Raw genomic sequence first — 245,206 nt, 5'->3', positions numbered from 1 at the left:
ACCCCATCAAAAGATCAAAGGAGAATTGACTTCCCTTCTTCTCTGGGTTATCTCCATGTGCTGCAGAATGCAACCAGACCTAGGCCACGTCATTTAAAGCATAATACCTGACTCTGTTAATTTACAAGCCAATCTGTTTCCCCCATACATTCTTCCTCCCTAACAACCATCTAGCCCCTAACCAGAATTACCTACACTCCTCATTCCCCCCAAGGTAAAAATATCTAAACTTCATTGGGATATTGGGTAATCATTCTGTGATTCTCCCCACATGCATGGTAAATAAACCTTTCTCTTATTAATCTGCCTCAATTGTGAGTCGATCTTTCAGCAGACTTTCAGGGGGAAGGGCAAGTTTCCCCGCGCCCCTACACTTCAATCTCTACACCAGGGTTTCTCAATCTCAGCACTATTGACATTTGGACCAGATAAATTTTTATTGTGGGGACAAAATCACCCTGGCTAAGAACCACCATTCTCTACCCAATGTCCAATATTCCATAAAATATTATGAGGCACAAAAAAATTGAGGGAAAACATGTTTTTGAGGAATAAAGTAATCCACAGTTAATAGGACCAGACTCTAGATGTTGGAACTATCAGAGAAATACTTTAAAAATAACTATGAGCATTATGTTAAAGGAGCTTATAAAAATGTGGGCAACATATATGACAGGACAGGGAATTTCAGGAGAGAGATGTAAACTCTAGGAAAGAATCAAATGGAAATACTGGAAACAAACAGCAACGGAAAAAGAAAACCCTGCAGTATCAAAGATGAAGAATTCCTTTAATGCCTCCTAAGTAGACTTCACACAACTGAGCATGATGACAATAGGTCAATAGAAATTGCCCAGGGTGAAACAAAAAGAGAAAATAAAAGAATGAAACAACAGAAAAGAGCATCTAAGAGCTGTGGCACAATAGCAAACATTTACTGACAGTCCCACAAGGAGAAAACACAGAATGGAGCAGGAAAAAATGTTTGAAGACAGTAATGGTGGAGAATTTGCCAAAACAAGTGAAAGTTACAAAACCACAGATCCAAGAAGTTCAGAGAAACTGTGAAAAGATAGACAGTGGTAAATTAGCGCATGCAAAGATAATCAACAGGACTGGTCATGAGGGAAATGCGAGTTACATCCACGGTGAGACACCACTACACACCTGTTAGGATGGCTAAAATTTTGAAACCTGCCAATACCAACCAAGTGTTGGTGAGGATGCGGAGCAACTAGAACTCTCATACATTGCCCCAAACTGGAAACAACTGATTGTCCATCAATCAGCAGATGAATAAACACATTCTGGTACAGTCAGCCCTCTCTGTACCAGTGGGTTCTGCATCCACAGATTCAACTGAGCACAGATAGAAAATATTGTTTTAAAAAATTGTGCATGTATTGCACATGTACAGACTTTTTTCTTGTTATTATTCCCTAACAACACAGTACAACAACTATTTACATTGTGTCTGCATCGTATGCGGTATTATGAGTAACCCAGAGATGATCTGAAGCACACAGGAGGATGTGCACAGGTCATATGCAAACACTACTGTTAGGTTTGTTCCAGGTGCGAACTCGAAAAGTATGTATAGGACGGAATGTGGTTCATAGAAAACTACGGTTTGTGAAACAGTAGCCGCAGGAGTCTGGAAAGTCCCCAGACAGTGTAAATCTGACAGACAGCTGCAGCCAGCATCCCTATCCCCCCCCATAGGGACCCCCTCCCTTATCTCTACAGGATGAGACTGACGCAGGGGTCCCAGAAATTGGTTGTTAAAAAAAAATTTTATTGCAGTGGCTGTTCTGGCCCAGGTACTCACTCCCCACTGAGAAACCTTCTAGAAAACCCAAGGCTTTCCCCTCCATCAGGGTGGACGCTCCTTGGCCTCCACCCATCTGCACCCAGATGCCCAAAATAAACAGCATTTTGCTACACATGAGGCCTCGTGCGTCTCTCTAAGCTCCGGACCTAACAACTACACCATTTTGTATCAGGCACTTGAGCATCCGTGGACTGTAGTGTCCAAGGGACGTCCTGGAACCAGTCCCCCTAGGATACCGGGAGATGACTGTGTTTATACAGTAGAGGACGGCTCAGCAATAAAAAGAAACCTGATGGAGACAATAACACCAGTGAATCTCAGAAGGATTTCCTATGTGGAAGAAGCCAGTCACAAAAGTCTGCATGCTGTGGCATTTCATCTATATGACATTCTGGAAGTTCCTTGTGGGAGAGGCAGCAGTCAACTAAATCTCGCATGTCAAGGTAAGGACGATACTGAGATTCAGAGTGCTGTGGGAGAGAGGTTCGCTTTCTTGAGGAGCTAAAGGGAGGTTTTTAGAGAAGGACCTGTTCTCCCAATGACTAATAAGTATTGTCCCTCTTGTGGAGTATTTGTATTCTAAGAGGCATCAAACTTCATTAAAGGGATTTATGGCTAACGTTTTATCCCCTGAGGTAGGGAAGATATGAGGCTTTATTTTATTTATTTATTTTGAGACGGAGTCTTGTTCTGTCCCCTGGGCTAGAGTGAGTGCCATGGCGTCAGCCTAGCTCACAGCAACCTCAAACTCCTGGGCTCAGGAGATCCTCCCGCCTCAGCCTCCCAGAGTGCTAGGATTACTGGCGTGAGCCACCGCGCCCGACAGGCCTGAGCCACCGCGCCCCGCCAGCACTTCTTAAGTAGTTTATTGAGTTCATTCACAGTTCAACAGGAGCTTGCTGAAAGCCAAATGCCACTAAGGGAAAACTGCACATGCCTAGACAGTCACAAGATGAATCACAATGTGAGAGTCAGTACAGATCCTGTCCCTTGCCCCTGAAGAACAGCACCAGTGGACTTTGGTTCGTGCTGACAGAAAACAAGTGAACACCATCTCTTAGAAATGTTATTTCTGTATAGGTCACATACGTTTGAAAATGAACTCATCAAATTGTGAGTAGCTTCATCTGATTTCCAACAACCCCTGTATGCTCAGGCAGTGCACACTTGGAAATTCACATTCAATTTTAAAAGGTAAAAAGTAAAATATTTAAATTATTTAATGATGGATTAAAAAAAAAACCAGAAACTGAAGCTGGATACCATTATCTCCTTTAACCGAACAAATGGTTTGGAACATCTTCATGACTGTAGCAGAAACAACTGGAAAGTGAAATGAAAACTTTTGTTTACACAAAAAACTGTACTTGAATGTATACAACAGATTTATTTGTAATTGTCAAAAACTGGAAACAACAGGAGTTTGATGAAAACTACTTGCAGTAAAAAGGAACAAAATACTGACCCATGAAACCACATGGATGAATCTCACATGAGATATGTGAAGTGAAAGAAGACAAGACAATCTCAGTGTATGATTCCATTCATAAAACTTTCTAGAAAAGCCACAACTATGGAAACTGAAAATATACCAGTGGTTTCTAGGGACTGGGGGTGTAAGGAGGGGTTGGCTGCAAAGCATCGGGGGAATTTGGGAAGGCGATGGACAGTTCTATATCTTGATTGTGGTGATGGTTACACGACTGTATGCGTTTGTCAAAACTTGAAGAAATATACACTAAAAAGAGTGAATTTTACTGTATCTAAACTATACCTTAAAAACTGAAAAAAGAAATAGGAAACAAAGCAAATCCTCAGCAATGTGGGACTTAAAACATGTGGAATATCATTCAGCCCTTAAACATTACAGTTCACCCTCTAACAACACAGATTTGAACTGTGTGGGCCAATTATACACATGTTTTTTCAATAAAAGTTACACCAAGTGGCCTGGCTCTCCTTCCTACCTCCTCCTCCACCTCTTCCGCCTCTGCCACCCCTGAAACAGCAAGACCAATGCCCCCTTCCTCCTCCTCCTCAGGCTGCTCAAGGTGAAGACAATGAGGATGAGACCTTTATGCCAATCCACTTCCACTTAATGAACAGTCAATATATTTTCTCAGCCAGGCACTTGGCTCATGTCTGTAATCCCAACACTTTGGGAGGCCCAGGTGGGAGGATCAATTGTTTGAGGCTAGGAGTTCAAGACTGGCCTGGGCAACAGAGTGAGATCCTGTCTCTACAACAACAACAACAACAACAACAAACAGATGTGCTGACACACACTTGTAGTCCCAGCTACTGGGGAGGCTGAGGCTGGAAGATCACTTGAGCCCAGGAGTTCAAGATTACAGTGAGCTATGATCATACCACTGCACTCCAGCCTGGGTGACTTTTGATTTTCTTAATAACATTTTCTTTTCTCTAGCTTACTTTATTGTAAGAATACAGTACGTAAGACAGATAACATACAAAATATGTGTTAATCAACTGTTTATGCTATTGGTAAGCTTCCAGTCAACAGTGGGCTATTAGTGGTTCAGTTTTAAAAGGAGTCAAAAGTTATCTGTGGATTTTCTTTTCTTTTTGTTTTTTTTTTTGAGACTCTGTTGCCCAGGCTAGGGTGCTGTGGCGTCAGCCTAGCTAACAGCAACCTCAAACTCCTGGGCTCAAGCGATCCTCCTGCCTCAGCCTCCCAGAGTGCTGGATTACAGACATGAGCCATCATTCCTGGCCATCTGTGGATCTTCGACTGTGGGAGGTCAACGCTCCTCACCCCCATGTTGTTCAAGGGTCAACTGTATGTTTTTACTTGAAGTGTGTTTAGAGACATGAGAAAATGCTTGCAATGAAATGTTAAGAGAATGAAGCAGGATACAAAACTACATTTACAGCATGATCCCAATGTTGTACGACAGATACACATTGATGATGATGACAACAAAAAACCATGTGTACATATGTTAGAGAAAAGACTAGAACTATACCTGAATGTTGGTGATGTTACCTCTGGATGCCAGGATCACAGGTGACTTTGGAGGTTTTCTGAATATTTTACTCAATTTCCAAATTTTCATCTGTGCCTTTGTTCCTTTTACAATTAAGAAAAAATAATTAAATTGTTGTTTGACAGTGTGGTAAAGGGGCAGGAGTAGCGTGTGCGCAGTCGAAGCACAGTCGGTTCTGCCTCGGTGACCTGAACACTGAGGGGCTCAGGGTGGTCGAGGTCCTCATGTTCTGGGCAGGGCTGTGCTCAGGGCTTCTGCAGCCTTCGGCCAGGCCCACCACACTGTGTCCTCCTCACATCTGCATTTGGGCCCACGGGCGGTTGCTTTTAGGTATCCTTCTCTTAAACAGAGTGACGTTCTTTAGCTAGTCCATTTGTTTGTTAGTTCCTCCCTTCCTTCCGTTCCTAGCGCTTCCCACAGAGGATTTGGAGAGGCCAAAAACAGTATAATCTGGACTTCATAGGATGGTTCTAGATTTGTGTCATTTTTTCTTTTCAGTTTAGCTCTACAAACACTGGGGCTGGAGAGACTGAGCCCAGTGCCTGCCAGACAAGCTCCCTGTTTGGTCGGGGAAACGGACAGACCAGCAGTGACAAGGGGGCAGGATGTGCGTGAGGGCAGGGGCTCCGGAGGAGAGAAGGGGGCTCTCAAGTCCAGCAGTTCCGTAGATGGGGTAACCCCAGTCCTGTAGGTACCATTAAGTGAGCGCCACTGGGTGCGGGCTCAGGGCTCAGTGCGGCCCGGCTCCGAGGCGGTGCACTCATAGTCCAACAGCACAGCCTAGTGGGCAGGTGCTCACGGTGGAAGGGGCAGACAAGCTCCCTTGGGCCTCTTTTTGTTTTTTTAAATTTTATTTAAAGATGGAGTCTCTCTCTGTCACCTACTCTGGAGTGCAGTAGCTCACTGTAGCCTCGAACTCCTGGGCTCAAGCGATCCTCCCGCCTGAGCCTCCCAAATGCTGGAATTACAGGCGTGCGCTCAGCCACTGTGCCCAGCAGGACCCAGAACGCCCAGCTCTGCCCTCATGACCTGATCGGATCCCAAAGCGCCACCTCCTACATACCATCACTGTGGGGGGTGGGACTTCAACATGAACTTGGGGGGGACACAAACATTCAGACCACAGCACTGGCTTGGTGGTTCCTCTGACCCTGCACCTGTCGGTGGCCATGCTGGACTGGGAACGAGTCTCGTACCTCAACCGCAGGCCAGGCCAGATTCAGCTCAGCCTGGGGCTGTCCTCCTGGGCACGGTAGAGCCCCCTCCATCCTGACCCTGCTTCTTCTCGCTGGGGGGCACCTGGAGCTGCCTCCGTCCCGGCCCCAGGGCTCTTCTGCTGCTCCCAACAGAGACCACAGGGGTCGGACACACAGCTGCCCCACCGCGCCTCAGAGGAGGTTTAGGGCAGGGTAGGCGGGGAAGGGAGCCAAGGGGGTGGCCACCACCCTGGGCAGAGCACGGCCTGTGAAAGGGGTGGGGGAGGGAAGGTAGCTTACAGGGCACCTCCACCAGGGCACCCACCTGGCAGGGGCGTGGCTTCTGGACACCCCTCAAAGTCATCCTCGGTTACCATCCCCACTTTGCAGCAATGGAGGTCAGGCACTTGCTTGGGCCTCGGGTCTCACGGGGGCTGAGGTCCTCTTCCATTCGTCTGTGGTCCAGCCTGACCTCCTGCCCAGGTAGGGACTCCAGGATCTCAGGACATGAGGGAAACAGCTCAAGGACCAAGCAGTGTTCTGCCCCTTTGGGTCCTGGGGCCTGAGTTGGGAGGCATTTGTTTGGCCTAATATCCTGAGACCTTTCCAGAACCCACTGTGCACATTCTCAGTGGACAACCCTGCCCCCTCCTCTCTAGCTCTCCCCACTTGGTGTCAGAATGACTCGGGTCCCTCTCTGAGCCTAAAGGGGTTCCCCAAGGGCAAACACTGGCTCTTCTTCATGTCTGTCCTGGCAGCACAGTCTCACGGCAGGTGCTCTGTAAATGCCTGGTGAATGAATGACCGCCCAGTGGACAAACAAGGAAAGAGCAGGCCGATGCCCTGACGGGAGGGCTGCTTAGGGCTCAGGCCTTGCTGGGCTCCCCCACTCACTTGCTCTGCCTGTGGGCAAGTCATTCCTCCCCCTCACTTGGCCTCAGTTTCCCCATGAACTAGGAGGAGCTTGGTCAGGTGGTCCACAGGGGCCCTTCTCAACCCCACCCATGGCTATCCCGAGGGCTTGTGGACAGGTCCCCCCTGGCCGCCCCCCAGTGAGGCCAGGCAAGGCGGGGAGAGGACTTGCATGTTTTGGGGGATCAGGTCACAGAGGCCAGCTCTGTCTTCCGTCTGCAGGGACATCCGAAGACCCAGTTTTAGCTCAGGCTGTGGCAGAGCCAGACCCGTGTCTGGGTCAGTCGGCTGAACTTGCTCACCCTCCTGGCAATACCGGGGGGCCAGGGGGCTGGAGAGGGTTGATGAAATACCTACCTCCCAGCCCCCATGGAGCTCCTGCCCAGGAGAGGGCACTGGGGAGTCCCTCAGGGGCCTTGGGGATGGTTGGTGGCGTTGGTTGTGGCAGTGGCTGTGGAAGGAACAAGGGGCCAAGCGGTCTTGGTGGCCCAGCATGGAGGGCACAGGAGGGGCAGCCAAGGATGGCGGAGGGTCCCAGCCCCCAGCCTGCAGTGTCAGTCACAACAATGATGCCTCCTGAGTGCCTGTACCCCTCCAACCCAGAAGGCAGGCATTGCTCTTGCCTAGGGGAACTGAGCCCAGGGGAGCAAGGTGAAGTCCCCAAGCTGGCCCCTGAGGGCAGTCAGGAGGTCCCTGTGAGCGAGGGCCCCGCAGAGTAGAGGTTGCTTCACCCAGCCCAGCAGGCCTGGCCCAGCACGTGGCCACAGTCTCACTGTGGCTGGAGCTGCCTGCGGGGCCTGGACAGCAGCTCAGGCCCAGGGGCCCCGGAACCTGCTTCTGTCCCCTCCCTTCTGCCCCACCTGCGTGCCCCTCTCAGCAGCCTGGGCTGGCATGGGCCGGGGCTGGGCTCCAACTCCTCCTCAGAAGCTGGGAGAACAGGGGACCTGCCTCCGTCAGACAAGGAGTCTGGGCGGCAAAGATTCACCCCTGCCCTTGCTGAGCTGGGGCAAAGCTAGGCTGCAGGGGCAGCTGCCTGCCTCACCCCTGCTGGCTCCTGAGGGCCCCACGTCCAGACAGGGCGCTTTCCTGGGCAGCCTGACCAGGGCTCGGTGAGGGTGGCTGCGGCACGTCTCATCTCTCCCCCTCTGCTAACTGGCCAGGGCAGCAAGCCAGGCCTCCTTCCTCGGTTCACCCCAGGGGGGATGGAGTGTTCCTCAGGGACTCTGCTCAGCGCCTGGGACTAGCTGGGACTCTTTGGGTATGGCTGGCCCCTGGAGCCTGTTTCCTCCTCTGGAAAATGGAAATGGGAGACTTGCCCACCCCCCATGGGACTGTTTAGAGATGTGTCCTTTGCAGATACATGAGTAAAAGGTGGAGCCCCAGGCCCAGTGTACAGCAAGTGCTCAGGAACAAAATGTGCTCAGGGAGAGCTCCAGGTGACACTGGCTTCATCCTGTTGTCTGGGCCTGGGGGGAGGGAAGCGCCAGCCCCTGCCCACACTGGGAAGCCCAGGGTCTACAGCAGCAGGTCCCCAGAGAGGGGAGCCCCAAGGGGCTCAGGTGCTTCAAATCCCCAATCTCTGGTTTGGCAGGGGCAGTGGGACATGGCCTCTCGGGCAGGGGTCCTGTGGCCTGGACCTTGCCCGGCTCCAAAGCTGGTAAACCCCGAGGAGGACGCGGCCACCAGGTGATGTGAATATGAGGGCAGATGCACAGCAAAGGGACTTTCACATGCACAAGATCAACTGTTTATTGCTTTTTTCCTAAAATACTATACATTTAAAGGAACTAAACTTAAAAGACTTGACAATTTTTGGTAAATCTGTAGCATAGGAACGAGGATTTCTGCTGGTAAGTTTTTATGACAGACACAGACACACATCCACTTTCCAAGCGAGACGTCGCGCTCACTGGAAAGGGCGGAAATGCATAGCTCGTGAAGGCGGGAGTGGCACTGCGTCTGAGTTACAGAAAATACAATCTTCCCCAACCCCACCCGCCTGCCATGTGACCACAGTGTAGCTCTGGCCACAGCACCCCTGGCTCTCCGGCGACTAAGGACATTCAGAGAGGCCTGTGCTGTGGGTGAGATCCAGCTTTTGTTTGTCCACAAGGAACACAGATGACTGTGACGTGTGCGATGGCTGCAAAGACACGGGCGGTTTACAGTGTTCTGCTACGGAACTAGGGATGAAGCCGGCGAGGCCAGGTCTCCACATTGAGGGGGGCCCAGCACCCACATCTGCGCCTGGGAGTGGGTCCAGCCAGCCGGCCAGGCCTGTGCCTGGATGCCGCGGACTTCACGCACTTTACAAATGAAACCCACTGTCAAAAGCTGTCAAATCTCATTAAAACAGTAGACAAGCCTTTTAGATTCTCTGGACACAAATAATATACACAGATATGCACATAGACAGATGTGTTTGCTTGAAAAGTTAGTCTTCTTACTTCCAAATCACTGATAAGACTGTTAATTTGTAAAAGAGTAAAGTTGTAAGCAAGATTAGAGTGACAATTTTTAAATATGGCAACTTCGGGAGTATACCCACGGCTGCATCTGACACTTGCCTTCAGACACCCGGATACACGGAGGGCGAGCACGGCAGGAGCCCATGACGTGCGCCCACCTTTCCGCGACACTCTCCCACCTCAAAGATCGCTTGTCGCGAGCATCAGCTGTCGCAGCTTACCCCACACAGTGGCGCGGCTGGTTAACAGCGCGGCACAGAGACGGAGACAGCAGTTCCTCGAGACTGGTGTACATCCCTCTGTGCCGTAATTTAAGTATGAATGAATGGAAGAACAGGTATAAAAAAAGTATAGCTGTACACAGCCTTTAAATTAAAAACCTCAAAATCTTTACTCAGAGAATGGCACGTAAGTTTGTTCATTTAAGTTGCAAGTGACGGGACTTGCCAGAGAAAGTGATCAGTGAACTAGAATCAGCGCGACCCACTGACTGGAGGAGAGGAGACAAGGTCAAGAGCATACAGATCCATGATAAGCCAGCGAGCACGGCGGGCAGCGGCAGGGCCGGCTCCTTCTCTGCTGTTCCGCGTCTTCCTGCGCTCAGATCCTCCAGCTGCACTTGGAAAGGTGCGGAGTCCCCGGTGGAGTGACCAGCTCGTCCGCCTGCCAGGGACACCATGAAGCCAAGAACAACGGAACCTTCATCTTCTGCAGGAACACGAGTGGACGCCCACGTGGCCGGCTGGAGGCACCAGAGCTCCTGGGCCCGCCACCTCCGTCCCTCTGCCGGCCTGCCCTACAGCCCGTCACTGGATCGTCTCCACATAATTCGCTGGGTACAGGCCAACCTGCCCATTGTCCAAGCGTCCCTTGCACCAGCCTTGCTCATCCTCATCCTCCATCTTGGTCAGCTCGTCCCCTGCGCACAAAGAGGGAAAGGGTGAGAGGGTAGGTGACATCGACCATAGGTTGGAGAGCTGCCCTCGCATGATTCGGGGCCATAGAGGGTCTCTGCCCTGGGTGGAGGGACAGGCATTCTCTTGAGGGCAGGGGAATGGCCTGGTTAGTTCTCTGCTACACTGCATTTCCCCCCTCTTTTAGAGACGAGGTTTTGCTCTGTTGCCCACAGTGGAGTACAGTGGTGCGATCATAGGTCACTATAGCCTTGAACTCCTGGTCTCAAGTGATCCTCCCACCTCCGCCTCTTCAGTAGCTGGGACGACAGGTACATGCCCCAATGCCCAACTAATTTTTCTTAATTACTTTTTTTTTTTTATAATGGGTTCTCGCTATGTTGCCCAGGCTGATCTTGAACTCCTGGGCTGAAGTGATCCTCCTGCCTCAAGTCATTGGGATTACTGTTGGGGGCCACTGTGCCTGGTGGAAACTATAGTTTAAGATGCCTTTCTCTGGCCTGGCGTGGTGGCTCACGTCTGTAATCCTAGCACTCTGGGAGGCCGAGGCTGCTGGATCGTTTGAGCTCAGGAGTTCGAAACCAGCCTGAGCAAGAGTGAGACCCTGTCTCTACTAAAAAATAGAAAGAAATTAGCTGGACAACTAAAAATATATAGAAAAAATTAGCTGGGCATGGTGGCACATGCCTGTAGTCCCAGCTACTCGGGAGGCTGAGGCAGGAGGATCGCTTGAGCCCAGGAGTTTGAGGTTGCTATGAGCTAGGCTGATGCCACGGCACTCTAGCCCGGGCAATAGAGTGAGACTCTGTCTCAAAAATAAATAAATAAATAAATGGGGAAAAAAAAAAAAAAAAAGATGCCTCTTTGGTCACGAGGTGGCAAGCAGCCAGAGCACCACCAAAGCTGGAACACAGGCCGCGCTGGCTGGGAGCTAATTTTCCATCGTAAAGAAGTGAAGTAACACAGAAAACGGACAAAACAGACAGGAAACCTCTTGAGTTATGCAAATGTGAACTGGTGGTTAGAAATGTTTCTTTCAATCAGTTTGCTTTTGACAATTCGCTTGGAGCTGGAGGAAACATTTTAAACCTATAAAATTACTGTAAAACATAATAGATTGAATAAGATTGAAAAAGAATTAGAAATTAAAAACAAACCAACAAAGTCAGGGGTAATAACCCCAACCAAAGATATCAGAAAACTGGCCAAAGATGGCTTAAAGGCACTAACAAAATTTCTAAAACTGGCCGGAGGAACCTGATGACCACCCCTAGAGCCAAGTATCTGGGGACAGCTGGCAGGCACCACTGGGCACCAAGGGGAAGTGGCTAAAGGCTGGGTTAGGAGCCTGGCCTTTGGGCACAAGCCCCCACCGCCACCCGAGCAGGGGGATGAGGCAGTCGTCCTCAACGCGTAGCCCAGGGGCAGGGGCACGCCTCAGCCTGTGAGTTCTGGCCCAGCACCCCTCTTCTTGGAGGGGTGGGTGCTGGCTCTGGGGCGGCATCAAGGAGGGGGCAAGGTAGGGGGGAAACTTGGGTTGCTGTGGCCTGCTCTGGGCCTGGGCCCCGCCGGCCTCCTTAGACAGGCTCCAGTGCTTTCACACGGAAGGCTGCAGCCCATTTTGGTAAACCGTAGCCAGTTTTTTTTTTTTTTTAAAAAGGCATTGGATAGAAAATCTCCACCGGCAGAGCACACAGGAAGGACCCAGACCCAGACTGTTGTATAAAACCATGGTTTCTGCTATGGTGACACAGGTGAGTGTGGGCAAGTGTGTACACACGTGGCTGCAGGAAGAACGTTTGAAAGGTGCTGCCTGAGACAAGGCCCCGCCTGGCCCAGGGGCACGCTGAGTGCCAGGGGCTCCTCTGGCAGCTGGGACCCCTGCGGAAAGGTTTCCCTTGGGGACCTGCAGGGCTGGCTGCTCCCAGAGTGCGTGTGGGCAGCCCCCTGGTCTTGGCCAAGAGCTTGTTCTGTGTGAGCGGCCTGTGCCCTGTTCCCAGCCTCAGCGCACACGGCATCTGGGCAAAGGCACAAGCTGCCTCACTGTTTCCTGAGCTCTGACATCGAGCACGTGCTGCTTTTGAAATTGGAGAGTGGCAGGGCTGGCTGTGAGGACTCACCCGGGAAAACAGCAGGAACTTTACCAGGCTTAGAAAAAATTGCAAACCTCCCGGAGCAGGTTGGATGCCCTCATCCCCAGGTGCTGGCAGGAGCCCACCTACCAGCCTTGAAGCTTAGCTCGTCATGCTCCTGGCCCTCGTAGTCATAAAGGGCCCGGACTCGCACTTCCATCCCTGAAGTGGTGTCCTCGTCGAACGGGTTTGAATCCCCGTTGGCATCCGTGGAGGAGAATGGGTTGTTGGACTCATCGTCTGACCAGTCGGTGGGGTAGCTCTGGGTCTTCTCGTAGCTGCTCACACTGCAAGAAAGGGGTTGACACAAGGCCCTCAGCAGGGGCTGGCGGAGGGCATGAGGCCTCACGCAGAGCCTCTGCCCCCGTCAGAGGAGGGCACAGGAGCTGTGAGGCGCAAGGCTGAGGGCTCCTTCCGAAAACACACAGCTCTCTCCAGCATGGGTGGAGCCAGGCCCTGGCAAGAATTCATGCCATCCAAATTCAACCTGAGCCACCAATAGGCAGAGGCAGGCGGCTGGTGGTGGCCCACACCAGTGCCCCAGAGGCAGACATGGGGGCCCCACTGCTGCAGGTCCCCAGCAGGACGCCTGTCTGTCTTCCTGTGGTGGCGGTGCCCGGGCCTTGAAGGGTTAATGGAGGACAGAGAAAAAGCAACCGAAGATTGTTAGCTGTGCCCACCCCGAGAAATGGAGACGCCAGAGGCTGTCCACCAGCAGGCGTGGGCCAGGTGCGCAGTGCCCAGGTGCCCGCCTCCTGCAGGGCCGCATGCACTGCTGAATGCTGATGGGCAAGACCTGGGCCAGACCCCTGGACAGAGAGAGGGAGACAGAGCGAGTGAGGCGGGAACCAGGGGGAAGTATTAGTTCACCAACTTTTTGGTCTTAATGTCTTCCTTCTCACTGACGGTGCTGCCCGTGTCATCCTCGTCCTCGAAGGGGTTGTAGCTCGACTGTGACTGCGCGGACTGCGCAGGGTTGCTCAGGACACTAAGGTTGCTATGGGGAGAGAGAGAGCTTTCAGGGGACCCCAGCACAGCGGGGGCCCGCGGAGGGTTCTGGTAACTCCCAGTTGCACGATCTCAAGGGGCAGATCAGCTCCTCATCTGACTGGAGGAGGACTATGTTGTTTCAACAGAAAGGTTATTTAGTAAAGCATGTGGCAATACTTAGGCTGTGAAACTCGCTTAAAGTGTCTAGGAGAGAACAGGATTCCATCTCCCTTCTTGTGTCTGGAGGCAGTCAATTCAGAGTAGGGGCGCTGGGCTGGGGGGCAGCCGCCACAGTGGGAGCAAAAGTGGGATCCAGGTGCAGGGCTTCTCCCAGCCCTCATTCCCACGCTATGGGCAGGGGTCTCCTGAGCTGCTGACGTGCAGCCGGGTGGTCCTGGGAGCCCCTCCTCTTGACTACTGTGGGGTTCAGCGGCCAGTCCCCTGTCCTACTGGGGCTGGAGCTTCCAAAGTCAGGGCTAAAGCCTGCTGCACAGAACTTTCCAGTAGAAAAAAGGATTCCTTTTGTGCTCCAGAGAGAGAAAATCCATTCATGCAATGGTATCAACTGCCTACTGTGTGCCAGGCCCAGAGTGAAGGCCACAGAGACCTGAGCCAAGCCCTGCCCGAGGGCTGGGAGCCAGGGAGATGGGCTGAAGGGACTGCAGGGCACTCCGTGCTACACAGGAGGCCATGGTGAGACGGACCCGGCATCCCACCCCGTGCCCGGCCCAATGGCCTGGGCCTCCCTGGGCAGCACCACCCCATGCCTCCGCGTCCACGGCTTCAGGGAGCAGCACCCAGACATTGGAAGGGTGGCTCAGTCTGAGCATCCCCCAGCCCAGAGCTGAGAAGGGAGGCATGGAAGTGCCTCAAATGCCACCAGAGTGACTCAGTGGCCAGCAACTGCCTCATCAGTTTCAGTCCGGTGAGGGACACTGGATCCAGGCCTGCTGGAGCCCGACATTCACGCCATGTGTCTGGGACCAGCAGGCCATCCTCCCTCCCAGCACCTTTTTCCAGCAGGCGTCTGTGCGAGGGGTCGGTGGTGGGCAGCTGAGCTGGTGCAGCAGCCTCGGCCAGCCTGAGCCCCCAGGGTCTCCCCTGAAGTGGTCTCACCTCCCCACCCTGCCAGGCACACAGGTGCTAGCCTGGTCTCTGGAACAGGCGCTTATTGCTAAGACAGCATGCACAGCAGCTAGATGACAAATGGCCACCGTCTGCTGGGGCTACAGGAAGGCCACGGGAACCTGGGCTGAGCCTTCCTAGGAAGCCCCAGCCACAGGTGACTATTACTGGATGTGGCACGGAAGCCTCTGGCAGGCCCTACAGGCAAGGCCCTCTCTAGCACACTCTCCAGAGGGCTTTAATGACCATGGGACCGTCCCTTATACCCACAACTCATTTTCAGCCAGCAACGAAGCCAGAAATAACCAAAACTCTCAGCAAAGAGGTGATTTAAAAGGGGACACCTGGCAGTCCTCTCCTGCCCCTCCTTCGACTGGCGCCCGCACACAACATGGAAAACAAGCACAAAGCTTGCCAGCACTGGAACTGCCTGAAGGGAACCAGTGACGGTGGGCTCCCACCTGCCGCGTCCATGCAGGGCAGCGCCACAACTGGGGACACGAATGACCAGCCCTGACATAAGGTCCCGCATTGCACGGGCCTGATACACACTCATGGCAAAGGCTGCCGCTTTGGATCTTTCAGCAGCTCCGGCACCGGAGGGAAGATGATCCTTCCCCAACATGCCCGTGGGCCACTGCCCACGGAGCCCAGGGAGCTTCTGGAAAGGAGCCCATGGTGGTCTCTGCACACTGGGGAATCGGCCAGCTGTCCACGCTGGGGCTGTCCTAGGACCACGCAGATAACTCGGGGGACCCTCCCACGGGATGGAATGAGGCTGCGCTCACTCACCTGCTGGGCTTGTTCTGTAGAGACTGGTCGCCTGTCTGGTTGACGCCCATCAGGGTGACACCATCAGCAGTCTTCTTCTTCTCTCTCCGGCTGAGAGTTCGATTCAGGTCTGCAGACCACTCCTAGGCAACAGGCATTGAGGGAGCGAAAGCAGGAGGTTCATTTGTTGGAAGCCACATCCATCTGCAATGTCCACCCAGCACTGTCCCTTGTCTTCCAGCAGACCTCAGGCTCCCCATGCCTGTGGACCCAAATGACCTGAACGCTCTCCTTGCTGTTCAAACTGGGGACTCCTCAGGGGGCCTGGCTGTCAGCACTGTTACAGCTGCCCAATCCTCGCCTGTGCACCCCCTCCTGGGAGGAACAGACTTTCCAGGACACAGGGTGGGTGACAGCAGACCAGGGCCAACACATAGCATCCTCCATCCAGCCCGGGGCCTCCCAATCCTGCCCCCCGCCCATCACGGCTCTCAGCCCCAGCCCGCTCAGACTTGAAGCTCCCCGCACCATGTCCATTGAGCCTCTGAAAGGAGACAGGAGCCCGCCTCTGAGGAGCTTGTCCTCAAGTGCTGATGTCCTAAACTGTCTCTGGGTTATGGGGTCAAGACAGTGGGCTGAGGGGCCCTGAGCAAGCCTGCCACATGGAAAACCAAACCCTGGATGGCAAATAAAACCAAGAGCCAGGAGGCCACTGCTAACAAAAGGGACAGGCGAGCAGACTCTGACCACACAAGTCTCCAAGGAGCGGAGCCCTCCTTGGTGAGTTTACCCCGGAACTTCTGTTTAATCTGAGCAGCATGCTGGGGGCCGACAAGGCCAAGTCAAATGTTTATCTCCCTGAAGCTTTATTAGGTTGGTGCAAAAGTAATCGCTGTTTTAGCATTGTTGAAATTTGCCGTTTGATATTAGAATACATTCTTAAATACATGTGCTTATGTTATACTTCATTTTAACATGCATTTCTTGCTTTGTTTTTTTGCTAATGACTTATTACTTGCTGTTTATTTTATATTTATTTTAGACTACGGAAATGATGTTAGACAAAAAGCAAAATCAAGCGATTTTCTTATTTGAATCCAAAATGGGTTGTAAAGTAGTGGAGACAACTTGCAACATCAACAATGCACTTGGCCCAGGAACTGCTAACAAATGCACAGTGCAGTGGTGGTTCAAGAAGTTTTGCCAAGGAGACAAGAGCCTTGAAGATGAGGAACACAATGGCCGGCCATTGGAAGTTGACAATGACCAACTGAGAGCAACTCGGAGTTGATACACAAGAAGGTGCCGAAGAACTCAATGTCGACCATTCTGTGGTCGTTTGGCTTTTGAAGCAAATTGGAAAGGTGAAAAAGCTTGATGAGTGGTTGCCTCATGAGCTGACCAAAAATCAAAACAATCATCATTTTGAAGTGTTGTCTTCTCTTCTTGTACACAACAATGAAGCATTCCTCAATCAGATTGTGACATGTGACGAAAAGTGGATTTTATATGTCAACTGGTGATGACCAGCTCAGTGATTGGACCGAGAAGCAGCTCCAAAGTACTTCACAAAACCAAACTTGCACCAAAAAAGGTCATGGTCACTGTTGGGTGGTCTGCTGTCAGTCTGATCCACTACAGCTTTCTGAATCCTGTAGAAACCATGACATCTGAGAAGTACGCTCAGTAAATTGGTGAGAGGCACAGAAAACTGCAACGCCTGCAGCTGGCATTGTTCAACAGAAAGGGCCCGATTCTCCACGACAACGCCTGACCGCACACTGCATAACCAACACTTCAAAAGTTGAACAAATTGTGCTATGAAGTTTTGCCTCATCCCCCGTATTCATCTGACCTCTCTCCAACCCACTACCACTTCTTCAAGCACCTCGACAACTTTTTTTTTTAATTTTAAAATGTTAAAACTTTTGTCGTCATGGCAGGGTATTGGGAAAAGTTTTCAATTAGCAATAATCACGCCTTAGATAAACCTCATTGGCTACGATACTGCCAGTGCACAAAGCTCCACAACTTTTTACAGGGAAAACGCTTACACAACCAGCAGGATGCAGAAAATGCTTTCCAAGAATTCGAGGAATCCCAAAGCACGGATTTTTACGCTACAGGAATAAACAAACTTATTTCTCATTGCCAAAAATGTGTTGATTGTAATGGTTCCTATTTTGATTAACAAAGATGTGGTGGAGCCTAGTTATAATGATTTAAAATTCATGATCCGAAATCGCAATTATTTTGCACCAACTTAATACTACTTTCCTAGCAGTGAACAGGTTTTTATCAACTGTGCCGAAAACAGAGGTGGGGGGAAAGACCAAAGGAGGCTACGTCTTTATTCCCCAGAAAAGCATGTGTGTGCATGCATGTCTGTGTGTGTCTGTGTGTGCATGCACACATGCATTTAATGAATTCTCCTTCCCTCCCGTGTCCACCCTTCAACAAACAACTTGAATTAAAACTTGTGTGGTTGAGCCCACAGCTTTGCTCACATGCAGTTACAGAACTTCAAGGTTATAAGCCATCTTAGAAACATCAAGTCTAACCTGTCGGTTTGTCAGATTAGGAAACTGAGGCCCAGAAAGGAAAAGTGACTTGCCCACGGAGAATGGGTGGCAGACCTGGGCCCGACTCCAAATCTGGGTCATCTTTTTGTCTGTTAATTATTTTCCTGACTGAACTCAATTGGAAGCTCAGAGTTCACCATAGTGACTTTTGAATATAAATCTATCCTGACTGGGTGGCTTCCAAGGGTGGATGGGTCAACATCAAGCAGACTTTGAACGGAAGCGCCAGCTTTTAACAATTCTGACAACGAGGCTGCGCAGCTGAACGGCTGCCAGCCAGGCTGGGAGCCACACACACAGACCCGGGGGCTGGACACACACTACAGGGGGCTTGGCACTCAGTGAGTCAGCCAGAACACAGACACTTACTTCATCCTTGTGGCATGGAAAATAAAAACAAATAATTTCATTAGAGAAAGTCAGGCACGTCCTACAATAGCTGCAAAAGTGTGCTGCTTCCCAGCCAGGGACCCACAGAGAGAAGGGCCTCGTGGGCTCTGGCTGGGACACCCACCCCAGTGGGACAGCCTGTCAAATATTCCTCCCCACCATTCTTCCTCTTGGTATCGGCAGCACCTGTAGGGAGCCAGGTGATTCACAGGGGCTTTCCTGTGCCACACTAGGAACAGTAAACCCCTGCTGTGGGCCGAAATCCCAGCTGTGCACAAAACATATAAGCACGCTTCTATGCCAATGTGCCAGGCTTTGTGCCATCCATCCAGGGCCCCTGCCACTCAGGAAGGACCCTGTGGATGGGGCACAACCTGCTCTGCAGCCTCCAGCTGGGGGCAATCCTGAGGATGGTGCAGGAGTGCCCAGCTGCAGGAGCCCACACTGTCATTTGGAGAAATCTTCCTGTGAAGGCCCAGAAAACACAAGCCCAAGTGTGAGGACTGACAAAAACGCAGCTAAGGAGCCAAAGAGGCTTCTGTGTGGTGGGCCGGGGCCAGGGTGAGGGCCTGACAAGAGTAACCACTCAGCGAGCCGGGCCCTGGGCCAGTAACCCTGCATGCACCAGGTCACTGCCTTCCCCAGCAACCCGAGGAGGTAGGTGCTGTTGTCATGTCCACTTTGTGCACAAGAAAGCTGAGTCACAAAAAAGGGCGAATGGTTGCTTCGCTGCCTGGGTTGGCAGACACCATGTGCTTCAGCCTCTGTCACGAGGGAACAGGCATGGCAAGACTTTCGGCTTCTGCCTTCTATGCTACCATTGGAGGGCCAGGTGGGGCCTCGTGACCCAACCCTAGAGCTGGACTAGTCCTGAGATCCCCAAGCCCTCAGACTTTGTAAAGATATTAGAAGGAGCAAGATTAATTGAATTTAATGGCTGGAGTATGGAAAAGTCCATTGTTTGAAGGGTAAGGAGGGCTGCCCACTGGGACTGTTTCCCCACTGTGAGGCCTGGGGACACTGTGGCTGCCCCCTTCCTGGCCATCCCGCAGGGTAGGGTAGGGCAGGGCAGGGACCCGAGGTCCTATGTGTCCTGTGGCTCCTGCCACTCACTAGGAGGGAAGGGAATGCTAGTGGTTAACAAGTGACAGTCAAATTTTCTTAACTGGAAAGAATATAATTGTACCATCACCAGAGATTCAGAAGGCCTCAGTAATGCCTGGAGACTCCTGGAACTCTAAACATCAACTCGGTCTGTACCATAGCTATGCATAAAGGCTGCCTAATAAACAGGGAAAACTCCAGCATAGAATCCAGAGCGAGAAAGACTTTATTTTATTTATTTATCTTTTTTAGACAGAGTCTCACTCTCTTGCCTGGGCTAGAGTGCCGTGGTGTCAGCCTAGTTCACAGAAACCTCAAACTCCTGGGCTCAAGCGATCCTCCTGCCTCAGCCTCCCGGGTAGCTGGGACTACAAGCATGCGCCATCATGCATGGCTAATTTTTTCTATATATTTTTAGTTGTCCAGCTAATATCTTTTCTATTTTTAATAGAGACGGGGTCTCGCTCTTGCTTGGGCTGGTCTCGAACTCCTGAGCTCAAATGATCCACTGGTCTTGGCCTCCCAGAGTGCTAGGATTACAGGCGTGAGCCACCATGTCTGGCTCTGTTTTTTTTTTTTTTTTTTTTTTTAAGACAGAGTCTCGCTTTGTCACCCTGTCTAGAGTGCAGTGTTGTCATCTTAGCTCATAACAACCTCAAACTTCTAGGCTCAAGTGATCCTTCTGCCTCAGCCTCCCACATAGCTGGGACTACAGGCGTGCACCACCATACACAGCTAAGTTTTCTATTTTTTTTTTTTTTAGAGAGAGACAGGGTCTCACTCTTGCTCAGCTGGTCTCCAACTCCTGAGCTCAGGTGATCCTCCTGCCTCAGCCTCCCAGAGTGCTAGGTTTAAAGGTGTGAGCCACTGTGCCCAGCTAAGAAAGACATTGTATAATTCAACTCTGTGGACCCAGGTCCCCTCCCAGGCCAATGGGGTCACGGGGACAGCCTCCTCTTACCTCAAACTGTGGCCAGTTCATGGCCATGCCGGGCCCATGATTGGCTCTGAACCACCTCAGGTCCTCCACCGCGTCGGCTGCCCTGATGCTCTGCTCCAGGTCGTGGTAAATGGTTTTGTAGCTAAACCAGGGAGAGAAGCATAGCTCTTTTGGAAGGCAGGCACCAGACACAGCAGTCTCTGTGGTCTCTGCAGCCCACACTAGAGTCGATTTTACAGACACAGATTAGGGACACTCCTGCCCTGGCTTAGATAGAAGGTCACCTGGCTCCCACATGTCCAGATGGGGACAGACAACCACCACAGCTTCAGCTTTTGACAAATGAGCTTTAAATCAAACCAGGTGGCAACAAATGAGCTTTGCTCTGCATCAGACAAAGCAAAAGGCATTGGCATGTGGACCACGTGGACACCACTCTGTGTGGTCCCACAGAATCAGGTCCAGAGTTGAGGAAGAGAAAACTAGAGTAGGCCAGGAAGTATCCTCATCCCTCATCTATGTCAGCAAAGCTGGAAGGGTTACATCCAGACGTGCAAATGCAGTACGCAAAGATCACCTGGTGCTGCAGGACACCCCCCACCAAGACAGGTGGGGGACGCCTTCTGCTCGGCAGCTCTGATCTCGCCTTCCCAGGGGGCTGCCCCAGAGGGCAGGGGTATGTCCCACTGCTGGACCTGACAGCCTCACGTATAATCTGCGTGGCTGCCACGTCACGCACCGTCGCTGGCCTCAGAGCCCTCCTCTGTTGAGCAGGCACAATGCCCTCTGTTAAGGGCTGGGCTGCATTGTCCACAAAAGATAAGCTGGAGTTCTAACTCCAGTGCCACAGAATGTGACCTTACTTGAAAATGGGGTCTTTGTAGGGATAATTGGCCCTAATCCAATATGACTGGTGTCCTTATACAAAAGGGAAATTTGGACCCAGAGACAGACACAGAGGGAAGATGGTCATATGCACAATGCAAGTTATTTGACACACAGAAGAGCTGGACGCAAGCCTGGCCCTGCCTTTTGCCAGCTGTACGGCCCAGGGCAAGTCATTTAACCTCACCCAGCCTCAGTTTCCTCATCAATAAGATGGGGACAGTGCCACCTACTTTATAAGACTGTCATGAAAATTAATTGAATGGTAGCAGAGTAGCTGTGCTTTTGACTATTCTTACACAGGAGACAAAGGGAATGTAATTTCTCATTAACAACAAGCCTTGACCTGAGGTTCATTTCTAAGCAGCCCTGCTAGATGGATGACAGGAGTCTATGTCCCCTCAGTTAGCTTGGACCTGCACCCTAATGAAAGTGTCATGGGACCAAAGACGAGGAAAGCACAGAAGTAGTATCACAGCTTCTGTTTCATAATTCAGAACTGAGTCTTGGAGGGTCTGTGCTGCCCGGGGCCTAGAACCACTGAGAAGTCAGGACTGAGCTGACAGCAAGTTGCTCTGGATGGAAAGGATCTCAAAAAGGGCCTCAAAGATGGACTGTCCTGGGGTCAGGGCACAGCTAGCCTGGAAATGCTAGACTCACACCCGGGTGGATTTCAGATACACCAGCTGCGGCTGGTCCTAGCTGCAGCTCCAGAACGGGTGGCCTGCCTTCCTGCCCAGACCCACGAGCGGAGCTGGCAGAGCATGCTGGCCCTATCTGCCCAGGCCAGCGACCGGCTGGTCCAGCCAGGCCCCACAGGCAGCGGGGCACTGCACAGGTCGGCCATGACTACAGCTGCAGACGGGCCCTCACTGGGCATCAAGATGACAGAAAAGCAGGAGAACCGACCCACTGAGAGAAGACTTTCTGATTCATGCTGCCATCCCAAGCCTCGAGAGCAGCAACTTTGCACTGACTTCATCGAGATGTGTTTTTCAGCTCAAAGGAAACTTACCTGGCCACATTGGACAGGTCTAGGTGCTTCTGAACCTCCAGCAGAACCTCCCGGAAGAAGCGCAGGCGCTTCTCCTCGAACTGCTGGCACTGTTCAAACACCTGCTCCATGTTCTCCATGTACTGGGGCGTGCCCTGGTCAAGCTCCTTCAGGGACTTCTCATACTTCTCTTTGGTCTAAATGAAAATCCATGCACAAGATGAAGGTTCATTTCCATTCGGCCCTCGGCTCACCCCACCCTCCCCTGGAGCTTCTCAGGACTCTCCAGATTCCAAACCCAAGGAGCAGGAGCTCTGGAGTCTGAGAGACTTCAAGTTCAAGCCCCAGTCCCTCCAATTCTGCAAGGTAAATCACACTCCTGGCATCTGCCCTCTCCACTGGATTAAGGTGTAAACAGGTAGACCAGGCAAAGAAGCAGTCCCCCTGGGGCTCCGTGTGCATGGTCCCGAGCATGTCACACACCCTTGGCCTCTGTCCCTGTAAGAAAGGGCTGTGCTGGGTCACCCTTGAGCGTCGGACCTGGCCCACAGCAGCAGTGGCTCGGTGAGTCACCTTGAAGACAAGCTCAGGGCTGGGCCGAATGCTGGCGCTCACTCTTGTTTTCTTGGAGTCTCACTGTCCTTATCAGATAATGGGGACACTTTCTCCTTCCTAGTGTTCTGATATTTAAGTGCCAGGAGCATTCAAGAAAGTCCTGCTCCCTTGTCCTCCAGCCCACTCCTCCCCCGCATGCAGCTGTTCCTTCCCAGACTATCCCAAGAAGGGTTTTACAAGAAAGGAGATGTTAGGAGCAGGTATGGCCCATCCCAAGAGTATCTAGAGACAGCTAGAAAATGCGTGAAATCCTGACACTTGGCTAACGTGAGCAGGAGCATCTGGCAGGGACGGGCCTCAAGGTCAATGACCTCATGCTCGCAGACTTCCCTCCCCTCTCCCTCAGTGTGCAGTGAGTTTCCGTTAGTTGGTGGGACCACGGTGGCCTCCTGAGGTGAAGTGAGGGACAGCAGGATGGGGATGACCCACTTATTGCAAGTCTCTCCCCTCTTGAGACCCTGAGCAATGAGGGAGGTAATCACGGGTTCCACCAGGAAACTGTGCTATGCTGTCCCTGATAACACAGGTGGGGCCACCACAGGCCTCTGGAGCACCTTCTCTGCCCCTACCTGGGGCCCTGGTCTCCTCTGCCCACCCTGCTTACCCCCTAGGTGCCCTTCTCTGACTCATGTCCTGGAAAACTCCTCTTCATGCTCCCCTCTGGAGCCTCAAGGGGGCAGGTCCCACCCTGCTCTCCCTGGGGCCCCCAGCCTGGCCCCATGCCCTTCTCCTGCCATCTGTGGTTCCTGTTCTGCTTCAAGCCTCCTGAGGTGGTTGGACTTTGGTCCTCTGCGACCACAGGAAAAGGCCATCCCTGCCAGGGTTGGGGTGTCCCCAGCAGGAACAGAGCTCTACAGCCGCTGTGGCTGTCCACCACCGCCCTCCCAGCGCCCAGTGCCCAATGCCCAGAAGCCCCGCGTGGGAGCCCTAGCTCAGACACCTGGGACACGCAGCTGGGGGCTCAACACCCAGCATCTGGGGGTGCCACTGGAGTGACACAGAGCAACCACCTCTTGGGAGCCCTTAGGGAACCCAGTGGCAACAGGGTGCCCCTCTCTAGGCTCCCCTACACCTGGCCTGTGCCGGCCGTGCTGAGCCCCAGCCCAGGCGGGTACGGAGCAGGGTCCTCACCGCTCAGTAAATCCCCACGCAGAGCACACAGGAGGTTCCCAGCGAACATTCACAGGGTGGAATGAGAGGCAGCCTTCACCCTCCAGTGGACTGTAATATTTTAGCACTGAAGCAAGAAGTTCGTCTCTGATGGATAGTGCAAGATGCAGTCACTACCCGGCCACTACAAAAGTACGTGTGCAACCAGTCAGCGCTGGTCTTTAGAAACTGTTTCAAGAAGGTGGTAGGAAGGGTCTGTCCTCCTCTGAGGAATCAAGGCCCACAAGGACCACTCATGCTCTGAGGTCACTGGCCAGGCACAGAGGCTGGGAGGGCCCAGGAGGGAGCCCACAACAAAGTGCCCCAGTCACCTTGACACACTGTTATGTCTGGCCTTGGGCCCTGTGCTTGTTCTGCAAGAGCACAAGGTGTTATCACCCCGGGTGGCTGTAAAACATGAGAGACATCTCTCACCCTCCCTCCACCCCCAGCGTGGAGATGCTGCCTGGGCACCTGATTCCCTGGGATCCTGGCGAAGGCCTTAGAGTTCCCCGGGCCTTATGCTTCTCGGCCCAGGTGTCTGCCGCTCAGCAGGTCAGTCCAGGGTCCTCACTGGGGCCCACAGTGGAGGCGCCTGGGCTGCTCCAAAACCCCAGATTCCTGGCCCCAGCAATGGGGGATGCTCCCCAAGGGATTCCAGCACTTGCTCTGAGTGATGAATTCTCATGGAGATGACCTGCCCCCTTGCTACGCTGACGACATAGCAGTAGGGCGCAGTGAAGAAAGGCTGCGGGGGGAGGGGGCCTTTGGGTTCACAAGTCTCTGCACTCACATGACTGGGTGGCATGTGATTTAACCTCTTTGACCTTGGTTTCTCCCCTCCCAGAACAGGGATGCCCCACCTCGTCTGAGGCCCGGCAAGCGTGGTGGATAATAACCATCTGCTCTGGACGCCTGCTTCCCCCCGCCCTCCAGTCCTGTTTCTGGGGTGCAGCCCTCTCTCACTTCATTCCATCTCTCTCTGCAAGCGTAAGCCGGGAATCTCTGCACAGGGAAGCAAGCAGGCCCTTGGCAATGATACCTTCCAGCCCTTGCCCCCTTATGACAGAGTGAGGGAAGGGAGGGGGGGTCCAGGGCCAAGCCCCTCACCTCCTGGGAACTTGTAAATTACACGAAGGTGCCATGTACTTTTTAAATCCAGTGACTCTAGGGCCGTCCAGGCAGAATTACCTCCAACATCTCTGGAGCACTTCACAGTTTACAAAGTGTTTAGACAAAGTCATATCAGTTGATCTTCTCACTAACTCACAAAGGCAGAGAATTTCCTTTTACAACAGAAATGAAAGGGCACCCAGGATGCCACATTGCCTGTTCACTGTTTCTTCTTGGTCAAAAGCCACCATCCCGCCACCCTTGGCTCCGCGGCCTCTGCCTCGCTCTTTGGGGTCTGTCACTGACGAGGCTGCAGGGCACCTCTGTCCCTTCCTGGCCTGGCTTCCCAGATAAGCTCTCCCACCCCCAATCCCCTTCACCAGGTCTCTGCCCCCAGCCAGGCCTCCCTGCACAACCAGCGTAACCCTTCTGAACCACCTGGCCTCTACCCCTGTCCTCCCCTCCCCAGGCTCCAGGCCCTCCTCGGTGGCCCTTGTCAGCAGCATTAAGCTTCTCCCTCAGCCTGGCCATCCAGGCCACTGGCGACTTGCGTCCTCACAACCCTCCACACCAGCTTATGCATCAGTCCCTGCGTTGAGCATGCCCCTCCGTGCCTGCATTTCTGGCACAAGCTGCTCCCCCAGCAATCCCAGCCATCTTGTGTCCCTGAGCACAAGCAACTGTCCATTCCCCCTACGTACCCAGCACCTGGGTCTGCCCCTTGTCCAAGGAGGTGCAATAGCTACGGTAAGGTAAGGTGCAGGGTGCTCACCTGTGTGACCCCGTTGAAGGCAGGGATATGTTTTATGGATATCTATCCCTCTACCCATCCACCCTCCCATGTGAGCAGTTACAAAGGTGTGCTGTGTGCCAGACACGTGAACAAGTAACACACTGACACTCCACATGTAAAAACAAGCACACAATTTACCTTAAGGACATCTTGCTTGCATTTTTCTATTTTGTCTTGCAGTTTCTTGAGCTGTTCAGGGTTGAGGGACGGGTCTGCTTTGCTGTTGGCTTCTCGTGAGATGGCCAACTTCTCCTCTTTGCACGCTGCGTGGTGGGCTTTCTTTGCTGCCTCCACCTGCAGGGAGAGTGAGTTCCTGAGTTCCACGTGGCTCCACATAGTCAGTCCTCACTAGAGGTTACAGGGCCCCTGGGAATGCTTGTGCTGTCAGGATGAGAGGGAAACGCGGCACAGAGTTGTCCGTACACTAGAACAGCAACTGCCCACAACAACAATTCACTCCACAAAATTTATGAGTGTCTGCTTTGTGTCATGTGCGGTTCTAGGCACCAGGGACACAGCATGGGACAAAAGAATCTGGGCCTTCCTGAAGCTTCCACTCAGGAGCTGGGGGAGGAAAGGTGCAGTACAGATAGATTAAATGCTGGAGTGATTAGAAAGTGCTAACTGCAGACAATAATGCGGGGAGCACCAGGGGTAGGTGACAGGATTTCATGTGGAAGGGCTGAAGACAGCCACCTGAGGTGACAGGCAGCGCATGAGGAGGAGGTGTGGATGTCCCAGGGAGAGGACGCCAGGCAGCTGGAACAGCAAAATACAAAGTGCCCAAGGAGAAACCTAACACCAGTGAGGGGCTCTGCCGGGAGTCAGGTGACAGCCACATGCCTGGGGTTTTAATGGCAGTTTCACACACACTCACACACAGGTGTGTGCGTATTGATTTAACAGACCCTTCCGTATGTGAGTTAAAGAACAGATTTCATTCTAGAGGAAGAGCAGTTTGTAGCAATGGCTTCGTGGGAGGGGAGATAGTTTCATTACAAACAGGGCCAGGGACAAGAACGGAGAGAGAGGAGATGTGACAAAAGCAAAGACGGAGAAAAGGAGGGCCTGTTAGAGCCCAAACATGGAGGTGTGTTCTGGATGATTCTGAGGGGAGGAAGGCAGTGCAGCTCCTGAGAAAAGCCAGGTGCAGGGTGTGGCACGGGTATTGTCTACCCCATCCCAGTCAGGAACAGGGCCAGGCTGCAGGCAGGGCGGGGCACGCGGCCCAGGGCCGGGCTGGCTGGGTGACGGCCTCCAGCCGGCTAAGGCTCCACAAGACGCGATGGCTTCCGTTGCTACTTGTAGAAAAAGGGCTATCAGTATCATTTGCAAGTCTGGAGAAGAACCCATGCAAGAGGGAGAAAATATTTAAATTAATTCTTTCTACTAGTCCAAAGGGACTTCTAAGTCTCTCCAGTAGACACTTCCCCAGGGTTGGGGAAAGTATTGTTACTTAAGAGCTACCACCAATGTATGATTCTGGTCCTCAGTTACCAAGTCTGCTAAATGGGTCGGTAAGGATTAAATTTAAAGAATGTACCTAAGGCACTCAGTGTTGTAAGCCTGGGTAAATGTCAGCCACCATGGGCTTCTGGCCTAAGGAGTGGCTTTTCCTCTGCCAGCTGTGGCCTCCTGTGCCTAAAGCAGATGGCAGGAATTCCTGGGCATCAGGAGGGAGCACTGCTGGCGAGTGGGCAGCTCGGAGAGGCCAGGCAGGGAAGCAGCCTGCAGGACGGATGTACCTCTTTCAGCTTCTTGGCCCAGGGCTTCTGTGCCTTCCGAAAGCCATCCTCGGCTTCCTTGGTCTCCTTAAAGCCCCCCATCATCTGCTTGTGAAAGGCTTCCTTCTGCCAGTTCTTGATCTTCTCAAAGTCTTCATTCATCAGCGAGGCCTTCACCTCGAGGTGCAGCTCGCTCACCCTCTCTGCCTCGGACATCATGGCTGTCCAGGCCTTCTCCACCGTCCCGTACTGTGGCCCTGGGCACAAAGAGAAGCTGTGGGTTACCTGGCGCTGGCCTGTGGTGGGGATTTCCTATCCCCCCTCAGCTGTTCACGGGGCATTTCGGCCTCGGCCTGGCGGGGAGGTTCCCTCTGGTTGTTTCAGATCTCGCTCTCAGTGGCTCAGTGCCTTTCTCCATTCCTGAAGCTGAATTCACCCTGCCACTCTTTTGCTAGGAAAATAGGGGGACTATGTGCATTTCCTTTTTTGAAAGCCACTGAGCTCTTTAAAAATTCAAATTTTGTATCTTAGAAGTCTTACTTTGCATGTGAATTGCATTTAACTCACTCCAGGGCTTGGTGAAGCGTATGTAACTCACATGTCTCTTCACCTTGGGAGCCGTGAGAACCATTTTTTAAGTTGTGTATAAGTCACGCACAGAAAATAATAAAAAATAACACATTTTTCATTAAATTCGAATAGGATCATTTTGTTTTCAAAGTTTTTATTCTACTTTCATAATAAAACACTATGGCCCCAAGGAAAAAATTTTTTTTTCTAGTGTGGCAGTCAATGTATTAAAGGAGCCAGAGAAGGGGGAGACCCTCTGAAATGAGCTGACCCCTCTCCCAGGTGCTCGGCACCCCACATCCTGCCTCCCAGGGTGGCCCTTCGCCAGCCCGTGCTGCCTCCCCCTGCGGGAGCACTTCTGCTCACTCCCAGGAGGAGCTTGGCTTAAGCTCTAGAATGCCTGTGGGACTTGGGGATGGTCTCCTCAGCAGAATGGAAGCCCTGTCTGGGGGGAGAAAGGGGAGGGGACACAGGAACCTGCTCTGGCCCAGATGGAGACTCTCGATGGGAGTGGGGGAAGCTGAGTCACCTCACCCCCTACCCCCTGCTCTCAGTCCATAAGCAAGGAAGGTGTTAATCTGGCTGCCATTTCGGTGTAGGGGGTAGAGTGGAGTGACCTGAGGCTCAGGAAGGAGAGGGAGCTATGTCAGGGCTGAGGGTAAAAAATGAGAAGACCCGGCCAGTCCTCAGGGCACGCACAGGGGGCAAGGCCTGTGTGGGCCCAGTGAGGACAGGGAGGTGTGAGGAGGGGTCGTGGGAAGCCTCTGGGCACATACCTCTAGGGCCTGGGGGTGGCAGAAGTGTGGCCACATAAGTTTAGCCCCTCTGAACCCCCGAGCCCGTGTGTCTACAAAAGGAGCATGCTCCCTGTGCTGCCTCGCTGCGGCCAGATCCACCAGTGAGGGTGGCAAGGGTGCTTCGTAAACCTCCAGTTCCGAATAGAGATGGGATGGCACCGCCAGCTGGATCCCGAGAGAGGGCGCTTGGGCGGGTGGAAATGAACAGTAGCAGCCACCATCGGCTGAGGGAGCTGGCCTATCCCTGGCTCCTCTTCCGCCACACGTGCCTGCTCCACAACCTGGGCTCCCACCCTGTGCCAAGAACTGTGCTCTGCCCTCGACACAGCCCGAGTCCGCACTGAGGGGAAGGACAGGCAGCCGGTCTAGACACGGCTGGCCCCTTGCCCAGGGGCCTGGCTTCCCCTGGTTGGCTCATCTGAGGACAGCAGTCACGGCAGAAGATCCTGCCCCAAATCACACCCTGGGAAACTCCTACTAATCTGCTCTGTCCCAGGAGACCCCATAATCGGTCCTTTACTGCTGCAAGGCAGGTTCTAACCACAGTCCCTATCCACACAACGGTGTCCTGTAACTAAGCTGCAGAATCTTCTGAGCTTTTTGGTAGGGAGGAGAGGGGCAAAACCTCCACCATACAACACCTGTCATTATTCCCTTTAAAATTCAAAATGAGAAAGCCTGCTGCTTGTCACCATCTGGTCTTGCTATATGGCGGTGTTTAAAAATAAACAGCTGTCAGTGTTAGAAAGCAAGGTGCTGAGCAGCAAGGCCTTTTACTGGATAGAACTTCCTCAAGTTCTGCGTTAAACTGGCAAGCATAAGTGCGTCCTAAGGACAACCAGGGCTGGAATAGGAGACTCAGGTGCTGTTTGCAGAGTAGTCTTGTGTCTCCAAGAAGAGGAGATGAAAGTTATGGGGCTTGTGCCTACTGGCGATGGGCACCCTGATGCTCCTCCATAAAAACCACAGTGCCCCCCTCCCCAACCGCAAGAAACGTTCCTGCCTGCTCTGAGAGGGACTGGCACAGACAGGTCGCCATTTGCTCAAACCCCCTGGCTAGCGAGCAGTGCCTTGTACCCGGCCTCCCTACCCTTCTCCACGAGCTGCCTCCAGCGTCGGGCCCACTCGGTGAGCTGCTGTGCGTAAGCCTTCTCAATGCGTGCCCGCTCGTGCAGGCAGTTCATGAGGTCACTGCACAGGCGGTGGCCATCGTCAATCCGCTTCACAGTCCGCTTATAGTTCCCAACCTAGGAGACAGAAGCAGCTGTGAGGCAGGGGTCTTAGAGCAGCTGCCCACCTGCCGCCCCTCTCCTGGGACTGGGGCAGCCTGCCCCTTGCTGCTGCACAAATGGCCCCAGTGCCAACCAGGCCCCAGTGCTCACCTGGGGTCATGTTTACTATGGCCCTGCCCTCACAGTTTGAAAGGCACTCATGTTGTTATACAACAAGCCTCCCATTTTTACTACTAATGGGAACATACAAATCCATGAACAGGGTGCATCTTAATATTCTCTGGGCTGGGTACTGACTGGGGGCGGGGAGGCAGGCAAACCAGCTCGGGAAGGGTTATGATGGGGGGATGGTGCAGGGTTGAGGACAACTAGAAAGGCATTTCATGCAGACCAAGGGGCCAGGGATGGCTTCCCGGAGTAGGTGACATCTGACTAAAGCCTTCTGATTTAACGACATCCATCATATGCTGGGCCATTATTACTTCCCAATTATAGCAAGAAACACTATTTCTCACTGAGCACCTACTATGTGCCGGGTACCATGCTACGTGTCTTATAACTCTAAATAATGCTACCCCCTGCCAAATAGGAATAACTATCTCCATTTTACAGATGAGAAAACTGAGGCTTAGAGAAGTTATATAGTTTGCCAAGATCTTGCAGCCAACAGTGGCTGGCTGGGCTGGAGCGAAGGCAATTTTTCAAATGGTTCCAGGTAGGACAGTCTTCTTGACTTTTCTTTTCTTTTTTTGTCACCGGGCTAGAGTGCAGTGGCATCATCCTAGTTCACTGCCACCTCAAACTCCTGGGCTCAAGTGATCATCTTGCCTCAGCCTCCTGAGTAGCTGGGACTGCAGTTTCATGCTACCACACCGAGCTAATTTTTCTACTTTTGATAGAGATGGGGTCTCGCTCTTGCTCAGGCTGGTCTCAAACTCCTGACCTCAAGAGATCCTCCCACCTCGGCCTCCCAGAGTGCTAGGATTATAGGCGTGAGCCACCATGCCCAGTCTCCCAGGTAAGACTGTCTTGATGGCAAAGCTGTTATGTGCTTTGTCAAGGGCCAAGGTGAGTTTTTTAATATTATTTTTCTTAATTTTCATGAATTTGCACAGGGGCCATGCTAATCTTCTCTGTATTGTTCCAATTTTAGTATATGTGGTGCCAAAGCGAGCACCCAAAGTGAGTTTTGACTATAGTTGTCTGTCGGTATCCACGAGGGACTGGTTCCAGGATCCCCCTCAGATACTAAAATCTGTGCATACTCAAGTGCTGCGCTGGGCCCCGTGGAACCTGCACATACAAAAAGTTGGCCCTCCATATCAGCGGGTTCACATCCTGTGAGCGCCATATTTTGGATCCGCATCTGGTTGTAGATGTGGAACCTGTAGATACTGAGGGCTGATTGTATTGAAAAAAAAACCCACAGGTAAGTGGACTCATGCAGCCCAAACCTGCATTGTTCAAAGGTCAACTTACTTTTTTCCCCCACATATATAAGGAGAAATTAGGTCATCTAAATTATAAGTAATAGAATAATTGAGAAAATGTTAATGGTTAATTTGGGGTGAAAATTAAAATGTTCGACATGTTTCAGTCTTTGAGCTGATTTGAAAGGATACAAGGTAGCTGATACTTGGGCACCCAGAGGAAATATGACAGAAGAACAATCTATTATATTTTCATCCTAGAAAATATAATAGAGGACCCACTGTCCTCAAAAATCTAGTCGACCTCTTGTTGGTTTTACCTTTTCTAAAAGTCTCTGCCTGGCTGATCATTTCGGCATTTTATCTGTTTAAAGCCAAGATGGAAGTTCCTGAGAACAGGAGGGGCCAAGTGCCTGCTTGTGCAGAAAAGGGTATAGATGTGTCTCTGCAGTCACCAATGGTGCAGCCTGTTTAACTCAGATTTATGAACAATTTGAACTACCTGAGCTTCTGTCCTGAGCTGAGTGAGCCAGGTGAGGAAGAGGGCGGCGAGAGGGTCTGCCAGGAGGAGGTGGGGCAGAGGGGAGTAAGACCTTGCAAAGGGATAAGACACACAGCCCCTGCACAGATGGGGAAGGGGAGAGGGGGCTGCAGCACTTGGAGGAAAGGCAGTCCCTAAGGTGAGCTGAGAGCTCGGACAGGCCGAGATGACCTCATTCCTATGGGAACCAGAATCCTAGTGAAAAGCAGAGGCTTGGAGGGTGGTTGGCCTGGGCAGCTTTCTCCAGAGGCATGGTGAGATTTCCACAGGCTTGCCTGGAGTGTGCGAACAGCTCTCTGATCGTTCCTTCCACAGACCCCTCCCCATCCTGGTGTGGCCTGGCAGTTCCTCAAAACACAGAGCTGAACCCGAGCTTCAACCCATGCTTCAGCAGCCCCTTTTAGGAAGGCAGAAGCGAGCATTTTCAAAACCCGTTGGAAGTGACAGCACATGCTCACTTCCCTTAAAATGGGCCCTTGCTGTCATTTTGAAATTTACAGCAGGATGAAAAAAATACCCAACAAAACGCAACTCAGTATCGCTGAGCTAGTGGCAAGAGGAGCTAAGATAATGACAGCCTAATTTAGCCTTGCCAGCTGACATGTAAGCAGGATGCAGAGCTGGTCTCCACCTCCCCATTGCCAGCAGTACTCACGTCGGTAATTGCCATCAAAACATGTGTTTCGGCTCTCCAGAAACCTGCCTACCTCTTTGATTTTCAAAACTCTTGGGAAAAGATTTAGGGAAAAAGAGAGGATCTATTTCTTGAGTCATGTGTTAGTACAACTCATCAGCACACAGTAGCCGTTGTTCTTATTTGAATGACAACTCTTGAAATCTGAAAAGCAGCGATGAATACAGGAAGAATGTTTCGGTAAGCACACGGTTTAGATTTCCATGCAAGCTCTCAGTTGGTCTTGGAGGCCAAAGAGGAGCCTGCGCTGGCCATGTGACCACTGCTGGGGACAGGGGACAGGCAGGCTGAGCATAGGAGCAATGAGAAAAGTGAGTGGGCCGGACAGCAGGCACTGAGATACTCCAGCAATATCAGCCCTGCTGTCCCCTGGTAAATGAAACTGCTACATGGGGACTAGTGACAGGCCATCACTTTGAGTTTCCATCTCCATAAACCACTGGTGTCAGAGCAATGTGGCCTTCCCATTCCTTTGAGCAAGGCGCTGTAGTCTTCCTAGCAACAGAGCTACTGATGGCTGTCTTTCTAAATTGGGACAGAATCTACGCACAGGCAAAGTCACCCTTACAAAGTTACACTCAGATGACTCTGGATGAACGTATACCATTGTTTAGCCACTTCCATATCAAGCCACAGAACATTTCCATCTCCCCACGAAGTTTTCTCGGTTCCCCTGCAGTCCAGCCCTCCCCACGGCCACAGGGACCACTGCCATGATCTGTGCCCCTTTTCCAGGATGCCCAGGATGTAGCCTGGATTTTGTAACTGGCTTCTGTCACTTACACCGATCCATGTTGCTACCTATGTCAGCAGCTCATTCTTTTTTATTGCTAGGTGGTATTCTATTGTGTGGATTCACCAGCATTTGTTTATCCATTCGTCCTACTGAAGGACATTTGTGTTGTTTTCAGTTTGGGGTTATTATAAATAAAGACGCTATAAACACTCATCTACAGTCTGTGTGTGGACATGTTTTCATGTCTCTTCTAGGAGTGGAATTGCTATATGGCACATGTATGTTTAACAAAACTGCCAAACTATTACCCAGAATGGCTGTACAATTTTGCATTCCCATCAGCAATGTACAAGAGTTCCAACTGTTCTACATTCTCACCAGCACTTAGTAGTGTTAGTTTTTTAAAATCTTAGCCATTCTATTTAGTGTGTAGCAATATCTCATGGTAATTTTAATTTATATTTCCCTAATGTCTAATGATACTGATGAGAATCTTTTCTTGTGCCCATTTGCCATCTGCATGTCTTCTTTAGTAAAATTTGTTTTCTTTTTATACATTTTTTAAAAACTGAGGTATAATGACTGATTTTTAAAATGCAAGAAAATTAATTTTCAAATATTTAACTAATTGATCATACACTAAAACCAGGACATATCTAGTTAACTATTTCTGCTGTATCCATTTTGTAATTAAAAAGCTCTCTTTAGTTTCTCAAAACACTAGCTTATTTTGAGATGGCCAAATGGCAGATAACTTTACGTAGAAGTTGAAAATAAACAAGCTTTCTTCCAAACCTCTCGATTGATTCACTCACAAAACACCCATTTTTGAAGTAGGTCTAAAGCTACCATATTCCTAATTTCCTCTGAATTCAGGCTTACCCCACTCACATACTAGGATACTAAGGACAAGTGCTCAACATACATGCGCCTGGTGCAGCTGCAGGGAAGGATACCCCACTTCTCCCCTAAGCGACTGCCCAGTGGAGGGACTTGGGGCTTTGGCATAGGGCACTGGGACTGGGCACTAGGAGGAAGGGGGTGGGGGGAGTATCCTGGAGGCAACATCCAATGGGAATTTCCAAGGACAAGTGGGAGGCTCACAGATTAAAGGTGAGGTGAGGGAAAGAACTGCAGGCAGAGGGAATAGCATTGGCAAAAGGAAGAAGGTGTGCCAGCATGGCCACCTTGGGGCACTGTGAGAAGTCCCCTAGGAATGGAACTCAGAATTCGGGGTGCTAGAGATGGGGGTCAGGTGGGGAGAAACCATGAGGGCTGGACCTTGGTCCTGAAGGGTGCCATACTCGGGGACTGATGGGGTTCAGGAGGTTGGGGGGTAGTTCCTGGAGGGATGGCATGAAAGGGGCCTCCTGAGACAGGGACAGCAGCAGCAGAGACTGGAGTCCTCTGTCCTCCCAGGGGCAGATGGGGCAACAGAGGTAACGGGATCCCTGGCTTCCAGGCACCTCCCAGGCAGGCAGGCGGCCCTCCTGCATATGGCACCCTCACCCTCTCCAGGCTGTGCCTACCAGGCTCTCGGAAGAGCAGAACCACCTCCTTTCTAGCGTCCTCCTGAGGAAACTCTCCTCCTCCCCTGGGGCCACACTCCTCCCAATCAAGCTCTGCCGCCAGGGAATCCATTCCTCCCCCTCCAGCTCCCCTAGCTGCCCCCCTTCCTTCTGGCCACACACCTCTGCCTGCCAAGCTTCTAATCACTCCTCAGGCCTTCCTCAGCCCAGGCCCGGAGAACCCAGCATCAGACAAGCCTTGGTTTTAAAGTCAGCTAGGACGAGTCTGGGGCTGCAGCTCCAGCCATCCCTGTGCAGAAACACCTGCAGAATCAGAAGAGACAGCGGTAGGGCTGGGGTTTACAATGTAGGGCTGCTAGGAAGGACTGTTCAGACAGGTCACACCAGTTCCTTGCTCACCCTGTAGGCATCTAAGTGTAAATAGTCTGGAAGTGCCTTTCACAAGGACACAGGAGAATGTCAGCTTCTCTGACTTGACAGCCTACTTTTCTGGCCAACTCCTTTCTGTGGAACACAGAGGCCAAAGGCAACGGGAAAGCTGGGGGTTTGGAATCAGGCCAGTGAGATCGCTGGGATCCCTGGGTGGGTGAGAGGTAACGTGGACACAGACTTGCAGCCTCCACCCATCGGCTCCCAGTGCCAGAGCTGGGCCCCGGTGCAGGCTCAGTGACCACTACCTATTGTTAACAGAGGGCTAGCAGGTCAGGGGGCCTACAGGGGCCACACACGGGTCCCTTTATGTAGTCTTTCCATTTCATTCGTATTACCCGCCTCTTTGGTTGGTGACCATCAAGACCATCTCACAGATAAATTACCCAATTATAGCCAAAATCCCAGGGTGAAACCAGTGGCCCAAGTAAGAATGGAACCAGACAAGACCACTCCAACCATCATGTTCTCTCACCCCATGCTGCCTTGGCCCTGAGGCACCAAGGGAGCTCTAGCCCTTCCTGCCACGGCAGATCTCAGGACCACACGGGATCCCAACAGACTCTGGACACCCCCAGGAACCCAGCGAGGTTCTGGCTGTCTCGATGCCCAACAGAGCAAGGGAGCGGCATGGCTCATGGAGAGGCTGATCTGTGCCCCAGACTACCATACCCTCTCCTAGCCAGCCCCTCCTTCTATAGCCAGGCCATGGGGCACCACTGCCTCTGCCCCCAGCCAGCCTCACTTCCCACGTGCCAGGCCCGGGTGGACACAGGACCACATCGTTTTCTAATCCACTGCTCTTTCTCCACTGCTTTCCGTGGGGTCTACTGCACACAGGCACTCAACAAAAATGTGAGGGGTGGGCCAGGCCTGGTGGCTCATGCCTGTAATTGAAGAACTCTGGGAGGCTGAGGCAGGAGGAATGCTTGAGGCCAGGAGTTTGAGACCAGCCTGGGCAACATATGAAACCTTGTCTCTACAAAAAAATTAAAAAATTAACTGGGTGTGGCACATACCTACAGTCCTAGCTACTTAGGAGGCTGAGGGGGTGAGTCCTAGCTACTCTGCAGGCTTCAGCCCAGCAGCTTGAGGTCACAATGAGCTATGATCCCACCACTGCACTCCAGCCTGTGTACAGAGTGAGACCCTGTCATACATTCCTAAATAAACAAACTAAAAATGTGAGGGTAAAAACCACAAAGTGACTAGAAGAAAATGTAGAGGAATACTTTGTGACTTAGAGTAGGGATCTTTAAACAAAATTTCAAAAGTAAAAGCTATAAGGATATACATACAAATTTTATTACATCAAAAATTAGGATTTCTGTTTAGAAACTGACATCATGGACACTTAACAGACAGACTGCAAATAAGCCCTGTCTTAAATTGACAGTGACTGAAATGTGTAATACCCCAGAAAATCCTACACAACATGAAACAGACAGGGCCTGGCTAGAGGATGGGCAAAGGACATGAACAAGCACTTTCAGAGCAGAGCAGAGCACAGGATGCTAACAGCCTTGCAGAGAGACTCTCCCCGTCACAGGTACTTAGAGGGATGTGTCCGAGAACAAGGCAGCTCTTTCCCCTACAGATGGGCGACCACTGGACAGCAGGAGAGGCCAAATGTGGGTGGAGGTAGGCAGACACCCTTTCCTGTCCGTACTGTGGAGCAGCAGACTGGGCAGGCCTCTGCGAACAACCAGGCAGTAATTAAGTCATTAAACGTGCACGTGCCGCACGACAACCCAGCCATTTCACTCCAGACTTAGGTCCCCACAGAAGTGCTCCCTCGGGTCCCAGGGCAGAGCAACACAGAGGTAGGAATGATGTGCAGACAAGGTGGGCACACTGCACCCTGAACAGAAACACAATGACTGTCATCTACATGTATTTAAAATGTGTGCACATGAAGTAGGGATACAAAGGTCACAAGAACAGATGCTAATGAAAGCTGTTAACAAGCGCCTAGGTATCAACTGCAGGTAGAGAAAAGGAGAAACGGATGGGTACTGATGAGTGAGTCCCCACCCTGCCTGCTGTGACCCAGGCTCTCTGTCAGGGCACAGCTCCTTTTTCCGTCGGAGCCTTACCTGACACCACCTGGCCCTGCTGGAGCACCACGCTGCAGCGCCCATGTCTCCCGCATCGCCTGCACCCGCAGACAGGAGAGACCGAGTCCCCATGGATGGCTGCTCCGGGCTGGTCCAGCTGGGGGTCACGTGGGCCCTTGCAAACACTGAACCCATGCCTCTCAGCTTGTGTCAAAATCAGCTTGAGCGCATCAGCCTTACTTCCCCCGGGGGGACCGTAAGCCTCTTGGCAACAAGCGCCACACACTGAGTGCTTTTCATCATCAGCAGCATCATAATAGAGCATGTCTGTGCTTTGCCAGGCAGCGTACTGACAGCTATACATGTGTCACCTCACTTAACCCTATGACAATCCAGACCAGTGGGTACTATTAGTGTCCCTGTTTTACAGAAAAGGAAACTGAGGTTTGAAGAGGTACGGTCGCTCATGATCATGCAGCCAGCAACAGACAGGACCTCCCTCGGGCTGAGATGAGAGCAGGTGCAGAGCTGAGGCTTAGCGGGCCGACGGCAGGTGGTGTGCGCTCTCATCCAGCCACTGGGCTGCAGCACAGCCACGACAGGGCTCACGGCTGCAGTGCACAGGCCACTCCGGTCTCCGTCCTATGCCAATGAGGCTCATCCCAGCAGCCCCAAACTTGTAAACTACAAGGACCACTTGCCAAACACAACCTTGATCTTACCCTCAGAATGATCATGCCCTTTAACCTGTGGCCCCCGAGGGCCCAAGCACCACAATTGCTTCCTCTGCAGCCTGGAAAGGTCCAAGGGTGAGACAGCTGTGCCAAGCTGACCAATAGAAGGGAAAGCTCCTAGTGGTGTCCCTCCATGCAAGCCCGTGAAATCAAAGTCAAACATTTTATTCAAATCTGATAAAGTATGCCAAGAAGCTCCGGCACATTCTCTATCATCTTGGAAGGCAGAGATGAGAGACAACTCTTTGGGGATTGCTTAATTACAGTCCTGCAGATGGCAACAGGATGGACTAAGTATAAGCTTTGATATCTTGTTCAAATCCATCGTCGGAGCTTCGGGCCCTCTCTAACGAGGCCTTCCTCCGCCTGCTTTCACCAGGGGAGCAGCACAGATCCGGCTCTGCCCCAGAATGTGTGACCTTAGATAAGCGCTTCTCTGAGCATTTCTGTCCCTTCAGCTGTAAGGCAGAGTCAGAACTAATCTTGTGAGGGCCAAGTGCACTGGGACACGGTGGGTTTACAGTCCAGGGTGGGTTTCTTCCCAACTAGCTGTGCTGTCGGCCTGCCACGGCCACCACTTAACAAGACCTGACCTTTCGCCGGCCATTTCTTCATCCTGAGAGAAGGGGGAAGTGACCTCCAAAGACTTTCACAATTCCAGGATTTCTAATTGAAGAAACACAATTGAAGAAGATGCTGGAGCTTCTTGGCGTACTTTGTCAGCTTTGCACAAAACATTTGACTTTGACCCCACGGACTTGCCTGGAGAGACACCACCAGGAGCTTTTCTTTCTGTTGGCCAGCTTGGTATGGCCGGCTTACCCTTGGACCCTCTCCACCAGGGTACACAGGAAACCAGTTTCCAATCTGTCAATGCCACCGGCTGGCGGGCTACCCACTGAAGCGTTCATAACTTTCAATTTTTGAGGGTCTGGCAACACACTGTTGCTGTTCACAAATATTTAATGAGTACCTACTGTGTGCCAGGGACTATGGGAAGCGCCAGGGATATAATGGTGAACAAACTGTCACGGGCCCTTCCCTCATGGAACTTATGGCTAGAAAAATAACAACTGCAGACAGTGACAAATTCTGAGAATACTCTGGGCAGTCAGGGCTGCCTAGAGAAGTGATGTCTCAGGCAAGAGCATAAGGGAACTCTGATGCAAGGCCACTTTCTAAAGGCTTGTGGCAGGTGTCGCGAGGCCCACACGGAGCAGTATGCTCTGCCACCTCCTCTGTCAAGCTCCCACCATGGCTCATTTCTCCCTTGGTACCTTGTGTGGACATCAGCTGTCACACGCCAAAATGTGTTAACAGTGGGTTTTGAGGGCAATGATCATGACTTTATTTGTCTCCACCCTTCATGTCAGGCACAGAGAGAGCACCCCATAATACCTTCTTGGAGCCCAAAAGGTGTTGGGAGCTGGGATTTCCATTCCACGTGGAGAGGAGGGGACTGAGAAGTTGCTCAGAGGCACAAGCAACGAAGTAACTTATGATCCTTTATTTATCAAATTCTGATTTCAGTGAGTCACATGAGCTTTCCCCACAATAGCTAGAGAGTCAACTGCCAGTGCATCCTCAGCTAGTAACTCCACGAGGGCAATGAGCCGCTCCCAGCGCTTCTGTTACGTTACTGAAAGAGCAGTACGAGCACAAAACAACAGCCTATAAAGCTTCCAGCGAAATCCAGGCCTGAGTTAGCTTATCCCTAAGCCTATCCATGTCCCAGGCAGGCTGGGAGGGTTCCAGGACTGTCCCCTCTCCCCAGGATGTGACCTGCAGCATCACTACCTCTCATCCACATTCCCTTGGGGGCGGGGGGTGTTGCCCATGGGGAGAGCCTCAGGCAATTTTCTTCCAATCTATCCCAACCCCTACACCGAATCTTCTTTGTCAAAGGGGTGACTATCGATCTTAGGTTGGGAAATCTGTGAGGTCTTCTTGAAAAGACCAAAGAGTAAGGGGTGTCTCTGGGAAGCCACCAAGTCTGTGCCTTGCTTTCTGATGCCACACTGGGCTCCGGCAGGTGCCTGGTTTCTACATGCAGTGTGCTCAGGGGCTGTAGTGGAGTGCATGGTGGCCTCCGAAAGTGACATAGGACTCCCGGAAGCTGTGAACGTGATCTTCATTGGAAAGAGTCTATGCAGACATTAAGCAAAGGATCTCCAGATGAGATCATCCTGGATTATTCGGGTGGGCCCTGAATCCAGTGACACATTGCTGATGAGAGAAAGACAGAGGGAAATGTGACACACAGGAAAGCACAAAGGCCACGGGAAGGCAGAGGCAAAGATTGACATGAGGAAGCGTTAGCCACGCAATCCTCCCGAGTTGTTCCTTAGGCACTAACTCCAATGACAAGTGTTTTTATGCGAGAGACAGAGATCTGAGACAGACAATCAGAGAAGACCATGCAAGGAGAGGGAGGGGGAAGAGGCGGAGGAGGAGGAGGGCACCACAGAGTTGACATAAACTGAAGGACAATCTCAGGGGCAGCATCACAAGCTGAGCAGAGCCTGCCTGAGCGTTCTTTGGGCAAAAGGAGATGGTCTTGTCTACTGACATTATTGTAGCTGAGAACTTAACAGGGAGCACAGGAGCTTAGGTCAATGACTGAATTTGTTAAAGCTACTTGAGTTAATATATGCTCACTATATATAATGGCAATGTTCACCTCAATGTTTTTTTAACAAGCAGCTGAAGACTTCTGTAATAGCACTATATTTAGCTATCAAAATTTCCTAGCAGTTCCTGCCACCAAGTGGGTAATTAAAACAACGCTGCCAAAGGCACTGCAGGAACAGACTGTAGACTATGTGCTGATTACCTCCAGCTCCCACAGCAGAGGGCCAGTGTCCCCAGCCAGACCTGTCCTGATGCCCTATACCATTTACATGTGTTCATTCCTTTAACCCTCACAGTACTGCGATGTGGGTACATTAGCCCCATTTTACAGATTGGGAAATTGAGGCAAAGAAAAATTAGTAACTTTCCCAAAGCCATATACAGATAGTAAGTGACAAGACCAGGAGTGAAACCCAGGCCCCCTGGCTCCAGATCAATGTCTTCCCCGTCGCCGTTGTCTCTCTCAGTCTATCTCTCACTTCAGAGCACCCTCATCCTCTCTGCACCCACCGAGCTCAAGGCAGGGACTGATTAAAACCAGCCAGCAACATCACTCAGTCACAAAACAGAAAGGCTCCCCACGACTCTAAAGGTTTCTATCTGTAGTTCTGGTGCAGTGTTAAGAATGAGGACAGCATTTCTCAAGGCTGGCAGCTCGAAAGCGCACAGGATGTGCACTGCCCCCACCTGCTCCACAGGTGCTTCAGGCCACAGCCTCTCTGGGGGCCAGCAAGTGGGACCTGCCTGCCTATGAACCTGTACCTGAAGGTGGGGGCAGATGGGCAGCCCCGAATTCCACCCTTGTCCCAGGGACCCCTCCAAACTACGTCTTGTAACTGCTGGTGCTGATATAGCTTCATCTAGTTTCACCACCAACCCTCCTGCTGCACCATGAGATGCACCTGGCAGCGCCCCCGCTGCAGAGTGGCTGGAAACACATCTAACTGTCAAGGTTACTGTCACTCTTGCTGCCTTAAGTGAAATGTTTCCCGGGCAGATGTGCCTCTCTAGCTACTGAAATTTGAGATGGACACCTCCCAGGAAAGCTGCCACCAGCCGAGGGGCAGCAGTGGAGACTGGCTGCATGCTCTGTGCTTTTACTTCTACTGCACAAACCCGCTCCTTGAGGGCAGGGACTCTGTCTGTCACATTCCCTGCTGTACCCACACAGGGCCTAGCACACAGCAGGTGCTCAATAAATACATACTTTTAATGAAACAAAGTATTTAACTAAAAGTCAGTGATGACCTTTTTGCCCAATACAAAGGAAAGGAAAGTGTCAATAGAATTTTGAGCTCCTTGCCCATCCTTTTTTTTAAAACTTGGGCACTTGTGATCATTTGTCTGTCTTAGACGGTAATATCAGATGGCATTTGATTTTAGCCAAAAGTATACACCTAGTTCCTTTAGGTTTATAAAGCTACTTCCTTCTAGTCCCCGGCAAACACCAGGGCATCTCTCTTGTCTCTTCCACCGCCGGAGCCCCCTGTGTCAGGAGAGCACCCACGAGGGTGCTGACGTCCACGTCCTCATCTCACCCTGCCAAGCTCCCTTGGAAACCAATGGTGCCCCCCACACAGGTGAAGAACACGAGGCTCAGACCAGTTGAGCACATCCCAAGCTCACAGGGCTGGTAACGACACAGCTGGGATCAGAGCCCAGAAGTTTCTAACTGCAAAGCCTCTTTCCAAAAATCCCACAACTGCCAGGAAAGCTCAAGGGGTTTTTGCCATGGGGACCAAATCTGATAAAAAATTGACTTTCCTTTAACTAGCAGGCAGGAAAAGTGAGTGAGTGAGGCTCAGGAAGAAGGACTTCCAAAAAACCCATAAAATAACCTAATCAGGAAAGGAGTTCCTCACGGGCAGGCAGATGCCCTGACAAGCTCGAAGGCAGTTTGTTCGGCCCTCTGGCCACTTGCCTGGGCTGCCCGGCAAGATCTCGCTTCACAGCCATCTGTGTTACTACACAAAACTCTAAAGTGCCTTGCAGGCTAAGCCCAGTAATTACCGTATGTCATTCCCAGTCACACGGCTAAACAGAAGAAGGAAGATCTGCGAATGGACAGTCGCCAAGACCTTTCATAAACAGCCCCAACCTCTTTCAGTACCAAGCTCTTCGTTTTCTAGCAAGGTAGGTTCACTGCCTTCACTGGCGGCCACGGCAAACCTGAACTGGCTGAAAACAAGCATCCACATCTCTCCTGCTGCCAACTAGATCTGACTGCAAATGCCTGGCTGGTTTTGGAGAATGTTCATCTCATCCTCCAGCTCCCCCAAAATAACCGCACGGCCTGCCGGGCACCATGGGCTGGTTGCTGCAGTCAGCAAGAAGAAAGCGTGAGCATCACCTCCCAGAAGCTATCGCTGGACACTTCTACTCCAACGGAATCATCATACGTGACAGACATTTCTTCAAAGGGTGAGGGAGCAGCAGGGGATGCTTAGATTCAGGGATTCAACTTCGGATGCTCAAAATCCGCAGGTAAACCTATGAAAGAAAAACACACATCATGTGGTTTTTATTATAAATCCCCGAGGTAAAGAAGCAAGTCATCTCTATTTCATGACTTCCCATTTCCATCGAGCCTTTGATGCAGTCTAAAATGTTTCCTTTAGGTGGGGGAAAGTCAATAAACTCTAACTGCCTCTGGGCATTGCACACATGTGTATGTACCCATGTGTATGTGTATATGTCTCACATTAACAAAGTAAACCTCCACACCTTACTGAAAAGTTCAAAGAACTTTCTGAAGAACAGTTTGTGTTCTTAGATCAACAGATTGATAATCTTACTAAATGATCTTCCTCATCCTCTGGAGCAAGGGGCAGAGACCATGTGAGGACAGCACACAAAAGCAGGCAAAGCCCAGTGTCTTTGGGCTCGCCCGGCCCAAGCATCCCTACCCATCGGCAGGGCTAGGGCCTGGGATAAAATGTGAGCGGAAGTAACCCCACCTTCGACACCCAACCCCACTCTCCGGAGTTCCCACTCCCCCACCACCACCTTGACTGACTCATCTCAGCCATTGAAGCCCCAAATTCAGACCAGTTTACTCTGATGCTGCCCATGTGTGGCTCAGCTGGAGAGAATAAAAGCAAACAAGGTAAATCAATCATTTCTGAGTGACAGATGTGTCATTCCAAGCAAGAGTAAAGGGGCAATTATTTCTCCTGCTAGAGGCAAGAAGCTGAAGGACCCCCGCTATGTTCATAAGCATAAATTGCCTTGCTAGAATGACCCATCCACAGCCCAGATGAAACCCTCTGACTTCTTGGTGAAAAGGTAACTCCACCTTTCTCTACCTCACCCTGTGTTCAGATCATACAGCCAGAGGCCTCAGAGTTCCCCAACTACCACAGTCAGGAGTCCAAAGCCTCAACTTAGCAAAAGGAAAGGGGAGAACAGAGCAGCCAATGCTTTTTGAGCACCTACAAGGGGCAGACTTTGTTCTAGGTACTGCTCCACGTGCTATCACACTAGTCCTCACGGTTCTCTGTGAGATAGGCTAGAATCACAGGAAGGAACACAGGCTCCAGAGTCGGACTGCCTAGGCTTGGATCCCAGATCCATTACTTACTAGCTGGGCAACAGTGGTCAAGTTACCTACCCTCTCTGTGCCTCAATTGCCTTATCTTTAAAAGAGAGACAATAGGCCGGGTGCCGTAGCTCACGCCTGTAATCCTAGCACTCTGGGAGGCCGAGGCGGGTAGATTGCTCGAGGTCAGGAGTTCGAGACCAGCCTGAGCAAGAGCGAGACCCTGTCTCTACTAAAAAAAAAAAAATAGAAAGAAATTATCTGGCCAACTAAAATATATATAGAAAATATTAGCCAGGCATGGTGGCGCATGTCTGTAGTCCCAGCTGCTCGGGAGGCTGAGGCAGTAGGATTCCTTAAAACCCAGGAGTTTGAGGTTGCTGTGAGCTAGGCTGACGCCACAGCACTCACTCTAGCCAGGGCAACAAAGTGACACTCTGTCTCAAAAAAAAAAAAAAAAAGAAGACAATAATGGAACTTACATCTAGAATTGCTGTGATAGTACATACAAGGGCTACATACAAGGGTTTAGAACAATGTGTGGTCCACACTTAGTGCTGTGGACATAGTAAATATTAAATAATAATGTATTTATTATTGTTGCCATTACTATTATATAGTAATTATCATTACTTTTATCTCTCTCTTACAGTAGAGGAAACTGATGCTCCAGGAGGTAATGTATTAGCCCCTGGCCATCCAATAGTGGATTACGGTAGGGACTAGCATTTGACACCAACTCTGCCTGTTTACTAAGGTAATATTCTCTCCATTACACCAAGATGTTTTCCAAAAATTATCTCGAATTTAAATAAATCAGATGTCTCATAACCTAAAATCTAATTGCTAATTAAAAGGGTTTAATCTGGTGGATCGCAGAGCTTCCCAAGGTAAACACACCCCTGTGCAGCAATAGATGCAGGAACAGAAGAGATTACGGTACTTCAAAGCCAAGCATTCCAGAGACATTCCCGATATGAAGAGACAGTTGCGTGGTTGTGACACACGTGCAGGCTCTTACGGAGAGAACCCAGTGAGGACCAGCACACTGGCTCGGACTCTGCTCCATGGTCACCCGACTCGCGAGGATATCACAGAGGCTGGACAGGTCATCTGTCCTGGGCCCAGGTGCCACCTCTCACAGCATGTCCTATCCTGTGGAATCCTAAGCCACTAGCCAGGGCCCCCCAGCCCCTGTCTGCAGCAGCAGAAAACATTCTACCCAGAGCAGCTGGTCTCTGCTCCAGGCTTCTCAAGGGAGTATCAGGGCTTTTGGCTCATGTGAGTCCCACTCACGCTGCCAGAGGGGCTGCCTGGCCAGCCCTGGGACCAGCTGCAGGGAGGAACAGCCCCTCTCTGGACTGAGACGCAGCTTGACACCTGAGCTGGTCAGACAGAGGCACCTAGGTTCTGCCTGGATGAAGCCATGGTTTAGACACTAATGGAAGATTAGTTCTGCAAAAGATTAATTAAGAGCCCACTAAGTGCCAGGAGCCAAGGACAGGCTCAGCACAATGCTCAACTTTCAGGAGCAAGAGCCAGAGTCATTGTGTAGATAACCAAAAGTATCTTTACTCTAGAGCTGCCAGGGCCTCAGAAAGGACACATGCTCTTAGGTAACCTGTGGGATCAAGGAACACCGAGTGAGGGGGACGTGCCCAAGTTACATGGTGGCAGAGCTGGGGTAAGGACCCACACTTGCTCACTTTCCCTCTGTCCAGGGCTGAGATTTCACCATAGCATTGTGCTCAGCGACTGTGACATCCCCAAATCATCACCGTGTGATGCCTTCAGGTTCAACAAGGGCCGACCACACCCCACCGGCATCCTATGTGGCCACAGCTCAGTGTGTAATGACGATATCAGCTCAACTATCTGAGGGCACTAGCCTTCATTTTCATGCTCAACCAGCTCCCTGCCACAAATTTTTCACCTCCCAACTTAGACATTCTCCAAGATTATGTATGAATTTCTTTATTAATTTAAGTAAAACAAATGTAGGAAGACAAATCTCTGTAAAATTGTACAAGGCATTTAAGACCCAATATAAATGACTTTTGGGAGTTCCGTACTACCACCTCATTTCTGAGTTGTAATATTTCAGAATTAACTACATTTCTTTCTGAACCCTCTAAGTACATCTTACACAGGGTCTCACTGAACGGTGCAGTCACAAACTGGCAAAGACATCCAATGCCCTACAGGGGACACAGAGGCAAGGTATAATAAACCCGAATAGACAGAGACGGTGAGGGGAAGCACTGAAGGTCTCCTGCCCAGAGTCAGTGAGGTAACGCAGTGAAAGTGCCCACTGGGAAAGCCTAGGATGGTGGGAAATCATGGGCTTTGAAACCGGAAAGCTCAGGTTTGAATCCCAGCTCTCCCGCTGACTAGCCGGGTGACTGTGGGAAAGCCACGCCATTTCTCTGAGCGCCAGTTCCTGAGCTGTGCTTCACCAACTGTCAGTGAAGGTCACACAAGATGGCAGGAAGGCCCCAGGACCCCAGGTCGCAGCCTGCGGCAGGGCCTCTCTCGATGGAGCACTGCCCTCGGCCCGCACCCTCAGCTCCAAGTGTCCTCGCTACTTTTTTCAGCTCCACACGACAGTCACAAGGAACACGGGCAGAACGGAGGACCTGGGGGGCAAGGACCTGCACCGCAGAGAAACTCAACTGCTGTTACAGCGCCGGTTGACCTGGGAACTCATCTCTGGTGTTCACAGAGCCACACAACCTCTGGGGCCTGCACTCTCAACTAGCAACTCCTGAGCCCCCTTCTTTCCTGCCCCTGCCCCCGGATGTCTGCCAAAGGGGCCTGTCCTACTGCCCTGCCTCTCCCAGAGCGCCCTGCACCTACCCAGAGTATTCGTCTCTCCTGGCTCCCCATCCCCCGCCCTGACAGCCCCTTCTCCCCACCACCTGCACATCCCGTAGTCTGTCCTTGCGGCTTTTCCTGCACCTCCCAGCAATAATCTCAGGCACTGCCATGATCTCCGGTATCCCCAGTGTAGGTCGCAGCAGCAGCTCTCTCAAGAGTCAGCCCTGCCATCAGAAGAGGAGATCTTCCTCACAGACTGCAGGAGGATTAGCAATGATGAATGAAAGTCACTTGGCATTCATCGGACACCCTTGAAGTGGCAGCCACTGCTCTGAAAATCACCACCCAGCAAGCCACCCAAAGGTGGTGAGAAATGTCGGTGACTGGGGTTGGATTTGACTTTTATTTTCCCATTATTTTTGCTACTGGGATAAGCACTCTTTCTGAGGCTGCCACCCTCCCTGCGACCTTGCCGCCAGCCCTCCCTTCCTCAGCGATGAGGAGGCCAGCCGGACCTCACTCACCAAACACTGCGCTCCATGCCACACATGTGTGCGCTTCCTTTAATCCCAATGACAACCTACGGGGTAGTGGTTATTGTCATGCACCTTGTTAAAGTGGGGAAGCTGAGGCACAGAAAGGGTAAGGGGCTTGCCCAAGGGGAGGAGTTAGGAGCTGAATAAAGGCAGGTTGACAGCAGCCATGCTCTTAACCACTGACCATAACCACCTCAGTGCTGAGCTAAAATCTAGAACATATGTGGAAAACTACACGTGCTGCTGTGTGCTGTGCCCTTATGAACGATGCTAAAGTCCTGTTTTCATGGATGGTCTGTTGATCTTGGCCTTTTAGGTGGGTGTGAGTAGTTAACTCACTGTGGTTTTAATCTGCATTTCCCTTAGTGATGCCTGGTGTAAGTTATACCTGCTGCTCTGTGCATTTGTTTTGTTTTGAGAGAGAGAGAGACAGAGAGAGACAGAGAGAGAGAGAGAGAGAGAGAGAGAGACTTACTATGTTGCTCAGCAGGCTGGCCTTGAACTCCTGGGATCCAGCAAACCTCTCAAGCAACTGGGACTACAAGTGCACACTATCCCCTGGCTGTGCCCTATCTTTATTCTTTCATGGGGTCATTTGTTGCATAGATATTCTTAATTTTAATATAGTATAATTCATCAAAATTTTCTATTATAGTTAGTGCTTTTATGCCCTGTTTAAGAAGTCTTTCCTCTTGCTGAGGTCATGAAGATATTCATTCACCTTTATTACCTTTTAAATATGTGGGTTTCTTTTCTTTTTCTTTTTTTTTTTTTTTTTGGTTTTTACTTTTCACACCCAGAAATGAGTTTGCATGTGATGTGACATGCAAGTCAGGTTTCATCTCTTCATGTGGATGTCCAGTTGGTCCAGCACCATTTGCTGAAAAAGGCTTCCTTTCCCACACTGTTCTGCAGAGCCACCTCTGTCCGCAGACGTGTGGATCATTATCTAGGCTCTCTATTCTAGCCTCTGTGCTGTGCCAGCACCACCAGGTCTTAGTCACTGCAACTTTATAAGAATTCTTGGTACCTGGCAGAGGAATCCTCCACTTTGTTCTTCCAGGGTGGCTTGCCTATCCTTGGCCTTTTGCATCTCCAGACACATCTTAAAATCTGTCTGTTCACTTCCACCAACCAGCCCACTCTGCTGGGATTTTGATCACTCTGAGAGAACTGACATCTTTACAACACTGAGTCTCCTAATCCATGGTATATATACTCCGTTTATTCAGGCCTTCTTTAATTTCTCTCAATAGTGATTTACAGTCTTTTGTATAGAGTTCTTACATTTTGTTAGTGTATTAGTCAGATTTAATTTTTTTTTTTTTGTTTTTTAAGAGAGAGGGTCTCTCTGTTGCCCTGGCAGGAGTGCAGCAGCTATTCATAGGCATGATCAGTGGTCACTAAAGCCTCAAACTCTTAGCCTCAAGCGATCCTCCTGCCTCAGCCTACTGCATAGCTGGGACTATAGGTGCATGCCACTGTGCCCAGCAGTATTTAATATTTTTGATGTTATAAATGATATCTTTAAAATCTTTTCATTTTAGCTGCTTATTGCTAATATATATAGCAACTGATTTTTGTATACTCACCATGTATCCAGCAACTTCACACTTACTATTTCTAATAGTTTATCTATAAATCTTTGGATTTTCTATGCATACATTCACATCATATTCAAATAATGACAGTTTTATTTCTTCCTTTCCAATTTGTATGGCTTTTCTTTTTCTTGCCTTACTGCACTGGAGAGGACTGACAATAAAATGTAGAAACCCTTCCTGATCTCAAAGACAAAGCTTTCAACATCTCACCATTAAGGTTAGCTATAGGATTTTTATTTCAGATAAGAAAGTTTCCTTCTACTATAATTCTACTAAAAGCTTTTATCACAAATGAATGTTAGCGTAAGATTGGCTTTATTTCTTCTTAAATATTTGGCAAAATTTGTCAGTGAAGTCATCTGGGCCTGGGGTTTCTTTAAGAAGGTTTAATTATAGATTCCAGTTCTTTAACAGGTAAAGGACTATTCACGTATTTTCTATTTCTTTGTGTGTTGATTTTGGAAAGTTACATTTTTCTAGGGAGTCCAGTTCATTTTCCTAAAATGTATTGGCATAAAACTATTCATATTATTCTCTTAGATTCATTTTAAAGACTGAAGGGTCTATAATAATGCTCATTCCTAACACTGGTTTATTGTGCCTTTTCCTGACCAGTCTCATCAGAGGTTTAAGAATTTTTATTCTCTTTCAAAGAAGCAACTTTTAGCATTCATTCGTTCATTTTCACTGTCTGCTGAGTATCTGTTTCTGTTTCCTTGATTTCTTCTCTTTATTATTTCTACTTTCCTTAGCTTCATTAATTTTTGGACTTTCTTCGCTTTTAAAGCCATAAATTTCCCTCTAAGCACAACTGGAGCTATATTCCACAATCTAATTTGTTTTTCATTATAGTCCCACGAGGTAGGTATTTTTATTTCCTTTTCACAGATGAGAAACTAAAGATCAAATTACTTGCTCAAGGTCTCACAGCTAATAAATGGTGAGACTAAGAGTTAAAACCAGGTTCTGTCTGGTTCTGAAATTCAAGTTCTTCCTATTATAGTATTAATACATTCTATATAAGCAGCAGTTTATAGGTATTACAAATAAAATACTATGAAAAGGCCGGGCGCGGTGGCTCACGCCTGTAATCCCAGCACTCTGGGAGGCCGAGGCAGGTGGATTGCTCGAGGTCAGGAGCTCGAGACCAGCCTCAGCAAGAGTGAGACCCCGTCTCTACTAAAAAAAATAGAAAGAAATTATCTGGCCAACTAAAATATATACATAGAAAAAATTAGCCGGGCATAGTGGCACATGCCTGTAGTCCCAGCTACTGGGGAGGCTGAGGCAGTTAGGATCGCTTAAGGCCAGGAGTTTGAGGTTGCTGTGAGCTAGGCTGATGCCATGGCACTCACTGCAGCCCGGGCAACACAGCGAGACTCTGTCTCAAAAAAAAAAAAAAAAAAAAAAAAAACTATGAAAATATCAAGAAAACAGGAGTCTTTTCCTTCACCGGGCATAGAGAAAGCTGGGAGGGCTTGCAGGCAGATGGGATCTGTTCAAGTGCACAGAATAGGGGCTTCCTATCCGTAAGGGTGGGCAAGATGGGCCAAGGGTAGCCACGGAAATCTCACCCATCCCTGGAAATCCATGACTGGCAATTTCACACAAGAGAGAATCAGCTGTTAACCTTCAGGGCTTAAACAAGAAGTATTCTGCACAATGAAAAGTTAGATTCGCTCTTCTACACCAGGATTCAACTGGCACCACCAACTCAATAAGACACGATGATCAACCACTATTCCTGGGCCCCTGTGACCTCATGAGTCACATCGACCACACCCAGGCTCAGAGAAGGTCAGGAGGGGAGCGCAAGGAAAGAGCCCGGGAGCATCACGGGCTTAGTGATACAATGGGCTATGTCAACCTGAAACTGGGAAGAAGAGAAGACCTGCCATCTAGCTGCTCTTGGTGAATATCATTCATTCATTCAATAAGTATCTAAGTTTCAATAACTAAGCTGGTGCTGGGAATACAAACAAATGATTTCTTTTAAATAAAACTCAAAAACAACTAAACTGGACTAGAATAATGAGAAAATCAGGAAAGGCCCAAATATTAAATTTTGTCAAATGCAAACAGAACAAATACTTTGCCCTTTTAACACTGTTACTATACACATGTTGCAAGGAGGGGGGGAAAAAAAACCACTGTAAATAATAAAGATTTGTTTTAAGATACCAATCAATTTGGGCACTTTTTTTTTTAAAAAAAAAAATTTATATCTTAACAGGATCCTGGCAAAAAGAAAATGTAACTTAGAAAAACAAAAGTAACCCATGTTCCCCATAGAGAACTCAGAGACAAAAGCTTGCCGAGAAAGGAAGGGAGGGAAGAAGGTTATCCACGGATCCAGGTATCGCTTCACTCCCTCTTTCAAGTGGGCGAGTAGAGGGTGGACAGATACATGTGACCATGGTGCCTAGACCTGCAGACAAATAACTCTAAGGTAAGAGCAGAGGGCACAGGACATGGCCTATGCTCTACGAGAAAATGAGCTTCCATAACAAAAGACCCCTAATGTACAGATGAACACTGGCCCCTACTCTAGTATGTGGATCCTCAGTTGAGCCCTCCTGACCCGGTGGGAACCAGCTGTAGACCAGGACCAATGCAGGCAGGCCACACCCCAGAAGAGTCATGCTCAACCCCACAGGGAGACCAAGGCCACCAAGGAAAGAACTAGAAGAGCTACCTCATGGCACCATATAGGTTAGGTGTGTTCAATAACTGTCTGATAACTGAACTATGCCCACAAAGAAGGCTCTCTTGCCTGGAGTCTGCCATGTTTGTGTCAAATAAAACAAACCTGCTTCATCCAGATGTGGTTCTGTCATGCCACCTGGGAGTCCAGGGTAAGAATTTTCCAAGAGTGGAACAAACCAACAAAGCAGTTAGCATGCACTAAGCACCTCTTAGCACCACCAGGTGGTCAAAGTGAGCTTTAGACATTTATTTTTGTACCTCAAAAACTCTATAAAAGATGTATTACTGCCCCCATTTTACAGGAAGGCAACCGACGTACAAATGATTCCAATCCCCATTCCCAGGGCCCACAGCTCCTAAGTGCTAGGCTGGGACTCAGCCCAGACCATCTGACTCCATGCTGCCCAACCCCACAGGACACTGCACATCCAGCCACAGTCACTCCACGGATCTGGGAGCCCTGGATGGCTGCACCCTCAGGAAAACAGCTAGAGCCCCAGGGCTTTCTTATTAACGTTGATCTCCAAAATGTTCCCAAAGGCCCTGGGCCTCTCAGGGAATACTACTCAGAATTGTTTTTCACACACAAATGTCCTTAACCATAAAAATGAATCTGGTTGCAGCACCCTCTGGGCTGAAGAAACATGTAAGCTCGGGAAACTGAGAAGGCTTCTGAGGCTGAATCTTCCTTCAGAAGGAGATCAGGTGGGGCGTGTTTCCTGTTCTGCTTCATTCATTCTTCCAGGGTCCTGAGCCAGCCCTAACGGCGACCACGCCCACGTACACCCAGTGGAACAAAATGTTCTCTAATGCCAAACGGCACTGGATGCTTTTGAAATCTGTTTATCTATGCCACAAAATAGGAAACATGCATTTAATAATAAATTGGGTGTTTCTCATCTGGAAGAGAAAGTTCCTGGGAAGACAGTGTGATATTGAGTGGAAAATGAGCCTCAGCTCCACCTCTGTGATTCAGTCATCTGTCCCCTCCGAGAGCCACTGTCCTTGTTTGTGAGGCAGGATGTCACAGGCCCTCATCATCATCTCTTGGGGTATTAAGAGGCTCAGGGGTGATAACAGATGTGAAAGAACTTTGGGAAAGTGCAAAGTGGCAGACAAATGAGTCATCATTGCTCTTTCCAAGGACAAGGCCTGGATCTGCCACTTCTTTGGTACGTTTCAGACTGTCTAGCACCCAGTAGTTGGAGGATTCTCTCTTCCTAAAGAAACTGAGCTCCAGTTCTCGAAGACAACTGAATGTGTGCTGTGAACTCTGAACAAGTGCTGCATGTAAGGGAGAGTGTTCCTGTCAGACACTCCTCCTGCACACGCTTTTGGCCCAAATTCTATCTCGTGGGCTATACTGTGTGTCACACAAGCTGAAGCAGTAACATGCCGTCTGAATTCCAAACAACTGATTCTGAAGCCAACCTTTAGGATGGGGTAGAGTATGCTGAGCTATTCTGGATTCCTTTCCATCACAACGGCAAAAACAAAGACAATAAAACATATTTCCCATATAGCTCCTCCAAATTTGTTTCTTTCCCAAAACATGACACTACAGCATGACCATTTTAGTGTCATCGTTGGAAAGAAACAAATTCAAGAGAGGCATATAGCTCCCTCTCCTTCCTCCTGAGGGCGCGCTGAGTCAACGGGGTGGAACCTGTACCAGTGCAGGGAAACAAGGCCACGGCAGAGCAGCAGGTCGGAGGACACGATGGTTGAGAAACGCAAAGTTGGGAGAGAGGCAGAATGATGGTCAATCATCACAGTCATTTTCAAAACTGCATTTGGAACCACCAAGCACAGAAGTCCTTCAGGAAAGCCCATTTGGACCATGCCCGGCCTGTTGCAGAGCACAGCCACCCCTCTCTTTAGGGGAGAGGCCAGCAGGGAACCCAGCTCAGCTTCCTGTGCCATCAGCCCTGTTCTTCTTTCATAAACATGAACTGATAACCAAGGATCTTCAATCATTAAATTAATAATCACAAAATGAAAACCAAAGCCATGAAAGAGCAGGAGCAAGATCGACAGGAACTCTGGAGAAAAGAGATACTTGAGGGAATGAGCGAAATTCTAATAAGCTGATAAGAATTTTCCAAGAGAGTCAAGGGTTATTGTACCCATAAAACATGAACAGGCTGCTAAGAAAAAGGAGCAATCAGGAAACCAGAAAAAGAGAGTCAATTTTGAGGAAATTTATTACCTAAATAAACATTTTAATAATGATCTTCTCCATAGAATGTGCAAGTTTAAAGATGAAGCTAGTGACATGGATGACAAAACCACGAGAATTTCCTATCACATAAAACAGGAGGACAAAGATAAAAGCAAGAGACCAGTTAAGGGATGGGGAAGAGCAAGCCGGAGGTCCTGCGGGCTGGGCGGGGTGGAGGCCAGCCCTGTTCTGTCAGCACCACTGTGGGTCTCCTTTCCGCTTAGCTCCAGGGCTCTCACAGTGCTGCTTGTCGTAGGTGTAGGTGCTCAATAAAGGCCTGAGAGCACGAGTGACTGACTGAACGAGCAGGGACTTCCAGCCTATGCCTCCTCTCCTTCCAACTCCTCTGGGAGGAGTGCAGAACTGTTGTGGCCACTCAGTGAACTGCCAGTCACTGGTGGGTCAGTGGGTAGTCTCTGGGGCCGGCTCCCCTGGGAGACCTTAAAATTCTAGTGACATGAGGGGCAAGGACAGCAGGCTCTTGCCTGGGACCTTGTTGGTCCATCAAAGGTGCATAAGCAACAATCTGCAACTTGAGAGCCAGGAAGTCCTAATGTAAAGATATTCAAATCATCACCCCTTTTCCTCTTTACCCCTTTAAAAACACACTTGTGATTCCCCAGGCTGGCACCCAGTCGGCCCTTGACAGATGTTTGCTGAATACACACTTTGTTCTCAGAGGCACTCCTCAGGAATCTGGGAATCCAGGAATGACTGGGGGACTGTAAACAGCTCCAGATCTTGGATTCCAGTGACTTGTGCCTCTGACGTACACAGGCACCAGGAGTCACAGCCATTTCTTAACTGGTGTGCACAGTCTCAAAGGTTAACAGAGGTTGCCAAGGTGCCCTTTGCCCAAGCTGGGAGCTGGCATAACCTCCTTCCTCTCCTGTGGGCCTGATAACAGGTATCAGGTAAACAAAAGATATGCATTACATAAGTACATCTAAGCTCCCCCTTAATGCCCTTAATTTGTTCCAAAAATAAACAACAGAACAGGTCATTTTTTTAGGCCAAAAGGCTACTGCTATAAAGCAAGGACATTCCGAGTAAAATGACCATGTTGTTCATCTCCCCTGAAAGTCAGCCTCGGGAGAAAGCCCTCCTCTTCGCTCCTCTAACTGCAGAAGGCAGCACAGAAGAAGGTGTCCTCGCCGCTCCAACCCCTCACCCCAGCCACACGGCTGGCCTGGTTCTGGCCGCTCACCTGACTCGCAGTGAGCAGAGACTGCACTTAAGGCTTCCCCTTCAAATCCAGGGAAGGAGATTCTTCAGTAATGAAAATGACTACAATCTAATCTTTCTTCTAAGCCCTTGCCTTGGCCCAGGGTGAGAGGAGGATCATTAAGTAAAGGACATATTTACCCACTCATTCTACGAACACGTATGATGCGCCAGGCACTCTCCTAAGTACCTACTTCTTTCAAACACAAGGACTGGTACTTCTGAGTATCTACCACATGCCAGGCATCTCCTAAGCCTGGGGATGGAGCAGTGAACAAGACAGACATGGTCCCTGCCCTCCTGGGCTTGATGTCCTGTGAGGGCAGCCTGACACGCAGCAAAATACAAACAGCTGCAGAGTGTGAAAAGCACTAGGAAACAGGGCACTCTGAAACACCCAGAGGAGGGGCTTGTTGAGAAAAGAGTGTGGCTTCTCCAAGGGCCCCAGGAAGATGGAGAGCAGGCATGAGGAGAACAGGTGAGGGCACTTCAGGGACAGTCAGGGGGAGGGAGTGCTGAGTCCCAACACCCAGCAGGGAAGGAGCCCAGGTGCTTGCAGGGCTGAGAGGAGGGCAGGGGGACTTCAGAGAAGAATGATCTGGAGCCATCAATAAGCTTCACGGTAACTCAGACTTTTGTATATGTGCTACTGGTTTTAAAAGTTAAAGCATATTAATTCCATAACTGGCCATAGAACTGCTGCTGTATGTGTCGTGGCGTGCCTTCTCAATGCATGATATCCGTAACAAGAGAAAACACCTATCCTTGGACCCAATTATTTCTTCTAAAAACTTATCCTACAGATAAACCCACCCAAGAGAACCAAGTGTAAGTGTTCAATGTGGCATTATTTTTAATAGCAACAAACAAAACCCAAAATAAACAACACTGAAAACTACCTCGATGTTGATTAAGAATCAAAAACTGCCAGGACGCCTGTGGAGCGCCACCCCAGGGAGGCAGAACTGCACCGCGCACCGAGGGACACGGTCCGATCCCACTGGTATTAAAAAACAATTAGGTGGCCATAAAAGCTTGCCACTGCACACAGAGTCCCAGTGGGGCCACAGGCACGTGTGAGACTCTGCTGTGGGGGGGACCAGGAGGGTGGGAGGGTGTCTTTCACATCTCACCTCATAACTTCCTAAACTATTAGAAAATTTTGAATATCAGCATGTAATGGTTTTAGAATATAAAATTAGTTAATAAAAAAATCCAGCGAATACCCCACTTTGTTTCCTAAGTGGCCCAGTGCTAGGGCCCGCGCTAGGACGCACAGAGCACTGGGGTCCGCACCACAGCTTTGAGGGGGGTCCACCCACGCCTGCTGAAATGGCCTTGCTTCCGCAAAACCATGGAGATGATCAGACCCACCTCTTCTTTCCACCATCTCTGCCACCATCACCTCTCCTCTGTGTGGTCACAGTCACCTGTCCCCTGCTGGGGCTCCCCGCCTCCCCTCATCCCACTTCACTCTATTCTGGAGCAACCCTCTCAAATGCATGTCAGACCATGGCTGCTCTCAAGCCCCTTATACAGAGTAAAGGCCCAGGTCCTCCCAGCCTGCACTCTGCCCACCTCCCACCAAGCTGCCTTGTGTCCCTAGACCCCACCCCTGCCGCCACAGCCCTCCCTGCACTCCTCCCCCTGCACCAAGCTGCAGCCACACTGGCCCTCTGCTAGTCCTGCCACTGCTTGCTCGCCCCCTCCGTGGAATGTCCCCCTCCCACCCTGTAGGCTGTGAGGTCCCCTAACCCGGTGAGGTCCCCTCTGACCCTTGCCCCAGCCCTGCCAGAGCCTCCCTACTTTATTGTTCTCTTCCAAGTATTCATTGCCTTCTAAGTGCTACATCATTTACTCAATTGTTTTGGTTTTCATCCATCTGCCCTGCTAGAATGTAAACCCCAGGAGGGCAGGGACTTTTGTCAGTTTTGTTCACTGCCATAGTCCCTGCATCCAGTGTCCAACACATAGCAGTCACTCCATAAAAACTTGCTGGACAAATTCAGGATAAGAAAAGAAGAATTGAAGAGTGTGAGTAATTCTGATTGATGTAGACCAAAGAGCCACAAATGGAAAATAACTGGAGCATTTATGTGAAGATGCTCTAGTGGTTAGAATTCTTTTGTAAACACTACTGCATACATTAAACTAGACCACAAATAGGTTTAGCAACCATGGTGTGGGCCACATGGCTCAACCCCTGGCTGTCTACCACCAGCCTCTCGGGAGGCCCTCCTGCCACCTGACAACCCGGCTGGGGCCCACAGGCTCCTGTATCCTCTCTGCTGCCAGCCTTGGCTCCACTCGGGCTGTTCCTGTGTGTCCAATCAGTCCCCTGGAAGAAAGGACGGGGTCTCCTGCTTCTCTCTAGCCCTCAAGCCACCCTCTACAAGCTGCGGGTGCTCAGGGAGTAAGGCCTGCGTTAATACACTGCCGCCTTGCACCATTAGCAGAGCAGGAAGACTTTTTTAAAAGCTCAACTATCTGGCAAAACTTATTTTGTTTCCAATGATTTCATCTGGAAAAGTGAACATTCCTCAAAGGAAGAGATAGAGATCAGCAAATACAGTGACTTATATATCTCTGGAACATCATGTAGTATGTTTAATTCAATGACGGAAAACAGCTTGCACATTGCAAGATTCTGTGTTTTAAAGGCTGTCCGTCAACGGGAAGCACACAGAGGCCTGAAGCTCAGCAGACCGACTGCCCTGGAAGCAGCCACAGGTCGGGGCAGCACGGGCCGGACACGCTCAAAGGTGCTTCCAGAGATAAAGAAATAGCCGAGACAGACCTTGTGGTTGCTGTGGAAACCATCACCTAAAAACACAAGCTGGCTAACAGTATTTCAAGCCCCTTCGTGGCCCAGAACTATCCGCTGCAAACTGAAGAAAAGGTGGTGAGAGAAAGGGGAATTTTAGGAACTGCATGAGGACACAGAACAATTTCACTGAAAATAAACATGGCTCAGCTTCTCAAATATTAAGAAAAAAGAAAAAGAGTGGGGGAAATACATCTTACTGTGTTTCAGTCAACAAGGCAGAGCAGCCTTCTTCTTCCCACAAAAAAAGAAAATCACCCTGGAACCAGGCACTATGACGCGTGCCTGTAGTCCCAGCTACTTGGGAGGCTGAGGTAGGAGGATCGCTTGAGCCCAGGAGTTTGAGGCCAGCCTGGGCAACATAGTGAGCCTTGTCTCTCAACAACAACAACAACAAAATTCTTGGAGAAGGTTAAGGAAAAGCAAATTTTTCTAAACAGATTAACCGAGTGAGGCTCTTCCGCACTGTCACACCTGGTTAGGCACATCAGCAGTTCCAAAGGCCCCGATTCCTGTTCAGGAGTCGCACGGCGCACCTCCAGCACTGCTCTGTCAACCCACCCCATACTGCTAGGCCCAGAACACTTTTAAGTCCAAATGTCTATTCTTTGGCTAGCATGCAGCTGTCAAGGCCACTGAGGCTCCTCGTGGCCGGCTCTGTCCCACCAGCCTCTGCTCTCGTCACTTTCTTCTCCCATCCACCTGTGGGCCGACTTCACCGTCCTCACAGCCAATAAGCCATCCTGTGGTCTGCTTTTCTCACCTGCGTAAGAAGCATTTCTCCCTGTTGTCTGGGTATTTTCAATGGCTGTAAAACGACACGCTGTGGTCCCACACTCCACTGTGACAGGCCCTCATAGCCAGATGCTGGGGATTTCAGGTCATCCCCCATGAGAGCCAGGCTGCGGAAATCATGGCATGGCAGCTTCCCTTCTGTCCCCTGCTTCCCCAAGGCTCTCTGGCTCATGCACTCCAAAGAGAGCTGGCAAACCTCTCGATACAGTTTAAAGAGCAAGATTTCAATCTGACGCCCTCAACCTACATTTCGGAGGCGGAACACAAACCCCTAAGAAAGGACAGGAACACATTCTGAGAGGCGTAGGAGGAAAATGACCCACAGACACAGCCTGGCAAGAAAATGTTACTGCCTTTGGGAGTCCTTAAAAGTAATTCACTGTCTGCTTCACATGATGAATCTGAGAATATTTTAGGCAGGGAAATATCATTTGCAATATTACAAATTAGAAATGGACAGAAAAATGAAAATTAAAGGAGGAGCTCACATGAAAACAAGACTCCAGCTGTTGAGGCAGGTGAGCCTCACCATAGCTTCTCAATTCACACTTGGGAAGTGCAGAAATCGGGTTGGTTTTGTTTTGTTTCTAAGAACTCCAAGTAAATAAATATCATCTGTAAAATTTAAAATATGAAACTCCTTTAAAATATAAGTTGCCAGAGTGTTTCACCTACAGACATCCTGGTAGACCAATGCCCTTTAAACTCAGTGGGATGGTGTTAAGTCTGAACACAATGATGTACACCCATGAGGCAAGATTGGTGGCAGCGGCCCTTGTGCTTAATCAGTCTGGTGAAGCAAATCCCTGGGTATACCCTGCCTAGAATGCCAATTTTTAAAGAAAAATACATAGACATACATATATCCCCCACCCCAAAAAAAAACAAGCAGGTAAAACCAATAAAGCTACACTGAACACAATTTAATATGCGGTGATTCAGAAGTCATTTCTTACTCTTACAAAGGGCTCTCAAGGCCAAAATTTAGAAGCCTCATCCCAAATTTGCCATTAAACAGCTATAGGGACTTAGGCACGTCCCTAATCTTTTCAGCATCCCACTACTTTCATTTGAAGAGAATGAGGTTGAGCAAACTCTAAGATTTCTCTGAATTTAAAATGTTTTGAAAGAGCCTCCTACTAGCAAGAGATTATGAGAGAACATGTGTGGGTTAAAGCCAAGTAATTACAAGAGTGCTTATGTGCAGTGACCTTCATGGCTGCAGAGTGCCTTCCTACTTCATCAGACCTGGGCCTTACAGCCGCGCTATGTGGGCGCTCTCACCAGGACCCCAGCGGCCAACCTTGAGCTCATCCTCAGGGGCCTTACTGTGGAACAAGCCACAGTCAACATAAAATCCGTGATTCCCAAGCACGTCCACATCATAGAAATTACTTGCAATGTTGGTAACACAAGGTCTCAGCCATGCTACACGTCCTGTGAATACAAAGTCTAAAGTGTAAAGGGAAGGTTGATAGCAATTAACGTGTGCATCTTTCAAAACCAGTAAAAACCAAAACACAGCCTCCTATATTGTTCAGGTGCCCTGAGCCCAGTGGCTTCTGACAATCAAGCACAGTAACAATACCAGGGCTCAGTGGACTGGGAAGTATTTAGTGGGAGCAACTGCCTGCAAAGGGCTAAATCCTGCCTCCAAAGTATGGGCAGAAGAAAGAGTATCTCTGAACCCCAAATGACCCCACTTGGTTTTCCCTCAAGGTTAGTTTGTCCACCTTTTAGAATGGATGTCATACTGACCACACAGCCAGGGACATCTTGCCAATCATGTGAGGTCCTCTCTAGAATGATGACCTACTTCATCTCAGACAATGAAGAAAAACACCCAGCGTCTGGGCCTGGTGGTCCACTCTCGCCACCCTGGTGCTCTAAGCAGACCCCTGCTCTTTCAGGCCTTCATACCCCCCCTTCACATTGTTCCTCGGAAGCGCCTTCCAGATGACTGTCAAGATACAAATTCTTCTTCAAGGTCAAGGTCAGATGCTACCTCCTCCACAAAGTCTTCCTTTATGCCCAGTCAAAATTCAGCTCTGCTGCCTGGCCTACCCCCAGCACCAGGTTCCTGTTTTATGAGACTCATTCCATTCAACCACACATGGAGACCACTTATCCACATAGCTGTCTGCCCCATGCAAACAAACAATCCTTGAGGGCAGGAATCCCATGGAGTTTATTTTATATCCCAATCCTAGCACAAAGTAAGCCGTGTTGAATATGAATGCCATGCTTTTCCCATCTTGAACCAGGAGATGGGTTCAGATTGGAGCCATGCATGAAAGGAGGCAAAGGAAATCTGGGTCTCTGACACTGTGGTATGCCCACCAGCCTTGGCATGCCACCTCCGGGCTTTGGAGGAGAGAGAAATAAACTTCTCTCTTTAAGACACTGTTATTTTGAGGTTCTCTGTGACTTGTAGCCAAACCTGGTCCTAACGGACACACCTTCCTGGTCCCCATGTGCTCTGCCCCAGTTCCATGGCTAGAACACACAGCTGCCCTGGGCCTCCCACAGGGCATGCTGAGCACCTCTGCCCCAGCGCCCCGTCCCTGTCTGGACTCTCATGTCCTCGTGTCTCACGCAGAGTCCAGCATGAGTGAGACACCAACTCAATCCTGACCTGAGAAGTACGGATGCCCATGTTCATGCCACACTAAATGAGGCAGAGTGTTATTGAATAAATGAATTTTGAAAGTGATAATCTGTCTTACTTTTAAATTAATTGAAATGTTTCTAAAATACATTTGAAAGTATGAAAGTAGCTTACTTTTGAAAGAAGAAAAAGCACATTGTTAAAAAAAATACCTCCGTAGTTTTGGTTATCCAATCTCTTAATCTGGTTTGGGTCAATGGGAAAACTTAATAATTAACAAAATGAAAGTTTCTGACAGTTCAAATTCAAAAACAAATTTATCCCTGAAGTTATTATATTTTATTTCTTGATGATATTCCTAATCTTAGAGACAGATGTTAGATTAGCTTGAAGATTTTAATTGAGCTAATATTCAAGTTCCTGGTATATTATATTCTTTGTAAGTTAAATTTATTTATATGTGCTTCCTTGATTAAAAGAATGAAAATATTATGTACATGAAATTAATAATTTTAGAAACATCCTCACTGAAGTTGCAGCAGATGCAGTAAAGGTCTAAAAGATCACATGAACTAATATAATAATTTACTGGACAAAAACGTCAGATCTGACAGGGAACTGGTTGGCAGGAGGGACAAGCTAAGTAGGACAAAACAAGGAAACCTGTCAAACCCAGGACAGTTGGGAGAAAAGGCCAGCAAAAAAAGTACCAAAAGCTGACCACAGTTCCAAGTGGTCCTGCTCCGACAGCCTCACGAGGGCCATTGCCCTCCACGCTCAGGAGTCGTCAGTCGTGCATCCGTGAGGGTGGGACCCTCCCCAGGACGGCTGCGTGCAGCCCACAACTATCTTCTGGTCCTTCCCTCATCCAACACTGACTAAGTACTGACTGTCTGCCAAACACCACGCTAACAGGAGTAGGGATTCAAACAGGCCCTCAGAGCTGTGTGGGACGCAGCACCTGTCCTCACCAGATGCTGGAAATAACATGATGGACAGTATTTATGCAACATGTCCTAGCACCCAGGTATCACGCATCCTCTGAACATCCCTGTGAGACAGCTGCTATTATCATTCTCACTTTACAGATAAAGAAATGGAGGCATAAGGGTGTTTAAATAACTTGCCCAAAGTCACAGCTAATAGGTGGTGGAGCTGGGATTCAAACCTGGGCCTGGTGCTCTAGAACCTCCTCAAGCCACCAGGTTGTGCTGCCTGCTAGTGAGACACGGGCAGTGAAAGATGCCAAGGCCAGGCAAAGGTGACTCTGACGAACAGAAGGCTGGGTGCTAATGGAGGCAGTGTGCCAGCCAGGCCTCCAACAAAGTAGAATGTTGACAGGCATTCATTCACTCACTGAGCACCTGCAGGAGACGTCTTTTCTGGAATTCTGCCTGCTCAAGCAGCTCAGGGTGATGAGGATGACAGACACACAACCCACACCTGCCTTGTTCATAGCACAAGCATACATGAGGCAATGACATGTCAGAGAACAAGTGAATGACGAATGAATCCCAGCCCTGCTGCAATCTAGGTGGATAACCTGGGGGAAGTTACTTAACCTCTCTGAGCCTCAGTTTCCTCATCTAGAAAACAGAACTAATACTGCCTCTCGCCCCTTGGGATTATTGGGAGGATGCAATAGCTGCTGTCCATGCAGGGAGCTGAGGAGGTGGCTTTCCAGCCAGTGACACCACATTGAACCCTGAGGAGTTGATGGGAATCAGGATGGTTTGGGGGGGGGGGTCCCCAGACAGAAGAAATCTTAAATGAAGGTGGGGGGATGAAATGGTGGGGGATGAAGAGGTGGGGGATGAAGAGGCGGGGGCACAAGGTCAGTGTCAATGTGACCACCCAGCATTCAGAGGGCCTGACTGCATGGCTGGTGCCTACCCTGAAAGAGGAACAGTGAGGAAGAAGGAGGAACTGGTACATTTCTACACAAAAAGCCCCATGTGGTTTAAACTTGATGATTTTCTCATGATTTGTAATCTTTGAGCTGCTGGCTAGGCTAAGAACTATTTTACACACTATTCATAGTTACATTTTTTAAATTAACAGGGCCATGCAGAGATCATGTTGTCATTATCATCATTAACAACCAGGGTATATTCGCTTACACAACACCTCTCTTCCAAAAGAGCCCAGAAAACTTCACAGGATCCTTAATCATAAGGCATGCAGATGGTGGTAATAACCCTAAATCTCAAAACTAAAATAAAAACAAAATTTAACGTTTTCCCAAGGATCCTCAATGTTAGTTAGAAAATACACCCTTACTTCCCATTTCTAGTCTCCTCAGGGCAATCTTTGTAAATACTCAAATCATGTCATTTCCCTTCTCCAAACCCATCATCTGACATTAAACATCATGTGTTTATAAAGGTTTCTTCCCATGCTGCAAGTCCCACCGTGCCCTGGCCCCCGCCTGCCTTCCATGCTCCCTCACCTGCTGGCACTGCTCTGCTCCAGCACAGGAATCTCCCGCTGCTGCTCAACATACTAAGCTCATCCCTGCCTCAGAGCCTTTGCACATGCTATTCCCGCTGCCTGGAATGCTCTTCCCTGAGACAAGAGCAGCTCCCTCACACCATTTGGGCCATTCCTCAGAGAGTCCAGCCCCACCTCCCACCACCACCAACTCTAGCCTGCTACTTTCTTTCTTTTTGGAGACAGAGTCTCACTCTGTTGCCCGGGCTACAGTGCCGTGGCATCAGCCTAGCTCACAGCAACCTCAAACTCCTGGGCTCAAGCGATCCTCAGGCCTCAGCCTCCCGAGTAGCTGGGACTATAGGTGCATGCCACCACACCCAGCTAATTTTTTCTAATTTTAGTAGAGACGGGGTCTCACTCTTGCTCAGGCTGGTCTCGAATTCCTGAGCTCAAGTGATCTTCCCGCCCTGGCCTCCCAGAGTGCTGGGATTACAGGCGCGAGCCACCGCGCCCGGCCTGGCCTGCTACTTTCCACCCTCTTTTTATTATTTCTTCAAAACACACATCACTGCCTGAATTTTTACCTGTGTACAATCTGCTTTCCCCTCTGGAGGGTAAATCCCACAAGAGTATCTTGCATATAACAATAGGCCCTCACTAACTTTTGTTGAAATTGACAGATACATGCTGCAACCTGTACAACTGAAATGGTGGCAAAAAGAGTAAAATGTTGACTTTATAAAAGGATATCAAGTAAGATTTTTACACTAATGTACAATTGTTATCAGTTTCATTCATGAAGGCCATATACTGACATTTCTTGGATTACAGGGGAAAGAAAAAAAAAGACTAGTTACTAAGATTATTAACCACAAATGTTTCTTGAGCTAAGGACAAACTTAATTTTTTGGGTGATTCTTAAAAAGCCAATTCTATATAAAAAAGAAAAAGGCAACTCTTCAACAATGGCCAGCTTGTATGTCCACCAAGTCAGAACTTCCCACCTGGAGCTTCCCGGGCAGCTCCCAGAGCACCCCAGAATCACATGCCACTAGAAGTCCACATTTTATTTTGCTTTTGTTCTTCAAAAAAGGGTCCTCTCTGAATCAGAGGAACCAACTGTGTTAGGAGACAAAAGGTCCAGTCAGTTACACTATACTTTAAATTCTCAAGTATTAGGAATTGCTCTATCATTGAGTCAGTATTTGTCTTTATAGCAGATTAGAAAACAACTGGCGAAGATAAGTTCCCTGTGAGCAGCCCCAAGCACGTGCTCAGAATCTAGTCTGATGCTACCTTTACTTGTCTGAGGAAAACCCAGTTATCCCTGAAACATGGAGGTCAAAGACTTTAAGAGATTGGAAACAAACTATTTCTATGATTTCATATGCCTCTGGGTCTTTCTTTAAATCTTGATCAATACTTTAAGAAATACACATTTCTTGCTCTTTCCCATCTTGTAAGATGGCGGGTGAAAAAGCTGAGAAGCTGGATACTAAAGAGAAGAAACCTGAAGCCAAGAAGGCTGATGCCAGTGGCAAAGTAAAAACGGGTGACCTCAAGGCTCAAAAGCTCCAGAGGGGGACGTCCCACTGCAGCCGAAATTCTGTTCTCGTCAGAGGGATCGGCAGACATTCCCGAGCTGCTACATATTCTAGAAAGGCCATGCACAAGAGGAAATACTCAGTGGCTAAATCCAAGATTGAAAAGGAAAAGGGGGAGAAGGTCCTCGCCAAAAGGACAAAAACCAGTTGGTGGTGGCAAGAATGGTGGTACTTGGGTGGCTAAACTTTGCAAAATGCCTAGATAATTTCCAACTGAAGATGTGCCTCGGAAGCTGTTGAGCCACGGCAAAAACCTCTGTAGTCAACGTGTGAGAACGTGTGAGCCAGCATCACTCCCGGGACCATCCTAATCATCCTCGCCAGGCGCAACAGAGGCAAGAGGGTGGTTTTCCTGAAGCAACTGGGCAATGGCTTATTACTTGTGACTGGACCTCTGTCCCTCAATCGAGTTTCTCTGCGAAGGACACACCAGAAATTTGTCATCACCACCTCCACAAAAATTGCTATCAGCAATGTGAAAATCCCGAAACATCTTACGATGCTCACTTCAAGAAGCAGCAACTGCAGAAGCCCAGACATCAGGAGGGTGGATCTTCGACATAGAAGAGAAATACGAGATTACGGAACAGCACAGAGTGGATCAGAAAGCCGTGGGACTCGCAAATTTTACCGAAAGTCAAGGTTATTCCTCAGCTCCAGAGCTACCTGCGATCTGTTGGCCCCGATGAATGGAGTTTATCCTCACAGTTGGTATTCTAGATTCTCACAAAGACCCTAATTAAATAACTGAAAGATTAAGGAAAAAAAAAAAAAAGAAATACACATTTCTCAAAGCAATGACATGCACAAATGTATCTCCTTGAATAATCCCGAATGCCTGGAAGAGAGGCAAGGACAAGGCAAACCGTGCCAGTGACTGCCAGGACCAGCGCTGTTTTTCTTTGGACTGAGATTCTCAAAACAAGAGACCTGCCCAAAGTGGAAGCCTCAATTCAAGTCCAAAAATAAATGAGTAAATAAGTAAGAGCAAGAGAACCCACACTCATCTTGAGGAGACCCAAGAACCAAGGGTCTGTCAGATGTCCGGACTAAAACGTACAACGCCAACTCTTCCCCAGCACACACGGCAGTCCGCCTGTCCCGGACTCTCAGCCGTGGGACCTAAAGGGAAGTGGCTCACATACATGACATGGGTCCACCCACTCGAACCCCACAGGGGCCCTCACAGCCCCGCCAACCCACTGTACTGTCCTTCACGGAACCAGACCTTCCCTCTTCCCAGCATCTGTAGGAGGCAGAAACAACTGACTTTTCCCATTTGGAAAAAAAATGCTATTGCAGCTGGAGAAACTTTCCTGGATATTATGAATAAGATATTCTGATTCTAAGGAATTGTAAATTTGATGCTGAAGTGTGTGAAAGTATGAATAAGCAGATTTGAGGAAATATTATGGAGCCATGGTAACAGAAACCACGGAAGAAACTCCAGTTGCACAGAACTGTTTAAAAATAAACCGGATACTAAAATACCAGCAAAAAGCTACAATGACTCACACTGTTCTCAAATACTGAGTAGAACAGCCAGTTCCTTAACACACTTGTCTTCCATTGGAGAAACGTGAGACAAAGAGAGTAAAGTAAAAAGCTTAGAAATTTTCTCCAGTTTTACCAGCAAGTTGACATGAATGAGTCCTTACATGTTTTAGAGTCAGGATGAAAGTATGGAAACGTGCAGAGAACGTTGAGGCTTTTAATAAAAACCAAACTAAATTAAAAAGACATAACTGAGATCCCAGAATGTGCTAAACTGAGTGCTCAAAGACCAGGGAATTTGGTAAAGAACTATAGCACAATTTTTATCGGTAACGTAAAACCTTTTAAGGTGTTCGTGTGCACATTACTGCCCTCTCCCTTTCTTGGCTATGTGTATGCCCCTCCCTTGGACCGTCTCCACTGCACGTCCTCTGACTACACCTCCACGCCTTCCAATGTGGCAGCTGCACATGGAAGACCTTCTGTGGCCTCCTCACGAGGCCTCGGCCCCCCGCCCAGTCCTGAACAGCCTGCATTGCTGCCTCAGACTGCCCTTCCTGGTCAACTCCTACCTACCCTCCTCCAAGGGGCCCCCACCATCCCAGTGACCCTCTGCCCACCACTGTCCCATTACAGTTCCTCCACGTGCCATTATTTAGCCCCATTCCTATTTCCCCAGCCAGGCTGTTGGCCCCTGGGGGACCATACCAAGTCACCTGACTTCCCTGGTGTCTATCACGGTACCTGCAGCTGCTCAGTGGTGATCACTAAAGGAAGAAATAGAGCTGGAGAATGGATTTCTCAGGAAACCTCAGGGTCCAGGGGTGTCTACATCATATTTCTCGTTAGCCCAAGACCCACCTCCTCCCCGTTCCCCTGTCCCAACTCACCACATCTCTTCTCTCCTTTGCCCATGAAAAAAAAGAGATTCTCTGGCACGAATTGCCACTACTTCCTACTGTGGATATGCTACAGACTTATGATCTTGTCTGGAGTCAGAGCACCAGAAAAACTTGCTCGTGAATAAGCTTTGCTGCCAGTTGGTGAACAGTCTCAATGAAGTAATCGTACTTACGCGACTTCTTAAAATTGACTTTGGGAGGGCTGATTTTTCAATCTTTTGCAACACAAATTATTCATCAAGTCCCATAATCACTGAGATTTCAATTTGGTTTGTTACTAAAAGCCCTTGAGTACCATACTGGCTTTGAGGAGGGTAAAGTGTTTCTATAGAGACAAGGCCAGCCTGAGAACACGCTGTCAGCTACAGGTGGCCCAACCAGCAGCAACATCAAACAAGAGACCTGGAGAGCACACTCCAGACCCGCACCACCACAGCTGAGTTGGAGAGTCCCGTGCACCCTGACGGTGCCACGGCAGCACCCCAAGCACTGGCTACAATGGATGGCCCCACCACCGAGTCTTATTGGCCACATGACCCAAGCAAATTCTATCACTTTAGTCTTCCTGCCGAGAACTGCACAAATCCACTTACAAAACAGGGATGACAATGCACACCCTGTAGACTTCTTACTGAGGATTAGCTCAGGTAAGGCAGGCAACTACCAGACTCTCATCTGGCGCTGGTATAAATTTAATGAGATGGGGCCGGGCACGGTGGCTCACGCCTGTAATCTTACCACTCTGGGAGGCCGAGGCGGATGGATCGTTCTAGCTCAGGAGTTTGAGACCAGCCCGAGCAAGAGTGAGACCCCGTCTCTACTAAAAATAGAAAGAAATTATACAGACAGCTAAAAATATATATAGAAAAATTAGCTGGGCATGGTGGCGCATGCCTGTAGTCCCAGCTACTCGGGAGGCTGAAGCAGAAGGATCGCTTGAGCCCAGGAGTTTGAGGTTGCTGTGAGCTAGGCTGATGCCATGGCACTCTAGCCTGGGCAACAGAGTGAGACTCTGTCTCAAAAAAAAAAAAAAAAAAAAAAAAAATTAATGAGATGGGGCACAAGGACCTTTGGGTCTTGTTCATAAAGCAGGTGATCTTTAAGTTCTACTTGGACTCTAATATTAGTTCTAAGGGGAGACAGAGCATAGGCGAAGGGTGGATTGGTTTGAAGTTTTAAGTGAAAACATATAGTATGTATTTTGTATCAAAACAAAAAATTAGGGAAGATTTTTTAATCAAAGTAGAAATAAAAGAGGAGTTTCTTTTAATTAAATTAGCATATGTGGGAATGCATTGGTAATCTGCCCATCACACTGTTTATTTTCTATTCTTCCAACACTTATGTACCTGGTGACTGCACAGCCACACAGTGCTCTCGGTGCTGGGAATCCAAAAGCCCGGCCCTTATGGAGTCTGTGTTCCTGTACAGGTGACTCGCACAGTAGGTGCTGGGTGTTCCCGTACAGGTGACTCGCACAATAGGTGCTGTGTGTTTCAGTACAGGTGACTCGCACAGTAGGTGCTGGGTGTTCCAGTACAGGTGACTCGCACAGTAGGTGCTGGGTGTTCCAGTACAGGTGACTCGCACAGTAGGTGCTGGGTGTTCCCGTACAGGTGACTCGCACAGTAGGTGCTGGGTGTTCCCGTACAGGTGACTCGCACAGTAGGTGCTGTGTGTTCCAGTACAGGTGACTCGCACAGTAGGTGCTGTGTGTTCCAGTACAGGTGACTCGCACAGTAGGTGCTGTGTGTTCCAGTACAGGTGACTCGCACAGTAGGTGCTGGGTGTTTCAGTACAGGTGACTCGCACAGTAGGTGCTGTGTGTTTCAGTACAGGTGACTCGCACAGTAGGTGCTGGGTGTTCCAGTACAGGTGACTCGCACAGTAGGTGCTGTGTGTTCCAGTACAGGTGACTCGCACAGTAGGTGCTGTGTGTTCCAGTACAGGTGACTCGCACAGTAGGTGCTGGGTGTTCCAGTACAGGTGACTCACACAGTAGGTGCTGGGTGTTCCAATACAGGTGACTCACACAGTAGGTGCTGGGTGTTCCAGTACAGGTGACTTGCACAGTAGGTGCTATGCAGATAAATAAAGCAAGGAAAGGGAATAGGCAGGGAAGGGAGGGACTCTGCTCTTCTAAGCAGGCTGACTAGAGATGGAATCATGGAAAGGCGACACCTGAGACTGCGTGGGAGGAGTGAGCCATGTGGGCCTCCAGAGCACAGGCAGCCCCAGTGAAAGGCAAGGGAGGCCTGCCTGGCCTTCTGAGGCACAGCAAGACAGTTACTGTCATAGTTCCCACTGAGATGACGGTGGCTGAGACCAGGTGGACAGCAGTACAAATGACAACATGTGAGTTTAAAAGGGCACTGAGGACAAGACAAAATGACCTCATTCTTTCCACTTCTACCCCACTGCCAGTGTCCATCCTTAAGCCCTTGATCTCCTGGCTCGATCATTAACAAGCACGTGCCCAGTGACTACTACATGCTGAATATATACAGGATCCCTGTCCTCAAGAGTGCTGTACAGGGAGGAGCCGGGCACGCAACACTTTCACTTACCACACCCCTCACCTGGTCACAAGTCCTGCGTCTCCCACTGAACTCAGCTCTCTCTGACTCAGACATGGCCAAGGCCCCAGTGTGGGTAAGGGTGGGGAGATGGGAGCTCAGACCTTCCCACCAAAGAAAAGCAACTCCACGCAGCTCCGAGAAGCAGGAAGTCAGCATCCCTGGGCTCCACACCACCTGGAGGCCAGACACACAGACACGGAGCCCTTCTCCCCAGCTCAAGCAGTCTGCACCCCAGTCTCCAGAAGGCTTCAGTCTTCCACTTGATAATTTTAGAATCACACTGAAGTCTCACCTACTCCTGCCTGGCTGATTTTTCCCAGTTCATTTGCTCCTGGCCCCCTACCCACACTTGTGCAGAGAGTAAAACACGATCACCTTCTAAATGCTAGATTCAAGCTGACAAACCTAAGAACTAATGCCATTTAAATTGAGCAGACTTTAAAATGTTTTTCAAACAAACCAAGTAGTCACTAAGTTTGGGGAAGGTCTTTTGAAATCACTCACTCTCTATGTGCACTAGAGATCTAGTTTCTAAATTGTTTCCTGGGCTCAAAAAGAAGCAGAAGGTATGATTAGAGAATACTGAGCAGTGAAATCCTAAGGCCCGAGGATGAAAATCAAGATGGTTTTGAAGATCCCAGAGAAGGGTGTGCCTGTTAATTTTATTCTTAAAACTGGCCTGAAGAAAGGAAAGAGTCCCTGACGCAGAAAACACTTTAACAGCCTCATTTTTGGGACACTCAAGGGGGTGCTAAAAAGCTTGACTTCCCTTTCAGACATCTTAGAGGAAATGAAGCAAATCCAAGAACAAGGTGCCATCCTGCACGGCAGGCTTCGGGAACAGTTAGGGATGCTCTTTCTCTGGGAAGAGCTTACCGGGCGTGCTGTGTGCCCAGGACCACGGCAAGCAGAGGATGTACAAATGTGAATGGCCCTAAATGGGCCACCTGGACAATCCTCAGGACCCTTTAGATTGTGCCATCTCCTCCCAACAGCCTGGGACAGTGGGCATCCCCCTCTGTGCTGCCCCTGGTGAGGAACGTTCCTCCTGCTCCACCTGGGGCTCCGTGAGGGAGGGGCTCTCCCCTTTCTGTCTAACCCAAAACAGGTGCTCAAGAGATAAGACAGGTAGATAAGGGGAAGGGAAGAGAGGAAGTGCTGTCTGTGCGGATCCTGAAGGTGAAGGTGATGGATACCACAGGTGAGGAATCAGTGTTAAAGAAAATGCTAGCTGCAGACTCATACCGTAACCCTTAAAACAACCATGTTTTTCCCCTGGTGTCTTTAACATCCCAATAGCTCAAAGGAAAAGCCATCCCGGTTGTGTTCGGACGGCCCACTCTGGACAAAACCGCCTCAGGTTGCAGAGGGTCGGCAGCAAAGTTAGGATGAGGCCCCGCATCGTTCGGGCTTAGTCCAGCCCATCAGCTATTAGTGCACCCACCTGATTTAGCCCAGAGCTGGAGTTAACAGCATGTAGTTAGATGTGTCCCCAAAACTCATTTTTCTTATGTAATGGAAACATGTCAGCTGATAGGTCCACCCATGCCTTGGACTGATTTCTACAACAATGTTTTTTTAGCCTCTTGTTGGCAAACACCCTGGGAATGTGGAGACTTGGGCTGAAGATTTCCCCAACCTAAACACTGAGTTGATGTTCCACAGGTTTAAAATAGAAATAGTTACTTTAAAAAGGACAAAAATGACCCATTTTCAAATCTGATATTAACGTGAGAATGCAAACAGCAATGCAAGAAAATGCATTCATCTAAAGATTTGAAAGAGAAATTATTAAAGGTGGCCCATTTAGAGCGGGCCTAGCAGAGCCAGAAACGCGCAGCCTGGCTCCACAGTTCCCCTGCCGGTTCCTACAGGGCCAGGCCATAGTGGGAATGGGATACATCCCTTGGGGCAACACTTTTATGAAAAATATATGACTGCTTTTGCTTTCAAAGTTGGGCGAGACTAGAACATACAGATGGAGTCAGGCGACCTGGATTCCAGTGTCCGCTCTGGCTTTTATAAGCTGCCTAACTTTATGTAAGTCATTCCCCCGCCAGCCTCAGTTTCCTCACCTACTATGCCACAGAGAGCCTCCAGCCCTGCCTAGCTCTCAGGGTAAATGAAAGGTCATTATCATTGCCATCTTGTGGTTAGTCCCTCTAGTCATTCACTTCTTTACTAATTAACATAACTTGAGCACCTATTATATCCCAGGTACAGGAGACCACAGCCAGCAAGACAGAGTCCTTGACTTCTTAGAGATTGCATGTTAGTGGCATTTGCATTTACCAGGCCCTTGATAAACTGTTGGATGAGGGAATTCTCTACCTAGCACCAGGCAAAATTACTACATTTCAAAAACTGGATTTTTTCCCTGGGGCATGAGGACAATGTTTGTGATCAGCTTAACAAATGTTATCTGGTACTATTACTACATAGCCAGCCGTTCGGAGAATAAACACTAAAACTAAATGGAAAGCCTACACTGGCTTAAAAACTCAAACTCCTGCTTAACTACTCGGTAATTAGGACAGTCATTTTGCTCCAAAAATAGATTTTTCTACTCTATGCAATGAAAGGAAAGAAATGCATTGCAGAATAAGTCTTTATATTATGAGCCCAAGTCGTCTTCATCTCTGAATCTCAGCAACTGTGCACAGTAGGGGGTTGACATGTGTTTGCTGAATGAATAACATTGCTCCTGTCGATGGGACCATGCAGAGGGCCTGTGCTGCCCAGGGAACTTCCCATACTTTCTCCTTAATAACCACTCCTCCTTTTACAGGCATGGAAAAGGACAAGGAGAGCAGCTTTGTCTCCAAGGTCAGTCAGTTATGTAGGAAGTGGTGCCACCAGAAGTGAGCCCCATCCTGGGGACAGGGACACAATGCCCTCACTAGCATGGCCTAGAAGGAGACCCACCTCAGTCCTGGGGCTTCCCTGTTCCCAGTTGCTTCCCTTCAAGCTGGTGAACCACGCCCCCAACCCCTGCAGCCTCCTCCTCCTCCTCCCCTACCTTCGAGCTTTGTGTTTAATCCTGGAAGTCACAGTTTAGGAGGTTATAAAAGAATAAAATTCTGTGTATACACATGAAAAAGACCTGAACGCTTCTGTGAAAAATAGACAAAAGAATGGAATTATTTAGTTACGAGAGGCTATGGGAGAGATAATGGTTTAAAAGTATTTAAAAATTTTGCTATTTTTCTAACAGCTTTATTGAGATAATTCACACACAGTTCATCCATTTAAAATTTACACAGTGACTTTTAGTTGTGTTCACAGAGTTGTGCCACCATCACCATAGTCAATTTTAGAACATTTTCATCACCCCCAGAAGGAAACTCCATACCCTTTAGTGGTCATCCCCTACTCCCTCCCCCAGCCCCTGGCAACCACTAATCTACTTTGTCTCTACAGACATCTTGTACAAATGGAATCATACAATATGTAGTCTTTTGTGACTGGTTTCTTTCCCTTAGCATAATGTCTTCAAGGTTCATTCACATTGTAGCACGTAACAGTACTTCATTCCTTTTTGTTGCCAAATAATATTCCATTGTGTGGATTTACCACAATTTGCCCATTACCAAGTTGCTGGACACGTAGAAAGTTGTTTACACTTTTTGGCTATTATTAATTTGTGTACAAGTCTTTGTGTGGACATATGTTTTCATTTCTTTGGGGTAGATACCTAGTAGTAGAATTGCTAAGTCATACTGAGAAACTGTTTCCCAAAGTCAGGTGCTTCCAACATTTAGCCAGACTGTTCCCCAAAGTGGCTGTACCATTTTGCATTACCACCAGCAGTGTATGACAGTTCCAAGTTCTCCATATCCTCAGCAACACTTGTTACTGTCTTTTTTATTATAACTATCTTAGTGGGTATGAAGTGATATCTCACTGGTTTTGACTTGTGTTTCCCTAATGACTAACAATGTTGAGCATCTTTTCATGTGCTTATTGGCCATTTGTATATTATCTTTGCAGGAATGTCTTTCTAGATCTTTTGCTCATTTTTAACCAGTTTGTCTTTTTATTGAGTTTAAAGAGTTCTTTATATAGTCAAGGTACAAGGCTTTACTCAGATATATGATTTAAAAATATTTTCTTCCACTCTATGAGTTGTCTTTTCACTTTCTTGATAGCATTCTTTGAAGCATAAAAGTTCTTAATTTTTATGGAGTCCAATTTATCCATTTTTTTCTTTTGTTGCTTATATTTTGGTGTCATATCTAAGAAATCATCAGCTAATCCAAGGTGACAAAGATTTATGCCTATAACTCTTCTAAGAGTTATAGAGATTTAGGGCTTATATTTAGGTCTCTGATACATTTGAAGTTTCTTCTTTTTTTGAGACAAAGTTTTGCTCTGTTGCCCAGGCTGGTGTGCAGTGGCATGATCATAGCTCACTGTAATCTCCAACTCGAGCAATCCTCCCGCCTCAGCCTCCCCAAGTGCTACAGGCATGAACCTGATTTTTTTAACATTGCAGAACAGGCATTGCCAAGGACCAAAGTTAACTTAGATTAAAACCACTTGACATTATATACTTTGATGAATTTGAAGTGTCATAAGAGCCAAATAAAATCTATTTTAAGCAAATCAGAAAAAACAGCTTATTCTCTGGCTGCTAGAAAAACAAATTTGTGATAATAAAGAAATAAAAGATATCAGAGCAAAACATGGATGTGCCCAAAACGTATGTAATTATTTAAACCTTTGTACAACATAATGGAATATGGAAAGCAAAGAAAGAAAAAGACAGAACTGATAAAAATCTTATTACCTAAAATATATTAAGGACTTATATGAAGACTGAGGTGTACAAAGAAGTTATCGGAGATCAGCAAACAGGAGAAGAGACAGCTGGGGCAGAGACAAGAGTGCTCACAGGATTCCCATTGCTAAGCCAGGCTGCATAAGGAGTCCTGGCCACATAACCAGTGAAGAGTCCATGCAATGTCCCCAGCCCTCCCCTTTCTACTACGTCACCCACTGAGGCAGCCTCGAGTGGCAGCTGTAGGAGAGCGGGTCCTCTGAGTCTGCCTGGCCCAAATGACTCTGGAGAATTACAGTCCGAGCCACCTCACAGGTGACATGCAGAGTGAAGGAGAAAGGTGTTTTTATTACGTTCAAGTATGAGACTTGGGGCTCACTTGTCACTGAAATATAACCTAGCCAAATATAATGTAACAAATTACCATGTGGGAAAAAAACCACACATTTTTCCTTTAAAAACTGGAAAGAACTTGTAAAAATAAGAAAAATATGACAATGCCAGTTTTGGTAGAGTGATAAGAAAATAGGAATGTACTCTAACACTGCTGATAGGCTTCATGGAAAAATCTAGAAATGCAAAACAGGGCATATAACAGTTACCAACCTCTGACCCTAAAGTCCCACTCCAGGGAATATGCTCCGAGCAAATAAAGTCAAAGAGAAAAACAGCTTGAACAAAATATTCATCACAGTAATATTTTTAACACAAAAACTGGAAACAAGTCAAATGCTCAAAGCTAAGAAAGCATAGTGACTTGACAGAAAGGACAGCACACGGCCATTACAAAGGACAAGTCAGTGAGCTGTTTTATATCTGGGTATAAGAAAAAAAGCAGAGTACAAGAGCACATCCATTACACACAAACTTTGAGGGTGAGGATTATGTATTTTCTTCATCTTTGGATCCCCAGTCCTTAGCATGAGGTAGATGCGCAAATATTTGCTAAGTGACTGACGTCTGAACCAACAAATAACAGGTTGACAGAACAGAGTGGGAGGGTGGCAAGGGCTGGAGGATGCTGTGGTGAGGGAACTGAGGGCTCCTGAGCCTCGCGTCTGTAGAATGACTTCAGTGTGTGCATTTGAAGACGCTATATTTGAATGAGAGAAAGGGAAATATTATTCTTCCTTCATAGAGCAAAGCTGGATTGATGTTTCAATGGAATGGGTTATGACTTTACACAGAGAAGAACTCACTAAAAAGTGAGTTCTCTGACACTAGGGGAGAGCTCCTCAGTAAGTGGTGTTCTTCAAGTTCAAAGTGGAGAGGGAGGAGGAGGGTGGGCCCCTACAAGGTCTTTTAATAGTTTCCCTTGTTTGCAGGTGCCAAATGCCCTGCAGAACAGTGGACACACACACAAATGCATCCTCATCCAGACCTTCTGGACATGTCCTCTAACTGCCCCCAGCCATGTTTACTTTCAGTCAACTCCTATTTGTAACCACAGAGCCTCCTTCTTAACTCTGAAAGTCATGTCTTCTTCCATTGGACTAATATTAACATTAATGGGAAAAACTCACCAGAAATTCAAGAGCAGTAATACTGATTTGTCTTTCATCAGGCACAGCCTTCTCATTTCTCGGCCGTGTGGCCTTGAACCCCACTCCACTCCTCGCTCTCTGCTGTCCTGGGCTGGCCGGTGCTACCAGCTTTACCTCCTAGCCTCAGGGCACCACCAGAACTAACAGCGTCAACTCCTCTGTGTCCAAGTCTTCTTCAAACCTGCCTGGTGGATACCCCACCCTCTACCAGGGCACTGTGGCCTCCTCCACGATCCCAGCCCACCCGCTGGGAGTGACTAGGGAACTCATGCCCCTCCAAGAGACCCTCCTCACTGCCTCTGCCTCCCAGCAGCACCCCCAGCTCTCCTGGAGGGTCCCTGCAGACCTTCTCCACCTGCCTGTGGCATCTCCTGCCCTCGCACTCTCAGCAGAGCACAAAGGCTCCCCACTCCACAGTCACACCTCTGTGTCTACACACTGCCTCCTCCTCCTCTGCCTGTGCCTTGGCTGCCAGTACTCCCTGGGTTCTGTCCCAGGCCCTCTTTCCCTGCATACTTTATCTAAGCAATCTCTCCATTCCCACACACCAAACCACCTTTAACCTCGTGCCTCGGACCTGCTCTCTGGCCCAGCTGCCTAATGGACGCCTCCGTTCAGTCCCTGCAAACCTGCTCCTTCCCTCCCCAAGCTGCTTCTGTCCTTGAGTTTCCTACACCCGAGGAAATGGTTCCACCATTTACTGGGCTCCTCAAGACTGAAACTGCTCTTCTTCCCATGCCCAACTCCCGCTCCCCCCACACACACCAACCCCACCCACAGCCGGTCAGTTTTCCAGACCTGACAACACCAGTCCTTCAATATCTCCTGAACCCACCTACTTCACCCCATCCCCATGACAAGGGCTACCTTGGTTAAGGCCACCATCACTTTCTGCCTAGATCACTAGCAGCCTCCTAACTGACCCCCAGCCATCCAACCAGTGCTCCCCCTTTCCTTTCATTCTCCGTGACACTACCAGGGTGGTCAGTGTGTCTTGTGGGAAGATAGGTTGTGCTTCTACTCAAAATCCCTCTGAGACTTCTTCCCGAGGCCAGCAGTGGCTCCAGGCTGTGACTGCTCCCCCTCCAGCCCCACCACCCACACCATGCTCCTGGCCGCACACTTTGGCCACCATCAAAATCTGCATGTAGCAGCTCCACACAAACCCACGGCTCCCCTCAGCTCCATCCCTTCGCAAAAGCTATCCCCTCTGAACAAACACAAAAATGGATTAGAAAAGGTGGCAGCAGCGAAGAAAATTTTTCATGGCCAAATAGTTTCAAAATCAAAATTGTAAAAATCCTTTCAATTAGTTTGATAACATAAAAGAATGTTTAAACCACTTGTGAGTATAAATGCAATATATCTAATATAACCCAGGGTGGGGCAGTATGAGTGCCCCAAATCTGCCGCGGTCAAAGGGGGAAGTAAGGACAAAGTAATAAAGCCTAAGGATTTGTCCTTGGGGACAGGGAAAGGAAGCACTTACTGAGCGCCACTGTGTCCAGGAACTATGTACACATTACAGCGCACTTGGCTTCTGAGCCTACTGACGGCAGTAACCCGCTGCGTGCCTACCACACTCTGGGCCATTCTACGGGGCCTCCAATGCTCACAGCGCATCTGCAACAGGTCCTGTCTTCTGTGTAGTGAAACAGAGACTGAGGTCCTGAGTGTCCCAGATTTCTCACCTGAGTGTGAGAGGGGCTGAATTCACCCCCTGACACTTCTCCATGGTATGGAGATGGGCTGGATGGTCTCTAAAGTTACGATCTTCTACCATTCTAAATCTGGAAAAGGGTTATGACCTATGGTCACTGAAATGTCAATGAAATCTCTATTACCCCTGATTAAACGTATTCAACAGATGTGACTTCTGCCCCACCAATGTCCGCACCCTGCACTGATTGCACAGGCAATCACATTCAACAGAGCCTCATTTCATGGCTCACTGATTTACACCATGTCCACACAGCAAAAACCCCAGTTATGCCACAACATGTAAAGCTGCCTGCCCAGGACTGAAGCAATGTTATTCCAACATAATCTTACAATCCCTTCACACAAGTGACCCCACACACACGCACACATGTGCGGCTCTCTCACTCCAGCTGGGGGCCAGCACTGGAGAACACATGAGGATGCCCAGCTCTGCCACCACTGCCCCCTCACACCAGGGTGTCCTCACATCCTAATGGCAGCAACCAGCAAGTGACCGATGGCCACAGATATGAGAGATATGTATGATGAAGTTGCAGGGAACTGGGCTGTCACTTCGGGGACTTTTCTTTCACCTTTAGTCCCTGAGGTTCTTTGTGCGCCAGGCTCTGAGGGTCGCTGCCAGAGCAGCTACTGAGCTACATCAAGTACGTCTGCGAGATTCCTTTTCCCAGTCAGAAGCACTTGCCCACTGGGATATCTCTTCCTTAGGCTATAAGTTTTCCAACTTAAGAGAAGCACTTAAACCCTAAAAAAGGAAAGTCACATAGGCCCGCATGAGACAGAAAGATTCTTGTGGCAAAACCAGAAGGAAAAAAAATATAGAATGGGTCAGGAGGTTGCCCTTTGTTCAGCCAGAAAATGGGGGCATTCACCAAGGGCAGACATAGCAGGGAAGGAGGGAGAAGGGGAACCTGACTGCAAGGCGACCCTCCCAGGGCTGCTGCAGCAGGTTCCCAAGATGAAACAAAGGGCATTATTGACAGCATGCATGAGTCAGAGTGGCTCCAGGTCAACTGCTTCAGCTTCTTTCAGCCCCTTCACTTTGAGGCATCCCCTTCTAGAAGCAGGACTTCCCATTCCACAAAGTGCCTCTGTGGCCTTTCGTCTACAAAGGAGGAGTGGCTTCTTTTCCTGTGTAGGGAAAAGGCAGTTTGGGAGGCTGTTTCCTGCCCCCAAAGTCTGACTGAGCAGAATCCTCTAGAGGGGCTGCAGCCCTGGCTGAAGGGGTCAAAGTGGAGGAGCCGGGAATGCGAGGCGGCTAGAACAGTACCAAAGAACACGATGCACAGACCCAGGCCTCTGCATCTATGATTCTTCACAAGACATGTCAGCGGAGAGGTGACCTCTTAATGGTCCAGATCCACTCGCTTCAGGCAAAATACTTAACAGGTCTGTGCTTGACACCACTCACCTGTAAAATGGAATCTCACCTGCCTTAGAGGTTGTGTGGGTCAAATGGCACCCGTGTGGGTCCTGGCACAGCACCTGGAGTATAGAGGCCTTCTAAAAGCAGAAGCAGCCAGAGTGATGATGACCAGGGGCCAGGAGCCACGTGGCCCAGCTACTGAGCCACATAACCCAGGTGCCCATCACTGAGGTGCTCCCTGCTCAAGGGGCTGATGGAGACCTGAACAAGCTCCTCCAACACAGTGGCCAAGAATTAGGAGACAGTTCTGCATGAAACACTAGGGGACACATGGAGGGTCCAAAAAGGTGCCCAGGGGTGGCATTTCAGTGGGAATTCTGCAGCTGGGGAAGCAGGGAAAGGCATCCCAGGTAGAGGAGCCTGCATGACAAAGAAGAGTAGGTATGACCCAGAGCAGTGCAGGGTTATGCTAGGCCTGGAGGGCAAGCCCTGGGAAGTGTTGGGCTCCTCCCAGATACAGTTACTCAGGACAAATGCCCCCGTGTCCTCCCTGACTCCTGTCCTTCCCTCAGGCCCACATCCCTTCAGCTCCACCTCAAAACAGAGCCAGAATGTGGCCATCTCACACCACCTCTGCCTCAGCTACCCGATTCAAGCCACCAAACTTAAAACTTTCCAATAGCCATCAGTCAACTCAGCCATATACACGGGTTCCAACTCTGTAGATTCAACCAACAAAGGCACGAATATATTCAGGAAGAAAAAAAAGAATCGTGTCTGTACTGAACATGTGCAGACAGTGTGAGACATCGACACTCCCCATCCTGACCCACAAGGCCCTGTGCGAGCTAGCCCTGCTCCCTCCAGCACCAGTCTCAGCTCCTTCCGATCCCCACCCTGGACTCTGGCTACACTGACCTCCCTGTGGTTCTCCAAACGCACCAGGCTTAGGCTCACTTTTGCAGCTGCTTTCCCTCTGCCTGGAACATCTTCCTGCAGCTTCTGCAGGAGCCACTGCTTCACAGCATCAGATACCTGCTCGAACATTACCATCTTCTTAATAAAGTCTTCCCCAACCCTTCCCCACTTCTGACACTCCAGCCCCAACCCTGCTTTATTTTTTTAATAACATTCAATCCCACCTGCCAAATTAGGTATTTATATATCATCTTTCTACACTCAAAGAATGTAAGCTCCTTACAAACCAGGATTTTGTCTTGCTCGTCCCTGTATCCCTAGCACTGATGCGTAACAGGCACACAGTAAACACGTCTGGAACAAATGAGTCAAGGAACGCGTGAGGCTCTAGTGCAGACACAGCATGAGAGAGTGCACTTCTATTTTCAGCAGCATGGCAAGCCAGGTATCTTAATGACTCTACTGTTGAAAAATTTTAAAAGCTGAATAAAATATAATTATGTCACTGAGCTGACAAGAAATAAAGGAATCAGAAGATACCAAAATAGCAAATTTAAAGAAGAAACACTAGAATATAAGTAGGTAGACACATCAGCCTTCTCTCTGAGGAAACAAAGAGAAAAAATATGAAAGAAAGATTAAAAGACTTGGAAGAAATAGTAAAGTCTAACTTACATCTAATTAAGTTCCAGAAAGAAATAGCATTAAGAATGAAGAAGAAGCAATATTTAAAGATAATTTTTCATAATGCTGAAAGAGAGATGGGAGTCTGCCAACCTCCTCATTTGCTAGCAAATTAATAAACTCTTCTTTCCTTTTCCTCAAAAAGAAAAAAAAAAAAGAAAAGAATGCTGAAAGACACTAAATCACAGATTAAGGAAGCCCGATGAACCCTTGCCAGATTTTTAAAAGAAAGAGAAAAAGAGCCACAGTAAGACAAATTAAGGTAAAACTGCAGAAACTTAAAGATACAGAAAAGATCATAAAAGCAGCCAGAGAGAAAAAGATCACCTTCAAAGAATGAAAACTGGACTAACAGCAACAGTGAAAGCCAAAAATCCCTGGAATGATACACGCAACATGCTGAGCAACAATAAATGCCCACTAAGAATTCTTTACCCAGCAAAACCAGTTTTTAAGAACTAGACTCTCCAGACAGATAAACTGTATACCATCCAAAACACTCTTGCAGGAAAGGAAACTTTAAAGGGTATGCTTCAGGCAAAGGGAAATTAGCTCAGAGAGAAAGCCTGAAGCATGAGAAGGAATGGTAAGCAAACATACTGGTGAACACATGGATAAATCTGAAGACCATCAACTATATGAAACATAGCATCAAGTTTGCAGGATTAAAAAATTCAGGAAAAATACTTGGCAAGTTGGGAGGGGTCTGGAATTAAAATGTTATAAATCCTTCCATTATTTAAGAGAAAAGATATTATTTTAGACTTTAAGTATGCAAAAATATCTAGGATAACTGCTAAAGGACTAGATCAAGAATTTAATTTCTAAACTAAGAAAACAAATGCAATGGGGAATGGACACAATGGAACTCAATCAAATTAAAAAAGAAAAAAAGGACAACCAAAAGATCTCACCAGAAGAAATGTGGCAAATATTAATAGAAAGCACAGGAAGAAGGAAAGGCAGCTGCTTCTCACCATTTCTATTCAAATTGCACTGGAGATCCCAGCCAATGCAACAATAAGTAAAAGGTGTAAGAATTAGAAAAGAAGAAATGCAACATTATTATTGGCCGATGACATAGTTTTAGCCAGGCTGATGGATAGTAAAATGCTATTTATTCAGAATGAGAGCTCTCAGCTACAGTTTGAGAGCTATATATTTAAGTATGGTGCTAGAAGTTTCATTTAACATGAGGAAAAAATTATTATTTTCATTTTACAGATGAAGAAACTAAGACTCAGAGAGGTTAAATAACTTGTCCAAAGCCACCTGGCAAGTAAGCAGCTAGTTTTGAAATTAAGTCTGTCCCCAAAGCTTAACCACTATGCTATGATGAATGCCACTGAATTAGAAACAAGGATGATACCACCGGATAAGCACCATACATGTCCTCTCAGAGGCAAGTGCGATCCTGTGGTCACAAGGACACGGAGGGATAAAGAGGAGAGATCAATCTGAGGACAGCCAGGGGAGAGGGGAATGCTCAGACAGGGAATGGTACTCTGGAGAGAGTAAGATCAGCATGTACAATGATTAAAAGGCATGGCAGAATCAAGGCTATGGTAGCAGGGGAGCAAGAAAGGGGGTAGCTGAATACAAGGAAGTAGAAGAGTGCCACCAGAGCCTTGACTGCCACACTAAACTTTAGGCTTTATCCAGAGGTTATAGGGTATGACCCAACCTGTGAAGGAAAGTTCCCTTGGACAGAGAGTGGAGAACAGCCCCTTGAGCCTGTAGACTTGGGCTGTCCAATATGGCAGCCACCAGCTATTGAACACCTGAAATTCAGCTAATTCAACTGAGGAACTGACTTTTAAATTTTGTTTAATTTTAATGTAAATAGCTACATGTGGTTGGTGGCTACCATACTGGACAGCACAGTTCTAGAGGTTCAAGACTGGTGAAGGGGAAATGGTTAGGAGACCAAGAAAGAAGCACATATTCAAGAGGAAGAAGAGACAGGACAGAGTGACTGATAATGCCAGGGAAGGGGGTGGTGGAGGAAAAGGAATTAAAAGTTTCTAGTTTTGGAGGCATGGTAGATGGTAATCCCAAAAAAAAAAAAAAGAAACAGAATTCAGAAGAAAGAACTGGTTTGCCATGGAAATAACTGGTTTGGGACTAATAAATGTGAAGTGCCTAAAACACATTCACATCTATATTGCACTCCAGCCACGTCAAATTCCCAAGTCTAGCATATTCTTTCTGACCTCCTTGCCTTTGCACATTTTATTCCCTCGGCTTCTCTTGTCTGCCTGGCAAACCACTCCCTCCCAAGCTTACCATCAAACTGTGAAGTCTTCCCCAACTTCCCCCATTCTTCATGGCAGAATAAGGTCCCAATAGTTCTTTAAGAAGACTCATCACCCCACTGGATTGTGAGCTCCTTAGGGTAAAGAACTCAATCTTACCCATCTATGGATCTCCAGAGGCCAGCAGAGTGCCTGATGCAAACCGAGTGGACAAGAGACCAGGTGGATAAATCAAATGAATGCACGCATCAACTGACCCCGCTAGCCAGAGTCCAGGTGGACTGCTCCCCACTAGTGACCTAATGGCTGGCTGGAAATAAGCACAGAGTTCACTCATGCGCTTGTATGTCCATCAGTGAAAGCTGTCAGGTACTGGGACAATTACCATTTACATAAACTTCACACCAGGACTTTTCATTACAACAAATTCTACCATCCCATATTCAAATTCCTCAACCTTAGCAGTTTATTGGATGATTCTAAGAATAAATGTAATGTCTTAGAGTTCAACATATATAAAGATTTCTCCTCCAAAAGTGGGCCTGATGCTTTTCTTCATGGCTTCATGGTCTTGTGTATAAATAACATTCTTCCAGCACAGCAAGGCAGGCTCTGATTCACTAAGTGAACCTTACCTGAACACCCCCATAGGTGGGAAAGGTACAAAATGTTTCTGCTTTCCAAGTCAATACATACTGGTCATCAGTCCACTATGCCCCATGCTATTTTTCTTTTATGTGTCAGTTCATACCAGAAAAGACCTATAGAGAAATCACTTCACTGGCCCCCAAATTGCCCTGTGGCTCATTTATTTTGCTAAATTAGCACTACTAATATTTGTTAGAAACTTAATCAAAGAGAGAATTCCAAATTGAGAAGTTCAATGTTTTGGCTTGCTATTAATAATTACATCTTGTCAAGTAAGGATTTTCCAGCAAAATCATTCTTCCCTGATCTCTTTCAAGGACTCTACTACAGAACAAATCCTGATGGGAAACAGGCTGAGTATGAAATTCATAGCACAGTCTTCACGTTAACAAAAAGAAAATTTAAATCCTGTACTATGGTGATAATCACTGGTACACATTTCAAATTCAGGGTCCTTTCCATTTGACTCTTTAAAAGTTTCCCAAAATAGAACAATATGCTTCATGAGTTCACATAAAGATTCATCTCTTATGATTCATATATGACAGAGTCTAATGAGGAAAAGATTTTAGCCAGAGTCCCAGGGCTGGAGGAGATATTAAGTAGACACTTAGCCTGTCACTTGGTGTCAGTGCAGAACTGTGATGTGCAAATAAATGCATTTAGATCAGCTCCCTTAAACGTGACTGTAGTGCCTTCAACAGTAATCTCTGTGCCTGTAATCCCGGCTACTTGGGAGGCTGAGGCAGGAGTTTGAGGCTACAGTGAGCTGTGATCACACCACTACACTCCAGCCTGGGCAACAAAATGAGACCTTGTCTCTTAAAAAAAAAAAAAAAAACTCTATGGAAACAAAAACTCTGCAATTCATTCATTCATTCACTCATATATTCAAATCAATGACTCCTGTTAATTGTCACCATTTCGCCAGTCTATCTCTTTCTCTCTCTTTCTCTCTCCCCCTCTCTCTCTCTCCCTCTCTCTCTCACGCACACACTCACTCACTCCTCTTTACCCAGCTGTAAGGGCTAGGATACTGGGAAAAGTTTCTTCACAGTCTTAGAGGAGGTTCTGAGGCTACCACTAGAATCTGGTCTAGCGAGAAGCCCCCAGCAGATGGATGTGAAAAAGGTGCAAACGATGCCAACAGCACAAACTCTCAGAGGTTTCTGAGCAACAGCAGTGCCAGGGTCTGCCCTTTAACCCTCCTCAGTCTGCAGCAAAGCCAGGGCCAGAGTAGGCTGGTATCCTCTTCATACCTTTAAATCTCACAAGCATAATGGAATATACATTAGCGTGGGCAGAAAACAGGGGCGGTGGGGGTTGGGGGAGAGTATCAAATATTACTTACTGACCGGTGCAGAAGAAGGTCAATTATATATTAAGGAAGCCAGTTGGAATATTCTGTACTTAATATGTACTGGAAGTGTGACAGAAAGTACAAAATGCTAATTGGGGAGCAAAGGTAACTAAGTTATGGGAGAAGTGAACTAAGCCACTTCAGCTCCTGGGCCTGCAGCCTCAGTTTGTCTTTAGGCCCCAGGACGCTGTCATCTGGCTCACCACACGAAAGCGGCAGCATCTTCAAGGAGATCGACAAAAAGTGCCCACTAGAACACCAGGAGGGAAGATACCAGTTCTGACCTGTTGCATAAAAATATTGCTCGTGTATCCTACTTCATTCTTGGGTTTTATAAATTAAAATAGGTATAAAGTTATTAAATTCAGTTTTAAATACAATTAAAACATTTATGAAAATGCCTACTGAAACAAATGAGTGTATTTGTTTCAGAAATTCGTCAAGGCATATACTCTAAATACTTCAGAAAATACAAATAAATGCTATTCTATGAACCTCCTCCAAGGCATTTTAAGGTGACTTTGGACAGTGGTAGTCACATCAAGTTCTAAGGACAGTAGCCCACTGTCCTCAGTGTACCTCTATTTATATCTAATTCCCACACCTGAATTTCAGAGGATTCAAAATCAATTTTTAACAAACACTTCTCTTTTGAGACAGAGTCTCACTCTGTCACCCTGGCTAGAGTGTAGTGGCATCATCGTAGTTCGCTGCAACCTCAAACTCCTGGGCACAGGTGATCCTACTGCCTCAGCCTCCCTAGTAGCTGGGACTACAGGCACATGCCACCATGCCCAGCTGATTTTTTCTATTTTTTGTAGAGATTCGGTCTCATTTGTTGTTCAGGCTGGTCTCAAACTCCTGGCCTCAAGGGATCCTCCCACCTCGGTCTCCCAAAGAGCTAGGATTGCAGGCATAAGCCACCGAGCCTGGCCAACAGAGATTATTTTTAATGATTCTGGAAAGTTGTGAGTAAATTCTACATTTATCAATTAAATCATTTCCTTCTTTATTTACAGTATAATATATTATTTTAAAGTCTTTCACATTCCAAAACCTGTTCAGTCCAGCTCAAGACTTAGGGTTGTCAGTATTTCCTTACAGGGGCTGAAATGCAGAAATGCTAAAAAATTGGGGCTGAAATGTTTAGGGTTTCCTTTTCACATCCTGAAGAATCTACTTTCAAAGAAGAATTGAGTACTTGTCTGTTTCTTTTATTAGTTATGCTTTTATTAAGTTTGGCGTTCTCATCTAGCAGATAATCCCATAATAAAGTTCACTTACATCAGTAACAATTAAATAAGACCTAGTTCAGGAGAGAGGCAAGAAAAAATAAAATTGAGAACTCTGCCTAAGAAAAACTATCTCTCAGAGGGAGAAATATCAATGTTCTCTGTACTTGAGGTAATTCATTATACATATATGCCACATGGTACTTATAGGGAAACTGTTATTGAATAAAAGCTGAGTGTTTGAAATTAAAACAGACTCATCAGAAGAAAAAAGCCACTGTTAGCCAAGTGGTATTAATCTTGAGATAATGACACAGAGGAGATTATTGTCATGGAAAGGGTAATGACCCACATGTCAGGAGACCTGGGTTCCAGACTCACTTAGCTACCAACAAGCCATGTGACCTCGAACAAGTCATTTCACCTCTGGGCCTCAATTCCTTTCTTAAAGTCAGGGTCCTGGCATATTAACTCTAAGAGCCACTACAATTCTAAATATCATGTTCCCATTTTTTTAATATGAGGCCAAATGAACAATAGAATTATGTAGACAGGCAAATAATTCAAAGGACTAACACTATATAAAAAGAAAAAAAAGAGGAAGGCTTGTTTTTACTTACCGGCATAAATCTTATACCTACAACACATGCTTTGGTATGACTTATGAAACCTCTTTATTATTTTCATAAACGCAGCATTTAAAGTTCATCCAGAATTCAGCAAAATATTTTATTGTCAAGAAGGAAGAGATCTGGCCGGGCGCGGTGGCTCACGCCTGTAATCCTAGCTCTGGGAGGCCGAGGCGGGTGGATCGCTCGAGGTCAGGAGTTCGAGACCAGCCTGAGCAAGAGTGAGACCCCGTCTCTACTAAAAACAGAAAGAAATTATCTGGCCAACTAAAAATATATATACAAAAAAATTAGCCGGGCATGGTGGCTCATGCCTGTAGTCCCAGCTACTCGGGAGGCTGAGGCAGTAGGATCGCTTAAGCCCAGGAGTCTGAGGTTGCTGTGAGCTGGGCTGATGCCACGGCACTCACTCTAGCCCGGGCAACAAAGTGAGACTCTGTCTCAAAAAAAAAAAAAAAAAAAAAAAAAAAAAAAGAAGGAAGAGATCTGAAGAAAGAAATATTTGGAACTACAAGAGCAAAGATAGAACTGGTGGACCTGATTAAGGTCTAAAAGACATACTATATTGTTACAGCAAGTGTTACAGCGAGAGGTCCCGAGGACAAAACAAGTGGCACACAGAGAGTCCGAGAATCAAGGTTTATTCGCCAGCGGGCTCAGAGGGGTCTCCCCGTCTACCTAATTTTTCCCATTTTTATTAAGTTGGGGTGATCCAAGGGGAGGGGTCTCAGGTGACTAATGCCCACCAAGTAATAGGTTTAGTGTCTGCACTAGGTAATAAGTTTAGTGTCTGCACCAGATAATAGGTTTAGTGTTATGCTGATGTGCCAGATGTTAGGTTAGTGATATGTTAATGTACCAGGTGTTAGGTTAGTAATATGCTAATGTGGGTCTTCCATGAGGGGTGGGGGTCTCAGGTGGCTGCTGTGCTAAGTAATAGATGGGGGTTTTCCTTATCAATATACCTTGGGCGTTTCTAGAAACCTTTCCTATGCAACCCGAAAAGTGTTAGAAATAAACAAATCACAATAGGTAACAACCTAACAAGAAAACATGCTTCTCTATGTGGCACAGATACCTGCAACCATTTTCCAGAGAAAAGAAAGAGGACACTGCCTTTTTAATGTTTACAGCAATAGGTAATCCAATAAGTATAATTCACTTAGTGATGGATCACTTAGGTATTGAGATTTAAAAAAAAAACAACAACCTTCCAATTAGAATTACAGTACTGCATAAATAAAGGGGGAGCCATAATTTTTCAATTCCAGAATATGACTTCCAAGATAAGAAATAATTAAATACGTATGTAAGGCTGATCAGTTATTAAAACAATAAAACTTTTACATTTTGCTATCCAATAAAAATATAAACAAAGTGTCTAGTGACAGCCCTCAGAGGGGGACAAGGGCACAAGATCCAGCTGAGAAGAGAAAATAAGAAAGCACTGACTCAGGAGGAGGACGGGGAGGGGTTTGCAGCAGGCAGCACACTAATTCAGGGAGTCTGGTAGACGGTGAAACAGCAATTATAGTCAACTGGAAAAGCTAATTTGTTCATTTGTTCTCACAAGGCACATTTACATATTTGTAGATTAGATTTGGCTGTTAAGAAAGAAAATGGCTGCATGTAATAAACACGATGCCTTAAAGCAGGGGGGGATCCCCTCTATTAACAGTTAACTCAAGTAACTCATTTAGCTACTTGGTAAGAAAAAAATACAGTTAGAAGTATGCCAGCTAGTCTAAAAGATGCCAAAGCAAAGTTGCAAAGTTATTCCATCTATTTTGAAAGGAAGCATGCACATATGTTCTAAAACCAGAGTCAAAAATTATAAAGCACAATCTTTCATTTGTTTAAGCCAAAATCTATTCACGAAGAAAATCAAACACTCTGACGTTTTCTCAAAACATTCTGGATAAAACATTCCACACTGTTCGGTTAATATTGAACTAGTTGAACATTTCAAGAAGCACTAAAACTAGGTGTGCTTGCTTAGAAGGTGAGATTTCTGTTAAATCAATCACTGAGAAAAAAAAACAATGAAAATTTTACTTTCAAAAAGGTCTACTTTAAAGGAAAAGCAAGCCTTAAACAGCACACTCACGTTTTTCTGATTAGCTTCCGTACCTGCCTCTTCCCAACCCTACTGGTATGTCTGACCTCGGCTCACAGCTGAATTCTCCCAGCACATTTCATCATTTCCTGTTGGCTGCCGAGATAAGGTCATTCCCCTACACTGCTGCATTCACTGTACGTACCAGGTTCTCAGGCTGCACGCTCCCGCCTGCGGAGGCTCTTTTCAGAATGTGGCCAAACAGGAATCTCAGTATTTCCATGGACAGTCAAGGAAAAGGTCTGAGCACATGATTTACACTGCCCTCCCAAAAAATCAACTTATATGTAAACTAAGTTGCACTGTACACGATAATCTTAGAATTTCTTCTTGCATTTGGGATCCTTCTGCTTATGAGAGAAAAAAAAACATGTTCTGTATCTAAGGAACCAGGTGTCCAGCAGTCAATGTGACAGGGTCTTAACGCATACAGGATAATCTTACATTGCCCCTACCTGTAAACTCAACTTCTTCCCATGACTACGCACACCAAGGCATAGCTTATCAGTGGACGATGACCAGATGCCTCATGTAGGAGACATGGAGGCAACCCCATCGTCTCTCAGCAGCACAGCTGTTTCCTAAGAACTAGGGCACTCAAATATGCAAGTGTGATCAGCTAGAAGTAAAAATAAAAAAAACACCCTACTTGTTCAATTTTCACAAAGAATTGAAAGTGAAGGAAAAAAACACTAACATAACTTTAGGTGGAGAGGAAGAGATCCTCGTTCATAAGGCACAAGAAGAGGAGGCAGGGCAGGCAAGCAGAGGCAGCGGGAGGGATCTGAGCAGTGTCCTGGCTCTTGAACTGGTTAAGGTGTGCTGTGCGGCACTTGTGAACATTTGTTGATACGCACACTTATGATCTGTGCATGTTTATGTATGTATATTATACAATGAAAAGTTTTTTAAAATCCTAAACAATATCAAAATATAAACACTACAGGAAAGAGCAGATATTGGAACTAATCTACAAAACCAGACAGGAAACAAATACTCCAGGGCTCAATTTCCCCAAGATGCCCTCCCAGAAGATACATATCAACCTCCTCCTTCCCCCATGGCGAGCAGAGATGCTACATTTTAGTGGCAGTGGCCAGAACAGGGCCAGTGCAAGCTCCCCTTTGCAACAAGGGCCCAAGGGGAAGTATGTAAATGGGAAAATAATTCATTCTTTTTTTTTTGAGACAGAGTCTCACTCTGTTGCCTGGGCTAGAGTGCCATGACATCAGCCTAGCTCACAGCAACCTCAGACTCCTGGGCTTAAGCGATCCTCCTTCCTCAGCCTCCCGAGTAGCTGGGACTGCAGGCATGCGCCACTATGCCCGGCTAATTTTTCTATATATATTTTTAGCTGTCCATATAATTTCTTTCTATTTTTAGTAGAGACGGGGTCTCGCTCTTGCCCAGGCTGGTCTCGAACTCCTGAGCTCAAACAATCCTCCTGCCTCGTCCTCCCAGAGTGCTAGGATTACAGGCGTGAGCCACCACGTGCCCAGCCGATGGGAAAATAATTGATAAAGAATATACTGCAAGGGGGAAGCGTGCTAAGTGGATACACATTATTTACCAGTGTTCTTGCTACTCATATTCATTCAAAAATGTTTAGTTAAACAGCCATCTAGTCTTACCTTATAACACAAAATAGGATAAAAATCTCTTTCCAGAATCTTGTGTTTAGAAATTCCTTAACAGAAAACACCAATAAAGCAATGACCACACAACATGAGACTCTACTACTTGACATATGATAACAATTTACACTACTTGGAAAACTACTTTACCACCCCACCCCATACAGTCTTCCCCGCTTCCCCCCACAGAGAAGTCAACGCAACGTGGATCTTGATGTCCCCTGCAGTAAGCTTAGTAGAGTCGATGGCACCATCACAGACGGATGTACCTGGAAGTACCAGGTCGGCCACTAAGGAAGACTGAGCACCTAAGTTGGGGGGTAGCAAGCCCACTGCCTGCCTGTTCTCTTCATCAAGCCAGGGTGCCAGAAAATTCTTTTTTGTGGGAGGGTGACAATCACAGTGAGGCACATTTAATTTCTTTGTTTCTCTTTTTTATTCACTTTGTTTAAGAATCGAATTCTCTCTCTCCATTTTAATCCAACAAACACAGGCTACTCAATAAACATTTACACAGTGCTTACTTCATTTCTGGCTAACTGTGAAAATAGCTCTATGAGGGTAAATACTGCTGCCTCCATTTCCCGGGCGAGACAGCTGAGGTATAGCAGGGTCATGTAACATGCCCCATGGCCCACAGGGGTGAGGGCTGGGAGGGGTGGAGGCTGAGGGTCAGTCCAGGCCCCAAACAGGGGAAGACCACCCTGCAGCAGCTGCCACAGCACCCTCATGTCCCCTCTCAGGCAAAGTATGGCCTGGACGCCTAGTGCAGGTGGAGGTTTTCTGGGTCCTTCCCAGCGGTGCCCAGTTACCAGAACAAGGTTGGGAGTGCAGGGGGAGAAAACTAATTTGAACTGAATTAAGAATACAGTGTTCGGACTGTGAAATAATGAGACGGGCTTCCGGTGTGGCTGGGGGCACCCCCTCCCTGCCCAAAATGTCAGCCACACCTCTCAGTGGGCTCCAGACAGGGAAAGTGTTCTCTGGCAGAGGACAAGCCTGGCTCAGGCAGCTCCCCTGTCCTGGGGCAGTGGTACAGCCCCCCACGTGGTACTGGGGCAGAAATACTGCTCCAGGGAAACTCACCTGCTACCCTCTGGCATGCGGAGCCTAGGCTGGAATTTCCAGTTCTGATCTGGTTTCTGTCACCAAAGACTTGAAACCATTGGGCATTCGTTCAACAGACATTAGTGCCAGGCACAGTGCTTAGAGCCTTAGGGCCCCGTGGTTGAAGATACCAAGGTCCCTGCCCCTGAATTGGCCCACAGTGTATGGGCAGAGAAAAGTAAAAGTAAATAAAAAAGTTCTAAGCAGATACTTGCTAGAATCCAGTGTGTCCCAAGGCCTGAGGGACACAAGGAACCAGAGCAAGGTCAGGCAAGACTTCCCAAAGGACGGGACATGAGTTGGTTCTCCAAGAGCTTGGCACCAGCCTACTCAAACCATGTGGATTAAGGCAGAAAACAATTCAGAAACAGAGAGTCCACCAAGTTAGCTAAAGACTAGCAGTGCCATCCTTCAGCTCCTCCTCCTCCTCCATGCACAGCAGCACACACAGGGTCCTCCTCACCCCGCATAACTCCAAGACATCAGAACAAGCCTCTAACAAGGCTGCTTCTTTTATCTGAGGCCTTTTGTAATACGGTTGTCACATGGTGAAGTGGCTGCCGTTTACCAAGCTCTCTTACAAGACTGTAAGATAGGTACTACTCGCTCCATTTTACAGGAAGGGATATTACCACAGAGAAATGAAGCAACCTGCCCAAGGTCACCCAGCTAATGATGGCACAACGGGATTCACACTTGGGTCCATGGATACTTTCAAAGCCCATCCTCTTTCTGCTATACCCAAGCCTCCCATAGAACTGGACCTGTGAAGAAATTTAGGATATTTGGCAACACAGATCATGTCACTTGGAAAGAATAAAATTTCTACAAAGGGATTTTTACCCCATTCCTCTGCTGGTCTGTTCTTGCTCTAATGCCACATTGCTTTTAAAAAATCAGCTGTACTGAGATATAATTCATATACCACAAAATTCACCCATTCAAAGTGTATAATTTAATGATATTTACTAATAGTATATTGGCCGGATGCGGTGGCTCACGCCTGTAATCCTAGCACTCTGGGAGGCCGAGGCGGGTGGATCGCTCAAGGTCAGGAGTTCGAGACCAGCCTGAGCAAAAGCGAGACCCCGTCTCTACTAAAAATAGAAAGAAATTTTATGGACAACTAAAAATATACATAGAAAAAATTAGCCAGGCATGGTGGTGCATGCCTGTAGTCCCAGCTACTCAGGAGGCTGAGGGAAGAGGGTCGCTTGAGCCCAGGAGTCTGAGGTTGCTGTGAGCTAGGCTGACGCCACGATACTCTAACCCAGACAACAGAGTGAGACTCTGTCGAAAAAAAAAAAAAAAAAAAAGTATATTCACAGGTATGTGCAACCATTACCACAGTCAATTTTAGGGCATTCCATCACCTCAAAAAGAAACCCTGTCCCCTCTAGTTGTTATCCCCTGTGTCTCCCAGCCCTACCAGTCACTGTCTCTTTACAAGGTGATTCTTGAAGTGGTTATGGGCTCACAGTATTGAGTTGTTAATAAAGTATTGCAGATTGCAGTTGTGTGCTGCAGTCTGCCCCCAGTGGGCTAAACCTAACCGTGGAGCGAGGACCAGGCAAGGGCAAAGCAGGACACCTCAGCGCAGGTGGCTGGGGTGGGGGTGGGGAGCCTGGCAGCCTGGCACTGGACAGGCTCCACAGTTCCTGCATATCTGGATCCCTGAACTTAGCAAGCCCCAAATGCAGAGCCACATAGTCCGTCAGCAGAGACAGCAGAACTTATGCAAAAGCTCAAGAGGAACACCCCTGATTACAAGCCTTTACCATTAGGAATTCCAATCTCCCATCTCCAGAAATGCAAACACCAAGATCAGATCAGCTGCCACAAGCCAGGGGTTGTTCTGAGAGGCCACACTATTCCAGGATGGCATTACTCATGGCTTCGATGAAAAGAGGACTCCCCAAAATCTGCTCATCCTCTCTGCCTTCCCCAGATGCTGTGGAAAGTTGGGGAGGAGGGGTAACTACAAAAAGACCATGCATACACTCCTGCAGCGCCTAGATTTCTCTGCCACACATCTCTATACAGGACATCAAAACCCAACTGTGTGTGGCACTGATGCACAATGGAGAACCACTAGGCAATCAGAAGGAATAAGATGCTGATAGATGCAACATGAACGAATCACAAAAACACTATGCTGAACAAAAGCAGCCCGATGCAAAGAGCACACATGGTATGCGTCTCTGTATATGAAATTCAACACCAGGCAAAACTAATCTATAGTGACAGATCAATGTTTGCCAGGGCCAGGGGGCTGGGTGGGAGACTGACTTCAAAGGAACACAAGGAACTTTTGGAGCAATGGAAATGTTCTACCTTGACTGGGTCAGTGGCTACATAGGTGTATCCATTTGTTAACATCCCTGAATGGATGCATTCAATAGCATGTAAATTAATATCTCAATAAAGAGAGAGGGGGGGGAAGCGGAGGAGGGGAGTGGGGAGAGGAGGAGAAGGAGAGAAGACAAGAGAGGAGAGAAGGAAGAAAAAAAGAAAGGAAGAAAAACCCTCTGCAGAACTCCAGTAACAGAACTTTCTCCTACTCACCAGCATCTGCATCTGCAATGCAATTGTGATTGATATTACCCAAGAACTGTGTTGCAAGGTGCCTCAGATTCAAGATTAAAATAACTTCTGTGTCGCTTTGGCCTAAGTGTGCTTTGTTGGGTCTCAATCCTTAGAATAACTGACCCTCTATCACACACCAACCACGTCGATGAACCCAAACGGTCTGCTTCCCACCAGGCTGACTCAGGTTCTCTCCACTGTCACCACAGTACAACTCGGGCCAGTGCCACTGGGGCGACTGGGAAACGGCAGGTTTCCACAGCTGCTGGAGAGCAAGCCAGCAAAACCTAATAGGATAACTTAAGACAGTGGCTTTTCTTTGTCTTCAAATGACAAGTAAATCTTAAATTCTAGAAACTTATAGTAATCATGAATAGATTCTATAAAAACATTGTGATAGGTCCATCTTTTTAAAAAAATTTTCCTTTTGCTTGGGAAGAAGGTAGTGGCTATTTTCAAATCCTACTTGTTAGCCTTTCATATTTTTTGTGAACCAAGACACAAATAGAGCCCACTTGCCTTTACTCCTCCCACACATATAATTAAAAAGGAACAAACCAAGCCAAATGTCTAACATTCTCTATCAAAGAAGAAGGTGCCAGGACAAAGAGCTAAGTACCCGTTCTATCTTTGGCAAAGTAAAAAAAGTTAAAACCCTTTTACATAAGCTTCTTTGCTTCTCTGGCTCTTCTCCAAAGATTAAAAAAAAGTGAAGTCAAACTAATTAAAGCAGAAAGCCTAATTGCAGAAAAACTTCAAAGCACCAATGTGATAGAAGGAACATGTTAATTTTTTTCTTATGCATTTTATAAAATCCCCAGATGCTAACAGAAGAAGCAATACCTGGATTTCTAACATAAGCTATCAGTGGTTAAGATGTCAAACAGCCCCACAGTCCTAGGAATAGCTTGAGCCTTCTTTGGGAACACACTGAAGATGGAAAATGACCCCAGAAAGGTCTGCAATTCAAAAACAATGTGAACAAAGTTCCTGGTGCATTTGTGGGTATTTTCAGGACTAAATTTAGGGCCATATTATGTTAATGATTTATTGGTATAAATAATAATTTATTTGGTGAAATAAATTCCTTCATTTATTTATGTTTGAATTCAACCATCTGACAAACATTTATTTAGCACTCTCTCTGTGCTAGGCTCTGGAACTTATAAACTAAGTAATTCACCATACTTATCCTTAAGCAGCTTAGAGTCTAGTAGGGTGGATGGACAAGTACCCAGAAGATGACACAGAGTGACAAGTGCTACCTAACAGACCTAGGCAGGAAGCACTGAAGGTGGGGCTGGGGCTGGGGAGAGATGTGGGAAAACTCCCCAGGAAAGGCGGACTCTGAGCCGAGTCAGGTAGAAGGGCTGTGTCACTCTGCACCTCTGGCCATTGCCTCCCCTCCTTGGCTGTGGCTTCCTCCCCACCAAGGGAGAGCAGGGCACCAGATGGAAGCTCTCAACTTAATTGGCCAGTGTCTTTTACTGAGGGCAGGAAAAGCAGGCAACACAAGGCTCCAACTTTATTTTGCCCACTAAAGATATTAAAAAAAAAAAAAGACCTATCACCTCCTATTATAATGCTTAAAAACAGGTAGTAGAACCTCAGAATAAATGAAAAGCCTTAAAGTAAATATCTTTAGCTTTATAATAAAATAATTACACTGCTGATGTTTTGGTTGCATGAGAGTGAAAATAGCATCAAGAGCTGGTGTTTGGAAACCCTGCAAATGGATAAAATTAGGTACTATTTAATGAATGCATGTGCCAGGATCTTTATATACAAAGACTCTATACTCATGATAACCTTGCAAGATGGGAATATTGCCCCCAATTTTCAGATGAGAAAACCACGGCTCAGGAGGAAGTGGCTTGCCCACAGTCACACAGTGGTGGTGGCAATGTGAAGCTGCTGTATCTGGTTCCCTCTGATAACAGGCCCTGGGCCTCTGCAAACACACGTGACTCTGTGAGAGAGTGTTAGTGAGGTTCTTACCAGAACTGAACATCTATTTTATTGTTGTTGCTTTGGGGATGGTAAAGGAAGAGTTTGGGTCTGCACCTTATTCTTTTCTTTTCTTCTCTTCCTTCCTTCCTTCCTTTCTTTCTTTTGTTCCAAATAACCAACCCAAATATGTTAAGGAGGAGTATAAATACATAAATAAATGTGGTCCCAAGCATTCCAGAACTCTATCATTATCTTCTTTCTCCTTCTCCACGTTGGACTAGTGCTAGGAAAAAGAAGATGGGACATATGGGAAAAGAAATGTGCCTACGTGCCAAGAAATAGGAAACATTTGAACTCTTATTAAGATTTTCCATACTGTACCTCAACTTGCTATGTGACACTTAATTTTAAGTGTCAACTGCACTAATTAAGGAATGCCTAGAAACCTGGTAACACATTACTTTGGGTGTGTCTTCAAGGGTATTTCCAGAGGAGATTACAGTGTGAGTCTGAGTGGACCAGGTGGGGAAGATCCACCCTCAACGTGGGCCAGCACCATCCAATCTGCCGGGGACCCAGAGAGAACAAAAATGGGGAAAAGGAAAATGTATTGAGCTATTTCTTGGAGCTAGGATATATTCGTCTCCTGCTGTGGACAAGAGAACTCCAGCCTTGCCAGCCTTTGGATGCAGGACTTAGACCAGTGGCCCTGGGTTCTCAAGCCCAGGCCAGGATGGAGAGTTACACCAGCAGCTCCCCTGGTTCTGAGGCCTTCGGACTTGGACTGAGCAACGCTGACCCACACCCCAGGGTCTCTAGTTTACAGACAGCCTGTCCGTGGGACTCCTCAGCGTCCACATCATGTGAGCCAATCTCCCTAGTAAATCCCCTCTCATACAGCTCTATCAACCTATCCATCCACCCGACTGGTTCTAGCACTCTGGAGGACCCGGACTCATCCAGCATGCAGTAAGTACACGTCAAAGCCTCTAGGTCCTGTTGAGTAACACTCAATTCAATTTAAGAGACATGGTCACTAATTTCTAAAAGTTTCCATTCTCAGTCTGAAAGATGCAGATAATTATAAATAGACTAACAATTATAAACTGAAAAATGTACCCCATTTTTACAAATTTTATATCCTTCTTCTACTTTTATCACTTAAAATTGAAATCTACTGTATATAAACAATCTTTTAACACAATTTCCCCAGCCAATTTTGGTATGGGATGATACACTGCCATGTGAGGACATGGCCAGGGAACCACTAGAGGCTGGTCCCATGGCAGACCCTCCTCCGCACATGCCTACCTGGGAAAAGCAGAGCAGACAAAGTAACACGGGAGGGGTGGGGGCAGGGGACAGCAGCTGCACGACCTGGCAAATGTCTAAGCCTTGAGTTACCCGATGCACCTCAGTAACCACCTCGTGCAGCTGCAAAGATTAAATGAGATAATGTACATATAATGCTTGACACAGAGCATGGCCTGGAGAGATGTTTTGAAATGTTAGCCATTAAGATAATCTCTTGGGCCAGATGTTGTGGATCACACCTGTAATCCCACTGTAATCTCAGCACTTTGGGACACCAAGGTGGGAGGGTCACTGGGGGCCAGGAGTTTGAGACCAGCCTGGGCAACATAGCAAGACCTCATCTCTACAAAAATTTTTTTAAAATTAGCCAGGCATGGTGACACACACCTGTAGTCCCAGCTACTCAGAAGGCTGAGGTAGGAGGATAAGCCAAGCCCAGGAGTTCAAGGCTACGGTGAGCTATGGTCGCACCACTGTACTCCAGCCTGGGAGACGGAGTGAGACCCTGACTCTAAAAAAAGAAAAAAAGATCATCCCTTGGTGACTGAGCTGGAAGCTCCTCATGATGTCGAGCACAATTAAAATCACAGAAGAGTCAAAGTGGGGCCTCTCTAAGGCTACCACTGAAAGGCGGGAGGATGGATACCTAGGTGGCCATGACATAAGGTTAACCCTGGGAAAGTCAGAGAGTGAGCAATCAACAAATATCAGAAAACCAGTGAATCCGTGCCACAACCGTCCAAGTGGAAGTGACGGTGAGGCTCACAGTGACCACCAAGAGATTAGTATGGACAGGGGACAGTTGGTTCAGAAAGTCTCATGAAGAAAAATGAGGCAAAGGGAGTTGGCCAAGAGGTTGACTAGCTGAGGACCAGAAAATGCCAAGTCCGGAGAGACCCTTGGGTCTCCTGCTTGAACAGTCAGGGGCGCTGTGGCACACATACCATGAGCAACCTCGGCAGGCATCACAGGGAAAAAGCAAGGCCTCTTGGCCCTGGAAGTGGCCACGAAGTGTTTGTGACAGGTATAGGCAAGGAACATGTATCTCACATGTGTGAAATGAAAAGCTAAACACAGACAGGTCACAAAACAGTTTACATATTTACATGATCCTATTTTTGTTTTTAAAAATCACATTTGTGTATATGTGTGAATGTAAAGATTTGGAAAAGTGTGTATCAAGGTGTTGATAGTGATTTTCTTCTTTCGAATATTTGTATTTGTACTTTGCAAAGTGCACGTATTGATTTCCTGAAGAAGGAATAAGCTGAGTTCCTTCTGAATTTTCTAACCCGGACAGACAACACTGAGGCAGAGTGCAAAGGGCTGTCAGAGCCCCACTGCTGCACCAAGGGAGTTTGAGGCCACAACACTCCAAAGTCCTCTGTAAACCACAGGTAGTGGGGTCATAGGCAACCCCCAGCTGCAGGGCTCCTGTAAACTCCCTAATTCTGGGTCAACTCTAGAACAAGTCACTGTCAGCTGAAGCCTGCCTTCCTCTAGAGGGCAACCCCCTCCTCCCCAGAGAGGTGTGTCACCCACCCCACAGCTGGCTTCACCAACTGTGCAGCACCGCGAGTGGGAAAGAGAAGGGACTTGATACCTGGTCACCCCACACAATTCACTCCATAAGGGCAAGGCTAAGATCTTACAAGCCCTTTCTGTAAAGAAACATAAATCCAGGGAAGAGACGCAACTCTACAGCTATATCCAAAAAGCAGAGGTGTGGGCCCCAGCCTCAGACCAGCGATCTCACTCGCGGCGTGTGGGCCTAGCCACTCACCTGAAGGCTGGGTATAAGCAGGTGCTTGGCCACATGATTCAGAGGTTCTTTAAAATCTCAACAGTATGAATTAATTCCATGCAGAGGTGGGCATAAGGGAGACAGCTTGCTGGCTGAACAAAACCAAAAGAAGGGTCTCATCACCAGGGCTGTCTGCCCACACTTTGGGCAGGGAGGAGACTTCCTCAGCTCTCCCCAGAGAGAACCTGACAAAGGGTAGTCAGCAGCTGGATGGCCCTTCCCTAAGGGGGGACAAAAGATCCCCATGCCCAACACCCTACATGACCCTCAGAACTGGGTGACCACCAAACCCATACAATTAACACATACACGTGAAGCAGTTATAAAGGCCTGGTGTGGGTGAGAAGAGACATACCTGCATACTCAGAGTAGTTAGCACTGCCCTCCAGAGCCAGGATTTGCTAAAGATGTGACAGCACGAGTGTGCCTGTGTTGCATGTGTGTATTCTGTGATAGCATTCACTCTCGCAGCTCATAGCACTGTAATTGTGTGTCTGCAGGCCAAAGCGAGAACACAAAGACAGGCGTGTTCACCCAGACCCTAGCTTCCTTGTGCTTGTTCCCCACACACCCACTCACAATCCCCCACCCATTAGTAAGTACCTCAGGGTTCAGGAGGCTGGACTAGCACCTTTAAATGGTATCAGTATTTCTCTAACTCATTTGTTGAAAGACCAGACTCATGGTTTGAAATGTCAAAATACTGCACAGATGATAAGAAATAGACCATGTCCAAATTCATTAGATCTAGATATCCTTTCCAACAAACTATCACGAGGCTACATGGTAAAGACTTTCGGTCCTTGTATTCTATCAATATAGTCCAACTAATTTGTAACCTCATTTTAATGGGATTCTTTGCTGATGGCACACCAATGATTTTTCTCCCTCAAAGATGTTAAGGAATATTATTATTACATTATTATTTGTAGTACCACTTTACAGTGGTTTAGATGCAAGTTTTTCTTCTTATGAGACTTGGGGAAGAACCAAATATTAATACGTTTCAGATGAGTAACAGCCTGAGCAGCCCTGGCAACAATGAACATCAGAACTCCTACGCTGTCAAAGCAATCTGGGACTGATTATCTCTGTAGACCAGAAATGTTTTTCTCTCTTTTTCTTTTTTAATGGAAAATGTCAAACATATAAAAAGTAGAGAGACCAGAATAACGACCCCCAGTTTCAACAATAATCAACACATGGCCAATCTTGTCTTACCTGTGATGTGAACACTATGAAATGCTCACAGAATCGTGGGACCCAAAGGCGTCCCTACCTGATCTCAAGGGCCCCTGGACATGGGCCCCCACAGCATGAGTCCTCACAAAGCAGGTGGAGCAGGGGTCCGGCCCTGAAGGGACCAGCAACCTTGTGAGGAGCCAGTGTCACTTAAAACATGTATAAGATCCAGGAATAATGACAGTAAACCTGCAAGCTTAACAACATCAGCGGTGAGTCAGGGTGATACCACGTACCCCCAGTGTGACATAAGAACAATTCACCTCTTGGGATTCTTCCCCAAAACTCCTAAGCCCATTCTAATACTACGAAAAAACATCAGACAAATTCAAACTGAAGAACATTCCACAAAACACCTGACAGCACTCTTCAAAACTGCCAAGGTCATGAAAAACAAGGAGAGTCTGAGAAACTGCCACAGATTGGAGGAGACTAAGGAGACAGACAACTAAATGTAACGTGGGAACCCGGACAGGATCCTTGAACTGCAAGCAAACATCAGTGGGAAATTGGTGAAGTCCAAATAAAGTCTGCAGTTTAGTTAATAATACTGTTTCAATGTTAATTTCTCAATTTTGACAAATGTGCTGTGGTTACATAAGACGTTAGCATTGGAGGAAACCGGGTGAAAGGTATGCGGGAATGCTCAGTATTAGCTTTCCAACTTTTCTGTATATCTAAAATTCTTCCAAAATACAAAGTTTATTACAGAAATAATAAAGGTTAAACTGACTAATGAATATTCATTATGTTCTTCACAAAAAGGAGTCAGTGACAATGCCAGGGAAGATGAAGTCTAAATAAAACAATTTGTTAGAAATCTCAAAGAAAGCAGGCACCTGGAAAGGAAGGAACGTGTAAGCTGAAGGTCACACAAGTGCTCCATCAGACCCAGAGCACTGTGGTAATGACCAGTGCTGGCAGAGAGAAGTTCCAAACCATGAGGCTGCCCCACAGGGTCTACCCACAGCCATGCTGGTCAAGCAGCGACCCAGGCTCCTGCACCACCCTGCCCTGCCCCAGCCCAGCCCTCTGCTCCAGCCCACCCCTGCATCACCTCCCTCCTCTATTCATTCGGCAGTTTCCGAGGGTCTGTAGGTTAATGCTATGCCGAAAATAATAAAAGGAGACGTTGCAAACCATCATGTGATATCCATTTTACAAAAATAGTTCTTTATATATCTATAAAAAAAAGATGAACTATGATCAGAACTGTCCCCTAGGAAACCTGAAGTTGCAGCTCTGCACCAGGGACGGGTCTGAAGCCGCAGAAGCAGAATTCTACCTCTGGGCTTTCTGACCTGGTGAGCACGTCTGGAACCGCAGAGCCTGCGGCCTCACCCTGACTAATTCAGCCATGCTCTTAAATGGCTTTGAATGTGCTTCTTTATATAGTGACAGCATTTTCCTATATTTGAAACAGGACAAAATTCTAGAAATAAAAACATTCACTTGGATTTTCAAATTATGAACATGTGGGGACTGAATTCATTCTGAATCAGATTTAAGATGACTTCTGCAGCTGGGGTCAGGGCAGCCCGATGTCTGCCCCTGTACGGGAGCAAACGTGTCTGGCACGTGAATGTCAGCCCACATAAGAATGTATGTGAGGCCGGGCGCGGTGGCTCACGCCTGTAATCCTAGCACTCTGGGAGGCCGAGGCGGGTGGATCGCTCGAGGTCAGGAGTTCGAGACCAGCCTGAGCAAGAGTGAGACCCCGTCTCTACCAAAAATAGAAAGAAATGATTTGGACAGCTAAAAATCTATATAGAAAAAATTAGCCGGGCATGGTGGCACATGCCTGTAGTCCCAGCTACTCGGGAGGCTGAGGCAGTAGGATCACTTAAGCCCAGGAGTTTGAGGTTGCTGTGAGCTAGGCTGATGCCACGGCACTCACTCTAGCCTGGGCGACAAAGCGAGACTCTGTCTCAAAAAAAAAAAAAAAAAAAAAAAAAAGAATGTATGTGAAACAGTCCTGTCTAAAATGCCCTGTAACAAAATTACTGAAAGACAAACAGAAAGCCAGCAGTGATGTTTTAAAACAGTCTTTTAAAAAAGATAGGCAGAAGAACGTTGTACTTGTTCTGCAGACCAAGAGTTTCAAAATGACAGACTCTGCCATGTTCCTCACCAATGAGGCAATCCCTCCTGAGCAACTTCATTATTTCTACTTGCCCCGTAATTGATGGGCATCTTGCAAAATGCAGGTCAAAACTTCCCCAGTGCTCTGAATTACACAACTGGGAATCTGTACAGTAGTGTCACTGTCAACATCACTTCACTGAAGCTTCCTCCTTTAACTTTGCAGTGAGAAAAAAGTGACATGCTTTTTCCATTCATTTATTTAAATGTTTTATTAAATTGGAAACTCTACATATATGCTTTGGAATTTACGCATTTGATAGTTGCAAAGCTTGCAGGCAACAAAGCTCCTGGACCAAAGAGCCTGTTTGCCTCCCAGGTTTAGCAAGCCCCACACTGGTACCAGGCATGGTTCCCTTCCCCAGAGACCCAGAGTGGGTTGCTGCTCCCCTATCTAAGCTGCCACAGAAGCAGGCTTGTAATACTCTGGTCTTAGACCTGTGCCTGTGCCCCAACTCCCGTCTCCATCATCCCCCACTGCCCTTGTTTCCTTGGCACCTAGCACAGAGTTTAGCATGCAGGGGCACAGCATATGCTGAAAGAAGAAAGGAAAAACCCCATGAGAGAAATGGTAGCCTCAGCCCTGGGCACACACAGCTCAGGTACTGATGCCAAGTCTCAAGAACTGAAGTGTAGCCTCAACTCATAGGCTGGTATGAACCCCAGATAACAGCCCATTAGCTGGGGAATCACAAGTGGATTTACCTCTGAGCCTCGGTTTCCTCAACTGTAAGAAAGAGGACCAGGCCAGGCGCGGTGGTTCACGCCTGTAATGCTAGCACTCTGGGAGGCCTAGGCTGGAGGATTGCTTGAGGTCAGGAGTTCAAGACCAGCCTGACCAAGAGCGAGACCCCCATCCCTACTAAAAATAGAAAAATTAGCTGGGTGTTGTGATGCGCGCCTATAGTCCTAGCTACTCTGGAGGCTGAGGAAGGAGGATTGCTTGAGCCCAGGAGTTTGAGGTTGCTGTAAGCTATGATGATGCCACGGCACTCTAGCCTGGGCAACAGAGTGAGATTCTGTCTCAAAAAAACAAACAAACAAAAAAAAACCCAAACAAAACATTTTAATCAGTGGAATAAAGCAGATTGCCCTCCCAATGTGGGTTGGCCTCATACAATTAGATGAAACCCTAAACAGAACAAAAAGAATGACCCTCCTCTGAGCAAGAGTGAATTCTCTACAGTCGGCCTTCAGGCTAGAACTATACCACCAGCTCTCCGGGGTCTGCAGCCTGCCAGCCCACACTGCAGAGTTGGACTTGCCAGTCTGCATAACACATGGGCCAACTCCTTACAGGAAATCTCTTGCTATTATTAAATATACACATCCTATCAGTTCTGTTTCTCTGGAGAACATAATGGAACATTACTGAGCAGTAAAAAGGAATGCAAAAAGCAATTTGCAGATTACTTATGATTCTTTTTTTTATAAAGCTCATAAGCAAAAACAGAAGACATTATTTACAGATAGATTTGTATAAGTATTCTTTAAAAGAAAGAAAGAAACAAACAAGGGAATGATGAAATACTCTAGAACACCTTCACCCCTGGCAGGAAGCCCCCACTAGGACCTTCCCTGTGGTACACAATGGTTTAGTTCTCCAGCTATGAGGTTGGTTCTGAGGCATTTATTAGTATGCTTGAAAACTTATATATTTGTCACCTATTGTTTTACATGAGTTTAAAGTTGAATAATAAAACATTTCTAAACTAGAGGTAGATGAGAGAAATGCCTTAAGAAAGACATAAGGAAAGAGATGCAAGATGTTCAATAAACGCCAGGCCAAAAGCAGGCCAAAGCTGAGACATCCCGGCCCCGGTTGGCTTCCGAAGCCAGTCTGGAAGGTCCAATCTGACCTGAAGCCCCACAGAGTCCAGAGCGTTCTGGCTGTCCCTCCCTCTCTGATTTTGAGAACACACACCCTCTTATTTTGCACATAGAAGAGGATGGAGATTAGAAATTATAACTGTGCTAATTCCTCACTAGAGGGAGCACAGAACCGTAGGCACCTGCCACCCACTGCCCACCTGCTAGCCCACCCATGCTTATCCTCCTCCATGCTCCGTCATACTTGGTTCCCAAAACTCCTCCCAGGCCGAAACTGATCCTCCGGCCATTTTGAGGTGGATTATCACTTTAACAATCCTCTTCCCCACCCAACCCCAGGAATTCCTAGTTCCTGCAGGGTAAGGCCAGAAGCCACACCCTGGGGAAAGGCCAGTGGAAAATGCAGGCCTCAGGGCACAGGCAGTCACCTGCTCCAAGCAGAGTAGAGGTAAACACACACAGGCACTGCCAGGCTGCTCCTTCTGGCCCCTCCCCCCACAGGCCTGCCAAGTCCGCAGTCTATCTGGGGTTCACCGCTTTGGGGCAACACTGCCGAATGCAGGCCTCCCTGTCATGCCTAAAGTGGAATGGAACAGAATGGCCAATTAATGGGCTTGCCACTGGGATTGGATACATATTTCTATATTTATGTAGATTCCTTCTATGACTGTTTTACTTAGATTTTTATTAGGATTAGCTGCAGAATTTTATTATATGCCTTTGAAATATGTGTTAATATAGTCACATTAGTGTTCTTTTTAATTTGATATAGTGAATTGTTTTATATAGATATATAATTTTTTTTTTTTTAGAGACAGGGTCTCACTTTGTCGCCCAGACTGGAGCGCAGTGGCACAATCACAGCTCACTGCAACCTGTAACTCCTGAGCTCAAGCGATCCTCCTGGATCAGCCTCCCAAGTAGCTAGAACTATAGACACACATCACCACTCCCAGCTAATTTAATTTTTTGTAGAGATAAGGTATTGCTATGTTTCCCAGGCTGGTCTTGAACTCCAGGCCTCAAGTAATCCTCCCCTCTGAGCCTCCCAAAGTACTGGGATTATAGGCATGAGCCATCACCATGCCCAGCCTATGTATAGCATTAATTGAGCACTTATTATGTACCAAGTGCAGCTCTAACCACTTTATAGATATTATCCCATTTAGTCCTTCCATCAACCCCATACAGTGGTATTATTTTTGTCCTGCCAATTTTATAGATGAGGAGACTGAGGTTTAAGGAGACTGACTAATTTGGCTAAAGTCAGAGTATCAGCAGATGGCAAGGCTGGGACACACCATGCTCTAAGCCCTGAGCCAGAGCTTTCTCTGGCCAACATGATTCCTCATGTTAGGCTATCCTTGCAATTCTAGAATAAACTTTAGTCATGGAGAATTAATCTTTTAATATACTACTGTATTCAAATTATTTTTTATTTAGAAATATATTTTAAAATGTTGTAAATATATATAAATATATGTGCATTAACACACATATACAATCATGAAATTGATTTATAATTTTCTCTAGACCATGAATGGAACAGGAAACCCACTTTTACAAAGAGACATATTTGACTACACAAAAATCTTAAAATTTAATGGCAAAACACATGTACACAATGTAAAAAAAAATTATAGAAACAATGGCTGAGGACATATCTGTAATACATACAACAAATGATTTATAGCCCTAATATATTAACAACTCTTAAAAATTGCAAGGAAAAACAATCCCATCTGGGGGGGAAAAGGGACAAATGATAGGGGTGTAGGATTCACAGCAGAAATTCAAATGACCAATAAACATGTGACATGATGCTCAACCTTAGTAGTATTCAGAAAATATAAATTAAAATAACAATAGAATGCTATTTTCACCCATCAGATTAGCAAAAACAACACAATGTTAAGTGCTGGTGGAACTGCCAGTAAAGAGTATGTATACTTACACGCTGCTGGTACAAATCTGCAAAAAGACAGAAAAAATTCAATCTAGCCTAACTACTATGAACTAGTGACCTGGAGAGAGATCCAGAGTACCACAGTCACTCATTTGCTCATTCGTTCATTCATTCATTCAACAATGAGCACCTACAACAGGCCATGCACTTTTTCAGTTCTTTGTTTTCAAAAGAGCTTAAATTCAGGATTGTGTGAGCTCAAGGGAAGTGAAAATAACAAGTTGCTGAGTGATGCCTATGGTAGATTCTTCCTTTTTCTTCTTCTTTTCTTTGAGACAGGATTTCTGTTTGTTGCCCTGGCTAGAGTGCAGTGGCGTCACTGTAGCTCACAGCAACCTCAAACTCCTGAGCTCAAGTGATCCTCCTGCCTCAGCCTCCTGAGTAGCTGGGACTACATATGCTCGCCACCACACCCAATTAATTTTTGTATTTTTTGTAGAAACAGGGTCTCACTCTTGCTCAGGCTGGTCTCGAACTTCAGACTTCAAGCACTCCTCCCGCCTCCACCTCCCAAAGTGCTAGGATTACAGGCATGAGCCACCTTGCCCAGCCTTCTTCCTTTTTTTTAAAACATCCATTTCTTATAGACAAACTAAGGCTTAGAAAAAAATTTTTTTAACTAAAATTAAAACATGGAATTGTATTTGTGAAGCCAGGAGAAAGCTGTGGAAGGCTCTGTTATACCAATGCAGTCAAGGCCCATCCATCTCAAAGTTTATTACCACCTGCCTGAAGATATACATCTTTTTGTTTTGCTTGGCATGAGCATATAGTAACAAATGCAATAACCTGTAACTTTGAGAAACCTAATAGGAAATATCACAAACAACCTTGAGTTTACACATAAAATAACAAGCACACAGGGCCCACATCGAGTTTGTGACAGAGCCAAGAGTCACCTGACCCTGCTGATCAGCTGCAAAAGCCTGGCTCTTCGCTCCCAGATGACATTTCTCCTCACTCGTGTTCAGCCACCCACAAGTGGCAGAATAGGAAGGTTTCCATGCTCACATTGACAGCAAGTCTAGGGAGGCGGTCTAGCAACATTTCTGGAGTTCCTACGAATGGGGTGCTATGCTTTTCGGCCTACAGGAGTTCAGGTGGACTGAGAGACACCATTCAATGGAGTAGTCACACCCTGGATCCATTCTAGTCTTTGATTCATGTATTCCCCATTCCATAGGGCATTGCACAAAGCATTTCCAAACAGGCTACTCCCTGCTCAGCCCCCCCTCCTCCTCCTTCTGGCAACAGCATTCCAGCTGGGCTTTGGGGAATCTCCTCAACCCTTGGAAACCATGGTCCCCCCCATAGGTCCTTTTCAGGTTCCTAAGCCTGACGCCACCCACCCAATGTCTTCCAAGGAACTGCTTCCACACGTTAGCTTGCAACCACAGAACCCCGATGGGCAAACTGTACTGTGACAGAGAGGAGTGCATCCTCTCCACCAATCCCCCTGCAGTAGAACACAGACAACAGGGGAACTGCAAAGCTCTACCACTTAGGAGAAACAGCCCACGCCTCTACAAAGGACTGAGACTGAAACTTCAAAAACACTTTAAATGTTCTTACCACTGCCAAAGGCTCAATATAGTTATATCTGTTTATATCTCTGTTCATAGAAACATAGATATTTAACATAGAAACAGCTAAACACAGAAAGAAATTAATGGCCCAGGTCAGATATCTCCTTCTCTATGAATTCTGACCCCTTCCTGCTGGGAGTACCTGCTCTCTCTTAAGGCACTAGCCACTTTCTAATTTGTGTTGCATTTAAATAGAGACATTGCCCCCTCTAGGCTGAGAGCTTCCTGGGAGTGGAATCCCTAACTTGCTAATAGACCCCTGTGGCCACAGTGACCAACAGGGCAAACACCCACATGTTGCCCGGTGTGCTGCCCTCAAGCCCCTGCTTACGATGATGGTACTTGTTAGTGTAAATTTACATATATCCAGATATACATGTATATTATATATAGTGAAAATATATATACACACTTGACTATATAAACCTACGAAACAGGTACTCAGTTGTTTCTATGAAAACTACAAGTTGCTAAAATTTTAAATTAAAAAAAAAAACTGCCTACTGACCAAATTACAGCTGTGGGTAATACAGGTAAAACAAGCGTAAAGGATTGAGTGAAAATTTATAAAAATTTAGGATTCTACACTCATGTTCCTTCACACAACTAAGTTCTTAATCATCTTTACGCAAAAACTGGATATCAAAGACAATAAATTATGGGTGTAGTTTATGCAAGAAAATACCTGGCAGTTCTGATCAGTAGACTGGAAGTAAAAGAAAGGCCAACAAAAGATTGACACATGAGAGTATATCAATTTTTTAAGTTAAAGATAAAACATCTAACCTATGTTTTGTTTTGTTTTTAAATGATTCTTTGCTTTATCCTCCTTCAGTTAACTGACTGGTGGCTAGCTCCAGTCTCATGAGACAAATGCTGAGTGACCACCTGCTAGGTGTCACCTCAAGCCCTGGGGACAGTGGCTACCTCATGCACGAGGCAGTCAGGAAATAAGTCCAGGAAATAAGTCCGAAGGAGCTATGCACAGGCTATAGGCACAGCACTTAAATGTTTTGCTCTGCCCTCAATGAAAATTGAACTACAATATAATTTGTTTAAAGACTAGGACAAGTTAACAAAAGTGCAGAATTCAGAATTCTCCATTTCCAGCCTGAAAGGAAAGCTCTAGGCCTCATGCTTCCCTGAAGCTACTGTGACGTTCATATGTCAACCTAATAAAACACTGCTCCCACCTCAAACTCGCCCATCTCCCCAGACTGAATCTGGAGATGAGGTAAAAAGCCTCGTGCTACCAAGAAAAGCATGACTGTGACCTTTGCTGGGCCTGACCCAGGACAGAGCATTAGCTACACCTGATGCAAAGCCTCCAGGTGTAAAACTACTCCCTCTAATCGGTGATTCCAGCATCTGGGAATAAGAAGCAAGGTAAACCAAAAGGAAATGGAAATGAAATTTCTCCTACCCTACCTATGCCAAAAGGCTGCAAAGCTGTGACCTATTTGACCGTTACAAGATGAACTTAACTCCGGGAAGGGCAGAAAACCTCCCTGATACAAAGACACAGCTCTCTCCCCTTGGCACATTGACAATACACCAGCTTAATAAATCTTGAGATCTCATCTACTGCAAAAGAGGCAACTGCTTGTATAAAACAAGCAAGGGGGGAGGGGCTGGAAAACAAAAGTGAGGCCCACACTTAGTTTTTCTTATTCTAAATTAAGCCCTAAAAATGGATATATATATATATATATGTATATATATACACACATATGGGTTGGTTTGTCCTGTTTGGTAACCAAAGGTCAGGAAAGCTGGCTGCTTCCTATAAAAAATGAAACCAGGAAGTGTGCAGGAACGGCATGGCCAGAGAGGCCCTCTCCTCTTAGCTGCACACCTCTCAGGATGAGGTGCTCACCTCCAAGAGGCTGGCTGGCTCCCCTCAAGGCTGTTCCTGATGGGCTCCCCAGAGTACCCACTAGGGCGGCAGATGGTCACACTGAGAGGCTCTGCTGTGGTCCCAGCCTCCGGGTCCCCCACTGCTGGCCTCACTTCCCTCCACACACAGACCCAGTTCTAGGCTCAGGAGGGCCACCCTCTACTAACCAGCACTGTGCACAAGCCCTCGCAGACCCCTGAGAAGGGCCCACCTGGTTTTGAAATACTTGCCAACATAAAGAGAATAGTACAAAGAACAGTCCCTCCAACACACACACACACACACACACACACACACACACACACACACACACACAGTAGTCACCCAAATTCAGCTAGTTTTTAACCTTCTGTCTGCCTTTTCACCACATCACATTTGGAGAAAGGGTAAGGTGTGAAAATGCCCTGGAACTCTGAGAGGTGCTCCTCCCCACCCAGGACTCACTGAGTAAACCCAGGTTCTCGCCCCAGACTCCACACTCCTACCTCCACCTGAAGTGATTCTACACCCACCACACCCACCGTGCCCTGCCCTCACTGACTGCAGGGCTGAGTCCACTATAGGCCCATTACAGAGGTGCTGGTGGCCTGGCTTCACCCCCCACACCCCCAGCACAAAGGACACATCAAAGTCATCCTGACTGGGCCTCAGGGCCTGGCCCACCCCAAGAGTCCTGAGTCAGGAGACTCAGTGCTTTAACTTCAAAGTTGACAATCCCCTTGCTCTGCAGTTTTAGTCAAGCAACCTCTAGTTGATTTCCCTTTTCCCAGAATACAGAAAAAGCAAGCATTAGACAAGGGGAAAACACAAAAGGAAGACCAGGAGCGACACTGAGAGATTTAAAAGAGGGAAATGACAGCTAGCAAAAGAGAACTTGCCCAACAGAAAAGGAAAAGCAATCCAAGCTAAGCAAAAAGATGCCAGTGTTGTCAGCCACAAAGCTGGGCTGCAGACGTGGACGGCGAGTCTGGCAAGCATCCCAGTCGCTCAGGAAAGAGCAGTGGCCACCCAGCTGAAACACCCACAAGTACAAATCAAGGGCAGCATTAATCTGGTCAGATGAAATTAAACACCTAAAAAAAATGACCTTGGGTCCCTTCTCCCCACCCCCACCCAGTTCCAGCCCTGCTACCACCAGACCAGCTCCATCTCACCACACCTCAAACCTCACTGCTCATTCCACCACCAGTTCGTGGAGGCCTTTCAGGGCCCTGCACTGTCCTGAGAGCAGAAGGCACAGAAACAACAGGCCCCTGCTAGAATGACAGTGACAATCTAAGGAAGGGATGGAGATACACACTAAAATCCATGTGAGAGCACAATGACTTCAGACACACAGCAGAGAGCAACATTAGACTGGGTGGCCATGAGGGAGGGGCTTTGGTGCTATGACCTGAAGGAGGGGAGGAGCTAGCCAAGCAAAGAGCATTCCAGGAGTGGGAGCCACATGTGCAAAGACCCTAAGAAGGGGCAGTAGCTATTGCATCAACATTTGTCTCTACATCTAATCTCTATCCTTTTCTATCTATTCTAGAAAAACCTTCCCGAAACTCAGACCTGATCTCACCTTTCTCTTCTGCTTCAAAACCTTTGCTGACTCCCACTGCCTATCTAATAAAGTCCCCGAGACCCTACACACAGACATACAGACACTCCATTTCCTCTATGAAGCCGTCCCTGACTAACAACTCCCCTCAGACCACTTTACAGCCTGTAGAGTCCACCCCACCCTTGATACATAATTAACAAGACGCTTCCAGTGACTGGGGGGTGTGCATCTGAATCTACGCACAACATACTGAGGCTCACCAGGCTTCAAATCCTGACTCTCGATTACTAGTTATGTGACCTTAAACAAATATCTTAACCACCTCTCTGAGCCTCTATTTTCTTTCTTTTAGGTTTGTCCCAGGCATCAAAGACAAGGAGAAGATACTCCCTGAACACTTTTACTTCATAGCCACTGCCAGGTCCCCTCACATGCTGAGAGCCCACATAGACGAGGACGCTCACCGGAGGGGCACTCAGCCTAAAATGACAGGCACACGACAGGAGCAGGAGACCACAAGCAAATAAAACTTGAACTCATTTTCATCAAGATACAATTCAAGCTTCTACTTTCCTGAGAGTGATTAATCCTGCCTCCTAGTAATTAAAGGAAAATATACATTATCCAATGAACTGAAAATTTGGTTCAAAGATTCAAATCTCAACAGCCCGTAAGAGTCCAGCCTCTGGGCTTCTGGGCCCACTGGGTAAAAGTCTAACTGAGCTCAGAAGTAACATCATGTAGTCGCAGGGATGAAGACTTCAGTGAAATGCGGCAAAACATTTCTAAATAGCTCTTTGTACTAAATGCAGTTAACATTTCTCTCCAAACTTCCTTCTCTTTCAAAAAGAGACACTGAACTTGATCTATTCTAACCCATAGTAGCCCCAGCCCCCACATTCCAAGGGAACATTTTCAAAAATTCAAATCATTGTTGAGCTTACCATAAAAATTACAATGGCATCACACACACTTGAGGAAAAAAAATGTAGAAACTTAAATCCATGATCTAAAATATGGTCAAAGAAATGGTATATTTCCTAACATAATAGCAAATTCATTCTTCTAATGGGGAAAAAAAAATCTGTGTAAGCCAGTTCAAGATTTAAACAAATTACTGAAAGATGCTTTTTAAATTCATCTCATTTCTGTGGTCAGTCAATGCTACTTTGCTCATGAGGGCAACCCTGGGCACTTGCAGTCATGAGTGGTCACAAGCCGACAGGCTTCAGCTACGGAGGGACACTCCTTGAAAAACCAGGACAATCTCAGAACGGCAGAGTCCTCATGTTAATTCATCCATGCATTTGTTCACCCCACAAATGTCTGTCTGCCTGTGACATGCTAAGGCAGAGCTAGAACTGTGGATTCCAATGTAAAAGGTAGTTCCTACACTCTGCCTCACCCAGCTCCTAGTCCTGCAGGAGAAGACAAACAGGTAGTCAGTGGTACCAGATGTGGGGAGCACTGGACAGGTGTGGACGGTGCACTCTGCAGGCCCAGGGGCAGGACACCTGGGTGGGGCAGAGGTGGGGGCACTAGAGTTGAGTTTTGAAGGGTGAGTAGGAGTTCAGCAGGCAAAGATGGGAAGAAAGGACATTCACAACAGAGGCAACAAGATCTGCAGAAAGCACATTTGAGGAGGGAGAAACTCAAGAAGTTCAGGAGTGTAGCAAGAGATGAGGCGGAAACAGTGAGCAAGGGCCAGACAATACGGCTGGATTTTAATATAAGAACAACAAGGAGCCACTAAAGAATTTTAATCTAGTCAAACAGCCCAACCCCTCCCCATTGCTGATAAGGAAATGGCTCAGAAGAGAGTCACTCTTCCTATTATGTTTAAGAGTTTAAAAAAAAAAAAAACCATTAAGAGTTAATGAAAAATGTTAAACCAAATCTATCCCCTCAACATTCAATAACGGAAAGCATGGCCCAAAGACTTCACCTTCTCTGTGCCTCAGTTTCCTCATCTACAAAATGGACTGTAGCCACCTCATAGGGCTGCTGTGAGGACCAAATGGGTTATATACATAAAGTGATTAGAACCGAGGAAAGCTGCATCACTGTTAGGTGGTGGCAGTCCTCGCATTACCAGTAGTTTATGAATCAAGACCCATTGCCCACAGGTCAAAAAGCAGACGAGCGGGGCATGGTGGCTTGCACCTGCTGTCCCAGCTACATGGGAGGATTGCTTGAGCCCAGGAGTTAGAGACCAGCCTGGCAACATAGAAAGACGCTATGTCTTAAAAAAAAAAAAAAAAGAAAGAAAGAAAGAATAGTATATGAAGACTTTGCCACATCTGGGAACCTGCTGTACAATGGTACAAACACAGAGACAGCCCAGCCCTGCTTTGTGACTGAAGGGAAAAGAAGGAAAAAGACCCCATACCCTGTGCCCTTCCCCAACACAGTCATAAAGCCGACCCAAGCAGGACCAGTAGCCCAGAGGGGAGCCATGTTCCCCTGGTGTGGTGGCAGGTCTCATGGCTGCCAGCCCTTGCAGAATGGGGAACACCCAGGTACAAAAGGGTTAGTGTCTCTTCACCTCTGTCCTAGAAGGCCACCATAGTCATGTCTAAAAATGAGACACTGCCCAGAACCCACCAACCATAAAGTCCATATAGCCTCTGTGTGGTCCAGAGTAGGAGAGAGACTGCACAAGATCCCAGCTGTGCCCTGTCACTTTACCACACCCTATCCAATGACAGAGCCTCCATCAATGGGCTGGGGACACACACATGAAATGAAGAAAAAGCCAGGCTGTGTGACGCTGAGGAGCACAGTGAACAGTCATGAAGGGGAAGAGATCCATATGCTTAGAATCACAATTCCCAGCCCTTTGCATGTCACTGATCGGAATTCCCCCCCCCAAAAAAAAACCTGGGGAACTTCTCATCAACAAACGGTGCCGAAACAATTGGATATCCACAGGCAACAATATAAATTTCAATTCATACCTTACACCATAAACACAAAGTAACTCAAAATGGATCATAGACCTAAATGTACAACCTAAAACTATAAAACTTCTAGAAGAGACAAAAGAAAACATTTGAAACCTTGGATTAGGCAAAGATTTTAGCTATGACACCAACCAAAAAAACACAAACCATAAAAGAACAAATTGACTTAATCAAATTTTTTAAACTTCTGCTCTTGAAAAGGCAGTGTTAAAAGAATAAAAAGACAAGCCACAGAGTGGGAGAAAATATTTGCAAATCACATATTTGATAAAGGACTTGTATCCAAAATATATAAAGCAGTCTCAAAACTAAGTAATAAAACAACTCAATTTTTAAATGGGCAAGTGATTTGAATAGATACTTCACTGAGAAAGATACACAGACAGCACGTAAGGACAGGAAAGGATGCTCAACATCATGAGTCATCAGGGAAATGCAAATGAAAACCACAATAAGACACCAATAGAGACCAACCAGAATGGTAATAATTAAAAAGACTGAGCACGCCCAGTGAGGGTGAGCTAGAACTGGGGGAACTAGACTCTTGCTCACCGCTGGTGGACAGGACGTAGCGCATCACTTTGGAAACAGCCTGGCGATGTCTGAGCACAGAAAGGGCACACCCACCCTATCATCCAGCCATGCCACCCCAGGCACTCGCCTCAGGGACATGAAAGCAGACGTCCCCACACAGAGTTCTATGCAAATGTTTCTGGCACCTTCACCTGTAATAGCACCAACTAGAAACAGCCCACATGTCTACCAAGAGGTAAACAGACAAACTGAGGCATATCCATACAACGGATGAAGAATGAAATTAACTGATAAATGCTACAACATGGGTGAATCTCAAAATAACTGCTGAGTGAAGAAGCCAGACGAAAAAAAAGTGCATAGTGTATGATTCCATTTATATAAAATTCTAGAAAATGTAAACAAGTCTAGAGTGACAAAAAGCAGAGCAGCAGTGGCCTGGGAGAAGGGGAGGGGAAAAAGGGACCCCAAAGTGGCAGAAAAAAACTTGGAGGGTGATGGATATGTTCACCACAGTGTTTGTGGTGACAGTTTAACAGTGTATTCATATGTCAAAACTTACCAAATTGTACACTTGGAATATGGGCATCTTATTACCTAAGTATAACTCAATAAAACTGTTTCACACTTAGGGGGAGAGTAGCGTAACACTGGTAACTTTTTATTTTGTCAAGAATACTCTTTAAAAACTACCAGCTCTCATCACCAGCACTGAAAGAAAGGACATTTTAAGACTAAAAGATACAATGGTCACAAGGTTTACCAGGCCTCAGGTGACGCTTTCCCAGGTACGTTTCCATCTCAACCTGGTATTTCCTCCTGGAAGGGCACGCTAGAGACCACCATGTGTACTGTGGGACCAAGATGCCACTTCCCTCCCCTCCAAGAGGACAAGAATTCTATCCCAAGAAGAATATGCCCCAAAAGTTTCCAGGAGCTTCTATGCAGCTGAAGAAGTGAACTAACTTGTTTCTACAAGAGCTACTCACCCCTGTGCCAGGGTATCTGTGGTTTGCAGCTGGGAAAAGTTCCATAAGTCAACATTAAAACTCTTCACTGGGATTCTTCAGGCTAAAGTCCGCTGAGATAAAGCAGAAATAAAACATGAGCTCTAAAGAAGACCACGATGTAGACTGGAATCCTTCTGATATTGAGCCAGAAAGCTAACAAAATCCAAAAGATGTCATCAGCAAAGCCCTAGAGGAAAACTTCGGGTAAAACGGTGTAGCAGTAAGTGGTCCTCCTCACATGTTGCTGTTTAGTGGTAAGAATGACAGGGCAGAGGCACCAGCATGCTCTCAAACCCACCTCCCCATGCACTGGGTGCTCCAGGCATGGCCCCAAGTCCCATGTGTCAAGACAGAAAGGGACACCCCCAAGCACACCCATAAAATAAGCATGGATTTTATCACTTCAAGAAAACAGATACACATGAATCCAGGGCAGTGTTCTGCACCACAAGGACCCTAATGTGCACTTGTGGGGACACACCAGCCTGCACATCCAAGCTCTGTCCACACACACACCCTGCACACAGCAACCATCTGGCCACCTTGCACTGGAGGCATGTGCACACTGTGGTCCAGCCCACCTGCAGCAGGAGGCACCCAGGCAAGAGGCCCACATAGGCCTTGTATGTGAGCCAGGGGTCACTGGGGCAGGGAATTCCAGGGTCTCCATCCCTGTGCATGGTCTAGAAGGCAAGACACTGGTTTCAGGTACGCACTACCCATTGGCCTCACCTGTGAGGAGTGTCACACTGAAAAAGGGCCCAGGGCAGGGGACCCACATGCCCAGTCTAGGGCAACCTTGACATATGAAAGGTCTCGGGGCTCCTCTGTAACCCCCTGAGTACTCCCGCACATCCACACCTGGAACTACAGCCTCACAGCCAGCAAAAGCAGCCACAACAGCTGCCTCCTCCTGGCTCAGAGATCCTTCTCTCTTTCAGCAACCCCCCACCCACCCCAACCCTTGGTCTCCACCTCACTGTACATCACACAAGGACCCCTCTGACTGCACCTCACCCCCTTAGACTGGAAACTCCAATTAGACCACCTCCCTGACTCCCTCACGATCCTGCTTCCAACAATCACTAGTGGTTGCACAGACAAAGGGGACAGTGTCCCCCCTCCCAGTCTCGGGGATGCTTGTGACCCCAGCTGCCAGGAAGAATAAGTGGATGCTGCAACATTTAATTGGCATGGAGCCAAATGCAGCCCAACTGACTGCAGAAAAACTTAACTGGGGCATTTAGTCATGTTCATAGTAACTCCAAAGGTGCAGTTTTCTGTCTCACATGAAGCGTGGCAAGCCTTAGAAGGAGACAGAACTATGAAGTTATTAACATAAATATTTAAATAATGAGCAGCTGTCAATGCCAGGAGGATGGCAGCTTGCAAACTACCAGTCAGAATAATGATCCTGTTAGGTCTGGGCTGAGTCAAGATCACAACTGTTTCATTCCACCCCCCACAAAAGAGACAAAGTTTTTTAAAGCAACTTTTCAGGAAACTACTGTGTCCATTGGGCAGTGCCTTAAAAGTTACAAGAAAACAACTGTCTGGTGTGGAAAAACCAGTGTGCATGTAAATCTCCTCAGCCAAGACCTAAATAACATGCATTTCAAATGTCATTCACCAGGCAATTATTTGGGACTGAGGATGTGATTATGCCATTTGCTCACAGTAAATATGTATACACTGATAACTGCAAGTGTCTATAACATCCACCAGGTCCACCAGGTAGAGGCCTTAAAACATGGTCCACCCATGTTTCCCTCCCCAAACAAAGCACTGTGATGTGACAGTCAGGTCAAGATTACATTTTTTTTTTCTTTTTAGAGACAGGGTCTTGCACTGTCACTGGGCTAGAGTGCAATGGCGTCATCATGGCTCACTGCAACCTCAAACTCCTGGCTCTAGCAATCCTGCCTCAGCCTCCCAAGTGGCTGAGACTACAAGCACGTGCCACCCCACCTAACTAATTTTTCTATTTTTTGTGGAGACAGGGTCTCGCTAAGTTGCTCAGGCTGAAGATTACACTTCTGACTGTGAAGAAAACAATGGAAATGGTCCCAGACAAAATGGATACACTTAATTTTTGTTGGCATTTCTGATGGTGTCCTTAGGCCTGGTTTGCTGAGTTCTACAGCCCCAAGCTGCACACTGATGACAGGCACACAGCACACTTCCCAGCTATGAGGCCTGTCACTTCTGCTAGGCCCAGCTTTCTCACCTGCACAACTAAGTTGTCATGAGCATAAGTGTAATCATGCAAGGAAAAGTGGGGCACCTGGCACAAAATGAGCCTCAATAAATATTAATTTTTTTTAAATCATATGATAATGATTGTGAAGTCAAAAACCAGTTCAGGGAAGTAAAGACTGGAAGGGAACTGGGAGGCTGGTAACGAGCCTGGCCTCAAGCGGACAGAAGGAGGCTGGCCTCCCCTCCACACTGGGCCGGGTGTTTAATCATGCTCTGCCATGTCCCTGTTGTGGCTCCAAGGCCTAGAACCATGCCTGGCACATGGAAGACATTCAAATATTTGTTGAATAAATGAAAGGAGATTTATGAACTCATTGGAATTGCATGCAAAAATGTCTGAGTCCATTTCTAGAGGGAGAGAATCTATTTTCATGAAATTCTGAAGGAAATATGAGACCCAAATACAGGTCAAGAAACATGGCTGAGTTCCACCCATGTGTCTCAGAACCAAGGATAGGTGAGCAGGGCAGTAAAATTACAGAGCAAAATCTAACAAAGACTAGAGCCTTCCTGGAAAAGAGAAGGTTTCCCAGGGGCTGGCCCCCACATAATCACTGGCTTAGCCAAGGACTGTCCCCAGCCTTTAAGTCTGCAGTTTGGATTTGGGAATGTACTTGGAAACTAGACCCCAGGTTAGGGTGGGAGCGGGGGGAAAGTACAGGAAGTTGTTGAATAAAAACAAAAAATCACTCAGCACCACTAAGCACCCTAGGAGAGACAGGTGTCAGTGACACAGAGCAATGCTCCCAGAGAATCAAGGGACTAGGCAAAATTCCTTCAGGGTCCCTGGATACAGGAACCTTCTTTGCTGCCACAGAGATTTCAGACGTTCTCCCAGTTTGAACCTGGTTTAGATTCTGGGCTCCTGACTTAGCTTCTAGTTTACTACTCAGTCCAGCCACGCTAGGGACTCCACCTCCCCAGCACGCCCCGACACATGAGGCAAGTAGACGCCAGAAGACAGAAGGGCAGACACCAAAAGACAACACAAGAAAAGTGCAACACTGAACTTCTACCAAATTCCCCCCCACGAAAGGACCCTTTTTAAAGATCAACAAGGTCCCTAGATCTCTAGATGATAGTATTTTTCACATTCAGTGATTTAGGAAATCAAGATGACAAAAGGCTACTACTATAAATTCGAGTTTTAAAATAAACTGGTATTTTATTAATCATAATCACAGCATCATTAATATACAATAAAATATAAATGCTTTGTAAGTGCGTGGATGTGTGTGTACCAGGGCATTAAAAAGTCCATCTACAAATTACGCCTATGGGCACAGCCTGGAGGGGCAGTCCCTCAGCAGTCACTCCCTAACTTCCTGGGGTGTGGGGGCCACCATGGGGGACCAACAACACACTAAAGTGAGAACCTTGAGACAGATCCGGCTCTGAAGAGTTAGTAAGCTTCTCTGAGCCTGTTTCCACAACTGTAAAGTGGGAATCAAAGAGTCACGTGGCAGGATGGTGGGGCGGCTCAGAGGCACACCAATGATTGTGCTACACAGAGCTTGCTAAGTGCAGCACTGTCCCAAGTTCAGGGCACAGATTCATTCATTCATCCAACCCACACAACAATCCTATCATTATCCCCATTTTAAAGGTGAGATAGGTCCCACAATAAATTGCAAAGCTGGGATTCAAGCCCAGGTAACGCAGCTGCTGAGCTCCTTACCTAACAATAACTCACTGTACACACTTGTAGCCCACTGCACTGGCTGGTTCAAGACTGGAACTCAGCAGAGGCTTGTCCTTGTCCCCTGGCTCCCAAGAGGGGCCCTCCTCTGGGGGAAAGCACCTGGGTTCCAGGTCAGGGCCCCAAAAGCCAGGCCCTCCTCAACAGCAGGGACCTGCATAGGGGGCGGGGAGCAGGCTTCACAGCCTTTGTGGGGATTGGCAATTCACCAACTCTACCCTAGGGAGGGAATACCCAGGAGTTCCCAGTGGGCTGAGAGAGTTTGTCTCCACCTCTGCCAATCACACTGCTAACACGAAGTTTTTGGAGGGCAGGGATTGGAGGAGGTTTTCCAGCCACCCCATCCCTTTATTAGGGATGCATTAGTAAGAGCACATGTTATGTTAAACTATTTCTAAATTTCATGAACCTGCAAATTCCTGATAGAAGTAGCAGACAGAAAAGCACAGGTCCAAAATAGCAATTCTGGAAACGAGTGCACACACGAAAAAACTTCAAGGAAAGTGACTGTGTGAGCTTTAAAGGGAGGTGATGAGACACCCCCAAGCCCCCATCAGCAACTTCAAACCCACACTTGCAAGAGTAAGAAGGAAGGAAATAAATCCAAAAGGAAATAAAAGCAGCATTACAGAAAACAACAAAGGATAAATCTGGAATTTATTATACCCACCATTTCACTCAGTCTTCATAAAAGGAGACATACTGCAGCACTCCAGGGATCCAGGCACATTAACTTTTTCCCATGACTTACAGGTGGTCAGGACGCCCCTGTGGCCCACTAGAAGGCCCCGTTTCCATGGGACTTTCAGGCAAGGCCCAGCCCTGGGCCCCAGCAACCAGCCCCAGGTCTAAGAAGCAGAAGAAACTTGAAGGGAGAGCACAAGAAGCCCTTGCACTCTGTCCAACCGAGAATAAAGCCTGGGTCAAGGGCTGCTAAAGATTCATGGTCAGTTACCAAAAGTTCAGTCTCAAAATAAAGCAGCCCCATGCCACGCCACCCAGCCAAGCCTGGGGCAGCTGAGCAGGGATTTCACAGGGTAATAAAACAGGAAACTTGCAAAGGACAAAGAGGCACAGAGAGCATATGCCTCTGGGGCTTGGTGGTTAACGTCAGCTTGGCTGAGAAGCTCTAAGGATGACTTGGGGCTTCCATCCAGCCCCTGCCAGGGCCTTCACCACACACACAACCAACAGCTTGGCCAGTTGCCTAGGCAACAGCAACCTAGACATGTTTAGGCATCTGTAGAAACCAGGGCGAAGTACAATTTCCACGTTTGTAAAAATGCAGAATACCAAGCACAGAGCAAAGCATTAATTACTCTAAAATTTAGATTTATTGACAGAATAAACAGGGCCAGGAGGGGAAGCAGGAAGCTGGGCAGCGCCTAGCAGAGCCAGCAGTTGGACTAGCCCTGTGGGCACGGAAAGCCCACTTGTGCCTGGGAAACAAAACGCTTGTTATGCTTGTGATGGTTTCCTCTTATTTCTACCTTAGTACGTAGTAAAGTCTCTATTTTGTTGTGAGCATCAGCTTTTCTTAGCTGGGATTAGAGGAACCAAGAAAAGTGAGCATTTACCCAAAGTGAGTCCAGAGAACTAAAAAAGAAACAGCCCCGGGGGGAAGGGTGGGTGGCATGGTGGAGGCGGCAGGAATCCAAATAGGGGACCCAGGGATAAGAGCTGAGGTTGGCTGGATCAGCCACTTTCCCCACCTGAAGCCCCTCCTTGTGCCTGCTAAGCACTTTGTCCTTTACAGACCCTGGAAAATGAGCAGCCAGGAAAACAGCACTCCCCTAGGTCTGAGAGTAAACAGCTAAGAGACAGTGGAAGGTGGGAAAGTAAGTCAGCCCACTGGGGCGGGACATGATGGGAGGACACAATGGACTTCAGAATAAACAAACAAGGAGAGTAAACACCAATGCTATAAACTTCCCAGTATGTTCGCTTTGAGACTTTTGTCTCTAGCAAGGAACAGAGATCAGAACACCCATGAGAACAGTACCTAGAAGCCACAGAGACAAACTCCAAAGCATCACATGACCCCCTAGGCTGTCCTGATTTGTGGGTGATACCAGCAAAAACAACTTTGCATAGTCTTCCCCAGTAAGCATACGTGAGGAAAAGAAATCTAGAACAAGTTCCATGAGATACTGTGGTTCAGAGTACTGAGCTGATGAAGAATGCAACCACAAACATGTACAACCTTGGGAATGTTGAATAGTAGCTCAGGGAATTAATAATAAAGTAGTAAGGACTTTCTAAATGTTTCTTGATCATGAAAGCAAACTAACCAATTCAAGTAAAATGATATCCAGAAACTCAGGAAGGAGATGTGACTCACTTAAGAAACCCTCACAGAAGTTTCTTATCTCACAGACACTTGAAAGCTCTGAAGGACAAGGCACCTTAAAGAGAAAGAATCCCAATTTTTCCACCCAAAATATCAGAAAACTAAACTTACAAGCAGCAGAACAGGCTTTCAAAGCACTCTTAAGATGTCTGTACCCTTTAACCCAAGATTTCTATTCCTGGGAAAACTAATAACACAGATGAAAAAATAAAAATGAAACTGTAAACTTCAAATTCATCTACGTTAGCAAAAAAGTGGAAATAACCTAAAATGTCCAGCATAGGGAATGTTTTAATCTCATTACATCAACAGGATAATAAAACCATTTATAATCTTTTTAAAGACAATGCTAAAACATGGAAAATATTTGAGAAAATATTTAAGTGAGTCTGAAGGACAAAATTGTAATAGTGTCAATTACTGAAAAGAAAGCACTGAGCTCAGTGCAGGCTTCAAATCCTCTTCCCTATTTACAACCTGGGTGACCTGGGACTACGCACCTGATCTCACTACCTATAGCTTCCTCATGTTCAAACTAATAACCTCAACGCATCATTGTCAATGTATCTCCTTGTGTCTTCTGAAGTTTGGTACAAGCTGGCAGTCAATAGGTTACTCAGGCTGGGCATGGTGGCTCACGCCTGTAATCCTAGCACTCTGGGAGGCCAAGGCGGGAGGAATTGTTTGAGTTCAGGAGTTCAAGACCAGCCTGAGCAAGAGTGAGACCCTGTCTCTACCAAAAAAATAGAAAGAAATTATCTGGATAACTAAAAATATATAGAAAAAATTAGCCGGGCATGGTGGTGCATGCCTGTAGTCCCAGCTACTCAGGAGGCTGAGGCAGGAGGATTGCTTGAGCCCAGGAGTTTGAGGTTGCTGTGAGCTAGGCTGACGCCATGGCACTCTAGCCTGGGCAACAGAGTGAGACTCTGTCTCAAAAAAAAAAAAAAAAAAAATAGGTACCTCGATCTAAAATACACAAAAACCTCTATGCACGTGGAAGGTAAGCTACAAAGGGAACCCTTTATTCAGAAAACTCTATTTTCTATGTTGCACCCTTGATTTTTAAAAGATCCTAAAGACAAGAAAGCAAAAAGAAGTCATTTGAAACGAAAATGTTGATTATCACAAGCATAAAAATAAATATCTGCTCTTAATATACCTGAGCAAATGCTCTTCATTAGATATCACAATATCAACAAAATGTGAAGATCTTTCACAATTCTACAAAGTATGGTGCTCTATAGAAATGTAATTTCTTCTCCCTCGACTACCTGCTCTTTAATGGCATATGACACCCTTTAGGATGCAGCTGTCAAAGGTAAGGCAACAGCACTCCTAAGCCAGGGCCTCTGGAATCCTCGTCCTGCCTCAAGTGGGACGCGTCAGTGTGTGTGTGTGTGTGTGTGTGTGTGTGTGTGTGTGTGTGTGTGCGCGCCTGCCTGTCGCCCACTGCCTTGGCTACGTGTCAACAGCTTTCTCTTTTCCGCCCTATCTCCCTGCTGCATAAATTACTGCAAACTTTCAGATTACTTTAGCCAAGTTAGTTGCAGACACAGATCTGTCTTAAACCAAAAGACCACATAAGTTCAAGTCCCTGCTCAGGCAGCCCCGCCCCCCAAAAAAAGACCACATAATCTGCCTCATTTCTATGTTTCTGAGAGACAGGGAAGGAAAATTAACTTTTAAAGATTTCTCATCTAAGGGTGAGTGACTCAGAATTTACTTATTCAAGGCAGCAAGATAAAATGAAGTAAGTGTGGGCTTCAGAGTCAGGCTGAGGGTCAATTCTGACGCTGACCTCTGAAGGTCACAATCTCTCTGAGCTTCGATTCACTGGTGTGTAAAGTGGCATGAACACTATCCTGTTGCAAGAATTATATGAGCAGAAACATGAGTCTTCTTGTATGGTCCCTCAGTAAACCCCAGAACACAGGGGCCTGTCCCAGATGGTTAGCCCCCTCACCACTGATTCTGTCCCCACTCATGGCATGTCCTCCTTTGTGGCACACGCCCAGACTCCTTACCTGATGATACATTTGTGGGTGCAGAGATTGCAATTGCTTAATTTAAACATCATTATGTCCAAGCTAAACTGCGAGCAGGCAGGCCAACTCCAGCCAATCAGTCAGCTACAAAACCCACTAATGGTGGGCTTGCAGGACCGTGCAGGGAGCAGAGCCCGCTCTGCGGTTCCTCTGAAGACCACAATTCACAATCTTGGCATACTCAGCTGGCGACAACATAATTTGGTATAATGGAACATAAACACAGTTTAAAATATGAAAATGTTCACAAACTACAGTTTGGCTATCATTTTATAATAATAAAATTTCATTCAATTCAATAGGAAACTTCCAAACACTAGCCACGTTTGATTCTATGCCTTAAAGACCACCCTGCAGGTCCAGGCAGAGGCCCCATAACTAGCCTCCCTGGGGGCTCTGGGCATGGGCTCAGAGGCCCCTGTGGGGTCGAGGCTGGTGGTCTCAGGCAAAGCCAACTGACCTCTCCAGCTCTCCCTCTCTTCTCCCTCTGAATGATAAACGGGGAAGCAAACCATCAAGGCTGTTCTGAAAAGAAAATGAGGGCTATGGAAACTTCTTGGTAAAGTGCAAATGCCTACACAACCAAGTTGCTTTTATATATACTTATTTTAATTATAAAGTCAAGTTATTACTTAAATATTAGTTCTACAAGTAAAAGGGCACTGGTACAATTTGGGAAACAAAGAGAAACTGTAATTCTACAACCTTAACTATAATTAGTGTGTATTATTTTTAACACTATTTCACACATCTGATCAGTGTACATATAGCTTTATCATTTATAATACTTTGTAAGTCCTCCTACTTTTAATCACCCACATATGAGCTATCATCACCGTCACACATGGTCCCGTCCATTCCTGAGTCACTAAGCAGTCACAGCAACATTCCTTCATCGCAGGGTCAGCCTTCCTATAACTCACCACCTTAAACTCAGGCACAGAATCACCAACCCAGAAGGGAGCAAGGCCTCTGCACGGCGGGGCTGCCTTCAAAACCCAGAGAGGATGCGACCATCCTCAGGCCCTCCCCTGACAAAAGGACAGAAGAGACAGAAGCTCAGAGGTGATGAGATGAGAGAAGACAGGCCTTGTAAGTGCCAGCACATGAATGTATTCTGTGTAGGGCCTGAGGCCTCGCCTGTATCCATGACCTGTGACAGAGTCCTTATGACCCTGAGTCACCAAGAAAAGATCCAAACACATTAAATATACTTTGGAGAAAAGAATAACACCTTTTGGAAGGATTTTCAATAGAATTGGACAAAATAAAATCAATTACGGCACTTTAAAGGTATAGTTTGATTAATTAGCAAATTTGCCTAATTAGACATTGGACTTCACGGGAACCAAAGTTACTGAGCAAGAACTATGAGCGCACGTGCTGAGCCCCAGGGCCCATTACCTCACCAGTCCTACCATAATCTCCTGTGAGGAAGGCTGTCAGTACCCTGGTGCAATGGACTGAATACATTCCCAAAAAATTCCATGTTGAAATTCTACCTCTAAATTTGATGGTATTAGGGGGTGGGGCCTTTGGGAGCTAATTAGGTCATGAGGGTGGAGCCCTCATGAATGAGACTAGTGCCCTTATGAAAGAGACCTCAGAGAGCTCTCTTGCCCTCTGTCCGCCACGTGAGGATACAAGGAGAAGCTGGTAGTCTGCAACCTGGAGAAACACCCCCACCAGAACCCAATCACGCTGGCACCCTGCTCTCAGACTTCCAGCCTCCAGAACGGTAAGAAATAAACATCTGCTGTTCACAAGTCACTCAGTCTACAGTACTTTGTCACAGCAGCCCAAATTAAGGCACCTAGTTTTGGAGACATTGAAACATTTGGCCAAGGAAGGCCACAGTCTTCTAAGTGTGGAGCTGGAACCCAAATCCAGGGTTGTCTAACTTCAAAACCATGTTTCTTTCCTTTCTTTCCTTTCCTTTCCTTCCTTCCTCCCTTCGAGGGGCTCTTGCAATGTTGTCCAAACAGGTCTCAAACTCCTGGCCTCCAGCGATCCTCCCGCCTTGGCCTCCTCCCTAGTTGCTGGGATTACAAGTGTGAGCCACCACACTTGGCATCAAAACTATGTTTCTAACCTTCAATATCTTATTACACAATTACCTGTCTTCTGAAGGAAGTGAAAGTTACATGCTAATCTCATAGATCTGTAAGCATAAACCATATGGAAAGAGAAGTAGAACCCAGGCAGCTGCTGCACTACCAACCAAAAATGTAAACTGAAGCAAAGAGACTGAGTCAAGACTGAAGCCATTCCCACCTGGAAACCCCTCTCATTAGAGGGTTGAGCCACTGCTCAACGTCAATGGCAATCCTTGAGTTTCCAGGGACATAAGTGACATTAATGAAAATGAGCCACCTGAATCACCCCTCCCCCATCTGCATCCCTGACTTCTCAACTGACATTTTGCTTTCCAGATCTTCATCTGGTTATGTTTAATACCTAGAAATGGCTCCCCAGTGAACTCCATCCTCCAGAAGGCCCAAACCCCCAAGCTTGGCATACAGGCATGACACAACCTGAAGCCTTTCCTCCTCCCACCCACAGCAGCCCCTCTCATACCACGCCACTTGCACCCCACGTTCCTTTTGACTCTGCAGTTCTGCCCAGAACACTCCTCCCCATCGGCTGCACCTGGAGAGCACCTGTGGCTCTGGGAAACCCTTCCAAAGTCACCTCCCTGAAGGTCAGCTCTCTGCAGTGTCCTGAGTGCAGTCAGACCCACCCTCCCTTGTCCCCCACAACTCTGTACACACTCTCATCTGGTACTGTCACAATGGAATACGAACATTTCTAGGCTTACTTCCTACACTGAGCTGCCCACGCAAAGCAAGAGCCACCTTAGTCTCAGGTGGGCAAAGCTGTGGGCAGAGCTGGGGCACGACATACACAGCGTCCAGAACACCCCTTTCGACCCACCTCGCCATGGCCCTTCACCCACAATGCTCCCTCCACATGAGCAGTAGAAATATCCTCCACATGTTCTCAGCCCTGGGAGTGACATGAAAATAAAAAGCAGGAACTTCCACATGGAAGCTTAAAGGAGTCAGTTCCCCAGCTCACTGCTGACAACTCTGCCACTCCAATATTTATACCACATATAACCTGACAGAACAGGTGGATTCCTCCACACATGCCCCACATTTGAGTGATACCTACTAAGTGCAGCACTATCAACTTCCACGTCTGAGCATTCAAAACATTTTTTTTTTTTTGAGACAGAGTCTTGCTCTGTCACCTCGACTAGAGTGGCATCATCATAGCTCACTGCAACCTCAAACTCCTGGGCTCAAGCGATCCTCCTGCCTCAGCCTCCCCAGTAGCTGGGACTACAGGCATGTGCCAGCACATGGCTAATTTTTTTTTTCTATTTTTAGTAGAGATGGGGTCTTGCTCTTGCTCAGACTGGTCTCAAACTCCTGGCCTCAAACAATCCTCCTGCTTTGGCCTCCCAGAGTGCTAAGATTACAGGCATGAGCCATTGCACCCAGCCTCAAAACATCTTTATTTTGATTTTAATCAGAAACTATCCAACATCTGTAAGGCTTTAAAAGTTTAGAGTTCTTTTACACACATGAGCTCTTTATATAGCTGAGACTCTGTACTGTTAATAAGCTGAAAAAAATCAGTTCACAAAACGTTAGGAATCTAGCCAGAAGGCCACAAGAAGCCACTGTTGGACAGTCCTGGTCACTGGCACATCCACACCCAACTTTCAAACCCACCCAGTGGCTCTGGGCCCAGGGAGAGGCCTCCCAGGCTGCAGGGACCATCTCATCTGTGAGGACATATTTGGATGGGACAAGTCAGACATTTGGAATTTTCACTTAACATTTATTTCACTACTCTCTCAAGCACTAAGCAACTGAGAAGTAATTTCAATGTATGCTTTAATCAATAAACATTAAATTAGTCTGTTCAAAATGCTCAAGTCCTACGATTTGTCCCTATAAAAAATCTGACAAGAAAAAATAACAAAACAAGTAACCTTTTCACAAATCAGACAGAAAGGTGTTTAGTGATCCAAATTCAGACAGAAAAACAGTCCTTTCAGCAGATGAACAAATAGTTTCCTCTGCAAGTGACACATTCTGGGATATTTACACTGCCAAACCTAACTCATAACGACAACCACCAAGGAAGCAAAACCTAATGGAAAAGCCCCAAGTTGGCAACCAGGAGCCCCAGCTCCAGGACAGGACTCTGGCTGTGTGATCCTATCAAAGTGGTGGCCGAGCCTGGCACCCCTTTCTTCATCACAAAAAACAGGTGGCTTCATCTGTTGCCACTCAGAAATGTTATAAGGACAAAAAATTGAGAGGTGAAAGTGCTTTGGAATGTGTGTCTTCTATAAATACAAGTCACCATTATTATTAGCTCAAAGATGACCGGGAAAACAGGATTACAGAATATCAGAGGCAAGAGGGAGCTTAGAGATGGAATGATCCAGTTCTTAATCTGGCTCCAGGCCCCTAAAGCTGTCCACATGTGTGCTTTCTGAGAAGGGGTCACAGTTGTTATCAGATTCTCAAAAGGTTAAGAAGCCCTAAACCTTTCATTTTACAAATGTGAAAACTGAGACCCTAAGATCTGTATTGACTGTCCCAGACCTCAGAGTTAGTTAGGGAAAGGCTGGACAAGAGCCCAAGCCTCCTAGTCTCCATCCACACTCCTCCTGCTCTGCCATCCCATATCCTGGGAAGGAAAAGAAAAAAAATCACATAAATTTTATTTTTGACACAGAGTCTGGCTCTGTTGTCCAGGCTAGAGTGCCGTGGCATCAGCCTAGCTCACAGCAACCTCAAACTCCTGGGCTTAAGCGATCTTTCTGCCTCAGCCTCCCAAGTAGCTGGGACTACAGGCATGTGCCACTATGCCCAGCTAATTTTTTCTATATATTTTTTTAGTTGTCCAGATAATTTCTTTCTATTTTTAATAGAGACAGGGTCTCACTCTTGCTCAGGCTGGTCTCGAACTCCTGACCTTGAACGTTCCTCCTGCCTTGGCCTCCCAGAGTGTTAGGATTATAGGCGCTCATGCCCGGCCAAAATCACATAAATTTTATATAGCCACAGAATGTTACATAAGCCACTACACAGGCAGTTTCTAAAGTTACAGCAAGTTTTTATCCTTATTTATCCTTTTTAAGACTTCTTGCTGAGGTCTTTGATAGTGAAGATGCCATTTTAATCATTTTTATATTCTCATCTCTATCTAATTCAGTGCCTGGAGTGGAGAAACATATATATGATTCTCGGCCGCAAGGTAGCTGACACCTGCAATCCCAGCACTTTGGGAGGCTGAGGCAGGAGGATCACTTGAGGCCAGGAGTTCAAGACCAGCCTGTGCAACACAGCAAAACCTCATCTCTACAAAGAGTAGAAAAATTAGCTGGGTATGGTACACACTTGTAGTCCCAGCTACACAGGAACCTGAGGCAGGATGATTGCTTGAGCCCAGGAGTTTGAGGTTGCAGTGAGCGATGATGATGCCACTGCACTCTAGCTGGGATGACAGAGTGAGACTCTGTCTCAAAAAAAAAAAAAACAAAATAGGCCAGGCGCGGTGGCTCACGCCTGTAATCCTAGCAATCTGGGAGGCCAAGGCAGGCAGATCATTTGAGCTCAGGAGTTCGAGACCAGCCTGAGCAAGAGCGAGACCCCCGTCTCTACTAAAAAAATAGAAAAAAATTAGCTGGACAACTAAAAATATATAGAAAAAAATTACCCAGGCATGGTGGCACATGCCTGTAGTCCCAGCTATTCGGAAGGCTGAGGCAGGAGGATTGCTTGAGCCCAGAAGTTTGAGGTTGCTATGAGCTAGGCTGATGCCATGGCACTCTAGCCCAGGCAACAGAGTGAGACTGTGTCTCAAAAAATAAAAATAAAAATAAAAATGAAATAAAAAAGGCTTTATTCTAATACGCAACAAAATAATACATGATGCTTTGTTAGTTTTAAGCAAACAGATAAAGGTGCAATAATGGGAATAAATGGAAGTCAATACATAATTTAAGAAGTGAGTTTTTTGGTTTTATTTGTGTTTTTAATCAAAATATCAAAACATCTGCTCTCAGATAGCTGCTGCCCCTCAAGTAGTTACCCTTGGAACTATGTAGATGCCAAAAATGTTGCACTGTGCAGAATACTTTCAGAATTTTTCTTTTAAGACTATCTCCATGGCCAGGCACAGTGGCTTATGTCTGTAATCCTAGCTCTCTGGGAGGCTGAGGTGAGAGGATAGCTGGAGCTCAGGGGTTTGACACAAGCCTGAGCACAGTGAGACCCCATCTCTATAAAAGAGAGAGAAAAAAAAAACAAGTACACAAAATGACAAAACCCAGCTGGGCATTGTGGCATGCGCCTGTAGTCCCAGGTACCAGGGAGACTGAGGCAGAGGATCACTTACAGCCCAGGAGTTGGAGCTTACAGTAAGATACAATGACATCACTGCACTCTACCAAGGACACCGAGTCACACTCTGTCTCAACCACAAAAAAAAAAAAAAAAAAAAAGGACTATCTCCAGTCAGCAGACAGAGCACAATCATCTGAATACTAAAAATCTGAAGAAATCTCCGCACAGTCATCCCAGGGACGACCACTGGGACCCATCAGGAGTCGAGTTGCAGGCAGACATGCAGATAGACATGCTTTCAGGTATGTGAAGGATCGCTGCCGTGGCCATGGAGACAGGACTGTATCTGTGGAATGCAAACTGACTTCGTAACTGAGGCATTGCTGTCTGCCTTCAGGTATGCAGCTACAGTTCAAACAATCTAATTGGAAAAAAACTGAGCCAGCACTATCGCTCACATGAACATGGTCATTACCCACATTAAGTAGCCTCCACGAAGCTGCCATCACAATCTGATGGCAGATAAGGCAGGTCCAAGTCAGCTCGGAGGTACAGGTGAGGGTGGCCAGAGAGCACTTAGTAAATGCTACTGTGATCTCTAAACACAAGGTGCCATTACTATTATTAAAGAAACTTGCGATCTTTTTGATATTCTATAACATCCAGGAACCATCAACTGATGACCCCTTCAGAAACAGGAAGCCTGAACATCATGCCCTTAACTCAGTCAGCATGGACGGTCAAGGGATGAGATGAAGCAAAAAGTTAAGGACAGATGCCTTTCTGCTCCCTTCCCAGAAATGCCTGGCCATCAGAGATGCAGACCAGGTGCCCAGGAGTGGGGAAAGCCAATTTTATCTCCTGAAGCAGGCTACATTGGAAACCCAGATATTGTTTTTCACATATGCATGCTTTCAGATTATTTAAATATTATGACCTCTTATACATTTGAAACTAAAAGTAGCAAAGTTCCAGTTCCCAAAACAGTATGAGCTAGGGATTCCATTTCCATTCAAACGTGTTGTTATTCTTCTCCAAAAAAGTGAACAAAGAGTGCAGACCTAATCACTCATCTGCTCTTCTGTGTTATGTTACTTTCCCAAGTAATAAATATCATCAGCCTAACGGCCAGTTTCTTTAAAGCTTCAAGACTATTATCAAGAGAAAAACACACCACAGAAAAGTGTTTAATGTAGTGGCCTCACATCTCAACTAGCACAACCTCACCAAGGAGACTGCCTAACTCCAGAATTAAGTTGAAATGCACACAGATGAAAGTTTTCCAGCTGAATCAAGAGAAATCCAAGTCGCCCTGGCACACATTCAATGCCTCTATGAGGAGGCTGCACGCAGGCAGACTCATGAATCAAGTGCAATAAGAACATTTTGGGCAAGAACAGGAGGGCTGGCATTCAACTGCCCACATGGTTGGTCCCCTTGCCCTGGGCTCCAACTGGCAATCCTAGGGGGGGCTAAAACAGAACTTCAGCACATTGGAATAACTACAGAGGGAGGCACTGAAGAGGAGGAAAAGAAGGTGTGAGCTCACTGTCTGCAGCTCAAGTTTAAATTCTTTGAGCTGGTCTCTTGATTTTCATCGGGACAGCCAGGGAGTGTTTGGTAAACAGGTAATGAGTAGCCCAGGAGACTCTGAGTAGCTTACCCTCCTTAACCACGAAAACACGGGGCAGCTGGAGTAAAGGAGAAAAGAAGAGACCCAGGAATGGTGCACACACCCCACCCAAAGGCCACCTTCCCTCAGGCACCCAACCGGACAGTGGAATCCCCAGGGCGTGTCTACCCCAAAGGCTGTGGCTGTGTGGGCCCAAGGAGACAGCACAGCTTGCTCCCCTGACCAACTCCTTCCGAAAAGAAAATCGACCTTCTCTGATGGTGAATCAATGAAACTCAGCTGCGGAAATCACTACCTCTCCAACGGAGGACCTCTCAGGATGTCCTGCCAGGCTCAGAAGCTCCAGAGGAGGAGGAGGGAGGGAGTTCACATTTCCGATTCAGTGAGTCTGGGGAAACTCCAAGGGTCAAAAGGGCGGACACCCTCAGCCTCGCCTGCCTGGGCCCCAGCCTTAGGACCTGCTTTGCTTCCCCAACCTCCCCAGACACCCACATTGAGCCAGGACAGGGAGGGTGGGAAGGAAGGAAATGGAGGACGGTCGTCAAAGCGCCCCAAAGGGCGCATCCGCAAGTGTCCCGCCTGCTCTCGCGCGCTCCTCCACGCCACCCTGGCTCGCCCTGCTCTCTAACTGGCGCTTCCCCGCCACACCGCTGCTCCGGCGCGGCTCCGCGCCACCCCTCGCTCACCGCGTGTCCCCCGTGAGCCTCTGCACCCCTTGGCTTCCCAGCTTTCTCTCAAATCGCGCCCCTCGGTGCCTCCTGAGCTCGCCCATCTCCCCCTCCTGCAGCTGCCTACAGACGCCCTCATTGCAGCCCGTTAGCCCCCGTGGCCCCGCCGCCGTACTTCTCTCCAGCGGCCCCGCCTCGGAAAGCTCACCAGCTCCCACCCCTTCCCCCAGCCTAGCCCACTCGCCCCCTGGCCGCCCCCAGGATGCCTTCTCCGTACGCCCCCTCCCACGGAGACAGGAAGTTCCGCGCCCGCGCGGCCCGACACACTTCCCTGCGGCCGCGGAGCTCCGAGCGGGCCCGACGCGGCAGCCCTGACAGGGAGCTGGACCCGCCGCCACGAGCGCCCCCGGGTCCCGCCCGCGGCGCCCCAACCGTCGCGGCGCGCCCCTCACCTCGGCCGCCACTCGCCTCCGGACTCGCCGCAGACCCTGCTCCGGCAGCGACAGCGTCTGCAGCGCCGGCCCCGGCTCCCGCCCTCGCTCCGGCCGCGCTGCCCAGCCCTGCCCAGACCCGCAGCGGCCGCTTCTGCCGCCAGTCGCGACCGCCCCGCCCCCGCCTCGCCCGCTGTGCTCGTCCCATTGGCTACCGGACGCCGAGCCCCGCCCCATAGCCCCTTTGGCGCCCTAGATTGGGCCAGGAGAGCGAGGAGGCGGCACGCCCCCTAGTGCGCACAAGGGAACTCCCCTGGGCGCACATTGGTGGCCTCTCCTGTCAATCCGAGGGGAGTACCTATTTAATGAGCTGAAAGGGCGGCGGGGGTCACTTTCAGAGAGTCGCTCCGAGGCTGTGGTCTGTGGGACTTGCTCACCCCGCCAGAGTTTTGCAGCTTTGCTGGCTCCCAGGAGCGCAGGGCGTGGCAGGGCAACACTTCACCCGACTGAGAGTTCCGGGAAGGTAGTCTTTCAGAAAGTTTCCTCTCCCAGGGGACTCAGAGAGACATCAGGAGACTAATGTCATCAGGGTTTCCTCAGACTTGTGCCATTAGAGTGTATTCCACTGGAGCCATCTGTTTTAAACAGGGCAGGGGGGAAAACAAAAACAAAAACAGGGCAGGGGTATGTAGCTGCCAGAGAGTGTATATGGATGGCAAGACGCCAGGCAGCGTACACACATTCTAATTCTCACAATAACCTTGCTTGATAAGGCATTGGCCCCATCCTGCAGAGGGAAATAATCAGTAAAAACGGCTAACATTTACTGAGCACTATCTCAAGCACTTTCTAAGTGTGGCTTCCTGTAATCTGTGTGGAAAGGGTGGTAAGAGTACACTCAAGTGAGAATTTAAGAAACTGACACCAGGTAACTTGCTGGTAGTGATTTGGAGTAAAGAGAGCCAGAAGTGGAGCTGGGATAGGAAATCCAGGTCAACTCCACCCTAGGACCCTGCTCGTCCCACCTCACCTCCTTGAGAATAATGAGGACTGTGTAGCAATCTGGAAAAATGCTTAAACTAAAACGTTAAAAGCAAAAGCCTGATACGAAATGATAGGAATTCTAGAATTGCTACTATATATGGATAGGGACAGGAAAAGTCCACAAAGAAATATAGTGGTTGTTCACTTTCTAGACTGCTTGCTCCGTTGCATGCATTGTCCTTATGATAATAATTGAGAAAGAAAAGAACCAACATATGGTGCCAGGCCAAGCCACTTCCAACTAGTCCCTGCCCATTCTCAGGACTCAAGACACCCCTGGAGCAAGTGTGTGGAACCAGCCATCAGCTGGGACTCCCAGCTCTATCAGACCTGGGTAAGTTGAGTTTTCACCACAATTCCATGCCCTGTGAAAACCCAGAGCCTCTCTCAGGGTTTCTGAACAAGTGTCTGCCATCTGGCCTCCTGCTGTCCCCTGCACTGCATACTCACTGGCCTCACCACCATTCCCTTTAACAATTGCACATGAGCACAAGTCCCACTTCACACCAAGCACTGGTGAGTCTCACAGGGGTTCCTGGAGACTGGAAGCCACAGGGAGGTGTCAAGCCTGGCACTGCCCAGCAGTGAGACAGGACGTCTCATGAGCCCTTTTGGCCTCCTAGCCCCAGGGGCCACTACCTGGTCACATGGGTTATACAGCACTCTGGCCACTTCACACGCCATTGGCTCCCTTCATTCTCCCTTCTTTTCTCTCCCTCTCCTTCTCAAGACAAACACAAAACTCCTCTCATTGTCTCATGCCAGCAGTCTGACATCATTGCCTGAACTCTCTGGATCCTGACACCTCCTGTGCTGGCAGCTCATTGGGGGATTTTTCCAAAGAAACCTCCCCTTTGCCAGCTGTGAACAACCCAACTTTGCTCCCCACAAACACTTCACAACATTGCACCCAGCCCCCTTCTTCAATCGTATTCCAATGGCCTGGAGCCCAGTCTGGCCTCTGCCTCTTTCCAGCCAAGGGGCCTTGGGCAAGTCACCGTGGTTCTCTGCTCTTCTGTGTCCCCTTTGTGACATGCGGGTGGGGACAGAGCAACTGGGTTGTGATGAAGAGTCAAAGCGTGAAAAAGAGTTCCGGGTACGTGGCTGTGAGTGCTCAGTGTCTGTGCAGCGTGTGTGTCATGCTTCGTCAACTGCACTTTTGTTCCTTTCTTCCCACAAATGTGCCCATTGCCACAGCGCCATCTGGGACCGAGGCTGACCGGGTTAGTCCTTTATTAACCACTTCCCGCTAAGAAGCCTGGATAAACAGATGGTCCAGGTTAAAACATACTTTCACAGAGAACAAAACATTCTCCAAAAATAAACAAAGAAAGAAATCCAGGTATAGCTGTATTGCCAACAATAATCTTTCCTGTACAGTGATATATGTGTTTCTTTCAAGAAAAAAATCATAATCTATTACAGACATTCACTCAATAATCAATTCCAATATTTAGAATGTGCTGGGTAGGGGAAGGGGTTCAGGGGGGTGGACCTAGACCTGGGAAGATCTGGCAAGGACATAGGGTCTAGAATAGAAGTGGGGGCGGGGGGCAAATGGTATTGAAGACAGCAATGTTTAACTGGGCCAAAATGGATGGAGGGTGACAGAGAGTAAAGGCCCAGAGGCAAGAAATCCTGCTCTCCAGGGACAGAGGAAGGTTCTGTTGGCCTGAGCATTGCAGCCAAGAGAAGCAAGAGGAAATAAAGTGGGGACAGCAACTGAACGGCGAGGGGCTGTGTGACCCTGGCAAGTTACTTCACTACTATTGCCTTCAGTTTTCTCAATTGTAAAATGGGCATAATCACAGAACCTAGTGCTTAGGGAAACAGGATTTGTGAGTTCACGTCTGGGAGAAAGCCTAGGAGGGGGCCTGGCACAGCTGGTGGTAGTGGAGTGTGTTCAAGGATGCCTGCGGATTTTGTAAAAGTGCTTCAGGTACTTCTTTTTTTTAAGGTGTGATTAAAAGACAGAAAAAAAAAAGACAAACCAAAGAACATGTGCTCCGCACCAACTGTTAATATTTTGGAGACATCAAAGAGTTAACCATTGCAGCCAAAGAAACACATTTCTGGATATACCTCAGAATGAAGCACTCCCCTGCCAAGTGTGTGTAAAGATCTGAATTCCTTGTAAATGTGTCATTGATTAGGAGGCAATTACCCTAGTCTTTCTTGCTTTGTTTTGTTTTGTTCCAGTCTGGCCTGAGCTCCCTGGTCTGCTCACATAAGATTGTACCAGCAAGTACAATGTTCCACCCACACGTGCTCCACTCAACTGGAGCCTGGGCCCTGCCAGAGGCGGATATGGTACCTCATATAGACAGGACTTCCCAAAGTGGGCCCCGCCAGGACACCCCAAAACAGGATCACTCCATTTTTCACAAGTTCTTCGGTTTGTTATTATGTCTCACACTGTTTGATAGCACCACTCCTGATGGATACTTTTACTAAGTGGAAAAGCTCATTCGGAGGGCTCTGGGTTACAATGTTACCGTTTGTCCCAAACTGAACCAAGTGTCAATAATTTCAAGCTACTGGTTTGAGACTTAGAATGAAACTTTACAATGCCTGGACTTTATGTGATACATTGTAAAGTATCTTCTACCATGTGATGAAGACATGAACTCCCTCGGCACTCCCTCCTGAGTCCCTGCCATGCAGGAGGATGTGGAGGTCCCAGAAGCCAACAATGACTCATTCCATTCTAAATCCAAAGTATCCTCTTACCCTCTGCGGGCTCTTGGATTAGATCAATTGAAGAGAAGCCTGCAATTGTAACATAAGATTTAAAAAAAATGTTATCGTATGCAACTATTTCTGTGAATCCAGATTTTCATGATACAAAATTAAATCAGATGCTGAGGCTAATTTTTTTTAAAAACTGCAGCAGTCTCATCTGGTTCACTTTATCACAAAGTTTATAAACTTGAACTTATAAAATAACTTGCACACCAATACACAGATCATTAAATAAATGCACAACAATACAAATAGAACACTGCTATTCATTGCAGGTAAGATTTCCTTGAAAGAGGCCCAGAGTTAAAAACACAAGGAAGTGTAGAACCGTGGTTGCAGGGGAGCCGTCTAGGGCTGCTCTTAGCCCCCAGACCATCGGTTGCCAAAGGTCCTGCTGGACAGGCAGACCTTCGCCCATGTGTCCCCACCTGACTGTTGGATTGCCATCTGTGAAAGATTGGACAGAGCCTTGGCCAAACTCTGCTCCCAGCCTGGACTCTGCCTTGGAGGCATCCAAGCTTCATCTGGAGGGACACTTCAGGAGGGGTGGTCTTGGGCCTGGGATTATATGTGGCACAATGCCACAAACACAACAGAGTATAAGAAGCATTGGTCCCACAGACATCCCTCCCACACACACACATACTCTCTAAGTATTTAACTGGGTCCCAATCACTTCCTGATGTCACAGAAGAGAGGAGAGGCCTGGGTGACACAGGCCCAGTTTTATCTTCTGTTAAAAAGGGTTTTCCCCAGCAGTTAGGAAAGCCCGATTACACTAAGCCAATTACAACTCAGTCAAAGGTCCAGAGGTTCCCGGCTCTTTTCTTTTTAAACATTTAATACAGGCCGGTCACGGTGGCTCATGCCTGTAATCCTAGCACTTTGGGAGGCCAAGGCTGGAGGTTTACTTGACGCCATGAGTTTGAGACCAGCCTGAGCAAGAGTGAGACACCGTCTCTATGAAAAATAGAAAAATTAGCTGGTGTGGTGCACCTGTAGTCCCAGCTACTAGGGAGGCTGAGGCAGGAGGATCCCTTGAGCCCAGGACTTTGAGGTTGCAGTGAGCTACAATGATGCCACTGCACTCTAGCCTGAGTAACAGGGTGAGACCTTGTCTCAAAAACAAAACAAAACCAAAAAACAAACAAAAAAAAAATTCAATACACTTTGTAATTATATATTCGTGAGATGTTTTATTCAATTTAACTATTCCTTCTGCACTAGCGTTTCTCAACCTCAGCCCCATTAAGTTTGAAAAGCTTTGCTGTCCTGTGCTTTGGAAGGAGTCTAGGCACATCCCTAGCCTTTACCCACTCGATGCTAAGAGTACCCCATTGTGATAACCAAAAATGTCATTGGGGTGTGGGGATTGCCCTGGTTGAGAAGCCCTGCTCTACACTCTACAGCCCTGGCAGACAAGGCTCCTCCCACCCCCTGATTGCCCCAGTTCACTGCTGAGCTCAACAACCCCTTGCTGAGTTGTTGAATTATTGAATGAAGGTCTCAGCTTTGGCAAACACATCCTAAGGGTGACTGCACACAAAGCAGCCTTCTCACTCTGCTGTCTTCTTTACAAACTGTTTCAGTTACTTGGTTCTTCAACAAACTGTCAGTAAACAAGACAGGAAAACACCTCGCATGCTGGTCAGCCCCGGCTGCTGCCAGCCTCTGAGCCCAAAGGGCTCTCACCCAAACCTTGTCAACTGGTCCTCAGGACTCTGCTCAGGTGTCACACCCTCCAGGAAGCCTTCTCTGACACCCAGGCTGAGCCTGGTGTCCCTCCTGAGTACCATGAGTGGCTTTTGTCATGTTGCACTGTCATTGTGTATGTGTAGATATAATTTGTGTAGGTACAAGTACACACACATATACATTTTGAAATGTACAATAGGAGATTTAAGAGAATAATACTATACCAGTCTTATTAGATTAGAAAAAAAATATTTACTGACTGTCCACGAGGGGCTAGGCTCTGTTCTCACGTGAGCCCCTTCACAATGACCCTATGAGGCACGTGTCTGAGATGAGGCGCAGAAAGTGCTGTAACTTAGGGCAGGTTGTGCAGCTGGGAAGAAGCTTCACCTCTGTGCTACTTCTGTGGATACACATTGTTACGGGTTGAATTGTGTTGCCTAAGAAGCTATGCTGAAGTCCTAACTTTGGTACCTATGAGTATGACCTGATTTGGAAATAGGGTCTTTGCAGATGCAATCAGATTAAGATGGGATCACACTGGAATAGGATGGGCCCTTAATCTACGAGTGGTGTCCTTATAAGAAGAGGAGAGGGGACAGAGACAGACAGGGAGAAGATGTCCACGGTCTCATGGAGGCAGAGCTTGGCGTGATGCATCTACTAGCCAAGGACGGCCAATGATCACCAGCAACCCCCAGCAGCCAGCAGAGGCAAGGAAGGACTTTCCCTACAGGTTTTAAAGGGCGCGCGGCTCCGCCAACACTTGGTTTTGGACTTCTAGCCTCCCGAACTGTAGGAGAATAATAAGTTTCTGTTGTTTTAAGCCACCCAGGCAATTAACACACACACCAACATTTCTTAGGGGTAAGACCATGGTGATCTTTTTTTCTTTCCTATCTACTTTTTAATGTATTCTATAATGAGCATGGATATCTTTCACACTGGGGAGAAAATTAACTGAATTATTAAAAACAAAGAAACAAACATACAATCAAACAGCAAATTATGCCATAATCGTGTGCCCAAGAACATCCCTTCCTGTCATCCTGGGACAAAGATAGAGATGAATTGGAATCCGCTCCCACATACCCTTTATAATCCATGCGGCTTTGGGCAAGTCTCACTCCTCAGCCTCCATGTCCTCATCTGGACTAGGGACATGGCCCAGCCCTTCTTCACAGGTGCTATTGAGGAATTCGGTGTGCACAGGTGTGGAAGGTGCTCAGTGGACAGTACACAGTAAGAGCTTGCTAGGCTGGTGCTGGTTATTGGCCCCTGCTGTCCTGTCCCCGTCTCTGACTGTAGAGACATCTCCCTTTATGTATGTAAAAGAGGAGAGCAGGCAGCTGAGGTGCTGGCAGGCCCCAGCACAACGTGCTGGCCCCCAACTCCCTCCCTCGCCACACTCCCTGCCCCAGGGGAGCCAAGCCAAGGGCTTCTGCCTCCTGAGAGTGGACGTGTTTCAGGGGAGTTGGACTTTTGGCTCTGGTGAGCACCCAGCCCACTGGTGTTATCACCCACAGAGGAATGCAGGCTCCGTCTCCCCATCCTGCGGGCGCCCCATCCCGCTGCCAGCATTCCCTCCCACCACCCCCTGCCCCTCCCACTCCTCCCCCACCCCCTCTGCAGGAGCCTGCGACCAGATAGAGGCCCATCAGACCCACACTCCAATCTGAACAGCCCCCTGGGGGCAGGGGTGGGCAAGGCCAGCTCCCTGTCAAGTTCCAGCAGCTCCTCTGCCCTGAGGACTGCCAGGGTCAGCCCCTTTCTCTTCTCTGGGTCTGGGCCACAGATGGTGCATCCTGGCCCGTGCGGGTCACTGATGGTTCGGAATCGTCTGACCTACAACTCTGCCCACCACATGGCAGAGGCTCAGAAGTGTGGAACATTCCGAGGGAGAGTAGACCACAATGGGCGGGCCAAGATAAGCAGGCCTGGGTGGCGATTTCGCACCAAAGGGCAGTATCGGGCAGGGTGTGGGCAGGGAGCAGAGAGTGGCAGGAGGAGGCTATGTCACGCACTTGGCACCTCAGAACATCGAAGCTAGAAGACCCCAAAGGATGGCCAGTTAAGTCCTAGTGAGTGGCCCGAGGTCTCCCAGCCATTAGAGTCAGATCCCCTCTCAAACTCGGGCTCCATTCCCACTCCAGTATTCCTCCCCTGCACCAACCCTGCCTCTCCCTCTAACTTAGCTCGGCAGACACATAACGCTGTGTGTACCGTGCTAGGTATGAATGAAAAATGCACACTCCCCACCTTCAAGAGACTCTGCTGGAAGAGGGACAGAGGCCCTGGGGGACTCGGAGGAGGAGTCTGAGCAGGTCCTGGAAGGTCAGCAGGACTGGGAAGGACACCACGGGGGCGGGGGGGGGCAGTGGGCACTGGGAGTGGAGAGCTGGAGCCAGCAGATCCCTGAAGACCCTGGGCAAACCACCTCCTAACAGTTTACGAGCCAAGGTCACAGCGGCCAAAAGAGCCTGAACTAGCGCCCGGCCTGGGCACCCTCTCACAGCCACCTCTAGCCATGTGGGTCTTGGCAGCCATGGGGCAGGAGAGCAGCAGGCCCAGGCCCCCTCCTGCTGTCCCTCTGGGCAGGCACTGAAAACACCCTTCCTGTTGTGACAGCTCTATTCTCTGTGCAACTGGTTCCAGCAGGGTTTCAGATTACAGCACGTGCTCATTAAGGCTGATGGAGGTATCATGTGGGCCCTGGGGAGAGCCCGCCCACCTGCCCACCTGCCAAGCCCGGCCTGGGTTAATTACAGGGCACGGCATTCCTGCTGTGTGCCCAGACAGCGGGCACCCAGATCCAGGCCCTTCATGGGACCGCCCTGGGACCGACCCAGCCACCCACTCCCTCATGCTTGCAGCTGGCCAGTCAGCCAGTCAGTTGCCTACCGGAGCAGACCCTGTGCCAGGTGCCCAGGGAGGGTGCAAGGGGCTGAATTGGTGCCACCCAACTGATCCCCTTCCATGGTGGCCAGCCACATGCTCAGCGTTCCTCACAACAATCCCACTTTGCCTATGGGGAAACTGAGGCTCAAAGAGGTAAAAGCCACACAGCTCTTGTGTGGTTCCAAAGCCACGCCCTTCTCACTCCACCCGAGCACTGGCCTTGGAGCCAGGCTGGCATCAACAGCGTGTGTCCAGGGCTTGCTAGTGCAGCACTGTCACCCATTGAGCCCGCCCAGCCCCCATGGTCAGATGGTGCTCCTCCTTGGAGACCCTCCTGGGAGGCCTCAGACCCCCGTCCCTCCGCTGCTTCCTGAGAAAGCAAACTCGTCTCCTAGGATGCTTCTCCTGCTCTTTGTCTGTCAGACTGCAGTCAGCTAACTTTTGCATTGTTTTAAAAACACCTGGCCTCCCCTTCCCAGCCAGATGACAAGGGACCGAGGCAGGAGCCATACCCCATGCCTAACGGTAGGGGGGGGTGCCCAGAATGAGCCACCAATCCTTCCAGCGACCGTGAGGTAGGAGTTACCCTCCTGATTCACCAAAGAGGAAAGTGAGGCTCATAGAAGCGGAAAACCTTGCTCAGCGGGTGAGGGTGATGCCAGGGCCTGAACCCAGCCATCTCAGACCTGGCCTCTGAGGCCCCCACCCAGGTTAGACCTGGCCCAGGCCCCTAGGCCCGCCACCCAAGCCGGGTCCTGGGAACAGTTCGCGGACCGAATCCGCAGTGTGCGCGCTCCTTGGCAGCCGATGCCACGTCACCCGTGGCCGGCTCACCCGCAGCACCGGCAGGATAGGAAGTCTGACAAACCTCTGCTGTGGCGGAGGCCTTTGGGGAGGAAAAGAGGGGAGCGAGGCGTCTTCCCGAGGAAGAACATGGAAATGGGACAGAATAAGCATCCTCGGTGCTACAGAGAAAAGGGTAGTGATACATATTTTTTTAAATAATAGACTTTATTTTTTTAGAGCAGTTTTAGGTTTACAGAAAAACTGACAGGAAAATAAGAAGATTTTCCACCTACTGCATCCCCCGCACCAGTGTCCCCTGCCATTTACATCCTGTGTTAGTGTGGTACGTTTGCTACAACTGATGAACCAATTTTGATACATTATTATTAACTCAAGCTCATAGTTTACATTAGGGTTCATTGGGTGTGTTGCACAGTCTGTGGGTTTTGGTCAATGCATGTGTCCATCATTGCTGTATCATACACAGGAGTTTCACCACCCTAAAAATCCCCTGGGCCCCATCTACTCACCCCTCCCTCCCTACCTCCACACCCCTGGCAGACACTGATCGTTTTACTGTCTCCGTGGTTTACCCTTTTCCAGAACGTCATAGAGTCGGGAACATACAGTACATGGCCTTTTCAGTTGGCGTCTTTCACTTAGGAGTATGGTTCCTCCAGGTCTTTTCTTTTCTTTTTTTAGTTTTTAGAAACAGGACCTTGCTCTGTCACCCAGGCTGGAGTGCAGTTGTACAATCATAGCTCACTATAACCTCCAACTCCTAGGCTCAAGTGATCCTCTCACCTCAGCCTCCTAAGTAGCGGGACTACAGGCACATGCCACCATGCCTGGCTAATTTTTCTCATTTTAGAGACAGGGTCTCACTATGTTGTCCAGGCTGGTCTCAAACTCCTGGACTCAAATGATCCTCCCACCCCAGTCTCCCAAGTCACTGGGATTACAGCCTCCAAGTCTTTTTATGGCTTGATGGTTTTCCTTTTATCAATGAATAATGTCTCACTGTCTGGATGTAGCACAGCTTGTTTATTCATTCAGCTATTGGAGGACATCTCAGCTGCTTCAGAGTTCTGGCAAGTATGTATAAAGCTGCTACAAGCACCTGTGTGCAGGTATTTTTGTGGATGTAGGATCTCAGCACCTTTGCATAAATTTCAAAGAAAAGCATTTTATGGTATAGGCTCTCGTGTCATGAGACTATAAGAACAGAAAAGGCACCTGTGAGGAATGTGAATATGTGTGGAGCTGTATAAAAATGCTTGCGGTCACAGAGCCATTAAATAACTACTCAAGCTGGGGAAAGACGATGATTTCATGGAAGGAGGGAGAGGCACAGCCGCTGACATGCCGGGCGTTATCCAGGGCCTGAAATGTCAAGGACAGGCAGAGGGCGGCGGCAGGAGCTGTGCCAGAGGATGGTTGAAAGCCTCAGGGAAATGTGGGGTTTTTGTTTTGTTCTGTTTGAGACAGGTTCTCACTCTGTAGCCCAGGCTGGAGTGCTGCGGCACAATCATAGCTCACTGCAGCCTCAAACTCCTGGACTTAGGCGATCCTCCTGAGTAGCTAGGACTGGCACCTGCCACAACACCCAGCTAATTTGTTTTTTACTTTTTGTAGAGACAAGGTCTTACTATGTTGCCCAGGCTGGTCTCGAACTCCTGCCTCAAATGATCCTCCCACCTCAGCCTCCCAAATTGCTGTGATTACAGGCGTGTGCCCCCACACCCAGCCTTGGAAACATGTTTTAATTGGGCTTTAGGAATGAGCAGCATTTCAGCTGGGGGCGGGGAGTGCATGCCAGGTACAGGGACAGCATGACCTGGCAGGGTGGTGAGGGGGATTGGGGGGCACGATAGCTAGGCAGGGGGATGCCCTGAAGTTTCAACTGCATCTGTGACTGGAAAGGCCCCTCCAGGCCAAGTGGCAGGATCGGTGAGGGGCGGGTTGAGGTCTGATGCTCCAGGAACGCTCCCAGGCTGAAGGGGTGCCTGGGCAGCGGTTAGTCAAAACTTTCCATTCGCCTCCCTGTTGCCTTTCTTTCTCAGAGCCCTTCTGTTTGGGCTCACTTGCCTGTGAGGCATGGGACGTGGCACCTTCCAGGCCGGAAGTGGGTGTCCTGTGCCGTGACACACCCCCAGCTTTATGGCTGTGACTCAGCCTTCACCCGGCCCAGGGCTCTGCCTGCCCCACGTTCACCCTCCCTTGGCACTGGCCACGTCCCGGCTCCACCAGCCGGCTGCTCTGCCGGAGACGCCAGCAGGCAGTGGGCAGGGGCTGGAAACTGCCTGCCCAGGGGAGAGTGGGCAGGAGGGGCACACCCAGCAACAGGTGTGTCGTCATCACTGCTGAGAATAGTAGTGAGGCACCCAGGCCGGGGCCTGGTGCACAAGCTCAGCCACCTAGCAGGCAGGTATAACTGTCACCCTCACATCACCATCTGCAAGGAAACAGGCTCAGAGTGGGGAAGGAGCCAACCCGAGGCCACACGGCCCGCAGGTGGGCAGGGGTTGCCCCCAGGGCTTCCGATTCCAGAGCCCAGGCTTTGAGCGGCTTTGAGCTGGACACTGCTGTGAGCGCTGGGCTGCTGCGGTGGACGAGACCGCAAGCGCCTGCGTTTGTGGGCAGCCCTGCTGTGGGGCGGGGGACACTCAAAAATCAGCAAGAGAACAGAAATTCCTCCCCAGAGCTCTCAGGCTGGCACCCGCTCGCTGCGGTCTTTCCTCCCCACCCCAAGGCCCTTCCCTGATCCCAGAAGTCCCAGAGCTAAATTCCAGGTCTTCCCTGAAGCCGGGTCAGTGCAGCACCTGCCTTCGGCACACGGGACTCCCGGGTGGGAGGCAGAAAGGCCCACACGCCACAGGTTCCAGCCTCCTTCTCATGTATCCTTCCTACCACATCCTTGGGGGTGATTCGGCCTCCGCTTGAACTCTCCCTGTGACAGGAGACTCACTGCCTCATAAGATGAACCATTCTGCACCCAGGCAATGCTAACAGAAAGCCCCTCTGTACTGCAAATCTTTAAAACTTCCTATTTTCCCAGTACCTCAACAGCCCCCCACAGGCTGGGGCACCCAGCCCTGGTGACCAGGTGCACTGGTGGCATAAGCCTGTCTGACCTTCCCCTGATGGTGGCCTAGTTATGTCCAAGCATGCCAGTGAGACCCCCAGCGTCTTTGGCTTGTGTCCTCTGATGACCCCCAGTCAAGGCACTGGCTCCCCACCTGCTAGGTGGAGCTGACTCCGCAAGCTCCTCCCACTCAACCCCCTGCGGGGTGTCCTGATCTCCGTTTCTGAGACCCCTGAGGATAACCAAGCCCTTCCTCGGTTGCCTCTCTGGGTATGATTTCTGCTGCCGGGTTGGAATGACCCCGAAAAGCCCCCAGGGGCTCCAGCACACCGTCTTCGGCTGAGCCACCTCACCCCGTTCCCTCTGCGCCCTCCTGCTCATTGTGCCCTCAGCACACGCCACGTCACACTCCTCGCCACCTAGCAGCCCTCGCAATACTTTGTGTCACCCCTAAATCTTCCCTTCTTGAGACTAAATTTCTTTGACATTCTAGCCATCCGTCACCAGCCTCCTGGTCTTTCTCTGGCTTGTCTGTTGCTCTAGTGTTGTCCAGAAATGGTGCACCAAGTGACCAAGAGTGCCTCTGAGCGTGGAGAACAGAATGTCACCCCTGCCCTCGAGTTCCTCCTTATCTCAGCCTGGGGGTGGGTGGCAAAGACCCAGGCAACAGGAGCGGCACTGGCGGAGGGCGAGGACCATCCCAAATGAGTGACACCTGGGTTCCTCCGGTCATTCAACCATCGTTTATTGAGCGCCTGCTGCATACGAGATCAGGGCCAGGTGTGGGCACGCAGAGCTGATGGCTTTGTCAGGGAGAAGCAAAAAGGCAATCCAGCACCTAAGGTCATTTCAGAGAGTGACCAGTGCTTTGGAGAAAACAGAAGAAGGTGCTAAGAGCAGGGCTAGAAGGACCACCGGGACAGCATCTCTGGAAGGTGACAGACAGGCCGCTGCAAGTGAAGAGAAGGAGCCAGCCCTGCAAAGATCAGGGGAAGAGAGTCCCAGTGGAAGGACTGCCAGTGCAAAGGCCCTGAGGCATGCACACGCAAGGATTGCTGTGCCTCCAGCAAAACCAGCACTGGCAGAAGGCGAGTATAGTTGGGGGGTGGGGTGGGGGGGAGCCAGCGAGGTGAGGAGCTCAAGTTTATTTTACATTCCAGGGGAGGCCCTTGGAGGACACTAGGGCTCCAATAGGATCTGACTTATGCTTTAAAACTTAAGAGAAGGGGGAGACCAGCATAGACTAGAGTCATCAGGAAAGGCTTCAAGGAAGAGGCAATGAAACCTCTACCAAAGAACTAGAGGGACGTCATGATCTCCTATGAGCAGTGCAAAACCACCCTTCAAAATGGTTTCTCCCAAGAATGGCCAATAAGCACATAAAAAGATACTCAATGCAAATCAAAACCACAGTGAGACAGCACTTCACACTCACCAGGGTGGTTACAATAAGAAGGACCATGGCAGCAGTGCTGGGAGGATGTGGAGAAACTGGAACCCCAGGCACTGCTGGTGAGAGTGTGAAGTGGTGCAGCCACTATGGAAACTAGTTGGGCAGTTTCTTTATATTTTTACAGTTTTTTTTAATATTTTTTTTTTTAGCAAAACGCTGTTTATTTTGAGCATCTGGGTGCAGATGGGTGGAGGCCGAAAAAGGCGTCCAACAGTTTCTTTAACATTAAACATAAATTTACATATGACCTAGCAATTCCACTTCTAGGTATCTGACCAAGAGAAATGAAAACATTTGTCCACACAAAGACAGGCACAAATGGTCATAGCTGCATTATTCCCAATAGCAAAGAGTGGAAACCACTTTTGCCAACTGTTATCAACTGGGGAATGGGGAAGCAAAATGTGGTATGGCCATCCACACTGTGGAACACGATTTGGCCACGAAAAGGAAATGGTAATAAAAAAACAGAAACATTTAAAAATGGGGGAAAAAAAGGAAAGAAAAGAAAAAGAAAAAAGGAAGTGTTGCTACGTGCTACGCTATGCACGGACCTCAAGCCCTGTACGCTGAGAGCAAGAAGCTAGTGCGACAAAACACATCCTGTAGGATCCCATTTATAGGAAATGTCCAGAAAAGACAAATCTATAGGGACAGAAAGCAGGTTCATGGTCACCAGGGCCGGGAGGAGGAAGGGGAAGAACTGCGAATGGGCACAAAGGAGCTGGCTGGGGAGGATGGAAATGTTCTAAAATTGGACTGTGGCAATGGTTGCACAACTCTGTAAACTTGCTAACAATCATTGAATCGGACACTCACCACGAGTGAGTTTATGGTACGTGAGTTGTGCCTCAATATACCATTCAAAGCGATGCTTTCTCTTCCAGCACCCACTGGATTTTACACTCCGTAAGGCCGGGGGCTGTCTCCTCTCGTAGCAAAGTGTCCCCAGCACTTAGAACAGCGCATGGCACACAGAGGACCCAGGAAACTTCAGTCAATGAGTGAAGCTTGTAAGACGCGATGACCTTGAATGGAGTGCTCGGCCCCTCCTGGAACCCCCTTTCCTCTCTGCCCCCCGTTGCCGCTCTACTTGAAGGACTTGTCTGTGCAGCTGAGACACTTCCTCGTGGATCTGGCCACCACACTGTCAGTGCCCCCCCAAGGACCACCCCAGATGCCAGCTGTGAAGTCCCAGCCCTGTGACCCCATGCAGCTCTCGCCATGCTACCTACACCCCTGGGGCAGCCTTCCTCCTTCTCAGGCGATCTCAGCCCCGTCCACAGAGTCCTTTCCCATCTCAGACATCCCTCAGCTCTGTGTCCCTGTCCAGCACCAGACCATCACAGTGCCAATGTGACACCCCATTTGAGTGTCCCCAAGATTCCCCGAGCTCAACATCTCTGATACTACAGTTGTCGTCTTCCCTTGGGACCTGCCGCCCAGAGCAGCCTCTGTGAATGGAACCTCCCAGGCATCCTCCCTGGGACATCCGTGCACCAAAAAGAGTTTGCCCACAAGTCCAGCTTCCTCACCCATCCTCCCGCCATGTCCTGTCCACTCGACTTCCCAAACATCTCTTTGTCCTCCAGTCCCCAAACGCCCACCCGGCCGCCATCCCACCTCACCATCCCACCTCGCCAGGCGACCCCTCTCCACCGTTCCCCACATTGTATCCTGAGGGATCTGTTTACAGATACTGATCCTCTTGACTCCAGGCATCTGAAACACACTCTAGCGGCAGAGACGTGTCCACAGGGCCCACTTAGAGCGTCAGGCCCTTTCCAGACCAAGAGGGCTCAGGGGCACCCAGCAGCCGGCCCTTCTAAAGCGCCTCGCGGGTCCCGCGGCGCCCTCTGTCTGCACAGCATCGGCCCAGATGCGCCTAGAGCCCCTTACCTGCCCCACACCTGCCCCACACCTCCACGCTGCTGCCCTCGGCTCCTTCAGGCCCTCTCTGGCCCCTTCTGGGGTGCCTACGTGCCTGCCCTCCACGGTCCCAGCCTTTCCTGCCCTGCATGGGGACCGTTCCCTTCTCACCTCTCTCTCCTTGGGAATGAACTCGGGAAGCAGGATCGGGCTGGCTGGCTCTCGGCTGTGCTCCACAGGTTCTGCCACACCGGAGACTCCGCCTGGGGAGCCTGCGCACCAGGAAGTCTGCCTCCTTGGTAGCGCCTGCAGTCCCAGCTACAGGCAGGCTGAGGCGGGAGGATCGTTTGGCCCAGGAGGTGAAGGTTGCAGTGAGCTGTGATGACCCCACTGCACTGCAGCCCTGGTGACTAGTGAGACCCTGTCTCAAAAAAAAAAAAAAAAAAAAAAAAAGTTTGCCTACAAGTCCAGCTTTCCCATAGTCTTTATTTTAATTCTTGTTCTGAAAGTTCCGATTTCCTTTTAACTAGTGCAAGATGCAGGAAGGGAGGCTAACTGGTGACTTTCTCATTATTCGGTTGTTACCGCGAAGCAGTGTTATTTCGTAACCATGAATAACGTGACCTCTCTCAACAGCTCCTGGAAAGTACTGGAGTTAACGCAGCTTTGGGAAGTTCACCTACTTCCACCTTCAAGGCTCGAACCCCTTTCACATACACGCCCCCTGCTGGGCCACCGAGAATCGTTCCTGGCTCTGCAGATCCTCCGGGTGAGCAGGCCCTGCGAGCACACCTCCCACCCCTGCCCCTTGTCCTCACTGTCCTGCCTTAGTCCACACCCTCAGCCCTGCAGCTGCCTTCACTGCTGGGCCTCCCTCCAGCCTCTCCCCACAGACTCTCTGGACCACTCCCAGAGTCACATCTCTTAAGAACACTGATGTTACTCTGCTCCTCAAAAACATTCAATGGCTCCCTAGTGCCTATGGAATTGGTCCAAATTCTTTTTTTTTTTTTTTTCTGAGACAGAGTCTTGCTCCGTTGCCCGAGCTAGAGTGTCGTGACATCAGCTTAGCTCACAGCAACCTCAAACTCCTGGGCTCAAGCCATCCTCCTGCCTCAGCTTCCACAGTAGCTGGGACTACAGGCGAGTGCCACCACTCACAGCTAATTTTTTCTATTTTTAGTACAGACAGTGTCTCACTCTTGCTCAGGCTGGTCTTGAACTCCTGACCTCAAGTAAGTCTCCTGCCTCAGCCTCCCAGAGTGCTAGGATTACAGGCATGAGCCACCGCGCCTGGCCCCTCATGCGTCTTCCGATTTCCTAAACCTTATATATGGTGAGCCACTGTCAATATTTGTCAATTATATAATCTCCAGTTTCACCCTCTCAATGTTATCCAGCTGCCATTGTGACCAGGTGTTTCCTGCTAAGACACCTCAGCCTCCACCTCTGCCTTCCTGATACGGAGGCGGCACCTTGTGGTGGAAAGAACTGAGTGCTACGTCACATGTGCCAGCCTCTACCCTTCGCCAGCCATGTGACCCTGGGGAGTCACTGCCCTCCCCTGGACCTGCTCCGCCTTTGCCCAGTGAAGGACTGAACCTGTGAGGGCCAAGGCTCCTTCCCATGGCAACATCCTTGATTAAGGTGCTGATTTTTTTAATCTAGTGCACCCCTAAGGCCTTGTGGGAAATGCAATTTGTAAAAGTTAAATAACTACAGCACTGCCCCCTTCCAGCAGCGCCTGCTACCTCGCAGTGAAGGGTGGCGGCCGGTGCACGGTGACGCCCAAGGCCAGCTTCCTTCTCCGAGCCCTTCTGAGGCTCCGCCATCCGTCATTCACTCACAGCACCTGCAGCTCCTGCAACACCCACTGAACGGAGAGTGTGGTTACCTGTTGTCCAGGGATGAACAGGGCCTCTGCCAACCTCGGGGAAGAATTCAATGTTGCTTCCAACTCAGCCATGTCCAAAGTAGTGCAATTCCCCATGTTGACTCACTATAGGTTCTCACAGTCCCGCGTTCTCCCCCCAGAGCCCGCCAGGGGCAGCGCTGCGGTGAACAGGTTGGCGACCGCTTGTTGCATAGCCGGGAGCACACAGCAGGGCAGCGTGGGGGTGCCGGGAGGGACTCACAGGGTCTGGGTGTGCGCTGGGTGATCTGGGGAGGGCGTAAGTTCAGGGCTCTGATCTGGATTGGTTGCTCTCAGGAAGCAGGGGTGACTCTATGATCAGGGACCTTTAACAAACCTTGCCTCCAGGCTGGGGAACCCAGAGCGAGAGTGAAGCTGTGATTGGTGAAATGGCCACAACCATTCCTGTTATTCAGCCGGGTGGGGGCTGGGGGCGGGGTTGTTGCCACATTTTGTGGCCTGGATGATGTTCATGCTGTTGTCCATGCTCAGACTTTATTACAGAGGGTTCTTGTTTATGTCCTGGTTATCACAGTCACAGCGTGGCCTTGCCTGGTGTGGATGTTTTGTGCAGTTGTTTATGTTCAACAGGAGGACACCAAGCTGTGAGGGCTGGGCCCACTCTCAGCTCTCACGGCTGCTTTCTTTTTCTTGGGGACAATGTCACAGGCCAGGAACCCACAGTGCATGGTAGGACAGGAGCCCACAGCATGTGGTCTCTTCAGCTAGAACAGCTCCCAGCCCGCTTGTGGGCCCCTTTAAGATATCTTTTCCCAACTGGGTGCAGTGGCTCACACCTGTAATCCCAGCACTCTGGGAGGCCAAGGTAGGAGGATCACTTGAGCCCAGGAATTCAAGACCAGCCTGGGCAACAGAGAGAGACCCTGTCTCTACAGAAATTTAAAAATGAGCCAGGTATGGGGGCACACACCTGTAGTCCCAGCTACTCAGGATGCTGAGGCAGGAGGATTGCTTGAGCCCAGGAGTTTGAGGTTGCACTGAGCTATGATGATGCCACTGCACTCCAGCCTGGGAGGCAGAGTGAGACCCTGTCTCTACAAAAGAAAAAAAGGTATCTTTTCCTTACCCATCACCATCTGATGCTGTCTGTGGAGAGCTGCCGGCCGGCAGGGCCTAAGGTCTGGGGACGGAAGGTGAGCAGGGCAGCCACAGCCCCCACCGAGGAGGCCCTGTTCTCCGGGTGGCTGGGGGCACTCCTGGAGCCCTGTGCTCAGTGGCCTGGCCAGCCCAGCTGCTGTTCCAGCCAGACTGGAATCAGCCCCAACATGTAATGGCAGGGCTGAGATGGCGGGCGGAGTCCAGCCTGCCCTGGAGTCCTCAGCCACAGCCGGAGAGATCTCACAGCAGGAGCGTGAGCCCACCCGTCTCCTCCCCCAGCCCACCCTCTCCCAGGAGAGCTCACTCAGTAGTCCCAGCTCTGGAAGCCAGGGAGATGTCCCAGCAGCACCTGACTGGTCAGGGCTGTGCCCTTCAGAAAGGCAGCGGGAGGTGGGGGGGGAAGGGGGTGGTGGAACGAATAGGGGAGGGTGGCCGAGGGGACAGAATTAGAGTGGCAAAAATCAAAAAGAGGTGCACTGTGAATGCTGCAGGGGACAGAGGTAGGAGATACTTTCCTTATTTTATTATTTTATTATTTATATTTATTTTTTATCTCTTTCGATTCCTTTCACCAGAGAATGCTGTTTTTAACTTGGCATATAAGATGCAATATGGTTCAGGACCAATCAGAAAAGACATAAAATTCCTCATCTTCCTAAACCAGAAACAGGAATCGAAATTGGATGGTGCTCCCACCGGCTCACAATGGGGAACTCCATTTGGGCACAGTGTGCTTAGGTGACACAGTGAACACTTTGTGGGAGGCACTGGGCCCCTCAGCAGGGAGCCCGGGCTCTGCAGCAGACCCTGGCCTGCCCTTCGGCCTCAGGGAGCCCCAGGGCCAGGCAGCTCAGCAGCACAGCTAGAAACCTCTGTGCCGCAGGGGGGCGGGGGGGCGGGGAAGGATGCCCCAGGCAGAGAAGAGCCAGGTGAGCTGCAAACAGGCCAGGAGAGCTGGCAGGCAGGAGCCTGGGCCAGAGGCCCTCCCGGACCCCGCCAAGCTCAGGACCCTCCACGGAGCGCACCAAAGAATCACTGTGTTTTGGGGCGAAATGACCCATTAGAAAAGTCCTGCAGGGCAGAAGGTGGAGCCTAGATGTCCACAGGCTGAGACTGGTGGGGACTCCAGCAGTGGCCCAGGATGGGGGTGGCTGCGGTGACGGGAGACAGCGTGAGGAGGAGGCTGTCACCAGCGTGGGGACGGCTGGGGGGGAGCAGCACCTCACTAACACCGGGGGCGGGTGGAGGAGTTTACGCTGGGAAAATCAAACGTATCAGACTTTGGGAAAATGACCAGAAGGTGCAACCCTCAGACCTGGGGACCCACCCCACCAAGAGGGAAAGAATAATGGGGTCCGAGGAGAAAACAGAAACTGTCACCCTGCACGGTTCCCACCAGGGCCCACCGAGCACGGCCGTCTGCAGCCCAGCAGCTTCCCAGGGCCGGCTTCGGGCTGCGCACACTTCCTACCCGTGTGTTCTGAAGTGTTCAGAGGAAACATCTGCACGGAACATGACATCACTAATGCAACAGTCAATATTTGACATAAATCCATTTAGCAGAGACCCTCACCTAGCAACCCGGCCACCAGCAAACTAACCACTCTGGTCCTCCGACAGGAGGAATGTCGGCCTCAGTCCTCGGAGGCCAACATTCCCAGCCAGGGACTCCACCCTTGTCCCAGATCCCCTGAGAACTGGGGTTGTCAGAACCGGCGGGTGGAAAAGCCGGCAGAGGTCAACAGGAATGTCTTTCCCACCGTGTGCAGAGCCGAGGGGGGTCACCAGCCACACAGATCACACCCCCTCCCGGGGTAGGGAGACAGCAAACAAGGGTGAGGCTGGCACGCAGGGTCCCTGTGCTGTGGCACTGGTGACTTCTGAGGCAAATGTAATTAATCCCCGTTTTATACACTAGGAAACAAAGGACCAACGAGCCAGGGGACAGCCTTGGGACACAGCTAATAAATGCAGAGCCAGGCTCTGAGCCCAGGTCCGACTGAGAGACTCACAGCACACCCACCCTCAACAACAAACATTCAGCCTACACATCAAGGAATGCACAAACGCACATCCAGACCGGATCAAGTCGGAAGAGCAGACAAGGCTCTCCCAAAGTGCAGTTTGGGGGAGGCTGGCTGAGTGCCAGTCGTGGTCTGCTGCCTTCACTTTATGTTGTACCAAGTGCATTTACGTAGTTACTGCCATCCCCACCCTCTGCCACACACACTAAGTAGGGCCTTTTCCCTATTGTCAGTGAAACATCATTAAAATTGTGTGCATACACACAACACAACACATTCACTCAGCACACGTCTCACCAGGGCGCTCGGCCTGCACAGGCACCAGGCAGGGGAAGACCCATCTGAAGGGTGTATCCTGAGAGACCAAAATCCTGTTACTAACATCAAAATAGGTACGGAGTTCTTGTTTTTATTTTTGAAATGGGTCTCTCTCACTCCGTCTCCCTGGCTGGAGTGCAGTGGCGTCATCATAGCTCACTGTAACCTTGAACTCCCAGGCTCAAGAGATCCTCCCACTCCGCCTCTCGAGAACCTGGGACTGCAGGCCCAGGCCTCCGTGCCCACCTGATTTGATCTCACTATGTTGCCCAGGGTAGTTTTGATTTCCTGGCCTCAAGCGATCCTCTGATCCTCCGCCTGGGCCTCCGCCTCCCAAAGTGCTGGGATTGCAGGTGTGAGCCACCGCGCCTGGCTGGGGGTTTTAAAGATAGATTCAAGACAGTGCACGCAGCTTCGGTAAGCAGCAGCAAATATGCCATTGGTAAAAGGCGCTTACTAAGAGTAACGTGCCCATCTTAGGAGCTATTCGAATGCATCCATCAGTCTACCCAGTGGACTCAGGTTCCTCCTGTTTTGCTGTGGGTCACTGGACTCCAGGGTGGCTTCGTGTAGACACACCACATCATGTGGCTTGTCCCCGAAGATGGCTGCCACAGCACTTACCTCTGAGTGCGCCGAACCCAGATGCTGGCGTCGCAAAGCCTCACAGCAGGAACTGTCTGTGCTCATCTGCTTAGATCTATGACAGACTCATCTACGGACGTGAAGTGGCACCTAGACAAAGGCCTTGGTGAAGATACGTTACTGAGGAATATTTCTAGTTGCCCATTTTCTTCAAAATCGCACTCCAGTAAAAAGGAATGAAACCAGAACAGCTGTCAGGTTGAACGCATTATTCTCTCACAGCAGCATTATTCTGTAAAACAGGCTTTTTGTTTTAATTCAGTGCAAAATATTTTAAAATGTGTATACCTTATAATAAACTAAATCGTACACTGAAGCTGTTAATTTTTCCTTTCTTTTTTTTGAGACAGAGACTCACTGTCGCCCTGGGTAGAGTGCCGTGGCGTCAGCCCAGCTCACAGCAACTTCCAACTCCTGGGCTCAAGTAATCCTTCTGCCTCAGCCTCCCGAGTAGCTGGGACTACGGGCCTGAGCCACCACCCCGGCCTGGAGCTGTTAGTTTCTGTCAAAAGAGCTAGTTGTGGGCAGGTTGCGGTGGCTCACACCTATGATCCCAGCACCCTGGGGGGCCGAGGTGGGAGGATCATTTGAGGTCAGCAGTTTGAGACCAGCCTGAGCAAGAGCGAGACCCCATCTCTACTAAAAAAATAGAAAGAAATTAGCTGGACAACTGAAAATATGTAGAAAAAATTAGCCGGGCATGGTGGCGCATGCCTGTAGTCCCAGCTACTCGGGAGGCTGAGGCAGGAGGATCGCTTGAGCCCAGGAGTCTGAGGTTGCTGTGAGCTAGGATGACACCACAGCACTCACTCTAGCCCGGGCAACAGAGTAAGACTCTGTCTCAAAAAAAAAAAAAAAAAAGAACTAGTTTTATACATTTATGTGACTCGGCTCTTCCAGCACTGATGACATAGACGCCATAACCTTTCAAAGACATGCCTTTATTTATTTACAGGGCTTAGGAAAGGAAAAAAGCTCTAGAAAAAGGATATTTCAAAATAGGTCTTCAGCAGGGGCCCAGGCAGAGTGAGTGGCCTCGACATGTCCAGGTTGGTGTCACTTCCAGGTTGTGAGGACAGTTCTCCCCGAGTCTCTCGATCGACCCGCTTTGGGCCCCAGCGACTGGCCCGAACGACTCCGCAGCTCTCGGTCAGCCCCGTCACCCTGGGCCAGTTCCTCGTCGTACCTGGAAACAAACAGCTCCAGGGTCACAGTGAGCTCCCTCAGAGGCAGCAGCAACAAGCACTGCTGTGTGGCAAACACGATGTCACCAGAGAAGCAGCCTGACCAGGCCCTGGCTCCCCCACCCTGCCTGGCTGCAGCCCACCCACACACCCCCAAACACTAGCCAAGGCCACAGCGCCCGAGAGCACAGCTGTGCTGGGTTGTTACTGTGGGCAGTTCTCCCTACCCACCCTCCCTGCAGCTGGCATTTTATACAGGCCACTAGATCAAATTTGGCAATGACACCAAAGGAAATGAGCGACAATACTGCATCAGTCCAGGGTAGTGACAGACAGAACTTACTTTGCACACAGCACCTGTGCACAGGGGTGACTAACCCCATTTCAGACTCGGAATGGGGGTGTGAGTGACCTGCCAGGAGGGCACCAGGACAAGGGCAGGCCCTGCAGTTCACATGGCACAAGATTCCTCCATTGTGACCCAGGTCACCCCTCCCCATTATCTTTAACTGCCTGTTTCCCAATTAGCGTCCGTGCCTGCGGAACCGGGCTCTAGAGGCTTGCTCAGTGTCCCTGGGTCCCACAGCCGGTCTGTGGCAGAAGGGTTAACGTCCAGGACTCCTGACCCCGAGTTCAGAGCTCATCACTCGGCAGAGCAGAGTACAAAGGGCATTTCTGTCCACTGTTAAAGTGCAGCCCTGGGTGTGACACACTGACCATCCTGACTGAGGACCCTCAGTTACATGCAGACATTTATATCAAACACAAAAGGACTCAGATGCTCAGTTAGGCTGCATTAGCCAAATGCTAATTTTGCTGACTTCTAGAAAAGGGTGTAATTCTGTTACATGTTTATTTCCAAAAGGAACTTGCATGTTGAATGGGGTACGGGTTAGACACGCCTGAGGCTGAAGAATGCATTTTCCTGGCTCACAGTAGGAGTGGGGAAATAAACAAACAAACAGAAAGAATGTGTTTTCCACATGGGGGTTCTGGTGGCAGGCGGACTGAAAGGGAAGCAGGGAAGCAGGCCCGTGCTAACTGTCTGCGGCAGACGCTCCAGGGACCACTGCGCTGGGGTGGGGACATCAGGACGACACGAGGGCCCTGCTCTCCTCCCTGGCTCTCCAAGGAGAGACGTGGCCACAGTCCCCATGACACAGCAAAGCTGGACAGAGGACGCCCCAGGGACACTGACAGTTCCACCTGTGGGGGCTTTCCAGGTCAGACACCCCTACCCCAGGGACCACTGGAGCCCCCGGACTACGTTATCTTGCTCCTGCCTGTCCCTGCCTACGGCACTGATCCATGGCTGCGGTGACCACCTGCCTGGCTCGTGGTCGGCCCCAGTAGCCTGCTCCAGGGCAGGGGGTGAGAAGGCAGAATGGGTGGAGGAAAGGACCACATATGGGTACCAGTCTGCTGAGCCTTTGTGCCGGTCTGTGTTGCTTGAAAAACAAAACAAACAAAACGGAGCATTTGGCCGGCAGCTGGCACCCAGGGTGGGCTGTTCTCAGGAATGAGCCATACTGTATACAACCACTGCCCTCCCGACGGGCTCTCACTCTGTTCCCACTCTTGTCACTACAGACATGCCATTTAACCACCATAAGCCTTTGTTTCCACATCTGTCAAATGGAGCTAATATCCCCGCTTACTTCACGAGGTCACTAGGGACGATAATGTGACAATGCGCGTAGAGCACTCAGCACAGCTCTTGCATGTGGTAAGCCCTCAAAGATGAGCTCTATTACCATCTTTTCCTTCCCATTCTGTAAGACAGATCTTATCCCCATTTAAAGGTGTACAAACTGAGGCTCAAACAGTGGCAGTGAGCTCCTCACTGTCACCCAGCTCCAAGTGGTGAAGGCAGGGTGTGAGCAACCCGTGAGAGACGAGCGCCCCACCCACCCTGCCCCGAGCTGTCCCAGCAGCCAGCACGGAGCCTGGCAGGTGGCAAGTGCCTCAGAAACACTGATTTCGCAGGAGACTAGACAACGGTAATGCTACCACCCAAACTGCTTTTCTGCTACCCCCGTGATCTAGTCCATAATGTCATCAATAAATGAAACACTCTGCCCAAATAAGGTGAGTCCACATATGCCCAGAAAACCCAAATGGGACCTTGGCATATGTCACCCTGACACACAGAGGGACAAGTGCACAGTCCCACGCAAACTTACAGAATTTCGTAATTGCCAAGAACTTCCTTTGGGGGGGACTTGTTCCATTTGCAGTCTGGAATTTCGCCGTTAGGGACCGCGATGTTGAGGGTGTCATTAATCAGGTTATACTTAAGGATTCGATCGTTGGCGGTGCTGGAGGTGAGAGACGGGGATGCGTTGACCTGTGATGGGAGAGACCACGGTTCCCGCTCGCACCGCTCGCTCCTCCGGGATGAACGTGCGCCACAGGAGAGAGCGCCGGCTACAGTTTAGATAAAGTGCCATCACTTGATACTGTTAATATCTTTTTTTCTTTTTTTTTTGAGACAGAGGAGTCTCACTCTGTTGCCTGGGCTAGAGTGCTGTGGTGTCAGCTTACCTCACAGCAACCTCAAACTCCTGGGCTCAAGCGATCCTCCTGCCTCAGCCTCCCGAGTAGCTGGGACTACAGGCATGTGCCACTATGCCCAGATAATTTTTTCTATATATATTTTTAGTCGTCCAGCTAATTTCTTTCTATTTTTAGTAGAGACGGGGTCTCCATCTTGCTCAGGCTGGTCTCATACTCCTGACCTTGAACGATCCTCCTGCCTTGGCCTCCCAGTGTGCCAGGATTACAGGCGTGAGCCAGCACGCCTGGCCAATACTGTTAGTATCTAATACTTTCAGAGCAACTTGTACAGGAAGCATTTTGTGACCTACTTTTGTTAGCTGTTCCATGAAATATAAATAATACTTAAAGACAGGGTTAGGATTAGGATTCACAAATCAGCTATCACATAAATGAAAATTCTGGGCCAACACACATCACAGACATAATTTCAGCATTTACCTGTGTTATCAGCTCTGTCCTAAGTAGCAAGAGCTGCCCAGAGGTTTGCTAGGACCAGGGAACCAAGAACCCTGACCATGCAGCAGTGTGGGGCTTAAGTATAGGCATAATTCCTCGCTTTGCTGAGAGAGCTACCTCACCAGTAAAGCAGCACTCGGACCCAAATGAGCAACCCGCCCAACACATGGAAAGTCTGTCCCCCAAGCCCTCTGGGAAGCTAAGCAGCGTCACAAAGTCCACCTGTTCAAATGCAGACATTCACTCCAAGGAGCGTCCCCAGGCCCTCAGGCACCACCTAGTCACTTGTGTACTTTAGGCAGACTGTTCCGGTGACCGCGGTCAGCTGTCTGGTGAGCTGTTCCGGGCCGTGGAGATTCGGGCAGCAAATGTACCAAGTTGTCCAGGCTGCCCCGGTCAGACTGTCTCTCTGTGCTGCTGCCGGCAGGGGCCTGACGTGCACAGGACCAAAGAACTGCACAGACCTCAGCTGCCCCTAAAATTACCACTGAGTATATCACAACGCTGTAATTCTTCTTATGAATATGCAAAGATTAAGAATTATTATATTAAGAAGTAATGTTCACAATTAATATCCTAGCTCATCAAGGAAAGTGTCACCTCCTTTGAGTTACTCTATTTAAGATGGTGGACATGAAAATACAAATATTGTGTATCTACTCCCCCTCACACACACACAGCTTCGGCAGTGTGACAAGCACATTGCCTGGAACACTGTTATGGAACCAGCTCGCTCTCTGATAACTTGGCTCTTCCAGCAGCTTCCTACAGGGGGTTCCTGCTGACTTTCCCTACAACCTTCTATTGGAGACTCTGGTGTCCTGGCTCAAAATGTGACCGAGCTGAAGAGCCTAAGCTGTTCACCTCCAAATCAGCAGGGAGATAAACCAACAGAACTAGAATGCTTTTGTTTTGATGTCCCAGAGGTGTGAAGCTCTTCCTCTTCGCCGTGTCCTCTCAGAGGCCTGAACTTCCACCTCCTGGCTTCAAATCAACTGCAGGGCAACCTTAGCAAGGTCAGTTTGAAGTCTGGGCCTCAGGTGCATCTGTGCCCACTGCTGCAGATGCAGCATCGGTTTCCAGGCTTGGCACCAGGAAAAGGCACCACTAAACAGCCAGGGTGGGACTGGGTGCAGTGGCTCACACCTGTAATCCCAGCACTTTGGGAGGCCGAGGTAGGAGGACCGCTTCATCCCAGGAGTTTGAGACCAGCCTGGGAAACAGTAAGACCCGTCTCTGTAGTCCCAGCTACTTGGGAGGCTGAGGTGGGAGCACTGCTTCAGCCCAGGCATTGGAGGCTGCAGTGAGGTATGATCGCACCACTGCACTCCAGCCTGGGCCACAGAGCAAGACCCTGTCTCTAAAAAAACAAAAACAAGAACAGGGAGGGTATGCAGGGCGTGCACTTCGCTCTTTCTGGAACAGCCACCACTGCAACCTCTCTACTTGAAACAGGCAGATGAACTGCTTGTAAACTACGCCCTCACACATGCCAAAGAACAGCACGCCCTGCATCTCTGGATAGCATGCTACCGCTGCCCAGGGGCTTCCAAGTTTGTGAGCTCCTTTCCTGGATGGGAACAGTGCCCCACATGGGGACAGGGCAGGGCCCAGGGACAGGGTATAGGACTGATGGAGCCCACACTAGCCTGGAAGCATCTTGGAGGCCAGGCCGACATGGCCACCAAGCTCATGTGAAGGTGGGCCACAGCCCCCTCTCTGTGGGTGAGGCTCCCGAGAGGTGAGAGCTGGGTGTCCTCAAACTTCCACCACCAGCAAACTGTCCAAGCTGGCCAGGGGACTGTCAAGCCCAATTCTGGGCAGCAGCATATGGAGGGGCGGGGTGGGGGTGACCAGGTACAGTTGCTGACAGTTACCTCAATCAGCCAGGGCTTCAGCTTGTCGTCGATGATGATGTCGTAGCCGTAGCATTCAAAGCAGTGCTTGTCGTTGTTCATCACCGGCTGCAGAGACAGTGGCTGGCGGGTTACACAGCCAGTGTCCGAGGGCACCGCTGAGACCAACGCCTCAGAGACCAGCAGGCCCCTCCTCACGGTCCTGACTGCCTGTAGCCAGGGCTCCCATCTTCCTGCCCTCCCTCTCCCTTTCCTCCCTGGGGCTCGGAGACTGAGCACTGTCCCCAACCTGCCGGAGGCAACCAATGGGGCAGTAGCTGGTGTCTCGACACCTCACTCTTCAGACCACCAGCACCGAGCGCCTCTGTCAGCGTGAGACTGTCCTCCGAGTGGACAGACATCCGGCCCAAGCCCGGAAACCTGCAGGCAAGGCCTGTGCTGCCTCAGCACAGACAAACACTAGTCCCCTCCAGGGTGCTTGTTACCCCTTCTGGCCCAGATCATGAACCTGTTCCCAGGGACAAAAGTAAATCTGTTTACTCACAGTTTTTGAATTTCCTTTGTAATTTTCAATTCCATTTAACCTAGATAGACCGTGGACAAACTGTTCTCCAGGTATGTAAGAAACACGAGCTGCCTGCTTAACATGCAGATTCCTGGGCCCTGCCCAGCCTGCCTGGATTCGAACCTCTGGGAGCGGCCCAGCAGGCAGTTTTACAGGCTCCCCAGAGATTCCGTGCACCCCGGTCAGTGAACCAGAGACAGGGCAGTGAGGCCTTTTCATACATTAGTGGGCATGTGGACTCGGCTCCAGCAAGACACTTGGTTAGCTGGAAACTCCTCGGGGGGCCTGGGCCAGGGCCACCCTTCTTACTTACTGAGGGAGGAAGGCCGGGCTCTGGCGGGCTTTTTCCTCACGTAATCGAGTACAATTATATTTCCACTGAAAGCCTGGTGTCCTAACCCCTGCCAGTGCCCAGACCACTGTCCCCAAAAGCGTCTGTAAGACAGGAAGTTGCTAACCCACCTGTCATTTCCCAAACCCTGCTCTGTTTCTGCCTCCAGGCACAGTGATCCCCGCCAGGCCGTGGCTCTCAGCTTCCCTGTCCCGCCTGCCGCTCCGGGTCTGGCCTCCGTGGTCTGAGACCCCATCTCCTATCCTGCGGCCCCTCTCCCGTGCCTGTCTCTCCATCTGCCTCACCCTAGATTCTCTGAAGACAACATACCTGGTAAAAACCAGGTGATAAAATGTTTGCTAAGTGAATAAAAACAACAAATAAAGCCCTGCTCCAAAGACCCGAAAAGCCTTAGAAATCTAATAGCTTTTCAGCTCAGGAGATACAGAGGCCAGAAGGCCAGAATAGAGAACACAAATTTTCTTGACTAAACAGGGAACTTTTTCTCAAAGTTCTGTCAATCCAGGGGAAACTAAAGTGGGCCAAGAAGGGGACGGAAAGGGCTGGTCTAATCAGGCACAAAGAGTCACAAAGTCACGTGTGTTAAGGGATTAACAGCACTGAATTCTTCCCAACAGTTAAACTAATCTCCGCAGAGCACTTGTTCATGTAACCACCCGAGATATCGGTGTCATGGTCCCCATTTCACAGATGAGGTGTCTGAGGGTCCGCAAGGGTGGGTCCTGGAGCACAGTCACCTGTCAGGCCGTGGTGGGGCCTGGCCTGAAACTGCACGGGGAAACAAACCACCTCAGGGACGCCAGCTGTGCAGCCCTGGGCGCAGTGCTCAGCGTGCATTCCTTCCCTCCCCCTCGGAAAAGATGGGCACCTGCTTTAAAACTACAAAACAAAACACGAATGCACACTGCAAACCAGCAAGCAAACAGAAGACGTGAGGTTAAGAAAAAAGAAGAGGCAGGATATTTCCAACCCTAAATATCTATGAAATAACAAAGTCAAGATGCCCCAGCTGGTCTGATGGTGGTGAGTTATCAGAACTTATTAACATTAGTGTCACTGAGGTTGGTATACAACCCCCCACTGCTAAATTTCCCTGGCTTAAAAAAAATAAAAACATAAAAAGATGCCCCCAAATGAGGAGGCCATTGGAAGTCCACCTCCGAAATCCCAGTTCATGCCAGAATAGTCACTACCGACTCCGTGGGTGTAGGTGGAGCTAATGGCGTCCAGGGGACTGAGCACTCCCGCAGGGCGCCCAGGGCCTGTGGCTACCCCGGAGAGGCTGCCCAGCTCCCCTGGTGGCACCTGGCCGGAAGCTGGCCCTGTCCCTTCCTGAAATGACCTCAGCCTCTGGCAGACATGTAGGCAGTGAGAAGGTAAAAACAGGTATTTTTAGTAAAAGAACAGAAGCGCCCCACTGCAGACACATCTGAGAACCGCCCGCACTCCCGCCCCGCCCGCCCGCACTCACCGCCACAGCCTTGAGGGACTGCACGATAATCCAGTGGATCTCGTCGAACAGCTTGCTGGTCACCTCCCTGCCACGGGTGCTCTCCAGGTAGAGCCGCAGGTTGCTCACAGTCCACTTGCCCCCGTGGATGTGGTTGTAGTCCTCCTGGTGACGGAAGGGGGCGGGGGTCCCCTCAGGCCAAACGCCCCAGAGGAAGCCAGTCGCTTGCTCTCCTTCCTCAAACATTTCTTGAGCGCCTCCTGGGCGTGCGACAGGCATCCCACCAGGCAAACGGGACCCCCACCCACGGAGATCTGGGCCTCCTAGTATGTGCATATTTTTAAAACGCTCACCTCCCCACATTCTCATAATCGATCATTCACATCTCACAGCACGTGCGGTGCGGTGCTGCCCAGACCTCCTCTAAGACCAAGGCGCTCATTCTTCTTGATAAGACCCTCCCTGGGAGCTGCCCTCGGTTAGCTGGCACGACCTGGTGACTGGCTGATGCCTCCCTCAGGGACAGCTCTGCAGGGCCACCCCAGCCCCATGCCCCCAGGGCCAACAGGGCTCCCCTGCAGCAGCATCACGCCCTGACCCTCCGTCTCCCGGGTCTGCTTTCCTCCCTCCCTCATGGGTGCTGCCCTGACACTGGGCCCCGTTACCTCCCACACACTGATCTCTGCCCCCATCTCTTTCCTGGGGAAGCCAACCTGAGACAGCTGTGTCACACACTGCAGTTTAAAAGCACCACACAGGCCAGGCGCAGTGGCTCAGACCTGTAATCCTAGCACTCCAGGAGGCCGAGGCGGGAGGATCGCTCAAGAGATCAGGAGTTCGAGACCAGTCTGAGCAAGAGCGAGACCCCTGTCTCTACTAAAAAATAGAAAGAAATGATCTGGACAGCTAAAAATACATTAAAAAAATTAGCCGGGCATGGTGGTACATGCCCGTAGTCCCAGCTACCCAGGAGGCTGAGGCAAAAGGATCACTTGAGCCCAGGACTTTGAAGTTGCAGTGAGTTACAATGACACCACTGCATTCTATCTGGGCTGACAGAACAAGATTCTGTCTCAAAAAAAAAAAAAAAAGTACCTTTTCAAGGTAGGAGATAGTGAAATCCCTTTTATACATGTATTTTTATTAAAATACTTTAAAAGATGAGGTGTCCAAGCTTGTTCACCTAAAATGGACTCTCCAACAGCTCAGGGTTTGTATCCCTAGAAAAGGACTACGGGAAGTTAGAGGAAAAGCTGGGCTAACTGTCCACCAATTCCTTTCTTATTCCAGTCATAGATTCTCTTTACTACCAAGAAAAAGTTCATGGCCACCTTTAAAGAAAAAGTTTAATGGCTACAGAATTTCAATTTAGCAAAATGAAAAGAGTTCTGGAGCTGGATGGTGGTGATGGTTGCACAACGTGAATGTTCTTAGAACTGTGCACTTAAAAGTGGTTAAAGTAGCAAATTTTACATTATATATAACCTAAAAATAATCATGAAAAGGAAGGAAAAGTTCTAGAAATGTAAAGTATACATAGCAAAACACCATCTTACACGCGTGTAAATATAAAAAGCAAGTAAATGTCTCCTGTTTTTTGGTCTGTAGGAACATTATTTTATCAATTATCTCAAAACAATTCATCAAATCAATCCACAAACATCACACACATCCAGACGCACCCTGCACTCTCTGCCCTTCTCTGCCTGCTGACCCTGGTCCTCCGACACCAGGGAGCCCTCACAGCCCTGCAGCAGGGTCAATCTGCCCATTCAGGCCCCCACACCTGCACCTGTCACAGCACTGAGGCCCCGCCCTCTTGTCACCAGCGGTCCTCTGCATTGCCACCTCCGCGGCTGGCCTGCCAGCCTCCTGCCAGCAGGGGTGCGGCTCATCAGCCTCACCAGGAGAAAGGGATGCTTTACAACATCCCAGTGTTCGGCATGACAGCTATTCTTTATTCAATTGTAAAAGGGAGCCGTGCAAACCTTTCACTCAGGGTTAAAGCTTAGGTTTATCAGGGAAAGCACTTTCTCGCACTGGAAAGTGCAGCATTTACAGATAGCACCGTATGGAAAGCAAGGCCACTTCTAGTGCTTCGTGGAGGTGCCAAACTAACGTACTGCCTATGCTCGCTCCTCCTGGGGATTTAAAAAACTGGGTTCTGTTTCTTACTGATGGAAATAAGTGACCCAGCCAAACAGTCTCCCAAGAAGGCCCCTTCGAGGTTCAGTCTGGCACCCCCAGATCAAGGAGGCTTGGCACACTCCACATGGTTCTCAGGGACCCCAGCGCCGGTGGATTTGTGGCTGGTCAACGCCAATTCCACCCCAATGCCCACTAATGAGCTACATGTGCCCCCCGGCCATGAAGGCTCTGATGTCACTGCTCGGCTTTCACGAAAGGCTGATGGTTTTGTGCTGTGTTGCCTGAAAGATCATTTCCCCAGTTCCCAATAGTAAGGTCCTGGTCGAGTCCTTCTTGTTCTACCCTTTAAGAGCTGTGCCAATGACCCCTGCTTGCTTTGCTCTCAGGAAGGCCTGGCAGGTGGGTGAGCACAGTCAGCCCACGTGGAAGACATTCAGCCTCGGTAAACGGTAGCTGAAGTCGTCCAGGACCAGCAAGGTGAATCGCTGGCTTCCATGGGGAGACCTGAGGCCTGGGGGGCTGGCGACTTGCTCAAGTCACACAGAGGGAAGGGACAGGCCTAGGATTGAGCCCAGCCTGGTCTAACCAGACTCTATACAGGTTACTCAGAAAACCTTATTTTATACCAATACTCACTGTCTTAACTCCTCAAATTATAAAAAAGATGGGGCATTCGAGGCTTCCATTTAAGCAAGATTCAAATAGAAGGAAGAGCCTTTCACAAGGAAAGGAGACCTTCGGTGTGTGTTAGGACTAGATTAGAGCCCCGGATCCAAACAGGGCCCACAAAGCCCTGTGTGTCCACCCTCGCCGGCCTCTGCTGCTCCCTCTCGGACCACTGCCCTGGCGCCCGGGGCTCTGGCCACCCTGACTTCCTTTTGGCTCCTGCAGTGCTCCTCCCTGCCACGGGGCCTTGGCACACGCCACACCCCTACTCAAGCTCCTCCCCCACCTCCTCTGGATCATCCCTGCTCGTATTTCAAATCCCGGCTCAAGCACCACCTCTGCAGGGAAGCCTTCTCCAACCACCGGACAAGGGGATCCTTTGGTTCTACGCTCTTCTAGGTGTGGCTTCCCTGCCTTCAGAGCAAGCAGCTCAGTTTGTAATTACGTTCATCAGTGTGATTATTTGATGAATGTCTTTTCCCCAGAAGCTCTGGTCTCCATGACATTAGCTCCCAAGGTAGTTTTTGCCCATCACTGTATCTTACTTAGAGTGGGACCAACTTGCACAGGTGCTCAATGAGTACAGATGCTCCTCGATTTACGATGGGCTATGTCTCCATAAACCTGCCGTAAGTTGAAAATATCGTAAGCCAAAAATGCACTTAGCACACCTAACCTACCAAACATCACAGCTTGGCCTAGCCTACCTTAAATGTGCTCAGAACACTTACATTAGCCCACAGCTGCGCAAAATCACCCAACACAAAGGCTATTTTATAATAAAGTATTGACTCTTTCATGCAATTTATGGAATACTGTACTGAAAGTGAAGGACAGACTGCTGCATGGGTACTCGAAGTACGGTCTCTACCGGACGTGTATTGCTCTCGTACCATGGTAAAGGTAAAACTGTAAGCCAACCACCGTGAAGTCAGCGACGGTCCATACTTGTGGAATGGATGAATGACCAGGCAGATAAATCATCTCACGCAACGCCCCCTACAACCCTGTAAGGTAATACTGTTAATGCCGGCATTCAGCTGATGTACCCCAGGACAGCCACGCCTGAGGCTTAGAGCCCCCAGGCCCCTCGGTGCCAGGGCCTCAGTCAGGGCACAGCTTGATATCATTCCTACGTCTGCCCTGTCCTCTCTAGCAAAAATAGAAAAAGAAAGAAGCCCACAAGGTCATCCCACTGCGTAGCACAGAGAAGGCGCACTCACCCCGTGTTTCTGGATGGCCACGTTGGTGAGATGCACGAACATGTTGTCCAGCTCGCTGGTACTTGGGGTGTACTTGACTGTGCAAAACCGGCAAAACCCAAGCTTGTACCTATGTAGGGATTTAGATTAATCCAAAGTCTGAGAAAAAACATAACTAAAATGTATGACTTCATTCTCTAAAGAGTTGCTTTTTGTTTTTGTTTTAAATTTTTAAAAGAGCTGCTTTCTCATTCGTAATGCTCACATTAGCATCAGGGTTAACTGCTCTTATTTTCCTTAGTACTTACCCTGTGCCAGGCACTGCGCATACACTGTTGCACTAAACCTTATGATGGTGCTAAGCAGTAAGAAGCATTAGGTTAAAACAAAATCTTAAGACTGGAAACAGGCCGGGCGCGGTGGCTCACGCTTGTAATCCTAGCACTCTGGGAGGCCGAGGCGGGTGGATCGCTCAAGGTCAGGAGTTCGAGACCAGCCTGAGCAAGAGCGAGACCCTGTCTCTACTAAAAATAGAAAGAAATTATCTGGCCAACTAAAAAATATATATAGAAAAAATTAGCCGGGCATGGTGGCGCATGCCTATAGTCCCAGCTACTCGGGAGGCTGAGGCAGTAGGATCGCTTAAGCCCAGGAGTTTGAGGTTGCTGTGAGCTAGGCTGACGCCATGGCACTCACTCTAGCCCAGGCAACAGAGTGAGACTCTGTCTCAAAAAAAAAAAAAAAAAAAAAAAAAAAAGAATGGAAACAAACCCTAAGGCCTCTTACATGTAACAGCGCAGCGGGCGATACGTAGACACCAGGACGTACAAGCGCAGATCAAACTTCCTCCCACCGATTAGTAACGGGTTGTTAATATAGAGAGAGATCACGTAGGCTTCTTTAGTAGACTGAGACACAAACCTAAGCATCAGAGAAAAGTCAAAATTAGATGGTAAAAGATATGACACCAAAGACGCAATCCATGAAAGAAAGGATTGACACACTAGGCTTCATTAAAACTAAAAATTTCTGCTCTGCAAAAGACACTGTCAAGAAAATAAAAAGACAAGCCACAGACTGGTAGGAAATATTTGCAAAAGACATAGCTGATAAAGGACTCTTACCCCAAATATACAAAGAACCATTAAAATTCAACAGTAAGAAAGCAAATACCATTAAAAAGTGGGCCAAAGACCTTAACAGACACCTCACTAAAAAAGATACATGGATGGCAATTAGGCCTATGGAAAGATGCTCCACTTCATACATCAGGGAAATGCAAATTGAAACAACAATGAGATGCCACACACCTATCACAATGCCTGAAATTCAGAACAATGACAACACCAAATGCTGGGGAGGATGTGGAGCAACAGGAACTCCCATTCATTGCTGGTGGGAATACGAAATGGTCCAGCCACTTGGAAGACAACTTGGCAGCTTCTTACAAAACTAGACCTACTCTTACCATATGATCTGGTAATCACACCAAGGAGTTGAAAAACTTATGTCCACACAAAAACCTGCACAAGGATGTTTACAGCAGCTTTATTCATAATTGCCCAAACTTGGAAGCAACCAAGATGTCCTTCAGTAGGTGAGTAGATAAACTGTGGTACATCCAGACAACTGAATGCTATTCAGTGCTAAAAAGAGACGAGCTATCAAGCTATGAAAACACATGGAGGAACCTTAAATGCATATTGCTAAATGAAAGAAGACAATCTGAAGAGGCTACATACTGCATGATTCCAACTATATGGCATTCTGGAAAAGGCAAAACTATGGAAACAGTAAAAAGACCAATTGTTGCCAGAACTGGGGGGAAGGAGGGATGAACAGGCAGATCACAGGGGATTTTCAAGGCAGTGAAACTGCTCTGTATGATACCGTAATGGTGAGTGCATGTTGTTATATGTTTGTCCCAACTCAAAGAATGGATGACACCAAGAGACAACCCCAGCTTTGGGTGACAATGACAATGTGTCAGTGTCAGACCATCAATTTGTAACAAATATACCACTCTGGTGGGGGGTGCTGATCACGGGAGACTGTGCACATGTGGGGAAGGGCACGTGGCAACTCTCTGTACCTTCTGTGCAATTCTTCAGTGAACCTAAAACTGCTCTAAAAATTAAAGTCAATTAAGAAAAATTGATAGTAAAGACCAAAGGGGTATTTATTTGGCTGGTGACAAGCTCCTTCCCTCTCACAAAGTGAGAGGCTGGTTCACCAAGGAGGAAACGGGGGTGAAGTGGTAGCTATCAGGGATAGCGGCCAGGGGACAGTGCCAGCAGCTGCAGGACAGTCCGGGGAGCCCATTCAGCGAAGTACTCCCTGGGCGTGACTATCTGGGGGCTAGCAAAGTGTAACGTACTACACAATGAGAAGGCGTCCCCTGCCACCCTGGGAACTCCTAACAGGCAAGTCATCTGCCCCACTGGGAAAGGCTCACACCGAGGCTTTGCCCCGATGGCCCCTGGGCACTTCCAAGCAGCTAAGGAAACTGCAGGGGCAGAGAAGAGCCGGCAAACCCAGGAGGACACTGGACCTGACCTGCAGACTAGCGCACGAGGACAGTGACCCGCCGCTGGCTGGGGTGTGCCAGCCCCCACCACTCGCTTTACGCTTGTGAGCTCACTCCACCCCACCACAACCCCATGACAGTGCTACTGTGCTCCCAGTTTACCCAAATGAAGCATGCAACACACCGAGGGTCTAAAAGCAAAATGTAAGCCAGTAATTGTCAGACTGGGATTCAAACCCAGGACCCCAGGACCCTGAGCCCCCAGGACTTGAAGACACACCCTGCTGCCTCAGAACTCCCGCGACTGAGCGGGTCCCATGCCAGCATGTGAAGTAGAGTGCCTGCAAGGCCCCTGCTGGCGACCTACTCCCATTCCCTCTCAACTAACCTCGGGAGGGTCTGTGAGTAATCACACTATTACAGCCACAGAGCCCTGCTATACCTTGTGACAAGTGACGCACACTCCTAAGAGCAAGGACCACCCAGCTCATGGCCAAGAGACTGCAGAATGCCATGGAACCGCTAACTGGCCCCCAGCACACAGGTCGGGTGGCTTCCCACACTCACGAAGATGTCTTGCTGTCCCGAGACCACTTTTTGATCTGCGAGAGCTTGTTGATAAGGAAGATGCCCTTTCCCTGGGCTTTGCCACAGGGCTTCATGATCCAGGTGCTGGACGGGCTCTTCCTGAACTCCTCCACGAACAGGTTGTAGTCGGCGGGCAGCATGTAGGTGACGGGAACAAAGTCTGAAAGCGAAAGACGCCCAGCGCTGGTGATGAGCCAGCCCGACAGCGGCACGAACAGAAAACACTGCACGGCCTTTTCCAGGGCTGCTTCCTCAGCCCCCCATACACGCTGCAGTGTCTACAGATCAAGGACTTCTAATACCAACAAGTTGCCTTGATTGAGCTCTGCGTGCTGTAAGCACTTTACAAACCCGTTTTATTTAACCCCCACAGCCACCTGTGAGCTAGGCACTGCTATTCCCATTTAGCAGATGAGGAAACCGAGGCCCAGAGAGGTCAGTTATATAATTCCGCCCAGGTATGTGAAGGGATTCTGCAGCCAACCAGCAGTCCAGCTTTTATCACCAGATGGGACAGGGACACACCGTCCCTGCGTATGGCTAGGCGCATGCTGACCCCTTGTGGCAGTGTGCGGCTCTGGAAGTGTCACCCACAAAGCACATCCATTCCCAACGCACTCACAGAAACTCAGATTCTAAACTTGAGCCCCAGTCGCCCCCGAAATTTCTAGAGATGTCTGAAACGAAACAAGTGCCCACGACACCCTGCACAGACACATTCACAACTACAAACGTGAGGCCAGTGAAAAGGCACAAACCCAGGTAGAGGTATTTTCCATTTTCATCTTTTTCTGCCAGTGGACTCCCTTCTTTCTCTAGCTCCTTCCTGTATCTTTTAATATTCTTCACCATGAGATCCTTCCGGGTCAGTTCATAGTGGTTCGGGAAATGGTTGACTATTTGATCATCTGAGAGCCGATACCCGGTTTCAACGCTGAACACGTTTCGGATGGTTTGCACGCTCATCCTGAAAGACAGCACAGAAAGTGTGCAGGATGAAGCCCGGTGGCGACGTCCATGTGGTGGCAGTGCCCGTCACAGCCCCTCGAACGTTGACCAGGAGGCCCACGCCCTCACCGCCCTTGCCCGCTGCTCCCTCAACGCCCCCAGCAGCATGGAACACTTGTGCAGGGACGGGCGTGACTTGGACCGTGTGAGGCAGGAGCTGTTTTGATTCTGTACCCTGAACAGTTTCACTCTCTGGCCCAGAGTAGGTGCTCAATAAATGTTTATTGATTCGTGACAACATTACTGATAATGCAATGAACGAAACAAATGAATGCAAAGACAGGCCCCTTTGACTCTGAAATTAGAAAACTCACACAATATTTGCACCCAAATTCAGGAAGGTCAAGGACCCCTTAAAACCAAACTCAGAGGGGTTATTTAAGGGCCCTGAGTCAGCATTTCATGTTCCTGAAGAGCTTGCTGGGGATGGAGACAACAGCGTTGAAAGAGAAACGGATTCTTTCCAAGCCTTTAAGAAAGCCATCATCTCCCTGCCATACCCTTGTCCTCACCAGCCCCACAGAGGGACAGGGAAGGAGTATGGAGGAGGGACAGGCTGGCCCTGCAAGGAGCCAATGAGTCACAGAACAAGGCAGGTTGCCACCTGGCCTCTTGACTGTGGTCCCTGTCCCCCCAACCCTACTCCCACCCAACAGCACCACCCGAAAGAGGGTGCCCAGAGCACCCAAGGGGTTTCTTTGGATTCCACGATAATTAGAATAAAAGTAATCTGGCTGGGCATGGTGGCTCACTCATGTAATCCTAGCACTTTGGGAGACCAAGGCAGGAGGATCACTTGAACCCAGGAGTCCCAGATTAGCCTGAGCAACATAGCAAGACAGATAATTTTTAAAAACTTAGCCGGGCGTGGTGGTGCACGCCTGTAGTCCCAGCTACTCAGGAGGCTGAGGCAGAAGGATCGCTTGAGGCAAAGAGTCTGAGGCTGCAGTGAACAATGATGATACCACTATACTCCAGCCCAGGCAACAGAGTGAGACCCTGTCTCAAAAAATAAAAAAGAATAAAGGGAATCTTTTTTGACTTTTTATTATGGAAAAGCTCAACCGCACACAAAAGTAGAAAGAGAGAGTGAGGGAACCCCATTACCCAACTTCAACAGTCAACACGCACCCACGCCGCATAGCACTGGCTTTTTCTGAAACAATCCCTAGACATCACATCATTTCATCTAAAATATTTCTAACAGGCCAGGTGCGGTGGCTCACGCCTGTAATCCTAGCAGTCTAGGAGGCCAAGGCCGGAGGATCGCTCGAGGTCAGGAGTTCGAGACCAGCCTGAGCAAGAGCAAGACCCCATCTCTACTAAAAAATTAAAAAGAAATTAGCTGGACAACTAAAAATACACAGAAAAAAATTACCCAGGAATGGTGGCACATGCCTATAGTCCCAGCTACTCGGGAGGCTGAGGCAGGAGGATCGCTTGAGCCCAGGAGTTTGAGGTTGCTGTGAGCTAGGCTGACGCCACAGCACTGTAGCCCAGGCAACAGAGTGAGACTCTGTCTCAAAAATAAATAAATAAAATAAAATAAAACATTTCTAACAGTTAAAGACTCCTTCTTATATTATGTGATATCCTGTTTTATATTATCACAACTAAAAAGAATTCTTGAATATCATCAAATATTAATTTGTGTTCAGATTTCCCTAATTGTCTGATAAATAGTGGGTTTTTTGTTTGTTTTTTGAGACAGAGTCTCACACTGTTGCCTGGGCTATAGAGTACAGTGGTGTCATCACAGCTCACAGCAATCTCCAACTCCTGGGCACAAGCGATCCTTCTGCCTCAGCCTCCCAGGTATTGGGGTCTACAGGTGCATACCACGATGCCTAGCTAATTTTTCTATTTTTAATAGAAACAAGTCTTACTCTTGCTCAGGCTGGTCTTGGACTCCTGGCCTTGAGCAATCCTCCCAGCTCTGTGTCCCAGAGTGATAGGATTATAGGCGTGAGCCACCGCGCCCAGCCTGATAGTTTTTAAAGCTTGTGTAAATAAGGGCCAGACCTTGTGACAGTTGTTTTGTCTCTTACATCTCTTTTAATCCATCCATTCTACCTCCCTTTTTCTTAACTATGCAACTTATTTGTTGAGGTCACTAGCTGCTGTCCTGTAGAGGTTCCCTTAGGCTTTTATTTAGCATGTTCCCTTGGCCCCTAAATTTCCTGGAAATTGGTAGTCAGACCTAGAGGTTGGATGAGCAACAGGTGGATTTTCGGGCAAGTCTACATCCCATGTGGTGTGTACTGCCAACAGCAGGCATGTGCAGCCTGGTGTCTCTCTTTTTGGGATGTCAGTGATCCAGGAGCACCACCTAGTGCAGCATGATCCAACAGAAACATAGAACTCAAGCTACAACTGAGGACCACATCGGTAATTGTAAATTTTCTAGTAGCTATTTAAAAAAAAAAAAAAGTTAAAAGAAATGGGTGAGGCAGGGCAAGGTAGCTCACGCCTGTAATCCTAGCACTCTGGGAGGCCAAGGTGGGAGGATCACTTGAGCTCAGGAGTTCAAGACCAGCCTGAGCAAGAGCGAGACCCCGTCTCTACTAAAAATAGAAAAATTAGCCAGGCGTCATGGTATGTGCCTGTAGTTCCTGCTACTGGGGAGGCTGAGGCAGGAAGATTGCTTGAGCCCAGGAGTTTGGGGTTGCTGTGAGCTAGGCTGACACCACAGCATTCTATCCAGGGCAACAGAGTGAGACTCTGTCAAAAATAAACAAACAAACAGGTGAAAATAATTTTAATATGTTATTTAACCCGATATATCCAAAGTATCACCATTTGAACATATAATCAATATAAAGATTAGTGATGAGAAATTTTACGTTTGTTTTTTCACGGCAATATTCTTTCTCATTCTACAAGGAGAAACTTCCCTTCATCAACAATTTAGATGCCTCGAGAAACAGCTCATAGAGGAAACAGCATCGGTGCTTGATTCTTTCATTTACCAGTATTTCAAAATAACAAGCAGGTTCCTTAACCCCCGAGGTGTGTCACATGCTGCATTCTGTTACCTATACAACAAATTACCCCACTCCTAGCAGCTTAGGCCAACAGCCCTTGTGCTGGATCTTGTGGTTTTGTAGGTCAAGAATCAGGGCAGGGCTCAGCTGGGCAGTTCTGCTGCTCCTGTGTTGACTGAGGTCACTCAGTGAGTTTCGGCCAGCACATGGGCTGGTCTAGGGGCCCAAGAAGGCTTCATTCACATGTCTGGCACCTTGGCGGGCATGACTAGAAGGCTGGGCGCAGCTGCAACTGCCATGCACAGCACCTACCTGTGGTCACGGCAGCACGATGGCCTCAGGATGGTCACCTTGCAGGGCAGCTCAGGGCTTCTGTGTGTTTTCAACAGAGGAAGTGGAAGCTGCTAGCTTCTTTTTTTCTTTTTTGAGACAGAGTCTCACTCTGCTGCCTAGGCTAGAGTGTTGTGGTGTCAGCTTAGCTCACAGTAACCTCAAACTCCTGGGGTCAAGCAATCCTCCTGCTTCAGCCTCCCGAGCAGCTGGGACTACAGGCAGGCGCCACCATGTCCGGCTAATTTTTTATATATATATATTTTTAGTTGTCCATATAATTTCTTTCTATTTTTAATAGAGACGAGGTCTCGCTCTTGCTCAGGATGGTCTCGAACTCCTGAGCTCAAACGATCCACCCACCTTGGCCTTCCAGAGTGCTAGGATTACAGGCGTGAGCCACCGTACCCAGCCTACTAGTTTCTTAAGGCCTGGACCGACACATATAATTTTTACTGTAGTCCATAGGTCAAAGCAGTCAAAAAGCCTCCCCAAACTCATGAGGAGGGAACAAAGACACCACCTTCAGAGGGGAGTGGTGTCAAAAACTGCAGCCATCTTTAATCTGCCACAAACCAGGTAAGCAGCTTTTGGGGATTTTTGGTTTTGTATTTGTATGAACTCATAGATTGAAACACATGTGATGAGTTTCAATCTGTTGCAGTTATTCTTACTGATGCTCAAATTGACCCTGTTTTGGGCAAATGGAGCTCTTCAAGTTGTCTCCTTAGGCCTATTAATGTGACTCCGGTAGCTGTCAATCAAGTCCTTGCTTTTAGGCACAATAAGCTGTTCCCAGCTCACCTTGTACATTTCCTCCTTATGCCTGGAATTGGTCATTTCTCCAAGATGCCCTTTATAATATTGAAACATTTCCCTACTCTGTAGATTGATTATAAAAATGGCCCCAACTCCCCACCCCTCTTGTTTCCATAACCCTTGTAATTTCTGCAACAACTCCCACCTGAAGATAAAGTCTATTTATTTCCTCACGCCTTGAATCTCGGCTGACCTTATGCCTTGCTTTGGCCAAAAATAATGTGGCAAAAGTGGTGATGTGCTGATTCTGAGACGAGGCCTTAAAAGGCCTTGAGAGCTCCCACTCTCCCTCTTGGACCCCTGCCCCCACCATGAAGACAAGCCCAGGCTGGCAGGCTGCAGGGACATGAGAGATACGTGAAAAAGTCCCTGTTGCCCCAGCCAAGGGCATCTCAGACAGCCAAGCCCCAGATGACCACCAGTTGACAGCAGATGCATGAGTGAGTCCAGACAAGATCAGCTGAGCCCTGCCAGACCAAAAGAACCACCCAGCCAAACCCATGAACTCATGAACAATAAAAAATGGTTGTCGTAAGCCCTTAAGTTTTGTAGCATTTGTTACGCCGCATTAATTTGGCAATAGATAACTAATACACCCACCCTAGCACAGTCATTGTTTTCATGTTTCACGTTCCTTCTACTTCCTGCCCATATGCCAGCTATTTTTGCAGTTGTTAATGGAATACAAACACAATTTCATAATATGTTTTTCTTACTTCTTACTTACCGTTACACAATTTTCCAAATTGCACTACAATTGTTATAATTATTTTTATGGTTGCACCATAATCCACTCAGTTAATGTACTTAACCTTTCCAATACTGTTTAACATTTAGTTGTTTACAGTATTTTATCCTAACCAATTTTTAAAAACCTGACAGTACACTTAACGCTTAGAACAGGAGCTCTTAAGATATCAAATAGCCAAGGCTGTTATACCACTTAGCTTTTTTCTTCTCTCTCCCATTATCTCTCTTTCGTTACTATTGTTAAGAATAGCTCCAGAATGCTTCTCATGCGACATGAGGAAGGGAGGCGCTCGGTCCCAGCCCAGGCAGCGGTTACCTGCTAAGAGTCTACCAGAAGAACTTAGCGCTGGCTGAGCCCATGGCACAGAGCTGCGGGCTGCAAGTTGTCTCAAATACAGTCTCATTCAGCCTTTTCTTTCAGCGCGCCTATAAAACAGACTCTGGATCAATTACTGCATTTTAGCTGGGAGAGGTAAGAATGCAAACTAGATGCCAAAGCATACGCAGGTGCTGAGTGACTATAAATGCTCCACCTGCACTCCACGCTCCTGAAGACAAACTAAGTTGTGGTTTAAAACAGAGGTGACTTAACTGTCGTTAGGGGCAAAGTAAGGGCCATCCCTGTGCTTGCTCGTGGAGAGAGACACCGGGTGCCAGTGCACTGTGTGCCCAGGCCCATGCCAGGCTCTGGGGACGCTGAAATAAGCCAGGCAAGACCTCACTCTCAAGGGTTCTCAGTATAATGTGAAGAGGGGATGGGTAGGGGACATGATAGCACATAGCATCCGCTGCCATGGCAACTGAATAATGCCACCTGGGAGCCTGAGAGGCAGGGGTGACTCCCAGAGCAGCCTCGCACTGGTGCCTAAGGGATAGTGACAGCACACGTTTATAGAGAACCTACTACGTGCCAGGCATGCAGAGAAGCCAAGATGTGAACTGAGGCAGGATCTGGCCCCAGAGACTGGGCTTCCAACCCTGGATGAGCCGTCTCTGATGATGGGCTGGGGTTCGCCGTGTGTGTGCATGTGCGTGTGCATGTGTGGCAGGCAGAAGTACACCATGTACAAAGACATGCCTCAGTAGGTAAACAAGAAAGATACACCTGCCAGGTTCCGTGGCTCACGTCTGTAATCCTAGCACTCTGGGAGGCCAAGATGGGAAGACTGCTTGAGGCCAGGAGTTTGAGACCAGCCTGAGCAACATACCGAGACCCTGTTTCTATAGAAAATAGAAAAATTGGCCAGGTGTGGCGGCACACACCTGTCTTCTCAGCTACTTGGGTGGCTGAGGCAAGAGGATTGCTTGAGCCCAGGAATTTGAGGTTACAGTGAGCCATGATGATGCCACTGCACTCCAGCCTACCCAACAGAGTGAGACCCTGTCTCAAACACAAAAACAAAAAGATGTGCAGCCTCATGCATCGGGGGCAGGGTGGGGGAGAAGGGAGGTGGCTCAGAGAGGCCTAGTAACACCTCTCAAGGCAGCAGCTGGGAGCTGTGTAGGGCGAAAAAGCCCCATCGGCCCTAGTATATTCCCTTCCCAGCCCCCAACACCTGAGGAATCACTGCAATGCTCTAGGCCCAGAGCTGCAGAAGCAGCGGCCAGATACAGCTGCATGTCTGCCTGTCCAGGTGTGCCAGAGCAGGGAGGCTGCGCCCAGCAGGAATCCGGTTCAGCCGAGGGAGGAAGCAGACCAGGCCCGCACCGAGGCCACTGTGGAAGAAGAAAAGAGGAGAGTGGAGGAGGACACAGACCTCACCCCATGAGGTGGGGGAGGCAGAGAGAGGAGTCCAGGGCGCATCTCAGGCTCCCATCTGGGTCCAGTGGGCCCAGAGTCAGTGCCAGGCTGCTGTCTTTTCCTAGTCTCAGTCTTCCATTGTTGGTATTGTTTGTTGATCAGTCCAACTAGCACCCTCTTGGCACACGAGAGGGAAGCCAAAGCTGGCCCCCCACGCTCTCCCCACGGCATCTCCCATCCCTCCGGGCACTGACTGGAACACTCACTCACTGGAAGGCGGGCGCTGGGGCTCCTGTTTCTCACCCAGATTTTCCAGAGTGTTAACACACTGGGCTGTGCGGATACAGCTTGCACTTCACACCCCAGGCTGACAGGCAGCGGGTGCGGGACCCCACAGCGTGTGCACTCATGATGTGCCCCAATGAAAAACGTGTGCTGGGGGACAGCACGAGGGACGGCTTGAAGACACCGACCTCTGACGACACAGTGCTTCACAAGGCACACTCTGCATCCGCCACAGTAGATTAATCAGACTGACAAGTCAGCTTCAGAAAAGCAATAGAGCCCTGCCTTTTATACTTACCAGTAAAAATTCCAATCTTCATTTTCCGTCACTTGGACCCATCCTCTCTTTTCAAAGTTATTGATCAACACTGACTTCTCGATATCAGTGACCCATTTCACTTTTCCTGCCATAATCCTGGAAGAGATCAAGTTGTTAGAACTTTGAAACTTCAACATCAACTAACTGCCCCTCAAACCAAAGGAATCCTCTAAACACCACAGGAAACGAGCTTATGTCCCCCACCCCAACCTCGACCTTACCCCGGCAGTGGTTCTCAACCAGAGGCCATTCTGTCCCCCAGGAGACATTTAGCAATGTCTAGAGACATACGGGTTGTCACAGCTGGGGAGGGGGATGCCTCTGGCATCTAGCGTGTAGGGTCCAGGGATGCTGTTCAACTTCCGACAAGGCACAGATGGCCCCTGGCAGCAAATTATGCAGCCCCAAACGGCACCTTGTGTCAAGGCTGAGAAACCCTGGTCTAGTGGGAGATAAACAATCACCAAGCGTTCAACTGCAAATGCGCCGAGAACCACAAAGGAGAGGCACGTGGGGCTATGCCAGGCGGGCAGGAGGATGGGCCCTGCTCAGGGTGGGTGGGGAAGGCTGCCCTGAGTGGGGGACCCTTGAGCTGACTTCTGAAGTGTGAATGGGGTCAGCATGACTGTCCCGATCGGAGTGCTCCTGTGTCCTTCTCCCCTCCCTGGGCACGGCCTGTAACTGCAGTGTGACCTTACGTGTCTCTGTGACCACATGCCTCCCACTGAATACCCTCCATGGCCCTTCAGTGTCCTTAAAACTCGCAGACCCTGGCCCTCACCTGCTTCTCCAGGTCCACCTTGCACCACCTCCTTCACCCTCTGTTCCTGCCACAGTGGACTTCTCTGCCCACTCTCTCCCCAGGCCCAGGGCCTTGCATGTGCTGGGCCCTTTGCCCTTGTTCTCTCACACTCACCTGCCCACACCAACACACTTCCTCCGCAAAGCCTCCCCGCCCCTCCAAGACCAGGTGTCTAGCCCCTCAGCAGCCCCGCAGTTCTGCCGGTAGCACCTGCTGTCCCAGCCGCCTCCTCACTGCTACATGCCCAGGGCCCAGCTCCATGCCCGGCTGTGGGGGTTCTCGGTTCAGACTGACTGCCGTGGTCCCAGGCCCGCCAACAGCACTGTGGGACTCTAAGCTAGGTCCAGGAGCACTCTGGACCTCAGTGTCCTCTGAAGAGTCTGGTTTTCGCACGGCTCGGGCAGCCCAGGACTCTAGGCTCCCACCCCAAGTCTGCCCAGAGAAGGCTGTTGGGGGCTGTCCCCCCAAGCCACAACCATCCAGCCTGCACAGTTCACACGCTGTACTTAAAAATCTTACTGGGTGGTCTCACGCCACTGACTTCCACCTGGATGACAGCAGAAGGAAGAGTGGTACTTTTAAACAATAAACCAGTACACTTTGTTATGCTTCTGTGCACAATTTCTTCGGAAGGGGTTCCATGCAAAACCGGGCTTGAAGGCCAGGGGGCCCTAAGAGCTCTGAGGGCCTTTTATGAACGGAGGCACCTGCTCCAGGGACTGGCAATAGCTCCACTTCGGGGCAGCTTGTAGGGCAGGAAGGGCCTGAGACATGGAGATGGGTCCCAGACACGCCTGGCTCTCCCGTGAGCCTGCTCCCTCCTCACCCCTCAGCGAGGCTGGAGGGTCACAGTGTCACAGAGGCAGGACCACGGTACAGTATGGGCTACCCAGCTTGGATTTTAGGCCTAGATCCAACACTTACCAGCCGTGTGACTTTGGGCAAGTTACTTAACCTCTCTGAACCTCTATTTCCTCTTCTGTAAAGTGGGGATAACAACAGTGTCTACCCATCCCATGGGGCGAGGGCCCACAGGTACAGCACCAATCAGCGCCCAGCACACAGCGAGCACTCAGAAATACTCACCGTCACCATCGTCATCACTATCCTCCCTCACGGAGGAGGAGGCTGGGGCGCAAAGGTTAAAAGCCCGTGTAAGGGCCAGACTCAAGGAGTCTTGGTGCCCTGATTCAAACCCAAGGTGACCCTACGCTAAGGTGCCACCTTTTCCACACAGCTGGTCACTCCCCTCTGTGCACCTGGCCTTCAGCAGGATGAGGACTGTGCCCGGGTCACGGGGGCAACACGAGGAATACAAACAATCGCTCTCTGCAAGCTCCAAGGAGCCACGTAAATGACTGTTAAGTGATCGGTCACGATGCACGTGGAACTCCAGCACTCACCATGCCAAGATGACAGCAAAAGCAAAAGGGCCAGATCTGCGCGTGGTGTTGACTCACGTCCCAGAACGAGAGCAAATTCCACGCACTTCACACCCCCAGGCACATCTACGTGGATGGCGGAGGGGATTCCGCCTTCACTCTTCGATTTCGGCCTCCATAGCCCCGAATCCCTCCCTGCCTGCACTCTGCCCCCATAGTCCGACTGCAGAACCTGGATCTCGGGGAGACTCACCGCCCCCAGCCCGGAGACCCCACACCCAGCTACCCGGGCTGCACAATTCACACTCGGCGCTTACAACACAAGTCTCAGTGGGTGACCTCACACCAGTCACTGGCTTCTGGCTGCGTAAGAAGGAAGAGTGTGACCTGAGGCCACAAAGGCAGCAAGTGATACTCACAGGCAGCTTTATGTGTCCTAAACACTTCCAGGGGTGTGGCCCCAAAACCAGACGAGGCACACTGGGCAAGTATTCTCAGCCTCATTCACTGAGCAGGAAGGAAGTGGAAGCTCCAAGGAGGCAAGTGCCTCAGTTGGACCGTGAGGCGTTCTTCCGGGCCCCATCCCTCCCTTCCGTCGTGTGGACAAAGGTCACTAACGGGCCAGTCTCGGGCTGTATCTACCACAGGCACTCATGGAGCAGCCACGGCAGCGTCCAAGTTCTCCTCAGCCTCACTGACTCTGGCCTCCGCTTCTCACCTAAAACACAGTTAGTCCCCAGACAAAATGTACACAGCACAAAATCAAGACACTCTTTAAGAATTTTATGAATACTACGGCAAAACCATGACTAGCCAGAATATTCAGTGGACGGCATCCCCAAAGATGCTCTTAGAGTCTTCCCTTGTTGCGATAAATATTTCTGAATCATGTCACTTACTGGCTCGGGCTGACCATTCCACCCTGCTGCTCGCTCCCCTTCTCGCAGGGCTTCGGCTGAACTCAAGCCCTTCCTGTGTTCCACGTACCTGCCAGACCCTCTCCTGCCTGCAAGCCTGTGCTGGCTCTGTCCCCCCACCTGCAAAGGCACCTCTCCTCCAACTCCCACCAGCCATGCAAGGCACAGTTCAAAGGCCCCGGGGAGCCATTCTCAGCTGTCAGCTGGAGGGCAGGATGCTCTTAGTCACCTATTTCCGACTCATTCCACTGTTTCTTTCTAGACTGAAGAGCGGGCATTTGTTTCAAAGCTCACAGTCCACCTTGCGCGGCCCCAATATCTCCAGCACCAACTCCACTGGCACATGAGGGACACACAATAAACATTCACAGGACAGGGCAAGAATGCATCTGGGTCAGTCCTTTGAATCTGATTCTTTGCTTTCAATAGTTGCTCCCTTGGAGACTGTTAACTAAAATAAAATTTTAGGCTCACTGCCCCCCACCGGCTGACTGAATGGACCCCCTCCTGGCCAAAGGAATATCCTAAAACTAAATTGCCTGCCAGGAGGAGGGAGGTCAGACATGCCTCAACAAGCCCCTCTCCCTTCTTGGGGACATCCTTTGTAACCCATTAACAAGCCTAAGGGTATGTAAGACACACCTGCAGGCCCTCAATTTACACAACAAATCTGTATCCGGTGGCTTGTCTCTGATAAACAGCAACTATGTTAAAACATTCCAAGCCTTTAGACAAAGCTTCATGTCTTTAACCAATTACAAACCAAAGAATCTTTAAACCCACCTATAAACTGTAGCCCGCCCCCCCCCCCCGCCGTGCCCCTCCCTGCCCCCATCCCCGCTTCGAGATGGCCCACCTTTTCGGGCCAAACCAATGTATGAGTCCCACGTATTGATTTATGACTTTACCTGTAACCCCTGTCTCCCTGAAATGTATAAAACCAAAGTGTAACCCAGCCACAGTGAGTCCACTTGCTCAAGGCCTCTTGGGTGTGGCTCCGGGTCATGATCCTCAAATTTGGCTCAGAATAAATCTCTTTAAAATTATGTTACAGAGTTTGGATTCTTTTCCATTGACAAGACGTATTAGGGGTTGAATTCTGTCCCCAAAAGAAATGGTGAAGTCCTAACCCTGGTAGCTGTAAATGTGACCTTATCTGGAAATAGGGTCTTTGCAGATATAATCAAATTAAATTGATGTCACGACAGATGTCCTCATGAGAAGAGGCGAATCTGGACACACAGACACACAGGTAGAGAATGCCACGTGGAGACACAGAGACACAGACACAGAGGTAAGATGGCCATGTGAAGACGGAGGCGGAGACTGCAATTATGCTGCTACAAGCTGAAAACGCCTGGGGCCACCAGAGGGTAGAAGAGGCAAAAAGGATCTCCCCACGGCCCTGCCAGCACCCCCACTTCAGACTTTTGGCCTCACCAAGCCACCGAGCTTGTGGTGCTCTGTTACGGCAGCCCGGGGAAGTTAGCGCAAGACGTAACCCTCCAAGGCACTAGGGGGAAAACAAGAAAGAAAAATTTATGCCCATGTAGAGTTTTAAATATATATATAGGAGACCGGGCACAGTCAAGTGATGGGCAAAAAGGCAAGACAGCCATTCATGGTTTAAAAAAAAGACAGGAAAAAATGAACTAAGGCCGCCTCTCCTTTAAAGAGACATAAGGCCTCTTTTTATTAATAGAAATGCTTCAAATTAGCATAGAAACCACCACCTAGGACCAATGACAAGGGAGCCTTGGGAAGAGCCAAAGGAGGGAACAGTGGCTGCAGCCACACCTGCAGCTTGAAGACCTGATGCAGTTCCAGCACTGACATGGCTGAGCCACAGACAGTCACATGTCAGAGCCTCAGTGTCCCCATGCAAAAAAGCAGGAATGAAAGCACCAGCTCCGTCCCAGGACTGCTGGGACGACTGCAAGGTAATGCAGGTGTGGACCAGGCACACAGCAGCTACTCCAAAAGTTACCTGGGTTTGGAACAAGAACATCCGGCAGAAAGAGCTTTACCTTGAAGCTTTCCCTGATCTGACTCTGCACACTCCTTCTGTTCCCTACCTACAGCAGGCCTGGCAGGCCCTGGGCTGGTGCTGGAACTCAGAGGATAAGAAATGTCATACTTATATTATCGCTACTAACAGCAGCCACCACTTCTTAAGCACTAGGATGCGTCAGGCACTGGGTTGGGCAGTTTATGCGTATTCTCCTCCACTCTGGATATTATTACAGCTCATGTGATGCCATACACAGGTATTCTTCTCATTTATTTTTTCATTCTTTGTTTATTCTCCCCATTTTACAGATGAGGAAAATGGGGCTCCAGAGAATAAAAGGCAGAGCAGAGACTATAACCTGTCCACAACCCACACTGCCTCCATCCCACACCACGTGGCAACTGTTAGTTCACAGGTGCCTTCGGTGACAGACTGCACCTCCTGCAGGGCAGGGGAGTGGGCTGATTCACTCTATCGCCAGCCACCTAGCTCAGACTCATCTGCAGAACAGACAAGTAAGCCAGCTGGCTGATCCCCACAGCACGGAAGACTAGGTTGACTCCTTCCCAGCCCTCAGAAACACTAAGCCCTTTTCCTTAGAAAAGTAAATAAATATCTGAGGTCAGATTGTTTTACTGTCACTTCCTCTTAAAACAGAAAAACAAAAGTGGGGTTAAGGATAATGAACTTAACATGTTACATCTCTATTGGTTCATATGAATTGATGCGTCTGAATTTTAAGTCACTTTCAAAAAGAAGTAGCATCATAAAAACCTAACCAGGAAAAACAGAGAGTGATGTGTTGCTCTTTTATGCTGAACCCTGCTCAAAATCATAGTTGGGGCTGTCACCGTCTGAGGTACACCAACCACAGAAAGCCACCCTGAAACCAGAGAGCTGGTGGTTATTTCCAGAAGATAATATGGGTCAAGTGGGTAGGATCCCACAAGGTGGAGAACAGGTTTCCCACAGACAGCCTGAGGGTCCGGGCCACCTATCGTTTAGCTTTTCATCCGTCCACTCAGCACTGACAGCCACGTAGGGCCAGGCCTGTCATAGGGAGATAGGAAACTGAATGAGACAGGCCAGGCATAGTGGCTCCTGCCTGTAATCCTAGCACTCTGGGAGGATGAGGTGGGAAGATCCCTTGAGCTCAGGAGTTCGAGACCAGCCTGAGCAAGAGCGAGGCCCCATCTCTGCTAAAAATAGAAACAATTAGCTGGACAACTAAAAATATAAAACATTAGCTGGGCATGGTGGTGTGCAAGAGCTAGGCTGACACCACGGCACTCTAGCCCGGGCAACAGAGCAAGACTCTGTCTCAAAAAAAAAAAAAAAATTTGAAAAAGAAACTGAATGAGGCAATCCAGATGGAGGGGGCATGAGAGCCACATTCAACAAGCTATAAGCCCTGTCCCTCGCCAGTGCTTTAACAAAACAACAAACTTCAACTGTGGCCCTGAGGAGGAAGTGATTACTAACTTAATCCAGCAGCAAATCACATCAGGTCTACTCCAAAAGATTCCAGATTCATCCAAGTCTCTCCACAGCTTCCCCAGTCTCCCAGACAACCACAGCAGGCCTGACCACCACCTTGCTGCCATCCCTGGTTAACTGCAGCCCATGCCCCGCCCAGCAGCAGACTGCCCTTTTGCACACACGCCAGATCCTGTCACTCTGCTCGTAACCCTACAGCTTCCCATTGCACTTAGAATAAAACCAGCAGTCCTCCAGCACCCACAAGGCAAGCCGTGCAAGATGTGGGCCCTTGTCACCTCTCAGGCCTTGCCTCCCACCACCCTTGTCACCAACCACCCCCTCTAGCTGGCCTTCTTTCAGCTCTTCATGCCCACCAAGCTGCACGCTGTCTTAAACCTTTGCTCTTCCCCCAGATCTGACCCCTTTTCAAAGGTCAACTGCTCGGAGTGGGCTTTCCCTGACCAACTAATCTCAATCCTCCCAACCCTGCCACACTCACTTTGTTTTCTCCGCGGCACTTGGGTTGTACACAATTGTTTATCCAGCGCTACTCAAGCATGGCCCACCTGGAGATTGTTAGAAATACAGGTTCTTGAGCTCCTGCCCATCCAAGGAAGATACTGACTCAGACTCTCTGGGCCTGGGGCCCAGGAGGCTGTCTCGAGCTCTCAGATGATTCTTACCCATGCTCAAGTTTGAAAAGAATTGGTCTAGTTCAAGTATTTGTTCCCTGGTGATCATCTGTCTTCTACACAGACATATCAGCATCAGGAGAGCAAGAATATTGTTCTGCCTTACCTCCTGTTGAGTCTCCAGCACCTAGTAGAGTGTCTAGCAGTAGCAGGTGCTCAATAAATATTTGATGAATTAACAAAAATAAATAAATGAATTCTCTCCACACACAATCAAACAAGTGCAATTTGTGCAAGCAGTGAATCAGGTGCAGTCCAGCCCTACAGGGGCTGTGAGCCTCACAAAGCAGAGAGACTCATAAACAGCCATCCCTGAAGACTTCCAGGAGCGTGAAGTATCAACCAGGCTGGGAGTTGAGCTGATTTCCGAGGAGTGTGGGCACACGTGCCTGCTGGAGCAGGCCCACAGGCCCCGGAGGACAGATGCTTCGCCAAGGGGCCTTTCGCTTCCCACAGTTATTACTACGGCCACACAAAAACCAGGCCAACCTTTCAAGAGAAACAGCAAGCCCGAGACAAGAACTTACATTCACAAGAATCATTTCGCCCTTCTTGCTCTAGCCATCAGAAAATGGGAGTCCTGGCTAGTTCGGTGGCTCACACTTGTAATCCCAGCATTTTGAGAGACCAAGTGGGGAGGGTTGCTTGAGCCCAGGAATTCCAGACCAGCCTGGGCAACATATCGGGACCCCATCTCTACAAAAAATTTTAAAATTAGTTGGGTGTGGTGGTCTATGCCTATAGCCTTAGCTTCTGGGGAGACCAAGGCTGGAGGATCACTTGAGCCCAGGAGTTTGAGGCTGCAGTGAGCTACGATGGCACCACTGCACTCCAGCCTGGGCTACAGAGAGAGACCTTGTCTCTAAAATAACAAAAAAGAAAATGGGAGTCCTTTCTCCCTGCCATACCTGCTACCCCAGACATTTTGATCACTACCAGTTTCAACGAAGTCCCATCTAGGCTAGGATTCTGGGGCATCTGGATTGTTTTCCTACAAGTCTTCTTTGGAAAGGAAAAAAGAACCACCTTTAAGGAAAATAATAAGTAACAATGTAAACGATGACTTCACATGGCACAGTGCATTCGTTCACAGCTATGCCGTCACTGTCCCATGGTCCACAGAGGCTGCCTACCAGTGTCTGTAATTCAGGGCAGGGCCCACCGTTCTGTACTGCTACAACCCAGTACCATAACGTGCTCATTAGATGCTTCCTGAGCAAAGAATCTTCTTAGTGAATGCCAAAAAGGCTTATTTATAATATATATAATTACAAATATTAATATAATATATAATACATAATAGTGTATATGTATGTATTATATATTATTACATATTATTATTATAAGATGTTTTCCTTTCTAGAATTAATCCCCAATAAAGCCCTAGCTACGCTATGGAGTGGGTGACCGGCCCCGCCCGGCCCCGTCCGGGGAAACAGGGAGTGGAAATGTCTTGGTCCAGTCACCCACAAGCTCCTGTCTCCTGCCCTGAGTTCTCTCCACAGGTACATGGCGCCCTGCAAAAGATGCCAACAGAAACAACACGGATTGCAAATGAATGGGAAAAGTCTAGGAACAATGAAAGTCTGGCGTAAACAATAATAAAAATAATAATGCAATTACAATAATCGGACGGCACAAGGTAAGGCATAGGAACTCAGAGGAGGTAGAGGAGCACAATGGTCAGCGCAGGCTTCCCGGAGGACGCGGGTCCGATGAGCAGCATCTACAATCCCACGGTCGCGGCCGCGTAGACACAGCCACACACACACTCCCTCACGCATGCGCGCTCGCCCGCACGCGCACGGCCACACCCTCAGGAGGCGGCGCGGCGGCAGGGCCTCACCTGTGGGCCTCACCTGTGGGCTCCGAGCGCCGAGGGGCGCCGAGGAGCGCGTTGCGGGCCGCCTCGCGCCGCGCCCCGGTCCCGCCCCCACCCCCACCCCCACTCCGGCGCTAGCCCGGGGACGCCACCCGCGGCTTGGCCGAACGGCCCGCGCGCTCTACTTCCGGGGCGGTGTCCTGGCAACCGAAGACGCGACTGCCGGAACCACGACTATTTCCGGGGTCAGGCTTTCCTGGTTTCTGTGCTCACTATCCCGGGAGCCAGCTATGCCCGGGGCTTAAGGACTAGGAAATGCCAGGCTGTGCACCCTGGAACCTTCTGGGCCCAGAAATGAGATTGAGCAGCGTCTGGGGCGCGGCATTGAGTCTAGCAAGTGGGAGGTAGAGCCGTGTGATGCTCAGGACCTTGTGTTCAATCCGCTGTTAGCCCCTCTACCCGCTCTTCAGCTCAGCTTCGGTAGCTGGAAAATCCCTGCTGTTGGTAGCACCTACCTCGTAGGGTTGTTGTAAGGATGATGGTATTTTGGCTGAGCATGTAAGATTCAATAAATGGCCCACTCAAAAGTCACCTGATTGGTGAAGGGTTCCTCAAAATATACTGTAAACTCCTCTCTGTTAAGGAGGAGGCCGACTGGCCCAGTGAGAAGTTTAAAACTGAAATCAGACTTGGATCTGAATCCCAGCTCCAAAAATCAACTTTCTTTGTGGCTTTAGGCAGGTCACTTCACTTCTCTGAACCTCAGTTTTCTTGTCTGTAAATTGGGGATAACAACACATACATTGAAGGGTTATTGGGAAGATTATTTAAAAAAATAAAAGGAAGCCGGTGTAGTGGTGTGCCTTGGAGTCCCAACTTACTTGGGAGGGTGAGCCAGGAGCATGGCTTGAGCCCAGGAGTTTGAGGCTGCAGTGAGCTACGATGCCACTGTACTCTAGCCCAGGCAACAGAGCAAGACCATATCCCCTCCCCCACCCCCAAATCTGTGCAAACTTGTGCAACTTGTAAATGGCGTCTGGATTTAAACCTGGAAACCTGACCATTCATTCTGTCCCCCTAGGAAGCAAAGAGCAGCCTTCAGGAGGGACTGGTGGCATGCCTTACAGGTGATGCTCTGAGCTTTACTTAGTCCCTTCCTACTGTCTCCTGCACAACCCCTGCCTGGGGCCGTGGAGCTCTTTCAGTACCTCATCATATATTTTTGGCACCATCTAGTGGAATGAGCACTAATCTGCATCCAACTTGCCGAGTTCACACCCACTTCTGCCACAGTCCTGCTGTAAGGCCTTGGGAAGTCTCTCTGGCTACAGTGTTCTCACTTTAAACCAAGGTGAATGAGGCCTCGCATAGCACGCAAGTGAAAATTACACAGCTCATGCGCTCAGGGCCTGGCACTGCTGGCTCATAGTAGGTGTTCAATAAACATTGGGGCCTGGAAGAGACTTAACTGCAATGGCTGGTTTCTGGGGCTGGTTCCTTGGGGCCAGGTTCTGCCAAAAACGACTTGAAATACCAATCAGGGCCCTGTCTGAGGACAACCTGAGCTCAGCCCTTTCCCAGCTTCTGCTTCTATGAGGTCTGAGATGCACGGCCAGTGGGAAGGGCCGAGGGCCTGTGTCCCTCTCCCTGCTAGGCAAGTGGCCCTGCTGTTCCTCAGCCCCTAGAGTGGTGCTGTTGTCATACGACCCCAGGTCCCTTCCTCACCCACACCCTGGCACATTGCTTCACCCAACTATTGCCCCAAAGTTGGTGACAAATTCTGCACGGGTGACACTTGTGCTAAGAACCACCAGCTGCACCAGCCTTACTGAGAAGGCCAGAACTGGCTATGTCATTTGTGGGGCCCAGTGCAAAATGAAAATGCAGGTCCCCTTGTTCAATAATCGGAAAGAATGTTAAGATAGTAACGGCAGCATTAAACCAAGTTTGGGGCTGTCTGAGCCCATGAAGCCGGCCCCAGTATGTATAGGCAAGACACCTCCCAAAGAACCTGGCCACAGTCCCCTCAGTGAGCCCCCCAAGAACTCTGCTGAGTTAGTGGCATCATCCGAACTTTTGTAAAGTGTGGTAAAATACACATAAATATAAAATTTACTATCTTAACCATTTTAAGTGTACACTTCAGTAGGTGTGGAGTATATTCACACTGTTGTGCAACCAATCTCCAGAACTTTATCATCTTGCCAAACTGAAGCTCTACCCCTGCTAGACAGCAACTCCCCAGTCTCCCTCCCAGCCCCCGCAACTGCCCACGGCTTCCCGTCTCCACGACTTTGACACCTGGGGAGACTTCAGGAGTGGACTCACGCACCACTTGTCTTTTTGTGACTGGCTTATTTCACTTAGCATAATGTCCTCAAGGTTCATCCCTGTTGTAGCATGTGACAGGATTTCCTTTTTTTAAGGCTAACATCCCATTGTATGTTTACATGACATTTTTAAAAATCCACTCTTCAGTCAGTGGACGTTGGGGATGTTTCCACCTTTTGGCTTTTGTGATTAATGCTACTGTGAGCACAAGTGTATAAGTATCAGTTTGAAACCCTGTTTCAATTATTTTGGGTGCATACCCAGAGTGGGACTGATGGGTCATACGGCAATTCTGTGTGTAAGTTTCTCAGGAGCCTCCATACTGTTGTCCCCGGCAGCTGCACCATTTACATTCCCACAGACAACACACAAGGGTTCCAATTTCTCTGCACCCTCAACAATGCTTGTTATCTCCTGCTTTCTGATAGCACCATCCTCATGTATGCTATCCTCCCCACCCTGCAAATGTGGGAACTGAAGCTTGAAAGCAGTAAGTGACTTGCCCAAGGCCAGGCAGCTGTCACCACATCAATTCAGCTGCGAAGCCCCAACTCCAGTCCCACTCACGCTGCCACCAGGAGGCCTGCTTGCCCTGGTCAAGGTGCCAAAAGCACATTCAAGGACTTTGCCAGTGCCCCAGCCCTGTTGCTCCTTGAGGCCACCATGAGCCTCCCAGTGACACCCCAGGCTTTAGTCCACCCAGGCTTTAGCCCCACCCCAGCCCCCCTACCCCAGCCCCAGCTCCAGCAGGCAGCAGCCCTGCACCAACCGTGGCCATGCTCCCTCCAGGTGCTCTCCCACCCGCCCTCGGCCTCCGGAAGCCTCAGGGCCTGGGCTACCCTCAGGTCCTGGCTTACCAGGGTCTCCACAGCCCTGGGCCACCGCCACAGCAGTGCTGCACGGAGCTGGGAAGACTGCCAGCGGGTGAGAGAACCAGGTGCTGTCTTTGACTCTCATTATTACCCTTTGCCCATGGTGACCAGCACCTGGAAGGACCAGGGAGGCGTGGGCACCTGGGATGCAGGCTCTGGCTTATCAAGTCCATTTCTAGCCCTTAGGGCTGAGGCCCAGAAGGCAAGCAGCCTGGCCTGGGACAAAAGGGTAGAGTCCCTGGGGTTCAGAAATGGAAGAGAAGAGGTGGGGATGGGGCAGAAGCTCGCACAGTAATCCCAGCTATTTGGGAGGCCGAGGTGGGAGAATCGCTTGAGACCAGGAGTTTAAGACCAGCCTGGGCAACATAGTGAGCAGGCAGGCACAGCGGTGTTGGTAAGAGAGGGTACAACTGTTCCAGCCAATCCGGTAAGCTCCCGTCCCTGAGAGGAAAGGCAGGGGACTGAGAGCTGAGGGGTGGTTTACACCACGACCTCCATGATCCCCAGCAGCCCTCTGAGGTGGCCACTGTCGTCCCTGCTTAGCGGGGGCGGGGTGGGGCGGTGGGGAGGCTGGCCAGACCCACAGTGCATCTGGGGCCAACACAGACCTGGGCCCCGCAGAACGTCCCCTGGTGGGACGCTCTGGCCAAGGCACACGTGTCCTGAAGGGGCTACCTGTGACTATAAAGATGCAGCCTTCTATGCCATTTGCTGGAAAATTTTTAAGAGGTTTTTTTAACTAATAATTTAATTAGAGATGAGGTCTCACTGTGTTGCCCAGGCTGGTCTCCAACTCCTTGTCTCAAGGCATCCTCCTGTCTCAGCCTCCCAGGGAGCTGGGACTGTGAGCTCGAGCCACCGTGCTGGGCTCGTTTGCTGGAAACTTTTCCCCCCAATTCCAATAGCCCCTCCACAAGACGAGTTCCCTCAGGGCAGGGACTTTAGACACTGTGCCCCTGGGATCCCAGGGCCCAGGGGAGGTACCTGGGGAAGGTTTGGGAATGAACCTTGATGTTGGGAGTCAGACACATCTGCGCCTGTGTTGTGCACATTGGGGTTGTGCAGTGTGGCTGACCCTCTCTGGAGTCAGCTTGCTCGTCCAGGAAATGGGCCCATAACACACACTTCACCGGGTTATAGAAAAGGAAAAATAAAACTGACGCCGCAAGTGCTTTGCAGGTGTCTGGGCCATGGCCTTCCAACTCTCCGGGATCTGACCTCAGGCCTCCTCTCCCAGGGTTCCCCACGCCGCGCAGCCTGCCAGCTCACCCCTGCGGCCGGGCTTGTCCAGCAGTGCCCTTCCTTCTGGGCAAAGAGCCAGGCTGGCTCTTTCTGTCAAATTTCAGCACTTGGGCTTTCTGACTTCCGCACCCTTGCCCACACGCTCCTTCTGCCCAGAATGTGCTTAAGTGAAATATCTGGGTCAAAGAATATGTGCATTTTAAATGTCTGGTGCTGTTCACAGGACTGTCCTCCTAAAACGTTGTGTCCCCGTGTCGTCCCAGCATGGGCGGTCAGGACTGTGCTCAGCCCTGCCTGCCCCGTGTGTCCTCAAAGGCTCAAACTCTGGGCAGCATCGCCGCTTTTCCCTGCATCTCCTTCACGATTAGTGGGACCAAGTAGCGTATAAGCTGCTTCAGAAAGGAGGACATGACTGCAGAACTGTAAATAAAAAGAAATTATTTCCTATAAGAGCAAAAATCCCAAAATGCTGTCTCCCTGGGTCCTCCTGGTTCTTTGAAGCAGGAGAGGGGCAGCCTGAGGCCGGAGCCCCGCGGGCCTGGAACGGGAAGCTGGTGCCTGGCCTCGCCTCGCTGCCCTCCCCGACGGTGGGAGCGGCATCCCCATGTCACAAGGTTGTTGTTAGGATGAAAAGTGTCAACAGAAAAAAAGCCAAACTCTGTAAAATAATTTTAAAGAGATTTATTCTGAGCCAAATTTGAGGACCACGACCTGGAGCCACGCCCAGGAGGCCTTGTGCAAGTGTGAGCCACCGACCATAGATTTGTAATGTAAATTGAGGGCCTGCAGGTGTGTCTTGCATACCCTTAGGCTTGTTAATGGGTTGCAAAGGATGTCCCTAAGAAGGGAGAGGGGCATGATCAGGCATGTCTGAGCTCCTTCCTCCTGGCAGGCAATTTAGTTTTAGGGTATTCGGTTGGCCACCAAGGGGTCCATTCAGTCAGCCATTCAGTCAGCTGGTGGGGGGGGGTGAGACTTAAAATTTTATTTAAGTTTACAAAAGGATGGTGACATTTACTCACTTGTGAAACAGGTATCTGCTGAGGGTCCACTATTTGGAGTGCAGAGAAACAAAAATATACACAGGCCACGTACAAGGGCCCCGTCCTCTGGGGCCGACAGAGGGTGGCAGCCTGGCCAGAAGAGGCCCTTCTCAGGGTGTCCCGAGAGCAGAGGTGTGGACAGCAGCGGCCGCCGCCCCACGGCCAGCGCGTCCTCACTGCATGCGCGTGTCCAGCCACATGCGCTTCCAGGGCTGCTATTGTTTAGAAAAAATCTGCTATCACTCTGATAAGCTCGGCTGTCAGAAGGGATGTTATTTCTGGGCAAAAGGAGATTCCGCAGGACTGGGGCTCCTTCCTGCCCGCACCACGTGGGCCTGGTCGCTCCCGCCAGCCCTGACTTGAGTGATAACCTGGGGTCTTGAGCCTGCTCCTGGCAGGGGACAGCAGTGGCCGTCACTGTAGGACGTCCACAGCCTGCTGCCCAAGGCCTCCACAATGCAGCAGCTGACATCACCTCCTCTCCGACCCGGGATTCCTGGAATTGTCTGACAGAACGGAGGCCTGTTCTCCGTTCCGCTGACAGGCCACACAGATTAGGTTATTTTGGTCACACCAGCCATTTGGCTTTTTGGCCCGAGTGGGTGTCTGTTAAATCGCTGTGGCATTGCTCTGCAAGGTGCTCTCAAAGGCACTGGTCCTGTTTTTTCAATTATAACATTACTCTTGTCACCAGGAAAACTGGCCCCTCGGGTAGGTCTCACCATGTACCTGGCCTGCCAAGTACCCCTGGTAGCTACAAATCCGGATCTGGATTAAAGTCCTTGTTTTGGCTATTTCTAGTCTGATCCATTGTGCTTTGTTTTCTTTGATTTTATTTTTTAGTACTGAGTTTTAGTTTACATACCAAAAAGTGCACAAATCGGAATCATTCAGCTCAGTACATGTTTGCATATGTGTGACTACCTGTGATACCCTGTGACTACCATTCATGTCACCCCAGAAAGTTCCCAGCATTTTGGGAGGCAGAAGGCAGGAGGATCGCTTGAGCCCAGGAATTTGAGGCCAATGTGGGCCATGCAGCAAGACCCCATCCCTACAAAAAAAAAAAAAATTAGCAGGCATGATGGTGTGGGTTTGTAGACCCGGCTGCTTGGGAGGCTGAGGCAGGAGGATCACTGCAGCCCAAGAGTTGGAGGCTGCAGGGAGCTACTGCACTCCAGCTTGGGTGGCAGAGTGAGACCCTGTCAAGAAAGAAAGAAAAGAACTAATTCCAGGGAGCCAGGGATTGCAGTGTTAGATGGGATCGACTGATGGGATGATTGTGGTATTAAACGAGATTGTAGTATTAAATGGGGTTGTCAGGGAAGGTAACATTTGAGCAAAGATTTCAGGAGATAAGAGGATAAACTTGCAGCTATTTGGTGGAAGAGCAATCCCCCAGCAGGGCAAAGACCCAGTGGCAGTCATGGACCTATCCATGTTTGAGGAATGGCAAAGAAGCCCGTGTGGCTGGCACGGAATGAACAAGGAAGGGAGTAGCAGAAAATGAGGCCATAGGGTGGACACGGTGCCTCATGCCTGTAATCGTAGCACTTTGGGAGGCCAAGGTGGGAGGATCACTTGAGGCCAGGAGTTCAAGACCAGCATGAGCAACATAGCAAGACCTCCATCTCTACAAAAAATGGAAAAATTAGCCAGGTGTGGTGGTGGGCGCCTAGAGTCCGAGCTACTCGGGAGGGAGGCTGAGGCAGGAGGAACACTTGTGCACAGGAGTTTGAGGTTGCTGTGAGCTATGATGATGCCACTGCACTCCAGCCTGGCAAAGAGAGTGAAACCCCATCTCTCCAAAAAATAAATAAATACATAAATAAATAAATGAAAGAAAAGAAAAAGAGACCATAAAGGTAAAATTGGGCTGGATTAGGCAGGGCCTCGAGGATTTGGGCGTAAATCTGAGTAAAACAGACAGCCTGGGAGGATGTGGGCAGCAGAGGGTTTCATTTTAACAACATCCCTCAGGCCCTTGTGCTGAGCATAAACTGCAGAGGGGAAGGGACGGAGGTGGGAAGACCAGTGAGGACACTATTGCAATAATCCAGGTGAAAGACAACCCAACCCGGAAGTGGTCTGATTCTGGACGTATTTGAAATATAATGCCAACAGGATTTGCCGGAAAATCAGATGTGGGTGTATTTGTTTTTATCACTGTGTAACAAATCAGCACAAAACCTAGTGCTTAAAGCAGTAATAAACACTTCCCTCTCAGTTTCTGTAGGCAGAATTCAGGAACGCTTCTCTGGGGCGTGGGGCTCAGGGTCTGTCCTGAAGCTGCAGTCATTTGCTTGGGTGGGGCTGGAGGATCCACTTTGGTGGTGGCTCACACACGTGGCTCTGGATGTGGGCAGGAGGCCTCAGCGCCTCCCCGCACGGGCTCTCCACGGAGCTGCTTTTGGCTTCCCCTGAGTGCCCAGGAAGCAAGGAGCTATTCTCTTCTGATCTGGCCTCAGAGGTCATTTTTGCCACGTTACATTCATTAGAAGCAAGTCTCAAGTCTGGCCCACATTCGAGGTGAGGGACGTGAGAGAAAGAGAGTCAATGACGACTCCCAAAGTCTTCGGCCTGAGCCTCTGGAAGGACGGAGCTGCCACCAGTTGCAACCAGAAGACGGGGAGACGATGAGCTCAGGGGGGCCTGTGGGGCCTCTCACCATTGGGTGCAGCCGTCGTCGAGGGGCTTCTTCCAACTCTACCCGCTGCCCACTCTGCTTTGTCTCCCACTTTCCTGGTGGCCTGGCCATCTGCTTTCAGACCCTTTGTCCCACTCTTGGTGGACTGTGGTCTTGGCCAGCAGCTCTCGGTCTTGCCTCGGGTTCACTTGCAGGTCCTCATCCCGCAGACCTGGCAGGGGGCTGGGAGAGGCCCAGGAGTTCTGCTGCCCAGCAAGCCAGGGCAGCGCGCGAGGCCCTGGGACCTGCTCATTTCCCGTGGTTTGCAACAGGTGAAGAGTCTAAGAGGCCAAAGGGCAGAAAGCCTTCTGCACATTCATGGAAGCTCTGGCCACTAGCCTCGGGGCAGAGTTGAGGGAAATGGAAGCCGGAGTAACATGTTACTCAAGCAGCTAAGAGCCAGCCTTGACTTTCAAAAATAATTGTGTCAGTCCGGGCGAGGTGGCTCACACCTGTAATCCTAGCACATTGGGAGGCTGCAGCGGGAGGATCTCTTGAGACCAGCCTGGGCAACATAAGAGATGCCCCCTTCTCTACAAAAACTGTTTAAATATTAGCCAGGGGTGGTAGCGTGTGTCTGTAATCCCAGCTACTCAGGAGGCTGAGGCAGGAGGATTGTTTGAGCCCAGGAGTTGGAGGCTGCAGAGAGCTATGATGATGCCACTGCACTCCAGCCTGGAGGACACAGCGACAAACAAACAAACAAAAAATCAGGAAAATACAGAAAAACACAAGGCAGAAAACTAAGCCTATAATCCATATGCCAGAGATGACCATTATTCCCAGGTTGCTGTGCTGCATTTCCTTCCAGACTTTTATATATGGATTTTTAAAAATATGGGAATATACTGGGCATGTGGATTTACAAAGTACGTCATTTCATTTAACAGACCACGCGTCTCCAAGATAGTTTCCTTGTGAACGTGTTAAACTCTTCACCAGTTTTTTTTTTTTTTTTTTTGAGACAGAGTCTCACTCTGTTGCCCAGGCTAGAGTGAGTGCCGTGGCGTCAGCCTAGCTCACAGCAACCTCAGACTCTTGGGCTTAAGCGATCCTACTGCCTCAGCCTCCCGAGTAGCTGGGACTACAGGCATGAGCCACCATGCCCGGCTAATTTTTTTTGTATATATATTTTTAGTTGGCCAGATAATTTCTTTCTAGTTTTAGTAGAGACGGGGTCTCACTCTTGCTCAGGCTGGTCTCGAACTCCTGACCTCGAGCGATCCACCCGCCTCGGCCTCCCAGAGCTAGGATTACAGGCGTGAGCCACCGCGCCCGGCCTCTTCACCAGTTCTTAACCGACTCCTACAATAATGTCCTCTGCATTTGTTGACCACCTACTGTGTGCCAGATACTATACTGAGGGCTTCATATGCTTTCATTCTTACTATAGCCCTGGGAGTTGGGAAATTTAACAGAGGAAACTGAGGCTCAGAGAGGCCCAACCACTTGCTCAGGGCCACACGTGTCATAGGTGGCAGAGTCAAACTCACGGCTGAGTGACTGCAGAGACCTGGCCCTCACCCACAGGTGGCAGGTTCCCTACCCCAGAAAAGGTTTATACCCCAACTACAATTTTGCTAGACTTCCTGAAGCCCAGCTACAGATCCCCAAGTTAGATGGGACAGAGAGACCTGGGCTCAAATCCCAGCCCCCCAACCTCTCGGCTGTGTGGTCTGGGACTGGTTAGGACCCCTCTCCGAGGCTCAGTTCCCTCATGGGTGATCTGCAGCGGGCGTGTGAGGGGTGCATGAAATCATCCAGGCAGGATGCTCAGCCTGGAGCGCTTGAGCGCTTGATGGCCTCTGCTCCCGTGAGGGGTCCACGTGCTGGCGCAGGTGAAATGAGGCCCTGAGGTGCTGGCCTCCTGGGCTCCTCCGGCTGCTGGCAGGGAGCTCAGGCCATTAGGACAGGGCAGAAAAGCCCTTCGATGGGTCCTTCTTGATATTACAAAGCTTCTCCCAAAGCTGGAGGATTTTCCAGATAAGGTGTCACCCGAGGCTGCATACAGAATTCTGGGATGGCAAGTGGAAAGATAGAGCCACTTAAAACCTGTGCTGGCTTCTGGTTCCAGGGGGTGGGGTTGATGCCTGGCCAGCCTCCCTGCCCAGCTGCTCCCACCTCCCCCTGACACCTACCCTATGCCTGGCGAAGGGTAGATGCCCATCAATATGTGTTAAATGAATGATCAAAAAAAAAAAAGTCATATCAAAGACAAAACTCAACCTGAAACTGATGCCAGAGGGTCAGCTGGGCCTTGGAACCTCCATTTGATCAGCATATCCTGGGAGGTCACAGAGTAAACAGGGACTGTATTTCACCCTCCCCCCTCAGCTCCTGAATCCCCAAAACAGTCCCAAACTGTCCCCAAAGTAGCCTCCTGAGTAGCTGGGACTACAGACACAAGACACCGCACCAGGCCATCTGTTCTAATGTTTACTAAACATCTACTGTGTACCCGGCATTGTGCCTTCAGCCTCAAGACACCGCTGCAAACACTTTCACACACATCGGGTCCTTTTGGCCCGTGAGACTCTGTCATGGCCTCCCCTCTCCAAGTCTCAATTTCTTCCTCTGCAAACTGCATTTCAGGGAGGCCCCCATCACGCAGGGCCCCCCACTCCTGACTGAGGCAGCCTGTGGCTGTGAGCACCAGCCAGGGTGAGCCAGGCTTGGTGGGCCTGGAGTGGACGTACTTTGGGGTGCAAGAGGACTGCAAGAGCAGAAGTCAAAGAGCTCCTAGGGAGGGAGGGGGCCTGAGGTGTTTACTAAACTTTATCTCCTTTCCTCCCAACAGCCCTCTGGGCTCGGTGCTGTCATCCCTTTTCACACCTGAGAACACCCAGGGAGAAGCAGGTATCACTCCAGAGGTGGGAACAACAAGGCTAGGGTATTCAACAGACAGCAAAGGACAGAACCTAGGGGGAGGGGGTCCTCCCTGGACCCAGCCCCTCCTTTCAGAGACCAGCAGGACAGAGGTAAACAAGCCTTGTTGTTGTGTTCCAGGACAATTGTTACTTTGTTATTCATGCATTCGCCTCTGCCCTTCCTCCTCCACAACCCAGCCCTAGCTCCAGGCTTGGGGGATTTGAGACCCTACCCATCCCTGGGGCTGGCTCCCACCCACCCCGCATGAAACTTTCAGGTTTCTCCTTTCTCTCCCGGGCTTTGGGAGCCGTCTCTACCTAGGCTGCCCACCTCCCCCCTTCCCTTTACCCCGCCCCCCGCGGCGACAGAGTGGGCTGCCCCCCACTGGGTGGGGGAGGGGCGCGGCAGTGCCGCCAGAAGGCTGCAGGGGGCGGGGTGGAGGGGGAGCCCCCGGCTCCGGGTCTGGAGCGCTCCACGCTGGTTTCTCACCGATTGGGAAGCCTAGTGTTCACATTCGTGAAATAGGCTTAAAAATACCGAACTCCCAAGGCTGCCGGCCTAGAGGGAACACACTTTTATTTTATTTTATACTCTGCTTACCTCCGAAGAGAGAACATATGTTTGAACGCTGGGTTCGCGCTGTCATTTAGTCCTCTCTGAGCCTCAGTTTCCACATGGGTATAATGGACATGGAAAGGTGCGTCCAGCCCTTTGCTAACCCCGTGCTCAGAGGATTCTACACTTTTTTTTTTTTTGAGACACAGTCTCACTCTCTTGTCCGGGGTAGAGGGCCGTGGCCTCAACCTAGCTCACAGCAACCTCAAACTCCTGGGCTCAAGCGATCCTCCTGCCTCAGCCTCCCGAGTAGCTGGGACTACAGGCATGCGCCACCATGCCCAGCTAATTTTTTTTTGTTTCTATATATATTTTTAGCTGTCCATGTAATTTCTTCCTATTTTTAGTAGAGACGGGGTCTCGCTCTTGCTCAGGCTGGTCTCCAACTCCTGAGCTCAAACGATCCACCCGCTTTGGCCTCCCAGACTGCTGGGATTACAGGCGTGAGCCACCGTGCCGGGCAGATACTACACTTTCACACGGGTTGAGCAGCAGCGGGGCGATCCGTGCAGAGAGCTCGGAGTATACGCTCAGGTGCAGCACTGGGCCCACCCACAAACATTCCTCGGGGACTTTTCGGGCTGGGCGCAGGGAAAACAGCAGCGCGCCGGACAAAACACCCTGCAGACCAGCCGGAGGCAGAAAGACAGTAAACAAGTAAACAGACGCACTTGTAACAGTTCTGTTGCCCTTGGAGCCCGGGTCCCGGCTCCGAGGTGGAGGGGCGGCCCCCGGGGCGGGGTGCGGCGCCAGGGGCCGGGCGGGGCAGGGGCGGGGCAGGGGCGGGGCCAGCCGACCTGGCTTCGCGCGGGCCGCCCGGCCGCAGACAATACGCCTCCTGCCCGGCGCGCCGCAGCTTCTGCCACCGCGAGGTGAGTCTGGACCCCCGTCCCCGCCACTGTGCGCCGCTCCAACCAGCCCGAGCTCGGCAGGTTAGCGCACAGGCAGCTGTCCCGGTTGCAGAGCGGCTGGAAGTTTGGGGACCGGTGCCCAGGTTTCACCGCCCTGGTGAGTCACTTGCGGGGCGACATCTCTGGACTCTGGCTCCTGTACATCCTCTCTCTGGCCGGGGGCTCCAGGTCCTCGCCCGCGATCGTGCCAGGAGCGGACCCCCGAGGGCCTCAGTCTCCGCATCTGAGCAATGGGGTGGCCTCTCTGCGTCCCGCCCCGAGGGCCGGATGCTCTACGGCTCCCGCACCGCCCTCCCGCGCGGCCGCGGGGACGGGCTCCAGCCTCGGGGGCGGTGCGGACCCGGCCAGGGCGCAGCCCGGCGCCGCCAGCTCAGGGCGCGAACGGCACAGCCGCGGCGTCCACCAAAGAGAGAAGATGGCGTCGCGCACCTGTCCCCGCCGCGATCCGAGGCTCCCGAGGTGCCCTGCACCCGCGAAAGAGCCAGCTCAGAAAGGCTTTATTGCGGGACGCAGGGAAAGTCCAGAATAGGCGCCGGGCGCGGCCGCTGGCCCGCACCTGCCCACTGCCCTGCACAGGTGCGCCCCGCGAGGCCCGCGCTGGAGCCTGGGCAGCGGCGTCCACATCTGGTTTGGACAATCGGGAGCCCACGTCCCGGGCACTCGGGGTTAGAGTGGCCGCGGGGCGCGCTCCCTGGGGCGACCCGGGAGGGGTCAGGCCGCCTGCGGGGCGTGGCGGGAACAAGCCCTGGGGCTTGTCTCACTTTAGTTGTTGCGCTCTGGCCTCTTTGTAAACCATCGGTTGCTGCTCTTTTTGCTGGAATGAGCCATCCTGTGGGGTGGGATGTTGTTGTTGTTGCTGGTGCTGCTGTAACACTTTTGTTGTAACATCTTTGTTGTTGCTGTTGTTGTAACAGCAGCGCTGCTCTGGCCTGGGAGCTCCAGCTTCCCGGGAAGGGACAGTTGGTAGCCTCGTCCCTGCCACATTAAGAAGGGGGCAGTCCAGCGGGCACTAGGACAGGGAAATGCTTAACCTGTGCCTGCGTCCGTGAGCAGGAGGCCTCGCTTCCGCACAGAAATGCCAGGGCTGTCTAGCCCAAGCCAAGAGCCCTTTATTGGAAGCCAAGCTGGAACCGCTCCACTCAGCCACTGTGCAGCTATGTGGACTTGGACAGGCTAGTCTGCCTTTCTGAACCTCAGTTTGTTCATTCTATAAAATGGGCCTCACTCAAGTTATAGCTTCCCTGGAGTTAACACCTTTATTTCTCCTTAATTTGGGCATGGTTCGGGAATAAGTTCTCAGGAGTGGCACGTTTTTGGTATTAGTACTGTTCTGCAGGTCTGTAAATGGTCACCTGAGGCAGTACCTGGGCCCCCACTCGCCCAGGCCCTTCAAGGAAAGCTGGGGCCGATTCCTAACTCTGGGACAGGTGTGCACCCCTGGCTGCCCCTCCCGCTCACTCTCCTCTTCACTCTTTCATTTTCTGACCCTTAAGGTTACAGGACTGTCACTGACTGATTTATCTGTGGTTTCTTCACTGCCCTGTCGGTGTTAAGTTTTACAAGTTTCATTTTTGGTTGCTTTTAGTTTAATTTTTTTTTTAATTTATTTTTATTTTTTATTTTTTTGAGACAGAGTCTCACTCTGTTGCCCAGGCTAGAGTGCCGTGGGTTAGCCTAGCTCACAGCAACCTCAAACTCCTGGGCTCAAGCGATCCTCCTGCCTCAGCCTCCTGAGTAGTTGGGACTACAGGCATGCGCCACCATGCCTGGCTAATTTTTTATATATATATATGTTTTTAGTCGTCGAGGTAATTTCTTTATTTTTTTTAGTAGAGATGGGGTCTTGCTCTTGCTCAGGCTGGTCTCGAACTTCTAAGCTCAAAGGATCCTCCCGCCTTGGCCTCCCAGAGTGCTAGGATTACAGGCGTGAGCCACGGTTCCAGGCCTTTGTTTTTAGTTTAAAATGTCAAGTGTCTGGGGATCCTGGCCTCTGGGGTGTGGGCTTTTAGCCAATGCCTGAAAACTCAGACTGTCCTTTCCCTTGGTGGCACGTTCATTTAACCAAGCTTCTAAGCCGCCTTCCAGTTGATCTTTTTTTGGTAGGAACAATCTCAGCAGGGAGATTTCTCCAAGCACCGGGGCTATGATGAGGCCCCCCATGTGCTAGTGTGAACCCTGAGACAGATCACTGCAGCGATCAACTTAGCCCTAGCCCGGTCCTGATGGGTGTCTGGCTTACCTTTTGCCATCTTGGCTCACTTGCCACCTGAGAAGTCTTCCCTGACTACCCTATCTCAAGGCATAGCCCCCTCACCCCTCCCATTGCTTCGCTGTCCTGAGACCTCACTTTACTGTCTTATGGATGCTACCACTGAAATTACGTCATGCATTTGTGTGCTCACACAGACCTGACAGTTCCATGAGGACTAGAGTGGCAAATGGCAGATCCCTGGTGCCTGTCACCGCCTGGGTTGGACAGAGGGGCTGCATCCATGCTGATTAGTATAAGTTTCAGGCAGTTAGCAGGCGTAACATTAAAATGACATCTGGATTCACTGAACTGCAAAGAAACCAGAGACCACTACCAACAGTCCAGTGTTCACTTCAAATCGTCTTTGGGATAAATGGAAGGAGCTCACTGGGGAAGGAAGGGCAAGTTTGCCAGTGAGTCTGGGAGCTGACAGCACTGCAGGCGGTATTTTCCCCTCTCCGTAGAAAGCATCCTGTTTTTAGTGAACCTGTTAAGTTTGTAGACAATTCTTGGCTTCTTACTTCCCCTGCTGCGGACTTAGTGGCTCCAACGAGAGTCCGACTACTCTGCTCAGGACAGTTCCCAGCACACTCACGTTTTGTTGTCGGCGGCCACCGGGAAGCCAGCAGTGGGTCTGGGCTGGATATAGGTGGCCACTTCCTTGTCTCCCCCTTGTCCTGCCATGGGTTGGCTGGGGCTGGGCCTGGGAGAAACACAGTGTGACATCAGTCCCTGGTCCCCAGTTCCTCGTTGGCTCTGAGGCAGGCAGGAGGCGGGTGGGCGGGCACAGGGCAGACAGAGAGGGCAGCTGATTTTCCTAGTGTCAATATTAGGATGTGACAATACAAAACACCCTCGGGGCCTGCACTGCAAGGTAAACTTGTTTTTCTGGGGATGGGAGAACCCAGTTACCCAGACCAAGGAAGTGCAAGCCACAGAGCGTGACACAGAGAGGGGGCTTCTGACTTCTGCCTATTTGGCTGAAGGTCCCTGTGATTTTGGACATTTAAGATGGAAGATTGTTTTTGTTTTTTTTTTTTTTTTTTGTTCTCGAGACAGAGTCTCACTCTGTCACCCTGGTTAGAGTGCTGTGGCGTCAGCCTAGCTCACAGCAACCTCAAACTCCTGGGCTCAAGTGATCCTCCTGCTTCAGCCTCCCAGGTAGCTGGGACTATAGGCACGGGCCACAACGCCTGGCTAATTTTTCTGTTTTTTTAGTAGAGAAAAGGTCTTACTCTTGGTCCAAGTCCTGACCTCAAGTGATCTCCTGCCTCAGCCTCCCGAGTAGCTGGGACTACAGGTTTGCACCACCGTGACAGGCTAATTTTTTTGTTTCTATTTTTAGTTGGCCAGCTAATTTTTTCTACTTTTAGTAGAGACCAGTCTCACTCTTGCTCAGGCTGGTCTCAAACTCCTGCCCTCAAACTATCCTCCCGCCTTGGTCTCCCAGAGTGCTAGGATTACAGATGTGACCACCACGCCCGAAGATTCTTAAATTTTCTCCCCCAAGAGATGATTTATTTGTGTCTATAGCCTGGAGCTAAGAGGCTCTATCTCAAGGTGAGGGCAGAGATCTGCCTGCTCTAGGGGAGCTGAAATTCCCACTTGTAGGCAGTGGTGCATGTGGCCTCAAGCGGCCAGCCTGTGTGTGCTCCTCTCCTGAGCTCCAGGCCCCCTGAATGCTGGCTGCCCATTAGCGAGCACTTACTGTACACTGTGCATGTAGCACCCTCTCCACTTGGGGCTATAGGGCCACACTTGCCAGTTGCTAGGTGGGGCTCTCCTTCCTGGCCTTGTATAGAAGGTGACAGCCAGGCCCAGCAAGGGTATGTGTCTAGTCCAGGGTCCCCCAGCCAGGAATTGCCTGCCACTGTGAGCCCAGCACCTGTTAACCCCATCTTTCATTCTCACTATTTTGCTGTGAACTGCCTGGTCCCTGGGGCTGGCCGCCTCCCCCTTTCTGCCTTTCACTGGGTCCCTGCTCTGTACTTGGGCCAAGCTCCCGGCTGGGGCAGACAGACAGGTAAACATTTAAGGAGACCTTGATGGGCTAAGTGGCCAATCCAGGGCTGTTTACCCAAGGTGCTGGGACAACACAGATGAGGAGCAGGTAATTCCCTCCTGAGAGGGCAAGGAGGTGATCTCTGGGGTGCTCATGCCTGGCTGGGGCTGTTTGGGGCAGAGGGAGGGTGCGAGGATGGATGGGGTTCAAAGGGCCGGCCGGGGTGCTGTCGAAGGGGAGACCCAAACACCTTCAGGAAGGCGGGAGAGCCTGTGGGCTGGTTCCAGGGTGCAGTCCTTAGCTTACTCCCAGGCCCAGGCGTTTCAGAACTTATTTATAAATACATGCTTTTGAAATTTTAACAACTGCAGACCTAAGTGGTATCTTGACACTTTGTCCTTTGCTAATGGTGAGAGAAAAGCACAGGGTTTCCCTTTTTGGGGTCAGTTCAAAATTAGTCCAGAGTTACTAATCTATTACACGGCCTCCAAAGTTTGGAGTCAGGAAAGGACACACAAGACAATCTCTGCCCTAGCTCTTGTCTTGTAAATGAGCAATTAGGGCCCAGAGGGGCTGAGGAAGTTTTCCAAAGTCACACTAGGGATCTGGCCTTGAACCCAGGGGCCCAGCTAGCCGAGGGCCCCGTGGCAGAGCCAGGCTCAGGGCCCTGACCCGGTCCAGGTCCGCCTCAGGCTTTGGAGTGGGGTTTGCTTTCTTGGATAAACAGACGCTGAACCAAACACTTGGACCATCTCTATAATATGCCAGGCAAAAAGGAAACAAACTTTTCTCACTCTGTAGGCGATATCCTGTCGCCCCAGAGGCACACACACCTGGCCCTGCGCAGGTTCCCCCGAGGTCAAGCATGATGGGGTGGGCGAAGAAGTATGATTAGAGATCTGAAAGTAGCCGCCTCTGTCTGCCTCTCGTGATGCCCTGAGTTTCCGAAGGGTTTCAGGGTTTGTTTGAAGTCTATTTAATCCTCACCACAGCCCTGAGTGTGGGTCTGTTACCCCTGTGGGCAGTTGAGGAAATGCGTGGGTCAGAGAGGGGAAGTGGGCATTGCGGCGGCTCATGCCTGTAATCCCAGCACTCTGGGAGGCCGAGGCGGGAGGATCATTTGAGCTCAGGAGTTCGAGACCAGCCTGAGCCAGAGTGAGACCCCGTCTCTACTAAAAATAGAAAAATTAGCTGGGCATTGTGGCACGAGCCTGTAGTCCCAGCTACTCATAGGCTGAGGCGGGAGGGTCGCTTGAGCTCAGGAGTTTAAGGTGGCAGTGGGCTATGATGACGCCACTGCACTCTAGCCACAGCGACAGAGTGAGACTCTGTCTCAAAAGAAAAAAAAAGGAAATGGAACCCGTTTTTCTCACTGCCCTCCTTAAATTAAAAAAAAAGAGAGAGAGGTAAGTGAGCAGGACCACACAGCAGTGTCCCGATGGAGGCTGGGGTGAGTGAGGAAACATGCTAAGTCTGTTCCCTCCTCCCATGCCAAACACCCCCTCAATTCCATTGCCCTCTTCAAAGGTATCACTGTAGTTTCCAGATCTTTCTTCCACGTTTTTCCATTCATATATAATGTACACAAACATGACCAAAATGGCATTGGGAAGTGAACCCCACCTACCTCCAGAACAAGCAGTCTGGGTATCTGCAGATTCCTGATGTTGGGGTCTGGAGTCTGGACTTCCCCAGCAGGTGGGAAGGGAGTAGAGCGTGTTGTGATTTGAGCTTCCTGAAAAAACCTGGAGGACAAATATCAAACATCTCATTTCAGACAAATTCAAGCCATTAACAATTGTTTTTGTTTGTACTTCAGTTTTGAATGGGTGTTGCCAGCCACACACATGATAGCAAAATTTTGAAATTACAAAGCATACACCTCCATCCCACAGACACCCTCTTCTCTTTACTAATCTCATTTCTTCTCTCAGACATAGTCTGTGCCTGTAGAAGTGTTTGTGTATTCATGCCCTTCTTATACGCAGGGGAGGTGCAGCTGCAAACTGTTCTCGCTCTGTTCTTGTAGCCATGTTCCTTAAAGGTCTGCACGGCGGGCTGCAGGTCCATCGCCTAATTTCTTTAGGCTGCTGGGCACATGCAGGGGTATGTGTAGGACATGTTCCTGGAAATCAGGTTATGTGCATGTGTGACTTTGGATGCTGGCTGTCACGCTGACCTCCAGAGACGTAGGAGCTTGCTGCTCTGTGGAGTGTGAGCGCCCCTGGCTCCCGGCTGAGCCTGCTGATTGAGTTAACCAGCCCCTGCTAGGAGGCAGAACAAGGGCAACTGTATCCGTTCATCCTCTCAGCAGCCCTAAGGCAGTGCTATTTCTGTGCAGAAGAGCCAGCAAGGCTCAGCGGTTAGGGGACTTCCAGCGAGGGGGTGCAGAGCTGGGAGTGGAACCCGGGTCAGCGTGGCTGCAAGGTGGGGGCATTTCCTGCAGGGCTGCGCTTGATTTGAGCAGGTTCCCGGTGATTTGCGTCACCCCGCGCTCATGGTCCAGGGCCAGGCTGATGGCTGGGTGGAGGGGAGGGCAGGTGGTTTCCCAGCTGGCTCAACCCAGCTGACCCTTCCTGTGACCCACCTGGTCCCTCCCCCTCGGGGTTTGTCCATCTGTGAAATGGGAAGTGTCATTCTCGCCTGCTGGCCCTCAACAGGACTGGCTGAGACCTTGCATGTCTTGACGGTTCCCACCAGGAGCTGGACCCCCGGCACTGTGCCCCTGCAGCCTCATTCCCATCTCGCTGCACAACTCCTGAACCTGCCCCTGATGCATACGTCTCTACCTGCTCGGGTTTGACGCGACCTGGGAGGGGAGATGGCGTTTCCCTGTTTCCCAGATGAGCCTATGGTCACAAAGCCAAGTACAGAGCTGGTCACCAAATGCAGGAGGGTCCAGAACCTCCCCCCAGCCCTGCAGGCCAGGGTGTGGCGCTCTCTTCTGCACCATTTGCATCCTAACCTCTGTAGGTAAAATAGAGCTCCGGACTGGTGGCTAATTTTTTCAGTGGTTTTTCCACTGATGAGTGTGTAGGTGGCTAGGTGTGGGCTGCAGCCGGGTAGGGACACAGGATCGGTGTGTCTCCTTTTCACCAAAGAAGGGTTTCAGCTACTCATTTGCAAATTTGCTGGGAAAAAAATAGATGATAAAAACCAGTCCTGTTTCCTGCAGGGCAACTGCAATGCATCGACAAAGTGGGACCTCTGGGAATACTTTGCCTTCATTTATTCATTCAACAAATGTCTGTCTGTTTTATGCAAGCCCTAGGGAGGTTAGTTAACTCGCCCAAGGACACCCAGCAGCCTGGTTCCAGAGCCCATTCTCTAAACTACCATAGGTAAGAAACTGGGCAACAGTGAGTGTGGTCAGCTGGATATATGGGGAACCCCGCAGAGGCCCCCAACTAGATTCTGCGGGTCTGAGAAGGTGTGCCTGAGCTGAGTTCCTTATTTATTTATTTATTTATTTATTGATTGATTGATTGACAGCCCTGGGTAGAGTGCCGTGGCGTCAGCCTAGCTCACAGCAACCTCAAACTCCTGGGCTCAAGTGATCCTCCTGCCTCAGCCCCCGGGTAGCTGGGACTACAGGTGTGCGCCACTAAGCCTGGCTAATTTCTTTCTATTTTTTTATTAGAGACAGGGTCTCGCTCTTGATCAGGCTGGTCTCGAACTCCTGACCTTGAGCGATCCACCCGCCTCGGCCTCCCAGAGTGCTGGGATTGCAGGCGTGAGCCACCGCGCCCAGCCTGGAGCCCGTTTTCTTCAGTGTGGTCACAGCAGGGCTGCAAGAGGAAGGGCCCTCTAGTGGGTGTGGCATGACTTTCAAGGGGTCTGAGAGCCAAACAGCAGTGACAGGGTCAGGTCTGAGACTCCCCCCTCATGGGGGTCAGATTGAAGAGAGCCCAGCAAAGAACTTGGAGCCAGGGCGAGGCAGGAGCTGGCCTGGACTGGGTTGGCGGGGCAGCCAGGAGAGGCCAGAGTAGGAGGAGGCAGCGGCAGGGACCCTACCTGGGCAGGGGCCCCAGCCCCAACCCCCTGGCCACACTGTTTTCCCTCTATCTAGAGCCCCAAGACCAGCCCAGGCCCAGCTAATGACAGCACGTACTCCATATCAAGTCGGCAGGGCATGGGCGCAGAGGCAAGATGGCAAAAGGCTCAGATTGTGGTAAGAGGGCAATGCTGAAGATTTAATGAGTTAATCCAAATACAAGGCTTAATCACTGCCTGCCAGTAGTAGATGTTCCAAACAGCAGCTGGGATTATAATAGAGAGGCTGTTAGTGCTAGTTCTTGCCTGGAAATGGAGCCTCCTTAGTTTGGGATCATTATCCCCATTTAACAACAGATGGGGAAACTGAGGCCCAGGGACAGGAAGGGTGAGTGGTTGGGTTAGGCTGTTAACCCAAGGTGAGACTGGCATCTGTCCCAGGCCCACTCACACAGGGAGGGCAGCAGGGGCTGGAAGAGTCTTAGAGGAAGGTGGAGAGTGACTGACTATGACTCCCATGTAGGCCCAACCTACTCCGCAGACCCCTGGCGGAGCGCCCACCCTGGTGGCTAGGACCCTCTTCCTCTGTAGTGCACAAGGACTCTGGGAGTGTCTGCCAGGGGAGCGATGTTAGGACAGTGGGTGAAGTTGAGAATCAGTCCAGCTCACAGTGGCTGGGGTCCCACTGTGGCCCTTGCCTTGTGGGGGAAGGCAGGGGTCTCCAGAAGCATTGGGAGGTTGCCTTTCAGCTGGGGAGGGAAGGGGAAGGAGGGGGCAGATGCAAAGGAGGGCTGGGACTGCTTTCCCAGGGAAATGACTGTTTGCATAGACACCACTCCCCCCAGGGCGGCCAGAGGTTCCTTAAATGCCACCTAATACACGTACTGTCTGCAATCTATGCAATGTCACAACGGCTCACCCATGAAGATTTGTCTGTCTCTCCATTTATCTGGGTCTTTAATGTGCTTTAATGGAGTTTTAGACTTTTATGCATCCTTTATTAGGTTAATTTCTGACCAAAAGCCTTGTTTTTCTGTTGCTGTAAAGGTACATTTATTTTCTACTATACTGTGGTTGACGAGTAAGAATTATATTGACTTTTATATGTTGATCTTGTGTCTGGCAACCTTAACTCCACTGGTAGTTCTAATGAGGTGTCTTAGTCTGTTTCATGTTGCTATGACAGAATGCCTGAGACTGGGTAATTTCTAGAGGACAGAGATTTACTTCTGAAGGCTGGGAAGTCCAAGATCGAGGGGCACATCTGGTGAGGGCCTTGGGGCTGTGTCATCCCATGGCAGGAGGTGGAAGGTTAAGAGGAGAGGAAGGGGGCTGAACTTAAACTTTCACCAGGAACACCTGCACCCAACAACTAACTCGCCCCCGCATTAATCCATTCCTGAGAGCCGAGCACTCATGACCTGGTCACTGCTTAAAAGTCCCACCTCAATACTGTTGCACTGGGATTAATTTTCCAACGCATGAATTTAGGGGGATACATTCAAACCATAACAGTGTCCGGATCTCTTTGGTTTTCTACATAAATGTTCCTGTCTGCTATACTTCCCTGTTCCTACCTTTTATTGAAATTAACAGATGTTCTTCATCAGTGGCTATCCAGGGTTGACTCGGGCAGGGCTGGGGAGGACCTCTGACACGTTGTCTGCTTAGTTTCATTCTTTTCCTTCACTGTTGGGAGTTCCCAAGCTGAAGTCCTGCTGGCCTTGGAAGGTGGCAGAGACTCCAGTGTGGGATCTTGGACCCTGTCAACGGAAAAGAAACCAAACTCTGTAAAATAATTTTAAAGAGATTTATTCTGAGCCAAATTTGAGGATCATGACCCGGAGCCACGCCCAAGAGGCCTCGAGCAAGTGGACTCGCTGTGGCTGGGTTACAGTTTGGTTTTATACATTTCAGGGAGACAGGGGTTACAGGTAAAGTCATAAATCAATACGTGGGACTCATACATTGATTTGGCCCAAAAAGGTGGGCCATCTTGAAGCAGGGGGGGGGCTTGCAGGTTATAGGTGGGTTTAAAGATTCTGTGGCTTGTAATTGGTTAAAGACATGAAGCTTTGTCTAAAGGCTTGGAATGTTTTAACATAGTTGCTGTTTATCAGAGACAAGCCACTGGACATAGATTTGTTGTGTAAATTGAGGGCCTGCAGGTGTGTCTTACATACCCTTAGGCTTGTTAATGGGTTACAAAGGATGTCCCCAAGAAGGGAGAGGGGCTTGTTGAGGCATGTCTGACCTCCCTCCTCCTGGCAGGCAATTTAGTTTTAGGATATTCCTTTGGCCAGGAGGGGGTCCATTCAGTCAGCCGGTGGGGGGTGGGGTGAGCCTTAGGATTTTAGTTCACAACCCCCACCTCCACCCCACCCCGCCTGCATCCTACCTTCTGTGCGTCAACACCCCACACTCTTTCCCTTCTTAACAAGCCACCAGCGCAGCAAGATGGACAAGGAAGACGGTGTCCTTGTCCAAAATGGGTGCTTGGCTGTTGGTCAGTGCCACGGGACTCCTGTGAAGTCCAAGTCTGGCCTGGGAAAGGGGGTTTCCAATGTCAGTACATCCCATGCAAAAACTCAACACCTGAATTATTTACTAAAAGGCGGAAGACGCCCGGCACAGTGGCTCATGGCTATAATCCCAGTACTTGGGGGAGGCTGAAGCAGGAGGATCGCTTGAGGCCAGGAGTTTTTGACCTACCTGGGCAACAGAGTGAGACCCTGTCTCTACCGAAAAAAAAAAAAATTGGCCAGGCATGGTGGTGCACGCCTGTAGTCCCAGCTCCTCGGGAGGCTGAGGTGGGAAGATTGCTTGAGTCCAGGAGTTCCAGGCTGCAGTGAGCTATGATCAGGCCACTGCACTCCAGCTGGGGTGAAAAGAAAAAGAAGCATGAAAGTCAAGTCATCTCTGGCTTGTCTGATCTACAAATGTGGCTTCAAACCACGCTAATATTGGTCACCCAGTGTTTTCTAAACTGTTATTTCATATCCTTACATTGCAGATTGATCTAGGTTTACGTTATCCTTTTTAATTGCTACCAAGTACTCCCCGTGACAAATGTGTCAGGACTTTTGCACCCAGAATGGTATCTTTGGGTATTTACAGCTCATACAAATGCCACCAGGACCCTCCCTATAGCGTGTCCCTGTACCTTGGCTGGATGGTTTAGGGGAGCTGCTGAGGCTGGGTTGTGTGCGGTTAAGGCTGCCCGCCGGTACCTGCAGGTGGCAGCCCCTCCCCCCTTCTGGGCTGCTGGGGCCGTCTCCCTCCCCCACTAGGTCAGACCTGTTTCTCCGCCCACGGGGGAAGGTGTGGCCTGACAGGTGCAGGTGCGGGCTCTTTGTGGCTGTTATGACGGTGTTTGCCCTGGTAGAGCTGCGCTTCCACCTGAAACAGATTAAACCTGGTTTCTACTTTCCTCCTAGGAAGCCGCAGCAGCCGTCGCTCATTTCTCCACAGCTCACTCTCAACAGACGTTCTGGGCATTTTTTCTTCTTTTCTCAACTCTAGGTTGAAGAAGGGTGCTGTCTTTCTGCAGTTTCTCCCTAAAAGGCTAGAATGCCCCGGGCCCCAAGTCTGCCAGGCTGATGACGTCACAGCGCACGCCCAGCTCCTGCACTGCGTGCCTGTTGGATGCCTTGTTAATAACCTGCCTGGAGTCAGCCCCGAGACACCTGGAGGGGCCAAAACTTCCTGTTCCCCTGAGCCCCTGCCTGGCTTTTGCATTTGAAGCATCTCACTTTAATGCTGGGAGCAATTAGTGAGCGGGCACCTGTGTTTAGCCTCAGGGTGTCCCTGGAGGGTGGTGGCCCTGTGTGTCCTGGTTGGTCCACTTCAGGGATGGACTTTGGTCTACCCTGGACTGGGCTGTGGGAGACTTCAGGCTACGTCCCCTCTTGGCTCAGTCATGAACTTCACCAGCCACAGTGTCCTCTTGGAACAAAACTGTCCAGCAAGTTAGTGGAGTGTGCAGGCAGCCCTGAAGAATTAAAAATTTAAAAGACCCAGGGTGTATTGTGAGAAATGCTGGGTCGAAGTACGAAGGTCGTAATGGCTATGTCTACCTGTCACAGTGTGCCAGGCACTGTTCAGAGTACTTGGAGGGGACTCCTTCATTTCATCCTCCCAGTAGCCCGGCGTGGGGTGCTCATCAACCCCGTTTTACAGATGGAGAAACTGGCACGCAGCTACTGACGGCCAGAGCTGGGATTCGGACTGGGCCGTTAGGTTCCGGGACCACACTCCTCACCATCATCATACTCTGACCTAAGGCTGTTTGGTACCGTGGGGGCAAATTTGGTACCGGCTGGTTGGGAGAGTGTGGGGCCAATTTTGGTGGATCAGATCACAGAATCCTAGTTGCCGGCATGAGCGAAACACTCACTGCTGTTGTGGGAACCCACAGGTACAGTGGTTAGGAAGGCCTTTGGCTGCCAGGAACAGGAGGCCCGACGGCCATATGAACACACTGGGTTTTCTCCTCGCACCACCGCGATGCGCGGCGGGCAGGCCTGGTCCCGCCTCCCTGCGCTGCCGCGGCTCTGGCCCTCCAGGAGGGAGAGCTGCCCCGGCTGTGTCGAGCCCGACGTCTGGGTTCCCTGAGACGTCATTGGCCAGAACTGGGGTGCAGCGCCGCCACCAGCTGCAAGGAATGCTGGGGAAGCAAGGAAGAAGGGGAGGGTCACGATTGGCTCTGAGTGAGGGTGCAGGGCCACCCTCAAGACAGTTGGAGTTCGGTTAGCAAAGAGCCAGGGGGAGCGGACGTCAGAGAGGACTGCAGCACAGAGGATGCTGTGCGACGCTGCATGTGGGTGATCCCACTTCTGAAAACCCGTGTGTTTTGCAGAGCGATGGGAAGAGTTAGGAGTGGTTCCTCTGGGATTGGGATGACTTGTTTCCATTTCGCTTTTGTGCCTTTCTTGCTCAATAACCACAAAATAGCGTCTCTCTGGCTGGGTGGTGCTGGCCAATTGCTGTTGGGTGGAGCCCAGGGGTGGCCCCTCTGCTGGCAGCGGGTGCTTGGGTTTTCCAGTGGGGCTGCCAGTGAGGACCAGCGGTAGAGACCGCCTTATGTTTATACTCTACAACGAAGAGAAGCAGCAGGGGCCCCTATGAATCATCTCCAAGTCCCTCCCTTCCAAGAACAGAGGGGCTTGGTGACTGGCCCAGAGGCGCACAGCCAGCGTGCAGCAGGATCCGTGCCTGCATGAGCTGGGTTGGGCCATATTGGCGGCGTTAGCAGATCAGCAGAGTGGGGGCAGGGGAGGTGTCTTGTGAGTGAGCCCCCACACTGCGTAGTTAGGGGGACCACTCATACTCTGTCCTTTTGCCCCAGAGGAGCAATGTCTGAGGTGAGACCCATCTCCACGGACCTCTTCATGGAGACCTTCCCGTTCAGGCATCTCCTGGACCCTCTGATCCTGGAGGTTGTCAGTGTCATGGATGCCGAGGATCCCGACCCCTTGGGGTGCCTCGAGGGCAGGTAGGTGTCAGTGGCGTGCGTGGGGTAGAGAAGCAGACCTGTGTGAAGGAGGGCGCGTCTGCAGATGGCCAGCTTCCCTCTGTGCCCTGCAGGGCTCCAAGGAAGAAAATTCCCTGGGCGTGGTCATGGAGGCTGGTGGCCAGGTGACTTCACCTTGCACCCCACCTGACTCTGGGGCCCCTACCCTGTTGACACCAGCTCACAGAGGGACCCCTCAGGGTCCAGCACGTTCACAGTCCCAAGATGGGCCCCGGGCACCACTGTCACGGTGGCTCGAGCCTTTGGCCTTGGGGAGCTGGACAGAGGGCCGTCTTGACCTGCAGCCCACGTAGAGGCCTCGCAAAGGATGGGGGGCTCATTTTATAAACCAGGACTGGCGGGACCAGAGGAGCCACATAGTTCCTGGCCCTGGCTGTTAGGGCAGCAGTTTCTTGAGGAATCACTGAGGCTAGAAGAAGGAATCTGCCCAGGAATGGCACGGCCCCTGGAGGCAGCAGGACTTGCCGGGGCCAGGGTAGAGGTGGGGCCCGAGCCCAACTCGCTGCCAGCTGGGTTCGGGGGCAGCCGCTGCCCCTGCCGCTTCCCCCTTGCCCCTCCCCCCACCACGTGCACACTGACTCTTCCCCGGCACAGACCAGGTGGCTGCTGGCCTCGGCGTCCACCCTGAGCTGGAGAGGACAGCCAGGCCCCACCGGAGCTGCCGTCCCCAAGGGCAGCTCCAGGGTTCTGGGTGTTTCCTTTCTGCTTTAGGCCTCAGGATTTTTAGTCATTAGGTCTTGGAGGGAGGATCGGGCTGGTTGGGAGTTTGGGGCTGGAGGGACTCGGGACCCAAAGACCAGGTGGCCCCTCCCCACTCCTTGCTCCATCAGTGGACAAGGGCAGGGGCAGTGTTTTCTGAGGTCCCACAGGGTGACAGGATAGAGATGGGCCACAGCTCCCACCCCGATTGCTGGCCCACCCTCCACCGTCCCCCCGTCATCCCTGCACAAGGAGCACAGACCTGGGCAGGTGGCAGGGCGCAGGCAGCGGGGCTCGGCTGGGCAGGGCTCTGAGCAGGTGGCCGCCTGCCTGGGAATTCCCAGCCAAACTGCCCAGTCACGGGATGGAGTGTGGCAAACCCAGAGGGCAGGGCTGAGGCCCAGATGCCCTGAGCCAGGAGAGCGACTTCCAGTCTTCATGTATGTGCGTGCATGTACGTAGGGGGCAAGCCAGCCTCCATCTCACTCCGGATTTTGGTTTAGGGTGGGGGACCCAGGCAGGGGCTTACTAGTTCTTCCATTCTGAGAGGCATGATGACAGCAGGGGCAGTTTCAGGACTGGGGACTCGGGGGCAGTTCTAGGAGCCCCCTCACCCCACTGAGGAGGGGGTAAGCTGAGACCCCTGTGGGAAGCCGGACTTGGTCATCCATGGGAGTTCAGGGTCCCCAAATGTGCCCTCCCATCGTCCCACGTTCCCTCCAAGCACCACCAGGTGGGGCTGTCCCAGGAGTCTGCTGGGAAATCAGGCCACCAGGTTTTCTGGGCGTGAATGCTTGGGCGTGGGCGTGGGCGGGTGCACAGGCAGGGTGCCCGGAGCCTGCCCTGCTGATCACCCAGGCACCCGTGTGCACCCCGCCCACCCGGTGAGGCTCAGACCATGCCTGAAAGTCCCCATCCTCCCACCAGAGGGCAGCCACGAGGCACATGGGGGGGGACAGGCACCCCCGTGGCCAGCCTGGCAGGGGCGTCTTCTGAAATGACTGGCTCCGCAGAATGCATCCACGGGTGGGACCTCGAGGGCACCTTTAAAGCAAAGTGGGAGTCAGGAGGGATGCAGAAAGGCTCCCCACCTGCCCCAAATCGGACACTGCCCCTCTTCTCTGCGCCACTCCCGGCCCCATCAGAAGCTTCAGCTGGGTGGGGCCGGGTGGCGCCCGGTGCCACTGGTCTCACTGCAGCCACACCCTGACCGCCAAGCCTGCTCCCCACAGTGACCAGGTGGCCCTGCGGCTAGCCTACATTGGCGATGCGATGAACCTGCGTGTCAGCAGCCCCCGCCTGGCCCGACTGCCCAGGATGACCATGCGCAGGTAACCCGGGGAGGGGCCCTGGGCGGGTGGGTGGAGGCCCACAACCCAGCACGGGGCTGGGCCCAAGGGAGCAAATGGCCCTGACACTCCAAGGCAGTCCTGAGACCCTTTGCTCCCGCCGGCCCCCACTCCTGGAGCTGGCCCCTGCCAGCCCTCCCTCCTGGGCCTGGGCAGTGACAAGGCAGAGCCAAAGGCCCTTTCTCTTTCGGTATCAAGCCACGACTGTACCTTTCCAAGAGGGTCTTGACTTAAAGGGAATGCTGGGTGAGTCTGGATCCTGGGCGGTGGAGGCAGGACCTCTCAGCTGGTCTCCGGGGGAGGAATGAGTGGGCAGTGACCTGCCTGGGGTCCTGCAGAATGGGGCTTGGTTTTCCACACAGCCACCTCCGGAGCACAGGGCCAAACCCTCGGTGGGCTGGCGCACGATGGGGAGGAAACGAAATCAGAGTGAATTTGACCACAAACAGCACGTGCAGAGAGGTCCTTGGGTGGAGGTGCCCCAGAAGGGGGACCAGGGTGGCAGTGGGAGTAAGAGAGGATAGGCCCTCTGCTCCTCACAGCTGCGATGGTGTCACCCAGGACACAGGCTGTCTCTGCTCACCCTTCCATTGTCTTGCAGACTGGGGCTGTCCTGTGACCAGCCGGTCCGCTGGGGCGTGCTTGGGAGCCTTAGCGACGGTTTCACCAACCTCAGGGAGAACGTGGCCAGGCTCTGGAGGTCGCTCAGCCCCAGGCCCTCGGTAAGAGCCTCAATTCACAATCCGACATGCACTGCTGCCTGTGCCGGCTGTCTGGTCGGCACATCCCTGGTCTGCCTCAGTCCCCACCTCTCCCTGTCATCCTCTGCTTCCACAAGTTTGCACATCTGCCACGTCCCACTGGCCTTTTGGGTTGAGGCTCCTGGTTGAGTGAAGGGAGAATGCACGGGTGTGAGCACACAAATGGGAGAATGCACGGGTGTGAGTGCACAGACAGGAGAATGCACGGGTGTGAGCGCACAGACAGAATGCATGGGTGTGAGCACACGAACGGGAGAATGCACGGGTGTGAGCACACGAACGGGAGAATGCATGGGTGTGAGCGCACAGACAGGAGAATGCACGGGTGTGAGCACACGAACGGGAGAATGCACGGGTGTGAGCGCACAGACAGGAGAATGCACGGGTGTGGCACAGGTGTGAGTGCACAGACAGGAGAATGAACGGGTGTCAGTGCAGGAACTGACGGGCCATGCGCAGGCGGCTTCTCCCTCTGCCCGGGAAGCCCCATCTGCTAGGCGGGGCTCTCCTGGCCAGGACAGGTGCCTCCCCTCCCAAGCAGCTTGCCCAGCCAACGTCTTCTCATGCTGCCCCCTCCCCACTGCTCTCCTCCAGGACAGCTGGCCCCCTCACCTGTGTTCTGCAGTGTCTTCACCTGCATCCCACGGGCCGGGCTGGCCACCCCTCTTCTGCCACGTTCTCAGGGCCACTTCTCTCCTCCCTCTGCCGAGCTCAGTGGTTCATTCTCTGGTCTCAGCTTTTCCCGGCCCCCTCGAGCTCCTTCGAGTCCCCCAGCTCCCTGGGCTTCCCCCTCACCACCCACAGTCCCCTGCCTCTCTGGCTCTTTCCGGCCTCACTGCTCCCTCTGTCCCGCAGGTGTGCCCCGTCCCGGCGTGGGAGCAGGTGCTGGTGCTGCTGCTGGTGCTGCTGCTGGGCAGGGGCCTGCACCTGCTGCTCAAGTGAGGCCCGCGGCCGGGGTGGGGCCGGTCCCCACCCCACCACCGCCCTGGAGGTAGTGGTGGAGCAGTTTCTTGTCTTTCTAACTGGAGTTTTTTGATGATCTTTTTTATATTTAAACTCAGAGATAGTGCTGGGACACTGCTGAGGTTTTATACTCAGTGTTTGTTTTTTCAGATTTTGTTATGGGGCAAATGAATTTGCTATACCTCTGGGGTCCCAAGGCTTGGCTAGGCCTGCCGTCCTGACCCTGGCTCAGCCCGGGAGGCGGCCTGTCCCCACGAAGGAGTCTTCCTGTCCTGCCAGTTGATCATGTGGCGGGCAGCGGGGGGAGTGCTGGTCACACCCCCGCATCTGTGATGCCCGCACCAGAGAATCCACTGGATCAATTTCTGAGGGCTGGGGGAGCTCAATATTTGTTTTTTTTTTTTCTTGTTTTTTTTTTTTTTCATGTTTTCTTTTGCCATTAGAAGTGCAGTATGGGGGAGTTCAATAAACTGTTGCTTTGCAGTGGTCTCTGGTCCTCTCTGGGGGTCTGCAGCGCCAGTTCAGGCTCGTCTTGCCCCTGGGAGGGCAGGGGGTGGGGCAGGCTCCTGGTCTCCTCCCTGCGCCTGAGGACCACCAATGCTGCCTTGGGGTTTGGCTCCACCTTCCCCCTGCTCCGGCCTGGTGCGTAAAATCCAGTTAGTATTTCCTTTGGGCTTTCAGTGCCTCTCAGAATGAGGGTTCCTGTCGCTTTCCCTGCACACACCCTCCATGGCTCTGCTCACAGAGCAGGGGGGTGGTGGGGAGGGGGTGCCAGGCAAGGGCACCAGGGCAGGAGGGCCAGGCCTCCCACCTTTCAGGCTCGCTGCCTGCTCCAGGCCTTGGCCCAGGGCCATTTCTAGACCCCACCAGGCCCCGCCCTCCCAACCTCAAGTGCTGCACCTTGGCTGGACTGGGCCATGGCCCTCCAGGGCACCTCCCTCCCATCACCTTCGGCAGCCTGGTCTCCTTCCCAGCCAGGCCCTCTGTGTCCTTTGCCCACCCTAGTGGGCTGACCCAGCGATGGAGCTGTCCTGCCCCTGCAGCCAGGCTGGGCGGACCCTGCCTCACACCCATCTGCACCCAGCCCTCAAAACCGAAGGTGACAAGGCTGTGGGGCGTGCTGCCCAGGATCGGATTGGGCCCACACTCAGTGCATGTGCACACCTGTGACAGCCCTTGGTGTAGGCCTGCAGGCACGTTCTTGCCTCAGAGGAAAAAACAAAGTTATCTTTGTCCATTTCAGAGGCTTTTGTGCAAAGCCCCTGGCCAGGTCAGATTTCTGGAGAGGCAGAGGCCAGACTGAGCCTCTTAGAAGGTACCAGGGACCCCCGTCCCCGCTGGGTGCAAGGCTCCCAGTGCCACGCAGACCTGCAGAAACAGGCCAAGGCTCTTTGTGGACACGAGACCCAAGGATGCAGCGGCGGTGGGGGCTGTTTCCGCCAAGGGGTGTGCCGTACCCTGGCAGGGGCCCAGGATCCCGCCAAGGAACGGGACCCACCACAGCCCCCAGGTCCTCACCCCAGGACCATGCTCTCCCCAGAGACCCAATCTCTACAAAAGATTTAAAAAGTAGCCAGGTGTTGGGGAGCACGTACTCCGGAGGCTGAGGCAGGAGGGTCGCTTGAGCCCAGGAGTTGGAGGCTGCAGTGAGCTAGGACTGCGCCACTGCACTGCACCGGGGCAACAGAGTGAGCCCACTTCATTACAGGGAGAGGGGGGGAGAGGGCAACCCTATCCAGGATTTGACATGTCCATACAATAGTAACATTTTAAGACAAATTCAGAAATTTCATTCCTAATAATGTCTTCCCACTATTGCTGAATGAAAAAACCACCCAAGCAGCTTAGAATTTCTCATATTTAGTGATAATTCAAGGAGCTGCTTTCTCAGAGTCATCTGTGCCTGGGTCTGGGTGCCATGACCACGGTCCCACATGGTGGGTTTCCCGGGGGGCTCTCCACGGGGAAGGCAGGGCCTCCCTCCCCAGGCACCTACACACCCCTGCACCTTGCCAAAGGACCCTCTTCTACCAGGGCAGAGGCTGCTCGCTCGCTGGCATCCAGCAGGCACTCAATGCATATTTCTTGGGTGTGAAACGAGTGTGGGACCAGTCTCCCAGCTGTTGAATGGGCGGAGCAGGCGCAGCCCACAGCCTGTACTCGCAAGGACAGACAGGGGTCATCGCAGAGACTCCTCGGGGTCCAGGTCTGGGTCCTCAGTAGCCTGCAGCACGTCCACGTGGCTGTACGACTTCCAGGCCTGCAGGTTACAGTTCTTCAGGATGGTTCCCAGCTGCTGCCCAGGGCCCACTTCGAAAGTCTGGGGGAACGCAGTGCCTTTCTTCCTTTCGTATATGGCGTGCATCGTCTGCTCCCACTTCACTGGGGACACCACCTGCTGGACCAGCAGCTCCTGGATGTGCTTGGGGTGCATGTATCTGTTCCCATTGATGTTTGAGTAGACGGAAACCAGAGGCTTCTTAATGCTGATTGTCTTTAAAACTTGAGCCAGTGGTTCCAAGGCTGGCTCCATGAGGCGGGTGTGGAACCCACCACTAACTGGCAACAGCTTGGTGCGTCTGAAGTGATACTTAGAGGAATTCTTCTGGAGAAACTTCAGAGCCTAGAAAAGAAAGGAGGTTTAAGCCAAGCAAATCTTAGGAGAAGACACGCAGAGGCAAATGTCAGCATCAGCAACACCACAGCCCTGTGTGTATCATTGATTTTGAGAGACGGGGGTCTCGCTATGTTGCCCACACTGGTCTTGAACTCCTGGTCTCAAGCAATCCTCCTGCCCTGGCCTCCCTAGTAGCTGGGACTGCAAGTATGAGCCATTGCACCCAGCAGCCCTATGTATACAATATGCTTATTCCCATATGTTTGTACATGTCCCATGTCCCATAAACCATGAGACATGTGGTTTGCCATGACCTTAACTCACTTTTTTAGCTCCAGTTAAAATTAATTGTACAGCTGGTGTCCCAGAAGTCCTCCTTTAGGGATATGACCATTCACATACCCCAGCTGGGAAGGTGACCATGGCATGGTTGACAGAGACCCAAAGCTGTTAAACATGGACATGTTGCTCTGTCCATCAGCCCAGCACTGTCACTTATTAGCTCGGTGGCCCAGGCAAACCACTTAACATTTTGGAACCTTTTCTTTCTCATCCCGAAAATAAGTACAATTCCATCTGCTTCACAAGGTTGCTGGGAAGAGCAAATCCCACAAGGTGTGTGTGTCTGATAAAGGAAAAAGCACTATCTAATAAGTGTTAGTTTTCAATGAGAATTCTGCTACCCTCTCATTATTTTTTTTTTCCTTTTTTTTGAGACAGAGTCTCACTCTGTTGCCTGGGCAAGTTCCATGGCGTCAGCCTACCTAGCTCACAGCAACCTCAAATTCCCAGGCTCAAGCAATCCTCCTGCCTCAGCCTCCCCAGTAGCTGGGACTATAGGCGCTAGCCACCATGCCTGGCTAATTTTTCTATTTTTAGTAGAGACGGGGTCTCGCTCTTGCTGAGGCTGGTCTTGAACTCCTGATCTCAAGTGATCCTCCTGCCTCGGCCTCCCAGAGTGCTGACCCTCTCATAATTTTTAACAAGCCTGTTTTCTTTTTAACTCCATAATCTTCCAGAAAAATTCAGAAGGAAAATCCAAGCCCCATTTCACAACATAGGGTCTGGGGTGTTGGGGTTTCTCTAGAGAAAAAAAGAGGCTTCTATCCCTCAAGCCCAAAGCCTCCCCAAAAGGGCACCTCACCTCAGAAAGGGCCTCGGGCCAGCCAACAAGTCTAAACACTTGCAACTAAACTGTGTGCAACCATAAAATTTGCAAAGATCTTTAAAATAGCAAATATTCTTTTTTTCTTGCACATGAATATTTATATATTAAACAAATTTTTTTGTTGTTTTTTTAGAGACAGGGTCTCCCTCTGTCACCTAGGCTAGAGCACAGTGGTGCAATCATAGCTCACTGTAGTCTCTCTGCTCGGGATGCCCCCCACCTGGCAAACTCATGCTCCCTCCTGCCCTCCAGGTGCCGCCTCCACAGGCGGCGCCCCCTCCCCCCCCCCCCCCCCGCCCCCGACCGTGCCCCTTCCCTTGGAGCCAGCCTCTCACAGCTGCTCCTCCTTTGACAGCAGGAACCCTGGCTAATCAGCCTGTGTCCCCAGTGCTGGTTACATAGGAGCTGCCTGATAAATGTTTGGGGAAGCAGCAAATGGAAGGACAGCAGAAAGGAAATTAATTCGGGTGCAAAAACACACACCCAAAAAAAGAGTACGACAGGGCACAGGAATCCAACAGAAAATAGCTCTCTTTTCTCTAAGGAAGCAACCAGATCAGGGGTTCAGGAGAGCCCAGAATGTACTACAGGTAGGCCCTGGAGACCACCTGGTCCTGCCCCTTTACTTTAGACGTGGGCTGCGGGATTTGTTCTTGCTAGTATATGCTGGGGAGTGGGGCAGTGTGCCGGCCTCCGGTCTCCCTCTGCAGTGTTCGGTCTGCCACCCACTCCCCCACCCAAAGTACTTCCTAAGACCAGGCGTGGCAGAGTGCCTGGTGCAGGGCAATTCCCACCCTCCGTACTGGACTGGCGACTATCAAGGCAGTTCCCATCCATACCAACCTCTAAGTGTCCTGAAATCACTCTGCACTCAGGAAAGAGGTAGTTGGACACCTCGCACACGGGGTTCTCTATGCCCAAAGACTTGCAGTGCTCCCGGGCTTCCAAACAGGCAAAGGCGAACTTGGACGGAGGCCGGCCAAGGACAGACAACATCCCACTGGGGACAGCTTCTGAAGCTTCCTGCATGGCCTCAGCTCGGATTTTCACTGCATACAAACCTGTCCAGAGAGAAGAGCATTTGGAAAAATCAGGACTCTTAATGAAGGAGAGAGGCCAGACCTGAAAGAAAAAGCACAAACTCCATTCTGAGCCAGAGACACTGACAGTGGTGCTGGTCCCCAGCCCACAGGGCCAGGCTGCACATGTCTCTACGTACTACACAGAGCTGTTACTGCCACTGGCACTATACAAATGAACCCAACTTTCCTGTCTTAAAGTTGGTTTGGTGTAGGACGGTGGTTCTCAACAGTGACTGAGTCTGCCCTAGAGCAGTGTCTGGAGAAATTTTTTGGTTGTCATGACTAGGGGAGACAGAGCGCTCCCGACACCTAGTGGGTACAGGCCTGGGCTGCTCCTCAACATCCCACAATGCACAGGACCGCCCCCGAAACAAACGTGAATCGTGCCACTGCTGAGAAGCCCTGGTGAAGGATAAAGACGGACAGACTTGGAGCTACATGCCCTAGGCAAGTCACAACCTCCTTCTGGTTCAAATTTTTAGTTGGCAAAATGAGGATAATAATATTCAATTTGCCTAGGTTGTGGAAATCAGAAATTGTTATTAGTTTATTATTTAAGAGAAATCATGTAGAACAGGAAAAATAATTAAGAACTATCAGATACATGGGCTGCTATGCAAACTACAAACAAGTACATGAATTTCAGTAGCACATAATTAGCATAAATTATTACTGTCTCCACTTAGAGCTGGAGAACATGGCACAGCCATGGCAGATGAACTGAAACGTGGGGCTCCTGATTCAGTGTGGCTCAAGTGCACGGTGAGAGGACAGCAGGCGGTGAGAGGACAGCAGGTGGCTCCAAAGATTGTGACGTAAGAATGGCCTATAACTACCAGACGCCCAACATCCTGGTCCTGGGTCTGCTCCCTGGGCAGAGAGGGGAGATGACTAGACCAAAGAGAGATTAAGAGACCCACTCAGGGTTTGAAGGGACAACAGAGAGGGTGTGAGGAGAAAATCCCGCACCCTTTCTCATTAACACATCTTCATGCACTCAGCACTTACATATTTTATATTTGTACCAGGCTTTCAGCCCCCTTACCAAGAATTGTGGAACAAATACATTAAGAGCCTGTGACAGGAAGTAGGAGAAAACACACAAGGAAAGTGGAGAGAACATGTGGAAATCCTTCCCTGCAGGCATTAAAGCAGTAACTATGCAGAATGTCAAGGGAAAAACTGAACACAAAATTGCAAATATGCTATAATTCTGCAAGTTATGTACACATGAAATGATACAATGATACATGTAATACAACAGTGTCATTAGGAGGTGGAATTATGCAACTTTTTTCTTCTTTCTAACATTTCCTTAATAGTGCGATAATGCTCTTTAAAAAAAAAGGTGAAATTCACATAAAATGTAGTTAACCACTTTAAAGTGTATAATTCAGTGGTATTAGTATTTCGTGTATTCATAATGTTATGCAACCACCAGCTTGCTCTCTCTGGTTTCAAAACCTTTTCATCACCCCATAAAAACACCCACATCCACTAAGTAATTGCTCCCCATTTCTTCCTCCCTCTGCTAATCTGTTGTCTCTATGGATTGGACTCATGTATTCTGGACATTTCATATAAAGGAATCATACAATATGTGACTTCTTCTGTCTGGCTTCTTTCACTTAGGACAACATTTTTAAGGTTCCTCCCTGTTGTAGCATGTTTCAGTATTTTATTCCTTTTTATCATTTAAAAATATTCCATTGTACAGATATACCACAATCTGTTAATCCATTCATCAGATGATGAACATCTGGGCTGTTTCTACCTTCTGGCTATTGTGAATAATACTGCTATAAACATTTGTGTGCAAGTTTCTCTGTGTGGATGTTTTAATTTCTTAGGTATATACATAAGTAGAATTTCTGGGTTATATGGTAATTATATTTAACTTTTTGAGGAACTGGCCAAACTGTTTTCCACAGTGACTCCACTATTTTGCATTCCCACCAGCAATGTATGAGGGTTTCTAGTTTTCCACATACTCATTGATACTTATTATTTTTATTTTTTTAAAATAAAAGCCATCCTAGTGGGTGTGAAGTGCTACGTCATTGTGATATTGACTACATTTCCCTGATTATTAGTGATGTTAACCATCTTGTCATGTGCTTGTTGGCCATTTGAATATCTTCTTTGAAGAAATGTCTACTCAACTTGCCTATATTTAACTATAAGCAAAAAATATAACTGTTTTAACTATAAGCAAAAATCTTAAGAAGTGACATGGCTCAAGATCAAATATTCATATCCTCTTTTTCATTCAATGAGCATCTACTAAGCATCCACCTTGCTTGGTGGCACTGGGGGGTAATAGCACAGGGTAGTAGGGAAGACAGTCAAACAAGCAGAGTTCATGAGATTATAAAGAGAAGGGAGGCCAGGTGCCATAGCTCACCCCTGTAATCCTAGCACTTTGGGAGGCCAAAGCGGGAGGATCTCTGAGACCAGGAGTTCGAGACCAGCCTGGGAAACATAGTAGAGATCCTGTCTCTATAGAAAATTAAAAAATTAGCCGGGTGTGGTGGTGTGTGTCTCTAGTCCCTCCCAGCTTATGGGGAGATTGAGGCAGGAGGATCACTTGAGCCCAGGAGTTCAAGACTGCAGTGAGCTATGATGACACCACTGCACTCCAGCCTGGGTAACAGTGAGTGAGACCCTATCTCAAAACACAGAGAGAGAAAGGGACACCCGTAATGAATCAGGCTTAAAAGGGAATCACGGTGAAATCTGGTCCTCAAGATCCCATTTCCACCCTATCCACATAGTCCCTTCTTTATCATCCCTGAGTAGGTCTAGTATCATTAAAAATTTTTATTTTTAACAGACAGGGTCTTACTCTGTGGCCTAGGCTGGAGTGCAGTGGCATGATCATAGCTTACTACAGCCTTGAACTCCTGTACTCAAGTGATCCTCCTGCCTCAGACTCCCTAGGACTATAGGTATGCACCACAATGTCTGGCAAATTAAAAAAAAAAATTTTGTAGAGATGGGGTATTGCTGTTACCCAGGCTGGTCTCGAGTGATCCTCCTGCCACAGCTTCCCCACATGATGGGATTACAGGTGTGAGCCACCATGTCCTGCCTCCAATATCATTTTTGGCAGTGTTCTTTGCCCCCACTGAGCCCAGCAAGACCACACCCTGCACAAAACCAAACTCCTTCCTGTATACCTTCAGAAAATTCCATGGCTCCGGCAAAAACTAGGGCTGCAAATTCTCCCACACTAAATCCAGCAGCAGCAACACAGTTCTCAATAACCTGCAGTGACAGATGCAGAACATGAGACCAGATTCTCTGGGGGAAGCTCACTTCTGGGGCACTTGCACTGAGAGCTGGCAGGGTGTTCAGCACTTCAGTGAGCCAGGGTCCACTGGCCTGGTGCTCCAGCTAGAAGAGGACTCATGGAAGTGGCCTTGACGATCACTGAGTCCAGCCCCTACTGAGGAGGAAGTTCCCTGGTAAGGTGAGTTAAAGCCCAGGCAACTCTGCAGCCACGCTCACTCCAACCCAGGGCTCCGGATTCTCTTGCCTCGGCCTGACAGTGGCATCTCATCCATATGGTGTGCAGTTAAGCGTAGAAGTCAAGAGCATGACTCTTGGAGTCAGAGACTAGAATTCTTAGCTGAGTTCTCTAATTTCTCTGAGCTCGTTACTTCATGTGTGAAATGAGGGACAAGCAGGGCCTATCTCAAAGGGCTGCCGCATTACATGAAGATAACCTCTATAAAGTGCTTAGGGCACGCGACCCAGGCTAAACACTGAATGTTATTATCATGACTCAACAGAACCACTTAACTAATTCCTCTAATATCCCCAATTCTCCTTTCCTCATTCATAAAACAACACTATTTACTTCACAAGGTGGTTGTGAAGGTGAAATGGGGGTAAAGGATCTCAAATACGTTTACTGTCTCGGTATTATTCAATATTAACAGTAACCAATTCACCACCTTCAAGTGAAGTGACATTCTCAAATATCATCCTTTCAATGATCCTTCATTTAAGAATGAACTTTAATCCTTTTAAAATCATCTAATAGTTAATTAAATGATTAAGGATCATTTAAAATCACAGCTCAGCCCTCCACTACCCATCTCCTGAACCTGCTATTTCTTTCTGTAACACTTATCATCTTTTTAACACACTATGTAATTTCCATAATGAGTACAGTTACTGTTTATCATCTGTCTCCTCTAAGATGGAAGTCCCCTAGGGCAAGGATCCTTGTCTTGTTCACAGCGCCTAGAACAGTGCCTGGCACATTATGGGAACTCGGTAGGAATCTGTTAAATGAGTCAGACGTGGGAGCCCCGGGCGGGCCCCGGCCTGCCACAGGGCTTCGGGCCTCACCGCTGGCTGCTGGTGATGGAGTTTCTCGACCGCGGCCAGCGAGGCCACGAAGACAGCGGGCTGGCAGTGCGCGGTGCGGTCCAGGGCCTCCTGCGGCCCGTGCAGGCTGAGCTCCAGCAGGTCGTAGCCCAGCACGCGGCGGGCCGCGGCGTAGAGCTCTCGGACGCGCGGGTAGGCGAGCAGACCGCGGCCCATGCCCACCAGCTGGCTGCCCTGGCCGGGGAAGAGCAGCACCGAGCACTGGCCCGGCGTTCGCCGCGTCTCCGCCGCCCAGGGCCCCTCCTCCGCCTCCGTCGCTCCTCGCAGCAGCTCTGCCACGCTCTCGGCGCCGGGCGGAGGCACCGGGAAGCTCGAGGCGCGGCGGCGGCAGCCGGCACCCAAGTCCCGGGCCCACCGGGCCCGCGCGACCCGCAAGCTCATGGCGAAACTCCTGCCCTGCGCGCGTTACCGTGGTGACCGAGGCCCGACTGCGGCGGCGCGTTGCTGCGTAGTCCTTGACGCATTTCCTGCCCCGTCGCCCCGGCACCCGGGAGCGGAAAGAAAGGTTCCGTGGTTACTGGTTCCGCCTAGGCTGTGAAACGCTCCGTGGCTGTGTGCAGGGGGTGTAGAGTGAACCGTGCGCTTCCTTCAACCGCCACAGCCAAGAATAGAACACGACACCACAGCACAGTGAGCCCTCAACAGATATTTATGGAATAAATAACGCAAAGCAATGTACTATTTACCCTTTCTACCTAGCACATGAAGAGTGCTTGAGACTTCCCGATTCTCCTTCGCAAATGAGTCTCCCAACACTAAGCAAGATAACAGCTGTCTTTTATAATGTTTCCTACAAACCAGGCACGGTGCCTGGAACAACAAGCATCCAGTAAATCTTTATGCCACTCAATAAAGCCCTGGATATGTTTCAGATATTAGCTTATTTAATTCCTCATGGCAACAGTGTGCTGGGTAGGTGCTATTATCCTCAACTTGCAGATGAGCAGACAAGGGGTCAAAGATTGAGTGACAGGTGATTAGTGACAGACTAGGGATTGGAAATTGGGGTTATCTACTGTCAACCTAAAAAAACTCAGAGAGGCTATCCTCAACAAATGATTATATTTGGGAACAGCAGGATTGCAGGCTGCAATGCAAGCTGTGACAGGCCATAGGGTATCTAAGTGGGTGGGGGGTCGGGATGGGGAAGGGGAATCTTTTAAAGATAAAGAGAAGTCCACTGAAGCTGTTTCGAAACTAAAGGTTACAAAGACCAAAGTTTACAGGGGTTTGTTGCAGGAGTTGGTGTGAGCTTATGAGCCATTGCCAGGCAAATGCCTTTGTGCAGGTAACTTTTTTGACTTGAGCAATTTCCTGTGACAAGTCCTTATACCAGTCTAGTGTAGGTAGGTCTTGTGATAAATCCTGCTTACAGGCATGTTTGCATGAGGGCTTCTTTTTCAAGGTTTCCCCTGACACCATTTTAGAGTTTGACATAAGTGACTCCATGTTGGTACTGGCAATTTTCACACCAGCTTCTGAGTGCTAGTGTGAGGCTAGGTCAGAGAGTCTAACTCTGACCTCACTCCATCTCCCACTTCTCCCTCTCTACTCCCTCATTTCTTGCCAGCCTCTTCTAAGGAGCCTACACACACACACACACACACACACACACACACACACACACACACACACACTTCATAATGAGAAAATCTAGGTAGTCTTAGTTTGGGCTGTTATAATAGAATACCATAGACTGGGGGACTTAAACAACAGAAATTTATTTCTCATAGTTCTAGAGGCTGGGAAATCCAAGATCAAGCCTCCTGCAGATTCAGTGTCTGGTGACAGCCTGCTTCCTGGTTTGCAGATGGCTGTCTTTTTGTTGTATCCTCACATGGTAGAGAGCAGGGAGAGAGAGAGAGAGAGATCCCTTGTCTCTGCCTCTTTTTATAAGGGTATTAATCCTATTGGTGAAGCCTCCACTGTTACGACCTAATCACCTCCCAAAGACCCCACCTCTAAATACCATCACACTAGGGATTAGGCTTCAACACATGAATTTTGAGGGGGACACAACATTCAGTCCATAGCAAATCACATCAGCTAATCTACTTCACTGAGTTTGTCCTAAGAAAAGAATCAAATAAGCAAAGACCTAACTCTCAAGATGTCCATGGCAGCCCTGCTTTTGACACGGAAAAAGCAGAGATAAGGTGTATGTTCAGCTAGAGAGGATTAGCTCAATGAAATATGGCAAATCTATGCAATGCTATGGTCATAAAAGATATGGAGGAGGTTTTCAGGTTAAGACATGCATAGAGCACACACTGTCTCTGGAAGCCCATAAATCCACAGCAAAGGGATATATTAAAGACACAAATCCACAAGGTCAGGAAGAACAGGAAAGGGGACTGCAGCAACAGAATCTGGAAGCTGGAAAGCAGGTAGGTTGATGTTACCTGACTTAGTTGATCTCAGACAGCTAAATCCCTCCCAGCAGTGGAGAAAGCTGAGAACCAACCCTTAGTCATGCAACAGAATCCTCAAAAGCTTAAAAACCTGATCACAACCAGTTATAGATTTCTTTGTTCCTTCTCTGTTCCCACTGCTTCACCTGACTAGCTTAAAAAAAAAATCTTAAGAACTGACACTAGAGCTGCTTCTAGATCTAAGGGTGAAAGAAGACTGAAACCAGAGGACTATTTGAAGGTGTCTTTGAGAAGCAGATCTTCAAATCTGCTCCCTCTCCCCAGCCACTGAGCGATGCTCCTCCCCCACTTTGGGAAACACCTGGGATTTAGCTCTGGAAAGGGACAAAGAATCTCCGGGCTGGGGATGGCAATGACAGCAGTGAACATGGGTACTCTGCCAAAACAGGGGGACACTGAATGCTGAATGCAGAGACCTCCTCCAGCACCCTCCCCAGGTGAGCTCCCAGAAACCTGGAGCCAGACCCTTACCCTCCAGGCAAGGGACTGGAGGAACCTGACCAGCCCAAAAGGAAAATCCTGAAGATATTGACAGTCCAGGAAATTTCCAGAACTTGGCCCACTAAGGTTACTTTATAGTGAAACTAAACCAACAAATACCATCCATGGGCTTATTTTGTTCATTTCTTCAATCACAAGCAGCCAGCCTAAGGTTGCCAGGCATTCGAGGAAAGCCTCTTATAAACAGGTGGAAAGCAGTGTATAGCATTCAGAGACTACGAAGAGAGAAGAAAATAATTGTCATTGATAGCTTTAAGAGGGAGGAGAAGAGGTATCCACAAAACAGGAACAGGAAATTGCCCAGGAAGTCCCGGATCTGAGTAATAGGAGTTCCAGAAAGAGAAGCAAGAAAGTGGAGGGAAGGAAATTAAAGAAATAATCGCATTTCTGACAAATAAAGAATATGAGTTTCCAGATGGAAAGGGCCTGTTGAGTGTTGGCACAATGGTTGAAATTAGACCCACATAGAGGAATATCAGTGTGAAATTTCAGAACTCTGGGCCAAAATTCTTAAAAAAGGAAGGGGATGGAGTCTGAAAAGAGAAAAGAAAAAAAAAAAAAAGGAAAAACCAAAAATCTTAAAATCTTCCAGGAAGAACAAAATGAGTTCCACACAAAAGCTCCGGAAACAGTGCGTGCGTAGCCTGCGCACCCACAATGGCAGCGGGACGGCAGCACATCTCCAGGATTCTGACGGCAATGATCCCCAGCTTTACATTCTTACTCAGCTGAGCATCAGTCATCCGTAGGGTAGAATGCAGGCTTTCACAAATGTTATCTTCCTCCAACTCTTTCTCAAGAACTCCTGGAGACGCGCTCGACACAAAGAGAAACCAAGAAGGAGGAAGATAAGCAGTCCTGGAAATGAGGCTCCATTCGGGAGAGGGGCGAAAGGAGCCCCGGGATGATGTGTGTGCCAGGTGCCTGCAGCCAGTCCAGCTGGGAACAGCGTGACTCAAGATGTATTGAGAGCTGTCATTGCTGAGATGCCTGCTGCTGCCACCCACGTAAGAACAGGACACCTGGCAAGCCTGGCCCAGGTTCTTCTCTGCACGTGGCTGGTCCTGGTCACAGGCTGATGAAACCCTTTTCTCCCCACACTGCCTGCCCCACTGCCTGGGCCAGCTGAGGACACTTGGTCCCCCTGGTAGAAGCGTCCAACATCACGCTACTCCTGAAACCTGCATGCAGGGCACGTTGAGCGCAGAAGCAGGAGGACAGAACAGCGCACACCCTTGATGGTTTCCTGCTGCAGATCTATGCCACAGCCCTGCCAGATGTCCCGACTCACAACCTTGCCCTCTGACTTCCCCAGAGGGGACTCTTGTCGGTGCTCTTGGAGGCTGAGGCCAGCCTGTGCCCCAGGGACTCATCTGAACTTCACCCTCCCAGGAGTCTTGTGGTCTGGCCATGGTGCCCATTTGTCTCAGCCCAGTGTGTGCTGCCTCAGCTGGTCAGAAGTCAAAGTAGAGGTGCCCTCAGGGGGGAGGGGCAGGAATCACCGGAGAGAGCACTGGGGGTCCTAGGACACTGGTAACGTTTGTTCATTAACCTGGTGGTGGGCACCCCGGCATTCCTTTTATTATTATTCTAAAGTGTACACATATGTTCTATATACATTTCTGCTTGGAACATTTCACAATAAAAAAACAATGTAGATGTATGTTTGTTAATGTAAAGAGAGGTTTCTGATTTATTGTAAAGGGCAGAAAACAAGCTACAAAACCATTCCTAGCATGAAGGCGTTCTGGTGAAGCAACATGTGTGTGTGCTTGGAGCAATCAGTGGGTCTGATTGTGCTGTATCCATGAGGGTTCAGCCCAGAGCTGGGCATCCTGCCCACCTATATCGGGGATGACACAGAGTTGGGGTTCTGGAGGAACTTCCTGGGGCGATGCTGGAGAATTGATTAGACTTGGACAGTGGAGATGCCCCAGTGGGGCAAAGAGTGCTTTAGGCAGGGGGAACGGAGTATGCAAAGGCACAGAGGTGGGGTAATCAGCCTGACTCCAGCTCGGGACGGCCTCCAGCGCCAGGTTAAAGGCTTGAACTGGATTCTAAGGTCAGTGGGAGCTGCAGGGGGCCTGAGCAGAGGAGGAGTGTGGCCAGATTACATGGAGCAGCAGGAAGGGACAAGGTGGGGGCTATAGGCCATTGAGGGCCTGTGACTGCTGCCCAGGGGAGAGACAAAGGCTGTGCCCAAGTTCCAATGGGGTATGTGGGGATGGAGAGGAGGGAGGCAGAAGTAATAGGGAGGCTGCCAGGGCATCCTCCATCTGCATCCAGACCTGCACCATGGATCCCTCAGGCAGCAACTCACCCCTCTGACCTGCAGTGTTGTCATCTGTGAAATGGGTATGAGCTTCATGAGCACAGGTGCCTTGTGTGCTTGTTCTCAGCCCCTCCCTTTGGCCCTGGTGTGCAGCAAGTATTTGGGGACAGAAATCCCTGCCTCCCAGGGTGCCCCCGTGGGCCTGGAGCCCTGTGTGCAGTAGGAGTAAGGCGGGAGGAAGGTGCACTGCCAGTTTGCTACTCCACCAAGCCAGGGGCAGCTCGTTTCCTTACCGGAAGCGAGCGAGGACTGGCAGCCCAGTGGAGGCGTGGCCACCAGAACAGCAGGCACAGTGCCTACAGCCAGAATACTGCTAGGGCCACATGGAATGTTTTAATTTCTTTTAAATCAGAAGAAACAAATGAATAGACTCTGTAAAGTTTATGAATGAGCAGCGCCAGAGAAAGAAAGACGAGCAGAGTTGAAAGGGTTAAGCAATGAGGCTTTATTAGAGCGCTCCTGGGTGAGGTTCACAGGGCCCAGAAGTTTTGAGTGGGTTTATATATGTTTTTAGGGCTGCGGGTGGGGGTTTCTTTGGCGGAAAGATTTATGGCAGGGAGAGCAAGGAATTTTCCCTTGCAGTTTTAGGGCAGGTGTTGAGAAATAGGAGGGGCTGGTGGTATGTGTGGACTCCAGGAACCATGAGGGGCTCCGAGACCCTTATCAGGGTAACCATCCAGGTGTGGTTATTCTTTTCACTCAGCCGGGCCTTGCAGGCATTGTTCTCTGCAGGTCTCGTGGGCTGCTTCTTTTTTCATTAGGGAGGGGAGCGGTGCCCACCACCGGCCTTACGGACTCTACCCTGGGAGCCTGGGTTATGCTTATCTTTAGACCAATATAGTCAAAACCAGAATGTGTATGTTCCTTTGCCTTTTAATGGAGGAAGGGGCCCACAAAGGCAAAAATGCCAGGCCCTAGGAAAGTCACACTGCAGCCCTACCTGGTTCCCCTAGGAGGCCTGGGGCCTGGGCCTGGGGAGAAGTAGCCACAGTTCTCCCTGGGGATCAGTTTGGATCCCCATGGGAGTGAGGGGGCTGCCAGGCTGAGTCAGCCCAGGGGGCCAGGTCGCGCTCTAGGCTGCAGTAATAACCACCCGCCCTGCGGATGGGGAGGCTGGTGCCGAAGGCCTGGGGATGTGAAGTGACCCTGGCAAACCGGAGGCCCCCTCTGGGCTGTGACGATGGCAGACCTCACTTACTGAGTGCCAAGCATTTGCGGGGTGCCCTGCCGCATTACCATGAGGCATCCTCATCACCCCCACAAATCGTGTCCATTTTACAGATGAGGAGATGAAGGCTGAGAGAACCAGCCAGAAAGTGGTCGAGTCAGCCCTGGGGCGACAGCTAAAGGAACTGGGGTGCGCCCCCAGAAAGGGGACAGGGCCAGGCAGGAGGATGATCAGCGCTTCACCCTCAGACGAGGTGATTCCCTTCTCTGAGATCTGTCTTGTGCCCCATTTTACAGATGGGAAAAGTGAGGCTCCAGAGGAGAAGGGGACCTGCCTGCGGATCCTCACCCCTGGGGCTGGCCCGGCGGGGGGCCGTCGCCGGTCACCGTGGGGAGAGGGAGCGAGAGACCCGCTCGCGGCCCGGGAAGGCAGAGGCGCGTCTGGCCGGGCGGGTGCGAAGAGGAGGGAGGTCCGGTCCCGGGAGGGGCGCCCCGTCTGGCGGGGGACTGGGGCGGTGGCGGGGGTGGTGGTGGCGGGGACGGGCGGGGACGGGGGCGGGGCCCGGCGGCCGGGGCGGGGCGGGCCGGGGGCCCGCGGCCACCATCTCCCGCCGCGCAGTGTCCTTTCCCGAGCGTGCCCTCGCCGCTGGTGAGTGGGGACGGGACGCGGAGGGGCAGCGGGCCGGGGGCTGGCCCACGCAGGTGCGACCCCGACAGCACCCTCCTGCCGGCGCCGGGCCAGAGGGGAAACAGAGGCCGGAGCCGCGGGCCGGGGACCCGATGGGGTGGCCGCGGGGCAGCATTTGGGGCTCGGGTGCCCGGTCGGCGGGCGGGGGCGGCGGGCAGCGCGGGCCGGACCTCTGCGCTCGCGGTCGGGGTTCCCGCGCCGACAGACTCCGGCCGGGGCGTCTGGAGGGGGCACCTGGGCAGCTCCGCCCGCCCCGCGACCCGGCTGCCGGTCCCGCAGTAGCGGGGCCGCGGGAGGGGCCCACGCCGCGTCTCCCGCCCGTTCCGCGGATGAGCCAGCCGAGGCGGGGCTCCGCTGAGGATCGCAAGATGCCTTGGGGACCTCGGGCTCCCGCGCCGCTTGGGACACCCGACTTCATGTGGGAGGAAGACAGGCCAGATCCCGGAAGTTTTTTGCGCAAAGCCAGTTAGAGGCCCCGCTGGCCTTAGAACCGGGTCCTTCGACCCACAGTCCAGTGGCCTGGACAGGGTTTAACGTGAGCAGAGCAAAGGAGTCAGAGCTGAGGTCGGAGGGGACGTGGGACTTCCACTGCGACACATTGCGAGTGCCGGGTCAGCTTCGTGATGCCCTGGACTGGCGCCGGCCTCTCGGGTGGCCTGCGGGGTCCGGTGTGAACCTGGGACCAGCCTTGTGCCTCGGATGGAGGGCGGGGGGCACCGCTCCGAGTTCCAAGGTGGTCCAGGGCTGGGAGAGGGTGTCAGAGGAGGTTGTGTACAGGAAGCAACTGCCCAGGGCGCCTGGCACACAGTGGGCCCTCCCCAGAAGGCTGCTGCCAAAGGGGGCCCTGGGGCAGGGTGGCAGGAGGCTGGTTTCCAGTTGCCATGAAAGGGGCGGGAGCGGGGGGAGCAGGCCTGTTGGTGGAGTCTGCGAGTGTTCATGTGGCTGCTGGGAGGAAGGACCCAATCCTGGGCCCCCAGGGAGCACTTGGACCTGGAGGAAACTGACGCTCGGCAGAGACAGGAGCCTTTTGCGCAGAGCCTGAACCTTCTGATCCCAAAGCCTGTGTCCTCCACTGTGCCCCAGGCCTGTGTCCCCCTGGTGTGGATGTGCGCTGTGTCGTGCGGTGTGTACACATTTGTGCCTGGCCATGGGGGGACAATGTCCCGCTGCATCTACCACAGACTGTTGACAGTGGGTCCCCAGGGGTGGGGTGAGGGGCTTGGGCTGATGAGGGGAGCCTACTTGTACTATATACACTTTGGTATTTTCATGATTTTATTTTTGAATCTGTTTCTTTTATTTGTGTTTTCTTTTACTTATTTTTTTTTATTGTGCAGACAATGCCTGGATGTGTTCTCTGTTTAAAAAAGTAGCCATTCTCGATAAAGCAAATTCCCCGTCACCCCCACCCTCAGCCCCACACGACCCCCCATTACCAGCTGGCTGTGAATCCTTCCAGACACGTCGTCTGCTGCACCAGTTACTTTCATAATGAAAAAAGTTCACAAAGGTTATAACGAGGATGATTCGCTGTGAGTCATAAAAAAAAAAAAAAGCCCTAAAACAAGTCCCTGGGACAGTGGTGGCTTCGAGGGAGAGACTGACCAGGCTCTGGAGACGCAGGGGCAGCCGGGAGGGTGGGCAGCAGAGGGATGACACGACTCTTTGTTTCGTTTCTGGGTCACTTATAGGGAGGTCGGAGAACAAGAAAATACCGCAAGACCCACTGGCCCAGCCCCCACTTCACAGATGGGGACACAGAGGCCCAGGAGACGGGACCCCAGGGGCAGCACAGGTCTGGGGTCTCCTGGCCGGGAGTGAAGCCTGACAAGGACTGGAGGTCCTGAGTCCCACCCTCCATTGGGGAGGGTTTAGATTCTCTAACCCTCGGGCGGGGCCGACACTCCTTGGGGGCGGGGACATTGGCCCTGCGGGTGGAGAGAGTGATGCTGGGCAGAGGGTGGGTGGAGCGGCCTGTGGCCCTGTTAGGGACGAGGGAAGAGGCTGAGGGGCGGTGACACAGCCAGCCTCGAGAGGCCCTGTGGCCCAGAGACCAGGCCAGCAAACTCCCAGCTCCAGGGGAGGGCTGGGGTGGGCATTGGAGTCACACAGACCTAGAAAGTTCTGTGACTTCTCACACCTCAGTTTCCTCATCTGGAAAGTGGGAACAGTGATGAGTCCACCATAGAGGCCGGTGGGCAGTGTGGCTCAGGGAGAGGCATGGGAGAGAAGCCGCCGGTGCGTCCCCTGCAGCGGCTGTGGGAGGAATGACGCCAGCCTGCCTCCACTCCTTCTCCCGAGGCCTGTGGCAGCTGGAGTTGGCAAGGCCTGGAACCTTCTGCGTCTGCATCCTGAGCCCCCTACTCTGCCCTGTTCTTGGCCTCTGTCCTGGGGGGCGCTCCCCCGTGAGTGCCCTGGGTCTTGCAGATGGCACCTTCTGTGTAGGGCATTTTCACCCACTGGTCTGAGCTTTGAGGCAGTGGGTTCGTGGCCCTGTAAGCCCTCACTGAGCTGGAGTTTTCTGGGGAAGTGTTACCGTCCCGCCCTTCCTCCCTAGAGCCCCCCTAGGACCCCTGGAAGTGGGCAGGGCAGCTCATGCCCACCTGACTTAGGAGGGAGCTGAGGCCCAGAGGGGAACTGGGGCTGGGATCACCCAGCAAACTGGAGGCAGAGCCAAGGTCTAGACTCTTACTCGCCTTCTGAAGGAGGTAGAACTAAAGGGTAGACGGTGGCTTTGCCCCTCTGCCTGAGCCCCGAGCCCCGTCCCTGCCATGGGTGATCCCTGGGCCCCATCCCAGAGCAGATCTCTGGGCCCACCCAGCCTGGCCCTGTGTAATTCAGCTTGGTGGGCACCACCCCCGCCTACCTGTTCCCCAGCTGGGTGATTCAGGAGCTGGGCAGTCCCTGAAAGACCCCACGAAGCTCCCTGCCAGGCTGTCTCCATGTGGGGCATCTGACCTGCCTGTTTTCTGACACTTGGGCGGGGAAGACACTCTGACCCTCTTGGCCCAGTGGGTCATAAACACAGCCAGGCCTCAGAAGGGGACAGCCTGGAATGGGAGTGGGAACACGGGGCTCAGACCCGGTTTCAGACCCTGCTCTTTTGCTGTGGCCTTGGGAAAGCCACCAGTCCTCTGTGGCCTCAGTTTGTTTTGTACAGTGGGGGACCTGGATGTTGGTCCTTAAGGCTCCATCAGTGGGAACACTGGGTCCTGTTTGGGGTTTTCCTAGGCACTGAGTATGTGCCTGGCCTCGCTGGGTGCTGTGGCCAGGTGACATGGGCACTCTTGCCCACAGAACCGTGGGGAGAAGTACTGCCACGTGCTGCAAGGCAGGGGGCCTCTAGCATGATGCTCAGTGAAGAAAGCCAGACACAAAGGCCACTACTGCATGATTCCACTGGTAGGAAATGTCCGGAATGGGCCAGTCCGCAGGGACAGAAGGCAGATCGCTGGCTGCCAGGGCCAGGGGAGGGGAGTGGGCAGTGACTGCTGATGGGTACGGGGTTCCTTTGGGGTGATGAAAATGTTCTGGAACTTGATATAGATGGCAGTTGCACAACATTGGAAATACATGAAATGTTACTGAATTGTGCATTTAAAATGGTTGGTTTTACGTAAGATGAATTTCGTCTCAAAAAGAAATAGGAAAAACCCGATGGGAGTCCCTGAGGGTCTTGGAGCAGGAGTGGCGTGGGGGGAGGGGCAGTTCAGAGGGCCTCTGGCAGCAGGTGGAGCCGGGCCTGGGTCGGGGCAAGCGACTGAGCAGAAGGAGGGACTGATGCGGTTAACAGCTGTTGAGCATAGGTGAGGACTGTGCAATTTCTTGTCCAAACCAGGATACTTCTTTAAGGTTTAATTTTGAACCAATTTTGGATTTACAGAAAAGTTTAAAAGCAGTTCAGAAAGTTCCCATATACTCTCCACCCAGCTTCCCCTGAGTACAGTTGTCGCAGCCGGGAAATCAACATTCTGCACCAACATCCAACAGTGTCGCCCTGGCCCGAATGACACCGCCTCCCACCAGGCTCCGTCTGTCCCCAGCACCCCATCCGGGGTCCCACACTGCACTTATTGCTCTTTTCCTTTCATCGCCTGCAGTTGCCGATAATTCCCTCATCTTTGCTTGTCTTTCATGACCTTGACCTTTTTTTTTTTGTTTTTGAGACAGGGTACAGGGTCTTGCTCTGTGACCCAGGCGGAGTGCAGTGGTGTCATCATCCCTCACTGCAGCCTCCAACTCCCGGGCTCAGTTATCCTCCTGCCTCAGCTCCTGAGTAGCTGGGCCTACAGGTGTGCGCCACCACACCTGGCTATGTTTTCAGTTTTTGTAGAGATGGGGTCTCACTGTTGCCTGGTCTGGAACTCCTGGGCCCCAGTGATCCTCCCGCCCCTGCCTCCCAAAGTGCTGAGATCACAGGCCTGTGCCGGGCAACACTGACACTTTTGAAGGGTGCTGGTGGGGGCAGCCACTGTGCCTCGCGTTCCTCCTGAGGCTCCCCTGCGGTTTGCTCCTGAGCGGACTGACAGATGCCACAGAACGTGTGTCCACTTCCGTGAGTGGTATCAAGGGGATGGTGATCGCCCATGTGTCTCGTACCCGTGGCATTAACCTTGACCACCTGAAAAGGGACACTTCTGAGATTGAGAGTGGCTATCAGTGTGGGCCTCAGCGGGGCACATCCTGGGAAGAGGCACGTGTGGTCACTCTGGCCTGGCGCAGTCCAGGGGAGGCCCAGCACTGGGCCTGGCTCGTCACGGTTCTCCAGATACTGGCACTTTGCTGTGGACCTCACGTTTGTTTAATGGGCAGAGCAGGCTTAGTCACATTGCATAGAGGAGCAGCAGGCTAAGGTGTCCCCAGCATGTTTGAGGTGACACAGTGGCAAGCTGAGCTGGGTGGCTGTTCTCAGGGCTCCGGGGCCAGAGCTCCAGGTACACTTGGCAGCAGCACCGGGCTGGAGCTCAGCTGCGCCTCCTGACCCCGGCCCCACCTCGAGAGCAGTTATGTGTGTCCCCGGGACCGGAGAGCAGGGCGGGAGGGAGCGGGGAGAACACACAGGAATATTCACTGGCTGGGCTCATGTCCAGCTCCCAGCAATGTTCATCGTCCCTGTTCATCAGTGCCGAAACCCTGGTGGATGGGGCAACTGTCCCCATTCAACAGGCGTGAAAACTGAGGCCCAGGAAGGGGCTGAGAGTAAATGGCAGTGCCAGAAGCTGCCGGATGCCTCACTCTCTGCTTGTTCCTTTTAAAATAATGCTCCTTGGAGGCTGGGCAAGGTGGTGCACGCCTGTAATCCCAGCACTTTGGGAGGCTGAGGCAGGAGGATAGCTTGAGCCCAGGAGTTCCAGACCAGGCAATAGTGAGACCCCATCTCTACAAAAAATAAAAATTAGCCAGGTGTGTTGGCATGTGCCTGCAGTCCCAGCTACTCGGGAGGCCAAGGTGGGAGGATAGAGAGCCCCCAGGGCTGGCACTTGGCCGAGGAGGCAGGGCTGCGGGGCCTTCCTGGTGGAGGGGGCCCCAACTGTCCTTGAATGCCGCAGGAGGGGTCACTGCCGGGAGACCCAGGGTCAAGGCGAGGGTGAGAGGAGAAGGTGAAGGGCAGCTGGGCCAGGAGCGGGGGCAGGGTGGGGTGCTGGGGGGCGCCTGGCCAGGGTGGGGGCAGCAGTGCGGATGCAAATGGGCTCCCCCAGCCCTCCAGCCTCACACACCCTGTACCTCCCGATCAGCTGGTTGCTTGTTCGACCCATGGGTGACAGGACTCTCGGTGATGCCTGACCCTGTAGGGACTCAGGACACTCTCACCTACGCTGTCTTCTCTTTCAGAGCTTTCTGGAGCAGCAGCGGCCTCAGTCATGGCCCCGCCGTGGGTGCCCGCCGTGGGCTTGACGCTGGCGCCCAACCTGGGCTCCTTCCTGGGCTCCCACTTTGTCCGCGGCGAGGGCCTGCGCTGGTACGCCGGCCTGCGGAAGCCCCCGTGGCACCCGCCCCGCTGGGCGCTGGGCCCCATCTGGGGCACGCTCTACTCGGCCATGGGGTAGGTGGCTGCGGGCGCCGTCCTCGGGATATGCCTGCCCCGCCACAAGGGAGGCCCTGGCCCCGGGGTGTGGCTGTGGGCAGCGGGGACGTTTCCCAGCCGCGTTTGGCAAGTCCGGCGGGGAAGCTGGGCCTGTCGGTTGCACAATGAACTTTTTCCGCTTGGGCCTCCCGGGAGGGTGGGCCGGACGCTCACCCCACACTGGCATACTGGCTGCATTCGCCGCCGCAGGCTGCGACCGGCTCAGAGAGTAAAGGTCGCCGTGGGCAGCGGCTCCTGCCAAGATAAATAACGGCCACGAGTGGCTCTTCTTGGCTGAGCCCCTGCTAGGGCCAGGCTTATCTTGGTTAACTCTCACGACCCTCCGTTTGACAAGGGACCTGCCAAGGACACAGGGCTGGCAAGTGGGGACCCTGCAGGGGCCCTCTCAGGCCTCAGTCTGGCCCAAAGTCCCCTGTGACTCGACCTGGGAATTGCCCCTGGTGACTGCGGCAGGGACCACACCCAGGAACACCGTCAGCTACCAGCCCTCGCTCGGAGTGTCCCTGCACCCTGGCTTTGTGCCAGCCCAGTGTGGGTGGCAGGGAGCAGGCACCCAGGGGCAGCTAGCAGGGGCCAGGCCAGGTGCCAGGGGCTCTGATGTCACCTGAAGGTGACAGGTGCCTGAAACCTGGTGTCCCCTGGGCATCCCCCACCCCACTGGCACAGCCCCTGCCCAGCCAGGCTCCCACTTTCTCGTCCCCCGTCCTGGCCCTGGCGCCACTGTTTCTGCCTCACAGCTCCAGCCTCTGGGCCTTCCCATGCCCCCTTGGCCTCCTCCACCATCCAGATCGCGACAAAGCACAAACCCGGCCCAGCCTCTCGTTTGTGGGACCTTGGGAGGGTCCCTGTGGCCCCAAATGAGGTCAAACCCCTCAGGCAGTGGGTGAGAGCCTGGGCGCTGGCCCCAGGCCCTGGCTGCACATCCTGGCATTCTCCACCGATTGCCTGCCGGGAGATCTCTGTGCCTCAGTGTCCTTACTGTGAAGTAGTAATAATACACCCACCTCATGGCCTTCTCACGGGGAGGAAGTGACCTGATGCTTGGAAGGTGCTAGAGCAGTGCCTGTCCTGTGTAAGTGCTGGGGGCGTCAGCGGTGCTCGGAGGTGTTATTTTTCTTTTCTTTTCTTTTCTTTTCTTTTTTTTTTTTTTTTTTGAGACAGAGTCTCGCTCTGTTGCCCAGGCTAGAGTGAGTGCCGTGGTGTCAGCCTAGCTCACAGCAACCTCACACTCCTGGGCTCAAGCGATCCTACTGCCTCAGCCTCCCGAGTAGCTGGGACTACAGGCATGCGCCACCATGCCCGGCTAATTTTTTTCTGTATATATTTTTAGCTGTCCAGATCATTTCTTTCTATTTTTAGTAGAGACGGGGTCTCGCTCTTGCTCAGGCTGGTCTCAAACTCCTGACCTCAAGCGATCCTCCCACCTCGGCCTCCCAGAGTGCTAGGATTACAGGCATGAGCCACCGCACCCGGCCTCGGTGCTGTTATTGTCGCCCTTGTGTTAAGAGCTCCCACAACCAGTCAGCCACCTGCCTCTCCAGACCCCTAGCCCTCACCCTGCGGTCAGACTGATTCAGGGTCTCACATCCACCTCTAAGCCTTTGCATATCCTGTTTCCTCCTGCTGGCAAACTCCTACTCATCCTCTAAGACCCACCCCAAATGTCCCCTCCTCTGTGTACGGCCCCTGACTGTGTTAAGAGCCTCCTCTTTACCTGCATGCCCCATGTGCTTCCCATCCGTAGCATTGATGATAACAATGGCAAGTATTTATGGAGTGTCCCACATGCCAGGGACTGCACGAAGTGCTGCCAATATGTTAATGTGAATCCCCACGGCAATCCTGAGAAACGAAGGCCCAGAGAGGTCAAGCAACTTCCCTGAGGTCACACAGCAGTCAGTGGCAGGGTGTACCTGGGCCGTCACTGTGTCGTCCCAGAGGTGGGTGAGGCTCCTGCCTTCTTCCCAGTGGTGCCCTGACCTGCTGCCTCTGTTTCAGGTACGGCTCCTACATGGTCTGGAAAGAGCTAGGGGGCTTCTCAGAGGAGGCAGTGGTTCCCCTGGGCCTGTATGCCGGGCAGCTGGTCCTGAACTGGGCATGGCCCCCCATCTTCTTTGGCGCCCGGCAGATGGGTTGGGTAAGTGTGGCGTTGGCCTGTGTCCCTGGCCCCTGTGGTCATGTCCCAGACAGGGTCCGCATCTAAACGTGGGGTGGGGCAGGCTCTCGGTCGATGCCTCCGGGAGCTCTTAGGCGGTGACACGCGCAGGAAGCCGGCCGGACACCGGCCCCTCCACCATGTAAGTGTCAGCACCTCTTTTAAAAAGGGTCCTGCCGACTCTGCGGAGCGGCGTCCACGCCACAGGGATGTGGCCTCGCTGGCATCTCTTGGGGCTGCACTTGGCAGTTTGCAGCGAGGCTCTGTTTGGGCCTTGCAGTGCTGGGAGCTCAGGGAGAGGAAGGGGCCTGTGAGGCCCCCGGCCACCGCCCCACTGCTGGGCATGCTGTGTCCACCATGCATGGCCACACCCCCACGTGGCACGGGTCAGGCGGGAGTGACTGTTCGTTTGACAGATGAGGACGGGAGGTTGAGGCAGGGGAGGGTCTGGGTGGAATGGGGCTTCCATGAGGTGCCCGACTCCCATATCTGGCCGGCAGGTGGGCAGCTGGGGCACACGGAGCCTCAGGCCCCCTGTCCTTCCTCCCCCGTGTCTCCGCAGGCCCTGGTGGACCTTCTGCTGACCAGTGGGGTGGCGGCGGCCACGACTGTGGCCTGGCACCGGGTGAGCCCACCAGCTGCCCGCCTGCTCTACCCCTACCTGGCCTGGCTGGCCTTCGCGGCCACACTCAACTACTGCGTATGGCGGGACAACCGCGGCTGGCGCAGGGGCCGGCCGGTCCCGGAGTGAGTGCCCAGCCTGCGAGGACTGTGGCCGGTGCCAGCAGGTGTCATTGGTGGCAGTGGCTGTCACGCTTTCACAGCCACCAGGCCTGCTGCTCTGTCCAGTCTCAGCCCAGGGGACAGCACAGCTTCAGAGATGGCCCGGGCTGAGCCCCCGCGTGGGGAACATGGAATTTTATAAGCCAAATAAAGTTTTTAACCTCCTGTACAGTGGCCTTTTTACTGGGGTAGGACCCTGGCCGTGGGGAGGGAGGGGTCGGGGCCTCAAAGGGGCTGTTGGCTTCGTGTAGGCTGCGCCACCTGGGCGGGGCTGGGCCCAGCCAGGGCTTCCCTGCGCTTGCTCAGGGCCCTTGCAAGACCCCACGAGAGCTGAGGTGGAAGCGGCAGGACACTGGCCACGCAGGAAGCAGCCCCGAGTTGGACCTCGGAGCCCACGCGGGCTCGTGCTGCTGCCCGGCTGGCACACAGGGCTGGGCCGCGGGCCTGTCTGCTTCCCACGGCTTCCA

The 245,206-nt window shown here is 50.1% G+C and overlaps 5 protein-coding genes, 1 non-coding gene and 2 pseudogenes across 20 annotated transcripts; 3 read left to right on the top strand and 5 right to left on the bottom strand.

Moving 5' to 3' along the window:
• Positions 1-8,678: 8,678 nt before the first annotated feature.
• Positions 8,679-150,639, bottom strand: PACSIN2 (protein kinase C and casein kinase substrate in neurons 2). Of its 7 annotated transcripts, none has more exons than XM_045554738.1 (11): positions 150,472-150,639; positions 43,367-43,506; positions 30,094-30,250; positions 27,658-27,893; positions 26,051-26,206; positions 22,264-22,439; positions 20,385-20,505; positions 15,369-15,490; positions 13,336-13,458; positions 12,552-12,748; positions 8,679-10,334 (listed from the first exon to the last, which is right to left on the bottom strand). In XM_045554738.1, exons 2-11 carry the CDS (start codon positions 43,424-43,426, stop codon positions 10,222-10,224), a joined length of 1,461 nt encoding a protein of 486 aa, XP_045410694.1. In that variant the 5' UTR covers positions 43,427-43,506; positions 150,472-150,639; the 3' UTR covers positions 8,679-10,221. The 7 variants fall into 7 exon arrangements, with proteins under 7 accessions (XP_045410694.1, XP_045410691.1, XP_045410696.1 ...); XM_045554735.1 differs by lacking the exon at positions 150,472-150,639 and adding an exon at positions 134,750-134,887; XM_045554740.1 differs by lacking the exon at positions 150,472-150,639 and adding an exon at positions 90,203-90,221.
• On the bottom strand, positions 17,252-17,372 carry LOC123640804 (annotated as a pseudogene).
• LOC123640877 lies at positions 31,304-31,412 on the bottom strand. Its single transcript, XR_006736115.1, has one exon. It is a non-coding gene; the product is annotated as a U6 spliceosomal RNA (small nuclear RNA).
• On the top strand, positions 65,787-68,028 carry LOC123640497 (annotated as a pseudogene).
• Positions 150,640-157,240: 6,601 nt separating the features above from the next.
• On the bottom strand, positions 157,241-189,360 carry TTLL1 (TTL family tubulin polyglutamylase complex subunit L1). 6 transcript variants are annotated; one of them, XM_045554729.1, is made up of 10 exons: positions 189,237-189,360; positions 180,087-180,203; positions 172,630-172,838; positions 171,851-172,031; positions 169,543-169,677; positions 168,778-168,886; positions 164,762-164,905; positions 162,395-162,496; positions 159,686-159,849; positions 157,241-157,504 (listed from the first exon to the last, which is right to left on the bottom strand). In XM_045554729.1, the coding sequence occupies exons 2-10, from the start codon at positions 180,197-180,199 to the stop codon at positions 157,375-157,377; spliced, it is 1,287 nt and encodes a 428-aa protein (XP_045410685.1). In that variant the 5' UTR covers positions 180,200-180,203; positions 189,237-189,360; the 3' UTR covers positions 157,241-157,374. The 6 variants fall into 6 exon arrangements, with proteins under 6 accessions (XP_045410685.1, XP_045410684.1, XP_045410688.1 ...); XM_045554728.1 differs by having other exon boundaries at positions 189,250-189,360; XM_045554732.1 differs by having other exon boundaries at positions 162,395-162,481; positions 189,250-189,360.
• Positions 189,361-201,669: 12,309 nt separating this feature from the next.
• Positions 201,670-219,814, top strand: BIK (BCL2 interacting killer). The gene is made up of 5 exons (XM_045554727.1): positions 201,670-201,741; positions 215,374-215,520; positions 217,491-217,589; positions 218,209-218,329; positions 219,224-219,814. Exons 2-5 carry the CDS (start codon positions 215,381-215,383, stop codon positions 219,308-219,310), a joined length of 447 nt encoding a protein of 148 aa, XP_045410683.1. The 5' UTR covers positions 201,670-201,741; positions 215,374-215,380; the 3' UTR covers positions 219,311-219,814.
• A 1,356-nt stretch (positions 219,815-221,170) lies between these two features.
• On the bottom strand, positions 221,171-229,028 carry MCAT (malonyl-CoA-acyl carrier protein transacylase). The gene is made up of 4 exons (XM_045554726.1): positions 228,558-229,028; positions 227,378-227,465; positions 223,960-224,177; positions 221,171-221,954 (listed from the first exon to the last, which is right to left on the bottom strand). The coding sequence occupies exons 1-4, from the start codon at positions 228,975-228,977 to the stop codon at positions 221,511-221,513; spliced, it is 1,170 nt and encodes a 389-aa protein (XP_045410682.1). The 5' UTR covers positions 228,978-229,028; the 3' UTR covers positions 221,171-221,510.
• Positions 229,029-235,604: 6,576 nt separating this feature from the next.
• On the top strand, positions 235,605-244,800 carry TSPO (translocator protein). 4 transcript variants are annotated; one of them, XM_045554722.1, is made up of 6 exons: positions 235,652-235,677; positions 237,132-237,248; positions 237,408-237,511; positions 241,549-241,759; positions 243,800-243,938; positions 244,519-244,800. In XM_045554722.1, the coding sequence occupies exons 2-6, from the start codon at positions 237,208-237,210 to the stop codon at positions 244,705-244,707; spliced, it is 684 nt and encodes a 227-aa protein (XP_045410678.1). In that variant the 5' UTR covers positions 235,652-235,677; positions 237,132-237,207; the 3' UTR covers positions 244,708-244,800. The 4 variants fall into 4 exon arrangements, with proteins under 4 accessions (XP_045410680.1, XP_045410678.1, XP_045410679.1 ...); XM_045554723.1 differs by lacking the exon at positions 237,132-237,248 and having other exon boundaries at positions 235,660-235,677; XM_045554724.1 differs by lacking the exons at positions 237,132-237,248; positions 237,408-237,511 and having other exon boundaries at positions 235,605-235,677.
• Positions 244,801-245,206: the final 406 nt, after the last annotated feature.

The sequence above is a fragment of the Lemur catta genome, chromosome 6 (assembly GCF_020740605.2).
Source record: "Lemur catta isolate mLemCat1 chromosome 6, mLemCat1.pri, whole genome shotgun sequence".
Taxonomy (NCBI): Eukaryota; Metazoa; Chordata; class Mammalia; order Primates; family Lemuridae; genus Lemur; species Lemur catta.
This window is presented reverse-complemented; position numbering and strand designations above follow the sequence as displayed.

What these genes read in the sequence shown, in the direction of transcription:
- PACSIN2 (XM_045554738.1), bottom strand. Translation starts at nt 43,426, where the DNA reads ATGTCTGTCACGTATGATGATTCCGTTGGAGTAGAAGTGTCCAGCGAT. An exon ending in CCAGCGATAGCTTCTGGGAG is followed by an intron (nt 30,251 to 43,366) that starts GTGATGCTCACG and finishes TCTGTCTCCTAG; the next exon opens with GTTGGGAACTATAAGCGGAC. An exon ending in GCAAGCAAGATGTCCTTAAG is followed by an intron (nt 22,440 to 26,050) that starts GTAAATTGTGTG and finishes ATTTTCATTTAG; the next exon opens with ACCAAAGAGAAGTATGAGAA.
- TTLL1 (XM_045554729.1), bottom strand. Translation starts at nt 180,199, where the DNA reads ATGGCAGGAAAAGTGAAATGGGTCACTGATATCGAGAAGTCAGTGTTG. An exon ending in CGGGACAGCAAGACATCTTC is followed by an intron (nt 169,678 to 171,850) that starts GTGAGTGTGGGA and finishes TCTGATGCTTAG; the next exon opens with GTTTGTGTCTCAGTCTACTA. An exon ending in AGTCCCTCAAGGCTGTGGCG is followed by an intron (nt 162,497 to 164,761) that starts GTGAGTGCGGGC and finishes GTAACCCGCCAG; the next exon opens with CCACTGTCTCTGCAGCCGGT.
- BIK (XM_045554727.1), top strand. Translation starts at nt 215,381, where the DNA reads ATGTCTGAGGTGAGACCCATCTCCACGGACCTCTTCATGGAGACCTTC. An exon ending in CCCAGGATGACCATGCGCAG is followed by an intron (nt 217,590 to 218,208) that starts GTAACCCGGGGA and finishes ATTGTCTTGCAG; the next exon opens with ACTGGGGCTGTCCTGTGACC. An exon ending in CGCTCAGCCCCAGGCCCTCG is followed by an intron (nt 218,330 to 219,223) that starts GTAAGAGCCTCA and finishes TCTGTCCCGCAG; the next exon opens with GTGTGCCCCGTCCCGGCGTG.
- MCAT (XM_045554726.1), bottom strand. Translation starts at nt 228,977, where the DNA reads ATGAGCTTGCGGGTCGCGCGGGCCCGGTGGGCCCGGGACTTGGGTGCC. An exon ending in TCCATCACCAGCAGCCAGCG is followed by an intron (nt 227,466 to 228,557) that starts GTGAGGCCCGAA and finishes CTGTCACTGCAG; the next exon opens with GTTATTGAGAACTGTGTTGC. An exon ending in AGCCATGGAATTTTCTGAAG is followed by an intron (nt 224,178 to 227,377) that starts GTATACAGGAAG and finishes CTCTCTGGACAG; the next exon opens with GTTTGTATGCAGTGAAAATC.
- TSPO (XM_045554722.1), top strand. Translation starts at nt 237,208, where the DNA reads ATGAAAAAAGTTCACAAAGGTTATAACGAGGATGATTCGCT. An exon ending in GGACCCCAGGGGCAGCACAG is followed by an intron (nt 237,512 to 241,548) that starts GTCTGGGGTCTC and finishes CTTCTCTTTCAG; the next exon opens with AGCTTTCTGGAGCAGCAGCG. An exon ending in GCGCCCGGCAGATGGGTTGG is followed by an intron (nt 243,939 to 244,518) that starts GTAAGTGTGGCG and finishes GTGTCTCCGCAG; the next exon opens with GCCCTGGTGGACCTTCTGCT.